This window comes from Mauremys mutica, chromosome 24, assembly GCF_020497125.1.
Source record: "Mauremys mutica isolate MM-2020 ecotype Southern chromosome 24, ASM2049712v1, whole genome shotgun sequence".
Taxonomy (NCBI): domain Eukaryota; kingdom Metazoa; phylum Chordata; order Testudines; family Geoemydidae; genus Mauremys; species Mauremys mutica.
The window spans coordinates 5,173,391-5,455,187 of NC_059095.1; the positions used below are offsets into that span (position 1 = coordinate 5,173,391).

General features: G+C 53.2%; 6 protein-coding genes, 1 long non-coding RNA gene and 1 other non-coding gene across 15 annotated transcripts; 3 read left to right on the forward strand and 5 right to left on the reverse strand.

Moving 5' to 3' along the window:
* Window positions 1-949: 949 nt before the first annotated feature.
* Window positions 950-20,276, reverse strand: GRIN3B (glutamate ionotropic receptor NMDA type subunit 3B). Its single transcript, XM_044998582.1, has 9 exons — window positions 19,848-20,276; window positions 12,959-13,557; window positions 9,324-10,374; window positions 7,938-8,083; window positions 4,901-5,016; window positions 2,855-3,006; window positions 2,548-2,712; window positions 1,953-2,020; window positions 950-1,536 (listed from the first exon to the last, which is right to left on the reverse strand). Exons 1-9 carry the CDS (start codon window positions 20,274-20,276, stop codon window positions 1,167-1,169), a joined length of 3,096 nt encoding a protein of 1,031 aa, XP_044854517.1. The 3' UTR covers window positions 950-1,166.
* Window positions 20,277-34,765: 14,489 nt separating this feature from the next.
* On the reverse strand, window positions 34,766-58,042 carry WDR18 (WD repeat domain 18). The gene is made up of 10 exons (XM_044998969.1): window positions 57,794-58,042; window positions 56,553-56,663; window positions 52,324-52,457; window positions 50,139-50,280; window positions 49,007-49,150; window positions 48,483-48,547; window positions 45,302-45,426; window positions 40,009-40,175; window positions 36,701-36,769; window positions 34,766-36,013 (listed from the first exon to the last, which is right to left on the reverse strand). The coding sequence occupies exons 1-10, from the start codon at window positions 58,001-58,003 to the stop codon at window positions 35,882-35,884; spliced, it is 1,299 nt and encodes a 432-aa protein (XP_044854904.1). The 5' UTR covers window positions 58,004-58,042; the 3' UTR covers window positions 34,766-35,881.
* Window positions 58,043-62,914: 4,872 nt separating this feature from the next.
* On the reverse strand, window positions 62,915-169,753 carry ARID3A (AT-rich interaction domain 3A). 4 transcript variants are annotated; one of them, XM_044998476.1, is made up of 10 exons: window positions 169,628-169,733; window positions 168,884-169,057; window positions 142,965-144,031; window positions 136,474-136,798; window positions 84,803-84,875; window positions 74,538-74,721; window positions 73,651-73,895; window positions 72,579-72,890; window positions 71,706-71,795; window positions 62,915-70,853 (listed from the first exon to the last, which is right to left on the reverse strand). In XM_044998476.1, exons 3-10 carry the CDS (start codon window positions 143,393-143,395, stop codon window positions 70,663-70,665), a joined length of 1,851 nt encoding a protein of 616 aa, XP_044854411.1. In that variant the 5' UTR covers window positions 143,396-144,031; window positions 168,884-169,057; window positions 169,628-169,733; the 3' UTR covers window positions 62,915-70,662. The 4 variants fall into 4 exon arrangements, with proteins under 4 accessions (XP_044854411.1, XP_044854412.1, XP_044854410.1 ...); XM_044998477.1 differs by lacking the exon at window positions 168,884-169,057 and having other exon boundaries at window positions 169,628-169,753; XM_044998475.1 differs by lacking the exons at window positions 168,884-169,057; window positions 169,628-169,733 and adding an exon at window positions 156,710-157,023.
* Window positions 169,754-172,581: 2,828 nt separating this feature from the next.
* KISS1R (KISS1 receptor) lies at window positions 172,582-186,146 on the reverse strand. The gene is made up of 5 exons (XM_044998250.1): window positions 185,741-186,146; window positions 176,022-176,146; window positions 175,438-175,573; window positions 174,199-174,437; window positions 172,582-173,531 (listed from the first exon to the last, which is right to left on the reverse strand). The coding sequence occupies exons 1-5, from the start codon at window positions 185,985-185,987 to the stop codon at window positions 173,175-173,177; spliced, it is 1,104 nt and encodes a 367-aa protein (XP_044854185.1). The 5' UTR covers window positions 185,988-186,146; the 3' UTR covers window positions 172,582-173,174.
* A 25,600-nt stretch (window positions 186,147-211,746) lies between these two features.
* On the forward strand, window positions 211,747-216,114 carry LOC123356100. Its single transcript, XR_006575283.1, has 3 exons — window positions 211,747-211,933; window positions 212,958-213,120; window positions 215,104-216,114. It is a non-coding gene; the product is annotated as an uncharacterized LOC123356100 (long non-coding RNA).
* Window positions 216,115-227,268: 11,154 nt separating this feature from the next.
* On the forward strand, window positions 227,269-258,726 carry R3HDM4 (R3H domain containing 4). Its single transcript, XM_044998585.1, has 8 exons — window positions 227,269-227,393; window positions 238,512-238,666; window positions 239,772-239,890; window positions 248,409-248,532; window positions 249,126-249,211; window positions 252,102-252,187; window positions 253,239-253,294; window positions 255,365-258,726. The coding sequence occupies exons 1-8, from the start codon at window positions 227,335-227,337 to the stop codon at window positions 255,466-255,468; spliced, it is 789 nt and encodes a 262-aa protein (XP_044854520.1). The 5' UTR covers window positions 227,269-227,334; the 3' UTR covers window positions 255,469-258,726.
* A 5,437-nt stretch (window positions 258,727-264,163) lies between these two features.
* LOC123356132 lies at window positions 264,164-264,270 on the reverse strand. The gene has a single exon (XR_006575288.1). It is a non-coding gene; the product is annotated as a U6 spliceosomal RNA (small nuclear RNA).
* Window positions 264,271-264,702: 432 nt separating this feature from the next.
* On the forward strand, window positions 264,703-280,903 carry MED16 (mediator complex subunit 16). Of its 5 annotated transcripts, none has more exons than XM_044998942.1 (15): window positions 264,703-264,784; window positions 266,303-266,502; window positions 266,805-266,912; window positions 267,782-267,951; window positions 269,201-269,632; window positions 270,958-271,063; window positions 271,419-271,574; window positions 272,874-273,085; window positions 273,701-273,907; window positions 274,539-274,749; window positions 275,450-275,583; window positions 276,283-276,475; window positions 276,780-276,996; window positions 277,947-278,030; window positions 279,968-280,903. In XM_044998942.1, the coding sequence occupies exons 2-15, from the start codon at window positions 266,367-266,369 to the stop codon at window positions 280,092-280,094; spliced, it is 2,493 nt and encodes an 830-aa protein (XP_044854877.1). In that variant the 5' UTR covers window positions 264,703-264,784; window positions 266,303-266,366; the 3' UTR covers window positions 280,095-280,903. The 5 variants fall into 5 exon arrangements, with proteins under 5 accessions (XP_044854877.1, XP_044854878.1, XP_044854880.1 ...); XM_044998943.1 differs by having other exon boundaries at window positions 264,755-264,788; XM_044998945.1 differs by lacking the exon at window positions 264,703-264,784 and adding an exon at window positions 265,020-265,040.
* Window positions 280,904-281,797: the final 894 nt, after the last annotated feature.

Consider the following 281,797-nt stretch of genomic DNA (forward strand, 5'->3'; position numbering starts at 1 on the left):
CCGTGACGGAAGAGAAGTTACCCTCTCCATAAAACCCTTTTGCTGCTGGGATGAAGGTGGAAGGAGATTTCCCCCACCCCCAGCTTTACTCAAAAATACAGTTTTGTGATTCAATTCCCTGTAGCTCTGTCAACTTAAATTCTGCAATTTTGTGCCTTGCTAACTCAAATCTTAATTCACTAAATAAAATCCTCGTCCCAGGCTGACCGTTGCATTTGAAAAACAGCTCAGAGTGAAGGAAATATGGGGAGAGAAACTCATGCTCGTGAGGGAGCTGGACAGAGCTTCTTTCCACAAGCTTGGGGGCTGGAGTAGCTAGTGAGCAGATTCCTGAGTCAATCTACATTTTCACCTCCTCCTCCCCTCCCCCACATTTAACCACCTGCAGAATCTGAAGGGGGTGGCTGGGAGGAGACATCTGCATTGCTTTTTATTCTAGTTAAAATCTTCAACTTTGTACATTTTATTTACAATCAATGTTACAGCCGCTGCTAGCGAAAGGAAACACTTAGAATTTGCATCACCCAAACCCCTGCACAGCGTTTTCTGGACAACTGTCACCCTCAGATGTTGTAGGGAAATTCGAGTAGGTGTCTCTTCCGTGTCTCACACCCACCCTGGGGAGAGAAGGGATCCTAAACCGGGCACAAACTTGCCTAGCCTGAGGCACCGGTTCTTAGCTCCTCATTGGATTCCATCTAGTTTCCCCAAACACCTGTTTTAAATAGGGAAGGATTCTTCGGTCCGAGGCAGCGGGGAAAGAACTAACCCTGAACTCTTGCGAAAAGCCGGTCCTGTCCTCTCACCTGCAGTAATCGATATGTAACTGAAATGGTTCTGAAGTGAGGTTCTCCTTGGTAGGAATCTGTTTGCCATTACTAAAGGACAGCAGCAGGATGGGAATTGGGTCCCAGCTGCGATACGAAGGAATTAATTTAAAACAAAGCAGTGAGTGAGTTGGGCCCTGAACCACCTGGGGAGCGGTTCCCGGTTGCTGTGATCTGTGCTAAAGTAACAGCCCACTTCCTAGGCACCTCCACCACTTCCCCCAACCAGGAGCCTCTGCATGTGCTCTCCAGGCACTGGTTTGATTTAAGACATGAAAGGAAACAGCAGCTGGTTTTCTAGGGTTGAGTTCAAAAGGAACCTGAACGGCCCGTGTCCCATTACCTGTCCTCGTTCTTCTCGACAATAGGCTTAACAGGCAGCATGCGGATGTTCTTGGTAGGCCCCAATGCCACCACCAGCTCGCTCTTCCGCACCAGGGCCGCTCTCAGCTGATCCCTGATTGCCTGAATCCGTTCCTCCAGCTCCCTGAGCTCCTTCTCGCTGGCATCCCACTCCTCCGGCTGGGGCACCCTGCCGTTCGTGCAGTGCCACAGGGGCACCTCCCTCGCCTGCGCCGGCTCAGAGGGCATCTGCTCCATGTTGAAATGCACCCGCTTGTCCTCTTTCCTAGTGGCCTTCCTGAGGTTGTTCCAGCTTGGCTGGCTGGCATTTGGAGCTGGTGTCTCTTCGCTCTTCTGAATGTTGCACCTTCAGAGCGAAACAGGCAGAGGATGAGTCGAGCCTTCAGGGCCGAGCTACCATCCCAGCTGGCTAGACGTCTCCCCCACCCCTCATTGTCTGTGCCCTTCAAGAGAGAGAGGATGGCAACAGCTGGTCAAAGCAGGGTCCTCCCCCTAGAAGGGTTGGGTGACTGAGACTGTCTTGGATCCTCATCTCTCCAAGCTGGACGCTCACACCCAAGACTATTTGCTGGTGGCCATCAAGGTTCCAGGGCGGGGCACCCTTCTCCCATCCAGCTACCCTAACACCCATGGGAAGGCAGGGGGTGTTGTACCATTAGACAGCTGTTTGCACAGCTGCTGGGGGTCGAGAGCCCTCTGCTCTAAGCTACTGCTGCAGCTGGACAGCAGCGGAGGTGGAACGGGGTTTTGCCCCGTCAGTACCTTTTCTCAAGTCTCAGCTTTTGGGTTTTCTGCTCCTCGAAGCCCACGTTCAGCGCCCGGTGGATTTTCTGTGAAGTGCAAAGGAGGAGAGGAATCAGACCCGCAGGGAAAGGGCTGGGGCGATGTTAGGACAGGGCTCTGCCTTTTCAGGGTTACTTTATCTTTGATTCAGTCCCTCGGAGCGTGGCTTTGCGGGGCTCCTGCAGAAGGGAGGATTACAGTCTGGGGTTGGGGGGGAGTTGCAACAGCTGCTGGGTGTAGGCAGCGGGGAAGAGGACAGCGTGAGACAAGGGGCAGGGGCAGAGGAGGGGAATCTTTAGGGCACTATCAACGCCCGAAAACTCGCTGTAGGGGCTTTGCGTTACGGGTGGCAGGGCTGTCCCCCACCCGGGCAAGGCTGGAGAAAAGAAAACTGCGCAGGGGCGTCATGGGCCATGACTGGGGCTTGTGGGTCCTAGCACCAGGGACTGTTCTCACCGCTGCTAGGGAAGGGGCACCCGAAAGCAAGGGGCTAGTGGAGGCAGCGGGAGGTGCGGCCCAGCCCGGGGTGGGGGGCCGTTTAAGGGAAGCAGGGCTGGGGTCCAGCTGCTCTCACCTGGCTGGTGTGCAGCCAGTAGTTGAATTTCTTCTTCCTCTTGATGCGGGGCAGGATGAGGCGGTAGAAGACGTGCTCGCCCAGGGAGGTGAGCAAGGAGCCGCAGAGCCCCACACACAGCAGGACGAAGAGCCCGGAGAAGTGATAAATGCCCATCTGCAGCGTCTGGAAGGGAAAGGGGACGGGGGGAGGATTAGCCTAGGCTGAGAAGTGGGTCAGTGCCCCCTCCGCCTGCCACACAAGGCTCCTGTGGCAACCTGGCCCCCACCACGTCTCCTCCCTGCAGAGCCCCCCGGGCCGCCCTCACCTCGGTGACGGCCAAGACCCGCTTGCCACAGGGCACCATCTTGTACCACTTGTCGTGCAGCAGGTCCATGAAGCCGGCCGACTTGTAGCGGCTGATGAACTCGGAGAGGTTGGAGGTCAGGGGCGAGTTCTGGGGGAGCCCGATTCCATAGCCTAGCGGGGGGAGACAGCGACAGAGAGAGAGGCACCAGCCCGGGGGTGGACTGGGAGCCAGCAGCCCTGGGCTCAGTTCCTGGGCACACTGACTGTGGGCACATCCCCTCCCTTCTCGTGGCCTTTGTGGCTCTTCCCACCCTGGCTAGAGGATGCTCTTCAGGGCAGTGAGCGTACGGCACCGAGCCCAGCAGGGCTCTGATCTCATCCGGGCCGCAAGGTGCTACCACTATACAAATAACGAATAAAAGCCCTGGGCTCCTGCCCCCTCTAGCCCGTCACTGCAGCAGCCGAGCCTGGGGAGGGCTTGTCACCCCCCATTGAAAGCTGGAGGAACTTGGGCAAGGTAACAGAGCTGGCCTATGAACCTGGATTGCCCGGGCCCAGCCCAGCACCATAGGCTGACTGAGACCCTTTGGTCTGCCAAATATGCAGCTACACTGCCCAGTGTGGTTTAGTGCGGGGGGGGCTGCTCCCCCTATGCCCTGCACACCTGAGGTAAGTTATTCTCATCATAAGACAGGTTGGCCCCATTGCCATAAATCCGTCTGGTCTCCCCAGGAGAAAAACCCATGAGCTTCGCCTCCTAGTGGGATGGCAATTGAGAGCTGCCGTGGGCCCTGTGACACGCAGCAGCCTGCCTTGCCTTGCAGGGCCCGCCGGCTCATTCCCCACAGACGGGGCTGCCTTTGCTTCCCTGTTTCCCTCTCTAGTCACGGCTTGGCAGGCGAGAGCGCGGGGGCTTCATTTAACGTCCCTCTCGGCTCCGGGGCACCAGGCTGGTTAATGAGGAGAGATCAGCCAGCAGCCCTGCTGCACAGGAATGAGAGGAGGCGGCGGTGCTCACCCTTAGCCAAACCAGGATCATGGTAGGCTGAACTCTCATTCTCCAGGGCACGGGCTAACTGCCCATGGCGGGGTCAGGAAGGACGATGAACATCCTAGGAGACCAGGCCAGATGGGCTACTGGGGGTCTCCAGCTGTTGTGTAGCTAGCACACAGCTGGACCCAGGTGAGGGGCTGCAACACACCAGGGTTCCCCTGCTTCGCTAGCTCAAAAGACCCTTGCTCTGGATGAGCACCCCTCGGCGAGCCTGGTGAAGGGCGACACGGAAGCACCGCTGCTGCGAGCAGAGCCTGTCTGCGCGGCGGGTCCCTGGGGCACGTAGGCTGTGGACTCACCAGGGAGCGAAGCGCAGGTGTGCAAGAGGGCGGGGTGTCTCTCTGAGTGAGGCAATGGCTTTGTGCTGCTGATGCAGGGGAGCACTCACTGCTGGCCGGAAGGCACTGCAAGCTACAGCCCCTCTGCCCGGGGTCAGTGTCATTTTCCATCTGCTCTGGATGGGGAGGTGGAGCCGGCCACTGGACTAAGGAGCCTTTTCAGCTCCAGCTGTGACCAAAGCTCAGGAGCTGTATGTGGTGGTGGGGGGCCATAAGCAAAGTGACTCTAGCAGCTCACGCCCCGGGCAGCACCCACTGCACTAGGTGGCAGCCTGAGCAGAGACCCGCCCAGCTGAGTGGCTCATACGGCTGGATTTCTCTCACCCCCTAGGGAAGGGGGGTGCATGAAGGGAGCCTGCACTACCCCTGCCCAGGCTGTGCCCAGGGTCGGGCTAAACAGAGACCGGCCCTGCTCCAGGGCTGTCGGGCCGGCTCGGGACTCGCACACACAGCACAGCAACCTGCTGCTGCCATTAACAGCCTCTCGCTAAGATTATTGCCACCGAGCCATTTTAACACAGATCAACACTGCGCTAAAGCCGCCCGTCGCCTACCGCTGCGGCCCAGACCCACGCAGGCAATGCCCCTTCTCCCAGGGCAGGGCACCGGTGCATTCAGCGGCTCGGGCCATAGGCAGGGGGCCAAGGGGAATCGGCCCCAGGCAGCAGCTCACCTTCAATAGCAAATGGCTTCCCCACGGTGAGGAGCTTGCAGTCCGAGTCGATGGTGACCTCGTAATCCAGAAGGGACTTGTCCATGATGAATGCGTTGAGCGTGGGGGGCTCGGTCCTGGCAAAGGGAGCACAGGGGAGAGGCTGAGTGGCTGGATTTGCCCGCCCCGGCCCCAACAAGTGGCTGGCGGGTTAAGGGGTAAATAGCCACCGATTACAGAAGAGGATAGTGCAGGTGTGCTGGCTGCGGGGGCAGCGCCTGCATTCTCCCAGCAGGGGGTGCTATGGGGGCACCTCCCACCTACTCCAGCCCAGCCTCTGCCAGCAGGGGGTGCTGTGGGGAGCAGGGCAGAATTTATGGCTGTGGGGGCACCTCCCGCCTACTCCAGCCTCTCCCAGCAGGGGGCGCTGTAGAAGCAAGGTGAAGATACTGGCTGTGGGGGCACCTCCAACCTACTCCAGCCTCTGGCAGCAAGGGGCGCTGTGGGGAGCGGGGCAGGATTTCTGGTTGTGGGGGGCACCTCCCGCCTACTCCAGCCTCTCCCAGCAGGGGGCGCTGTGGGGGTGCGGGGCAGAATTTCTGGCTGTGGGGGGCACCTCCCACCTACTCCAGCCTCTCCCAGCAGGGGGCGCTGTGGGGTGCGGGGCAGGATTTCTGGCTGTGGGGGCACCTCCTGCCTACTCCAGCCCAGCCTCTGCCAGCAGGGGGCGCTGTGGGGAGCGGGGCAGAATTTCTGGCTGTGGGGGCACCTCCCGCCTACTCCAGCCTCTCCCAGCAGGGGGCGCTGTAGGAAGCGAGGTGAAGATACTGGCTGTGGGGGCACCTCCCACCTACTCCAGCCTTTCCCAGCAGGGGGCGCTGTGGGGAGCGGGGCAGAATTTCTGGCTGCGGGGGCACCTCCTGCCTACTCCAGCCTCTGCCAGCAGGGGACGCTGTGGGGAGCGGAGCAGAATTTCTGGCTGTGGGGGCACCTCCCACCTACTCCAGCCTCTGCCAGCAGGGGGCGCTGTGGGGCGCGGGGCAGGATTTCTGGCTGTAGGGGCACCTCCCGCCTACTCCAGCCCAGCCTCTGCCAGCAGGGGGCGCTGTGGGGCGCAGGGTAGAATTTCTGGCTGTAGGGGCACCTCCCGCCTACTCCAGCCCAGCCTCTGCCAGCAGGGGGCGCTGTGGGGTGCAGGGCAGGATTTCTGGCTGTGGGGGCACTTCCTGCCTACTCCAGCCTCTGCCAGCAGGGGGCGCTGTGGGGAGCGGGGCAGGATTTCTGGCTGTGGGGGCACCTCCCGCCTACTCCAGCCTTTCCCAGCAGGGGGCGCTGTGGGGAGCGGGGCAGAATTTCTGGCTGCGGGGGCACCTCCCGCCTACTCCAGCCTTTCCCAGCAGGGGGCGCTGTGGGGAGCGGGGCAGAATTTCTGGCTGCGGGGGCACCTCCTGCCTACTCCAGCCTCTGCCAGCAGGGGATGCTGTGGGGAGCGGAGCAGAATTTCTGGCTGTGGGGGCACCTCCCGCCTACTCCAGCCTCTCCCAGCAGGGGGCGCTGTAGGAAGCGAGGTGAAGATACTGGCTGTGGGGGCACCTCCCACCTACTCCAGCCTCTGCCAGCAGGGGGCGCTGTGGGGCGCGGGGCAGGATTTCTGGCTGTGGGGGCATCTCCTGCCTACTCCAGCCTCTGCCAGCAGGGGGCGCTGTGGGGAGAGGGGCAGGATCGCTGGCTGTGCGGGCACCTCCCGCCTAGTCCAGCCCAGCCTCTGCCAGCAGGGGGCACTGTGTGGTGCGGGGCAGGATTTCTGGCTGTGGGGACACCTCCCGCCTACTCCAGCCTCTGCCAGCAGGGGGCGCTGTGGGGAGAGGGGCAGGATTTCTGGCTGTTGGGGCACCTCCTGCCTACTCCAGCCCAGCCTCTGCCAGCAGGGGGCGCTGTGGGGAGCGGGGCAGAATTTCTGGCTGTGGGGGCACCTCCCGCCTACTCCAGCCTCTCCCAGCAGGGGGCACTGTAGAAGCGAGGTGAAGATACTGGCTGTGGGGGCACCTCCCACCTACTCCAGCCTTTCCCAGCAGGGGGCGCTGTGGGGAGTGGGGCAGAATTTCTGGCTGTGGGGGCACCTCCCGCCTACTCCAGCCTCTCCCAGCAGGGGGCGCTGTAGGAAGCGAGGTGAAGATACTGGCTGTGGGAGCACCTCCCACCTACTCCAGCCTCTGCCAGCAGGGGGCGCTGTGGGGCGCGGGGCAGGATTTCTGGCTGTAGGGGCACCTCCTGCCTACTCCAGCCTCTGCCAGCAGGGGGCGCTGTGGGGCGTGGGGCAGGATTTCTGGCTGTAGGGGCACCTCCCGCCTACTCCAGCCCAGCCTCTGCCAGCAGGGGGCGCTGTGGGGCGCAGGGCAGAATTTCTGGCTGTGGGGGCATCTCCTGCCTACTCCAGCCTCTGCCAGCAGGGGGCGCTGTGGGGAGTGGGGCAGAATTTCTGGCTGTAGGGGCACCTCCCGCCTACTCCAGCCCAGCCTCTGCCAGCAGGGGGCGCTGTGGGGAGCGGGGCAGGATTTCTGGCTGTGGGGGCACCTCCCGCCTACTCCAGCCTCTGCCAGCAGGGGGCGCTGTGGGGAGCGGGGCAGAATTTCTGGCTGTGGGGGAACCTCCCGCCTACTCCAGCCCAGCCTCTGCCAGCAGGGGGCACTGTGGGGCGCGGGGCAGGATTTCTGGCTGTGGGGGCACCTCCCGCCTACTCCAGCCTCTGCCAGCAGGGGGCACTGTGGGGAGCGGGGCAGAATTTCTGGCTGCGGGGGCACCTCCTGCCTACTCCAGCCCAGCCTCTCCCAGCAGGGGGCGCTATAGGAAGTGGGGCGGAGATACTGGCTGTGGGGGCACTTCCCACCTACTCCAGCCTCCCCCAGCAGGGGGCGCTGTGGGGACTGGTGCAACGCACTGACGGGGAGGCGGTAGCCCAGACCCCCCTCCCCCCCCAGTTTCTTTACAGCGCCGGCCAGTTCATCGCGAATGAGCCATGTCCCACGTGTTGAGCCTGCCCCTGCTGCTGCCCCCTTACTTGAGCATGGTGACCCCGGCGGGGGTGGTGGGGACGCTGTGGCGCCTCATGTACTCGTGCATTTCGGGGAAGCTCTTCTTGATGTACTCCTCGGCGCTGCTCTCCCACACGGTGCCGAAGCGGAAGCCCTGCGAGGGGTGGTGCAGCTGCAAAGAGGACCAGGCGTGTGGCTTGCAAATACCAACAGCAAGGCAGGGGAGGGAACTGGAGGGGTTGGGGTCAAAGCAGTGAACCCCGAGCCCATCAGCCCGTCCCTTCTAACCCGGAGTCGCTGGCTGTACATGCCAGGCTCCGTTCCCCACCACCCAGCGGCACCAAGCAAGATATTTCTTGGGAGGGGGCACATGCCAGTCCCTTCCCCACGGCCAGGGAGTATCGCCGCTCTTAGCTACACAGTGCAGGGGCCAGCGCCAGCACATTGATTTTTGGGGGGCCGCCCCTGCACTCTGCCATACAGGAACAGACACTCCGTGAGCCGGGGGAAGCACCATTTGGTCCAGCCGCTCCTCTGGCTGGGCCGCCGGGCTAAATTTGAGCTGGGGTGTAACCATGCAGCCAGAGTGACGTGCCGGATGGCTCTGGCATCAGCCATACTGGTTTAGTATGGAACTATGAGCAAATGCAAAAACCGGGGGAAACTGGTAGGGTTTGCTCCTCCCCTAATTGGCACCACTGCTACCACCAGAATGCGGCCACCTCTGGGGTGGAGGTATTTCTCTGCACCAGCAGCGGTTTAGGCTAGGAGGTGAGGAAGCATGCTGCGTCTAGCTTGAACTGCAGGGGAGAGGGATTTTAAAGGAGGCAGAATTATCCCAACTGGAATCTGGCCAGGATTCGAGGTGAACCCCCTGCCCCCAAACGCATAGAAAAAGGACCCTGGGGTCTTTGAGGTTGCAAGCAGCCAGGACCTTAGATTTAAGTCTCATTCAAAAGCCGGCGCTGCAGGGCCAATGGCTCTGAGGGAAGAGCGCCCCCTACTGAACCATCCACTGGATTTTACACCCCCGTCACTCTCAGAACCAGCAGCAGCCGGGAGCCAGCTGGGAAAACGGGCTGTGGCGGGTGGCTCGACGGGCAAAGCTCCAGGCGGCAGCCCGACATAACGACGGGTTGGGAACGACGTGGAGGAGATTCAAAAGGCCTGGCGCTAAACACTCTTCGGCTGGAGTTGGCGAAGTGACTGGTAGGGGGCGCTCTCCCCTTGGAGTCGGGCCTGACCCCAAGGCCCCAGCATGGTGCTAAGGGGTGCTGGGCTGCTGAAGTGGCCACCACCCAAAGGAAACCGGGATGCAGAGGAGACCAGCGTGTGGCGGGGAGGGAAAACAGCAACTTCTCCCGACGCCTCGGATCCCTCCCGCCTCCGAGGCAGCCCAACGGCCCTCCCACCTTGGGGTCGTGGATCCCCGAGAGCTCCTCGAAGGTCTTCTCCCCCACCATGACGGCGGCCAGGTTGGCCGTGTAGCTGGAGAGCACCAGGAGGCAGAAGATGGCCCAGAGGTTCATGAGGAAGCGGCCGGTGTAGCACTTGGGCGTCTTGCTGGAGACGGTGCGCCCGAAGAGGATGGCGTAGCAGAGGTTGAGCGCCGAGGAGTAGGAGAAGATCTTCATGCGGTTGCGCCCGTGCGGGGTCATGCCGTAGGGGCTCTTCCACTCGTAGAGGGTCAGGAAGAGCGCCGTCAGGTGCAGCGCCACGAAGATCCCCACCCACATGGTCCAGTGCAGGGGCCACATGAAGGCCCCGATGGGCGAGGCCGTGTCCTTGGTCCTCACCAGGATGCCCAGGCTGGTGGAGAAGAAGGGGCTGGTGAAGTCGATGACCTTGCTCCTGGCCGAGTTGATGCTGAAGGAGGTGACGGCCATGTGGGCCGTGCCGCTGAGCAGGTCCCCGACCAGCCCCGTCCACTGCCCGTTCTTCCAGGCTCCGTACTTGCCGTCCCCGACAATGTAGAGGTCGAAGTCGAAGGGCAGGTCCTCGGCCAGCTTCTCCAGCAGGTCGATGCAGTAGCCATAGCAGCACTTCTTGTACTCCAGCGGCACCGAGCCGTTGGCGGTGTTGAGCGCCTCGAAGAGGGCCTCCAGCACGGCCGAGTCGTTGGTGTGGGGGTCCAGGCACAGCTGCCCGGCCGGGCAGCTCCCGTCCTCGTCCACCTCCCGCGTGAAGACAAACGGGTGCTCCACCAGCGTCACCACCCGCAGCTTCACCCGCGAGAAGCCGCCCCCGCCGCCCGGGCTCTTGCGCTGCAGCTGGGTCTGCCAGAACCCCTCCTCCACCTCCAGCTTGCCGTCCTGCCAGCTGCCCACCGTCACCCAGGTGGGCTCCCCCAGGGAGTCGCGCAGCAGGCTCCAGATCCTGTAGCGGTGCTCGGTGTGCACCAGCGACGTGTTCCGCACGGACACTCGCCCCGTCCGCCCCTGGAACGACGTGTTGGCCAGGAACCTGGCGGAGGGGAGAGAGGAAGCATTGGGCACCTGACATCCCCCGGGGTGGGGAGCTGAGCACAGAGCGACAGCGAGGGAGCCGGGAGGGAGCTGGAGACAGGGTCTGGCCACCGGGAGCCCAGCGCACAAGGGGCCCCAGGCTTGGACGGTGGCAGAGGGGAGCTGATCTACTGCACAGGCCATCAGGCGGGTCGGGGCGGGAGGGGATTTCTGGATGGAGGTGGAATTGACAAGCGGTCGGAGACCCGGGGGAACACAGCAGTGGAAATACCGGGATTCTCACCCTTTTCTGCACTCATCTCCCCCATCTAGCTGGGCTCCGGCCAGGATCTGCCCCCCGTGAACAACAAGGGAAGGGCAGGATGGTCACAACCCCCAGGCTGAGAACCCCCTGCTCTTCAGGACCCCGAAGAGGCTGCTCCAAGCCCCAAGGACCTGAGCTGAGGGGGCCTCCCCCAGCCTGGTTCCACTCACTAAATCAAGGAGTTTGCTTCAGTCGTTGGTTTTTGAGATCAGAGGTTGCTCCGTGCTGGGCAGTCGCCCGGGGACTGGCTGAACTGAGGGTTTTAGAAGGGCAGGGGCGCTGGCAGAGCTGGGGTGGGGGCACCCTTGGGCCAGGGGCTGGGAATCTTCAGCAGCAATGTCTTGTGCCCTGGATAAAGGGGCCGATTATTACCAGACTGGACGGCCGGGTGGGGAAACTCAGGGCCTCCCAGGTGCATGTCAGCACGTGTGCAAGGAGGAGCAGTGTTGATGTGTGTGCTAGTCCGTGTGTGCACATGCATAGCATTGCGTGTCAGACTAGACATGCAACCATGCAGGGCAGTGTGTGTGTGCATAGCATCGTGGGTCAGACTGGACATGCAACATGCAGGGCTCTGTGTGTGTGTGTGTGTGTGTGTGTGCGCACACACATATCTTTGCATGTCAGACTGGACATGTGACCACGTGTGTGTCGCCATGCATGTCTGAGCGCCTGGGCCTCTGGGTGTGGCAGGGTGGGCATGGGCCCTTGTGTGTCAGTGCTAACATGGGGTCATGTCAGAATGCACATGGCACAGGGGATTGGAGGGGCGTGTGCAGGCAGGGGGTGTGAATTCCATCTTCCATCCAAGGCTGCCAAAGCATCCCATAAAACAGCCCTCTGCCCAACTGAGCCTCCCTCTCCCTCTGGCATCAGCTCCACACTCCTCGGCTCTCCTTTTCCTTCCAGCTCTCGTTCGCCCTCCCTCTGCTCCCCTCCCGCTCCCTCTCCTGGGCCTTGGAACAGGCTCATTCAGCCACTAGTAGCGGCTCCAGAATGAGCCCAAGTTGCCAGAGAGGCCCAGAGGAGGGGGCAGCACTTTGCTGCGTTTCTAAAGCAGCTGGACCATTAGTGAAGCTGGTAGCTGTAATTAACAGGAATCAAATGCCATACTCCAGGGCCTGGGCTGATTGCTGGGAGGGTCAGGAAGGGATCCAGCCCACGCTGCCCACACCCTGCCTTCTGCAGGGCTGTCGGGGCCTTAGCACAATTCATATTTCCATAACAGCAGCTTTCTGGTGCCATTTCTCAGAGATTTAAAGAGACACAATCCCTTTCCCAAACAGCTTCTGCACAGAGACAGCCTCTTGCAGAAATGGTTAGTGCCTGAGCAGACCGCTGATCTCCCAAGAGGCAGCATGACCTAGTGGTCAGAGCACGGGCTGGCGTCAGGAGACTAGTCCCAGCTCAGCCACCACTTTGCTGTATTGACCTTGGGCAAGTGACTTTTGGTGCCTCAGTTTCCCCATCTGTATAACAATAAATAATTCCCTTCACCCCTCCCCCTGACAGAGGGATTACAAGGGTCACTTAGTTAATTAGTGCAGTGCCAGAGGAGTGCAAGGTATTAACACTCCTCTGTTTGTGATCTTTGGGAACTGCTTCTTTCCCAAAGATCACAAAGCACATTACAAAGGAGGGCAGTATTGTGAGCCCCATCATACAGGTGGGGAAATTGAGGCATGTAGCGGGGAAGTGACTTGCCCAAGGTCACCCGGCTGGTCAGCGGCAGAGTCGGGAAGTCTCCTGAATCCCAGTCCAGTGCTCTTTCCACTGCCCCCCTATTATGACCCAACCTGACAAACCTTAGATTTTTAAGGCCAGAAGGGACCATTATGACCATCTAGGGCTGAGCTCCTGCCTAGCATAGGCCAGAAAATTTCACTCAAATGAGAAACTGAGGCACAGGGAAGGGGAGTGGCATGCCACGGGGTCACCCAGCAGGTCAGCATGAAGACCTGAGACAGAACCCAGTTCTTGCAGTTCAGCGCCCTGGACCTGGGGGACATTCAACAGAGAGACTCCGGTTCTTGCACTAAAAATCAAATGCAGAGGAAGGCCAATCAGTAGGGGGCATGGGAGGCCATGGGAGGACCAGCCGGGCATTGCTGCCGGCTTGCAACCTCCCTCTGCGCCCAGCCTGCAATGGCAGGAAAGCGGCTCTGGCTGGTCTGAATGCGCAAAGAGAAGCAGATTCCCCAGCAGGGGGCAGCGGCTGGGCAAGACAGACCCTGGCCCACGTGCTGGGAGTCGCTGACGGGGCTGGCTCCAAGCTTACCTGGCAAGGAAGTGCCCAGAGGACTCCGAGCCTTCCAGGTGCTTGTCATTGCAGTTCACCATGCTCTGGATGAGGGTGAGGTCGGGCCGGACGTACAGGGCGCTGGAGATAGCCCGGGCTACCAGCTCCACCGCGTCCTGTGTGAATTGCTCCAACGTGGGGCTGTCGACCTCCCCGTAAGCCAGGAGGCCCAGGGGCAGCCCCTCCGTCTGCAGCTCGTCTACGTTCAACGGGTGCCCCAGCATCCAGTGAAAGTCCTGCAGCATCAGGCCGGACTCCGAGGCCGCCCTGAACACCAGCCGTGAGAGGCGGGCGTCACAGCCAAAGAGCAGCACCGGGCCGGCCAGCTCCTTGAGCTCCTCCAAGTGCTGGCGGAGGTAGTGGGCGGCGCCTGGCTCGTCCAGGTAGCTCAGGTCCAGGATGGTCCTCAGGAAGAGGTCGGTGTTGCTGGTCCAGAAATCGAGGAAGCCAGAGACGTCCCAGGCGTGGCACAGCACCAGGGTGATCTCGTGCCAGTCGTTGGTCTGCAGGATGCTGCTGAGCACGTCCACCAGGGTCTCTATGGGGCTCTTCCGGTCCATGTGCAGGTGGAAGGGATTCTGCAAGCCCAGAGATGACGAGTGAGATTTACTTACTGGTCTTTATATTAGTGGCAGCTGAAATCGGGAGCCCCACTGCGCTAGGCGCTGTACGTACTTATAAATATGGCTGTACTGTAATCAGTGGGGGCGACACCGGCCCATGTGGCCACAGCAGAAACTCAGTGTCATCTAGAGGCATTTCTTCTTCTCTGCCCTTCTACTGAACGTTCCTCCCAAAGATCTCAGAGCTTCCCTCCTGGCCATTAGGTAAGGGAGACACACGGGGATCATTTCCTCCCCCCACTAAAGTGCAGCCCCCTCAGGAGTGGAATGCAGCAGCTGTTAGCTGCCCAGAAAGGCTGCTCCGCCGGTTAGGACAGGAAGTGAGATGAAGTTACAAGAGGAACTTTGGGGAGGCAGCGTTTAATGACCGAGGGAACTGGGGTCACCGTGCTAAGAAGGACCAGGGCGTGCCCAGCGCCCCCTCATCCACGCTGCTTCCTGCAGCACAGCGCCCCCTAGTGCCTGTGGCCTTGGGGGCAACACAGCACTTAATAGGACCAGGTACTTCTGGGAACTCGTGCAGCCTCTGGAGCTCCTGTCCCATCCGCTCGTGGCGGTGAAGTGACCTCACCACAGGACACGGCGGGGGCCTCTGTCTCCGGCGGGGTGGACAAGTTACACCTCTCCCCCGATATAACGCGGGTTCACATACAACGTGGTAAAGCTCTGACGTGCTGCTCTGAGCAGTGTGTTACGGGTGCCGGGCCTGGGCCGAGGGGTTCGATAAGGGTCAGAGGGTCTCGGGGGCGGTCAGGGGATCCACCACCCCAGGGTCTAGGAGGCAGGAGCTATGGGGGGGCAATTTTGGGGGCCCTGCAGTCCCAGAGTGGCCTGGGGGATTAGCGGGGGGCCGGGAGCAGCCCGCTCCGCTTCCCTGGCCCCGGCCCCAGCCGTCCCAGCTTGGGGGGAGCGGGCTTGGGGGAAGGGACCCCCCCTCCGCACTCACCAGCAGCGGTGGAAGCGGAGCAGCCCGACTCCAACCTGCTCCACTCCACCAGCTCCCAGCCGGGGCGCTCCGCTTCCCGCCGCAGGGGAGGGTGGGACCTTTCCCCAACCCCCCTCCCCCCGCAGCGACACGGCTGGGGCCCTGTCGCTCTGCTTCCCAATGCAGGTGAGTGCCTGTCGGGGGCGGGGAGTGTGGACAGGGGTCGGAGCAGTCAGGGGACAGGGAGCAGGGGGGGTTGGGTAGGGGGTGGGGTCCTGGGGGTGATTAGGGACAGGGGTCTCTGGAGGGGGCAGTCAGGGAACAAGGTACGGGGTGTGTGTGTGCAAAGCAAGTTCGCTATAACAGTGAGATTTTTTTGTCTCCCGAGGACCGGGCTATATCGGGGTAGGGGTGTATTTGCAATTGATGGGGGAGGGAAGGGCTCCTGTGAATTCACAATGGGGGAGGGGGCTGGGGTGTTGACTGGCTATTGTGGGGCATTGGGCTCTGTCCCATTATCCTATGGCCTGTGATCCTGATGGCCTCTGGACTGGCGGCTTTGCAGGCATTTAAATCTAAAACGACACCCGGGAATAAAACCCTCCACAGCGCAGGGTCTGCTTCCTCTCGGAGACCCCGTCCCAAGCTCCTGCCTGCACCTGAACGACGCTGCTGCAGCCTGCCCCGACTCACGCCAAAAATAAAACTCCAGACAATTCACCGAGGAAATGGACAAGGAGGCGAGTGGCCAGGAGAGGGCACCAAATCCAAGAGCTCCGAGGGAAGGCTTCAAAGAGAGAAACAATTCCTCGGGGGTTCTGGCCTGCTCCCCGTCACACTAAAGGGGTGAGCGTGGAGGGGGTGTCGCACGCTTTGCTGGATATTTGGGCACCGTCGTCAAAGTGGGAGCTGTGCAAGGAGGACCGCTGAGATGCAGCTGCCTCTGGGGTGGAACTCGGCTGTGGTTTACCAGCAGACAGCAACACTGCATAAGCGTTTAGGGCAGGAAGGGAAGGATCCAGCATCCAATTAAAACTGACTAAGGGAAGTTGGGAGGGTAGAATGGAAATGCCTAATGCAGCACAGACGCAGAGCAGTGATCTCTCTCTCTCTCTCTCTCTCTCACACACACACACACACACACACACACATATCCCGTTATCCAGGTCCCTTCATAAAAAGTTTTAAAGAAAATTCCAATTTCATCACTTCCTGAGTGGGGTAAATTCAGCCGGGAGCACTGTGCAGGATGTTAACTTCATGCCCTTACGCAGATCAGGGAGCTTCACCCTGGGAAGCGACTCCTCTTCCGTACACCATGTGGAAGCTGAGCTGTAAATGCACCCTCGCACTGTATGTTCATTAAATAGTTAATGATCAGGGCTCCGCTGTGCCAGGCATTAAGAACATAGGAGTGTCCAGACTGGGTCAGCCCAATGGTCCATCTAGCCCAGTATCCTGTCTGCCAACAGTGGCCAATGCCAGGTGCCCCAGAGGGAATAAACAGAACAGGCAATCATTGAATGATCCATCCTCTGTCGCCCATTCCGAGCTCCTGGCAGTCAGGGGCTAGGGACACCCAGTGCATGGGGTTGCCTTGGCTAATAGTCATTGATGGACCTATCCTCCATGATTGTTCAGACAGGCCCAGAAGAGCTTAGAATCTAAATCACCAAGATAAAGGAAAGATCATCCTTACTTTACAGATGGAGAAACTGAGGCACAGAGCAGTCAAGTGACTTGTCCAAGGCCAGACAGGGAGTCGATGGCAGAGGAAGGACTCAATCCTGCAGCCATGAAGGCCCAGCCCAGCAATCAATCCACATGATCTGCTTTCCTCTTGCTCCTTACGCACCCATGTTCACACTCCTTAGAGGGGCATGACTGGAATGCAGCAGAACATGGTCATTTAAAGACTCAAATCTGCAAAGCACTAAGTGCCCCTACTTCCAGTGAAGCTCCAAGTGATTCTGAGATGCTGTTTGGTCAAACCCAGCCATAGCTCATACCCACAATATAAGGGAAGGGGAGAGGGAAAAACCTCTCTCTTGTGGCATATTGGAAATTATATTAAAATTACAAGCTATCCCTTTAGGGGTTGGGGATTTCCTGGTTCTGCTTGCAGGCTAGGCGGCTCTGTAGGAAAGCATGCCAGCTTGGTTTCAGCAATTAGTTTGCAGAGAGCCAACCTAGAGCAAGGTGGGGTGAGTTGTGCCGCTCTGTTTTTAGGGAGCAGCCTGCTTTGTCTCGCTCTGTTTTTAGGTTCTTTTGTGTTATTGTTCTGAATTTTAAGAACTAAAGTCTTGCGATGTTGCAGCTTTCCAGCAAGAGGATTGTATGGTTTTATGGAACATCTCTGTGTCTGTGCTGGGAACATAACAGCACTGAGCTACACCTCGATTTACACCTTTAGACACAAGGCAGAAGGGATCCAGCTGCCGAGACCACTCTCCTTCAGAAGCTAGTAGTCTGGTCTCAGTCTCTGAACATGAACTAGCACCAATGTCAAGCCTGCTGCACGGGAGGAAGAGATTAGTAAAGAAACAGTAATAGAAAGAAAGCAGCCAGGGCCAATAATTAAGGATTATTCCCACTGGCAGTGAAGTAACCAGGGCTTGGTGTGGTTGGTACATTTCACTCCAGCTCAGACCCATTCTCTCTATAGATACCCACATCAGGCAGTGGAGAGATTATGCGGCTAGAGCAGGAGATTGGCACCAGGACTCCGGGCTTCCATTCCCAACTCTAGGAGGAGAGGAATCTAGTGGTTAGAGAAAGAGGAGTAGGCACCCGAACTTCTTGATTCTGTTCTCAGTTCCAGGAGGAGAGGAGAGCCTAGTGGTTAGAGTGGGGTGGGCGGACCAGGCATCAGGACTCCTGGGTTCTGTTCCCAGCTCTACCTGCTGTGTGATCCGAGAGAAGTTTCTTAGTCTTTCATGCCTCAGTTTCCCCTCACCCTTTGTCCGTCGCATCTATTTAGACTGTAAGCTCTTCTGGAGCACAGACTCTCTCACTGCACATCCGTATCTCCAACAGCCCCTGATGGGACGCTGGGTGGGGAGGACTTTGAGTTACTACAGAGAATTCTTTCCCAGGTGTCAGGCTGTTGGGTCTCACTGACATGCTCAGGGTCGAACTGATCCCCATATTTGGGGTTGGGAGGGAATTTTCCCCCGGATCAGATTGGCAGAGACCAGGGGGGAGGTTTCACCTTCCACTGCAGCATGGGACACGGGTCGCTTGCAGGTTTAAACTAGTGCAAGTGGTGGATTCTCTGTAACCTGAAGGCTTTAAACCGTGATTTGAATGTCAGGGACTCAGCCAGAGGTTAGGGGTCTATTTCAGGAGTGGGTGGGGGAGGTTCTGTGATGTGCAGGAGGTCAGACTAGAGGATCGTGAAGGTCCCTTCTGGCCTGTAAGTCTATACAGCATGTAGCAGCACCTCTGGGCTGGAGTGTAATACAAATAAACAAATATCCCGACAGTTCCCAGAGCTCAGCTGCCCTATATGCATAAATAGTAACATCATCTCCATGCAAAGAAAAATTAGACCCTGTCCAAATCGACATGCATCAATTGGCTTCATCTTGGGTCCTAGGTCACTTTTTACCCTCCTGCTGCATTGCATTCCTGTCAGGCTGCAGGAAAAGGCTTCCGAATCAAGGGAATGCCAGGGCATTAATAAAGCAGCGATGCTTAAAGCAGCTAGCAGAGTCATTCCTGTAGCATCAATAAAAGTCACACACACACACACACACGCACACACACGCACGCATACACACACACACACACACACCCTCCTCTGCTTTACAAAGCCTTGTGTGTGCTGGAAATAATTCACCATAATCAAAGCGAGAGAACTCTGGGCATGGGAGGCAGGCAAAGATGAGGGCTGAGATAGGGGAGAGCTGAGAGGCGGGTCTGTTTCTTGTTGCGATGTGTTATCGCAGGGTAAGGTCTGGCTATGGCTCCCCTCTAAAACAGATTCCTCCTGAAAGCACAAACTCTGCTGTTTGCAGGGTAACTGACCGACTACATACAGTGCCTGTGGAGATGCAGCCACCTCTGGGGTGGGAAGCAGCAGCCAGCACACAACACTGGGGGACATTTAGACCAAGGCGTTAATCTTACAAAGAGCGCCTGGGGATCGGTGGTTAAGGTCTCATCTGAAAGGCCCTTGGATTGTCAGTATAGATACCTACAGCCCTGCTGGGATCTGCCTGCTGGTTGAGGCCTTAGATTTTATACTACAAACACCAGCATGGTCTCTAACCACCTTCCTCACCGGACCCGGCAGGGAACCTGCCTCCTTGCAAGAAGCTTGGAACACGGTGCTTCTTCGTGTTACATAAACTCACACCCAGCACTAAAGCCACGAGAATCAGGAACGCACGTGCCCTGGAGTGAACGTCTCCTTCGCCCGGGGGGCCTTTTCCTCCAGAACCCCGCTCCCTGCCCCCTCCAGCTACTGCAATTAATTCTGCTCTCCCGCCGGTGCCTGGGGGTGGTGGGGAAGGGACTGGGAAGGAGGCTGGCCTGGCTTGCAGATAAAGTGACCCCAGACTATAAATATTCCCCCTGATCGATGGGTCTGAACTTGGCTGTGATTAAAACTCAAAACCGCTGGGACCTTCTAGGTGGCTAAAGGATCGACCAGCCCTTCTGAGTGATGGAGCCGGGGCAAGGCTCCAGGCGGGAAGGAAGTGCAAGGTAGCCAGGAGAGCAGAAAGCAGAGCCTCCTTAGAAACAGGGACCCCCCCACTCTCCCTGCCCCACCCAGACACGCTCCCTCCAGGGTGGCAGGCCCAGGGGAAGAGGCTGCCAGTTGCAAGTGCAGATTTGCAGCCAGGAGTCTCTTCTGCTCCTTTGCATACAGAGCAGATTCCCCCCCCTTTAAAATAGTCCCTACAACGAACCCTCCCCCAGCTGCAGTGCTGCAGCTGGACACCCCCAACTACCCCCCCCTCCCAAGGCTTACAGGCAACCAGGGCTCATGCAGGGGAGGAGAAAAGGGTCCAGCTGCGGATTCTCCAGCTTGCACTGGGAGTTGGAGGGGCTGGATTCATTGGGCAAGGAGCCCCCCCACCCCCCAAATCCTCTTCCTGCCAGCAAGGGAATTGCTACAGGGGAGGTGGGGGGTCCCCCTCCAGCTGGCCTAGCCCTGGGGTGGCCAAGGAGCTCCACCAGCTGCAGCGTGCCCAGGGATCGGAGCAGCCCTGAGCCAAGGGACCAGGCTGGGCTGGACAAGCCGGACCTCCCCACCCCACCCCACCCCACCCCCACTTGTTGCCCAGCCGCAGCTGCTCCGACTCCCCCTCACCTGGGTGCTGAAGGGCAGCCGCTGCTCCAGCTCCGCGACGCTGAGGAAGGGGATCTCCAGGAAGGCGGAGAGGAACTCCAGCTGGAGCAGCTCCCCCCGGGACTGGGGGAAGGCCACCACCGCCGCCACCTTCTGCACCACCAGCGCCTGGCACAGCCAGCGAGCCAGCGACGCCGGGTCCCGCTCCCGGGGAGCCCCCGGCACGATCTCCAAGCTCAGGTTATAGGGGAACCAGCTGGCCCGGCTCGCCCTGGCCAGGGCGCTGCGCACCCGGCTCTGCGCTCCGCCCCGGGGCAGCAGCGCGCCCAGGCGCACCGTGTGCCCGACGCTGGCCAGGATGTGGCAGGGCTGGGGGTGCCCCTGGCAGGGCGCCGGCAGGAGGCTGCTCGCCACCGCCACGCACAGCCAGAGCGCCCGCAGAAACTCCATCGGGAAGTTTGGGCGCCCCCCGGTCCCCCCCTGGCCCTGGGGGGGCGGCCGGCGGGGGGGCGAGGGTGGGGGAGAGGAGGCGGCGGGCGCCGGGGAGGCAGGAGTCCTGGGCGCCGGAGGAGGAGGAGGAGGAGGAGAGGGGGCATGAGGAAGGCTGGGAGAGCGGAGGAGCTGCTGGGATCTCCAGGCAGGGCTGCCATGGAGCGTCTCCGGCAGCAGAGGCAGCAGAGGCACCAGGAGACAGGCGGGGGGTGGGGGGGGGCAGAGATTAGGGCAGGGGGTGGGGATGGAGGGAGGGGGCAATCACAGCAAGGCAGGGGAAGGGGGCTGAAGATGCCCGGGGAGCTGGCTGCCAGAGGCAGGAGGGGCCGAAGGGAATCCGGTGGCGAGGGGAGGTTGGCAGAAAAATGCCCCCTGCCCTCGTCCGGCCCAAGTGGCCTCCTGGAGAATGCAGTGGAGATGCCCCCCCCCCCCGCTTACACACCCAGGGTGGAGCCTGGCTTTGCCAAGGGGCGGTGGGCAAAGGCCAACGATCCTTAGCACCCTTTGCCGGGCACCGCTGGGCACTAGCCAATGTCTCCGGGAAGTTCAGAGGCCAGGCTGGCAAAGAGTGAGGGGATTGGGGGTGGGGGGAGTTATTTAGTCTCTGGCCCCCGGTGGGATTTGTCTGGAGAGACCTTCAATAATAACAACAATTAATAACCCATCCAATTCTTCCTCTAGGCTTGTCATTGGTTAACAGGAGAATGCGGCTCCAATGAAAGCGAAGGGCCGGACGCCGGCCCAGGCTCCGGCAGGAGAGGCAGTCTTGCTGAGTGCTTAGAGCCATGGCTGGGCACTTTCTCCATTTGGAAAAGGAAGATGGTGGCGCAGCCTCACCTTCCAGATGGGCTTTGAGAAGGATGGGTCTCAGGGTTATGGAGCTGGGCCCCACTGCTGCCCTCTGGGTTCCCATGTGTTACACAGAAGGGCTGAGACCCCCCTCCCCCATGCAATGGTGAGGCAAAGTCCACTAGCCTTTAAGTAAAATCTCCCACAGCTGGTGTAGCTTCCCCGGTGGTAGCAATGGCAGGGGAATGAGCAGAGACAGGCCACAGGCGTTTTCACCCGCGTGTCCTCTTGCCCTGCTCAGAGCAGCCTGCCCGTAAGATTGTGTCCGATTAACTCTTACGTCTTACAAATGCTAACAAATCCGTAGGCACCTAGGACGTCACAGCTCTCCCTGTGCTGCTGACCAGGGCCTCTTGGAGCCACCCAGCAGCAGCTGGGAAGGAACCCACAGCCTTCTGGGCACAGGGCCTAGCACTTGAGCCAAAGGAGAATCTCTGTTAGCAGGGAGGTGTCTATGACACACAGGTGGACAGTTCAGATTCCATCCACTAGTGGGCACTATTGCACACAGCAACACTCGCTAGCCCCTTGCAGCATTTAGCACTGAGAGAGGCCTTCTGGCCACAAAGATGGGACACCGGGTGCTTACCAGCTTTCTGCCTTCATGAACCCGAGTAGTTATCGATCAGGAAAAACCAAGCCACCCTGCCCTTCTTTGAGTCCTACTGGCCCCAGAGCCTGTGGTCTGATTCCCTTGGGACCTGTGGAGGCCTGGCTCCTTCCTCTTCGTTTTGTTTGGAAATCGTTCAGTGAGTGGTGCAGTGACCTCCAAGTACGCGCTGCCCCTTCATTGTACTCACATCACCTTGCGTAACACACGGGGCTCACTGTGCAGCCCCTCAGCCCCAGCCCAGTGTGAAGACATGCTCCCCCAGCCCACGCCGAGCTACGCAACTCACAATCCACACGTGTGCACCCAACACAACTCAAACCACACGTGTGCACCTATACAGCCCAACCTGCAAACATGCACCCACTCCGAGCTACACAACTCGCAAACCACACGTGTGCACCTACACAACCCCTGGACAACCCAACCTGCAAACACATGTCCACACCGAGCTACACAACTCAAACCACACATGTGTGCACCCTCACAACCCCTATACAACCCAACCTGCAAACACATACCCACGCTGAGCTACACAACTCACAAACCACGTACGCATGCACTGCATGACTCACATCACCCAAACCCTGCAGAACCCAAAGCGCACGCGCACACTTTAACACAACCCAGCGCACCTGCTCCTTCCCCGGGCGTCCGCCCACTCATCTCTCACAACCCGATCCGCCTCCTGCCACGCAACACAAACCTTCCACGACTGCACATGCCTCACACGCTGGCCAACCCTCGACACACTCCACTGTCCACAACTCTCACGCCCCCCCCCCAGGCAATCCATCCGGCAACACACACCAAACCCTGCACAAGTCACAGTCCATGAGTGACCTTAACCCAGCCCCATAGCAAACCTGCCCAGCTCGCACGCACACGTACCAGCACAGCTCCCTTTGTCGCTACGGGCCCAGAGGTGCTGCAGTAGTGATCACTCTTTCACACTTCATTATGCATTCCCTTGGCCTTCACTGCGATAATACCCAGCCTGGGGAAGGCCTTTGGGAGGGGGCTGAAGGAGATTCAGACCATAAATCCAGAGGAATTCCAGGAGAATTGTCACTGTCTTTTAACAAGCAGAGCCCCCCCGTCCCCTCGGCCTGCCCGTCATCTCCTCCACTGCCTTTCCCAGCGGTGCCGGGCAGTGCGTGTGACCTGCATGGCAACACGGGGCCTTTTCGATAGTCACATACTTGGCGAACATCTTGGGAAGGAGTTTGCTGGAGCGAGGTATGAGGCCGGAGCCATGTCCCTTTCAGCGAACAACTATTCAAGAAAAAGCAACACGACCCCGTGTTCACAGGCCAGGCCTGAGGGTGGACCGAAAGCGTTGCTAGCTTGGCATTTTGATACCTTTTACAAATGGAAGCTTAGCGGCCTCCCCCACTGCGAGGGATTTAAAGCAGCGTTGTGGGCCCAGATTCCTGATGATCTGTAGGTACCTAACCCCCATTTCAGGGAGGTCCTGCCCCAAAGAGCTCAAGGCCACAAAGACCAAACAGACAAAGGTGGGAGGGGAAACTGAGGCACAGAGTGGGGGAATGATTTGTCCAAGGTCACACAGCAGAGCCAGGCCTGGAACTCAAGTCTCCCAGATGCCAGTTCAGTGCCCTAGCCACTGGACAGCTCTGCTGCTCCAGTGAGGGGTGAGCCCATGACTATGCAGCTCTGGATTTAATGGAGGAGAAAAGGGAGGAATAAACTTGTGCAGGTGACCATCCTCCCCGCCAGGATACAGCCCAGTGTTTTACCGCTGCCAGCAACTCACATTTCTGGTGCATCATCCCATGCTCGTCTGTGACTATATACAGTCATCATTTCAGCCATGGCTGCAGTGCAGCCACCTCTGGGGTGAAACCCTGCAGCTGCTTAACAGCACATAGTGCCACTACATAGCTGTTTAAGCCAGAAAGGGAATATCTTCTCCTGCTGCGATTGCCAGGCGAGGGGGTGGGGGGGATCTTTAGGACACGCAAGCTAATCCCCCTGCTCTTGAGAGACGTGCTATGGGATCACGTCTATAGCCCAGCTGAATGACGACACCCTCAGCCCTACACGGGGGTTAGCACTCAGAGGGGAGGGCAGAGCCCGCACTCCTCTCCGCAGCACCTTGTGGTCTCCCCTCCCACGGGGCAAGAGGAGGCCAGACGCTGCTTATCTCAGGAGGAAATCGAAGAGGATTCTCAGTAGCTGCGGCATGATCATACTGAGCTAATAAATGGCTAATACAATTAAAACAACCCAGGCATTAGCCAGCCAGACTGCTGTGGCACCGGATCCTTCAGCTGGAGAACAAGGCACAGGCAGGAGGCCAGGGCCACCCACCCAGTTCAGTTTGGCTCATGGCATTCTCTGGGCACGGACCCTGCTGAGCCTGCACCCATTGTGGTGCAAGCCACTAATTCTCGCCGCGTGCCAGGACCTCCCTGTTATTAACCTCAAAGCACCAAGGACAATTGTGCCTGCCACTCAGACTTCTTTCACTGGGATCTGCTCCTCTGCTATAGCCCTGGCTCTTTCCTACGAAGGCTGCTCACGCTGCCTTTAGCAGGCCACCCTTAAAAGCTAGCACCATATCCTGAGAGGATGGACAGGAGACAATGGAATCAGCTGATCACCTACCCAGCTGGCTGCACCCTGTTCATAGGGAGAAACCAGGCAGTGGCCATGTGTGTCCTAGGGAGAAGAGCGACATATGGCCAAGGGGGGATGGATTTCGTGGTTCACCAACCTGCATTTCTGATGAGGCCCCCCCGAAAGACAAACACCTGCCAGCAGAAAGGGAAGAAAATCTATTAAATTAATAACCAACCCTCCCCTCCCCCAAGACCAGCCAAGTAGCAGCTGGTGAAAAATATTGATCATCAGACAAATGTAATGAGTGAACGCGACTGAATTCCTCCCGGGCGTGATAGTGGGGGAGATCAGAAGGTTTCCTTCTCCTGCTCTCCCCTTTGAAGGCCTAACGAGACCATCCCATGCAGTGTCACACTGGACCAGTCAACCAGATGGGAGCTGGTCCCTCCCCCGCAAATGGCTATAAAGCAGCTGATAATGAGATTAACAATCCAAGGAGCAGCGTGGCCAGTTCTCCCTTCTCGGCGCATGATTTTGTGAGTGAAGGATGGAGCGGCTTGGCAGGGGGCCCTGGCAGGAGCACGGGGGCTGAATTTAAGGCGTGGGCAGCCACTCAGAATGCAGCTCTGGCTCCTCTCAACCTGCTGCTCGAGGCTAGGAGGGGATGGCTGGGCAGACTAAGCTAAATCCGCAATGGCTACACGCCCACAGGTCCAGCTCCCAGCCACGGCTAACGCAGCAATCGATGGGTGCACGATACCATCACTTCCATTCACACGAGACCCTTAATAGCTATGAGCCGGCTCCAGGGCCCCATGGCTCTGCTGGACTGTAGCGGGAGCTGTGAGTGCTCAAATCCTTGGACAAATCAAGCCCACGGCTGCCGCCTCTTCTGCAGAGTCTCAGGGGCAGAGCAAAGCTCGATGCCAGAGCTTTCCTCCGCCAAAAGCACAGGCCCCCCCCCACTTTACCTAAACGAGAATCCCCATTTGTTGTTAGCAGTATAGGGCTTATGACACACAGTCGAGCCGTTCTGATTCCATCCAGCAGAGGGTAGCTGTGTGCATGCATGTGCACGTGCACATGCACGCACTCTCTCTCTCTCTCTCTCTCCATCTTCCAGCCTAGACTCTACATTTTTGAGCCTTACTGTGTCCAAGGAGAGGCCCAACACAAAACATTCCATCCCTTTAAACTTTGTAATTTTGGGGGGTTGACATTTTTTCCCTGATTTCCCCTCCCACTTTATTAAAAAACAATGGACTTATCTGTAAGCCCACGGGCTTCTTTGTTTGTTCTTTGGCAAAGCCAGGCAGCTGGAAATGACCCTGGCTCTGTGCTCTGCCCTTGTCCATTTCACCTGCCAGAGCGTCTTTTAGTGTCAGGTTGCTTCATGCTATTCCGCTGTAATTCCTGGAGACAGATGGGGGGGCCGGGCGGGGGGAGAAGAAGGAGGGGGCGACCACTGAGCCGGCACGGTACCGCTATTAATGTATTGCCACCGGGAAGCCCGGCTCTGCTGAAGCGGCTCGTACGGTAGGTGCCAGATGAGGCCACAATTAAAGCTGCTGGGATTCGACACCTGCCGTCACAGTGGAGGACACTGCGGATTCCGGCCAAATTCTCCTGAAACAGGAGTTTTGGCTTCAGCAGACCAGGAGCGTTAGCCCCCTCCCGGCCCTTTAAAGCATCCAGCTCCAGCGCTGGTCTGACCCAGGCCTGCTTGTACCAGGGGGAGATTCAATTCCTGTTCTCGAGCCGACCTGTTTTGGGCGGGTGGGAAGGGAGCTAGTTATCGTGCAGGAAGTGGAAATGCCGGAGAGCAAGGACATAGCGCTAGCGATGGCCGCGTTTGTCTGTGTCCCTTTGCTGCCCATTAACCAGGGGGCAGTAACTTTTCCTCTCCCCATGCCAGCCCCACAGCGAGGCCCTTACAGCCCTGTTAATGGACTGACTCTCTCTCTGCCCAGCTGGCCCTTACGTCCCCACCCCAGCCCGATAGAGCAGAGTGCCGTGCTCGTCTTTAGGGCCTTCCAGCTGAAGGGCTTGTTTTTACCAGCATTAGTCAGTCATAAAACACCAGCTCGCCCTGGTCGGTAAGGCTTAGCCCTGCTTCCCAGGTGGGGGAAACTGAGGCTCAGAGAAAGGAAGCTACTTGTCCAAGGTCACTCCATGGGTCAGCAGCAGAGCCAGGAATTCAGACTTCTGCTCCAGCCACTGTGCCACACTCCCCTCCCAGACCTGGGAATGGAACCCAGGCGTCCTGGTGCACCAGCCCCGTCTCTAACCACCAGGCCACACTCCCCTCCCAGACCTGGGAATGGAACCCAGGCATCCTGGTGCACCTGCCCCGTCTCTAACCACCAGGCCACACTCCCCTCCCAGACCTGGGAATGGAACCCAGGCGTCCTGGTGCACCAGCCCCGTCTCTAACCACCAGGCCACACTCCCTCCCCTATGGAGTCTCTCTGGCCTGGCTGTACACAGACACTGCACACACTATATGAAGGCAGGAGGCGAGTGTAATTCAGCAGGGGGATGGGGGGAGGCATAGAAGGGGTCGGCTTCTTTACACGAGTAGCGATGGCCCCTGAGCAGAGATTGGGAACTTACCCCTAAAAACCAGGCTCCTTATCAGAGTGGGTCTTGCTCAGGCTCCGCTGAGATCCTGACCATTTCTTCCAGCTCCGACCGTGCAAGGTTTCCAGTCACCGGGATTAGGAGCAACCCCACACAGTCTCCAGTGCAGCCACATCCCCTCCGAGGGGAAGGTGCAGCCCAGGACACCACCGCCCGGGTCATTCGAAACAGGGTTGAACCAGTTCTCTGGCCTGTGTTATGCAGGAGCTCAGACTGGATGATCCCAGTGGTCCCTTCTGGCCTTAGAGCCCCTGAGCAGCAGGGACGAACGGGCTGTGCTGGGTGACTGAGGCTACTGAGAATGGCAGCTGTGCCCTGCGCCTGGGTGCAGGCGAGTAGGAAGAGACGGGAGATCCCTCCAGGAACACAGGGAGGCCCTGCAGGAGAAGACAGCTCCGTGGCTCTCTGCTGCCTCAGCAACGTTACTGGCACCAGGGCCGGCTCCAGACCCCAGCGCGCCAAGTGTGCGCTTGGGGCGGCGTCCCGCGGGAGGGCGGCAGGCAGCCCCGGTGGACCTCCCGCAGGCATGCCTGTGGAGGGGCCGCTGGTCCCGTGGCTTCGGTGGAGCATCCGCAGGCATGCCTGCGGGAAGTCCACCGGAGCCACGGGACCAGCAGACCCCCCGCAGGCACGTCTGCAGGAGGTCAACCGGAGCCGCGGGACCGGCGATCGCCAAAGCGCCCCCCCTGCGGCGCGCCACCCTGCTTGGGGCGGCGCAAATCCTAGAGCCGCCCCTGACTGGCACAACTGGCACAGTCTTTTCAGGCCCGTGCTCGGCCTTCTGAGCTGAAGGTGCAGCGCGGTGGGACAACTGGAGCCCGGCCATAGGCAGGTGCTGCTCAAGAAGCAGCAGGACCCAGTGGACTGGCACTCAGGAGACCCGGGCTCTGCTACTGAAATGCTAGGTGACCTTGGGCACCTCCCTTTCCCTTCCCATTTGATCTATTTAAATGGCAAACCCTTAGGACCAGGGGCTCTCTCTTACTGTGTATGTGCAGCGCCTAACACAATGGGGCCCGATCTCAGCAGCTGCAGCTGTACTACAGGTAACACTGCTATCTTCAGGCATTGCACCAGTATTCCAGGCTGCATAAGCCCCTGGTCTTAAATCCTTCTAGCAAGACATCATCCTCCCCAACTGATTGCTTTCCTGTGGCCACAAAATTGATCCGGAGAGAAACGGGTTTCCCCATAGTCCCCCCCATGGCTGAATGGTGCCGCTCTGGCTTCTTACAGGCGAGCTGCAAAATGAAATAGATTGTGCTGCTCTCAGCTACATAAAATTTAATTTCCTCTTGGGTCAGCAGCTGATCAACGAGCTGAATTATACCAGACCGGACAGAATAATGCAGCTGGGTTTCCTCTTCATCGGCTCTGACCCAGCGACGGACAGCATTAGTGCCAGTTGCTGTCTGTCAGTTGAAGCCTCTGATGCATACAGCCAAGACTCAGAGCTCTTCCCTGATCACTGGAACTGTTCCTCCGCCCTCCTCCAGCCCCACCTCCCCCCTGCATGGGGCTGGCATCTCCGCTCCCCCCTGCACCGCACCCCACTTCTTCGCAAGAGCAAACGGGACAAATGCCCAATTTATCCAGCAAGTCAGGACAGCTGGGACAAGGCTTAAAAAAGGGACGGTCCTGGCCAAAATGGGATGTACGGTCACCCTGCCCCCCTGGGCAGGTAGCCAGGTGGGAACCTGTGACAAACAGCTGCTGGCTCTGTTCTGTTCTCAAACTGCACCACTGCATGAAGAGAGATTCCAGGGGGCATTAGCCGTTCAGCCACCTGAAATCGGAGGAGGTGGCTACGGGGGCGGGGTGGGGGGGCTTGTTTTCCCATTGCACGGAGAGAAGCAGGGCAGAGAACAGACCCTGGGAGCCTGGACGCCGCAGTTCTATTCTCAGCGCAGTGCCCAATAGCGTGCGAGGTTTGACAAGTCACTGTGTTGCTCCTTTGCGCCTCAGTTTCCCCCTCTGCACAATGGGGACAGCGCTGCCCTCATGCATGGGGCCTTGGAGGGTTTAAATGATGCTTGTAGAGCCCTGAGAGCCCAGGGTGAAGGGGAATAGATAGAAGGGGGCCTACGAGAAAGAGGATGCTCTAGAAAGGATGGCTGGTCTAGTGGTTAAGGGAACAGAGGGGGACTCACGAGAGTCAGCGAAGGGACCATCATGATCATCTAGTCTAGGGGTAGGCAACCTACGGCACGGGTGCCGAAGGCGGCACACAAGCTGATTTTCAGCAGCACTCACACTTCCCGGGGCCTGGCCACCGGTCCGGGGGGCTCTGCATTTAAAAATTTAATTTTAAATGAAGCTTCTTAAACATTTTAAAAGCCTTATTTACTTTCCATACAACAATAGTTTAGTTCTATATTATAGACTTATAGAAAGAGACCTTCTAAAAACGTTAAAATGTATGAGTGGCACGTGAAACCTTAAATTAGAGTGAATAAATGAAGACTCGGCACAGCACTTCTGAAAGGTTGCCAACCCCTGATCTCGTCTGAGCTCCTGCACGTTTCAGGCTACAGAACTTCACCCACCCACTCTGGCGGAGTTACTGAAGTTCTCAAATCATAATTTCAAGTTACAAGGAATCCATCATTTACTCTAGTTTAAACCTGTAGAGACTCCCACTTTGATTCCTGGCTCTGCCACAAACCGCCTGTGTGACCTTGGGCAAGCTGCTTTATCTTGTAGTGCCTCAGTTTCCCTTCTGTAACACGGGAAGAATGAGTTTTCCTTTACCTGAGTAGGCTGTCGGCCTCTCCCTGTGTATGTGCAGCACCCAGCACAGCGAGGCTCTGATCGCAACTGGCGCTGCTGCAGTACAAGTCAAAACACAACAATGTAGGATTGTCCCTGTATGAGTGACCCAGACGTTGCCAGGTAGAAATGAACCAGCATATCCCAGATGTGGGTGACACAGAGCTGCTTTCAGCTAAGGCAGGGGGGGAAAACCCAGGGGCTGGGATGGAACAGGAGCTCCAGCAGGATGCAGAGCAGATGCTGCTACATTTCAGAGCCCCACATGCCCGGGGAATTTGCTTTAACAAAAAATGAGCAGCTGGGCCAAAGAAGTGATTAGGCAAATCCCCAGTGCTGGCAGCACAGACACAGGTGAGCTGACATTTCAGGGTGGCGATGAATTGCATCCAGGTAACAGAGACCACCCAGCCCTGCCCTCCCCGCCTGCACAGCATTGCTGGGAAGCAGGCCCCGGGCAGACTTTGGGGAGGGAGGTTCTGTCTCAGGGCACCCCCCAGCCAAAGGGCTGCAGCCTTGCGGCAGAGGCCACCGGCAGCGAGGGGAGGGCCACATCCAGCCAAACTCCCACGCCAACCTGATCAACGTGAACTTTGGGCAGCCGGCGGTGGCACTAGGGTGCATTGGAGCCCTGCAGGAGATTGATGGGGTGCTGGGTCGGGACAGCCAGGGGAGGTGGGGACACCCCCCAGGCACACAGCTGCACTCTTGCCTTCTGAGGCATGGACGGCACAGGTACTGGAACGAGGGAGCTGCCGCTCCGCGTCATACAGTTTACAGTTTGGTTCAATGGCTCTCGGCCCCCCCCCCCACACACTATACAAATTGTCCCAGCGCCCCTGCGGACTGGCACTGTTCTGGGGAGGCAGCAGTGCAGAAGGTGGAAAAGACGCCCACTGACGGTGATCAGGAGTGCCCCCACCAGGGCTAATCCAGGTGGGGTGAGGCAAGCAAAAGCCTAGATGGACTCCCACTCCCACATCCTCAGGTGGTGTGTGCTCTGCAGGGGCCTCCCAGAATCGTCTGAGCAGAGATGTACAGGCCGGGGCGCGCCCGCAGCTTCCTGCTCCGTGGGCACAGGTCCGGCTATTCCACCAATTCACCCGAATCGGGCCCCGCGCCCAGTGAGAATCCCTTCCCTCGCTAGAACCGCCTTTTGAATTTTTACTCACCTGGCAGCGCTTTGGGTCTTCAGCAGCGGGTCCTTCACTCTCTCTGGGTCTTCGATGGCACTTCAGCGGCGGGTCCTTCGCTTACACTGGGTCGTCGGCGACACTTGGGCAGTGGGTCCTTCAGTGCTGCTGAACACTTGGAGCGGGTGAAGGACCCACCGCCGAAGTGCCGCCAAAGACTCAGAGCACCACCCGGTGAATACAAGCCCCAAGTGTTCTTTTCCTTTTTTATATTTAAGTGATCCCTGCCAGGGCCCCGTCGAAACTGTTTGAATTGGACCCAGCACTTTCTAAAGCCGGCTCTACTCTTAGGAACCCTAACCCTAAGGGGGGAAGCCCTACCCTGAGGAACCCTAACCCTAGCTCCAAGTGCCCTACCCATAGGAACCCTAATGCTAGGTCGGGGCACCCAATCCATTAGGAACCCTAGCTCCAAGTGCCCTACCCACAGGAACCCTAACCCCAGCTCCAAGTGCCCTACCCACAGGAACGCTAACCCTAGCTCCAAGTGCCCTACCCACAGGAACCCTAACCCTAGCTCCAAGTGCCCTACCCATAGGAACCCTAACCCTAGCTCCAAGTACCCTACCCATAGGAACCCTAACCCTAGCTCCAAGTGCCCTACCCATAGGAACCCTAACCCTAGCTCCAAGTGCCCTACCCACAGGAACCCTAACCCTAGCTCCAAGTGCCCTACCCACAGGAACCCTAACCCTAGCTCCAAGTGCCCTACCCATAGGAACCCTAACCCCAGCTCCAAGTGCCCTACCCACAGGAACCCTAACCCTAGCTCCAAGTGCCCTACCCATAGGAACCCTAACCCCAGCTCCAAGTGCCCTACTCGCGGCGGGCAGGTTCTGAGCATGGCTCTTGCACTGGAGACTGAATTCCATGTCCTGGAGCCCAGCACTTTGATCTGCCTCTGGATGCCTCCCGGCCCCCTGCTTGACATAGTGTCTGATCATCTCAGTATTCAGCCTCACAACCCCGCCCCCCAGCTCCCCTGCGAGGCAGGGCACTGCCACTAAACACATTTTACAGACAGACCTGAGGCCCAGAGAGACCTGTGGGAGAAGCAGGAACTGAACCCACCCCCCAGGCTGGCCCCCCAACCCCTGGGACGTACTTCTGTTAACACGGCTGGTAAATCCCACCATGTTTTGTTAGTGGGAGACAATCTCCCCTCGCTGCTTGAGAGCCACCTTGGGCAGCCCATCTGGGATCGCCTGCCCCGTGGCAGCATGGACGCTAGCCTCCCTCGGGACTCTCCCGCAGGGCAGTTTGCAGCCAGGCAACTGCTCTGCCCACGAGCGCGACGAGCACGTTCTCTGGGCTGGGACAGCAGGGCTCAGGGCAAGGGAAGGACAAGACTAGAGCAATGAACTGAAATGCACCCGGGCTCCAGAGCTGTATCCCCCGCCCCAGGAACGGATACCAGGGAGTCAATAACAGAGACATACCTGGCACCTACCGGGCTGCTGGCTGAGTGACATCTACCCAGTTAAAACAAGGGGCCCCGGCAAGGCCCCATGGACTATACCCTGGCCTCCCAAACCCCACAGCCAGGGCACAGCAGCTAAGAAAAGCCTGTGCCTTAACCCTACCCAGTCATCTAGGCCTCGGCCCGCCAAGGCTGCGTGCTTGCAAAGGATCATGGTGTGGGCTCCAATAGACAGCAGGAGAAAATGAATTCCAGCCCGCCCTTACTGAGGCTGCTGTCATGGGCACCTACAAACTCTCCACTTAGGGGGAGACACCACCTGGCAGTGGTACTGTCACACCTGAAATACCACCCACTCTGTTGGCAGGGTGTCCCACCAGCTTGGAAAGGATTAAGTGGGGGCTGCTGTCTCACTGAGGACGGTGGGTCATGATCCCACCCAGGTGTAGGGCAAGTAGGAGGGTCTGGCTGGAGAGGGAGGATCTAGGGTGCGGGCTGAGCAGGGTGGGTGGAGGAGCCAGTCCGAGCTGGACGTTATCTTGTTGCTTTCTGTGTTGAAAGCAGGGCAGGGATGCTGGGTTTGAGGGGCAAGGGGAGGGGACAGAAGAGAATATTCCCAAGGCCCACAGCTGAGCTCTTGCCTTTGGAGCCTGGACTATGTTGGCAGAGCCGGCTGGGAAAGATTCAAAGTGTGCGTGGAGACCAGGAGGAGACCCTGGTTCACCCAGGTCCTTACAGGTGCCCATTACTGTGATATCAGAGAGCCTGGGGTACTGTCCTTTTGCCTTGGGAGATGCCTGCGGCTCTCAAAGCAGCTGGCTGGCTGCGGCCGCTGCTGCTCTGACGCAGCCTATTAACATCGATCCAAAACTTCTGAAGGAAAAAAAGAAAAACAGATGGGGTGAAAAAAAAAAAAAACCAAGAGAAATATCCCTTATTAAACTAAAAGCATCATCTAAGTGGGCTGGCAGGAGAGGGGAGCTTGGCCCGGACGCTCGGGTTATTAAACCGCACTCCAAATCCAATGCTCGTGCTTCTGGTTTATGAAACAGGTCCACCACTGCAGGGTGTGCGGATGGGTCGAGGCTCACCTGTGCCCCCAGGAGATTTGGGCACTTCCCCCCCCCCCCCGCTCAGTGAAAGGGGGCAGGGCAGCCACCTCCCTCCCATCCACTGCGCACACACATTCAGTGAAAGGGGAGGGCAAGGGGAGCATCTTCCCCACCCCCCACATCCTCCCTTTCCTTCCCTGCTGTAGGTCAGTTCGGTGCCCATCACCGTGGCGGAGAGCGTCGCCTGACATTGGGGGTGGGGGCAGGAAGCAGGTTACGGGGCAACACCCTGAGTTAGGACCCTGGACTCACTGAAAAAAATAGTCTAGTACTTCATTGCAGCAACTGTCTCCTAGTCACTTACCTCGGAGGTGCTGTGCTGCGCGTGGAGTCGGCAGGGAAAAGCTGCGGGAAGGTGGGGGCGGACAGAGGCCCGCTGGAGACAAGCTGCCATTGAATTAGTAAAAGGGGAGAGTGGTGGGGGCCCTCACTCCAGCGTGCCCAGGTGCCACATCAGTGAACGTCCCTGCCTCAGTTTCCCCTAGTGGGCTCCCATAAGGCTTATGTATCTTGAGCAGTGCCCCTTCCGGGCTCTACATCATTCTACCCCCAGTTGGAACGTCACACAGAGGCCTCCATCCCAGCCCCTCTAGCTGGAGGGGGGCAGGGGCTGTGTCTCTCTGCGTCTTGCCCTTCAGTGCCTTCCGTCTGGAAACTGTCCCGCCCGAGTGCTCTTCCTAGGTGTCCTTTCGAGCCCCCCTCATCAGCTTCCTCCTGAGAAGCCGGCTCTGGGGGAGCTCTCTCTTTCACTGCTCTGGGGTCTGTTTCTCCCCCCAGGGGCCTCTGTTTTCCTCCTCACACTGGGAGTCGCTGCCTTGTACCATGCCCAGGTGCTTCCCTGCCTAACTAGCTGCCTCTCCGTTGCTTAGTGAGTTAATCAGGCCCAAGTGAAGCTGGGTTGCCTCAGAGGGGAGCTGAGCCCCTGAGCTGGTCAGAGGACTGGCTGCAAATACCACAAGCCATCGTTCTGTCATTAAGGAAGCGTGGTCTAGTGGCTAGTGCAGGGGACTGGAGTCAGGGCTTTTGGGTTCTAGACCAAGCTCTGGGAGGGAGCGGACAAGGAATCCAAGACACAAACGTCTCAAGTGACCATGGGCAAGTTACTTCCCTGCTTCTGTGCCTCAGTTTCCCCCATCTGTGAAACAGGGATACTACCACACACCAATTCCACTGGGGAGTGGGTTGTTATGACGCTTAACCAATTCCCAGGGTGCTTTGAGATCCCTGGCTAGACAGCGCTACAGAAAGACGTGAAGAACCCAAGCACGTATCACTATAAAAACAATTTTTATGTAAAAAAACCCCCCAAATCAAACCAAACGCCGCAACACGAGACGAAAGGAGACAGAGTCCAAAGGCAAATTCCCAAGAAAAGGGTCTGAGAACAAAGGAACTGGATCCAGAACGATGATAAAAAAAGAACAACCTCCCAGGCTGGGGCCTAGTTTGGCTCAGCGGCTCCGACACAGGCGACCGTATGTGTAATCCATGTAGCACCCACTGCCTCTCCCACCAAGGGTTAATCTCACGCCCTGAAATACCTCACCAACCCGGGAGCAGAGCTGTAACCCCCCCCCCCCCACTTGGACAGAAAGCTACTTCCCTCCCTCCTGCGCACTAAACGAGCCAGCTGAGCAGGCGGGGGCGGGGAGGAGGACTGGGGCTTCCAGCAGGCGTCGGTGTCCCGCTGGCTCAGGCTCTGTGACTGTCAGGCCCAGATTTGGCACCGATGGGAAATTACAACCCTGCCCCCCAGCCAGCCCGGTTAGTGCAGAGGATTCAGGGCCAAGCAGCAGCATCTCCGCTCGGGGAGGGGGAGAGAGAGACCAAATCGCCTGCCCCCCTCCAGGGTGTTAGGAGACAAAAGCAGCACCTGTTGCTCTGTCCGTGCACCGTGGCAGAGTAAGAAAAAGGGGAGTCAGGGGAAGAGAAGGGGGGTGTCCCCCTGTATCTGCCACCCTCTGCCCCCAGCCTGGGAACAGTTCCCTTTAGTATCTCCATTCGCACCAGTCTGGTCTCCCAGGCGCCCGGTGCCCTCAGTCCAGAACGCTGCGGAGATCCCACCGCGCTTCCCCTGCCTACACCGACGCGTGCAGACGGCTGCGTGTGAGAACGGCCACGGGGGACTGCGTGTCCAAAGCGTGTCTGATGGCACATGCAGCGTCCTGCCTACATGTGCCCAGCTGTTGGGTGGCTGAGTCTGCGTGTGGATGCTTGGTTGCTTGGCGTGTGCTGTGGATTTCCACGGGAGGTCGCGTGGCCATGTGGACCGCAGGGCTCACGCGTCCGTGGGCACCGGCGCCTGGGGGGGTAGCCGCCCCCCCCCCCCCCGCCGAGAGCTCTGCAGGGCTGGGCGGGGGCGCGCGAGGGCTCGGGACGAGCGCTCATTTGGCTGACTTAGTGATGATGCGGGCAGAGAAGTCAAAGAGGTTCTTATTGATCTTCCTGAGCGTGCTGACTTCATCCTCCAGCTCTGTCACTTGGATCTTCAGCTGCTCCTGGTCTCCCATCAGGTTCTGCAGGGAGAGGGTGGCAGAGGGGGATTGGAGGAGGGGGCTCGACTCCCCAGGCCCGAGGGGAACAAAGTAACCAGGGTCTCCCCAAGATGACAGTAACTCCCAAACCCTCTTCTTTTCTACCCCCTCATCCCAGGTTCCCTGCCCTGAAGCCTCTCGGCTTGAGTCACCCCCTAACCCTGTGCTGGGAGGGTTCCCGAGTTTCGGGGAGAGCGTTTAACAGACCTTCCTGGAAGCCTTAGGAAGCACCCTGCTTCCAGGGGGACCCTGTGTGCCTGGAAGGAGGTGCCCCCCCTTTCAGACCACCCTCCACTGCCAACCCTCGCCAACAGGGCCGGCTCCAGACCCCAGCGCGGCAAGCACGCACGTGGGGCGGCATTTGCCGGCAGGGGCGGCAGGCTGGGCCGGTGGACCTGCCGCAGGCATGACTGCGGACAGTTCGCTGGTCCCGCGGCTCGGCTGGACCTCCCGCAGGCATGCCTGCGGAAGCTCCATTGGAGCCGCCGGACAGCTGCGGGCGGGCCAGCCGAGCCGCGCGACCAGCGGACCCTCCTCAGTCATGCCCGCGGGAGGTCCGCTGCTCCCGGGGCGTCTCCCGCGCATGATTGCTTGGGGCGGCTGAATATGTAGAGCCGCCCCTGCTCGCCAAGCCCTGCTGGGGCCCCCAGGGGTGTGTGTGGGACTCACCTTTTCCCTGGTCGAGCACATCTGCGAGTACAACCGGCCAGCCTTTTCCAAGTAGCTCTCCCCAACCCCCTGCACGGAAACACATCGGAGGGGTCAGTGAGGCCATGAGCCCATTGTCTTACCATCCCCAAAGCCCACTGCGGGACCCTGCAGTGCCCAGAGACTGTCCCAGCGCTGCTGGCACCTGGCCGAGCCGGATGGGCTCATCTGGGACCTCGGGCACACGGGCTGCAGCCACGATTCTCATTTCCAAAAGGAGACGCTGGCGCTACAGACGAGATCTCTCCTCCTCGCTCGGCTGAACAATGCCCACACCCCCTTCTCCCCACCCACCGCCCTGCCCTGGCGCATTCCCCTCGGTACATCCCCGAGATGAGAAGCAGGATGGTGCTCCAGTTCCCGGTCCCCCCGTCTATTCCCTGAGGGCCTGTGGCTCCCAACTCCTTCCAGATTGTGCTCCGGAGCCCGGCTACACTGCTGCTCACAGGTCAGGGAGAGGCCAGAGGTCGGGCTTTACACACCACTTTCTTGTCCAGCACGAGACCTGCCCTTCCCCCCGCAGAACGGCTGGGGAGGTGGTTAAAGGTCAGAGAGCTGAGCTGGAGTTTGCGACAGCAAACCCCAGTGACGCAGTGGAGCTGGGAGACATTGGCGGGAGTGGGAGGGGGGGGAGAAGGGGTTTGCAATTGCCTACTGGTTAGAGCAAGGGATTTCCCAGCTCTGCCACTGACTTGCTGCGTGACCTTGGGCTGGTCACGAGCAGCCTGGTTTGCAAAGGTGCTCAGCTGACTTCCCAGGCTCTGAAAGGCAGGCTGCATGCCTCAGGTCACCGGCCTCCACACGGGCACAGGGCCGTGGTGCAACTGCAGGCTGGGGGAGGAGCGAGGGAAGGACTGAGGAGGGCAATTACAACCGGGCACAAGTTGCCTTTGCTGAGCAGAGCTGCAGGGGACGCCGCACTGCCAGCACCTAGCCCTGAGCTCTGCTCCGCTGCGGGTGTGCAGGGCTGCAGGAGGGACAGAGAAGAGCTGCTGGCGAGACAGAGGTCTCCAGCCCAGCAGGGCTCGCGTTGCTCCCCGCTGCCCAAACCAACACACACAGGGGCTGAGGTAGGCTGCTGGGGAGAGAGGAAAGAGCAGAGGCAGGACAGGGGAGCGAAGGGGGCACATAACGAGCCCGACTGTTACTAATACACATCCCTGCAGCGCTGCGTGCGGCCCCCAGCCGGGCACCAATCCCCGGGGCTGAAGCACGACCCTCCCTGCGCGACAGCGGAAGGCAGGAAGGAACGATTACGGCCCCAGCGGGCCCCGCGAGGGGAGTCGCAGGGAGGCGGCATTAATTTAGCTGCACGTAGGCGTGGCCAGGGCGGAGAGGAGGGCGCTCAGACTCTTGTGGAAAGCACCCATGGGAACGCAGGGCCTGCTGGGTCCTCTGGATGTTTCACCAAATCAGTTCCTTGCCGGACGGGGGCCGCGGGCCACCTCGGTCTCGCCTACTCCCTGCCCCTGGACGTTACTGTTTAGGGCTCCTGGGCACGCACGTGATTTAGTTTAACTGAAGCCCCCGGACTCGGCATAGGGGTGTTTGGGTGAAACTGACCGGTTTGTGCTATGCAGGAGCTCAGACTAGAGGAGCAGATGGTCCCTTGCGGCCTTAAACTCTGTGCAGAACTGCACTGGCCCCCAGGGCCTCGGGTTACATCACTGGCTGCAGCACAGCCCCGTGCTGGGGCATAGGGCTGGCAGCGCCCCCTACTGAGCCCCCTGCAGCACAGCACCTCCTAGTACTCTGCTAGGGCAGAGGGGCAGCGCTAATTTCAAAGGGAGAGCACCGCACGGCGCCCCCCAGTGCTAGGCTGAGGCACTGAGGTCAGCACAGCCTCCAAGGGACGCCACCCCCCCCCTGCTCCCAGCAGCCCCGTGCCCCCTAATGTGCTGGGGCACCGGGGCCAGTGCTGACAGAGGGAAGCCAACCCGTCGCCACCCCGTCCTGCAGCACTTGGCATCACTCATACAGTTACCGACCTGGCCCGACTCTGCTTTGGGGTGATCAGATGTCCCAATTTTACAGAACAGCCCCAAGGTTTGGGGCTTTATCTTATACAGGCGCCTATTACCCCCCCCCCCCCCCGTCCCGATTTTTCACCCTTGCTAGCTGCTCACCCTCCCCTGCATGACGAGCTTTGGGGATCAGACGAGATCACCGTGGCGGCAGATTCCACGCAGTGCTGCGGCTCCAGCCGGCGACTGTAACAAACCGGGGAGCAAGGACCTCGACCGCGCTTGGTGACGCGACTGGGCAGAGGTGTGGCCGGGGGGAAGGGGACCGAGGCTGGCACTGCACCTTTTCTTCTCTTCCCTCCTGAAAACCTGCTGTCGCCCGGTGCAATCACAGCGTGTGCGGCTCAGCCCCGGCGCCGCGCGGTTTCCCAGAACCTGAACCGTTACGGCAGAAGGCTAAAGCATCGCAGGGAGCAGGAGACACAAACGGTCCAGCCTGAGTGGAGGATTGAGGCTCCCTAGCCCCCGGCTCCTGGATCCCTTTTCCACTCGCACCGTCGAACGCCCTTCAACACCCCCCTCTCCTTCGCCAGCAATTAGTTCAGAGGCAGAGGGCACAGTGCTAATTAAGCCCTTTCGCCGGGTGGAAGAGCAAGAGAAACTGTTCTTTAATTCCCCTCGAGGAAGGAGCTCCAGCTTCTCAGCCACTATCAGTTAATTAGAAACCCCTTCAAAGCCAGCAATTCCTTAGGACACCTGGGGACAGTAAAGAACCTTCAGCCAAGGTCTGCAGAGGAGCAGCTGCTGGGCTGCTTCATTCTACATGAGGAAGGGGGAACCTCGCAGGGCAGGTGGATGGGAGCTCGGGGGCTCGGTTCTGGGACAGGCTGCCAGAGCAGGGTCCTCAGCAGAGACGTCCCTACACCTCTGGGGATAGACCCCAAGAGTCCTGTCCCCCTGCCACTGCTCTAACCACTAGAAACTCACTCCCCTCCCAGAGCCAGGAATACAAGCCTGGAGTCCTGACTCCCAGTCCCCCCTGCTCTAACCTCTAGATCAGCCTGATTTACCGACTGGCCAGTCCCAGGGGTGCTGGCCGTGACGCTGGGCTTTCAAGCCGTTCCCATCCACTACACAGGAGTATGGTATTCTGTAAACTGGGTGTCCATCAGGTCTCTCTGCCCACCTCCTCAGCATCAGATCAGCAGGGACCAGCCCCCTGCTTCTGCTCTGGCTGGAAGGATCAATATCCATCCCTCCCCGCCCCCCAGGCCCAGCTCAGACGCCGGCGACGTTTGCTCCTACCTGCTGGTGGAGGCCGAGGCGCAGCGTCACCCCCTCGGCTCCTTGATCCTCGCTGCTCTCGGTCCCGTGCAGGTGTTTGCTGAATTTGGGCAGAGGCACGCCGGGCTTGCTGTCCGGGTTAAACATGTTGGCGGGGGCCAGCGTGATGAAGGCGTTTGTCACCGGGCCTGGGGACGAAGGAAAAGGACAAGCCGGTCAGGGTCACCCAGTGCAGACGCTCAGGGGACGCCGGGGCAGCCCAGGATACGAAAGGAAGGGCCGGGCGGCAGCCAGGACTCCTGGGTTCCCTTCCTGGCTCCGGCAGGGAGCGTAGCTTTGTGCTTAGGGCAGCCAGGGGGGACTGAGAGTCGGGACTCCTGGGTTCCAAGCCCTAAAAACAACCCCCAACAAGAAGCTGATCAAGCCTGGGGAGCGACCTTAGTGACTCAAAGGCGTCAGACGCAGGACTCAGGGGCCTGCTCGAGGCAACGCGCTGGGCAGAGTCCGAGGTCGGGCTGCTTTGGGGGGGTGCTGGACGGCCCCGCAGGGGGACAGAGCGGCCCCAGCCTGTTCACAAAGCCCAGGGAAGCACTCCAGGCACCGAGGGCTTTGGCTCACTGAAAGGAGGCTAGAAGTGCCTGGGGACTCTCCTGCTTTGGGGAGAGAGCTGATGGTGTGACAGGGATGGGGGGGCTTGTGCCCCCCAAAACTGGAGAAGAAAGCAGGGGGTGGCCTCTGTCTGGAACTTGTGCCAGGGAGAGGCGCCCAGGCCTCAGCAGCTGGAGGTTATGGGGTTACAGAAGCTGCGATGCTGACACTTGAGGGGAGGGGAAGGTTGGAGCCGGGGAGGGGTGCATGCAGCAGGGCAGGCTAGTGACCCTGCCCCCCTCCCCCACGCAGGACCCCTGAACATCCACGGCAGTTTCACAAATGAACTAGATGAGCTTCCAAACCCCCCCAGGACGTGGAGGGAAGTCCCATCCCTCCCCACAAGCAGACCCCTGATTTGCTTCCCTCGGCAGCTGCAGACAGCTCAGCCCTGCCAGCCTCTTCCCTGGGAAATTGGGGTCCCCCTCCCCGACATGACCAGCGCCCCCCCCCCCGCCCCAATCCACGTGGTGCTGCAGGAGCCAAGGCTCAGGGCGCACTTTCCTTCCACCCACCCCAAGCCTTCCTGCCAGCGGTGCCGGATCTAGGGTCCCCTTCCTGGGGGGGGAAGGGGGGCCGAGTGTGTCTTTTGGGGCCCCTGGCGGTCGCTATTTAAAAACCAAGCAACCTGCCAGGAGTCAGGGCCTCGCTAGGCCCCTGGAAAAGCTTGGATCTGAGAAGTTAAAGAAGTAAAGCCCAGGCCAGCGTCAGTACTTTGCTGTGATGTACAAAGGACAAAGCCTGGATGCACTTTAGCCTTTCTGCCAGTAACTTGGGGACCCCAAAGATCAGGGGGGTGGAATATCCTTCTCCCTCATCCCCCCTTGGAGTGCCAGGCCTTGCAGGTGCAAGATCCCTTTGCAGACGGGGAGTGGCTCCCCCTGGAAAGAGCACCCCATCGCCTCTCCCCGCCGGGCGCCGGAGCAGGGTGTGCAGCTGGGAGGAGGCTGCCTGGGCGCAGCAGGCTGGCTGTCCTCTGCAGAGCGGGCTATCCATCACCGGCCTGCGCCTCGCAGGCACGATCTGTCACCCACTCATCTGGCAGAGTTAATGAGCACTTTAATTACTGCTTTTACCCACACGGGGGACTGGTTTCCATCAGTCCTCCTGCCCAACACACAAATTCTGCCTCCCCAGCTCAGAGGGCTCCCATGTGCTCTGGAGTAGCGGGTGCGAGCAGCTGCAGCATCTAAACGCCGCTCATCTAGAGGGGTGGGGAGAGGGGGGGTCGGGTGCGTGGCCAGAACAGCACAGTGGTGGCTAATTAAAAACAAGCTTGGTGTGTCCCCCCATGTCACTACTCCACACAGCTCAATAAGATGGGGGGGTGGGAATTCAGGGGGTAGACGGCTAAGAGGAGGAGAGAGACATTCCCAGCTGAGTGTGGCAGGACAAAGGAATGAACGAAGGCAGCTGTGGATGGAGAGAAATGCAGAGGAGAAGGCTCTTGCGCCGCCCAAGTGGCGGATGAGGAAGAGACAGAGGGAACAAGGAGGGGAGCAGATCGAGAAATGGCCCAGGAAGGTTCCTGCCAGTTTTTAAGCTGGCCCTGAACTGAACGCTACTGTGGGTCTCTCCCCGAGGGAGAAGGGATGAACATTTGGGGGGAGGGGGAAGAGCGGGAGGTTGCTCCCCAGCACCATCCCCAAACCCCGGCTGATCAGAACTCGCTATGGACTCGGGTCCCGCTCACAGGGGGACACGGCCAGGACTGGCCCTAGCTACCCGACGCGGGGGAGACAGCGCACCCAGCAGCGCTGTAGTACAGACACAGCAGGGCAGTTAAAGGCCTTGCCTCTCCAGCTCAGAAGCAGGCCTCCCCCGGCCAAGGGCTGCTCTCCGAAGCCACCCGCTGCCACGATGATCCTTTTTTAAAAAATGTTGCTCCCCCTGCCCCAAGCTGACAAACTTTGAGAGCATCCATTAGATTAGCCCCAGAGTCCCCAACAGGTCAGGCATCTTCCCAGGAAGGCAATTAGCAGGGAGTGCAGAGAGACCACAAGTCCCCAGAGCCGTCATAAATTATCCCGAAGCTCCGGTGCTGCGCCCAGTCCATTCCCTGCCAGCGTGCCAGACTGCTGCAGAGCCTGGTAGCCGCATGGAAGGAGCAGGAGACTCCTTCCCAGAAGCGTTTCGTAACGGACGGATCAGCTATTGGCCAGCGAGCGGCTGCCTGCCAACGCGGCCACAGGGACTCAGTCGAGTAACCATAAACAAGATGACTTACCCGGAGGCCCTAACCCAGGTCAGAGTTTCCAGAGCCCCCCCTCGGTGCTTTAGCCCCACGGCTGCCCCCCTCCTCAGATCTCAAAGTGCTTCACAAAGATGGAGCAGCACCATTCGCTCCATTTTACAGATGGGGAAACAGAGGCACTGGGCGGGGACGTGACTTGTCCAAGGCTGCAAAGGGAGTCAGTGGCCGCACTGGGAACAGAACCCAGGAGACCCGGCTCCTAGTCTGCCACCCTCCCCGCTCCAGCTCGCTGCCTGCTTTCTCCATTGGAAACTCCTCTGTTCTCGTCTTGGGCGGAGCCCAAATTCCAGCTCCCGGGCCTGTCAGGACGAAGGTCACTCAGGGATGTTTCTCCAGATTCAACGCTGCTCCCCCTGCTCCCCCACCAGCGTGTGGTTGGCGAATGCTAAGGGAGAGGGCTCAGTGACCGGGGAGCCCTGCTGGGTAGCCCCGCCTGGAGTCACAGCTCATCACTCAACAGCAGCTAGCACCAGCTCCTGAATCCATCCGCCCCCCCGCGCTGACAGGCTCCCCTCCCAGCCTGCCACGGACGAGCAAACCTTGCAGGAAAGGCCCCTTTGCCCCCTGCAAGCTATCGGCGTAACATCCTTGGTCATCTCTAGCTGGGAGCCGCAGGATCACGCTACCCTCTGACTCCTCGGATCTATTTCCGGCCTCCTCTGGGGTTTGTCTCTTGTACTTCACTCTCCATGTGGGCCTGGGGGCAGCTCTCTCCTGCCCTCTGCATGGAGAGCATCATTCTCCCGGCTGCCCTAGCCTGTAGGTCACCAGAACGGCAGCCAGGCCCGTGCTTGTCTCTACGCCTCGCGGGCGGGCTGCAGGAGCACAGGGGCAGAGCACCGGTTTATGGGATGGAGCTGGCTCCTGGCGCTCTCTGGGCTGAGGGATGGCAGTGATCAGGGAAGGGGAGGGAGAGACCCACAGCTCCGGGACACGTAGCGGTGAATCCCGGCCTTTCCGCGGCGCGGCACGCTCGCTCGGGCCGTCTCCTGGGCAGATATAGGAGGAGAGCGCCAGGTGGGGGGGGCAGCGCTCCCTGCATTAAATGCTCATCAGCTGGGTCTCCGCTTTATCCAGGCTGAAGCCTCTTCGACCGGGTGGGTGTGTGGGAACACTGGAAAGGGGAGCCACTGGGGGTCGGGCTAGGAATAGCAAGGGCCAGCCCGGTTCCTGCCCGCCTCAGCCCATCATTCCCGGTGCCCTCAGGGGCGAGCAGGCTACACCTGGTATCTCCGAGCCCCTCTCGCTAGGCCCAGCTGCCACGGGAATGGGAGACCCCCTTCAAGCCGTGGGACCGTAGCAGGCCGCACTTCCACAGCGTCCGAGGCACGTGACAATTAACCCTCTCGCACACAGTCCACCCACCCCGCTCTAGCTGGGACCGGGGGAACAATCCGACTTCGCGCCCTGCATGGGATCCGGAGGGAGCAGGAAATCAAAGCCCTGCTGTCATTCACCATTGATGGTACTTCAACGGCCCGCGTGGTTTCAACGACTGGCCTGGGCCGGCGTCGGCTGCAGCTCCCTGCCGAAAGGGGGCTGTATTATCAAGCAGGGCTACAGATAATGGGGGCCGGCTAGCTAGGAGGGGACTCCTGGGGGGGGGGGGGGAAATCACCATTCACACCTACCAGCCTGCTAGCAACAAGCCCATCTAAACAGTCTGGGCTGGCAGAGGCTCCGGTGCATCATGCTGTGCTGAGGCTGCTAAGTGAAGTGAATTTGTTGCGCCCGGGTCACCCTCCTGCCCATCCCCTCACGCCGCTGCCTCCCCCCGAGAGCATGGAAACAAGCAGTAACGGACGATGGCAATGTGGAGCAAGGCCTCGGGACACGGACCCCCCCACCCCCAAAAGAAGGCGGAGGGAGGGGAGATGCCGCCTTCTCTAGCCACGTCCCAGTACAAAACCCCTGGGCATTAGCATCCTCCCAGGCACCTGGCTGACTCTGGAGCAGACGGACGGTCAGAACCCAGCCAAAGCTCTGCCAAAGCCTTGCCATGCAGCAACCCACCTGCTGCTCCAGTAGGGCATGAAAGCCTCACCACGGAGCCCCCAGGTGCATCCGCAGCCTGGACCAAGGAGCCCACGGATCTGCATGTTCTCAACATCTGCAAAAGCAACTGCGAGTGGCATCCCTTGTGAGCGGAGCTTATTTTGCGGGAGGAGCTTGGAAAATATTACCCCTTCCCTCCCGCATCCGATTCCTGCAGCGCAGCCGTGGGTGCCTCTCTCCAGCTGTAAACTCGCCAGGGGAGTGAGGGGGGTTAAGCCACCCCTAGCCCCATAGCAGTAGGCGGAGGTCTCAGCTCAGACTGTCTCACACAGGGAAAACCGGCGCAAGCCGTTTGCTACTGGCTTGCTCTGCAGGGTCGCATGGCAGAGAGGGAGGGGTGCGCAGGGTCCCGGTCACCTTTGTGATTCACTGTCCGCAGGCACTGCTTGCTCTGGATGTCCCACAGCCGGACTGTTTCGTCGTGCGAGCCGGAGAGCAGCAGGCTGCCGTCCGTGGAGACGGACAGACAGGTCACCTGGTTCCTGTGGACAGAGGGACAGCGGTGAGAGGCCACGAGGGCTTGAGTGGCTGCGCTGCCCTGTGCGCGTGGCTGTGGCCAGTGGGGACGCGGGGACTGGCCTGGAGATTAGGAGGGAGATGCAGGGTTGAAGTGGACACAGGACACCCCACTGGCTGGCCACCTCCACTCCCCGTAGGTGGGCGGGCCTTGCAGTCCAACAGCTGCACAGTAGGATCCAAGCTCCTCCGTCCTGGGGTTGGAAGCATGTCAAGGTGCCTCCTAGTTCCGCGCTCTGGCTAATGCAAGGAGTGGCCCGGACAGACCAGCATCCTGCTTTCCTCCCCGGGGTCACCGCAGGGCACGCATGGGTGGGTGGGTGGGTGGGGGGTGTTCCCCGGGGTCACCGCAGGGCACGCATGAGCGGGGGGGGGGGGTTCCCCGGGGTCATGCGGGGGAAGGGAGTTCCCTGAGACTCCAAGGCCTTGCTGGGACACAGGCATGGAAAGAAAGGGGAGGTCACTAGTCAGCTACTGACTCAGGAGGGGAGCAGCACTGACGGGCGCCCCTCCGCCGTACACCCCAATGCAGCCCATCGTTCACTGCAGCCCCTGGGGTTGCTGACATGCCCTGCCCAGCCCCTCCGTGCCCCACCTCCTCTTCTCCCCCAACTGCTCCCGGCCTCTTCTCCCCCCTCGGAGGGGTTCAGTGGTGGTGCCAGTCCCAACAGGCCAGGTACCCTGGACCTGCCTGGCTCTTTAGATAAACCAAGTCCCTGCCCAGTTGTTAACAACAAAAATCATGGAGCTGGCACCATAGGCAGCGACTCCGTGGGCGCTTCGGGGCTGGAGCACCCATGGGGAAAAGTTAGTGGGTGCTCTGTACCCACTGGCAGCCAAGCTCCCCGCTCCCCCCACCCCCTCCTCCCCTGAGTGCACCGTGTCCCCACTCCTCCACCTACCTCCCAGCGCTTCCCGCCCGGCCGCCACCAAACAGCTGTTTGGCAGCATTAGCACGCTCCGGGAGGGTGGGGGAGGAGCGGGGACGTGGTGTGCTCAGGGGAGGGGGCGGGGAAGAGGCAGGGCTGGAGTGGGGATTTGGGGAAGCCGTTGGAATATTGGCAGGGAGGGGACGGAGTTGGGGTGCGGGAGGGGTCGGGGCAGAGAGGGGGTCAAACACCCATGGGAAAGAGGGGAAGTCGGTGCCCATGGCTGGCACAACACGACACGACGAGCCGTACCTCTCTGCTTGTGGGAACAGAACCCACATGGCCCAACTCGTCCCCGAGCCCCGCTCTAACCACTGAGCAACACTCCCCTCCCAGCCCAGGAGTCCGGAATGCCTGTTCCCCTCTGCTGTCTAAACACTAGGCCACACGCCTCCCAGAACTGGGAATAAAATCCAGGAGAACCTTGTTCCAGGTCCTCTGTGCTAGCCACTGAATCACACTCCCTTGCAGAACTGGGCACAGAACCCAGTGCCCTGACTCTCAGTCCTCTCTCTCTGCACCACTAGACCAGGGGTCTCAAACATGCGGCCCGCGGGCCGCATGCGGCCCGCGGAGCTCTTCCCTGCGGCCCGCGGAGCTCCCCAGGGGAGCTCCGCAGGGGCCCCCAAGAGAAAAGCGGAGGCTCCCGCCTCCGCCCCTCTCCTGGAGCCTCGGCGCATAGAGCGCCGAGTCTCCGTCCGAGCGCCTGAGCCCCGCCCCGATCCGAGCCGCGTGGGGAGGGGGCGGGGCTGGGAGCTCTGGGCTGAGTGCTGCGCTCGGCGTAGAGCTCCCAGCCCCGCCCCCTCACCACGCGGCTCTGAGCGGGACCGCCGGAGACGCGCTCGGGTAACGGGGGGAAGCGGGACCCGCCGGGGCCGGGCTGGGGGGGGGGGGGGAAGGGAAGCGCTCAGGGCTGGGGCAGAGGATTAGGGTGCGGGGGGATGAGGGGTTCATGATGTGGGGGCGCTCCGGGCTGGGGCAGAGGATTAGGGTGTGGGGGGATGAGGGCTCTGGCTGGGGCTGAGGATTAGGGTGCAGGGTCCTAGTGCCTGCCCTCCGCCAGTACTGGCAAGGCAGGCTTCCCTTACCCTGAGCCTCTCCAACCCCAAACCCTCAGCCCCAGCCAGAGCCCTCATTCCCCCCGCACCCTAATCCTCAGCCCCAGCCCTGAGCACCCCCACATCATGAACCCCTCATCCCTCCGCACCCTAATCCTCTGCCCCAGCCCTGAGTGCCCCCACATCATGAACCCCTCATCCCCCCGCACCCTAATCCTCTGCCCCAGCCCTGAGCGCCCCCACATCATGAACCCCTCATCCCCCCGCACCCTAATCCTCTGCCCCAGCCCTGAGCGCCCCCACATCATGAACCCCTCATCCACAGCCCTCACCCCACAGCCCAACCCTCTTCCCTAGCCCTGAGCCCCCTCCTGCATCATGTACCCCTCGCCCTCAGCCCCACAGCCCTCACCCCTGCACTCCCTCCTATCCCCAAACTCCGTCCCAAAGCCTGCACCCCCACCCCCTGCCGCAGCCTGGAGCCTGCATCGAGCACAGAGCCTGCATCCAGACCCCCTCCCCCACCCAAACTCCCTCCCAGAGCCTTAGGCAGTAAATCTAAGTGCGTGTTTTGTCCTTTGAGTGAGGTGCATTACTGAGTGTATATATTTATTAAAACTGCACGCGCTTAGGGGAGGAGGTGGAGAAGAGACAGGGCAGGGGCGGGGCCTCATGGAAGGGGTGGATTGGGGGTGGGGCCAGGGGCAGCAAGGGGGCGTGTCAGTGATGCGGCCCTCGGGCCAATGCACTAGTCCTCATGCGGCCCTCGGGGTCATTTGAGTTTGAGACCCCTGCACTAGACCCTCCTGCTCCCATGAGCAGTGGGGGCGAATGGCTGCAGTATAACCGCCCTTCCCTGGGTTATTTCTCATCTGGAATTCAGCTCGGAGCGTGGCGCTTGCAGAGCTGCTGCTTCCGGCTCCTACGAGCCATTGAGGCAAGAGGAGGCGGCAGCGTAACATCACTGGAGTGACCTGGTGCTGGGGAGGAGCTGGTGCTATTAGAGACAGAGCAGCTGTAAGAGCCACGCCTCACCTGTGTCCCTTGAAGATCTTCCCGTTCTCCCGCTCCGAGTGGAAGGCTCGGTCTCTCTGAACAGGCTGCGAGAGCCAAGGAAGGAGAGAGAATTAAGAGAAGAATAAACCCGGCTTCTTTTCCTTTGCGGAAATGCAAGCGGCTCCCTGGAGCTCTGCTCAAGGGGAGAGCAGGACAGAGACGGAGCTGGCTGTGAGCCCCTCCCAGGCCTGACCCCAAAGTGGCCCCGCGTTGTTGCAATCCCGTGTCGGGACGGCAACCACCCCAACACGGCGCAGCATTGCCCGGGGTTACCGCCCGGGACAGGCAGCCGAGCAGGGGAGACGGAGCAGCCTTCGCTCCATTGTCCCCTGAATCAGAGTTCGCCCCCTCGCAGGGCTGGCAGAGTCAGAGTCCGGGAAGCAGAGGCGAAGGGACGTGCTCTCTTCTGCAGCAGGGTGGGGGTCCAGCAGACGGACACCCGCACTGGGACACATACCCGGCAGGACACCCGCCACCCAGTGGGCCCCTCCCAGATCACTCACCCAGGCACAGAGGTCGACCTGAAAGATGGAGCCATCCATGCCGCCACAGAACATGTGATACTCGGAGAGGTCAAGGGTCACCGCCATGATGCCCACATCGAAGAGGACAGAGAGCAGGAGCTCTCCAGAGGAGATTTCCCAGAGCTTGGGGGGGGGGGGGGGAAAGGGGGACAAAAGGATAATTAATTGTTTAGGAATAGCATTATTAGAACATGTCGTCCTTCCTTAGCACCTTCCAGCAGGGGAGCTCGCTTGCAGCACTTCGCCAGCATTCACTAACCTGCCTGGGAAGGAGGAGCACCAGCATCACCCCAGGCTACAGATGCGGAAACTGAGGCACAAACTCACCAGCCCAAGGTCAAAGCACGGAGTCCTGACCAGCCCTGTTCTCCTCACTAGACGACACTGCCTCCAGGATACAGATGGGAACCAACGCTGCTCAACACAGGAGGGTTACCCAGCCTCCTGCATCCCCTCCGTCCCCCTCCCTTCATCCACTTCCAATTCAGCCGCCTGATCAGTCCAGGCCCCCTCCTTTTATCTATGCTCTAGAGCCGTCTCCCCATTCCCGGATGCTTTTCATTCTCCTCGGAGCTCACAGTCCAAGAGGGGGAGCATTGCTTAGTGGTCAGACCACAAGGCTGGGTGTCCCAGCTGCACCATGGCCTCACTGCATGGCTGGACAAGCCCCTTAATCTCTCTCTGCCTCCCCGCCTGTAAAACGGGGATCAAATCCCCTGGCAGCTTCCCCTCCTAGGGACCCACCGGAATATTTGAATGTCCCCATACTGCAGCCTGCACGGCTCGGTGCTCCTGCCGGACGGAGGCATTGCCAGCTGGGCACAACTCACAGGCCTCTAACCAGGCACCTCCCCGGAGAGCCGGGAAGCTGCCAAGCACATGGGGACCTCGGTCTGAGGTGACAGAACAGCTGCTGACGTTTGGAGGAGAAACCCCATTAGGACTGGCAGGTTCTGAGTCACCGGAGAGCGCGCCAAGGACCTGAACTGACTGCAAACAGCACCCAGCCGGAGAGAGGCTAGAGCTTAACCCTTTGGGAGCCGCACAGGCCCTCCATGGCAGCGCGGAAGCCACAGGCCGGGACTCCGGAGCTGCCAGATGCAGCCCTTACCTTCACCGTCTGGTCGAGGGAGGCGGTGGCCGCTCGTGCCAGGGGGCCTCCGAAGCCGCAGCACAGGTCTGTAATGGGCAGGCTGTGTCGAGACCACACGTGGCGGGGCTCCGGGATCTGGGAGTGCTCCACCTGCAGGGTGCTGCCATGGGGAAGAACAGAGGGGGGTTAACGCAGCAGGGACAGCGCAGCTGCCATGCGAGGGAGCAAGGGCTGCGGTGGGGATGCAAGCTCCAGGGAGCAGCAATGCAGCCGGGGGGAAAGCGAAGGCCCGGCTGCCAACACCTGGGAAGCCAGGCTGCAGAGGGGCCTGGGACGAGGGCTCACTTTGCGCTGGGGCGAAGGAGTAGCGCCCCCTCCAGCTGATTAAGCCAATGACAGTTTCCAAGGGGAGCCAGGCCAGTTCCCCCTTTGGCCGAGAGGCCCTTCGGGGATGCTCGCGGGAGCCGGGGAAGGGAACGACTCTCCGCAACAGCGAGCTCAGCATCGTGGAGATGCTATTCGACCCCAGCAAGGAGACCAGGATCAGAGCTTACGACTGTCCCTGGCTCTGAAATGTCTCAGCCGGGGTCTCGTCCCGCTTGCGCCACTTCGTGGAGCCATCAACGGGCAGGAACCCCCACCCCCGAGACGACGGCAGGGCTGGCACAGCTCCTTCCCGTCCCCCCGGACAGACTCAGGTGCCCAGGGTGTTCTAGGCTCGTCTGCCTCCCAAAAGCAGCCGCAGCAGGAGCCAGGCTCATTTTGCCACCTGCCCCAGGATGGGGTCGGGTTAGGATGCTCAGGGATGGCAGCCTGGTCTTGGAGAAGCCGTCCTGCGACCAGCGACTGCTACTCCCCCCATCCAATCCCACCCCTCCCCTCCTCGGTGTCTGCACCAAGGTAAAGGCGATTCGGGCACAGGTGCTGCATGTCCAGCGGCCGCACAGGGTCAGACTGGTGCACACGGTTACAACTTAGTTACTGACATCCCCGCTGCCAAGCGCTAGCTCAGCCCGCATGCCACACCCCTTCACCTCAGTGACGGGGCAGGTGGGACCCAGCTCACAGTAGGAGGGGACGTGCCTGTCAGCAGCAAAGCAGGCGTCCCTGACACAGAGCAGGGAGAGGTCTCCTATACGCTCCGGTGGACTTCACCCCCTTTCCAGCCAGGGTAGGATCACTCCCTGCTGCACATGAAGCATTTTGTCCATTAGCCATAGGAATCCTTTGCCCTTCTCTAGTGCCTTCATCAGAGGATCTCAAAGCACTTTACAAACATGGACTTAACATCAGCCCTCCCTTGGGTGGCCCTGGCACGTGGCTCCACTCAGCAGACGGGGACAAACATGACACCAGAGGGGTGAAGGGACTTACCCAAGGTTCCTGGCAGGTCAGTGGCACAGCTGAGAACAGACGACTACAACCCTGTCACCCCAGCCCCCCTGCTGTTACCGCTAGACCACACTCCTCTCCGGGAGCTCAGAACAGAACCCAGGAGCCCCCACTCCCCTCCCGGAGCTGGAAAGCGAGCCAAGGAAGCCTGGCCCCCACTCTCCTGCTGTAGCTAACTAGAGCATGCTTCCCTCAGAGAACTGGGGCTATAACCAGGACTCCTGTGTCCATAGACCCCTGATCTAGCCACTAGGCAATGCTCCCCTCAGAACTAGGAATAGAACCCAGGCATCCTGTCTCCCAGTCCTCCCTGCTCCTCGTTACTAGACAGCACTCCCCACTCAGAGCTAGGGAGAGATCTCCGGAGGTCTGACTCCTAGCCCACGTGACACCAACTCAAACACACGCATGGGGTTCCCGCATGTGTCTGGTTACACGGGGTGTGCTCCTTGGGAAGGGGCCTTTGACACAAGCAGTTTCCTCGTGTGCAGGAAATACACCTTGCCAGGGAGGTGGATCCAACCCGTTTATCTGCGTGGGCGTTTTCCTGCCTGCTTCTCTGGGTTTCTATATGTTGGCTTTAAACGACAGAAGATCCCTGGTGGAACAATCGAGTGCAACCCCTCACCGGGGAGAGGGAACAGCACCAGGCTCCGCTCCTGCTTCGCAGCCAGACAACAGTAGGAGGCTCCCCGCAGCCACCGCTCCTGCACTGGGCTAGACAGCGCCCCCGGGTGGGAGAAGCCCAAATGTCCACTGCTCCCCAGCCCCGGTGGATGGCGCCCCAGCCCCCACTGCAATGTGACGCTACCTGTAAAGGTTCCACACCAGGACCAGGCAGTCCTTGCCCCCCGAGAGAAAGTGACTGCTGTCGTCGGTAAAGCAGAGGCACGTGAGGTCTTGGTAGTGTCGATTCAGGATGGCGAGGAGGTTCCCACTGGAGACCTGGAAAACAAAAGAAAATGAACACGGGAAAGCCCCGGGTCTTCCCAGCCCCGGGAGCCCGGCTTCCAGCTCTCATTCCTTACTGGCCTTGGAGCAGCATCTAAAAACCCCCATCAAGACCCCGCTGAAAGCAGCAAAGAGGCCAGTCCCTGCCCCAGGGAGCACACAGGCAGGATGCAACAGGTAAACAAAAGAACTAAACAGCGTGTGTGTGTGCGCGGCTGACTTTGCTTAGTTCATCTGCGGGCTTGAACAGGACCCCGGCAGCAAAATGAGCTGGTACTTCCCGTCGGGAGGCTGCCCGCCCGCACTCCCCAAACTAACCTGTCACTTCAAAACAGCTGGTCCCCCCCAGGGCTGCGAAGAGACCCTTCGAAACGCGCCTGAGCGTAACTGACGCAGCAACATCTGCTTGTGTCTGCAGACGGCTTGAAACAAGTTTAGAGAACTGTCCCCTGTTAAACTCAGCTGGACTAGACTCTGGAACCTAATGTCAGTTAGTATATCAACATGGATGCCTCTTTTGCTGCAGATCAAAAGACAAAGACAGAGAAACTAACATATAATTCTCCCAAGCTCCACCACCACTAGCTTTTCTCCCTGCTTTCTTGCCAATGAAGTTGGAGATTTGAGGCCAAGGATGTTCCCACCAAGAACAGCCACGCCTCTAAAAAGACACACGTTCATTTTCCTGAGATCTAAATACCAGTGCAACTGAAAGAGGTGTTTAATAATCTTGATCAGAAGACTATTGCACATAAGACAGTAGGTGATGGGGGCAAGGGTGCATCTCAGAGTTACCATTACTGTCCCTCTGGGTTAGGTTCCCCAAAGAATAAGTTGCACCCCGACTCTGGTTCCCTGTCCCGTGGGGTGGCAAGGGATATTGGGAAGGAATTCCCCCTGCTCAGATTCTCTCTGAACTCATCTGGGCACAGCTAATTACCTGCAAGGCTGGAGGAGCCGCGAGCCCACCTAGGGATGCCGGACAAACACCTTTCCGGGGACATAAAGAGGACAGCTGCTGGGCTGAAATATTCGCTTCACTCCCTTGCTCTCATTAAGTCCAGGTGAAAGGCCCCGGCTGGGGCTCGGCGGAAACAGGACTTCAAAGAAACTGGGCCTCAGTAGTTTTGTTCAGCTTCAGGGATGAATTGTTCAGCTTTCGCTGGTTGGCACGAGGTGAGGAACTGGCCCTGCTCTGGATGACAGAGGGCTCAAGTCGAGAGGGCTGGGAAGGATCCATCTATCTAGGTACTTACCTGCCTCACAATCTTTCATGTGCTGAGAGTGCAGCAGGGCAGTGCTGCTGTTACCCCATTTTACAGATGGGAAACCAAGGCACAGAAAAGAGAAGGGACTTGCCCATGGTCATGCAGGAAGCCTGTGGTGGAACTGAAGTTGGATCTCCCAAGACTCAGACTAGAGCCCTAACCCCGGGGCTAGCCTCTCTCTCTGGGATGGCGTAGACAGCCCAGCATCAGGTGTGAGATGCTATACTGCCTGGGACAGGAAGGTGAACTGAGCACCACACAGCCCGTTGTGTTCTGGTCTCTCTGACGCATCCTTACAAACCAAGAGCCGTTTGTTTCGCCCGCACATTAGAGAGCCCACTTGTCGTGGCAGCTTGCCCCCCTGGCATCCTTGGCAGACGTTTCGCTCCCCTACACTGCTGTCTGCTGTGCTGGACTTGGTTCCACCCGAGAGGTGGCTGCATTTCAGCCAAGCTGGGTACACCTCAGCGTCAAGTTCTTTGGGATGCTCTGGGAGAAAAGGTTGCTAACGGTGTTCCCTGAGGGCCTGGCAGGGAGGGAGCCACACAGAAGAGACAGATCCAGTTTCCAACTTGCTTTCAGATTTGTGCATAAAAAGAAGCCAAGCCATGATGAACTGGAGACTAGATGGACTCGCTGTTACAGCACGAGACTCCTGGGTTCCAGTCCCAGCTCTGGTTCTGTGCGGCCTCAGTAAAATCCCTTCCCTGTGCCTCGGTTTCTCCATCTACGCGACGGGACAAAACACTTTCCTATCTACTGGGGGCAGGGAGTGGTTTGTGAGGTGCAGTTAGTTGGTGCAAAGTGTTTTGAGAGCACTGGCTGGAAAGGGCAGTATTTATACATACAGCCAGAGAGAGAGAGCAGCTCACAGCATCTTTCACGGAGTTCCTGTGCGCCCAGCAGTCCCGACTCAGCACTTGGATTGAATTATTATTTTTACTGTACCACGAGCACATTTTAAAAGCAAAATCTGATAGATAAATATACAGCTGCTCAAATAACAAGGCTCCCTGGGACTGAGAGCTTTACAAGTTAGACACTTTGCAATTTAGCTCTGGGGCTGGGACCAAGTCAGATCTTTTATATTTGCCCTAGGAAGCGTTTAGCACATTTTGGGGCCCTGCATAAATCCTACTAAAAATGCTGCAATCATCAACACTTAAGGACCAAAAGAACTTTTAATTCAAAGCTCCTAACACAGGCAGGCAAGCAGCATGATCTTCATTTTGCCAATGGGGAAACTGAGGCACGGAGAGGCGATGCCAAGGTCATCCAGCAAGTCATTGGCAGAGCAGGGAATAACACCCAGGAGTTCTGACTCTTGGCCCAGCTTATCCTGTCAACAGATTGTCAGGATGATCAAAACGATTGTAGATTTCCTTTTAAGCTGTGTCCCTACACACCACCTCCTACCAGCCACTTTGGGTAGCCTCAGCTCTAAGCCCAAGGGTGGAATGGGCCACAGGAAATTAAGCTCCCTTCTGATCTGGGGATGATCAGAGCCAGCCAGCACCTGTCACCAGCCCTAACCTCCCATACAAATATTAAGTGAGAAAAAGAGTGCTCACCAGAGATGAGACCCAGCACCCTCTCATTGGGCTGCCTGGTGGGCCTCTTTCTCCCCTTACGTAGAAGAACAGGCTGCTGGAGCAGCCCGGTACGGGGGAGAAGCATCTGCTCACACAGCTGGCTACGACACCCCCAAAATGTACCTGACAGCTCCACACAGCCATGTGCAATAACGCAAATGCCCTGCTAGGAAGGCAGCCCCTGCCCCCGTGTGGCACTTTCTTGTAACTGCACAAAAGTGGGTTTCCACACAAGCAAAGAATGAGGAATTCCTAAATTATTTGGAACTGGCCTAGAAAGTCCTCAGCCAGTCAGAGAGCACAGATAATGTGTCATTACTGATGCCAAAAGGGATGGGACGTTTCAGTAACTGGACCATACGCAAATCTCTGCACTCGGATCAGCTGCTGTCCCTGGAACTCAGGTGATATGACAAACACGTGCCTCAGTTTCCTTGGAGCTTAAATGCATTTTTTTTTAAACCCAGTTAAGTCTCAAAAATATTCAGTGAAACTTTCAAGCTAGCTCCCAGCTTAGCAGACAGTTCTGTGCCCGTAACACATGGCACGTCTGGTTTTTTCACGGCCGTGAATTGCCAGGGGAAAGGCATGAATGGATCAGAAGGCCTAGAACAAAGAATCGGACCCGTGGCACCATATATTTCAATTCACCGTTTCCTGAGCTAATGCATACCTTGGCCTTTGGAGGCAGAGCATGGCCTAATGGTTAGTGCAGGAGCTAGGACTCCTGGCATGTACTGAAGGCCCTATCACTGATTCATGGAATCACCTTGAGCAAGCCCCCAACTCAGTGTCTTAGGTCTTAGATCACAAATGGGCGTAATCCTCTCCCCCCGATCCCAGGAGCACTGTGGAGTTTCTATGAATGAAGCATTTTGGATGAAAAGCATTCAAGAGCTCAGGCTGTGTTCACTTTGCCTATAACACAAGTCTAGTTCATGAACAGGAAGCACCCTGAAGCTATCATCTACATAACCAAAGTACCAACCAGAAGTCCTCTCTTTGTTAATTGCCAACGTGATCAGTGTTGTATTCGACCGACAGTCCTTGCCTCTATGGGAAACGAAAGACGGAAACTGCGCAGTCATGCTCATTATAGCAAATATATTTAATTTTTCCAATAGCCTATTGAATGAGCTTGTTTCACTGTAATGGTGGCAGCTTTTTAAGGGGGGTTGTTTACTGATATGTGGTTTCATTTCTAACTCAACAGCCCTCAGACTTCTTACCTCCCACAGATAGATGCTCTCAGCAATGCCTGCCAGGATGTAGAGACCATTAGGGGAAGCTGTCAGGCAAGTCACCAGCCCAGGGCAGATGATCTTCTGCTGGAGTTGGTCCTAGGAGTACAAAGAATGCAAAGGGGCATTAGCCTTCAGTGAGTGGGCAGAGATTCACTGTGTGTGAGGGGATAGGATTGGGGAAGATGATTTTCACTGAGCCTCTCAATGTTTAATGTGCGTCCTTAATACACGGTTGGTTTCTCTGCCTGTACCCCTGGAGTTCGCAGATGAAACAGAGGCAGGACAGGGGTTAGAAAGGAGCAGAGGAGGAAGATGATGGAGCAAAGGAGGAAGACGAAGGACAGACAAAGGCTCTCTCCACACTGTGGTTAAAATTGTGCCAGCAACAAGACTGCTGGGGATTTTGCTGGTTTGGTTTCAACTACCAAAGGGGTGAGAGATTCAGCTAAAAGGAAAGGGGGCGGGGGCTCCGGGGGGCAGGTCTCGGGGGTTGATGGGGGGGGGGAGAGGGAATCCTGGGAGCGGGGGCTCCGGGGGGCGGGTCTCGGGGGTTGATGGGGGGGGAGAGGGAATCCTGGGAGCAGGGGCTCTGGGGGGCGGGTCTCGGGGGTTGATGGGGGGAGCTGAGGCGGGGGCCCGGGTGGGGGCTGAGAGTTGATCGGGGGGCGGGTCCGAGGGAGCTGATCGGGGGGCTGAGGCGGGAGCCTGGTGGGGGGGCTGAGTTGATCGGGGGCGGGTCTCGGGGGTTGATGGGGGGCAGCTGAGGCGGGGGCCCGGGAGGGGCCTCGGGCAGGGGCCCGGGGGGGATCCCGGGGGCGGGTCTCGGGGGGTTGATGAGGGGAGCTGAGGCAGGGGGCTCGGGGGTTGATGGGGGGGAGCTGAGGCGGGGGCCCGGGGGGGCGGGTCTCGGGGGTTGATGGGGGGCCCGGGGGGCGGGTCTCGGGGGTTGATGGGGGGGAGCTGAGGCGGAGGCCCGGGGGGGATCCCGGGGGCGGGTCCGAGGGGGCTGATCCGGGAGCTCAGGCGGGGGCCCGGGGGGGCGGGGCTCGGGGGTTGATGGGGGACCCGGGGGGGCGGGGCTCGGGGGTTGATGGGGGGCCCGGGGGGCGGGGGTTGATGGGGGGGAGCTGAGACGGGGGCCCGGGGGGGCGGGGCTCGGGGTTAATGGGGGGCCCGGGGGGGCGGGGCTCGGGGCTCGATGGGGGGCCCGGGGCGGGGCTCGGTACCTTTCTCTGCAGCTCCCACACGTTGATGTAGCCCTTGCCCAGCTGCGCCCCCAGCAGGTGCTCCCCGCCCAGCAGCGCCAGGCCCCGCGCCCCGCTGTTGCCGCCCCGGTAGCCGGGGAGCGCGGAGCCCGAGTGCAGCTCCCACACCGAGCAATTGCTCAGCGGCCCGGCGGCGTCCGTCACCAGCGCCACCTCCATGGGCGCCGCCATCTTCTCCGGTCCGCCCAGACCAACGAGAGCGCCGCCGGACTAAGAGCGGCCGCCGCTTGACAACGAGGCGCCGGGCAACCAAAAGGAAGCGCGGCTCAGGCGCCTCCCTTCGCAAGGGGCTGCGTCCGCCCACGTGCTCTCGAAGCTAAGCAGGAGGCAGCTAGTCCCAGCCGCGGATGGGAGACCCAGTAGCTGTGATGGGTCCCCCGCCAGGGGGCGTTCTTTTGATGTTAGCCTGATTTCAATGCTCCAGCTGGGTGCTGCAGCTGCAGACTCAGAAGGGTTTGCTCCTGTTTCCACGTCAGTACTAAGCCTAATGCTCCAGGGGGGTGCTGAGCAGCATGGGGTGAGGGCTGAGCACTGCACCCCAGTGCTGCTGGGAGCACAGCCCAGCACTAGGGGTGTCCTTCTTCAGGGAGGGGTCGATGCTGCACCTGCCCAATTCGACTTGCTTGGTGGGTGTCCCTGGGCCGAGCTTTCCCATGGCTGGCGTAGTAAAGACTGTAGCAAGTCAGGGTTGATAAACTTAACTTCCAGGGCTGGATAAAAGGGGTGGGGGCATTTCAGGAGAAGGCTGGGCCGGGACTGCACAGAGGTGGATTCCTGCAGGTCCCTGGTGTAACTAACTCACTGCTGTTACAAGGGAGAGCCCAGGACCCCTGAGTTGATCTGGTGAATTCCTGCCTGCATCGGGGCTAATGTTCCAACCGCCTCCTCCCCACCCCCACCCGCCAATCAATCTTCCTCCCCCCCCTTTTTTCCCCTGCAGGCATCAGGATTTATTGGCTACTGCTCATTGCCTTGTTTCACAGGTCAAAGGTCGCCCGCTCAGCCAGACCCTGTAGCTAAATCATATGAAGATGCAAGTGACCTTTACCTGGAATGAAGAGTGGCCGGTTGTGGAAGTGATGGGACAGGAAAGAGTGTGAATTTTCCCTAATGGTTTCAACACTCGCGTGTATCAGGTTTCTCTTGCGGATTAAGACAAAGGCCTCCCCAGTGTAATAATATTCCTCTTTGAAATACTTTACAAACCATCAGCTTACAAGTCCTCTGAAGGCAGCGTGGGTCTCAGAGTGGAGGGTTTGTTGCCATATATCTATCCAACACCTACAGAAACGCAGCCACGGGTGGGCTGCAGGGTCAGAGCCCACGGGGCTCACAGCACAATGCACAGTGGTAATGGCGGGAGGTGGAAATTTTGGCCGGGGCCTTAAGGCAAATGGAACCTGCCGAGGTCTGATAGTGTCGTGCACGACGCTGGGACGTTTAGCGCGTGCAAGGCTTTCAGCTGAGACTCTAAACGTGAGGCCATTGCAGAACCGACGGGGCTCGGTGGAAGGTTTGTCCTGGTGCCTTTGGTTCAAGTTTCCCCACTCTTTGCTGTCAGGGAGCGTGTTTCATTCGGGGGATGGGGGGCTGCATTTCATGGTGCTGTGTGGCTATATTGCATGCTAAGGGATCCTTCAGGAAGAGGAGGGCTCCCTATGAATGGGAGCTAGTGAGCTGCAGAGCTCTGAGAGCCTTGTACAAAGGCGGGTCAGTATCGCTATCTCTGTTAGATGGGAAAAACGGAGTGTGCGGGAGGTGAAGTGACTTGCCCAAGGAGACACAGCAAAGCCAGTGGCAGAGCTGTGAATAGAACCCAGAAGTCCTGGCTCCCGATCTTGTGCCTTAGTGCATGGTGCCCCCTCTGAGAAGAATGCAGGGCCTCCAAAACAGCCCAGGAAATAGCTGACACTGCTACAAAGGGGGAATCACAACCAGTTCAGAATTAAAACTCTGTCCCAGGGAATCCCTGTGGCCTAAGCCCCCGGCCCTGGCCGAGCTCCCATTTGAGGTATGGCTGGCTCCCCCCAGCAGGACGTGCCGGTGCCAGGGAGGGGAGAATATGAAATGCTTTTCTCTCCCGTGCTGTCATTCATTCAGCCCCCTCACCTCCTTTACTCGCTGACCCAGGCTGGGTGAAACTGGCTACAAAGTATCTATTGGGTTTCCAGGAAATGGGGCGGGCGAGCCCGCCCCATGCTAACGGAACCCCCCCCAGCCTAAGGGGAGGTGCCACAGAGCCTCAGAAACCCACTAATTGCGGGGGACAACTAATAAAAGAACAGGGACAGGAGTGCGGTCAAAGGGTCATAAGAAGGGAGCCTGACGGTGACACCGAGCAGAGAACCCCGGACAGCGCCCACTGCTCCTCGAAGGCGTCAAGGGAGCCAGCGGACGCCGCCCAGAGGAACTCCGCCCGGAGACGTGAGCGGACTAAGGATCGGAAACAAGCCCCACAGTCGCAGGAGTCTCCATTGGCCAACCGCCTCTCCCTGGTCGCGTAGATGGCCATTTTTGCCAGTATACCAGGGGACTGAACTTCCAGGGGTGGCTCAGGTGCCTCCTGGCTCGACACCAGGTGGGGCAGGACTCCTGGGTTCTATCCCCAGCTCTGTCCCTGACTCACTGCCTAATGCACCGCAGGGGGTGGGTTAAACTCTTGCCCCAGGAATAAACCAAGCTGCCTCTGGAGCTTGGCGGATGCTGCCCCTGATTAGCCCAGCAGGTGGATGCTGGAAGGTGAGCTCCAGCCCTCAGCCCCACCCTGTCCCTATAGCTCTGGGGATGGCAGCAAGGGGCCGAGTGCAGCATTTGTGCTCCTTGGGGGGCGGAGGCTGGAATCCTCCCCTGCTGCTGGACAGCTGCCGTGCCTGCCGATAGGATTCTACACTGAGCACAGATGGGCCGGAGTGGCCTCAGGTCGCCCGGCTCAAGACTCTCTGCCAGCTGGATCATCTTGCCCTACAGCCCCCTGTGGGAGCCGACCCCCAACCCCCTCGGGCCTTTTGAACGAGAATCAGCTCCCTGCTAGCCCGCGGTTCCAACCCCTGCTGCCAGGATTTCACTCCCTGCTCAATTCTCTACGGGTTCAGGGCAATTTCTATAGAGGATTCCTCCCTATTCGATTCTACTGGGCCCCTCCTTAAGGGAATCCCCCCCCCCACCAGCTGAGGCCTTGCAGAAAAAAGGGGCAGGCACCAAATTGGAGCGATTCGTAGGGACCCCCAGCTGGATTGAGACCAGGGCAGGGGCTGGGAAAGGAAGGGTGAAGATAAGGCATGGAGGGAGCTTTTAGGGAAACCTTCTGTGTAGCTGTTCCTCTGTGAGGGAGGCAGCATGATCAGCGATTAGAGCAATTAACGGTGAGCCAGGACTCCTGGGTTCTAGTCCCTGCTCCGGCACTGCAGTTCAGAGGACTGGGAGTCAGGACTCCTGGGTTAAATTCCACTGCTGACCTGCTGTGGGGCTCAGGTCATCTCACCTCTCTGGGCCTCTGTCCCTTCCCTGCCGGTGTAAAATGAAGCACTAATCCCTGGAGCCCCCATGAAGCCCTTTGAGATCCTCAGCTAACAAGTGCAGGGTCTTATCCCACCCTCCCTGAGCGCTCCACACCCCTCTCCCGGCCTGCTATAAAAGCCAGGGGCTGGACCCCAGGGAAGGGACGTTACCCTGCCCAAATAAAGGGGGAAAGGAGAGAGGCTTGAGTGACAGAGCCCAGCAGATCGGTCCAGTTTGGTTCAGCCCAACCCAGCCTCCCGCTGTGCAAAGCAGGGGGGTTGGAAATTGCTGGGTATTAATGGATGGTCCCAGCAGAGCAACCTAAAGCTTTATGGATCTGCGGCCAAGGAGGGGCAGGACTAGCTCTTGCTTCCATGGCAGTGGACTGGCCTGCAGAGTCCAAAGGAGAATCCCGCCCATGCCAGCCCCCCTAGCTGCACGGATCCACTCCTCCAGCACAGCTTCTTAGGAGTCAGCCAGGGAGGAGGCTGGAGGGATTTGAGCATGAAGGCAGCGGGTTGGTGGGTGCAAAGAGTGCAGGAGGAGTCGGGGGCCCGTTTCCAAGCAGAGGGAGGCAGGGAGGGAGGAGAAGCCGATGTAACTTACAGCACAGGTTCCAAGTCCCATCGGGTCTTAAGCACATACGTGTATTCGTGCTTCCCCGGATCAGGGCCCCCGTGACCACCCAAGGGGCAGGCCTTGGGGGTTGTCCCAGGACAGTCGCCTGCAGATCTCCAGCGCAGTCTGCTGACCACCCATCTCCTTTTCCGTGTTGTCAACCCAAAATCACGCCAGCCCCGCCTGCAAAACCATGCGACGAGCGGAACAAGTAACAGGGTGGGCAGGCTTTCTGAGCCTCCCTTCCACGCTCTTCTCCACAGCCAGCAGGGCGAGGCCTTTCGGGGGAGTTGTAACTGGAAGTGGAAATTCTCACAGAGAAGCTGGGGGTTTAAGAGACCCTCCCCGTCCCCAAACATCGCCAGAGTTCATAGATATTACGACCAGAAAGGCCCATCCTACGGTCAGCGAGGCAGCCCTCCTGCAGAGCCTTACCCAGCTATTTCTGAATCAAGCCCACGATTTCGCTTTTTGCTCTAGTACACCTGTTGGAAAGGGATCCCCCTGCTAGGCAGCGCTGCCCAGCACTGTTTCTTTGTACTCAACTGTCTGTAGCCACCTCTTGTCTCTGGCCTTATGCTGAGATTGGAAGTTCTTGGAGGCAGGGACTGGCACTTTGTTCTGTCTTTGTATCCTATCTAGCGCATTGTACACGGCATCCGTAATATACCTAATAATGTACAGGGCCCAGCAAGAAGGGGTTGGGCTCCTAGGTGCTACCGTAATACACCTAGTAACCCAGTGGCAACCCTGCTTGTTTTTACAAGAGGTTTCTCCGAATACTGAGGGACCCTGTGGATAAAGACCAGGCAACGCAATAAAGAAATCAGATGCTGATTTTAAAAGTCAGATTTTTGTTTTTGTTTTTAATATTTCATCAACTTTACAGGGTTACAATTGTCTTAAATATTCTGAAGTTTAAATACAATCTGTATAATAATGTTATTATAAAATGTAAACTTTCAGTGTTTTTATTTTATTTTATTTAATAATCACAAAGTTTTAATACCTGAATGTCTGCAAAACTGAAATATTTCACCGCGGGATTCCCAGGACAGGCAGCCTGAGGCCCGCCGTTATCAGAGGTAGAATGTGGTTTTTATTCATTTTTTTTGTGGTTTTTTTTTTTTTACCTGAGTTAAGATATGCATGCTGTATAATTGCATCTGCAGCTGTGTTCATTCCTTTTGCCTTTCAAACCCCAGAGAAACTGAATTTTTTTAAAATCGATATGCAAAAAGGAAAAAAAAGCTGAATGTAATATGCTCTCCCTGCCCCCGCCCCAAAAATCAAAAAACCCAACCAAAAAATTAGTGGGGGGTGGGGGGTGAGGAGAGGAATAAAACAGGGACTGTACAAATGCAAAACCTACTAAAAATCTAAACACCCCCCCACCCCCAGCACAAAACCAGTGACGAAGAGTCCTCTGGGGGCCATCCCGCCGGATCGCTCTGTGAAGGTAGCCAGGCAGGCGCTAAAACAGCACGTTCGAGTCCTAGCGGCAAGCGCTCCACGGCATCGTCCTAGCCAGACCTTCCGAAGTGAGCGGGTGGGCTCAGCAGAACTCCGGGCTAGTGGGGATTTGGGGGCCACGAACCAGAGTTAAGGGGATGGGGGTGGGGAATGACTCTTGGGCTGTCCAGTGTTTGGCATGCAGAGGTGCCCTGTGGCTTGTCTGGGCTGCAGGCAACTCCAGCCCCTGCACCCGTCCTCCCCGGGTGTGGCCTGCTCAGGGGCTGCTGCGTTAGCTGCCGGCAGAAGCCGGGGCAGCCCAGAGGCAGAGCAGTGCCCACCGGCGAGGTGAAGTGGGAGACAAGCCCTTTCCACACACTAGCTGTCCCCGGGGTGGCATCTGAGGGTCCCCCTCGGGCACACACCCACGCAGCCCCGCGGCAGCAGGCCCACAAAGACGCACGCAGCCCTTTCTAAAGTCAAGTATCTCAGTAGTGCTCGGGTCCAGGTTTCCTTGCGGCCGCACGGCCTCCTGCAGCGAGAGCAGGGCAGAGACAAGCTGGAAGCTACCCTAGCAAAGCTGCCTCTCCTACGGAGCCAGCGCTGGGGAGAAACCCAGGTCACCCACCCGCCGTGCTGGGCAACTTTAAGGCAAGTTTCTCCTGGATAAAAAATCAGGGCTAAGAAATCACACCTCCTCCCCCCCTCCAAAACGCCCCCCACATAACTGGAACTTAAAATAAATGACACAGCAAGCAAATCCTGCCCTGCCCCTTCTCCCTCCCCCCAGTACCCAGTACAATCAGATCCAGACAGCGGGTCTTTTTCCCCTGAGTTACAATCCTGCTCTTGCTCCGAGAGCCCAGATTGCATAAGAAACACGTTTTACCCCGAAGGTTGGTTGGTTTTGCTTTATACACACACTCAAAACACACACGAGATATAGAATTTGATATAGAATTTCTCCCCCCCCCCAACCCACCCCGCTTTCTAAGGCTCCTTATACAAGGCGAGCAACGCATTCGTTCTGAGAGAGGTTACGTTTCCAGGCCAGGCACAGAGCCAAGCCTCAAGGGCCTGACTGGCTGGGACGTCTGGAGAACAGAGCTGCCCCCTCACTGGTCCTGCACCCAACACGGGCGGAGAACAGCCACAGATCCCCTCAGCGACGAAGTCGGACGTACAGTCCCTGCCCATGAGACTTCTGTAGCTACAGGTTTTGGCAGTGAGGAGGTGGGAGAGGGGAAAACCCTTTGTTTTATCTAACTACCGAGAGAGGGTTTCGGGATCTTTGATCTCGCCTGAGTTGCATACTGAACGCAGGCTGCGGGTTAGCAGGGTTGCTGGTCCCGGCGTGCAGGGTCAATTCCACGGCAGAAGCGTAAAGAGCGAACTGCCCAGCGGAAAGGGGAACTGAACGGAGGCTAGAAATCGGTCCCGTTTGTCAGGCTGCAGGGGTGGTTCTTGGTTTGCTCCAGGCTGCATCGCTCTGTGACATCGGACGCCAGCAAACACACACAGCCCCTGATTCAGCCAAGCACATCAAAGGGCTCTGGTGACTCGGGGCAGACCAAGGCAAGACCCAGGAAGTGCTGGAAGGTGTCTGCAGGAGGGATGACGCCCCGTGTTACTGTGCCGGCTAGTGGGGGGCAGCCAGCTCCTCTCTCTGGGCTGAGCTCCACTTTTCACTTTCGCTTTGCCGTTCCCCTTTCAAAGCTGCCCAGGCTCCATGAAAACGGAGCTCTGAGGGCAGCAGCCCAGGGAGGCTTCCAAAGCCAGGACGCAGCAAAAGGAAACAGAAGGCGTTGGGGGCTAGCAGGCAGGGAAGGAAAATGGCAATGGGGCAAAGGGCCGTAACTTTCTGTGCTCTGCACAGGACAAGAGGGGAGCACTCGGAAACAGTCTGTTAAAGTACAGCTCTAGCGATCTATAATCACAAGGGGCACCAGGCTCCATCCAAAGCCCCCTGAAGTCAGTGGGAGCTGTGCCGTCGACTTCAGCGGATTCTGGCGGCTGGCTGAGGAAGGCGAGTGAGCCCTCCCTCTATAAACACCCTGCTTTCTCCATGATGGGGGCTTGTATCGCCAGCAGCCTGCTGCGACCGCTGGTCCTCGCTCGCCAGATCCCCTTGCTTCCATATTCTCCCCCCCTTGAGCGGCGGCAGAGAGAGATGGACGCTAGCCTGGATTCTCTGCAGGAGCTGTCCCATAGGGCATTAAAAAGGTCGCCCCCTGGAGATCATGCCCACCTGGCTCTTGGTATAGAAGCCACCGGAGGTCTGACTCGTCGCTGTGCTGCCTAAGGAGGAACTGTCATGCCAGGAATCTGGCAGCAGGCTGGGCGAAGGCACATCAATCTGGCTCGCTCGGCGTCAACGGGAGAGTTGGCGCCAGTGGGTTTGATCCCGGGTGCTCCAGAAGGAGCCACCGCAGCATCCTTAGCCTAGAGATCGGTGAGAGGTTTTGTAAATACAAAACAGCTGCCGGGTTAAAAAGAAAAGATGCAGCAGCCGGGCTGGACGGAACAGAGGGGAGCGGCTTGGTGAGGATACACGGCCCCTGGCCTCTAAGGTCAAAGGGGCACTTGAGTGACAAGTCTGAACAGGGAGCGCATTTCTAGCCAGATTCTCCGGGAGGCCAAGATGCCTTCAGCCACCTGAGAAGCCTGGGCACCTCCCGGAAAGGCACAACCTCCTCCCAGGACCTCAGCAATCAGGGAAATCAAGGAGTAGCCAGGCCAGGCCCTGCTGTTTACTGGGGGGTTACTGGCATGTGTGCGACCAACAGGCAGGGAGGATGCCCAGGATTGCAAAACGGGTCCACAGCTGAGCAATGAGGCCCCGTGGCTGGGCATGCAGGGGTGTAATGGAGCAGATCCAGGCCTGTTTAGTTGGGAACAGGGAACCGCCAGCATTCCCGTCTGGCTGGCTCAGCATCCCACTTAGCGGAACACAGCTCACAACACTCACAAAGGTGCTTTCCCACTGTCCGGGAGCAGCCGCTTTTCTTCCACGGCAGGCACTGGAGACCAGCATCAGCCGTGGCCTAAGCAAATGCCAAGTCCACTGAAATCAACAGAGGCTGCACCCACTTATACCAGGGCTCAACAGGACCCTGTGCATCCCAGGTATGTACCCTGCAAAGCTGATACATGCACCGTAGTGGTCACATTTCCCCAGGGAAAAGAGAGGAGCCCACTCTCAAGTCTAAGGCCGGAAAGAGGACAAATCTCCACTCCGCTCCAGAGGGTGCCCTCTCCCTCTGCGTGACAAAGCTGATTAACACTTGAACCAGAGAGCTAGGGAGGCGGCTTTTAACATTTAACAGGATTAAATCCAGCCTCTTTCTGCATCACGGTTAAGCAGCTTCGTGGCTCCTCCCTCCCCAGGTAGACAGGTATAGTTAAAGCAGCATAACCCCACTAGTGGGGACGCAGTTACACAGGTAGAAAGGTGCTCTTGCTGTAGGAGAAGGGAAACAGCTCTACTGGTATAAGTCATCTTTATACTGGCTTTCCTGTAGCTGCACTAGGAGCTGTACTGGTATAGCTATAATGGTAAAAAGTCACACTCCTAACTGCCATAATGATATTGGCACAAACCGTCCTGGCCGAGAAAATGTGTTATGGCTTCAATATTCCCCGCCCCACCCCCAGAGGAAGAATCACCATATATGACAAAACCTAGGGGTCACGACCATCCTGCTGTTTCCACGAGAGGGTGTTCCTGGCTAGATCCCAGCTAGACGGGAGATGCATTTGCTGGCACGAATACCTGGGTTCAGTGACCACTGGTTTCGGGCAGCCACTCAGGGGAGCTTTAAGGGACCGTTTACGGAGGGACCCAATCAGCTTGAGATCTTGTCCATTTCAATGACCTGGAGGCAGCAGAGGGTTTTGCACTTGCTCTGCAGTCTCTCCGCCAATTTCCCTGCTTTGACAATCCCCTTAAGATCCACTCTGAGGAAGGGAAACTGAGGCGCTAGGGGCTTGACCAAAGTCAGTGGAAACTGAAGTGGGCTTTGGCTCAGGCCCTGTAGAGGGGGAAAAACAGTGAAACTGACCACACACAAAGCGCTGTCAGATGCACAGAGGGAAACAAAATAAAAATAACCCAGAGGGATTTTGTCCTGTCTCTAATCTCCTTCAGGGAGCATCAGGTTAGCTGCAGCAATGCCAGGGGAACTTGTTCAGACAGAAATGCGGCGAGCCCATGGTGTCTCTTTAACATTCACTATGGAGATTAAAAAAAACCAATCCCAGTGCACATTCTAAAAATATCACTGCAACAATATACTTCAAGGCAGCGCTCCCACCCTCGTCCGCCTAGCAGCACAGGCATCACCAAAGGCCTGAGGTGTAAAAATCTTGCGGAGTGGGGCCATATTTTCAAATGCTCAATGCCCGCCACCGGGGCTAGAACAGCACGAGTGCTCAGCTTCTGTTGTGACACCTCAGCTCAGTTTTCACAAACCGCTCACGGCCCAGCCTGCTGGATTCCTTTGAAAATCTGCCCACTTGTTGCAGTGCCGCTAAAGAGCACCGAGCCCTTCTGAAAATATCTAGTCCTTACATCTGCTTTTTGCCCACGACACCGCAGGAACCTCATTGACTTTTATCTAGTACACCTGATTTTTCTGGTTATTTTCTTCACCTGTCCAAAGAAAAGAAAAAGAAACCTACGAAGAACCAGTTTGCTGTTTCAGCCCTGAGCAGACTATGAGGTGTGACAAGTATCTAGAATCTGGCGAAAGAAGCAGGGAGGGCGGAGGTAGGGGGCAGAGAGGGCACGTGTACAGTCTGGATTCTACATTATAGTATTGCCTTTAGATCAGATTCTCTGTGCTGGTTTCCAGCAGAGCAGTGAACTATCAGGCTGGTAGCTGCTGGTAGAATGCAGGGTCAGGGAGCTGGAGGCAGTCAGAGCGGCTTGTGACTAGAAAAACAGGCTGGGGAGGTTGGGAGCCGGTTTATCAAATGGAAAAGCACAAAAATCAGCAGGAAAAGATGTAGTTAAAAAAAATCCAGAGCGCCCCACCCCCGTTGTTTGCAAGAGAAGCCAAGCTGGGAGGCTTTGCGTCTCCATTCCATTGCTTTGCCCTTTGTGCAGATGTTCGCACCAGTGCAAAAGCACTTTCGCTTCACCGCCCACCCTCTGGCTGCTGCAAAAGACAGCAGCCGAGAATCAGAATCAGGCCCTTTATGGGCCGGGGCTATTATGCAGGTAAGGATGCTCTGGTGCCACAGGACAGGGCAGAGGAAACACATGGCTACAGCAGGACACACGCTTAAGGCCCGATCCTGAGACGTGCTGGGCATGTTCCACACGCAGCTGCTTCGGCGGGAGTTAACGGCACTCAGCACCCAGCTGGACAGATGAATTCTGCAGCAAGCCCTCGATTGTCTCTAAAATGGAGTTTCTCCTCCAGAATAACCCCGCCCCCGCGCTCACGTCAGGAACACGGCGCACAGCACAGAGCCCATTAAATTATGCTCCCTGGACCTAATTACAGGGAGAGAATTGTACTGTGAGCCCCTGGGAACAGGGTTCCCTGGGAGGGGATGGGGTGGGGAAGCAGAGGAGTCATCGACGTTAATTTCCTCCACCGAGAAATTAAACAAACACACGAGAAAAATACAAAACAGACCAAGTGTAACAGGCCGGCCGGTCCCTTGTGATGACGCCAAGTTGCAGGTAACTGCAGGCAGCTGCAAGCAGGACCCTCAATGGTGCAGCATCAGTTGTAGCACAGATTCAGGTTAAGCCTCGGATTGTCAAAAGAAGCCAGATGGAATTAGGGGCAAGTCAATGGGAGCGGGGAACCGAATTCCCTCACCTGTAGGTCCAGATCAGAGGGAATAAAAAAGGCAAAGGGAGAGGGAGGGTGCTCTGGACTGGGGATGGGAAGCAGAGTCTGGGGAGTTTTACCGTTCAGTCTCGCGATGCAAAACCTGTTTTTTGCCTCCAAAGCCTACAAGCCGGAATCGCACCCTTTGCAGCCCCTTGAGTTACGCCCGGAGAATTTCTGCCAGCCGGGGCAAACGTATCATTACTGCAGACCACAGGTGTCAAGCAACGACACCTCCCCACGCACTGCCTTCCCCCCGCTGCCCCATCCACACAGCTCTCAACCCTAAACTATAAAGCGTTTGCAAGTCCCCTTACCGCCAGCGGGCCGCGACCACGCGCTGTGCCGAAGCAGGACCCCGACGAAGCAGGCTGGCCGTGCAGACAGCTCCACTTTATGCCGCCTGCCTTTACCTCTATCCCTGAAGGAAACGGATCCTAGAAACGCAGAGTTTTCCCAAAGAGGCAGCTATACAAAACCGTCTCCTAATAACTGCCGATCAAAGACGCAACTTCAACCCTAAGATCTCCAAATGGAGCTTGCTTAAACCCCCCCCCCCGCCCCCTTCCACCCTGCATACAAACACCTGAGCTCGTTCGGTGGGGTCACCCTGGCTCTCTCCCGAACCTCGGGCGTCACCAGCGTTCGAAAGAAAGTAGCGCAGCTCGAACTCGACCAAAGATCAACATCAGACGACGACAAGAAAAAAAGAAAAAGAGGTTACAAGGTTTCCAAGTCCTGTTTCCCTGAACGAACACTAATATAGATCATTTTCGAGAGTTAAGGTTTGATTTTTTTTTTTTAGAGAATAAAATAGAAGCTATTTACAAAAAAAAAAAAAGAGAGAGATCCAAATAACCACCTCGTAAAATGCTGAGTGTAGCTCTTAAAATTAAAAAGCTTTAAAGGATTAAAATTTCCTCCCGCTTTTGCAAATTTTGTTTTCGGTTTAAAAAAAAAAAGAAGAAAAGAAACGAAAGGTGGGGAGGTTTCATTAAAAACACAAGCCCGCGGGCGTCGGTGCGACTGTGTGTCTGTCTGGAGGTATCCAAAAGAACACAACTTCAAACAACAACATTAAAAAACAACCAAACGCACAGTGCAAAGTGGGGTGTCTGTGAGGTAAAGCGTTCCGGGAGGACGAGGCATCACCTCCAAAGCTACCGGGTAATGACTGGCTCAGAGCCCAGGCTGCTTTTAATGAAACCCCCTGGATTAAAGCTTTTCTCCTTGCAAAACTTTCTCCAGTCCTCTCAGGAGGAGGGGGAGACAGGGCTTCCTCCCCCCACCCCCTGGGAAAGCCAGATGCAAGCTTGGTTTTTGGCATCAGCTGTGATAGAAGCTCCACGTGTGGGTTTATTTTTATTTTTTTTTGTCTTTTGGTGAGATGAGGCGCTGCCGTTGGGGGAGGGGGGGCTAAGGCGAAGAAGAGTTATTAGAGGTAGAGGTTGGAGGGGCGGACGAAGCAGCCGGGGCAGCCTGGGAGACGCCGCTGCTGCCCCCCACGCCGCTGCTGCTGCTGCTCCGGCTGCCGCTGTTTCCTTTGCTGTAGGCGGAGGAAGGGAGCGAGGAGGACGAGGGGCCGGGGGTCTGTGCGAACAACACACCTGGGGGAGAGACAAGAGGGAGAGGCTTGGGGCGGGGCGGCTCCTAACTCCAGCGGGAACCAAGCCGCGAAGTGGGGAGAATGCTCCTTCCTCCCCTGTCCTCCCTGCTAGGACAGTGGGGACCTGATACATAGGAACCGTCAGCCCGGATCAAAGCCGCCATCCATCCGGCCCAGCCTCCGTCTCGGTCAGTGGCCAGCGGCTTCAGAGGAACGGGCAAGAAACTCTGCAATAAGCAGCTAAGGAAGAAGCTTCATTGGAGAGGGGCGATTTAGTGCTTAGGGCCCTGGCCTATGAGCCCACAGTTCTATTCCTAGCTAGTTACTGTGCCTCTGTTTCCCCTCGCAACCGTGTCTATCTAGACCGTAAGCTCTTCGGGGCAGGGACCAGCTGTCGCCAGGTGTCTGTGCCATGCCCAGCAGAATGGGGTGTGGCTCTTGGCCTCTAGGCACTACCATAGCAGCGCTGATTCGTGAAAATAACTTGCAAGCACCTTTGTCCCCAGAGGAATGAGTTTGGAAGCACATTGTCTAAGGGCAGCGAGACGCGGAGAGGCAAGTTACTACCTCCCGAACGCCTGCAAAGGGAGAGGAGCGTCCGGCACGGAGCAATCCAATCCACCCCTGGAAAGGCTGGGAAGGGACTGCAGAATAGGAACCTTGAGACCTGAACCTGGGCTCTGATCAGACAGCCGGCTCTGGCCTTGTACAGCCCCCGGCGCGATGGGGCCCTTCGCCCCCGTCAAGGTGATCACCAGGGAGATCTGTGTTTTGCTGTTGGCTTGGGCCAGCAGGGAGCTGGGGAGGGGCGGGGCGAGAGGCAGAGACGGAGACCCGGCCACGTTCCCGTTACCTGTATAGACGATGCCGTTGATCTCCACTGACATGCTGATGCTGTTCGTGCCGTTGCTGGTCAGGCTCATGCCGGAGTCCTGACGGTTTTCTGCAGCAGGATAAATCAGATTATAACCAAAGTGCTCAGTCAGAACAAGACCACCCTGACCCGCCAGGCTCACAGAACCCTGCAGACGCCACCCCCAAATCCTTTCCTCTCGGCTAGTAACAGGGATGGTAAAAAAATCCCTCTCCATTTACAGATGGGGGACTTGGCATCCGGGTCTGCCTTTAAACGTCACTGTGGTCCTATTGGACAGGCAGCAGGGACCCATGGAAACCAGCGGGTGGGGAAGAGGACATGGAGAAGAGTGAGCCCTACAAGGCTGGTTTGGGGGTCTGGCATCATCAGCAGGAGCAGAGGCCCCCATGCCCCTGGGAATCAAACCCGGCTTCGCAAGACACCAGCAGCTTTGGGATTTGAGTCTTCAGATTTGCTAAAAATGGGTCCAGCACAGTGCCAGGAAATGCTTTTGGTACAGGGAGCGGGGAGGGGCTGAGAGGGACCGGATCAGACATGACACGGAAGAGGCGCTTGTTTTGAAGCTCTGGCTAGTGAAACAGCCCTTCCCATGCTGGGAGAGGGGAAACGGCCTGGCTGAGCAGCCCATGCATGGGACAGGGAGCTGGAGATGGCTCTTTTAGCTCATACAGTGGAGACTCAGCATTTAAGAATCAGAGGTCCCAGGTTCAATCCCCACTGCCGACGACCCGTGCATGGGGTGGTCTTAGTCCAGCGGGCTGGGATGGGGTTGGGGACCCCTAGACTAACCTCTGGGGACGATCTGCATTGTGACGCCCTCCCCCGCGAGCCAGCCCCAGCGCTTCCCACCTGGCGAGCGAGTCCCTTGGCTGTTAATGCGGATGCTCATGGGTAGCTGTGCCGTCATGGCCAGGAGGTTCTGCTGGATGGCCCGTTGCATCAGCCTCTGCTGCTCATCCGTCACCAGAGCCATCTTCTTCTCCGGAGGCTCCCCGGACTCCAGCTTCTCTCTCAGCTGCTCCAGGGCCGCGGCCTGAGCGGCCACTGCTGCCTGAGCGGCGGCCGCCTGCACGACCGCTGCCTGGGCTGCTACCACTGGGTGGCCAGCCAGGGCCACAGGGAGTCGGCTGGGCATGGTGATTGGCATGGGCGAGTCCTCTTCTGCAACAAGGAGAGGGCACGGGAGTCCCGTGAGCTCGCGAGGGCTGGTCCAGGCCAGACTCTTCACGTGCATGAGAAACAAGCTTTACGTACACCCAGCCAGCTCCCTGCTGCAGGACGGGATGGCTCCGTTGTATGGAACTCTCCTTTCAACGTGTTCTGTGTTGATTCACATGGGCATGGCACTGAGGACTAGTGGTTAGACCAGGGGGGCTGGGATTCAAGACACCTAGGTCCCAACTGCCTTCCTGTACGACCTGGGTCAAGTTACTTCCCTGCACGCTGCCTCAGTTTCCCCTGTGGCAGACTAGGGATAATCCTAGCCTATTTTATGGTGGGTGAGCAGAGCAATCCCGCTGGCTCCGTTAATGGTTATAAATTGCTCTGAGATTCTGACATTAAAGTGGCGCCATGTAAAGGAGCTGGTGTAGCAGCGTGGACTGAGCGCAGGTCTGGGAGCCAGGACTCCTGGGTTCTCTTCCCAGTGTTAAGAAAGAGAGTGGGGGAGGGGACTGGGAATTAGGACTCCTGGGTTCTCTTCCCAGCTCTTGGCGGAGAGCAGAGGGGGGACCAGGACTCCTGGGTTCTGTCCTTTGCCCATGAGTGCCATAGGAACGTTATTAACTCCCCGCTCCAGAGGGCTCTGAAACCACGGGTGAAAAGCTCTAGCTAAAGGGGCCAAACCCTGAGACCTTTACTCCCTCGCTCCCGCCATGGCCTGGCCCGCTCGTGCCAAGCAGGGCGCCAGCCAAGCCGTTACCTTTCTTTATCTTTTGCCCGGGGCCGATGGGGCCGCCGTTGGTGGCCGCCAGCCCCAGGCCAGGCACTTGCAGCTTGGGGGAGGAGAGCAGGCTGGGGGTGCCGCTGGGGGAGTAGGTGAAGAGGGAGCCCCCGAAGCCCTGCCGGCGGCCCTCTCGCCGGTTGCTGTCGATGGCGGCCTGCAGCTCGTTGGGGTTGCTGAGCCCTCGCTTCTCGCACTCGTAGGGGTACAGGTACTTCATGTATCTGCCAGAGGAAACGCCCCGCTCAGCCCGCGGCACCAGCCGCCCTCGGCCCGCCCGAGAAACCTCCCAGCCCACCCGCCGAGGAGGCGGCTCCCGCAGGCCAGCAGCTAACACGGGCGCCTGTCGGCGTCGATCCAGAGGCGCCTTTTCCCCAGAGCCGCGCCGCCTTCAAGCGAAAGGGATTTCTGTAGCCCCGACCCCTCCCCATCTGGGCGGTGGAAGCAGGAGGTTTGGAGACAGCGACACTCTTGTCCTGCACCAGCCAAACCTTAACAGGGGCCAGTCCAAATCAGCCTCTGGCTACAGAGGCCCCTTTCTCCATCCGGGGCGGGGAAGAGAGAGCGGGTGCGGATCCAGCAGGAAGCAGAGCAATCCGGGAACCGGGGAGGGGACCCAGCATCCCACACACTCAGCCCCGCGATGGGCTGTGGCCGAGTGGCACCCCTTAAACGAACAGTAGCTGATCCCCCCCCACCAGCCGCCTCCGGCCCTTGCTGGACTAAGGAACCGCGGCTGGGATCTCCCACCGCCGTGGGAAGCCGGGATCGAGCACTAGGCTCGCTGGATGGAAGGGAAGGGCAGGGCGGCCTCCCACCTGCCCAGGGAAAGCCCCCTCCCGCCCCCCGGATCCCCCGGCACTTACTGCGTGCGGAGCGTGAAGGCAGCGCTGGTGATGGAGGTGGGCAGGTTGAGCCCTTTGGTGATCTCCCGCCACAGCTTCTTGTTGATCACTTCCACCAGGCCCCCCTTCTCGGTCACCAGCACGTAGAGCATGTAAAGATCCAGCACCTGCTTGGCCATGATGGGGATTCGGTTGACGGGGGTCCCTGTGGGGTGGGGGTGAAACGGAAGAGCAAGTTGCAACTGGGACGCAGAAACCCTGGAGTCCATCCCTGGCTCTCGGACAAGTAGGTCCCTGCTCCATGCTGCAGTTTTCCAGGGACAGCTCAGTGGTTTGAGCATTGGCCTGCTTAACCCACGGTTGTGAGTTCAATCCCTGAAGGGGCCATTTGGGGATCAGAACGAAAATCTGTCTGGGGATTGGTCCTGCTTTGAGCAGGGGGTTGGACTAGATACCTCCTGAGGTCCCTTCCAGCCCCGAGGTTCTATGAATACCTCCTTCCTTTTTCTTTCTAGCTTTTCAGGGCAGGGACTGTCCCTAAGAACATGTATATTACAGAACCTAGCACAATGGGGCCCCGATCTCAGCTGGGGCCTCTGGGATCTACAATAATGTGTGATTAACACGAGGAAGGAAAAACTTGCCCTTCAGACGAGAGCATCTTTATCCCCAGTGTGCCTGGGACACGTTTTTGAAGAAAATCCTTTTCGTAGCCGCATGGAAAGGTCCCCTACATTCCACTGGCCGTTTCATCTGCGCTTAGCACAGCAACCACCCCAGCTCCCTTCCCAGCACGCCCGGCTGGTATCCGATTGTGGGTGGGGGAGGGTTTGCATATTTGCACGGTATTATTTAAACATTTTTTTATTCACATCCCTGCCCCTGCTCTGCTGGGCTGGGGCCATTCATGCACACATTTGAAGGAGCCTGGTGTATTGGACTGGGCTGATACAGAGACCTCACTGCCTATCTGAAGGGGTAATTCTCTTGGACTTATCTGCCGCCCTGCCCTGGTCAGCGACAGCTCCTGGGAAGTGGTAGGGGGCAGGGAGGTACCACAGAAGTGACACGGCGGCGGATAGGAACAGGATGTGATGGAGCAAGAAACCCAACCCTCCCCGCACAGGATACTCTGGCCATTTTCCACCGCTCTGTCTTTGCATTAGCGTCAGACGCACGTCACTCTCCCCAGACCCTCGCCCTGAGACGGCAGCAGCAACTCCACACATCCAGTGCGGGGAGAGGAGCTTACGGACACCAGCTGGGTCGGGTCCAGCAGGTGGCGCTAGCAACCAAAGCCCGGCAATGGGGCTTTTAAGAGGACGAGGGAATTAGTCAGAGAGCGGAAGAGACGGAAGCCACCGTCCCAGAGCATGAGACACCAAACTGTTGTGCAACGGACCGGAAGGTCCCGTCTACTCCGGTGAGCTGGATTTAAAAACCCACGAGGGATCACAGCTGGGACACTGCTCTTGGCTGGGCCAGAGGGGGCGAATGGGCCAATGCCTTCAAATCTGCGTTCACGCCCCCAGACGGAGACTAGGGGATAACCGGGCTTGAGCCTGAAACTTTCCCTGAGAGTCTCTCACCCCCAAACAGGACTACAGAGGGTCCCCCACCTTCCCAGCCCCCAATGACCCAAGAGGCCAAAACCTGTAGGCAAGTCAGTGTCATTCCTGATAAAAATCCCAGGCTAGGGGCCAGGCCGAGGATACTTTAAGGATGTGTCTCTTATAAAAACTGGATGCAGACCATTAGCGAGAGGAGATATCATCATCTCACTGTTTTCTTGTGCTCCCCTCCCCCAGCTTCATCCATTTCTTTCTTCTCTTATACGTAGATTGTAAATTCTTTAGAGAGGGGCTGACGTTTTGTTGGGTGTTTGTGCAGCACCTAGCGCAATGCAGCCCTGGTCTAGGACTGCAGCTTCTAGGTACTTCAGTAATACAAATAATTAACAACAACGTGCCTGGTGACCCTCAGAACACAGGAGGGAGGGCCCTGCCCGGAGACCTGACTGGCTAAGAAGGATCTTACATTGGGTCGTTTTTCTTTCAAAAACAAATTTTCAACGGAAAACAGCCCAAAAAAAAAAAAAAAAAAGGCTCTGGGGACCCCCCTCCCTCCCTCCAGAAAACGTGAACAAGATTTTTCATCAACATTTTCATTCTGTTTGGAATGTTCCAGTTTTTCAATTATTTTTTTTTTAAAGCTTTTAAAGCCAAACCTGTGTTGTTTTGTTAATGCATCCCCTACCCAGGCTGTCTCCCCTCCCATTTGTCACAGGAAAGCGGGAGGAGGGTGAGAAAAGGGGGGAGGAAGGATTTGAAATTTGCATTTTTTATTGGAAAACAAACTTTTCCATGGAGGGGAAAAAAAAACAACCAACCTTCTCCCCCACTCTCCCCCCCAAAAAAGAAAAGGTTTCTGCAAACCCCCTTGACTCCCCAGTTTCCTACAACGCAGAGCAAAGAGCGTCTGATCCAAAGCTAACGGGAACCTTTCCAGTGGCCTTTAGATCAGGCCCGTGGGGTTTGCCCTCCGAGGGCTGAGAAAAGTCAGGTTGGCTCTAGGTTTTCCCCACACCTGCCCTGGGAGATCCAGGCCAGCGGGACCCGTACCCTGAGCTGTGAGAGAGAGTCTGTGTGTGTCTGTGGGGGAGAGAGACGGATGAGATGGGCAAGGCGCCCTCAGTTATATGACATGAGAAATCAGATAAGCAGTACAGGGGCTTCCCCTGTTCACCCCAGCCCAGCACAGTGCCTCCCTCTGACGGCATGGAGGTGCGGTGAGCTCAGTCCGGATCAGACTCACATGGTCGCAAGCCAGTTCTTACAGTGGGATCTCTGCAGACCCCACATCATTAGTGTATCAATGGCAGCTGGGGCCCTAGGGTTTGATGGCCCCCTGAGACTGACTCCCCCCCTTGCCCCATAGGGCTAGACAAGGGGGGGGGTGAGTGCCAACACTGCATGCAAGACAGTCTCTGCCCATCAAGCTTACAGGCCGCGATGGATGGACCACGTGGTTCCAACCTAATGGGTTGAAGCTGCCCCAGCCCCTGTGCAGGCAGAGGTCCCTGCCCTCAGCAAAAGGCATGTGGGGGGGGAGGGAGGGGGGATGACGCTAGGACCCCATGCAAGGGGTCTGCATGCCCCTGAACCCAGCTGCCTGGCGCCTGGCTGTATCCCAGCTCATGGCAGGGGAGGGAAGGAGAATTGGGACCCGCTGAAGTCAGGGGGAAAAAGCTGCCTGTGACATTAATGGGGTTTGGATCACGTCCTTGGGATGTGGCTAACCTGGGTCAGCCAGCGACGCCCGATCCCGAGGAGGCGGCACTGCAACCCCGGGCTGCAGCAGTAGCTGGATGGGAGCGCGGCCGCTGCTTTGTGATGCACGGGCACTGGGGGAAGGATCCTGCCCCACCCCAGCCCTCTACTGAGTCCAGCTAGATCCAGCCCATCGCAAACAGGGCAGGGACTTCGTGTGCCAACAGGCGTCCTGGCACCAGATGCGCTGGTCTTACGTCGTCCAATCAGGGGCCAGAAGCTGAGCCCGCTGTGCCAGAGCTGGAACGTCTGCGGTGGCTGGTTCCAGACCGTGGCACAAGCTGCCTCAGGAACAATGGCCCATCTCAAACCTCCCCACCTTCCACTCCAAGTGCCAGGCGTGTTAGCTCTGACCAGCCTTCGCGACATCGACACAGAGCAACGCACGTACTAAAAAAAACCCGACCAACTCCGCTGCCCCTGCGTCACAGCCACTACGGGAGGGATGTCAGGTGCATGGCTCAATACACAACTGGGAGGCGCTCGGATACCCGGCTGAGGAGCCCGCTCTAAGACTAGAACCGCAGGCGGTCCCTGGATTGAACTGGCCAATTCTGAAGGGGCACGCTACGAACACCGGCGCAGGCCCCAGTCGGAAGCTGGAAAAGAAACGATCCACTGAGCAATCGCGAACAGACATTTGTCAAAGAAAAAAAAACACCATCACAATGACAACCAAACCACACAACACACTCTCTCTCTCTCTCTTTCTCACGCACACACACACACACAATTGGTTTGTGGACAAATTTCCCCATCCGTAGAACAGTCGTCTGCAATGAGTCACGTGACCAGCTTTAATGCTACACTTAGCAAACAGCTAGTTCCAGCCAGTCTCATTCTGAACCTACCACCCTAGTACAGGGCTGGGGCCGAGAGTGGGCGGGGGGGGGAGCACGGACACAGGATGTTTATACAACGCGGCAGAGAGACCACATATAGTCAGGGAGGGGGCTGGGCTGTAATGCATCCATTCATCAATAGCTGCCTGAAGAATCATGCTGATGATTCAATCAGAAAAGCCAGGGGAGGGCTAGGGGGTGTCTTGATCTCTGGTTTATTCTAGAGGGGAAGGGTGCAAAGGGTGGGGGAGGGAGGTGGCAAAGTCTGAAGTCGGGGGGGGGGGAGCCAACGAGGATTTCTCCTCTCCCGCCTCTTCCGTTATTGATTTATTGCCTTTTTAAAAGCAAGAAACAAAATCCCCACCCCGTGGTGATGCTGCTAATTGATGGCTGCTCCCCGGAAGAAGGGAAACAGGCCAGCGGCAGAGGGGGGATTGTTAAACCGCAGCTACTTAAATGGTGCTGATCACGGTTTGTCCCTGGGAAAGCGTGTTCAGCTGCTGCTGTTGTCAGCAACAGAGGTTATTGACACGGTGGTAGCACCTTGAGGCCGTAAGAGATCAGGGCCCCATCACTGTGCATGCGCAGAGCACGGGGCAGTCCCTGCCCCGAAGAGCTTACAGTCTAGACAGACAAGAGAGAGGAAACAGACGTCTCCTCCTCATTTTACAGATGGGGAAGGGAGATTAAGTGACTTGCTCAAGGTCACACAGGGAGACAGTGGCGGAGCTGGAAATGAAGTCTGGATCTCCTGAGACCCAGCTCAGTGTTTTAACCTTACGGGTCAGATTTTCAAAAGAATGTGCTTTGTTCGTTTAAAAATCTGGTCACTTATTCTGGTCCCTAATCAGGAGCCGAGGGCTTCCGGGGTATGTCTACTTGGCCAAAACAGACCCGTGGCAGCGAGTCTCAGAGCCTGGGAGAACTGACTTGGGCACGCAGGGCTAAAAATAGCAGTGTAGATGTCCAGCGTGTGGCTGGAGCTCAGGCTCTGAAACCTGGTGATGGAGGAGGGTCTCAGAGGAACCCAGGCTGTGCTGAACCCTTGTGAACAGCAGCCAGCCCACAACCCAAGTCCCTAGCTCCCGTGTTCCCACCCTTACGCCCGCCATAGCCCTGCCCCGACTTGGGTGAAGCAGCAGGTCTCAGCGCGAGGCTGAATGGGACAGTTCACACCTCTTAGTTCAGGCTGTCTGCAGACTCAGGCAGACATTCCCGCGTCAGATACACTCAGGTCCCCTTTTCAACTCTTAAGATTGCTGGCAACGTTAAGGCTGGCTGGTTGGTGCTCACATGGCTCAGAGTCTAACCGATCCCCATATGTGGGCCGGGGAAGGAATTTTCCGCAGGTCAAACTGGCAACGACCTTGAGGATTTTTTGCCTTCCTCTGCATCATGCAGGTGCGGGTCACTTGCTGGGACCATCGGGGCACATCTCACTTAATCGCTTCCCTGCCATTACAGGGGCCTTGAGCACCGTGAGCATCCTATGCTCCGCCTGTGGCACCTCACAGTCGAGTCTCCTGGGGGCTGTAAGATTTTGCCCTAATTCCCATTGCTGGGTCTGTGGGCGGGTGCTGGCAGCCAGGGCTACGCAAGAGCTCAGACTAGATGATCTGCTGGGCCCCTGCTGCCTTGAAGGCTGAGATTTTGGACCTCACCACGTGCCTCCGGGAGCCCGGGCCCTAGGCAAGGGCCTGTAGTCCTTACACTTGAACCCGGCCCTGTCCATTCGCTGCTCAGGCCCGCCCCAGGGACTGCACCAGAGCAGAAAGCGTTCACCCAAGCAGTCACAGACCGACAAGGAAAAGGTGCTAGGCCTGAAACGTCGGCCTCATCTTCTCACCACAGAGCTCCCCAGCCCTCACTCTGATCCCTGGGCAGATAACCCGGAACAGGCCCCCCGCCACTTGAGCTGAAAGTCTCAGCCTGTCTGCTGGGAGCAGCTTACGGTGGCTGTCTGCCACTGATCAGCCCCAGCCATGCTTAGCCTGTGCATTGCACAAAGGGGGAGGGAGAGCTCAGTGGTTTGAGCATGGGCCTGCTAAAGCCTGGGTTGTGAGTTCAATCCTTGAGGGGGCCATTTAGGGAACTGGGGTAAAAAAAAGTCTGGGGATTTGTCCTTCTTTGAGCAGGGGGTTGGACTAGATCAGTGGTGCCCATGGGTGCCATGGCACCCACCAGGGCATCTATGTGCACCCATGTACTGTCCAGTGGACAAGCAGCTGCTGAAATGCCACCAAGAAGCATCATCATCCAGCAGCATCACCATCAAAATGCCACTGATTTTCAGTGGCATTTCAGCAGCGATGCCTATCGACGTTGCTGCTTCTCAGCAGCATTTTGGCGGATGCTCGTCCGCCAGCCACGGTCCTCGGCGGCTCGTCATCCGGCACCCACCAGACAAAAAAGGTTGGGGACCACTGGACTAGATGACCTCCTGAGGTCCCTTCCAACCCTGATATTCTATGATAATTATTATTTGCTGACCGTGCACAAACAATGCTGTGTTGAGTCTGCCAGCACCTGCATGAGGTTTCACCTGGGCGTTTATAATCGATGTGCCGGCCCAATAGAAAATCCGGTGGCTTTTTTCCTCCAATAAGGCTAAACGTATTTCCCCAGGAGCTGGGTGCGATTTCTGAGGGCGGCAAGGCCGAGTGTGAGCAGATCCAAGCGTGTCAAACACACAGCTCTCGTGTTTAGCCTGTACCTTGTCATCCTCGCTAGGTAATTCCAAGAGGCGTGAATTTGTTCTGCAGGCTCCATGCTCGTGCTCAGACCGGCCACCTACCCTCCAGGATTACCACTGCCACGTAACCTCAGCCTGCCCCCCGGCTGTTCACCACCTTGCATTGTTCTCCACTATATTCTGCCGACACACCTGTGCAATCTGCTTTCGGCATCCTCCTCACGGTGGTTTTGGCAGGCAGCGCGGTTGAGTGGTGAGGGCATGGGGCTGGGAGTCAGAACTGATGAGTTCTGTTCCTGGCTCAGCTGAGGCCTGTGGGTGACCCTCTGGAAAGTCACAGCCACTCTGTGCCTCAGTTTCCGCCCCCCAGCCCTTCTGGAAAACGGCAACAGCAATGCTCTTTCAGGAGCTTTGACACTGAAGAGCGTTATATAAAGTATTAATCACTACAGGATGAAATCAGACCCTGTCCTATGCTCCCCCAAACTTTCCCTCCGACCATGGGAAATTAGCTTCTGAGACCAGCTTTCCAAGGTTCCTGCACACAGTAACAATATCCTCCACCAATTCCAGCCGCTCGGCTCCGGAGGGTGACCTTTCCTGCCTTGATTTCAGCCCCGCGTTCGCTGGGGCTCCTCCCTTCCCTCCCCCAGTCGAGGAGAGTCCACACCTTGCCGGCTGCATTGTTTGTGGAAGCGCCGGGGGCTGGGAGGGGACTCAGAGGATGGAATAAGTAAACTTGGCCGATTCTTTCCCCCTCTCCCCGTTTCCTAGATGCTGCCTGCTTGACAAAAGGCCCCACGCAAGCGGCAGCACCATCTGCTTTCCTTGGGAACCCGAGCCCGCCACTGAGGCAAACAGCCCCCGCCTCTGCAATTGTAAATACAGCTGCAGAGTCGTTTTTGCATCTCTGAAGTGGCTGGCTGGAAATCTCCTCCCTGACCCATGGCTGCTTGGGAGATGGGGACCGGCTTCTCCCCCTCCACATGCCTCCGTCCTGCCACCGTCCCTCTCAAAGGGGAAGGTTTGAAACCAGCTGGGCTCAACCTTCCCCCCACCTCCCCTATGAGCCCCAGGCTGCGGGACAAAGACAGAACAAGAGGACAGCCCCTGACCCAAAAACCTCACAAGCGCTAGTTCTACTTTGAGCCCCCGTGAGCTGGTCTATTGTTTTCCACTCCCACTTGCCCTGTCTTATCCCTGGAAGATATTATCCCAAACCCAGAGCACTTGTGAGTTCCTGGCTATCCTTACACTGCATGCTCCAGCCAGGGGAGAATTCAGATTCTCCTGCTCCAGCGGCACAGGCTGAGCTAAAGGAGACTCTCTGTAACCTGTGAGCGGCTCAGGGGCCTAAGACACACACACTGACAGTTCAGATTCCATCCAGTAGAGGCCAGCGGCGCACACGGACACGAGCGACTTCAGTGCAAGTCACCAGCCCCTCGGTACGGAGTCACACGCACCGGCGGCGACGTTCTCACGATGTGTCTCGGAGCTGGTTTGCACAGGCATCTCCGTATGTGCCTCAAGATGTCCTGCTCCGCTTTTCCAGCCCATATAGGATGGGCCGGTGCACTGGCTTTCACGGTGAATTGATCCCCTTCCCCATATGCTCCCTGCTGAGCCTCTCTCCTACACCAATAGCAGTTTCATATTTACACAAACATCTTGGAAGTCCCTCACGCCCCCAAAACCAGAAATATTGGCTTGACCTCCTGAGGAAAACGAGATTTTCTTCCCACCAGGCTGTACCCGAAAGCTCCGCTCGCTGTTCTGGCTTGGATGTGTGGGGAAGTTATGCTAGGGCCAATTTCACCCCCCAAGGGTTGTTCTGCGGCGTAGACGGTGCTCAAGGGGTTTATGCTCATGTATGGTCACTGCTTGTTTCGGTGCAGTATAGAAGCAATCCTATTGATTTCTATAGGCCTGATCCTCAGCTGGTATATATTAGTAAGGTCAGCAGAACTAAGCTGATTTATACTGGCTGAGGATCTGGTCCAGCCAGAGTGTAGCCTCGCTACATGGGCACGTATTTCACCCCTGTGCAGAGATCTACTCTGCTGAAGCGGGGCCAAATTTAGGTTTTGGCAAACACTAAAACTGCTGGGATTCTGCTGCTGTGAAGCTTTAAAGTCTATAGAAATGTTCCCACTTTTTAAAAAAAACAAAACAAAAAACAAAATTAAAGGCCAGTGGAAGCAGTTTTACACAACCCAAAGGCTGCAGGGCCGGGCTCCCGCAAAAGGAGCCAGAACAAGAAAGCCACCCAAAACTGATAAGCAAAGTGAAAGTGGTTCATCTATTTCCACTGTCCCCACTAAGAAATGCAGGAAGTGAACAAAGCAACCAGCGAAACTGGCTCAAACTCTGTCAGATTTAATCATCCAAGGTGTTTTTGTATCAAAGAAGGGAATTCAATATATATATATTCCTGACTTGACAGCGTCCCTTTAATGTCATAAGCCTAGATATGGCAAAAGTGACAAGCAATTTGGGGTGCCTGACTTGAGACACCTTCAATGGAGGCATGAAAAAAAATCTCTAGTGGCTTTTGAAAATATCAGCCTGGATTTTTCGTCCGCGCCACGGCGTTTGCCACGAATCGCTTTGCTGTGTTGACTCTGTTCATTGTTATTGCTCGGTGTGAATGCATCAGCTCCCTGCTCCCGAGCCAAAGGCATGTTTGAAAAGCACATCAGGGCTCTGAAGGAGTGGCTGGAAATCGTGGAGTCTACCTACGGAGTGAAGCTGCATGGGAGGAAGAGGGATTCTAGCAGCCGCTTATCAATCCTGGTAGCAAAGTTTCTGATGCAGCATCGCATCCACTCAAAAATATTAAGAGATGCACATCGGGATAGATGGGCAGAAGAGACAATGGAAGCAAATTACTGCTCAGTGACCAAATCAAGGATGCTGCATCCGTGCCCAGCAGCCAAGGGTCTCCGTTACAACGGGGCGGGAAATAAGGAAACAAACCCCAATTAAGAAGAGAGAGGCGCTTGCCCAGAAGCAGGGATGGGGGAATATCAAACGGATAATGCAGGGTCATATGTAGGGCTTTGGCAAAACAAGACCCAAGGGATGAAAAGTCAAGAAAGCAAAGCCACTGGAACGAGGGGCTCAATCCTGCTCCACTGAAGTCAGCGGGGACAGAGGTGCCACCCATTTCAATGCAGCAGGATTGAGCCCCATGTGCAGCGAGGCTCATGTTCATGATTTAGTTGGGGATTGGTCCTGCTTTGAGCAGGGGGTTGGACTAGATACCTCCTGAGGTCCCTTCCAACCCTGAGGCAATAATATTAAGCAAGAAAATAAAACGTGGGGCTCCTCGAGCTCTGAATCTCACCTCAGGTGGCGAGGGGACAGGGAACACACATGCGCATTAGGGCAAGCTCGCCAGGACAATACTGCAAGGCTCACCTCGCTTCTGCATAAAGCTGAAGAGGTCGTCCAGGAATTCTTTCCTCTTGGGATCCCCATCCAGCTCGTACAGCTGTGCACAGAGAAGGAAGAGAAGAGATCACTCGCAAGGCACCCAGGGTAGGAGAACATGACAAACACCCGCACATCAGCGCAGCGGCCCGGAAAGCCTGGCTCTGCAGTGCCCAGCCTGCCCCGTGTCAGAGGAAGTTAAACGTGCTGGACAGCACTTGGCCTAGTAGGTAGGAAACACGGCAGATCGTTTATTATGAGAGACACTTTAGCTCCACTGCTGGGTCAGCTGGCGAGCAGAGGCAGCGGTGAAACGGGGGAGGCTGGACGAAGCGGAGTCCTGAAACGCAGCCAGGTCGCTGTCTCACCCACCCCGCTGTCTCACCCACCCGGTTTCCTTTAGCTTCTAGGTTTTCCCGCTATGCGACGAGGGTTATAAACGCTGCTCCCTCTCGAGGCACAGCCGCACCGCAGCGTGCGATACTTGCTGGTTTTAAACCATTCGCATGGCTGTGGTTTGGAGTGGTGATTAGAAGGGGGAAGAGGAGATGACAGCAGGTGAGCACACGCTTCTTTACATGAGTCTCCACCACGTGGCCCAGTGGTTAAGCTGTTTGTTATGGCTTGGAAGATTCACAGACTGTAAGGTTAGAAGGGACCACTGTGTTCATCTGGTCTGACCCCCTGCACGTTGCAGGTCACAGAACCTCCCCCACCCACTCCTGAAATAGACCCCTAACCTCCGCTGAGTTACTGACGTCCTCAAATCACGGTTTAAAGACTTGAAGTTACAGAGAATCCACCATTTACAGTCGTTTAAACCTGCAAGTGACCCGTGCCCCACGCTGCAGAGGAAGGGGAAAACCCCCACAGGGTCTCAGCCAATCTGACATGGGGGAAAATTCTTTGCCAACCTCAAATACAGTGATCAGTTAGACCCTGAGCACGTGGGCAAGACCCACGAAACTCGCTTATGTGACCTTGGTCAAGTCACTTAGCCGCTCTGTGCCTCAGATCACAATCTGTAAAATGGGGATAACGGTTCCCATAATGCCCCACTTCACAGGAGGGCTGGGAGATTGGGAGGGGCTCCAATGCTATCGTCATGGGGACCATAGACAGCTCCCGGGATAACGCCATCAGATTGGTCCATTCTGGCAACATCAGGTTACTGCTCCAAGAGACTCCCAGAAACCTCATAAAGGGTGGAAGCGGGGGGGGGGCGGGGGCTTATCCCCAGCTGTGTGTTAGGGGCTGATGATGTACGAGTGGCAGCACAATCTCTGGCCTAAAGAGCTTGACGCCTAAGCCAGGCTGAACGTGGGGTCCGCTTGGGATGGTAGCACTCACTTGGGCTGGCTCTTCGGCTGGAGCAGCGCGGAGTTAGGTGCGCAAATGACAAGGGGAGCCAGTTCAGGAGTCGGGCGCCTGACTACCGTAGGGATCTGAAATCCCCAACCGTAAGCACGGGCTTAGCGTCGAGAATGGGAGCAGGATCGGGGCCACAGCCCTCGGTCCCCCCGCGATCAAGGCCTTCTTTGGAAGGAGGCGAAAGCCATTCTGCTGCCCGGCTCTGTGGGCCATCGCCGGTCGCAGGAGCCCTGGCAGCCATTGACTTTTTGCTGCTTGCTGGCAGAGCTGAAGCACCGGTGGCATGACCCCTGCTCTCTGTAATTAACGCGCTCTCCGGGCACACACTTTGCATGGCTTGGGTGAAGAGCAGTAACGTTTCCTCCCCAAGAATAGGCAGCAAGCACGTCACGACCCGCAGCTGCGTTGCAGCTTTAAAGAGACTGAAAGACTGTAGGTTAACTGGAAAGGGTTCCAGATTGTTTGCAGTTAGCAAAGCAAGCCCTGGGCAGACAAACGCCTTGAAGCGTATGCAGCACTGTTGGTCAGGGTGTATTAGAGAGGGGGAGGCACTCTCTTTTATTGGACCGACTTCTGTGGATGAGAGAGACACGTTTGTGAGCCGACACCTGCAGAAGAGCTCTGTGGAGCTCGAAAGCCTGTCTCTCTCCGCAACAGGCGCTGGTCCTATAAAAGAGAATCCTTCTCCCACCTTGTCCCTTTAATGGCAAACACTCCAGATCATTATGTGATGATCCCAATTACCAAGACAGGGGACAGAATTCAACATACCCAGACTGTAAGCTCTTTGGGGCAGGGAGCATCTTATGTTAGATGTACGTACAGCTCCCTGCACAATGGAGCCCTGATCCCGACTGGGGCAGCCGGGCGCTGCCATAGTCCATCTAACAGCAGCAGCAAGCCTCCAGCCGTTTGCATGGCAAAGCTCCACTGATGAGGTCCCATGGATAAGGGTGCATTCAGGGACCCAGCCAGACTAGTTATTATGGATGACCCTTTGTTAAGCTGGGCACTAGAATCTCCTTTTCTTTAACAATACACTGCGGCAGACCGTGTGTAAAGCCGTCAAGGGAGGGGGTGAACTGACACAGCACAGAGATTCATCCCCTTTCACAGCTGTTTCCTTCACGGCTCATGCAAGCGTTTCTCAGCAGCTGTTTGCAGCCAGGAAAGCCTGCGAGCCGGTAGAGGGAACGCAGTGAATCTTCGGTGCACGTAGCGCTCATTAGCTGCAGAGTGCGTGGGTGTCAGAGTACTGCCTCAACTATTAATATCGCCTCCTCCTCTCCCCGCGCAGCAGGAGTGTCAGTCACTTACACCAGCTGGGGGGACCTTTGCCCCTCTGTCCGTTTCTAACACGACCCCCAAAAGCCTGCTACATTAAATGAAACTGAGCCGCCGCCTCCGTCCGACCCACTCTGAACGCTTCAGAGACTGGAAACGTCACCGTAAAACCACGGCCCCAGAGCTCCCGAGCAAGACGACGGATCCTTTCCCGTTATCTGTAAAGCGGCGCTGGCCTTCTGAGCACAGCGTGCAAGACACAATAACCTGGGCGCAGAGAGTCTCGGAGAGCAGGAGCGGCGCCAGGGTTTCTGGTGCCCTAGGCAGAATTCGGGGGGCGGCATTTTGTGCGCTCCCCACGGGGCGCGCGGGAGCTTCCGGTTCCACTCCCGTCGCGCCGCCGAAGAAGGACCCTCCGCCGAAATGCCGCAGGCGACAGCGGCAGCCATTGAGCTGCTCAATTGCCTGCCGCTGTTTTCCACGACACGTCGGCAGAAGGTCCTTCTTCGGCGGCGTGACGGGAGTGGAACCGGAAGCTCCCGTGTGCCCCGTGGGGAGCGCACAAAATGCCACCCCCCGATTCCTGGTGCCCTAGGCGACCGCCTACGGTCGCCTAATTGAAGCGCCGGCCCTGTCGAAGAGATTTAGGGACCTAACTCTGATTGAGGATCTGGGCCCACCCCAAAGAGCTTCAACTACCAAGACAGGGCAATAAAGAGGCCCCTAGGACGCTTGTTCCCATTAGTGCATAATGCAGAGTAGCTGTAACCCTGTTGGTCCCAGGATATTTGAGAGACAAGCTGGGTGAGGGAATCTCTTTTATTGGACAAAAGCTGGTCCAATAAATGCCATTCTCTCACTCACTCGGTGTTTCTGTTAGTGTATAAAGGGTTCTGTGTGCAGATAGCGTCTAGCAGCGGGGGGTCCTGGTTCACGACTGGGCCCCCAAATACCAGCAGTGATTGTAACTCATGCTAACCAAATGCGTCGTGCATCCTCCACTAGCGGCTACTGGGCTCCTGCCGCTACCAGCTATTGGAGTTGCTCCTTTAGCTCAAGCAGGAGACCTGCCCTCTTTTACTGCTGCAGGGTCCAGGTTTGAATCCCGCTGGTAACCTGTAGGTTGACCCCAGGACTCCGGCTAGCCCCACAGCCACGGACCATCCTCCTTCATGTGTCACACGAACGGCGGTTTGCCTGGCATTAAAGACTTCGCCTCGCCCCGAAGGCGGGAGTTCAGCATTAACTTGGACTGTCGTGGCTGGCGTAGGTGTTCATCAGCCCCTTCATGATACAGGAATGCTGCTTTGCCTGCAGCACTCCACTGCTGTGCCCCGTATTTGCTCAAAGTGCGTCCCAATGGGATCACCGGGGCTTTTAGCGTCCGCAAGCCCCCCCTCCCCCCTTTTATAAATTGGATCCGGCCTGGAGAACCTACCGACCTTATTTACAAAGCATCTTAAAGCCAACACCTCCCGCGAGAGTGAATTTCACGCTCAATGAGACCCTAGGGACAGAAGCCCCTTCCCCTCCTTTCTGCAAAGGGATCCTTTGATGCACGACGCCTTCTTCCCACCCCACAGCCAAGCCTTACACAATACAAGGCGCTAATGCTATTGTAAACCAGACAAGATTAATGAAGCAAGGCACAGGGGCATTACATGCTGCAAGGGGTCTTAGCAATACACAACTGGGGGATGTTTTTATAAGCCGTGACAGGAAGATCTATGCAAGGCTTCTAATGCAACCTCAATTTATACTTGCACCAGCTTTTCAACTGGGCCCACACCCATCGTTTGACAGCAGAGCACATTCCAGATGTGATTGATGAGAGCAGGCCTTGCCGGCCTGGGGAGGCAAAGAATCGAAAGCTACGTTAAATTCTTAACCGCATTTTGGAAGCTGGGTCCCAATGCTGGTTAGAGTTTTTGCACGGCAGACGCGTAGCTGATTAATAGTCGTTATTGCCACATATCCGTCAGAGGAACTGATTAAAGGGCTCGCACGTGTGAAATACAGCGAAGGCTGCTTCACAAGCTAGAGAGAGAAACAACCACTGCACCAGCCTACTGCCAGTGTGTCGCCCGCCAGCGTCTCGGGTCCTCCTTTAACGACTGGTCCGCACGTGCACCAACGGCAGAATGGAAACGCTCTACAACACAGGCAGTTTGTCTGTGCGGGAGACAATGGAGGGAACTCCCCAAGGAGCTAAGGACCAACCCATCCCCTGTTCCAGGTGCAAGGTGAATTTCTTTGACCTGCCTTCCTTACCAAACGTAAGCCACAGGGTGGCCTAGCAGGACCTTGCCTGGTGATTGTGGTGGCACTTTGCGGAGTGACAAGCGTAGATCCAGGAACCAGGCACTGGCCCAAGGGTGAAGCTGGAGTCAGAGTCAAGATTAAGTTCTGAACTGGAGTCAGAAGCCAAACCCAAGCTGAAGGATGAGCTGGAATCATAGTTCAGGATGGAGCCAAGAGTCAGAAACCAAGACGGAGCAGAGAGGTTGGGGATGCAGCAGGAACTGGGTCGGGAGCAAGGAAGCGGAAGTGAGAGCAGCTGCGGGCGCGTTACGCCTTGAGCAGGCTGTGTGCTGCCACGGCGAGGCTCCCGCAGCAAAGCGCTGGCTCCCCAGCCCCGGCAGGAAATGCAACCGTTTGGAGGGAGCTCACTGGGTCCAGGTGAGCTTGCTGAGTTGCCTAGCAACCAGGCTGAACACACAGCAAAATAAAGCCAACCCTACCAAAACAAGAGACTCCACTGCACGCGCTTCCCTCCCGAGGGAGTGGAGGAGAGAACGAGCCACTTGTAACCGATGTGAGTCACGCCATGTAACGCATGACTGGAAGGTGCTCCGATACGGCAGCCATGAGCGCGGGTTAAGAACCAACGCAGAACAGAAACGAAACCCCCAGAGAATAACAGCAGGACTCCTCCGAAAGTACGGCTTGGCTGCTGTGGAAAATTTCAACCAAACCTAATTCTCCCCCGCGTTTTCACTGAAGGTTGTGACTTTTCATTGAAATAGGAAAAAATGGAAATATTTTGGCTTTGGGGCGTTCATTTTTAATTTGGGTGGGGGGGAAAAGCAGACACACGTTTCAGAAAAAAGTTTATTTATAGTTGAAATCCCAGAAGAGTTCCAATGGAAAAAACTGTGGCCAGCTAAGGTAACAGCTTACTACTGCCGCTAGCTACGAACCAGCCTGCTGCACTGTTAATAGCCTTAGTCCGTTAATCCCGCTCTCAGTCGATCCCTCTTTTCACCTCCAGCATTCTGTCGCTTTAGGGTGGGGACTGTCTCTGCGCTCCCTGGGTCAGGTGCCACACGGCCCTCGACGCTACAGACACACGTTAAATAATAGGGAGAATCTAGAGATGCAATGGACGAGAAACGATTAGTCACATTTAATGGCTCTATGCCAGTTGGTTGCATGGCAGAAGGTCTGGGGCGTGGGCTGCACATCTGGCAGGGCACCAGGGCAGCAGATTCGGTGAGGGTAGCCCAGTAGGGTATGTTAATGGGCTTGGGGGATGCGGCTTTGAACACAACCGCAGAAACACAGGACCTGATCTGCCAAGGTCTGGAGCGTCCCCAGGGAGGCGCTCTGCTCCCTCAGCGCCAGCCAGGAGACGTTAAACTCCTTGTAGGATCAGACCAGGGGCTGGCAGGATCAGGACCAGGTCTGGCATGGAAGGGAGGAGCTGGGAAGAGCAGCAGCCCCACCAGAAACCAACTCAGGACATCAGGGTCCAACAAAGTTTTTGGGGGGGAGGGAACCCAGAATTCCTGTGTTATTTCCCCTCCCCCAAGATACATCTCCCCCCTCCCTGTCCAGGGTACAGATTCAGGTGCTGCAGCTCCCCCCCACCTTGCAGTGCTGACCCATACGCCCCGGTCACCCCACAAGCTGGGAGCACAGTGCTGGGCGATGCAGTCCTTAAGCAGCCCGGGCTTCGCCGAATCCCACGCCGTGCCAAGCGCCTCTCGCTTTTCTCAATGACCATTCTGAACAACTGCCAGCGGAGCCGGGGCCTCGGGGGCTGCTGCAGGCCTATAAATATTAGCAGGTATCTCAGCAGGGCACGTACCGCGGGGCCGCGGACTGCGCCTTGGCGGATTAGCACATTAACCGTGTAACCGATATGCCGGGCCCCAAGCTCCAGCTTGGCTGCCTGGGATGATTCCTCTTTGGAGAGGCGTCTGGAGCTGCTTAAGAAGCCATGTGGGTTGTCAGGGCAAAGGGTCTTAACCCAGGGTCTGCGAAAGCAGGTCTGCAAAGGAGCTGCCTCTTCCCCTCCCCTGCCTGACAAGGGAGGGGGGGGAAGGGTACAGGGTTTTCTGGCTGTCTTTGGTACCACTATGGGCCCCGTTATCTGAATAATCAAGAGACAGCCAGAGCTGTGGGAGGCTGTGCGGCCTAGTGCACAGGGCACGAGCCTGGGAAACACAAGACCTAGCTTCTATTCTTAAGAACATAAGAACATAAGAAAGGCCGTACCGGGTCAGACCAAAGGTCCATCTAGCCCAGTATCTGTCTACCGACAGTGGCCAATGCCAGGTGCCCCTGAGGGAGTGAACCTAAAAGGCAACGATCAAGTGATCTCTCTCCTGCCATCCATCTCCATCCTCTGACGAACAGAGGCTAGGGACACCATTCTTACCCATCCTGGCTAATAGCCATATTCTTGATTCTGCCCCCTGCCTTGTTGTGTGTGCTTGGCCATGTCCCTTCCCCGCTCTGTTCCTCGGTTTCCCCTCCCATCCTTTGTCTGTTTAGACTGGACGCGCTCTGGGGCAAGGACTCTCTCTTACTCTGTGTGTGTCCATCACACTAGGGCCTCTAGGATGGGGATTGTGAAATGCTCAGGGTGGTTAGAGAGGCTACACAAACAGAATACCCACTAATAATGGGGGATTTCAACTACCCCCATATCGACTGGCTACATGTCACCTCAAGGTGGGATGCAGAGGTCAAATTTCTAGACTCCACTGATGATTGCTTCTTGGAGCGGCTTGTCCTGGAACCCCACTACAGGGGAGGCAAGTCTTATGTGGAAAACAGGATCTGGTCCACGAGGTGAACAGAGCTGAACTGCTCAGAAACAGCAACCACAATGGAATTAAATGCAACATCCTTGTAGGGGAGGAAATACCAAAAAAAACCCCACCACAGCAGCATTTAACTTCCAAAGGGGAACTACACAAAAATGAGGAAGCTAGCTACATGGAAATTGGAAGGAACGGTCACAGGGGTGAAATGCCTGCAAGCTGCATGGAAGGGTGAAATGCCTGCAAGCTGCATGGAAACCATTTAGAAACACCATAATAAAGGCTCAGACTAAATGTATACCCCAAATAAGCAAAATCAATAAGAGGACCCCAAAAAACGCCACCGTGGCGAAACGGCACAATAAAGGCGGCGGCGTCTGGAGGCAAAAAGGCATCCTTTAAAAACTGCAAGGCTGATCCTAGGGCGGAAAACAGAAAGGAGCATAAACTCTGGCAAGTCAGGTACAATTAGCCAGGCCAAAAAAAGAATCTGAAGAGCAACTCGCAAAAGACACAAAAGCAAAATTGTTTTTAAGTAGCATTTCTTGAGGGTGTCAACAAGCACGGGACTCTAGCGTACTTGGACTTTCAGAAAGCTCTGACCAGGACTCACACCAAAGGCTCCTAAGCAAAGCAGGCCATCCACAGATAAGAAGGGCCTCTCATGGAGCAGTAACTAAACAATAGGAAACAAAGGATAAGAATAAACGACCCGTTTTCCCAATGGAAAGAGGTAAATAGTGGAGTCTCCCAAGGAGCTGGATTAGGAGTATGAAACAGGGACTGTTCTGCTTAGAAAAGGGATGACGGAGGGGGGATAGGATAGAGCTTCTGTAAAATCATGAAGGGTTTGGAGAAAGGCTAAATACCACTTCCCTATTCTCTTTCACATAACACAAGAACCAGGGGTCACCTAATGAAATGACTAGGCAGCAGGTTTAAAACAAACAGAAGGAAGTACCTCTTTACACAACGCACAGTCAACCTGTGGAACTCATTGCCAGGGGATGTTGTGCAGGCCAAAAGTAGAACTGGCTTCAAAAAAGAATTTGGTAAGTTCATGAAGGATCGGTCCGGCAGTGGCTATTAGCCAAGATAGCCAGGGACGCTGCCCCATGCTCTGGGTGTCCCTAAACCTCTGACTGCCGGAAGCTGGGACTGAACGACAGCGGGTGGATTGCTCAATAATTGCCCTGTTCTGTTCGTTCCCTCTGAAGCATCTGGCACTGGCCACTGTCGGAAGACAAGATACTGGGCTAGATGGACCATTGGTCTCACTCTGTGTGGCCATTCTTATGGCTATACTATAAATAATAAGAGTTCATCCGGCCCCTATGCCTGTGGTAACTGAGCACTTCTCCGACTTTAACCACCCACCTAGGAGGTGGGTCTATTATTTCCATTGCAGAGATGGGCAAACCAGGCACAGGAAGGCTAAGTGACTTGCCCAAGGTCCCACGGGCAGTCTGTGGCAGAGCAGGGACTTGAAGCCAGGGCGCTGATCCTTTGAACAACAAACTCCTGCATCCCCCAGAGTCATCTGCCCCTGGCTGGCAGAGAAGGCTGCCCACTAAGTGGGCTTTATAAGTAAGGGAACAGTGCAGAGGGCAACATCACGGTTTCTGAAGCCTGACATTTCTCTCTGCAAAGTCAGGCCTCCAGAGCAGGGTGACCTATGGAAGAGATCAGTGGGACCGCACCGATAACCAGGGGTGTTGAAAGAAAGCCATAAAACCCGCAGCTCCCTGGGAAGTCCGTTAAAGGCTCAGCCAGCCTCTGTGCAATGGATGCAGGCAAAGGTCAGAACCTGCCTTTATCACCAACACCAGTTGCGAGCCCAGACTGCTTTCAAGTCGCCGCCCTCCCCCGTTCCAAGCCGCGCTGGCCCAGGGCTGGGGAGGGAAGGGCAGCAAGGAGCAGGGAGGCAGGGGAGGACAGCAACCCCAGAGAAGCTGCAAAGGAGACTGGTGTCCAGAGATTATATGTTAGGGGGGGAGCCCAGGATTCCTGTATCGGGGGGACAGATTCCGGGAACAGAGCTTGGGTTTCTCCGGCTGGGGAAGGGAGGCTCCGAATCTGGCACGTGAGGGGGGGCAGTGGATGGGGCACGGTTAGCGGTGGCAGCAGGAATGCAACAGACATGGCTCTGGGGGGCCCGGCACTGCAGGTAACTCCTGACCCAGCTGAGGAATCTTGGGCCCCGGCCAATGAAGAGTCCAGGAAACGTCAGGGTCTTTCCCAGCAGCCCCTGCCGATTCCCAGAGACACCGGTCCTGGGCAGTGCTGAGCGCCCTCCACTCCCCGGGGGATCAGGCCCTGAGCCAGAGAGGGGCAGGGGACGGTGACATCCTGTCCCTCAGCTGAATTCAGTTCTTGAGCAAGATGCTGCCAAACTGCTGTAGCAGCTCCAGGGGGGCACCAGAAGCCCCTCCTGGGAACAGCAGAGCTGTCAATGAGCTGAATTAAGGGGAGGGGGGTGTATTTCTTTAACACCCCTCCTTACCCCTGGCCTTCCCCAGCTGTCACACACTAGAGGACCGGCTACAGCTATAGAAGTGGGAAAAGGGGCCGGGGGGATCTCAGGGCTCACAGGTGGGGGAATAAATTAGGAAAGGGCTTCTATCAATTAGGCAGATTAACGGAGAGGCTCAGACTCACAGGCTTGGTGCTGTGCCCACGCGGTCTGTGAATTTCCAGCAGGCACCAGCTCCCTGAACTCAGCACCACCCTGCAGCGCAGTCCTCCCCAGAAACACTCTGGTTCGTTCCCTTGCCCATGTACTGCACAGACGCGAAGGCCTAAAAGCCAGTAACCAAGAGCAAGGATGATCCAGGGTTGATGGCACCAGCCTGGAATTTGGGTTCAAATCCCAGTTCTGCCACAGACTTCCTCCATGACCTTGGGCAAGTCACTTAGCCGCTCTCTGCCTCAGTTCCCGGTCTGTACAATGGGAAGAACAGCACTGCCCTGCCTCAGAGAGGTGCATTCTGAGGATAAATACACCATAGTTAAAGCAGTAGAACTTTGTGGCACGGAAGCAGTTATAAAAGGTGCTTTTCCCAGTATAGCTCTTCCTACACAGGAACGGGAATAAGCTATGCTAGTATATAAGGCACTTTGATGCCAGCTGAAGTGCGTCCACACTGGGAGCTTGTTCCGGGATAACTATATTGATTAAAAGGCAAAATGAGAAATCTATCCCCTATCTGACATAGTTATACTGGTCCAATCCCATGGTACAGACCAGGCCTCAGAGTTACACCCACATCACATTGCAGAGCCGTGTCAAGCAGCCTGAATGTACATGAGCACCAGGCCTGGAGTTTTTAGGAGGCACGGGATGGCGTGGAGGGGCTTCCCCGGCGCTGCTGGAGACTGATAACCCAGCACAATAACTCTCCCTTCACACCCACTCAGTCATTCCTGCTTCGACTCATGCCATTATCACAGAAGCCCAGTGGTTTTCAGTGCTTCAGTTCCTAAAGGCTCGTCTTCCCCGCTCTACGCTGGCTTTCGAGTTCCCCTCCATTGCCCTGCTACTGGAATTGTTACTGACACCATATTGCTTTCTTGTAAAGAGAGCTCCTCGGGGAATTCACCCTCACCCCTCCTGCCCCTGTTGTGAACATGTGTCCGCTTCCGCATCACGGCAAGTTAATTCAGTTCCTTCTCTCCCGTAAAACACGTCACCGGGGAGTGGAAAAGAGACCGGCCAGATGCTAACTGCACGAGGCCAGCAGGCGCTGAGTGCCAAGAGTGGATCCATTTGGAGCGGCTTGGTGGACTTAGAATCCCGTTTCCAAAGGAGATAGGGGCCTAATTCTGGTTCCTATGTAAGATTACATGCAGGTGAAGTGTGATCCTATAAGACCCTCCTTATAACAGGATTCACCTGTCATCAGGATTAATCACCAGAACCCTTGTCTCCTGACACCCAGTGCCTTGTCCGCTAGACTTCACCGCCTTCCATAGTAGCAGCTTTGCTCCTCTCGGTCTCCGAGGCCAGTCTGTCTCGTGAGTAAAGCTACGCTGAATGCTGCAGCCCAACGGCAGGCGTCCCCAATGCCACCCCAAAGGGGCCGTGTGCCTGCATCAGACCAGAACCTACCCCCCACCCCCAGCTCCCCATGGCGCACGTGGAAAATCTCAGACCTCCATCTAAGAAGAGATTGACTCACCACAGACTCACTCTACCTCCGATTGCAAAATCAAGCATGAAATTGTCATGGGGTTGTGGACAACGGCTGGAAAACCACTAACCAGCTTCCCACCCAAGCCTGTATCGTCTGCGTGAGCACGTGCTCTCCCTCGTTTCACACAAAGGAGAGGTTTTGAGAATGGGAATTAAGAGGCAGGATCCTTTTAGGCTGAGCCTGCTCTTTAACTACAAATGAGCGAGGGAAGGAAATGTAGCATAATGGGGGGGGGGGGGTTTAAAATGTCACAGTCCCTTGCCTGATGGAATTGCAAAGAGAAAGCTGCATTAAGCAAAAAGTTCCTTGTGGTTTCTTTGGGGGAAAACAGGAAATGCACACAGTTGGGCGGTAAAGTCAGCAGGGCCGCCGAGAGGATTCGGGGGGCCTGCGGGGCCCAGGGCCCCACTTGCCCCCCCCCCGCCACCTCGGGCGGCCCTGAAGGTCAGTATAAAACAACCCACAGGGGGCTGCTCACAGAGATCTGAAGCTAAAATCTGACCAGTTCTGATTGTCTTCATCAGAAACAGACACTTGCGCCGTCAAAGGCCTGGCAAACAATCCGAAAGGTCGGCCAGAAAAAAGAATCACTGGCTACTTACCACCTGGAAGGTGAATAATAAAATAGCTAACTGTAGCCAATCAGGAGGTGCTCATTTGCATGTGCAGGCTGATTGGCTGAAAACAAACATCCAGGTATCTTATCTAAAGCCACTAGTACAATTTTAACCAATCAAGCTGTGCAATTTCTCTCTTCTACATAAGCAAACAGAATGGAAGGTTTTTTTTCAAATTTATGGGGAAAATTTACATCGCGTGGGATGAAAAAGTAAACTCAGATGTGCAACAAGGTCCCCTCCCTGTAATCTGGATATTGTAACCCAGTGCTGGTCTCTCATAAGAGTTAGATAGTAAATAATGATAATGGTCTTCCAGTCCACAGAACAATAGTTCTCAGCTACAGACCTCAATTTCAGTCCATATATATGTAAATAGTTACAGTGCCTATCTTCAGCTATCCAAATAGCATGGGTATCTGGTAAAGCCAATGAAAATAAACAGTTTGAATTCCTATTCCCTATTGCATCTTTTTGGACATTACTGAATTAAGCTTCACAACCATTCGAGATAATATCAATCTGCACTTTATGGATGGAAAATTGAGACTCGGAGGGTAAGGCTCATATATTCAACAGCAGCCTCTAAATTTGTGTCTCAGGTTCAGATGCCCATGTTCAGACACCCAGGGCCTGATTTTCACAAGGGCCAAGCACCCACCTCTCCATCTGAAGGCGATGGGAGCTGCAGGTGCTCAGCTCCTCTGAAACATCAAACCCCAAGGATCTAAGGCCGGGCTCCCAAGAACTGAGAGTCAGTGATGGTCATAGAAAGAACCCAGGCATCCTGACTCCTTGTCCTGGGCATTAGCCACAACGACACCCTTCCCCTCTTCATGCTGTGCTGGCGTCTAGTGCCCAACAGTTCCACATGCCCAACGGCCGAGGGGTCACTCACCGGCCAGTGCACTCCCCCATGGCCAGGCATGGTGCAGAAGCCTCTTATGATCTGGTGCCCCGTTCGATGGTCCCTCCGAGCCTGCGGTGCTTTGCCCTTTCTCACTGCTCAGCCCTCCAGCCAGGCCGCTTGCAATCCCCACCCCTTCCAGGGTAATGGAAAGTCCAATGGAGCAGCAGTCTAGTGACCTTACCCCAGGCCTTCAGCCCCACGCTGGACTCCACAAGTCCTTGTCCCTCCTTGCAGGGGGAGGGGTTTACATCCCCTTCCTCGGGGGTCAGCTGGGGACCCCAGCCCTTCCTCTACTCCGGACTCTGGTCCAGGGACCCCGTATTGAGAAGCTAAGGGCTGCTTCCTCAGACTCAGTGCTGGTCCCCTGGGCCACTGGCTCCTTCCTCTGCCTCCAGGCCTCTTTCGCAGAGCGACTCCCTCCAGTGCGCTCTCTCCAGAGGGTCTGGCTCCTTGTGAGTCTTCCTGCCAGTTTGTGGCTGATACAGTGGCTGGGGTCAGATAGCTGGCCTGTCAGATAACACATGATCAAACCGTGTGTCTCAGAGCGTGTGTGTGTCGGGAGGGGGAGGTGGGCAGATCAATGAATGGCTGCATTGTTTTTCCCTTCGCTCAGGGATGCCATGAGGCCGGTAACCCGTAGCAGGAACACAGGCAGACAATGCACGGTGTCCAGCCCGGAGGGAAGGGGTGGGATAGCATGGTACCAGCGTGGCACTTGGGAGACCTGCTACTAACTCCCTATGTGACCTTGGGCAACTCCCTTAGTCTCGCCGGGTCACGGGTTTCCATCGGTGCAGCATGGCAAATATTTGTGTGAAAAAAGGAACTGACTAGATGGGTTGTCCAGGCCACACTAAGTACGGTTTAGAAAGGGTTAATACGAGGACTACTGACACTGCATTGATGAGCGTGGTAGGAGAGCCTACAGAGAGAGAACAGATGCTGTAAGCAGGAGGAGTAGGTGGTATAGATGGTTATAAGCTATCTATTGACCGGGGGGGACCCTAACAACTGATTAACCATTTGTTAAAACATCTGTTCATGGCTGATTTCCCCGTTATAAAACATACCCATTCTATAAAATGTGACCCTCCCTCACTCCCCCTTATTCAAGAACATTCAGATACGCGCTGTGAATTCATGAAAACAGCTGCAAATCCAGGAAGTTGCGTTATTTCTATTTATTTATTTCTGATTTTAGCAGAGAGGATTATTCAGCCACAGAGACAGTCTCCTGTTTGAAACTCTTTCGGACACATCCAGTCCAGGAGCAGAGCTAACACCATATGGTCTAGCCACCCAATGGCACAGCCGGAGTGAATACCAAATAGCCAAAGCAAAAGGTTCATGAGCAGGGTTACCAGGTGTCCGTTTTTTGACTGGAACACCTGGTCGGATAGGGACCCTGGTGTCCATTAAAAATCCGGTTGGTGCAGTCTGGCAGGCTCCCTACCTGGCTCCACGCAGCTCCCCGGAAGCAGCAACAAGGGTCTTGGCTCCTAGGTGCAGGCAAGGCCATGGGGGCTCCGCACGCTGCCCCTACCCTGAGCACTGGCTCCGCAGCTCCCATTGGCCAGAAACGGTGGCCAATGGGAGCTGCGGGGGTGGTGCCTGCGGGCAGAGGCAGCGCGCAGAGCCACCAGGCAGTGCCTCCACCTAGGAGCCAAGACCCTTGTTGCTGCTTCCATGGAGCCCCCCCAAAGTAAGCGCTGCCTGGAGCCTGCATCCTTTACCCCCACCCCGCACCCAATCCCCTGCCCCAGCCCTGAGACTCCCCCGCTCCGCACCCAAACTCCCTCACAGAGCCTGCACCCCACACCCACCCTGCCCAGAGCCCCCTCCCATACTCTGAACCCCTCCTTTCTGGCCCCACCTCAGAGCCCACACCCCCAGACCAGAGTCCATATGCCCTCTCACACCCCAACCCCCTGCCTCAGCCCAGAGCCTCCTCCTACACTCCAAACCCCTCGGCTCCACCTCCCCGCCCGGAACTCCCTCTGCACCCCAAACCCCTCATTTCTGGCCCCATCCCACTGTAACTCTGAAACTAGAGACAGAGCTCCGGAAGCATCACATTCAACACAAACCTGCTGCACCCGATCTACACGAACCTTTCAGGGCAGTCTTGCTGCTTTCTGAGCTGCTCAACTCAGGCCCCATACGAGGAATAAATGCACCTCTACCCTGATATAACATGAATTCGGATAGAACGCGGTAAAGCAGCGCTCCGGGGGGGAGGGGGGTGCACGCTCTGGTGGATCAAAGCAAGTTTGATATAACGCGGTTTCACCTATAACGCGGTAAGATTTTTTGGCTCCCGAGGACAGTGTTATATCAGAGTAGAGGTGTGGCTGCCCTTAAAAGCTGCGGGAGGATGGCGTGGAACTCCCTCCAACTTGAGTCTCTCTTTCAACAGGGTGTTTCAGTCGTACACCTGCTGAAGAGTGACAGAAGCCTCTAGGGCGAGCCAGTGCAGCATGGGACGTGCGGGAGCCAGTTTACGTCCAGCTTGGCAGGCTAGATTTTGACAACTCTGCAGAGTTTGACCGATGCTGATTGGATACTTAGCCCTGAGATCAACCCACTGCTCCTCCAGAACAGATGGCGCTCCTGGACGTCAAGCAGAAGAATGAGCCAAGACCTTGACAAATACTCTGATGAGCGCGTGCGTCCTCGGTGTGTGGATACAGCTCTACCTTAAACTGCTGGAAAAGCCGCAGCGTGTCTCCTGACCTCTTTTGCTCCAGGGAGACACTGTTTCTTCCTTGGAATCTGCACTGGCGGCCTCTGGATGGAGCAGCTCCTAGGAAGTGCCTGCTTTTAGCAGTGCTTTGTTGGGATGGCCGACTAGTGACAGCAGCAAAGAGGCCGGCTTCATGGGACGAGAAGCACTGGGCTCTCTTTTCCCCCAAGAGGAAAGGGGGTGGGAACCCAAAGGATCCACTTGACTGAGGGACAGGACAAAACGGCTCTGTAAATGTCAGAGAGCCGCCAGGAGTTCCCTTTGGCGCTACGCTGGGTGTCACAGGATGAGCGGGCCCTTCAAGCAAGTCTTGGGTTCAGCCTCGCTTGCAACAAAGTTTACTGCTCAGTCCAGCGGTCAGGGACCTTGTCTTCTCTAGGACCGAAGGTGCATCCTTAACTCACCTTAGCAAACATAAGGTAAAGCTCTAATGGAGACAAGGCAGTTGGTAGCTTTCACACAAGTGAGCAGGTTGAGGTCAAGACTATGCAGGAGCCTAGAAGATGCTCCCTGGGGGGAGGGGAGGAGAAAGACACACAAGCATTTGGGGGGCCCACTTGGTGACGGGTTTTTGCATTTTTTCCCACCATAATGCCTTAAAAAACTTTTTTGCATCACATCACCAGCGTATCCGTCATTATTGAGAAGGAGCTGCCTATTGAAGACAGAGAGATGGAAATGCCAAGACATTAACACAAGCGAATTCAAAAAACCCTCCACGGGATTTCTTTGCATGGAGGACGTCCTTGTTGTGCACCGAATGCCTTATTTCCTACCTATTTCTCTACACCCGGGGTGGCCAACCTGGGGCTCCGGCGCCACACGCGGCTCTTCAGAGGTTAATATGCGGCTCCTTGCACAGGCACCGGATCCGCGGCTGGAGCTACAGGCGCCAACTTTCCAGTGTGCTGGTGGGGGGGGAGGGGCTCACAGCTCAACCCCTGGGCTCTGCCACACGCTCTGCTCCCACTTCACCCCTTCTCCCCCCTGCCCCCAGAGCCTCCTGCATGCCACAGAACAGCTGATCGGGAGGCGCGGGGAGGGAGCAGGAGGCGCTGATCGGTGCCCGGTGGGTGGGGGGCGCTGGGAGCGGGGGAGTAATGAGCTGATGTGGGGCTGCTGATGTATTATTGTGACCCTTTGGCAATGTACACTGGTAAATTCTGGCTCCTTCTCAGGCCCAGGTTGGCCACCCCTGCTCGATACCATTTTTTCCGCTAAATTAAGTGAGAGATAACACAGCATAGATAAAAATAAGCGTGAAACCCCAGTGCATCTCTTTTTAAGCACTGATCGTAAAAAGCTGAGAGATCAGATCTTTTTTTTTTAAAAAATTTGAGGAACTGAAATTCATTTCTGTTTAAGCAATATGTGAAAGTGAGAAATCAGGCAGCAAGGTTTTAGCCTGACTGCAGCTACTGCTTACGCCACAGGACTGAAATTAACAGGTGCACGGGCGCAGGACTTTGGCTGGTGCCAATTTTCATACGTTGCTCTCTAGGGCAAACAGCTTTTAATACGTGTTTCTACTATTCAAAAACCAAACTCCCCATTAGGGAAATTCAATTAAAGATGGCAAGGAACTGTGCAAGTATAATGAATCTTCTATTAGACACTGAGCTACACAGCACTACAGCACTGCCCAGGGTTATACTGACGGGTTGTTGTATTTAGGGTTTATAATTAACAAGGCCATCAGGATTTAGAAATATGGTTAATATTTGAATGACCTAGTGGTCCCAGCTGAGAATGGGGCCCCAAGGTGCTAGGTGCTGTACAGTCCCAACCTCAAGGAGCTTACAGTCTCAACAGACAAAAGGGTGGGAGGAGGAAAAGAAAGGAAGTGACTTGCCTAAGGTCACACAGTGAGTCAGTGGCAGAGTTGGGACTAGAACCCGGGTCTCCGGGCTTGTCTACACTAGACAGGCTGCTGTAGGGCCATAGTATCCGCACCTGCTACACCACCGGAAGGGGCGTGTCTGTCACAACGGTTAACCCGCCCCCTCGAGAGGTGGGAGCCTCACTGATAGAATTCTTCCGCCAACCTACCAGGCTCAGTTTAACTGCACCTCTCAGGGCTGTGAATTGGTCAAACACCTGAGCGTAGTAACTAGGACGACCTGAGTTTTAGGTATAGACAAGGCTCGAGTCTGGTGCCGGTTTAAGCTCTCCATAAGGGCAGGGGGGTGAATGCCATCCCCCACCATCAACTCCTTTCCAACTGTAGAAGCACTGCTTGCATCCGAAGAAGTGGGTATTCACCCACGAAAGCTCATGGTGCAAAACGTCTGTTAGTCTATAAGGTGCCACAGAAAATTGCTTCTACAGAACCAGACTAACACGGCTACCCCTCTGATCCTTTCCAACTGTGAATCTCTCTCGTGTCAACGGCAGCCACGGGGATGTTACAGTCTCATGAGCAGGAAGGGGGGGGGGTGTCTTGGCAAGACGCTCGCCCTTAGGATACGGTGCCCATGTTTCGTGGCGTGTGGTGCGTCTGGAGCACCTTCGAGGACTTGCCCCACACCCTGCAGAGATCCGAGGACATCTGGTCTGCTAGCTCACAGGGAACGCACCTCAGCCTAAAGCTAAGGCAAACACTCCTCCCCAGGCAACGCACAATTCCCCGAACAGGGCAGGCAGCGGGGCCTAGAACCCTGATCTCCTAACTCCACGCCTGGCGCTGAGCAAATCACTTCCTGTCCCACCCTTTGCAGCAGGGACTGTCCCTGCGCTGTACTGTTTTTGTACAGTGCCATGCACAACGGAGGCCTCTAGGCACCAGCGGCCTTTTGAAAGCTTTTGCTTACAGCTGCCACCCTGCCTGGTATTGGAGCACGGGGCTTCTCTGCAAGCGACACTGTTCCCCAGCACTTTCCAGATCTGCTCCGTGGCCCCAGCATTTCTCTTTCGCTGCCTCACCTTGCAAGAGGCGTTTGCCCATATGCATGGGGCCAGGAACTATTCTCGGCACGCACTGTCTCTGTTACCAAAAAAACCCACATCTGGGACAACACCCGCTTCTCAGCTTCTCCTTCCGTCTGACTGGCGAGGAGAGGAAAACTGCACCGCGAGGCAGTCGGTGTCCCGACACGCAGGCTTGCCTGTGCAGAAGTCTGTCCTCTGCAGAAGTCTGGGCGATGCAAATAGCAAACAAATATCATCTGGGGATGTTTTAATGTTAGGCCAGCTCATTGCTACATAATCAGATGTGGTTTCCTGGAGAAAAACAGCCCAGGGTTGCACATGGCATGTCACAGGAACTGGTTATTCTGAGACAGACACAGAGGATAACCCCTACCCCAAAGCCACCGGGTTTGAACCTGCCCAGCACAGGTGCTGAGGGCCGCATGGCTAAGCTCCGAAGGATAAAGCAGTACAGAGGGAGCACGGGAGGGCAGGGGCGTCTGATCCTGCATTAATGAGACGATGCTCTTGCTACAAAGCAGGAATGAGGCCTAACAGAGCAGAGGGAAGCCTGCAGCTAAACCACTCTGTGGCATAGGGAGGATGGTGCTTGCTCCCCAAACACACCTGTTTTCTGTCCGCGCTCCGCCCCCTTCAAGCTAGACTCTAGGGCAGCCAGTGCACGGGGGCTTGAGAGTCCTGCTCAGCGCAGAGCACGCGCCTAGTGCGTCTGTAACACTGGCAAAACGAGTCACAGCCACTAGAGGATAACAGCCTACTACTGCTACCTGAATCACTCCTGGAGGTTGGAGTAACGGTACTGAAGGTCCCAGGTTCCGACCCTGCTGACAACCCGGTGAGGGAGGAGAGGAATCTTTACATGAATTTTACTCACTCACACAATTTCTGCTCCCACCTGCCCTGCAGAGCAACGATCTTGCGCTCTCTGCAAGCGTCCGTGGGATCACGCTCCCATCCTCCCCCCCCAAAAAGCCTCCAAATACCTCCACCCTGGGCTGATGCTCATTAAAAGCTGCATGTGGCTCTGCAGCTGAAGCTGCATGCACAGAAGAGCATGCTAACAGCGGGGAAAATGTTAAAAAAGGAGGAACTAATCGCAGGAGGTCAGCAGAACGATACTAGCCCTCTAGGAAAACAGCCCGTCCCCCCTGGTAGATTTCCAGCCCAGGCATTTAGTGCGCATTCTTATGCCATTAGCTGACAAGTGGATTAATGTTTCAAGTCAGATTATGCCAAAATCCCAGCCGGTTGACTTTAAATGGGCTTGCCAGAATTCTGCAACTGGTCTGAACAATGTCAGGAATGCCGGAGAAAGTGCCCCTCCGTGTGGACACACACCAGAGCTCCCACTGCATTCCCGGCTCCCCCACCCCCTTCCCCAGCCTCCTGGCCAAGACGCTCTGTGGAATTTGTTAGCAGGGTCTGCAAAGCAAAGAATAAAATAAAAGGCACATTTTAAAAAAAATAAATAAATAACGCAGAGGGTTTGCGGGAGAGAGAAAGGATCACAGGGAGCTGCCTCCACCTCCGATTTGATTTGCAGATGAAGCCTAGTTTCAAATGAAACGGCTCCAACAATAAGCAGCAAAAACTGGAATTAAAATGGAGGGCAACGCGACCACGCGAGGCTCCTGGGGCAGACACCCTGCAACTTCAGGACTTTACGCCGGAGCCAGACAAATCTTTTCATCAAACCCTTGGCTGCTGATTCACATGCAGGAGCCAAGTCTTTATATAAGGCCTCCCTTTGCAAAGCTACTCTGCAGGGCTTGGTCCTGCAAAGACTTATGGGCAGGCTTGACTTTATAATCGGTGTTACCAGTTTTGCCAACCACAAGTATTCCAAAATCGTCCATCGGACCCCCCCAGTTACGAGATTTTAAAACCACAATTTAGGGGGCATGTTTTCAGCTCTCTCTCTCCACAACCACATGGGCTAGAAATTTGTTTTTAGGAAAGCAAGCAGAGATTCCCAGGTAATCACATGACTCCAGGAGCTGTGACTTTAAAACACACACACAAAACTCCTGCAATAAAAATCATGAGCAATGGCAACTTGGAGTCCCACTGAAATCACCACAGTTCAGCTCATGCTTTGATCTCTGGAGGACGGGAACCTAAAAAGGTCAAAACTTCTACAGTAGAAAAATCAGGGTCTTTTCAAAAACGGGCTTCACATCATGTGCTTTAAAAATAGCCAGAGGGGATCAGCTGTGAAGATAGATGTTAATAAAAATTACGAGAGGCTTTTCCACAGGGGACACGACTCCCTCTTTGGCCAGGGCTGCCCTAAGTGTGGGGAGGGGAGCTGCTGGTCAATGCACAAGCTAAGAAGTTAGTTAACAAGGAGCGCACACATGGACTGGGTCTCCAATGCATGTGGCAGGGGCGGCTCCAGGCACCAGCACGCCAAGCGCGTGCTTGGGGTGGCAAGCCGCGGGGGGGGCGCTCTGCCAGTCGCCACGAGGGCGGCAGGCAGGCTGCCTTCGGCGGCTTGCCTGCGGAGGGTCCGCTGCTCCCGCGGCTTCGGCGGACCTCCCGCAGGCGTGCCTGCAAGCCGTGCTTGGGGCGGCAAAATGCCTAGAGCCGCCCCTGTGTGTGCACACGCCTCAGGTATGTATTAGAGCTATCTGACATTTTTCAAAACTAAAAGCAGCCCTTGGTCAAAAAACTTCTCACTCACCCAAAAGTTAAAACAAACCCAAAGCTTGCCACAAAAAAGTGTCCTGAATAAATTACTGATTTGCATTTACCAAAAGGCTGATTTTTCAGGAAATGATTTTTTTTTTATTAAGTCCCATCAATTTAAAAACCAACCAACCAACCAACAACAAAAAAGGCAAATTAAACCCATAGAAAGGAAGACAACTTGCAAACTTTTTGGGTGAAAACAGCATTTCATTTATCAACCAGCCTTAACTTCATTCTCTGGTAGGTTACAGATGGGCTTTACAGGAGCCTAGGTAGGCCAGCCAGACGGCCCTATGGATGCCATAGGCTGGACAAGATGAGCAACCTAAGGGAGATGGGGTCACGGTTGCAAAGCTCCATGTCTAGCCCTTATGCTATCCTGAAACGGGACGAGGCAACCTCCATGTTGAATCCGATGGGCCTCACTGCAAAAATTAGCCCAACCACCTGACTTTTCTGCACAGCTGTTAAGTTACTTTTGTGCTTCACCCAACTACAGAGACTGGGACAGAGACTGCACCGGTCAGTAGTTTATCCTCTTACTATCTGCCTTTGTCACTCAGCTAGCCCTATGGATGGGGTGAGCCAAGGAGATTTGCCAAGACTTTTCCCTCCCTGGTCACCAAAAGAGGAAAATTCCTCCCAAAATCTGCCGCAAGAGACCCACTAACCGGGCGTTGGTCCATGGAATCGCCTCCCCGTTTCCCCCACCTCTGTAGGCCACGTGTATAAACTCTCCTCAGAGAGCAAGGAGCGTAAACCCCCCCCAGCAGGGTCACAGACTAAATCTAGCCAAGCACCAGTGCCGTGACCTGCTGGAGGCTCCTTATGGAGCTTGCTAGCAAGCAGCGAGATTTGCTGGGCGAGTTCCGAGACCATTAAAGGGAGTCTCACCCGTGTGTAACGAGGACGTGTCTTCTTTTGTTGCTCCGTTGTTAGATGGGCGCGCAAGACAGAACCCCGCTGGGCGGGTCAGCGGGCTCATATCGCCTGAGCCGGGCTGCTGGGGCCAAGGAGGCTGGCAACCATTGGGATGAAATAGCCAGGAACACATTTTTTTTTTTTAAAAAGAGGAGCAGGCAGGGCCAGGCGAGAGGAAACAAGCTAGAAACGAGACCCCAGGAAGCTGTGTGATGCAATGAGAGAGAAGAGGAAGGCAGCATTCATTGTTGAGAGGAAAACAAAAAAAAAAAAAAAGAGAAGAGGCGGCCTGGGAAGTAGTATTTGGTGGAAGGCCTCTGGGCTCCCATGAGCGAGGTGCAGAAGTATCCGGGAGGGAATTGGTTTCCAAAGCTTACACGGAGACACCGAACCGCTCGCTAGTCAGAGCGTCTCCGGAGGACCAAGACGTAGCGCTTCCCACTCGGGCTGCTGTGCTAACCTTTCCCGTCACCAGCCCTGTCCGCTGGGGAGCGCTCGCTGCAGGTTGGCGTGCTCAGCCTGCCAGAGTTCAGTGTGGACTGACTGCACGATGGGTCACGCTCCCGTGACTCCCCTGGGAGGAGCACTGACCCTGCCAGACTGGATCACACCCCATGCCCAGCTAGTCGGTAACCTCTGACAATGGCCAAAACCAGATACTTTGGCAGAAGGTGCAAGGAACCCTGCAGGAGGCAGAACTAGGATAATCTGCCCTCCACATTAGGTCTCTAGTAGCTAGAGATCGGTTTAAGCCCAAGATTTAAATAGCCTTTCTAATGTTGCTATAATTGATTATGATCACGCTGATATTCTTGCCATCTGTAGAGATATCCAATCTCTCTTTGAATCTCATTAAATCCTCGGCCTCAATGACTTCATGTGGCAGTGAGTTCCGCGGTCTAATTATGCAGTGAGAAAAAGTATTTCCTTTTATCAGTTCTGAAATTACCACCTTTCAGTTTCATTGAATGCCCTCTTTGTTCTTGTGTCATGAGACGGTGAGAACAAAAAGTTCCTGATCTACTTTTTCCACCCCCCTTCATTATTTGATATTATTTTATGTCACCTCTTGCTAAACAGGATAGGAAAGATTTGAGGTTACAGCACCGGGGACTCAGAGCCCTGGGTTCATTTCCCAGCTGTGCTACAGAGTCTCTGTGTGATGCTGAGCAAGTCACTTGATCCCGCTCTACCTCAGTTTGTCCTCTCCCTCATCTGTAAAATGGGGATAATAATTCATCCATCTTGGCTATTTAGCACGTAAGCTCTTCAGGGTACGGAGGTGTCTCACTGCGCGTATATACCGCACCCAGCCTATTGTGGCCTGCATGGAACGAGACTAGAATTTGAGCCTCTGCTGCCTGCCTGCTCTTCATTTGAAGTAGCAAAATGGTGCAAAGTCGTCAGAGCGAGTGACAGCAGGTGAGGCCCCTCCTACAAATGGAAATCCGACTAAAACACAACAAGAGGAACGTCTGGAAACATTCAGCCGAGAGCAGTTTGTTTTTTACCCAGTTTTGTGGCAGAAACGGATGAGTAGGGTTTGGGTAGTTCTCCCTTTTTCTTTTCATTGAAGGAACGACTCTCACCCAACCACCCCCACGTTTCCCACTAGGATAAGATCCTAGATACAGTCTAGCTAGGTACATCCATGCCATGTCTGGCCACCGCTAAGCAGCAATTACCCCCAGTTGTGTTGTCTGAGCCTTTGTTCGTGCCGGATCTTACAAAGCCCAGGAGGGCTGGGCCCGACACCTCGACTCTACAGAAAGCGGCGCTGGTGATGCAGTCACTGTGCTACAAGAGATGCCCTTAGCCGGGTACAGCTGAACTGGTGATGAATGTGGTTTTGTGGCGAGCGCAGGAGCAAGCCACGGTTAGTTGTTCCAGAAACTCTGCAGTATCAACCTAGGTCTGGGTGACCCAGGAGTCAGATGCGAAATCTACAGCTGTCACGGGAGCGGCTTAGACGGTGCTAGTGTGAACAGTGGGAGAAAAACTGCTAATGTAGCCAAGAACTTCAAGCTCAGTCACTAAAGAACTCAACGCGCCGACGACCGATACGTGTTGCGGTAGCGCCCAGCTGCCCCAGGAACCCGCTGCGCTAGGCGGTGTGCAGACACAGGACACAGTTCCCTGCCAAGAAAGGGTTGGATTGGGGGTTGATTCCACTGCAGCAAAACAGGACTTTAAATGGGATGGTTCATACTACGCCCATGGAGCGCCGTTCCCAGCTGCAGCGGACACAGCCTTATAAGGAAGGGAGAAGGCTCTTCACCAAGAGGCTCTCCATGGCTTCACCTTCTTCTCCGAGCCCAGGGAGAACAGGAAGCGGAGGAGAAGCCAAAGGCTGCTCGCCCTCACGAGCGGCAGAGTTGTCCATCAAGAACCTGGACCGCCCAACCAGATCCGTCCAAGCCTGTGCCCCGGTCTCTGGAATGTGGCTTAATTCCCCTCGACGCAGCATTCCAGAGACAAGTCGCATCCCGACCAACGCCTGAGCCGCAGCAGGGCAAGGGTCAGAGTGAAGCAAGAAGCCCGTTAAACCACAGGCAATGTTTAATCCCAGAGTCAGCCGCTCGGAACTCCTTCCCCGGGTGCAGACACAAACAAGACTTTGCTCTTCTGCCCAAGGATCCCCGAGTGCTTTGGAAACACTGGGCTGGAGCATCTCTAGTGCAAAAGGAGGCCTTCTTGTCAGTGACCATGCGCACGTACAGCACCTTACTCCACGGGGCCCTGATTTTTGTTGGTGCTGCCATAATACCAATAATAATCTTCACTTGGGGAAACTGAGTCACAGAGGTACAATTACTTGGATGCGGTTACACAGCAAGTGCTGGGGAAAGAACCCAGGAGTCCTGGCTCCCAGCCTTGGGCTGTAACTGCTAGCCCTTGCTCCTCGGAGAGGCACAGTCTCTCTCCCGTCACGTCCACGTTCTTGCAGAACCGACCGATCCCATCGCGAGACACAAAGATGGGAACGCGGGTCGGGTTTGGATCCTTGCGGGCGGCTAGAACAAAGCCCTTTCAGTGCTTTAGAAAGCCAGCTGCCGTCCAAACCAATCAGCAATCTACAAAGTGGCAGGAGTATTCCTGGAACTGGCTACTGGGAACGTGGAATCCCCCCTAGGGGTTAAAGGTGAACAGACAGCAGGAAATAAATGTTTAGGGCCCAGCCTCTGTGCTCAGGAGCAGCTTTCTGATGGGTGCAACACTTGCAGGGAGGGCGGAGCAGCTCCCCTTCCAAACCAAGATACATGGAACATTGCGGGCAGCGTTCCCAGCTGTGCCGGTGCCACCCCGGGCAGCACGTTCACCTGGGTGCACATCTCTCTCCGGAGGCCGCTGCAGCCATCCGGCCTCCTCTGGGCCACAGGGATGATGCAGAACAGTGTCAGTGGCTAACAATGAGGGTGTCACTGAGGCACAGAAGGCCATTCAACGGGTGAATTAGTTACCGTTTAACCTCCCTGACCCCCAATTGTCCTCTGTTTGTTAGCTGTCCTCCCCTGCACTATGGGAGAGGGGAAGAATTAAAAAAAATAAAAATGTATGGCATGGTGGGGGAGGAACGGGACAGCAGAACAGACGTAAGGGGCTGATCCTGTGAGCTCCTGAGCACCCTCCAGTCCCGCTGGCATTAGCAGGGCACGTTCCATCAGGGCCCAATCCTGCCAAGGCTCCTGGGGTGAACGGCGTTTGAAGGCGTTCAGCCCCATGCCGCATCAGGCCCCCTGGAGGAATTCGTCCTGGTTTTGTCCGTCAGATTGGACCACTGGGAAGCAGGGAGAAAAAGAAAGCTACGAAGGTATTTTCCTTCCCTTTTTGATTCCTCCAGCTTCTCCCTTCCCCGCTTCCAGCCCGAGAGGAAACCCAGAGGCATCCGAGAAGGTAACCCCTCTCCCTTCCCCACTTATCAGACTGCCCCAGTCACAAGAAGTTACTGTCTGTGGCCACGATTCTCCAAAGCAGCTGGGGGGAAGCACCAAAGGAAATGATCACCAGGCACAATATATATTAAAAAAATGAATTGAAGGAAAGGATGGTTCAGTGGTTAGAGCACCAGCCTAGAACCCAGGAGACCTGGGTTTGAGTCCCTGCCCCACTCCCCCTTCCAGAGCCAGATTTTCAGGAGGAATTGGTGCCAGCTGCAAACCGGGTCCCTTCGAGGCGTCCCCCCTGCCCCATCACTGTTGAAACGCCTGCTGTCTAGGGGTGTTTATAAACTAGCCCCACCCCCCTCCATCATCAGTGAACAAAAGGCCCCCCAAGCCGCCCGCCCGGCTGAACAGAGGGGGCCTTGGGCTCTGCTCAGCAGAGGGAGGGGCAGCAAGTTACGTGGGCGAGTCAGCTGATCCCGCTGGTGTCAAATGGGGCAGCTCCATTGCAAGCGCTGCTCTGGGCCTGACAACCACCATCCCTTAGACAGAAAGGAAACACTCACCCTGTCTTAGCCAGCTCCTGGGTACCCCCCATGAGCCTGTCATAACCCCCCTGCAGGGAGGAGGGAAGTGCCGTCACCCCTATCTTATGGGTGGGAAACTGAGGCACCAGAGGCTAAGTACCTTGCCCAAGGTCACCCCAGGAATCTGTGCAGAGCAGGGAATCAAACCAAGTTCGCAGCTAGGGCGCGAGCCACTGAGCCAGCCCTGCGGCTCCTTTCCCTTGCATCCTGCTTCAAGGGGCCTGGCCAGGAAGACAGAAACCAACAGGAAAGTCCACAGGTTTTTTTTTAGCTGCCTGAGGATCTGGCCCAGGGGATCTGAAACCATGAGAGGGCTTTTCGCTCACCCCTCAAACCCACCTGGAATTGCACAGGCAGGAGCAATCAGAGGGCTTGTGACAGCATCATCATCTCTCTAACTTCATTTGAAAATCAGGCTTCCTTTAGCAGCTATTTCTAATCTTCAAAAGTCAGGGCCGGAGCCAAAGCCCATCAAAGCCAATAGAGATTCTCCCCTCACTTGAATGGGCTCTGAATACGGCCCTCCGCGTAACTAACTCACTGCACTTCCAAGGAAGAGGCTGGGATTCTGAAAAGCGTCTGACGCAGTCGGGTGCCTGGAGCAAAGCATGCCCAGGTGTTGCTGGCGGAGGGCCCGGGATCCTCTCTGCTGCATTGTCATTGAAATGCTACAGGATTTGGGCACCTTTCCATTGAAAATCCCAGCTGTGAGCTTTCAATTGCTTCTCTTCAGCCAACCCGTGTCCTGCCGCATCCTTTCAAACAGGAAGGTGGCGGGGCCGAAGAGGGGGAAAGAGGATTCAACATCTGAACACACTCCATGTGCCTTAACATCTGTCAGATAATGCCAACACAGTAGTTAGCAGGGAGCGTGCATTTAAGCTCAGGGCTACCATTTTGGGCTAGGAGGAACTGAATGTTGCTGCGATTGCATTTTGAATGTATATTTCAGACAAACCTGTAGGATGGGAGATTTTCTGGGGGTCAGCCCTACAAGTAATGATTGATTTTTAATTATAGGCTGTGACCCAGAGAAATAGGTTTGGCAGTCTGAGTGTCTGAGTCACGGCCTCTCACAGATCAGCAGGAGAAACGCAGCTCTGAAAGGCAGTGCAATCTGGAGACATAAAGCAAGAGGGCCTGGGTTCTAATCCCAGCTCCGCCACTGGATTTACCATTTGGCCTTGGGCAAGTCACTCCACCTTTCTGCCTCGTTTTCTCCATGTGTCAAATAAGGGTTAATACTTCCCTCAAAAGGAGTGAGGTGAAGATGAGCGTCCCCACAGCGCTCTGAACAGACGCTGTGACAACGTTCAATAATTTGTTTAAAATAAACCCAAACCCACTGCTAGCTGCAAAGTGATTCGGTTTCCAAGTGTATCAGCAGAAGAGCTCTCTCCAGACACTCTCAGTGTGTGCGGACGTGGCCTCGACATGAGCTCCCTCCCCTCCCTTATATAAATATTAATACAGTGGAGTCAGTACCTATTGAGAAAGACTGGCTACCAGAGCACCACCCCGGTGTCGGATTATGCTGCTTATGCTGTTTGCTCTGACGTCCTGTCTCGGCAGGTCCCTGGCGTGGGTGTGGCTCATTTTTGCCCATGTTAGCAGCGGCTGAGGCTAGTTATTGACCCAAGCTCCCCACACCCTCAACGACAGCCCTGGGAGGTAAGTATCCCTCACTTACAGGTGGGGAAACCGAGGCACAGAGCGGTTACACCATTTGTCCAAAAGTCACTCAGGGAGTCAGCAACAGACTCCAAGAGTCCTGGCTCCCGGTGCAACTACCCCAGACCACTAGACTGGGTTCGGAGTCCCCTAATTTCCTGGGTTGCTCTGCCCCAGGCATGACTGCTGCCTAGAACAACAACATCCAGATCCTCTGTCCAGCACAAGCTCTAGCTTCGTTGTGATTAAACACCACGGAAAGCTCACTAGCCATGGGTGAGCATCCATTTCCTGGGGAAAAGAGGCTACTGTGGGTTCCTGGAAGCACCTGTTCTGAGTAGCGCACAGAGGTGCAGAAGCAAGAGGCAGCCCGAGCCTTCGCTGGGGATCACGGTTCCAAATTCCACCATATGTAAATGATCATCTTTGAAAAGCGATCACGCTAAGCCAAAGCGGATGAGTCACCCCGGGGTTTCCACCGGGGCTCACTCTCAGACTGACACCGCCGGGGAATTGTGCACTTGCAAACCTGGCAGGCAAACCCTGTTCCTGAAATGCAAGGCACTGCACATACATCAGACCATAGACCCGTCCTTTCGGATGGGCCGCCCCGCACCTTTGATGCAGCCCCATTTACATTTTTATTAAAAAGCGCCACTGTCAAGAAATCCTGTTTCGTTACACTCGGCCCCCCCGAGAGCTCCCAGTGCCTTCCCAGCCGCGGAGAGTTCAATATCTGGATGGGGTCCAGCAGCCACAGATGGTTTTGACAAGCGTCCAGCTGTGGGCCGTCGCTGCTGCGAACAATCACCGCAAATCTTTTCCGACGCCCGGTGAAACCAAGCCGCTTTCTAGTAGTGGAGAGCAAAGAGGCAGGAGGTTGGGGGTGGGCGGCAGGGGGAAAGAAGGGCTGCCAGCTGGCGGGTGGCATTTCTCTGGCTCATTCACCAATTCCGGCAGCAGGCGGATCTTCATCAATATGCAGGCAGCAGGCTCCCGGAATGAGGCGCCACGCGCTTGTTTCAGATCTCCAGATGACACACCCCTGCAGTCATTCTTCCCTGAGCCCCCCCCCCCGCCCCCCACTTCCATCCTGAAACCAAGGCAGCCTTAACAAGGCGCAGCACTTCTATCGCGCTTTACAAACGCTACATCGATCCTCGGAACGAAAGGAATCATCGTCCCTGTTTGACAGATGGGGAAACTGAGGCAGCAGGTAACGTCCCTTGCCCGTGGTCAGGAAAGGAAACTGAGCCACAAAATGACTCAGGGAGTTCTTGTTGCTCATCTGTACACGTCTCTGCACCAGAGAACTGCAGGAGCTACTCCCAGTTCTGAGGCAGCCTGCTCCACTGAGCTGGGGAGAAGGATCCTCTCCTAAAGCAGCAGCCGCAGGTCAGAAAAGGCCTTGAAAGGACACGCTCTGGATGTCACAACCTACACCACAGCAGCAACCACCCAAGATCAGAACCCCTGTCATGCTCGGCGAGTTCCTGCCTCAGACAAGGGCACAGACGGAGCCAGGAATTGAACCCTGATCTTCTCAGCCCTAGTCCCGCACCTTACCCACATGGCCATCTCGCTCCCTGACGTGTGCTTTATAAAGAATAATCCCTAGCTCTTACACAGCCCTTTTCACCAGTCGCTTTTAAAGCGCTTTACAAAGGAGTTCAGGATCATCAGCCCATTTTACAGATAAGGAAAGGGAGGCACCGAGAGGGAAAGCGACTGATTCTTTGGGGGCCCTAGCACACACCACTGCCCCTTCATTTCTCTTTAGATCACTGCGTTCACAGGACTCCTGGACAGCTGATGGCATGGGGCAGGCAGCAGGTGCGTTCTCAGGAGCATGTGCATGAGGGGTTACCGCCGTAACAACAAAACCACCCCCTTCCCCTATATGCTTCCCACTCTCCACGCGACCCGGCAACAAGGAAATTGCACCATCTCCGGCGCTACCCGACGGCCGTCTGCACGGCAAGCGCAGTTCTGGGCAGAAAAGTGATGAGGTAGCAACAGCGACTCCTTACTCAATCGCTCTGCTTCCCCTGGGGATCCGCTCTCCCCTGCTTACTGACAAAGACGTGGGTGGGTTGTTGTTGTTGATTTTAAAGCCTCCTCTATTCCCATGAGCGCAGCTGTGTGGGATTTGCAACCAGCCCGATTCCGTTACAGCCCACGCATCATGCAAAAGATTCGATGCTTCAGGTTTCACAGGCCACGATTCAGCACGTGACTCAGGCACTGCAGGCAAGGGGATGACGTGTGCATTTCAAGTTGGACACGTGCTTCCTTCACTGGTGCTCGGGGGGACAGAATGTTTATGATTGGGTGGGAAATGGGGCGTGAACCAGAACTAACCCAGCTTGGCTCTCAGATCCCAGGCGGAGTTGCGGGGCAGTTAGGAAACATGGTTTACTTGCTAAGGGCTCATCTTTGATATGGCATCACCAAGAGGAAGGGGGGAAATCGCGTGACTCAGGGGATCAGTTCCCAGCTCTGCCACAAGCTCCCAAGGTGGCCTTGCAAAACGGGCGGTAATAATCCTTTGTCTTGTCTCTTTGTAAGATCTTCGGGGCAGGGACTGTCTCTCACTGCGTGTCTGTACAGCACCTAGCACAACCCTGCTCTGATCTCCGTTGGGACCTCTAAAGGGAGGAAACTGAGGCACAGAGACTTGGCCACGGCCACACAAGGAATCTGGGGCGGAGCCGGGACTTGAACCTGGGTCTCTGTTCTGTGGCGTAACCACCGGGACCCTCCTCTCTCCGTTGACTGTAGCACGTTTCAGCCTGGAAGTTCTCTTTGGAATAAACATACCCAGCCATTATTAACCAAGGAGCACTGAGCAGGCTCCCTGCACCGAAGAATCTGCAAGGCTAAAACCCTCTAGTTAAAAAGGGGAGCCGCTGGCCCTCGCCTTGCGGATCTCTGCAGGACGACGGCCCCAGAACCACTCGCTTCTTAGGGCTAATAGCCGATTGCAAGACTGGAATCCCTGCAAGAAACGTACTTTAAGGAACCAGGCATTAGACGGCAGGAGGCAGAGAGGCCGGAGGGCTCAATAAAAGTTTCTCTGAGGGGGTCTGTGCTGGGAGGGGCAGCACATGCTGATCAGAGGTGGTAATAAAAGAACGGGGGGGGCGGGGAACAGCAGCCCTAAAGATAAACTCAGGCCCCACAAACTGCAGCATAGGATGGGGAGACTGAGCAGCTCAAACCGCTCTGCTACGAGCAGCCCCACGGGCTTTAGAATAACCGCGGCCCGCGGTCCTGGGGGCGGCTCTCAACACAGCCCGCTGACCCGAGGAGGGCAGGGAGCTTGGTTAGCATTAGGTTTGGGGGACCCGGGACGCCTACAGGAGCGTTGCTGGCTTTGAGGGGTATCAAAGTAACATTAGAAAGAGTTGCCAACGCTCGTGAATTTATTGCAAGTCTCGTCCTAATTGGCCGTTTGCTTCCACCCCAGCTCCCGGGAGTCCTGTGACTCAGATCATTTACACAAAAACGCACGTTTCTAGCTCCCCTGGTCCCGGAGATAAGCTTGACTAGGTGCCGCCTGGAGGCTCAAACCCCAGAAAGCAAGTTACAAAGAAACCCTCCCCCCCCCCCCATTTTAAAATGTTGGGGTTTAACCCCAATCTCCTGATTCTGGGGTCCCAACTCCTGGTTTTGGAATGCCTGGGGCTGGCCGTACATAACCTGTCTAGTTATCGAGGCTACTTCTCCCCCCAGCCCTCAACCACCTCACAGGCTGCACTGAATTTACCCTCCCAACCCCCGCGTGTCATCCCCATTTTACAGGTGGGAAACTGAGGCCCAGCAATGCTGAACATCACACAGGAAGTCTGGGACGGAGCAGAGACTTAGACCCGTATCTCCCTTGCCTGAGACTCAGACCAATCACTGGACTCCTTGGTCTCATTAAAGCGTATTCGAACATGCCTGACACACGGCTGACTGCTATGGAAGGGCAAGCTCCCCCCATTGCCCCTCCCTGACTTTTTCTGCAACCTTTCCAATTGCCAATCTAGTTCCCCCCTCCCCCCCGCCCTCTTATCTGCCCGCGGGGTCTGGCGAGAGGCTGCAATCGCTCCCCGGCCTGCAGCAGAAAGATCTGGCTCAAAAAAAGGGCCCCCAAAGATGACGCAGTTCACAGGGGTTTTATCAGCTTGATCCCCGCGCGACAGCTGCGAGAGCAAAAACGCACATGGCGGGGGTGGGAGGGGGAAGGACACCTCCCCGCCCCAGCCCTGAGCTGCCTCTGTCATATTTCAGCCAAGCCAGCAAAAAGTTCTTGTACTTTGGGAAAAGGAAAGAGAAAAGGAGGCGAAAACAACCCACTCTCTGCTCTAGATTTCTCTTACATCCCCCAGTCACTTCAGTTCCCAGACCTTAGCTGAGACTTCCCTTTCCTCTCATTCTGCTCAACAGCCAACCTCATTTCTCTGCTCAGCCAGCTAATGGAGTAAAGCGCTAATCAATATTTTAAAGAAAGGAAACTGACCCATCTGCAGTCATTACGAGAGACACGCTATCCATTGCCCCGCAGGACCGGGACTCCCTGAAGTACCAACACGCCTGCACCCACTCCCTGCCTACATAACCTCTCGGACCCCGCTGTAATAAATTGCTACATTGGAGGCTTGTCTACCGTAGTGGGTTTGCATCGAAAAAGCTACTGAAGTGAAGACATGCACAGGTGTAAGGAGAGCCCTGCTTCCTCCAACCCCACGGTAGCGCTAAACCCACCTCAGAAATCCCCAGTGAGAGCGGAGGGGGAAATTTCCGACAGACTGGTGTCGGGAAAATCAGTTGAGTTTTTAACGAAAATGAATTTTTTGTTGCCAACAGTGTCTGCACCCGGAGGAGAACTTAGATATTTTCCCAATCGGAGACAGAATGGCTGAAAATTTTTGCCCCAAAACCGTTTTTAAGTTTGGTTTTCAGACCACACGTTTCTATTTTCTGGCAGAAAACAGAAATCTTCCACAGGGGGAAAAATAAATAAAAATCTCCATTTCGGGGACCAGCTCTCTCTGCAAGATGGCTATGCCCTGACTTCATTGCATTAAAGTGCCAAAAAACATTACCAGCACTCTCCATCCAGGGGAGGCAGGTTGGCCCCGAGAGTCTGCGCTTCCAGCCCTGATTAGACAAAGAAATGCTCCTTTCCCCTCCACCCAGGGGCGGGAGAGCTCGGCAGAACATTAGGAAGTGGTTATTGAAGTCTGGGCATGATAGATAAGCCATCAAATAAGAGCAACGCAAACAAGAGACGGTAAGACACGGGGCTGGACAAAGAAAGGCTGCATTCTAGAATAACAGGGTATTACAATCATGGCTGGAACTGATGACCCGAGCAGAGAAATGAAGTGAGAAATGCAATAAGACCTGAAGGAGAGTTCTGTGAAACTCAAAAGCTTGTATCTTCCACCAAGAGAAGATGATCCAACAGACACTCTTACCTCCCCTACCTTGTCTCCGTCATGAGAAATGAAATCGTTCTGCAGAACGTCCCCCGGAATTAGGGGAGTCTTGTTGCTTATAAGGGAGAGACGCAGATAGGAAAACAGGAAGGATACTGGTGGATCACAGAACTAGGGTATCAGATATAGGATCTGTAAGGTTATGTCTACACTACATTGTGAACCCAGGCTCAGATTCAGATTTCAGTCCGCACCCTCCTACTGTCCACACACAAATCTGTCCGACTCGGGACAGCAAACACTCAGGACCCAGGTCCTAGCATCCGCCCGAGGGGATGGGTCTGAACCCGGGTCCTGCTGTGACTCGGGTCCAAGCTCTGTCATTTTGCAGTGTGGACACAGCTCAAGCCACAGACGCGAGCCAGAAGGTCTGCGTAGTGCAGTATGGATGTATTAGCACAGTTGTGAGGCCTGGATCCAGCAACTGTCAACCAGATTTTACCAGGGATGGGCTTGGAAACACCGAATTCACAAACACGGATCCCACAGACCCAGGTTTGCAATTCAGTGTGGACATATTTTAAGTGACAGGGAACACGTCTGCTTAGGTTTTTGTGTGTGTTTGTTTTAATATAGGGACTTCTCCGGTCCCTACTGGGAAATTAAGCGCCTGGTTCAAGTCAAAGTTTGGCGTAAGACAAGGGGGACATGGAATCCCCATCACTTTACATCAGTGGTTCTCAAACTTGGGCTGCCGCTTGTTCAAGGAAAGCCCCTGGTGGGCCGGGCCAGTTTGTTTACCTGCCGCGTCCGCAGGTTCGGCCGATCGCGGCTCCCACTGGCTGCGGTTCACCGCTCCAGGCCAATGGAGGCTGCAGGAAGGGCGAGCCGTCTACTCTACAGTCGATGGAAGCAGCTGATGGCTGTTCCGTTTCATGCAGGAGGCAGTAGAGATGGGAGTGGAATGGTTTTACGACAAATGAAGAAGCGAGAAGGGGAGTAGGATGTGAAATCAGGATATGGGATTAGCTGTAATCGAAGAGATTACAACGGTGGGAACACTGTAGAAGACAAACAGATGAGAGGATACCAAAGAACGTTATGCAAACGCAACCAAGGTCAGTCCAACCTACAGGCCGACCACGACTAGATGGTGGGGCAGCGCACGCAGGGACATAACTGAGCTGGGTTTAAATGGAGGAATAAGCCAAGGACAGGAGCAAATGCCAACGCTTCCGGCTCCCCATATCTGCAAAGATGCTTTGGGATGAGAAGAACAGTCCACAGCATTTAAGTGCCTCAAAATCTTTAATGTATTTATCCTCCCAGCCCCCAGAGGGGTTGAGAAGTGCTCTTAGCCCCAGTTCAGAGCCTCAAAATGGGAGTGGCCCAGAGGCGTGGAGTAACTGGCCCATGGTCATACAGGAAGTCTGGGGAGACGTGTCACAACCCTGGAGACAGACAGGCCGGCAGGCTCTTGACTTCAAAGACCTTGATTTAAGCCATTCATGACTTTTTTTGCTTCAATCATTTTTTTTTTAAATCTCTTCTAAATTTGGATTCTCTTGATTTGCCTTCTGCATTTTGAGCTTTAAAGCGTCACTTAAAAAAAGCTTTTGCTCGAGGGACAGAAATTTTCCTTTCATTAAAAGAAAATAATAAAAATCGAAGCTGCGATTCTCACGCACTCACGAGACTCCAGGAGCTGGAGCTTTAGAAACAAAAACCACACCAAATACCTCAAGACCGGCGATAAAAATCTGCCACACTCTGCAGATCCGCACTATGATACTAACAGCCAAAAGACAGTTTTTACTTACATTAAAAAAAAAAAAGCTCCCCATATCTCCTCCACCATCGTCCCCCTCCCCCCAGTGATTTTTCCACAGCATAAACCATTAGTGAAGTCTCTCTCCCTGACAAAAGTAACATCCAACCCAAAGCCATATCCTGAGGAGCAATCAAAAGAGAAAACTGGCTCTATTCAAAGGGTGCCTTTGAATGAGGAATCCGCCACTTCCTCCACCTCCCCAGACCCTCATGCATTTCCCCCTTTTCAGCTTTAATTGCCGGCTGAGTCATGTGAACAGCATGAAACTATTTACAGCACCTGCCCCTAAGGGCAACAGACTCCTGGATCTGGGCACAAGGTCTGAAGAACCAGAAAGCTAGTGAGCTGGGGGGCGGGTGAAGGGGGAAAGTGTCATTCTGATTGCAGGCAGGGTTGGGGTGTGTGTGTGTGTGTGTGCGCTTGTTTGTTTGAAACAATCCTAAAAACCACTAGCTACCGGCTGCCAAAAGGCCGCCCCACTGACACGAGATGAAGGTAGAACAAAGTCATTTTCCAGATCTACAAGGTCCCTATGTTTGCAAAGCCCGCACTTTTCCGGACTGTCGATTGCCCCATCATTTAGTGGATTGCCCCATCATTTAGAAGAAAATCAAAAGCGATGTCTCCTCCAGAGGGCATGGCTTGTTTTTCCTAACAGTTAATAGCAGCCTATGCTAACTGCAGAGTCTAGACTGTCTATAAGCTGGAGATAGGGGGAAGGGTGGTAGAGAAATTGGTTTCCACCCCTACTCTCACCCCCCAGCATACAGGTTATATGAGAGGTTGCAAAGTTCCCCTCCCTTCTATAACCTTAGGCTGCTTTAAAAAAAAAATTTAGGAGGGGAAAAGTTCTGGAGAGGAAAAGGTGAAGTCGAGATTTCACAACAGACTAGTGATTCCTGAATGCCCAACTCAGGACATTGTAAAGTGGCCTGATTTTCAAAAAGTGCCAGCATCCCACTCCTCTGGCAATCAGGCTGCTTTAAGATGTCCCTAGCTGGGCACTAAACCCTTTGCTGCTCTTTTCAAATCAGGGACGGCCAGGCGGGTATTTAGAATGAACCTGGGTATGCAAAACGTAGCATGAATTTTGCAGGGCACGCCCTAAAGGTCAGAGCGAGAGGCCACATTTCCAGCATGAGATTTGTAAACCCCTGGCTCCTCGGCACAGGGCCAGAAAGCCTGGCAACCTACGGTCTCCTTTTTCCCCTTCCAAATTCCTGGAGTCCCACAAATCTAATATCAAATGTTCAGCACCGTTCAAGAGGGGGGATCTCAAAGCAGTCCATGAATATTAAGCTTCACACCTCCCACCCTCACACACACTGGTCACGACGCTTTAGCCTGGCTGATGTACGGATGGGGAAACTAATGCACAGGGAAGGGTAGCGATGGGACTACAGAACCGAGACCCCAATGTTCCAAAGGGCAGAACTGTGCTCCAACCACTAGGCTACCTGGTATCTGCATGCACACTCAACAGATCCCTGGACAGGAGAACGCGCCCCACGGAATGCACCCAATTTAGACCGTTCCCCACGGAATGCACCCAATAGCCCAAGGCACTTCTATTCTATTTCTTGGAGGGCAAGTGAGGGGGTGGGGAATTCCATACCATCGGGGGCTGTGGCATGCACCCTCCCATTTTAATGATTAATCAAAGCCGTGCTCCCGCCTGCTGAATTCCGGGACAGCCGTGAGCAAACCAGAAAGCAGCTGGCTTTCGCATTAGTACACAGGAAACTCCAAAAGGGGCAGCAACAGGAAACTCTGAGGCTGCGTGTTGCAAACTCACTTAAGTTCAATACTCCTGATATTAGTAAATTGCGGTAAGAAAATTCATCCGGAACAGAGAGGTCAGAGGTGGGATTCTCCACAATGCAGCAGTAGCACAAAGGCACCAGATGGATTTTTTTTTTTTTTAAATATGTAAAGCACTCTGCAAGTTGTGGGGGCAGGGTGCGTGGGTGCTCAAAAGCAGGTGTTGCCTTAGACAGTTACGATGCTGACTAAATCCAGAGCGGGCTTATTTAATAAGAACCTTTCTGCGCCAGCGGCGGAGGTGGCGTTACACAGCACTTTGCTGTGCTGCGGAGCCCCGTGTTTTGCAAGGAAGGGGCAGCTGCGTCAGGGTGCAGAACCCGGATCCCATCGCTCACGCTTAGGGCTGGGAGCAGGTTCCACCCGATCCGGAGGAGGAAGAATCCCTCGCGGCTTAGCGCCCGCCTCAGCTTGCAAGGAAGGGGTAGAAGAAAACGAGGGTTCCTGGCCTGACCCCCATCCCACTAATTCAGTCCCACACGCTGTCCTCCCACCCCACGAGTATCTTCTTTAGAGATCGGCGTACAATGTTTTTTGCTCCCCGTGTGCGCCCAGATTTCAGTTCATAGCTGATTTGTGAATCAAGCCTAACCACCCGCCTCCAGCCAGCGGCCCCGGTCGAGTGGTTGCAGCGGAGTCCAGAGACCCGAGTTCTCTTCCCGACTCCCTGGGTGAGCTTGGGCAGGTCACTTCCCCTCTCCATGCCTCAGCCTCACCCTCTGCAATGCAGGGCTGAGAGTTATTTGCCTCTCTCTTTACTGCTCAAGTTTGCGAAGCTTAAATAATTAGCGTTTGCAGAGCCCATCCAGCGCCTCAGATGTAAAGTGCTCGAGAGGGACTAACCCTTAAAAAAAAAAAATATTGCAGCCAGGTGTCAGCTTTTATTTTGCTGCAAGTGTATTGCAGAGATGGGGGCTGCCAGTGTCACGGATGTCATAGGTTTTATGGCCCTAAGAGACCCTTTATAATGGTCTACTCTGACTCCCCCGCACCGCCAAACCCATAGAACCTCATCCCGTAACTTCTGCAGCCAGTCCATAAACCCCTGGCTGGGCCACGGCCTCTCTTTAAAAGAGAGAGAGATCCAGGCGCAATTTCAACACTTCAGCTGCTGGAGAATCCACCCGAGCCCTGGCTCAGTTGCTCTGATGGTTAATTCCCCCTGCCTGTTGAAACCGTACACCTTGTTGCTTAGGGTGAATTTGTCTAGCACTGCATCTCCTTGTTACATTCTCCCCCCCGCTAGCTTAGGGAGCTGCCTCTGATCAGAGATCTCTCCCCAGCGTCATGTGGCGCAGACGCTGGAGGGGGATCAAATCCACCCAAAGAGGACAGGACGTTTCGCTGCTGGGGCAGGAGGTGAATAAACAGAAAACCAAAAGGGCTGCGTTCAACCTTCGGACTCCCCCTCCCCGCCGAGTCAGCATTTACAGAGGAAAGGCTCCGCTGATATGATATCAGAGTGCCCAAGAGGTTTGTTCTTGAGAGGGGGGAGGGGAGGACCAGTGCAGGTAGGAAAAACTACTATTCACAGGTAACCATTTCCGTGGGCAGGTTTTCAGCCATCTTAAGGGGGTTGGTGGCAATAGAAAATTACTCTCTCTCTACTCTCCCCCTAAATATACTTTGGCACCAAACTCCCCTTGATTTCAACAGGAAATGGGCACCTCCATACTTTAGTCAGTGCCAAAAACAGGAGTTAAAAGTAGCTTCGGGTGGGTAGATCCAAGGGGCTCAAAAGGAAGTAGATGTCCAAACACCCATTGTCTTTTAAATACCCTCCCCGCACACACACCTCTGACTTCCCAGGCTAATGGTTGTGGTTCAATAACCACATTTTGCTAAATAAACGAGGAGTCCTTGTGGCACCGTAGAAACTAACACATTTATTTGGGGATAAGCTTTTGTGGGCTAAGACCCACTTCATCAGTTCATCTCTCTTAGCCCATGAAAGCTTATGCCCAAATAAATGCATTAGTCTCTAAGGTGCCCTAAATACTCCTTGTTGTTTTTGCTGATACAGACTAACGTGGCTACAACTCTGAAACCATTTTCCTAAATGTTTCTCTCCCACCCAGGAGGAAACTGACTGGGACGAGATTCTACAAAGGGTTTCAGCTGTGAGGAAGTGCATTGACTTCCAGTGGGATGGAAGCCCACGGGAGCGCGTGGCTGAACTGAAGGGGAGATGGAAGGAAAAGCGTGAAACTGACAACATGCACTAGATCTGGCTGGAAGGGTTTGAAATTAAAAAGAAAATAAAGACTAGATTAGATCGACAGAGGTTGAAGTTTTCCTATTTCTGCCTCCCGGCTCATTTTTGCCCAGCTCTATGCAGAGCGCTATGAAATGTACAAAGTAAAAATGAAAACCCTCCTTCCTCTAACCCATCTCTCCGGTTAGCGTCACCTTCGGTGTGACATGTAATGGCTAAGCAGGGTTTCAGGCAGCAACATGATTTTTAAAGGGATAGTTTCGCTATCACTAGGCGAGCCAGTGTTGTCCAGGGGGACAGAGCACTGGACTGGGAGTCAGGAGACTTAGGTTCTACTCCCAGCTTCGCCAGTGACCTTGGGCAAGTCACTGCCTTGCTTTGCGACTCAGTTTCCCCTTTCGCCATGGGGCTATCTTGTCCAGAGGGACTACAAACTCTTGGAGGCAGGGACTCTTACTGTGTGTCCAGTCCCCTGCACAGCAGGGCCCCTAAAACCAGCAAATACTTTTGTTCACGTCTTTAGGCACCAAATTAGGCCCACTGACTTCAATAAGGCCGGCCAGGGAAGTAAGGTTTCCAACAGGACTGTTTGCAGGATCAGGTCCTTTTCTTTGGCCGTTGTCCCCTCTCCTGGATGATCGTGCCTGCTTCACGTGTAGACTTAACCAGCTTTTGATCCTTACATTATTTCAGGAGCTGTTTACTTGTGCAGCAAGAGAGTCAAGGTCATTTCAGGTTTCAGAGTAGCAGCCGTGTTAGTCTGTATCCGCAAAAAGAACAGGAGTACTTGTGGCACCTTAAAGACTAGCAAATTTGTTTTGGCATGAGCTTTCGTGGGCTACAGCTCACTTCTTCGGATGCATGGAGTGGAGCGTGCAGACAGGGGATGTTTGTACATGCAGAGAACGTGGGGGGGTGGAAGTATGCATAACAGGAAAAGTCTAATCAATCCTCCTGCTGATGATAGCTCATCTCAATTGATTAGACTTTTCTTGTTGTTATGCATACTTCCACCTTTTCATGTTCTCTGTATGTATAAATATCTCCTGTCTGTATGTTCCATTCTATGCATCCGAAGAAGTGAGCTGTAGCTCACGAAAGCTCATGCTAAAATAAATTTGTTAGTCTTTAAGGTGCCACAAGTACTCCTGGTTTTTTTAAGGTCGTTTCAGGGTTTTCACTACAAACCCTGCCTAATTCTTAGGATTTCGTCACTCGGCTATAAAAATTCACTCAGGCCCAGAACATCGCCTGCACGAACAGAGCCAGGCAGCTATTCGCTGCCCTTTGAACAGCGCCCGTTAGCTAGGAAGATTTTAACGAGTGGAGCGGAGTTTAATACACTCCCAAAATTAACCTTAAAAGCGGTTGCAAGCAGCTGATCGTGAACACGAGATAGCGACAAGGGTAAAGCAGAAAATGTTCTACTAGATCGGAGAAGTAGATACCTCCCCGTGGTGCAGATCAAAAGCAACTCCATTTGAAGTCTTTTGCGTACGCCACTTACACACAGCTGGTGTCCCCGGCCTTACAATGAAAGAGGAAAATTAGCCCCAGTGCGTGTTGTCTTACCCTGGTCTACCCTTGAACATCATACCAGCGTGACTATCTCGAGGGGGAGAAGGGGTGCAGTTATACCAGTACAAGCCTTCGCGTGCAAACAGTTACACTGATATGAAGGGGGTTTTTATTAATGGAAGGCGAATACGCTATAATCTAGGAACAGTATCTTTACCCCTGTGTAACTGCCTCCACAGCAGGGGCGTTGTACGGCATTGAATTAGTCGAGTACAGTTAAAGTGGTACAACTTTATAGTGTCGACAAGACCTTGGCTTGTCCTGTTTAACTGTTGCCTCTGGGGCACATGCTAACACAGAGCTTTCCTCAAAGGGTTAAAAAAAAAATTTAAGCTAAGCAAAAAGGTGCTAGGCTGTTGTGATTGTGCAACTAACTGTGAGGCCAGCAGGAGTCGAATGAAGGGAGTGTTGGCTTTAATATTTTGACATAGTTTTGGGGGAGGCGAGTGGGTGTTGGCATTTCCAATATACTTAGTAATTAACCAGGGCAACAAGTCAGTTATCCGGGTGCCCTTCAGCCTGCTCGCGGCGCAACGCCAACGTCCCGCAGCTCAGCGCGAGAACTAGTTTGACAACTTTGTTGAAAGTCCCGCTGTGCGCTCCCCTCACCCCCCATTTGAAATCTCTGAACCTGCAAGAAGCTTTTGTGCGGACTTATCTTTCCAAGGCGAAAAGAAAAATGAAGCTTTGTTTCTTCTGGCATGAGAACGCCCACTGCCACATCAATCATTAAGCTGAGGGTGAGGGGGTGCGGGGGGACGAAGGCTGTGAGAAGAGAGGCAACGTGGTTCAGTGGACAAGGTGTTGGACTGGGGGCGCTGTAGTGCAGACTTGTCCTGGGAGTCAGGGGGCACTTGGGGTCTGTTCCCAGGTCTATCATTTGGGCAAGCCACTTCACTGCTATGGGCCCGTCTACACTAGGGTGGTGCTTTTACACCCAGATAGCCAACACCTGGCAAAAAATCTTAGTGCAAGCTGTACTGTTACCTTTGTTCACCTGCTCAAGGGGAGCTAGAAGAAGTTAGGATTCAACTCAGTCAGCTGCATGGAGCTAGAACTGCACCTTGTCTTCGCCACACTAGGATGCCACAAGGCGTCGGCTGCTAGCGTTTGAGCATCTCTTCAGCATTAGTGAATTCATCTTCAAAACACACCCGGTGGGGCAGGACGATTCGATTATCCCCATTTTACAGATAGGGAAACTGAGGCACCGAGCCAGCAAGTGATTAGCCCAAGGTCACTCAGAGGGAGTCTGCAGCCGAGCAGGGAATTGAACCACACCTCCTGCCTCTGTGCCTGGGGGTGGAGAGACAGGCAGGGTAACGTTTTCCAAAAGCACCGAAGTCCCATTTTCAAAAGCAACGTCAACACCCAAGTCCCCATTGACTTTCAGTGAGACGCAGGGTGTGGCTGACACTAAAGATGCAACAGCGAGGACAAATGCTACAGTGAGGGAAGGGGTTCCCCCAGCACTCGATGTAGTTACTCTGGGGTAACTCTGAGAGGGAGAAGCCAGGTCAATGGAAAAATCCCTCTATCAACCGAGTGCTGGCTACACTGGGTCTTCGGCTGTCTTAACTACATCCCTCAGGGCTGTAAAAAAAATTTTTAAAATACACACTTCTGAGCAACATACTTAGATGGACCCAAGTTCTAGGTGCAGACCAGGCCTTGGGCTCCTATGTCACTCCCAAAAACAGGACTTGGGCTTAGAGAGCACGGATAAAATTCTCCAGAAGTGCCCTAGTCCCCTGGGAGCCTGAAACAGGCCCATGACCTCAGAGGGGGTCCACCCTCTACAGGGACACCAGTGGGCAGCACCGATGCAACGCGGTTCCACCCACCGGTTCTACCCGAGGAGAAGGCTGGTCACAGGGCTACAATTCCTCTGTTTCTAGTGGTAACTTTCCTCTGCCAGGGATTTCATTGGCGGTCCCCGCCAGAGCCCCGGCCCCGCGCTGCGCAGAAGCAGCCTTTTGGAGCGTTCCAGGAACCCAGCAGGTCTGCTGCCGCTTGTTCTCCATCCACTCCTCCTCAACCTCCTTTTCTGTGCCTTGCCCCTACACCTTTTCCCGACAAGCCAGGACAATGGCCTGGCGCCTGGCCCTTTGTGCATGCCCCTTTGTTCTGCTCCCTGGGGAAGCTGTCCAGCATGCCCGTGGCCAGGAGGTCGACCTCTGATCTGACCTCAGCTGGTTCAGTAGCGCTGGCTCTCCCGCAGACTGGCTTCCTCACTCAATGATCCTTGCTCACACCCTGAGATCTGGGACCAGGTTCCTGGGGTGGGGAGCCTTTTCTTCTTCCTTCCCAACCCATTTAAGGAACCCCGGATCCCCTTTCCCACGGGGCCTTGCGGTACTCCTGAGGTCAATAAAAACCTCGTGTCGGCCTCGGGCAAGGGGTGTTTTCGATACCACCAGAGAATGATCCGAGCCCAGCGGATTATGCGCCTCACCCTGAGCCTTCTGTTCACCAGCCCAGCCACCACGGCTCTAGCGAGGAAAGTCACAGGGTCAGGGAACGCTTCCCTAGCCAACGCGCAAGCCTTAGATCCCTTCGCAGGGCAGAGGGCGTCAGTAGTGAGACCTGACGGGGACGGAAGGGTTAAACGCGGGGGCTATTGAAGTGAGAGGGCTTAGGGAGATCATTCAGACTCATGTTTCACTAGAACTCGGCCCCTCCACATATTTAAGGCACATGCAGCACGGTGGTCTCAGAGCAGCTATTTGAAACTCAGATCGATTATGGTCTCCCTAAGCACTGCCCCCACAGCCCTAGGCCTGGGAGATTGCCAGAGGGGGCACGCATCCGCAGCACGCTAGGAACAGACTGCTTTACAGGCAGCTTTGTCCGCCTCGCCCTGCACCTGCACCAACCCCGAGGTTCCAGGCAGAGACTAACCAGCTACAGCATCTTCCCAGACAGGAGGGAAGTTTCACCAAGGAAGCCAGGGGCTTGGGTCATGCTTGTACAGCACACAGAGGCCCAACCTGGCTGAGGCCCCTGAGCACTCCTGCAGTATCAGCTGTTAAGTTGTAGGAGTTCCCTTCACTAACAGAAAAGCATTCCCTGTCCTATGGGGCAGGGCTCGGCCCAGAGATGCAAAGGAGAGGTAAGTTATCCCCCTTCTGCAGAGACCCACAGAGATGAAGTGACTTGCTCAAGGTTACACAGGGAGTCAGTGGCAGAACCCAGGTCTCCCAAATCACAGGCCAAATGCCTTAGGCCCCAGGCCAGCCCTCCACCTGTAGGCCAGCCTTGATGGAGCAGATTTTCAGAAACGTTCAGCGCCCACTAACAGGGCCACAGGTTCAAAAGAGTCCTCATCAGCCACCCGGCAGAGAGCGCCTCTGAAAGTCCAGCCCTTGGAGCGGAGCAGTTCATACAAATCACGTTGTGGGTAGAGAGAGGAAACAACGAAGTAACGATGCATGAAACAAGGCTAGACGGGGGTGGGGGGGGAGGAAGGGGGGAGATTTTTCAAAGGCATAAGGGGGAAGTTGAGTGCCCAACTCCCGTGGACAGTCAATGGGAGTTGGGCACTAACTGTTCTTTTGTGCCTTTGAAAAATCTCCCCCAGAAAATACTTGTCAGACTCTGACCTTCCATATGGATCTCCATTGTTGCTCACATTTGGTGCAGTGACTTTTTTTTTTTTTTTTGGAAGCAGTGTCTCAGGTTTCTCTCCTGGGGGGGTACAGCACCCTGTCCTTCCCCCTCCCCCCCCCACTTTAAGGAAAGGGGTTGGGAGAGGCAATTGCTTAGTCAAGGTTAACGTGATGCTAAATGCGATTGTGTGCCCGAGGCCGGCTGGTGTAACAGCAAGCACAGTTACTCCCACTAGTAACCTGAGAGTAGCTCATTTGCAAATGCAAAGGATCCCCAAACCAGCACCTGTCTCCTGCTGGATTTTCCAACCGATGAGACACTGCATGGAAGCCAGAACATAAAGACAACAGGCAGATAACCCACCCCAAGGCTTGTCTGTCACCTCTCCCGACAGCATTTACGGCCTCAGGCTGAGAAGCCGTCTATTGGAGTCTTACAAGAGTAACTAGAAGCCCGGCATTTTTGGCAAATGTGCAAGAACACTGAATAAAATGAAAAGACAAGAACATATTAAATAAAATAACCTCACCCCGCAACTGCGGCGCCTGTCCGGGCTCGGCTGCCCGCTCCAGGCATTGTGACCTGGCAGCGCCATTCGCGTTCAGACCGGCCACGCCTCCATCGCGACGGGGACAGCCAGGCCCGATCTGAGCCAGTGGCATTGTAACCTGGCACATGAGGTGGCAGCAGTGCCCGCTCACATTTGGTCTGACCGTCCCTTGGATACCATGACGGGGTGGGAGCTGGGCCAAACCTGAAACTCTACTCCCCCCCCTCCGCCACACACACAGAACAAGAACAAAATTCCCAGAAACTTATGAAAAATAAGAGTGATTTCATGGGGCTCTACATAGAACTAGAACTAGACAAACCATCAGAGAAAACAGGGAGGAGGAAAGTTACATGCCACACCCAAGAGTTGCTTAAACGGAGAAGCATCTGCAGAATTAGGGCAGAAATGTCTGCTGCTTTGAGTCTGATTCTGTAATGTCCTACACCTTGCACAGAGCTTTACCCCAGAGTACAGTGGGAGTAACATTGATTATTTGCACTGAGACAGCACCTGGCAGCCCCTGCCCAAAGAACTCCCACTCGAAAGGGGCAAGGTTTGGGAACAGAGACCCAGAGAAGAGACTTGCTCCAGGCCCCGCTGGCAGAGCTAGGGATTGAACCCGGGTTTCTCAAGCGCCAGCCTAGTGTCTTTACCGCACTGGAGTTGCGAGCTTCACGGGTGCCGTCGCATAGCGATCAGAATCCTCGTGCTCAGAGCTGGAAAGGGGGGGGGAAGCTTGCAATGGTCAGACACGTCAAAGTGGACTTTGTAGGAGGAAGTTAGCTACTCTATGGAAACCGGCTCGCGTTTTTAATAATCCCCAACCCCATTCGGACTTGTTTCAAAGGCAGCCTCGCTGCGCTCTGCCCAAGGGATGGAGAAAACGCAGCAGGTCCCGCCGGAGTTCAGGCGAACCCGGTAACCCTGAGCGGGTAGCATTTGAGTTACACAGGCTATTCTTCCTGCTTTGTAGGGATCCGGCTTGGATGCTGTGGACTCTCGAGGGATGCTTATGGGTGGGGTGGGCCGTGAGATGCTGCCAAATGCCCCCTTGAGCCAATGCTTAAGTGCGATCCAGGACACCAGCCAAGGTGTACTGTCCTCTGCCTCCCCCCAGTCGCACCTAGGAAAACAAGGCCGGGTGGGTGTGCGGAGGGGAAATCAGACAGGCACTAAGAGAATCAAGTAACTGCACAAGGGGAAGATAAGAATTTGCTTTTGTCCTTGGCTAGAGTTACTGGCACCCGGCTGAAGCAAGTCTTGAGTGATAAGCAGCCCAGATTATTCCTGGTATTTGGACTGTGCACAGAAGCATGCAGGGCTCGAGGAGCGCCACGGGGAGGGAAGCGCTCGCAGCGACTCTGCAAGCTCTGGCAAGGACTTGGTGCAAGTCACGGCTGACCCCAGTTTTAGGAAATGCTGCAGCGAGCGGCGCCTATGAAAAGCGAGTATCAGACCGTGAACCTCCGATCCTCTTAGGGGAGGGACAGCAACCTCCCAGGAGTTTGAGGCTTCGTTCTCTATGGGGCAGGGACCAGCTTTTTGTTTCGCCTGTACAGCACCTAGCGCAGCGGGGGCCTGGTCCACGCCCAGGGCTCCTAGATGCGGCAGCGATTCATTAGCCTCGGTGATGCTGGTAAGTCTCCCGGCCATGAAGGAATCGTCGTCAAAAGAGGATTTAAGTTACATTTAAAAACAAAAACAAAAAAAACCCCTGCATCTTAAATCTCAAGGGGAGAAAATAAACGAACTCAAGCTGGCGTGGCGAACGGGAGAGCAGGGGCGAAGGAAGTCATAAAGTACTCGCTGTCAGTAACTCCTCCGGGGACAGCACCTCCAGTAGCGTGGCAGAAACCGTACCACACATCCTGCTAACAGGCGTTGTTTACATTCCTTCTGCTCCTTCCCAGCGAGCAGGGCTGCTCCCCATCAGCTGCGGCTGGAGCCCAGTCAAAAGCCTGCGCTGGAGGGAGGCCAAGCGGAGCTCCCGGCCAAAGGCTTCGCTCAGAAAGCTCTGGCGGAGGTCCAGAGGCCGACACGTTTGCTTTCTGACATGCTCAGCTGCGGGGGGGGGGGGAAAAAAGGGCTTTCCCCAAACCAGGCGGGTCTGCAGCGCTCTCCTCCGCCCGCAGCGCGGGCACGCCGGGGCCGAAAGCGTCAGAAGAGAGATGTACAGTGCTTTGAAGGACCGAGCTCGCCGTGCCCAGCCCGGACAGGAAAGCAGGGCTGCAGCAGAGAGCTTCTGGCTGGGATGGTCAAATGAGCCCAAGGGAATTATGCACTTAAGTCCCTTGGGGGCTCTTGAAATATCCAAACTCTGCTCCCTGGATCTGGTTTTGCCACTGCGGGCCAGATCAGTGCCCTGGCATGGCCAGCAGCCCTGTTCTCATGCAGAGTTAGGTGGCAGCTGCACCAGCTCACGCCTCTTACGGCCCAGCACTGGCGCTGCCCCCAGGGGAGCAGGTGTCATCGGGAATGCTCTCTGGCATTTTAAAGTCATGGTGCTATCTTGACTTGCTCTAAGCAGGGTTACGCAACTGTGCTTAAGCGGCCGGCAGCCTGTCTACACTAGCGTTCCCACATCTGCTCCCACTGGTAGAGCTGGACGTTGCTACAACAGCGATGGCATTGCCCTCAACCGAGTCGCTCCCTGCGCCCCAAAAAGAAAACACACAAACACAGCCTGACATAAGGGGCGGGGGAAAACCACACACACAACCCGGAGTGTTTATTTGTGAGTCTCTCAGAGTCGCATCTTCCAGCTTTTGTCTAGAACCACAAAGGCTAGAAACATACTTTACTGCAAAACAAAAACGGAGTCTCACTCTAATCACATGACTCCAGGAGCTGCATCTCGAAGAGAAGTGCCAAATATCAAAAGACTTGGGTTACAAAAAGCCACAAGCGTTGGCAAGCTCCGTCGACCTAAACCGAGTCACACAGATTTTCTGGCCCAGCACAGTGTTAAATTAAGAACCACAAACTTTCAACCTGTTAACAAAAACACCATCAAACAAACACCCCAGGTAACAAGCTGCCATGTTCGTCACTTCCAGTTTAACATTAGCTTCCAAAACTGAATCCTTTTCTTAAAAGCTACGAGAGGCACACCAGACTGTGATCTTGCTCTCCCAAGAACCCACAGAGCACAGGGTTTTGGCAGTAACCGGGTGACAAAACAGGAAGATCACAGCTGCTGTATTTAAAAGCTTTTTCCACAGATAAAAAGATCCTGTCCCCCCCACTCTCTATTTACAGGAAGTACAAAAGAAGCCACATTAAGAAGATACAGATCAGCCGGAGGAAGGTGTAAATAAGAGCTCAAGACGACAACACAAGAAGAATTAATATATTAAGAAACAAAAACAAAAAACCACATGTACCTTAGCGATATGAAAGGATCAGCAGTGTTTTGGAAAGGGAGTGTGTAGAGCGACTGTAACCATGCTCATGGTAACACTGCAAGGAGGCAGTGTGGGCTAGCAGACAGAATGCTAGACAGACTCCGAGAATAGATGGGTTTTAAACCCCAGCACTGTCCCTGACCTGTTGTGTGACCCTTAAGACAAGTCACTTCCCTCTCTCTGTGCCTCAGGAGTTTCCCCTCCCCACTCTGACCATCTTCTCTTTTTAATCTGCAGACTCATTGGGGCCAAAAAATGTCTTATGTGCACGTACAGCGCCTTGCACAGGGGGACCCAGACCTCAGCTGGGGTCTCTAGATGTTACTGGGACACAAACAGTAAGAGTCCATCTAGGTCAGAGGAGGTGGAAAGAAAGGAAGACTCCATTTAAGCCAGTCTCAAGGAGTTTTTTCCCCCCCTCTAGGTTCCAACTATTTAAAATTGATCAGATCCTGGAAAAAACGGGTTAGTTGCACCAAAAATGTTAAGCTACGGGAGGATGAAAATGCTGTACAATAGCTAAAGAGGAACAGACACACAGGACCAATCAACAGCCCTGTGATTTTTCTAAGTCGGAAAGCGGCATTGTACCGTTACGGAAATAGACGCACCAGGGCTCCTGATCCTTCTAGCAAACACTTTCTCTGCAAGTATTGCGCCGACGGATCCAAGCGCGCCCACTCGCAGCGCCCTGGAGCGATCGCAAACACCGGGCGCCCTTGCCAGCTGATCCCCTGGAGCCGTTTCTCTTCCCTTGGCCAGGGACCCCAAAATAAAAGGTCACAGCCAATTTAAAAAAAAAAAAAATCACCCCCAAAGCCGCACCAACCTCCTTTTGCTCCCTCCCACCCCGCTCCATCTGGATTCCATCTGCTGCTACTGTCTGCGTAGCATCCCCTCCCCCCAGCCCTAAACTCAGATGGTCCTTAAACACATACATCAAAGGAGCCTCGGAGTGTCTGGGGAGCCCTGCTTTAAGCACATTTCCTTCTATTAGCCAAAGGCTTAGGGATTCAATACCCAGCTCTGGCCAATCACCGAGGGGGACGGGAAATGAATGAGAGGAGAGAGGAGCTTTGCTTCCCCAGAGCGAGGCTTGGCAAACAAGGAGGCAGGGGACCCACAAGGGAAGGAAAGGCAGGGGCAGGGGCAGGGGCTGTTAAAGAGTGAAACCCAGGAGAAAGCTCGTTTCTGATCTCCAATCCGGTACAGAGGACTTGCACGGGCCTGCTTTTAGAGAGAGTTAGGTCCATGCTTAAATCACATACTTAATCAGGGCTGAAATGACCACCATTCGACTAGCCAGTGCCCCTGCCTTCACGGATCCCTGCAGAAGGACGCCAAGAGGTCAGATCTGCTTCGGAAACCAACGGTTCCGGAGATGCGGCGCACCACACGGGCTGGCTTTTCCAAAAGCCTAAAGCCAACACAGGGGAATCCCAACGGCGAGTTTGGAGTGCCGTGTGGACGTCTACACGGATTCCCTACAGCATTTGCAAGCCAAACATTGCAGAGCTGTGCTAAGCCATGAGAACCCGACCAGAATATTCCCCTCGAGACACTTCTCCCAGCCAAGCAGACGGACGCACGAAGAGCAGAGTTTTAAATAAATAAAAATCAGATTATTAAAGCCAGAAAAAAGCGGAAGCATTATTGACACAAGTAAAAACATTTGGTTTGAAGACGCATGCGCCCAGATACTCCATTTAGACTGCACACGGTGGAGTCATTCACACCAACGCAAAACACCTGCATTAGCACTGGGGTGAACCACTGACCAAGGTATCAAGAGTTCCCTGGTTCTTTGACTTGGCCACCTTCCTTTGAAGTGGCACCAAACTGTTCCCGGTGGCTCAGGGCCACGATCTTAACTAGAGGTTGGCAGCGTGTGAACTACAAGGAACCAGTCAAAAGAGCGCCGCCTCCCTGCAAGAAGAGGCAAAAATTTCCAAACGATAAAATCCATCTAAGCCCCTGAAGCACAAACTAACAGAGGTTTGGGCTCTCCTGGAGAGTTCATTCACACACAGCGTCAGACCCGCCTGCCACCCTTCAAAATCCCTTCCAAGCTACTCCAGCCATTCCTAAGACGTCCAAGGATGTTTCAGCCTCTTGGCACGAGCAGCTCTCGATACACCAGCATTCCCAGCTTAGCCAGGAACGCAACACACCTCTTGACATCTTAAAGGACATCTTAATTCTGGCAATGAAGAGGAGGCAATTTCCCCACGCATCAATGGGGAAGGACTCCTTGACCCGGCTCAAGGTCCCCAAGGGATTAAGTACTGGAGATGCAGTATTAAAAGTAACCGGCTTATAAACTCAATGCCAGCAAGTCATTTAAAGGGACATTGCCTTCATGGGTACCTACTTGCTTGAACTGCTCCTCGTAAGTCCAGTCTCCGTGGTCTGGAGCCTGCTGCTGTAGCTGCAAGTGTCCCTGATGGCTCAATCCAGACGACAGCCGCTCCTGACCCCCCGGCAGCCTCTGTGGCTCGCCTCGGTACTGCTGGGGGGCCTGCGGCTTGCGAAGAAGCAGAGATCCCGGCCCAGATCTCACCGCTTCTGTGGAGCCCAGCCCTCCATCCTCCCCCATTTCTTCATCCTCTTCATAATCGTCCTCCTCCTCCTCCTCTTCTTCTTCCTCTTCCTCCTCCATGTCCTCTTCGAAGTCATCTTCATCCCATTTGCGCTTCCTAGAGTTTAAAAAAAAAAAAAAGGGGGGGGGGGGGAATTACAGAATGTTCAAGAGAGCTCGCTAAAAATCAACACGCAAACAGAGATGCCACCTGATTTTATGTACCCCACCTCCATGCCAAGAACTGGCCCTCCCTCCCCCCCGCGGTGGAGAAGGCACCAGATTCAATGCAATCAAGATTATTAGAGGGACACTCGATGAAACCAAAAAGGGGGCAAATTGAGAACTGGTAGAGGAAATGCTTTTCGCACACCCTCCACCCCACGGCCTGTGGAACTCCTTCCCACAAGACACGAGAAAAAGTATAATCCTCCTACTCCAAGGCTTCAGCAGGAAACTTCTCCTGGGGAAGGTTGTCCCATAACTGCCCACTGCAGGGCTCCTCTGGCTGCTGGTGAAGACTGGACCCTTGGTCTGATCCAGACTGGCTCCGTTCTATGTAGGTTCTTATACCATGCCCATCACCGCAGCAGCTGAGGCTCAGATCCCCAGAAGGGATTTAGACTCCTAACTTCCACTGATTTCAATGGAAGTTGGGTGCCTAAATCTGAGCATTAAGCAACACAACTACCACAAGTCACATGCTGTTCGGGCGCACAGGAACACAGGCATTACCCATTCCCGGACACCACCTTTCCCTTGCGCCATCAGGCCAGCAACACGCTGCAGGGTTAAGAGGTCACTGGATGAGGCAGCTCCCCACCCCCTTCCAGTGCTGCATAGTCAATGGCGCCTTTGCAGAGGCTAGTGAGAGAAGCCAAGGGTTGATCCCTTGCTCTCGTATAGACACTTTTCATCAGCAGAGCTCAGAGCACTCCACACAGCTGCTCAATATCGTGTTCCATTTTACAGACGGGTAGAGACTTGCCCTAGGAACACACAGCAGGCCAGTGGCAAGATAGAACCCAGTCCTCCGAGCCCCAGTCTGGTGCTCTAACCAGTAAGAACTGTTGCCTCCCAATTTAACGGCTACCTGGTGCCCACATTTGGCTGCAGAAGACTTGGGCATTCTTGGGCATAAACAAGAATGCCCGTCTGCAGGAGAGTCTTATTTTATCTCCTACTAGCTTACTACCCTAGAGCAGGAAAGCCTGAGACAGGCTATACATTGAGAGGAACATCAGGGCAGGATAAAACCAAGGAGTCTCATTACACAGCCCTTAGCGGCCTAATCAAAACCTCACTGATCCAGGAAGCCAGCCAACTGTTCCAAACTCCACAGTGCAATCAGGCAGGATTGCGAGTCCTCCAGAACTTGCCCCAAAAAGCTTACAAGAGAGAATGAAGGGTTCGGAAGGCAAAGGCCGTCTCTCACTAGCCGGTTGTGCCCAGATCTGTCGGGGCCTCTCTGTGCGGTTTGCATTGCAAACAATTAGTAAGAGTTTGCATGCGAGAAGAAATAAATAATCTATTCCACACACTAGGCAATAGACGCACGGAACATTTTCCAGTGTCCGTGAATAACTGGGGCAGTTCTGTCCACTCTCCACCCCAGCCCCTTCCTCCAGGCATACATACTGGCCAAAAGGAGATGGTCAGCCTTAGCACAAAGCAGTCTGATGGTGCAGCTGCAAACCTTTTTCCTTCTCGTAATAAAATAAAAAAAAAAAAAAAAAAGAAGAGTCACAATATTTTACACACACACCCTTGGAAGGCCATCTACTTAAGCCAGCTTCTGCTCTGATTGACAGTGGTGTGAATTCACAGTAACTGCATAGATTCCTCTGCTACGTCAGATCATCGCTGGTCCCCCGAACGTACCCATCCAGACTGAGTCAAAGTCCAGTCTCTCTTCCATCATGGCAACCCATCCTCGCGGGAAGTAGCAGCACCCCCTTCAACTGGGAGCTGCGCCCGAGACCTTGGGATTTAGATTTGCTGCCACACCGCCGAGGGACCCGTTTCTACTGGAGACATTTTCTAACTGGTTTCAGATAAACCAGGCAGAGCTGCGGCACTGACCCAGTCTGAGGTGATCTCAGACAGCCTGGTTCCCCACCCCGGCCCCAAACAGAAACAAAAACAGGCCTCCGCTAGGACTCCAGCCAACTTAGCTGAACCAGTTTGAGAACCGATGAGAAGTTTTTCCCTTAGTGACGACAGCCCTGGATCTGAGCCCGCATGACTGCTGGTCAGGCTCTCCTCTCCTGGAACAGGAAAAACAAACCTACCAGTTGGGCTGGTTATCGACGAACCCTAACATCGGGGTGGGGACACCTCGGGAATGCATGAAATAGACAGGGATGGGGAGGCCCAGCTGGAGCCCGTCAGCGCAGACACTCGTGATAGCGCCGGGAGGGGTTCTCCCCACTTCCCCGAGCGGCGGCAGCTAAGGCGACAGAAGAATTCTTCCCTCCGCCTAGCGCTGCCTACACAGGAACTTAGGTCAGCTCGACTCTGTGCTCAGGAGTGTGGATTTTTCACACCTCTGAGGGAGGTAGCTGAGGTGACCTAGTTTTTTTTTTAAGTGCAGACCCAGCGTTAGTGGCAGGCAGGATTAGCACCTCCCGGAGAAAGCCCTAAGCTGAGCTTAGTCTTGGTTAGGGAAGCTTCCTTCCTGTTCCTTCAAGGGGTAAAGGGGAGAAAAATAGGGATCTCAGCTCTCCAGGTGCCAGGCGAGAGTCGGGGCTCAGAACAAGAGATGGTGCTGGCCCCTGAGAAGTGGGGGAGCAAGAGCCATGACTGGGCCTGCACGGCTGCCTGAAGAGATGAGTGTGTCATTCTGTGGGAAGGAGAAGCCTTAAGCTCATACCCCTGTCCCATATACATTTTTGGTTGGGTGGGGGAGGACAGAGGGTTTATTACAGGGGTCCCCAAAGCGCCCGCGTCCTGGCCGGCAGTCGAGCATCTGTCCAGTTTCTGCGGCATTTCGTCGTCGCCGCCTCTCGATAACGTCGCTTGCCGCCGACAAGTGACGTCACTGAGAGGCGTCGCCGCTGAAATGCCACAGAAATTCGGCGGCATTTCAGCGGATACTCGACCGCCGCCATGGTCCTTTGTCTGGCGCCTGCCAGACGAAAAGGTTGGTGACCACTGGTTTATTAGCTCTAGGTCCCACTGAATTTCCATTCTCCCAAGGTTTGCCTGGCACTAGAGTAGCCCTGCACGGTCCTGTTTCTCTGCGCAGGGACGTGTTTATTTTGGTGGGCAGCGTTGAAATCTCACTTGGGATGCTCCAGGGGAGTGGCCGGCAAGTTGACCCCACGGGAGCACACTTTACATTAACAGATTCTGTGTAGAGATGGTTTATAAAAGAACAACAGATTAGATGATACCGGCCTGTAAGCAGACGGGTTGAATGTGCCATAGGGGGCTGTTAGCGTGAATGCCGCCATCCCACAGACTGGCCAGGACCTCAAGAGCTAAAAGCATGAGCTGCCATAGCATGTGCTGAAGAGTCAAGATTCCCTAACCGGCCAGGTAACGGGCTCACCTGCTGCAGATCAGGCACAGAGGATCTCCAACGCACTCACCAGTGGTTTACATGAGCACATCAGTACCAGGTGTGTACAAGTGGCTGTCGGCTATTGTTATAAGCCACATATTAGATCGATTAACCGTTTATTAAAACGGTCATTTATACACTGACCCTTGGTAAGGAGTGTCACTGTTCTGGGTCTACGCCGGTGAGTTTCCTGAGAGGTTTGCAAGTCTGCTCTGAGCAAAAAACGGTCCAATCGTTCATTTCTGTACCACATGCCCCCCCCCGGAAGGCTGGTGCCACACCCTGGTTGCATCCAAAAAATGTCACCCCACATGCAAGAGAGGTTTGCAACAGAGCTGGGCACAGATTGCCAATGAGGACTGAAGCAGACACATTCAGCTCTAAAGGCAGGAGCCTCCACCAACTGATCTAGAAAAGTAACAAATTAGCTGGCAGCAGTAGTAGGCACTTGTCTCCTTACATGGCCCCACCACTAGAAGAGGACACACCCTGAGCTGGTAGGTTACAGGTGCCCTATGGCTGATTTCTCATCATGCACAATGGGTATCTGCAATTAGAGACTGTTGCTCTTCACTCCAGCAGAGTCTGAGTTTTTGGGAACATACAGCCCTGTCACCTTCCCCAAGGAGGTGTGGATGGGCCCCACCTCTCCGCCTGGTGAGGTCGAGGTCCGCTCTGCCAAATGTTTGCTCCAGGTGAACGCTCTGCCAGGGTGCAACGGTGTATTTTTCTTTCAGGTTAGACAGATATTAAAGGGAAAGGTGGGCCCATGCACTGAGCCGGGCCCCTGGAGAGCCCCCAGCACTGCCGCTTGGCTCCTGCCACTTGCAAATAGAGCGGAAAAAGAAAAGGGGGAATCAAATCCAGTGCATCCGTTTAACTTGAAAGGTGGCTAGTCCTGCTATGGGTGTGAACTTGCCTTAAGCAAACAGGCTCACACAGAGGAAGGTGCGTCACCAGTTCGACTTTTAAAAAAAGGCAGATTTTACACTTCAGGTTTCCAGTCCCATTCCCCCTCGTCAGCCAACAGTATAATTGTACCAGATGCGTCATCGTTCCCATACTTTATGCCACTTGTGACTTCACAGTGACAGCAGAGACCAAACTTCGATCCCTCACCCCCAAAAATTCTCAGCCCCCCCCATACTTGAGCTAAAACGAGAATCTCCATAAAACTGTTTGCACTATAGGACATGTGACACACATCTGAAAAGTTCCGATTCCATCCTGTGGAGGGCAATGGTGGACACACACTTCACCAGTTTATTACAGTACAGTGATTCCCTCTCTACTCCCAACTCCACAAGTTAGGTAGGGAGATAGAATCCAAGCCCAACAGTCTGTCTATTTTCATGGCTCAAGCTAAGCGGAAAAAAAACAAAAACCACCACAACCAGCAGAAGTGACTCAAAATAATGACTTTTAAAAAAATTATTTAATTTTCCATTTTAAATGATCTCGCATCAGAAATCTGGATTTAAATTGGACAGCGACCCTTTAACTCAACTGAAAAAGGGCCCTATTGCTATCCCAGTGAAATATACTGAGACGGCACTTCCAAAAGCAGACAGCTGTTGACAGACAGTTCCCGCGGCTGTCCAAAGTGCCCTGTCCTATATGGGGTGGCAGGGGACAGGTGGCCTGGCACCGGCCAGAGGCAACAGAACAACCTGTTGCCTGGGTAATTTAAGACTAGACAGGGCTGCTTTAAGGACTCTGCACTGGCTGCCAGAGAAGACGAGGACCAAGTTACCCTGCAATTCCTACAATTGTAATGGAAAGCTACACCTGAGTACAGCGTGTGTGTCCCAGCATGCTCCGGAACGACCACAATAGGCATGGTCCAGAGATGCAGACAGAAAAGTATCCCACCCCCTCTCGCCTCCCCCAGGCTGAGTCCATGGGATTCTCTCCCAAAAAGCAGGTCCCAGGGCTGCCCCCAAACTGGTTCTTCCCACCAGCCACCAAAGGTCGATCCTGCCCCTTGCACAGAGTGAAAGCGCTATCGGAGGCTCAGCAAAAAGCTATGGCATTACAACATTCTGACTGTACGTGGGCAGAGACCTCTCTCAGCCCCCACTAGGACTTCAAACAGAACACAGCCCCAGAGGGGGTTTTGGCAATGCTCTGGCCCGTCGCCATATGGCATCATGCCGTCAAAAATCAGACCGGTGATGGAGGCTAAACCATCCGGCACCTGCTTGAGAAGCGTGGCACCCGTATTTATACGGCAGAAGGGAGACATCGGTGCGAATCCCTCAGCGCACCACACGATTTTAGTGAACATGAGACCTGTATGCTAAAATTCTGTTAAATAAGCGCGATGGTTTTCAAACATGCAAAATCTGTTTCAGTTTATGGCGCTTTTCTTAAATCAAGAGGCGTCTCTGTGCAATCTAAGAACGCTCCTGTGTTAATTTGCATAAAACCAAGCTACTTTACCTAATTAGGAAGTAACAGACCGGCTAAGTGTTATAGTATCCCCATTCAGTGGCTGGGCCAGAAGATAAAAGCCTACTACTGTTAAACATTAAGGGATGTACTCTTGTAGCCCAAGGAGAAAAGGCTTGTATTTTCAGCAGTGAAGGTCCCCTGCTCACAACCCATGTTGGAGATAGAACTGCATTAATTTATACGCCGCTGCATTAATTCAAGTCAGTATGCAAGGCCTATGCCACAGAAGGTGTTAATTTATGCAAATTTATACATCCATACTCACAGCTCCTCCTCTTCCTCCGAGCCCATCTCCTGCTGGTACCTGCCATCCTCCTCCTCCTCCTCCTCCCCCTGCTCTTCCTCTTCGTCCTCCTCTGAGGCCTGGCTCTCATCGGACATTCCCGGGCTGGGTGAGTGGCTGAGTCCAGCGGCCGCTGCCCGCATAGCGGCCAGGGCAGCCATCTGGGCCCGCTGGATGCGGGCGCTCTCGAGCTCCACCCCCTCCTCGGGTGGGGCGGGGTCCTGGCTGCGGCCACGGGCCAACTGCGAGGCCCCGGCAGGGAGGGCAACGTTCTGTCCGGAGGGTGGCGGAGGGGGCAGTGCTGGCGGGGGAGGTGTGGAGCGCTGCTGCTCCTGCTGCCGCGCCTCCAGCTCCTGCTGCAGCCGCGCCCGCTGCTGCCGCTGCAGGTTCTCCATCACCGCCTGCAGCTTCATGGCTCTGCCAGCCGGGGGCAGCTCCCTGGCGGAGTTGGCGGGCAATGCACCTGGGGTGCAATGCCCTGGAGTTGAGGATGCAATGTCCTGGAGGGGAGGGGTATCTGGAGGACAACGCCCTGTGGGGTGCAGTGCCCCAGGGGAGCTGGCCGGGAAGTTCCTAAGAGGGCAGAAAGCCCTGGACTGGGAGGTATCTGGTACCCTGGGAGGAGGGGGGTTACAACACCCCTGAGGGAGTACGGTGCAATGCCTTGGGGGAAATGCACAGAGACGCTGCACTGGGGGATGCGGGCACCAAGGCGTTACACTAGGGGCTGCTTTGCATCGAGGGGCCGACACCCTGATGACACCAGAATGTTTCCCTGGGGACCAGGGATGGGACCCTCTGAGCAATCAGCTGGTTGCAAGCCTCTGCTCCAGGGCTGTTAGCCTCTGCAAACAAAATACTTCAGGGCCGATGCCCCTCCGGCTCAGCAGGCAGCCAGCGCAGTCCTGGACATTGCACGCCCCGTAGCTCGACAGGCACTCCCCAGGCTGGACTGCAGCCTCCTTCCTTCCTCTGGCCCTGCTGCAGTGGTAGGGCTGGATCCCGCTAGTCCTTGGCCAATTCTGCTTCATCCAGGTGTCTGCGCAAACCTGGGGGGGGCGGAGAGAGAGAGAGAAAGCAGGGTTAGTGCAGACTGGGTTGGGGTTACCTTCTTGTGGGTGACTGCAGGGAGGAAAGAGTTAACCAGGAGCCTCATTAATCCAGAATTAACCTGGGCTCTGCCTAGACAGGAGGGAGGAAGGTAGGGGAAGAAGACCACAGCAGAGAGGAAGAAGTGGGGAAATGAAGTTGGGGGTGGGGAGGGACAGTCCTTCAGCTTGATCTACAAGCCTGTTGCTTTGCAATCCGAGAGCTGCCGAGCAGGGCGGTCTGGTCATTAGACACCCGCCTCCCACCACCTCCTGGCAGCCCTGGTGTCACTGACCCACAGATAATGGGCTCCCTCCCCCCCACACCCAACACCTACTCCGTGATCCTTCACCCCAGGCCCCCGCTGCTCCTCCAAGGCCCAGCCATTACTGGGAGAGCCAGACGCAGACCCACCTCCTCCTCCCCAGCAAGGAGGCAGAGCTGAGACCGCCCTGACCTTGGAGACAGAGTCAGGGAAACTGGCTAGTGCATGGAGGAAGGCTCCCTGCTGTGCCTACCTCTCCCCGTCCTCAGGACCTAACCGTGCACCCCGACCTGCTCAGTCCAAGGGCGGGTGACCAGATAGCAAGTGTGAAAAGTCAGGACGGGGTGGGGGTGAAATAGTCGCCTATATAAGACAAAACCCATATAAAAATCAGGCCATCTGGTCACCCTCGTCCGAGGCGGCAGAGGGGAAAAACAAACAGACCGACCAAAGGACACAGTTAGGTTCAGTCTGTACCGCACAGCGGCTCGGAGCTGAGGGACAACTGTGCATCTCAGCCTCCCGGTACAGCGGTTATAGCACGGATGAGCCCACAGAATCCACACTAGGAGCCGGACCGATTCCTTACTGGGGTGCACAAGTCAGGCTCTGGACTGGGACCCAGGTAACCTACCTAGGTGCTGGCCCCACCTCAGCCACTACTTTGCACATGGTACTTCTGTGCCTGCGTTTCCCTGTAACGTCCAGCGTATCGGACAGCAACACTGATCCACCTCCGCAAAGCGTCTCAGACCCTCACACACGGAATATCAGCCAGCCCGCACCGCGGTCCGCGTCTGGGGTTGAATATGGCTTGTCCAGTGGCATTTAAAAAAAAAAATGGCCGGCAAGGGGGGGGGGGAGCAGGGAGCCATTTACTTCTCATCAGCAGCTAGGCCACCTGTTTAGAGACTGGACTAGCAAAAAGCCAGTTTCTAACAACGTGAGGCGGCCAGCATGGATGGGGCTCAGACAGGGGGCAAGATCTAGGCTAGAACCCGTCCTGCAAATCTGCGGCTATCCGCCTTACATCCACAAACCATGTCTGCAGATACGGATTTTGTATCCGCCCAGGGCTCTACGCGTCCTGACCCCCGTCCTGCTGGCGGATGGAATTAGTTTACCTGCAATGGAATTTACACACAGTTCCTTAGACTTGTCAACAGGTCCTGAAGCAGGGTCCCTGCCCCAGAGCCCGGTACTCCCCCTCACGGGGGGTCAGTATGCTGCGACGCAGGGGTTCCCAGCCTCGGGTGGCCCAGGACGCCACTTTGACAGATTGCCAGGCGCACAAGGGCTACATGTCGTTTGCCCACACAGTTACGCACTTAAGGAAAATAAACGCTTGAAAAGCCTGTCTGCCCTTTTCGTGAAAGGGAGAAGTTCCTCGCTGAATTCATCAGCTGTGAAAACAAGAGCCCACTTCCCCTCCACCCCTCAGGTTTTCCCAGTACTATTAAAAAAAACCTGCCTACGCTAGACTAAGATTTCCCAACATTGGGCTTTTATTACAGTAATATCCAGCCATGATCAGGGCCCCCTTGACCTGGGGGCTGCACAGACACATAGCGAAAGAGCCCCTGCCCCAAAGAGCCCAGGCGAAAGAGACAAAGGGTGGGAAGGGAAAGACGCACAGAATAGGGAAGTGACATGCCCACAAGTCACGTAGCGCAGAGCTGGGAACAGAAGGCACGTCTCCTGACTCCCAGTCCAGTGCCCTAGCCACTAGGCCCCGCTCCCAGCGGTTCAGCTCCCCTGGCAGCCAGGAAGCAAAGACTGGAGTGGTAGAGTAGCCACCTGTGTCTAACCCGGTCCAGGACGGGTCCAGAGGACACCAGAGACTTGTTAACACGGCACTCCCACTGTCGCTGGCACAGAGAGCAGCATAACCAAAGCTCCTGAGGGGACCAACAGGGCTGGATTCTGGTCTGGTAAAGTCATCAGCCCCCCGTGGGCTGCACTGCCAGATCTAAGATCGAGTACAACAGAAGGCAGCTGCCGAGCTAATTTGTCCCTTGGGCTTCACCGCTTAGAGGACCAATCCTCACCCTAGGTGCCACCATTTTGAAGTCGACCCGGCTGCACCACGGTAGTTCCAACGCAGTTAAAAATACACTGGGGGGCTTCAGGCCCAGACAGGATCAAGCTGCATTTTAAACAGTGTTCCTGGAGTGGGGACGAGATGGGGGGGAAAATGTGGCACAACAAAAAAAAAAAAAACCACCACACCCCACCCTACACACCTTAATTTTTTATTTTAAGTCTCCACCAATATCGTTCTAGTTCTTAGACAAGGAATCTCATGTCCATCCCTTCTGCATTGGTTTCTCTGCAATTGTTCAGGGGATTGAGTTTTCCTGCTGGGAATGAGGACTGGGAGCAATTTAACTCCGCTTTAAACTGTAACTGTGCCGGGGGAACCATCCGGCTGTAACAGAGTTCCTCAAGGTGGTAGAAATCACAGTGTAATTGGACCTTTGGCCTGGTCCAGTTTAACTGAAAGAGTTTGATTAAGCTGGTTTGAAACCAGCGCCGGGTGTATGTGTGCGCCCCAACACTGCTTTAAGACCCGTTTAGCTCAGTCACAAGAGAGCGCTGAACTGATAGAACCGGTTTTAAAAACCAGTCTCATCCACACACTGGTTTGCATCAGTTTAACAAAAAAAAATATCAATTTAAAAAACGGATTTAAAAAGCTAAACTGGTGCCCCTTTCACATTTCTAGCCCTGCCCATCCACACTGGAGACAGAGAAGCAGCACTGCCAACGTGAGTGCATCAGACGACAGAGCTCTGCTGGGAGAAATCTGCAGACAAATCCAGGCCTAAGCAGGACAGTGACCCATTTCATGGACGGCTCTGAGCGCTTCAAAGACACTGGGGTCGGTTTATTCTGAACCAGTTGGAGCAGGTGCAGAAATCTAGTCCCTTCTGAAGAGAACGCACTACAGGGAAATCAGTAGGTGGAGCAGGATGCATGATTTCCAGAGGCAGGGACAGCTATAGCAGCTGGGTCGGACTTGCATGATTTACAAAGAGAAGGAGGGAAACATTTCTAGATCATCTCACGTGTGTGTGTTTAAGCCAGAGTGACTGTTTATGTTTGCAAAATGCAGGCTGTGGGCTATACACTAGGGGCTTGTTGATGCAATTTTTGCACCACTTGAATTATAATCTGTTCAGAAGCTGGTATACAGAAAGCAGTAGAATCCCCTGGCAGAGATCTAGTTATGGCCGTACACAGGCGATTATATACATCTGGGTAGCAAAACTGCAGGAATAAACTGCACCTTAAAGCACCTTCATCCAGACATAACTGCATCCGTGCTGTTGGCGTTGGGCATGTACCAATTTACCTATCCGCTGAGGCAGTACAACTTGCGTGTTTATCTCTGAACTGGTCTCGGTGTTAATGGCTGGAGGTCTAAGACCCTCTTGAGTCTCGACATGTCAGATAAAATGGAATTAGGTGGAGAGAGGCGAGAAGAGGGTTATGAATGGGATTGAGAATATTTGTGCACAGACTTTACCAGCGTAAGGATTGAATGTCGTATCTGAAGGATTATCCTAGCCCATGTAGATTAATAATGCCAAAAAAAAGTGAATAAAGCCCGAGCTCTGTTCTTAGCTATCACGGCCAGGAGTAAGGAGTTCATTCGTTGCTGAAGACAAGGCAATCAGATTTTTTGGGACCCTGGCAGCTCACAGGTTATAAACAATTCAGAGACATGTTGGACTGAAAGGGTCCTGGAGAAGCTGAGACAGGACCAAGTAAACCCTAGACTACACCTGACGGGTGTTTGTCCAACCTGTTCTTAAAAAAAATAATAATTTCACAACCTCCCTTGGAAGCCTGTTCCAGAGCTGAACTATCAGAGTCAAAAAGATTTCCTAACATCAAACCTAAATCTCCCTTGCTACAAATTAAGCTCATTACTTCTTGTCCCACCTTCCGTGGAGAACAACTGATCTCAAACCAGTTCTCCAAGAGGTTTCAGCTGGGGAAAAAACCAGAGCCAAGAAAAAGCTGAACAAGCACTTTAGCAGGGAAGGCATCCTGAGCCCTCGCCCCATGTCGGAGACATTAGTTGTTTAATGATGTCGTAGGCAGCAGAGGGGAGAGGAGACAAAAGCAGGTTTATAAAAGGCCGGTAGTTAGCTATGAGAGGACACAATGGCTGGCTTTTCCTCCTCCACCAAGATGTAAACCCTCAAGGGGGGAGGGGGGGGGAGGAATCTGTGTGGCATCCAGCACTGCCCTGCTCTACACAAGGAAGTTGCATGGCCTTAACTAAACCCCTATCATTACAGCGCTGATGCAGCTAGGCTGGTACAGAGAGGTTTATACCAGTGTTGCTGCACTGGTGGGGAAGCAAAGGGGCCTTCTACCACTGCAACTGTGTCCACGTTAAGGGTTGCGCTCATTTTTTTTTTAAAACCAGAAATCGCACCCTGAGCCAAAAGTTACACCGGTACAAAACCGGTGTTTAGACCAGGCCCGTCTCGTGTTGGTGTTTAATACAGAGTGTACCCACCTGTTGTCTCTTCTTATACTTGCTCTTCGGGGCAGACACAGTCTTTGTTCTGCGTCTGTACAGCGCCTAGCGCACTGCGGTCCTCAGTCACGGACCAGGCGCCTAGGTGTTACCGCAAATAAATACAACACGTTCTGGGGTCTTGCCTGCATGGCGCATTTCAGCGTCGCTGCCCCAGTGAGGCCTACCAGAGTTGGAAGTTAGGCCTCCAGCGTCCACACCTCTTACGTTGGTATAGCCCCCAGCACAGTGACTGGGGCTCTCACATGCTACCGTAATACACAAGAGACTAGGACATGGTGGATTCCAGTTTTGTAAAGAGAGGGGGACGGACGGACACACCCACCCCTCTTTAGGCTGTTCTAAACAGTCCCTTACTGAGCAGTAACAAGTAGCAGCTGGTGCGGACGCAGGGTGAAGGAGAAAGGGTCTTTCCTGAAAGCATCTACTGCCTTCTCCAGCGTTCAGCAAGGACCTTGGCATCTGGAGAAGGCTCACACCAAAGGGCGCCCCATGCGGTCGGCCTGGCTAGGGCAGATGCTGGAGCACCCCGCAGCACAGGCAGGCTGCGGGGTTCTCTATCCAAGTCTCAGGAGTTACCAGCCGTGTTGTGGCACAAGGCTGGAGTGGACACTCTTACTGTCTTGTCTGTACATCCAAAGGAGGCCAGTGACATCCCTCCAGCAAGCCCTGATGCAAAGGCCTGGTCTGTAGCTTCTCCTCTAAGCAGAGGCTGGAGGGAGGCACAAATCTATGCTAATCTGGGGAAAGATCAGCCCCCACCCCCAGAATCCCCACAACCCCTCCCTGCTGCAAAGCAAACAGCAGGATCAACTGGCTTTTAAGACGCTTCCTAGAAAGTCTGATCCAGAGCCAGGGCACCCAAGAGCGAACAAGATGCTGGGTCTAGGGAGCAGCATTGAGAACACCGCAGTTCGTTATCCCAAATTGTCCTTGTTCACAGGGTGGACAGGAATCCGGTTCAAACACTATTGGAATCCTAGTAGCACCTGGAGGCTTAGACTCGGCTCAGGACCCCGCTGTGCTCGAGGTGGTATAGACACATAGTAAGAGACAGCGCCTGCCGTAAGGAACTTACAGTGTAAACAGACAAACAAGGTGGGAGGGAAAACAGAGACACCGACAGGTGAAGTGACTTGTCCAAGGTGACACCACAGGGCTGGGAATGGAACCCAGGTCTCCCGAGTCTCAGGACAGTGCTCTATCCACTAGCCTATGCTGCCACTAAACACAGAGATTCTCTTATCTATATAAGCCAGGCTTAAAACAAGGTCCCAGCTGGACTGTGGCTAGGACCTTAATTGTGTCTATGTACCCAGATTTCTTGCACCTTCCTATGAAGCACCAGTGCTGTCAGAATATTGGAATAGCTGGACCATTGGTCCAGCCCCATATGTTAGCTCCTGTGTTCTTAATTATACAGCGGAGGTGGGGAAGGGGTTTGGTCTGACAAGCACAGTTCTCAGAATAGGAAGATTCCCACGCACACCAAATCAGGAAGCCAGGCGAGACCCCTGGTTTCAAAACCCAGCTCTGGGCAGTGCTCAAAAGTACAAGTCCAGCAAGGAGTGACCGGCTCACCCAGCACTTATCCGCTGACGGCCGCAAATGTGGTTCTGTCTCGGACTGCACGTAGGCCTGAACAGTCCTAACCTTGTCCCCACATTGCCCTGCTAAAGCCAGACGCTGCCGCACCAATGGAACAGAACCTGGATGTTGCTTTCTCCCTTCTATGCTGCAAGAGGAGAAAGCATTTCAAAGGCATGAGGTGGGGACTGCTTTATATCACCGGGTCCCATAACCTCACAGCTGTTGTGGCAGAGAAACCAGCAGAAGTGGTGCTAGCCCACTGGGGGCCCCAAGCAGGAATATTTTCGGCCCCCTTTCCCACTCCTTAAAAACACTAATCGCATTATTTCCACAAACCAGATATATATTTATATTTTCACACACCACACCACACACACTTGTTAAAAAGTCCACATTAAATAAGATGCATGGTATTTTGGGAGGAACACTAAATCAGGACCCCCAAAAATTGCTTGGTCTGCTTATGCCTCATGCCACCACTGGAAACACATTAGATTTCGTAGCCATCCTGTGCAGTAAAGGACATTCTCAAACCCTGACTGCAGCAGGTGTACGAGATAGAACGGCTGGAACACCAGCAGCACTGGCTCATACTAGGGCTCCCACCATGGTCTGGAGGACAGAGCAATGGAAACAGGAATGAGGAGAGCAGAATTCTTATGCCCATCTCCGCCACTGACCCGCTGGGTCACCTTGGGCAAGTCACTTCGTCTGTAACTGCTCCTGCGTGTTATCATAAGCGCTTAGAGTGGGGATTGTCTTATCTGTTTCTGCAGCGCCTGGCCCAATGGGGCCCCGATCTCAGCCTAGGCCTCTAGGCACCACTGCAACATAAGCAACAACAGCAGTTACCAATGGGGGAGGGAGGGGGGCGTGATTGCAACTGCGGGAAAGGCACAAACAAGGCTGAGAAGTCTCTGCTCATTCCTCCGCCCTCCCCGTTTACAAGAAAAGGGTGGTGAGCTCCATTCATAGAGAGACAGATCACAACTGGAACACGAGTCATTACAGTAACCATGAGCTTGTAAGTCACACTTCTCTGGTGGTTGGCTCTCTTGTTTTGCTATGACTTGCCAACTTTGATCAATGCACTGATCAAAAACCAGAGCAACTAGAAGTCACTTTTGTACGATTAGCTTAAATTAACTCAACACCTTCTGGCAATACAAAGGATCTTATAGTAAGAAGTTGCTCAGTGAGGGACTGAGGGTGGAGGGGGAAATCCATTGCCTTCTAATAAAGCTAAAGGAGAGCTGTACTGTATTCTCTGGGGGTGGGGAGGTATTTTGGGGTGCCTACATCAAGTGATCTCTTGTACAGGTTTCTGCTATATTCCCGTGCAATTGTACCCTGTGCAAAATGAATTTCTAACCACGCTTATGAAAGCAGGCAAGGGGGCTTGGGAAGCCAGTGTGAAAATTTGATCTTGTGGATTGAACAAATGTACCCAGTGAAAAACTGCTTTCCAAAGAGGCCCTCACCTATGCAATGGGTAGAGGTGCAGGTCTCTAGACAAGTCTCACACACACACACTTTTCATCCCTGGCTGAGGGGCAGCAAGTGAAGGGGGAGGGCGTGTTGCCACGGGCTGTCTGCCGTTTGACCTCCATGGATCATTTTCTTAATGGAGAATGACGTAGTGTCAAAATAATTATTTTCTAAGTAAGGGGTTCCCTCCTGAACCCCCAGCCAGAACAGATCCATTTAATGGATCTTGAAAGCCACATCAGAAGGTAAGGGAGAAGTGGCCTTGAATTAAATGAGAGTCAGAGGCAAGGGCCTGGTGATATCTGTGGAAGCCAATTAAAACCACACCCTATGCAAGGTAGTGTTGTCTAGTGGATAGGGATTCAAGAGATTACCCACTGACCTACTGTGTGACTTTGGGTAAGCCACTTCCCCTCCCACCCGTTAGCTGTCAGTCTCTGAAGCGCTTACAGTCTAAAGGGACATATCTTATGATGTGTCTGTACAGCACCTGACACACTGGGGCCTGGATCGTGGGCACTGCTGGACTCATTTTAAAAATAGTCGCAGAAGTCTGATGTGCTAGAAGCAAGCATGTTGGCACTTCAGCTGCTAACCCCACTGACTTCCCACGAGAGCAGGTGCTCAAAAGAAAAAGAAAAAAAAAATGGTGTCAGTTGAATTCAGCTAAAAATAAGCCATAGCAGACAGTTAGGGTTTTGCAAGTCGATGGACAGCTCTGTTGTGTCACGCTGCCTAGCCACACAGCACATGCACAGACACGGCGGCGTAGTGACCTGGAGTGGACAACTGGTTTCAGTTTACCTTGAATCCATTTAAGGAACAATCCAAAGATCAACAACGCTGGGGGTGGGGGTGTTCTTGCAAGTATACTGCCGTGGTTTAAAAATTAAGTCAGGTGAGGAAAAAAATAAATCAGAAAAGCCAGAACAGGGGGGGAAATCTGCCCTGATCTCCCTCTCGTGGAGCAAGACACCCTGCATCAGGCCATGGGGAAAATGGGCCGGCTGTCTGGTTTTAAAGAGACGCTGCAGATCCTCCTTTAGCACAGACAGGTTGCTTTGCATTTTTGTTTTTAAACGTATGTTTTTGCCCACTCTGTCCGCTCCCCTCCCCTTTCGGTCTTCCCACACATTAAAGCAAGAGAAGCCATTTCCTCCCTCCCAGAATTTGTTTGTTGCTATGGCACGGTTGAGCGAGCTGCAGGAGAGAACAGAGAACTCCATCGATAACCCACATTGATGAGTGTTAGAAAGTGGCTTTTGGTCTTGCCTGTACCGATGTCGCCCGCCTGACGGGTCTAAAAACTGAGAGTCAGGCCCTGCAACAAGTCATGGGATTTACACCTACATAAGGGTTGGGGCCTTCTGTTTTTTTAAGCCTTTAGAGTTTATATTTTTAATCTTGTCGGTGAAACGTAATTAAAAAAAGGAATAAATCTGAGATTCGCACAGAGTCTTGGAGCTGAAACACTAAGAGAAAGAGCAAATACTGCAAGCCTCACAAACACCCTGACAACAAACAAGGGAGCGTGGTGTTTGCCCTGTGTCTATTGTCATCATTGGCACCCATGCAGAATACTACCATCGCGATGGTGTCAGAAATCGGCCCACCTCCACATCAGCTACAGGAGGCAGTGGGGAAGTAGCCCAGGGATCTCCAAAAAATACAATTTAGAACAATTAAAGCCATTTGTATTGCCGTGGTGCCTCAAGGCACAGTCATGGACCAGAAACCATGGAACGAATGGAAATGCAGAATGAAAGAGGGCCCCAGGCCCTACTTAAATTGTAACCCCACCTTCTTGAATGGATATTATCCCCATTTCACAGATACAAAAACTGAGGTCCAGAGAGAAGTGACTTCCCTAGAATCGCACAGCAAATGACTAGCAGTGACTCTTAGAACCCTGTCCTAGCCACTAAACTGCATTCCCTTTCATTCCAAGTTCTGAAGGGTGCATGTTATTTATTTATTAGATACACACACAATTACAAAACGTTGGAAAGTATCCTTTCCAACGCTAAAGTTTTGTTTTTGTTGAAGATACAAGGAGAAATAAATACCTGCCAGAACAGATTTTAAACAAGCTGCTTACAACGTTAGCTTGTAGTTAAAATCATTTGAGTTCAGGGGAAAATGCACCTGCTCAGCTTTTGGTGAAAGAAAAATTGCTCCAGGCTGTAAGAACAGCCAAACTACAGAAATTAGGAATATGAAACAAAGATGCTGGTACAACCTTAAATATAAACTATTTCCACTAGATCACAGCAACTTTTTAAGGAGCACCTTTTGTTCCCCAGGGCCCCAAGCCACTTTACAAACTAAAATACAGAACGGTATCATTACGTCCATCAGTGTAGGGCTGCCACCTCTGGAGCAGCTCGAAGCAGCTGTTCTAACTGAACACAGCAACTCTAAGCTACAGTCGAGGACAGGAAAAGAAAAACACCGTGGTCATTTGAATTGCTAGAGCCTCCAGGTCAGTAAGTTATTTATATTACAGTAACAACCAAGGGCCTTAATTGGGAATCAGGACCCCGTTGTGCTAGGCACTGCCAAAACAAGCAAACAAATCTTAAAGAGAATGTGCCTGTCGATAAATTCCAGTTAATATTCCCACCAGCTGCCCTGATTAGAAGTCTGTGGTCTCATTAACAGGACGGACTAATATTAGCCACGAAGCAGCACAGTAACAACTCTGCCATCCTGACACACAATCGCTTCCCTGCGTCAGGCCTCTGCCTCTCAAGGAGCAACGTCCAGCAAAGGTTTTTGAGTTTGCAGAGGACAAGTCGGGACCCAGCACAGGACTGAGATGCAGTGGGGGGCGACCACAAAGCTGGGGAGCAAAGGATTTTGCAGTTGCGGGGCGGGACGGGTGTTGAAAGCGAGCCTTGCTTATCCCATGCTCGGCTCCACACAGCGCGACTTGTTCTTCAGTTTCGTGAACACTAAATGCTCCCGTTTCTTTTTGAATTGCGATATTGACCCCAATGTTTTAATAAGATGGATCTTAGTGAGGCAAAGTGACAGGCAAGGCAGGTTAACACTGGAGACTGTAGAAACCTGTATTCTATTCCCAGATCTGCCACAGACCTGCTGCCTGACCCTGAGTCTCATCTTCCCCTCCAATACTGTCTTGTCCATTTAAATTAAGCTCTTCAGGGCAGGGATGGGTCCTCATTACACACACACACACACACACACACACTCTCCTAGCACAATAGGTCTCTAGGTGCTACTCTAATAACTAACAGTAATAAGTCATTTAGATTCTAGCAAGCACAGGATTATTATTTTTTTTTGACAGACACCCGGCCTAAATGGAGATCGAGGGGACGGGGAAAACAGTTGTTACATGACAGGGTTAAATACGCTCCCTTACCACCCCCAAGTTGTCCCAAGCTTTTATATTGTGGAGGGTAGGTGGAAATCAGACTTCAGTCACTCCGCCTGAAAAACCCATGCACCAATTTACACAACTGGAAATGGCGTGGAGGCAGAATAGAGACACACACACACACACTCCAGCAATCAGAGAAGGGGGGTCACATTTTAAAAAGCCAGGAGTAACAAAGGTTAAGTTCAGACATAGCAAGAAACAAGGCAAAACAAAAAGACTGATCTAAAAAGCCAGAGAGTTTTGTAAACCAAAAAGAAAAAAAAACAAGAAAAAATCCAAGGCAGTTCTATGGGCTTCCTTGGAGAATTTCTAGCAGCAGCATTCATATCTACCACCCGGCCCCCCCACCTCCGGCCCTTTTCTCCCACCCAAATATAGATCTGTATTTGCAAGTCAGCCCTGTAGAATCAATAGACCCTGATCCCCAACCATGTAAGCAACCTGGGGGGTGGTGGGGGAAATAATCACACAATCGACGTGGTCAGTTTTACCGGGTTCTTTCTTTAAGCTGCTAAATGAGGAGGGTTCCTCTCATACACAGGGCCAGGGAGGATAGAAAAAAAAAAAAAAAGCAATAATCAGCCCAAGCCAAGCTCCGGATTTGAATGGGGAATAATAGCCTGTGTGTGCCTGGAACTATCCAGGGCCTTTCTAGCTGCTGGGGGAGCGGGGGAGGTTGAAGTGCTTTGCCATGCACGGAAAAGGTCAGTGTCCAACTCTTGCTGCGGCTGCGAGGAAAAAAAAATGGAGCCTTTTGCAAAGACACTAGAGACAAGCAATTTACAGCTAAACCGGGCGGAGAGTTTGCACGGAACCCTGCCCGGGGGCAGAGCCCCGCTCCCCCGGGGAAAGGCTCCACGGCTTCTAACGGCGTTAATCGAGCTCCTAGGGTGGGGGGAGAAGCCCCTTCCCCCCCCCCTGCAAAAAGGGGGTCCGAGCTGCTATTGGCCAAGAGGATTTCCCCCCCCCCGGACACTAAAACAATTGATCTTTGAATTCCAACCCCCCCAAACCGGCTAGATTTCTTTGGAAGTTACCCACAATTTAAAGGGGGCAAAAAAGGGGTGGGGGGGGTTGTCGGGTGCTCGTGCTAATAAAGACTCGACAGGGGAGAAGTCGATAAAAGTTGCAGCCAGTCCCAGCTGCAGGAAAGCCGCCCCCCCCTCCCCGGGCGCCCCCATTCATCCTGCAACTTGGTTTAGCGGGGACCCCCCTCCCCCTTGTTCTAATGCAAAAATTAAAGCCCCCGCAAACCTTCGCCTCTTCCCAGCGCTGGAGATTTCAGCCGGCGGGACCCCCCCCTGGAAAGGGAGGGAGAAGGGAGCGGTGCTTACCCGGGGCAGCCGCTCCGCTGGGGCGCTCCATCGCCGCCCGCCAGTCCCCCGGCAGCCGCTCCGCCTCGCTGCGGAGTAACCGGGCCGCTCCCGGTTTCTTTTTCTTTTTTCGGTATCTCTCTTTTAATTGTGTTTGTTTTAATGCACCCCTATCTGGCCTGATTGGTAAATTTCTCATTGCAGGCAATGCAAGCCCTGGCCACCTTCCCCTCCCCCTGCTGCCTAAGGCGTGCTCATGGCTGGCTGCAGACAAATCATTGGGTGACAAATAGCAATCAGATGCAAATTCCTAACCTCTGAATCAGAGACCTGCCATAGGAGGGGGCTGCCCAGCTAGGGACCATCTCCCATTTCCCCAGCGGCGCCCGAAAAGGCGCCGAGTTTCGGGGCGGCCCGGAGGATTGGAGATTAAACATCCAGCTTCGTGGCCATCCCATGACCTGGGTTGGTTTATTTATTTATTTATCATCTTTGCAGGCACGAGCCTTGGTGTAAGTGGCTGGTGTAATTTTGGTGTAAACGATCGATTATTATTTTATTATTATTTTTAACGACGTACTTGCAAAATTTAAAATTAAGGGCTTGACCCTGCAACCACACACTCAAGCCCCTTTAAAGCTGATGCGGAGGGGAGCTGTGTCCACAAATACCAGGTATTTGCCTAAACGTTGGCAGAATTTAGGCTTTTAAAGCGTTCGAACCCCTGCAGCGCTCCACTGACTTCGGTGCAGGTCTGTGCCTCAGTTCCCCCATCTGGATTTGCTGTCCACACAGGCACAAACCTATATAGACGTGGCTCCTTTAAATTAAAAAAAAAAATAAAAGGCTGAGGCGTAACTGCCTTTAGGTTGGTGGTGTTGCACTTTAGGAAGCGTCTCAAAAGAGCCCGGAAGGTAGAATTTAAAGGGGCACGGTCCATTTGATTTTTTGTTTTTGCAAATACACAAAGCACGTGTGTCATAACGTTACTCGCAGGAGTAGTTCTATGTACCGCCATGGGGACTACTCAAATTACCCACCTGTGCTTAAATCAGCCCCTAACTCTTTTTTTTTTTTTTTAAATCTAGCTCTGGACTGACCAATCTCTAAATAGTATGTCCTGGGTTTTATTTTATTTTTTTGCTTTTTGTGATGTTTTCAGCGCCCTTGAAGCTATTCAGAAGGATGTTTCAGGAAAGGAAAAACGGAGTAAATCTTAACAGACCAGATGATCATCCTGTTTCTCTCGCTCTCCTGTACAATTCCTGCATCAAGCCTGTAATTTCTGTTTGAGCTCCAGCCTCTCTTTGATTTGGTCTTTGCGCCCGCATATGCTCCCGCACAGCTGAATTGTTTCTGCTGGGCTCACAAGAGTAAAGACTACTCTGGCAAGTCAAATCAGCAGTTGTGACTAGAAAACACTCAGGGAGCAGAGGGGAGGGCATAAAAAGGTGTCATTTTTATAAGAAAACAACAATACACGGCACTTTTCCTTTGCGGATCTCAAAGCACTTTACAGAGATCAGTCTCGCTGTCTTCATTTCACAGGGAGGGAAACCGAGGCACGGGAAGCTTACAGCCAAAAGCTCACAGGCGAGCCCACTGATTTGGGGTGTCTAACTTCAGACATAACAGACTATCATGAATCTGTGACTCTGGTACCCCCAGTTTTCAGAAGTGCTGAGAACTCACTACCCTAGTTGAATTCCGTGCGAATGGTAGGGGGCTCAGCACGAGTGAGAATCAGGCACAAAGAGTCTTCTGTGGGGCCCCCCAAGAACTGGGTCAGTCAACATTTCTGCCTTGTGTTCACTAGGAAGAGAAGTATGTTTTTAACACATCGGCTGACACATGGTAAAATCCTATTGTGGACAAGGCAGCTGTAGCTTTAACACGTTAGCTGGTCAGATACCTTGACCCCAACACGTATTAACCAGCCAGCTCTCGGGGTTCCTGAGAATTGACAACACTGGTTTAAGCATATTCATTCAAGAGAAAGCACTGTTGCATTTCGTACAGCTCCATGCACATTGCTGGCACTAAATAAATAGTAAATCCTACTTATTTCCCAGCTGCAACCTCAATCGCTAGAAGATCACAGTGTCCTCAGGCTCTGTATTATTGTTTAGATTCCCCTGAGGCTGTTATCCTTGCAACTATTTAATTTCTTGCAGGAAATTAGTTTATTTCAAACAGTCAAGTCAATACGAAGTATCAGAGGGGGCGCCGTGTTAGTCTGGATCTGTAAAAAGCGACAAAGAGTCCTGTGGCACCTTATAGACTAACAGACGTATTGGAGCATGAGCTTTCGTGGGTGAATACCCACTTCGTCAGATGCATGTGGTGGAAATTTCCAGAGGCAGGTATAAATATGCAGGCAAGAATCAGTCTAGAGATAACGAGGTTAGTTCAATCAGGAGGATGAGGCCTTCTTCTAGCAGTTGAGGTGTGAACACTAAGGGAGGAGAAAATACCAGGGGACTTGAATTTTATTTTGATAAACACGAGTTATTTCCTGCTATAAAATTGCAACACAGCGGTTTAATATTAGGTCAAGGAGGCTATGACGGTCAAGCCAGAAAGGTTCAAATAGATGCTTTTGTTAGGGACACAAGTCTCTGTTAACACAACCTGGTGGTTGCAATTTTAATTACACAAAAAGTCAAGAAATTCAAAGTTATAGTGTACAGCTACCTTGATTGGCAAACTGACACATCTGAAGAAGTGAGGTTTTTTACCCACGAAAGCTTAGGCCCAAATAAATCTGTTAGTCTTTAAGGTGCCACCAGACTCCTTGTTGTTTTTGTGGGTACAGACTAACACGGCTACCCCTGATACTATGCTTCACTTGACATTTACTATGTGTGTAAAGTTAAGCGCACTCCATTGTCACAGGGCATATACAAATGAGTCAGCATGGTCTTATGGGTAGTGCTAGAGAATGGGAGTCAGGACTCCTGCCTTCTTCAGAGCATCGGACTGGGACTCAGGAGACCTGCATGCAGTCTGGGTTGTGCCACTTACCTGCTGGGCAGGTCACTTTCCAGCTCTGTGCCTCAGTTTCCCCATCTAGGAAAATCTAACCTGTCAAGCGCTTTGAGATCTACAGGTGAAGAGTGCTATAGAAGAGTTAGGGGCTATTGTTTTATGCTATGGCTTGTGATGTTAATGTTAGTACAGTGCATGTCTCAGTTACAGCTGCAATGAGAATGCTAGGGCTTTCTCAATCAGAATGGAGCATTAAGAACAATTATTTAACCTTACATTTTGTTTCATTGTTGACAATAAAAACAAATTTACCAGTGCACAGGTAAGGAAAAGTACATTACCTAATCTAGACAAGAATCCAGCATGTCTTAATAATTAGCACTTAATATCCCCAAAGCTCACTAAAACCCCAATCAGTCCTCACAGATACATTGCAGCACAGTCAAGTATTATCACACACACCCATTTTACAGGTGAGCACATTGAGGCACACAGCAGGTAAGGCCAAAAGTTCCAAAATTGGATACGAATTTTAGGCACCCAACCTAAGACATGCTGGGCCTGATTTTAAGAGGTGCGGGGCACCCAAAACGCCCCTCAAAATCAGTCCCAGGGTGTGTCAAGTTGGGGACCCCAATCTAGGGACCACTTTTGTAAAGTTGGGCCTAAGTGACTTGCAAAGCTGCAGACGGAAAGAGAAGCAGAGCTAGGAATCGAATGCAGCGGTTCCTGGCTCCCAGTCTCATATTCTGACTATACTGCCTCCCCTGAAAGCTTTCGTGCCAGGCCCTGCTGCATCGCTGATGATGCAGGACACACGATGCACAAAACCAGAGGCAGTGGGGGCCCAACAGAGAGACTGAAAGACCTTCTGGTCCCCATTGTAGGGGATTCAAGTTGCAGCAGGAGGCTAAAGCGGAGAAATGATGGGCTGGGTGCTGGGAGATCCTGCGGATGAAGATCCAGATGCAGCTAATCATCTGCACAGCTGCTGTTTAGGATGACCTGCCCTCCGTATGCACTGAAACTGGGAGAGGAAAAAGCACCCTCGGCATTTGCACTGAAATTTCCTAGTTCAGAACTTTATTACGAGCTTTCAGAGCTCACCCTGTAGTCCCTTTAGGATCTTCAAGAGGGCGTGGTGAGAAGACGGAACATTTCCTGTGATGCAGTGGGTTGCTCACACCCGATGATCCTATGTGTGAATCCTCAGTGTGAGCTGAGATGCAGCTGAATCCTCAGTGTGAGCTGAGATGCAGCTAACTGCTCTAAGCTGCTCTCAGTTACCAGCTGCATCAGAAGATGGGGGAAGGATCTTGTTATGCCTTTGTCTAGATCCAAGGGCTGAAAGCTGAAGTTGGCCAGAAAACATTGGTCCCCCCCAAGTCTGGAATTCTCTCTGCCAGTGGCCAGTATCTAATGTTGTAGAGAGGGATATACGTGCAGTGACCTGGACAATTGTGCAATGCTGGACGTGGATGGGGCAAATTCCTTCCTGACCCCTGCTGGCAAACTGCTTATGCCCTGAAGCATGACATTTGATGATTACCCTTATCATAGCATGCATAATTACTGGTGTGATTTTGAATCACTACATCACACACTCTTTCCTTCGGGTTACAGCTGTGGTGAGCAACGCAAGGATGGATGACACAAAACAAAACAAAATCCTGATTTTCAAGTAAGGTTAACTTTGTAAGGCAGAAAAAATCACAATTTTGTCTCATTTCCTTGTGCTCTCCTGCCTGTCTGTATCCCTCTGTTGTCTCTTGTCTTATAGTTAGATGTAAGCTCCTTGGGGCAGTGCCTAGTGCAACGGGGTCTTGGTCCATGACTAGGACTCCTGGGCACTATGGTAATACAAAGAAATAACAATGATGCAGGGAACATTGTGTAGTGGCTAAAGAAGATGAGGAGGAGTCAGGACTTCTCGGTTCAATTCTCAAATATGGGAGGGAGTATGGTCTAGTAGTTAAAGCTGGGGGTGGGGGGCGCAGGACAGGGGTTGGGAATCAGGACTTCTAGAGCCAAATTAATTCCTGGTATACCCACCACAATCTGATTTTCTTGTCTTTGTCACATGACATTGGGCAAGTCACCTGATCTCTCTAGTCCAGATATTTAGGCTCCTAACTTCCACATCCAGGGCTCAGCATTTCTGGGGATAACACCCTATACAAGGGCCTGCGTGAGAAGGTAAACAAAGCACTATTCTGCAGATCACGCTGAGCTCCTCAGATGAAAAGTGCCACAGAAATGCTAGTGGCTATTGGAAAATGTTTCATCTTCCACCCCCAGCAACTGGATTGGCAGGGCGGTTGAGAAACGACACCATGGGCCCAGCAGGGGCAGATCCTTGGTGCAGTTACTGGCTTTTTCTTCACCAGGAAAAAAAGGTGTTTCGCCATGTGTCTGCTACCACAAATCCTATTCCATCTCTACACTCCAAAATCAGGTGCGTCTCTTCAGCGAAATAGCACCGATCCCATTAGAAACAAGGCTCCATAGTTTTCACCTCGATATAGTTGGTCCAAGTCAACCCCAGGTGCGAGACAGATCAACCTTGACTAGCTACATCGAGGTAAAAACTACCTGTGCCTCGTCTCCACTAGGATTTTACAGAGAGAGAACTAGCTAGACGTAAAATCCCACCTGTTTTGCAGTGAAGACACAGTGTGGACAAGCCAACAGCAGTTTTAACACGTTAGCAGCTCAATATAAACACCAGGCTAGTGTTTAACTGCTAATGCATATCAATGCCACAATGGCCTTGTCCGCACTGGGATTTTACCATGGTACTGTAGTTTCCATGTATTAGCTCCCATGTGGTTTAACCCCCACCCCACCCCCATGCCTTTGTTCCTAACGTGAGTGCATCCCCATGTCGGGCAGAGCAAACCTTTGCAATGTGGAATGTGACTCCCTGGAAACATCTTATCTCCGAGCGGTGGGGTGAGCCTCTCCCCAAAGGCAGCGTTTCTCATGATGCTAGATCAGAACTCGCATGGAGGAAAAAAAAAAAAAGAACATAAAACCAAACAAAGGCATGCTGAGCTGGGGGACAGAACACAGCAATGCGTTTAAAAATCAGGATCTCTCTGGCTGGGTCATCACTCGGCTTGTCTAGCCGAGGAAGCCGGCGGGACCTGGATTTGGTAGGTTGTTATTGAGAAAGGGCCGGATCAGCATTTTAAAATAACCTGTTTCAATATTACATTATTGTCCTTTATTATTTGTATTGCTGGAGCGCCCTGCAGCCCCGGTCGTGCACCCTGTCCCTGTTGTGTCAGGCGCTGTACAGATACAGAACAAACTGTTCTATTGTAGAGGCCCCAGCTGAGATCAGGTCCCCCACTGTGATAGAGAGATAGTAGGAAGCGGTCCCTGCCTGGAGAATGATTTGAATGGGAACGTGTCTGAAAATTACTTATTGGTATCAGGAGGGTTTCTTAATACAATATTAATACCCCAGTGTAGTCTGATGAATAGGATACTGGTATGGCAGTCAGGAGACCTGGCTTGTGCTCTCAGCTCGGCCGTCAGCATAGGCTTCCCTTCTCTGTGCCTCAGTTTCCCCAATTGGGGCTCATGATACTTACCTTGGTAAAGTGCTGTGGGATCTAGGGATGAAATTTACTTGACATTGGGGTTTTTCCATGGTAACTGTTGTATTTGGAAGTGTCTCCTCTAATGTATCACCTCAACTACACAACCCTTAGCCCTGCTGGCTGGACAGAACCGCTCGATTCCGAAGGGGGGCGGGAGCCCTGCTTGCTTTCCTCATGGGAGCAGGCGCGCTGAAGTCAATCGACCTGTTTGTCTTGCTCCCTAGCCCCGCCTTAACCTGGTGCCTTCAGGTCTGGAACTTGGGGTCTTTCCCTCTGCGAAGCACACGGGCAGTGAGACGTCCTGGGGCTGATTCTCCATCAGACTGCAGCAAAGCGAGTGCAAACAGCCACGGGTCCAGAATGGTGCAGAAGCTAAGTGGGGGTCCATTGCTGGGTGCTGCTGTCAAGGCAATCTCCATGTCTGGATCCCGTTGAGTTAGGCACCTAGAGGCCAAATGGCCACTGCTCTCTAAATGAGCCTCTCTTGGCCGGTGGCCTGAATCGCACCAGCCCCAGATGGGCAGGCAGGTTAAAGGCCCACAGGGAGCCAGCGTGAGGAAAGTCACCTGCATTCGAAGGACGTGGAAAGAAAATGTCTCACTTTGGGGATGCTCCCTAACGCACATTGTAGTAAACAAACCAGAGTGGCTGTAACTATATCCTGCCTGCTGGGCGGAATAGTAGCCCGTAGGGCCTCTCGGGGAGGGTAGAATTACAAGCAAGGCTAGTGAGGGGAGTGGCTACTGGAAAGGGCTTCTGGGCAAATAAAGGAGCAGGAGGAACCAGGGTTGCTTTGGCTGTCAGCTCCCATATTCATGGTAATATGGGTTGTGCCCAAAGCATGTGCCTTGCAGAAGGGGCTTGACAGGGCAAAAGTGATTTCACGTCAAAACCAACTTCTCCTCCCCAGCATGAGATCGGAGCTTGGGCAAATCATAGGAAAAGCTGCTCTCGGGTTCGTCAAATCCCACTGGCTAAGGCCGGAAGCGTGTTATGAATCTCACAGTGGGGGCACGGCCCCCAAAGGATCCTGGATACAAGAACAGGATTCACTTGGGAGCAGGGGTGGCTGCTGCTTTCCAATAGCCTGCACAGGCCAGCAACGTAGTAGGTACGTTTGTTTGGATCAGATGCTCCAGAGCGCCCAGCGGCTCCCGATTCTGGTTGCAGAGAGCTTGGGAAAACCCACCTTTCCAAGGCTTTCGTGCATCTACGAAGGAGCCTTTCAAAGGTAAAAGCAAACTGCATTCACGTGGGGACGGACCTGACAGGGCTGGTCTGGGTATACTTAATCCTGCTTCAGCCCCATAGTTCCCTACGCCTAGGGGCCTCTAACTAACCCAGATCTGACCTTCCATTGCTGCCTGCTCCGGTCCGCAGCCTGAGATTGCCCAAATCCCCCCGGTGCACCCCTGCGGAATAGGAGCAGCCGTGGGAACCTTCCATCCTCTGGGAAAGGGGCCTTCAGGAGTCCTGGGTTCAGATTGACTCACCATGCGACCTGGAGCAACTCACTTCCGCCTCTCCGTGCCTCAGTTTCCCTCTCTTTAAAACAGAGAATAATAATGCTTCTGCCGGTTTTATCCCATGACGGCTGAAAAGTACTAGATGGGATAGACCCTAAACTCATTGGGATCACTGGCAAAGCTCCCATTGACTTTAATGGGGCCTGGGATTGCAAATTAATGTATTATTATTTCAGCAATAGCTTGTCCTCGATGTGCCTGGCTTTCATTCTGGTGGGGCCATTTCGCCATCTAGTGGCGTGAGAAGCAATGACCACAGAGGCCTGTTGGAGGCAGGTGAGTTGTGCATGTATCTCACAGAACCGGGATGCTGAACGGCAGGGTCAGTCCTGAAACACCAGGCCGCAGGGAGCTCAGATGTCTATGCAAAGTGCAGGCACAGCATGAGGCTCGGCAAGGAGGCCAAGCATCTTCCAAGAAATACGTTTCTAATTATCTTGTTATTTTTCTTGCAAAAATTACACACTGGAAGAGCAGGTTGAAGTAAAAGGAGCTGATGGTTTGTGGTCTTGCCAAAGCCAGGGGCAGCTCTAGACATTTCGCCGCCCCAAGCACGCCGGTCCCACGGCTCCGGTGGACCTCCCGTAGGCGTGCCTGCGGAGGGTCCGCTGGTCCCGTGGCTTCAGTGGAGCTGCGGGACCAGCGGACCCTCCACAGACGCACCTGCGGGAGGTCCACCGGAGCCGCGGGACCAGAAGACCCGCCGCAGGCATGCCGCCGCAGGCACCCTGCCTGCCGCCCTCCCGGCGACCAGCAGAGCGCCCCCCGCGGCATGCCGCTCCAAGCACGCGCTTGGCATGCTGGGACCTGGAGCCGCCCCTGGCCAAAGCAAAGGTTTCCCTCCCACCTCTAAGCAGTAATGTTACAGATTTTTAAGCTGCAGGGGAGGAGCTTTTTAATGGCTGGAGCAGGGGATGGGGAGTCAGGACTCCTGGGTTCTGTTCCCAGCTCTGGGAGTGGAGGGAAGTTAGAGCAAAGGACTGAGTGTTAGAACACCTGGGTTCTGTTCGGGGGGGGAGTAGCGTCTAGTGGTTGGAGCAGAGGACTAGGAATCAGGACTACGACTGGATTCTATGCCCAGCTCTAGTAGGGACTATTGGGAGCCACTGGCTGGATATGAACCCTTCAATGCCACGCTGTGCCAAAGCTGTAGGATGAATCAGAAACTCCTTTGTCCCCAGTCATTCTTTGCTCTGAGTGGCTCTCCCATCCCGGCCCTCGCTGGTCCTAGCTGGAAAGCCAACGTAACGTTTGCCCCATTTGTCTTCACACAAAAGCCGGAGCAGGCACGGACATTTCAGTTCATTCATCCATTCATTGCCCTCCACCGCCTCTTATTCCCTTTCTGCCTGGAACACTCAGAGACCCTCCCTCCAGCCTGAGAGCACCACACACCAAAACCGATTGATGCATTGAGGGGGGCGGGGGGAACGAAGACAGAGCAGGTGAAGTTTCAAGTGGCTTTGCCTTGCAAGTTAGATATTCGGAAAGGGAGACCCCCGCCCCCTCCGTCCCCAGATGCTGTCACAGCTGGGCTCGCTTGTTCCATTGTCAAGGCGTCCCGGTGCAGGGTAGAATTTACCGGATTCACTATTGCTAGCAAGACTTTGTCTGTTCGGTACCATAAAAGCCAACACTAGTCACTGGCTATCGAGGAGACCCCACAGTCCCCCCTCTAGGATGATCAGCTACTTCACCCAGCAGGATGTACTTGCACTGGGTCTGAACATTTCAGCATCAGGGGATCAAAGATGAGGTTTCTTTTCCCCTGTACCCCCTCCCAAGTTACAACCCCCCACCCCTCCGACAATGAGATCTTCCCCCTCCAGGGCTGGTGGTCTCCCTGTCCCAGCTCCCCTTACTCGGAGGTTATCAGACCTCTCCCACCCTGGGGCTGACTGAGCAGTTCAGGATTCGTGGCCTACTTAGCTCTTGGTCTCTCTACATGAGGCTTCCAGCGAGGGGCCTAGTTTAGCGCTGCCATTTCTGGGCACTGGGTGTTTCATGAGAGCAGGAGATCTGAGGGGCTCTGGCAGAGCCAGGGGGAACGGGAGGACCAGCTCTTTCCCCAGACTCCTCCCTACCCTGTGACCGTCCCCGCTCACTTCCTGCATTTTTTTGGACAGTCCGACTTGTTTTGGCTGGGTTTTATGGCAAATCATCACCACTAGAGGGCTACCAACACCTGCCGTAGCCTGCTACGGTCCAGTGCAGCTGGAGCATACAGGACACTGGCTGCAAGAACCGGACCCCATGGCTCCAAATCCACTGGGGAGCAGGACCAAACCTGGGGTCTGCTCGCAAACCGATGGGAACTCCAGCCTTCCAGACACATCATCCCCAGCCAGCCTGATTCTACCCTGGGCACGAGGGGAGTTCAAGCTCCACTGCCTGGGGGAGCCCTTTGCCTCTCTCAAATTGTTGCCCTGGAGCAGGACAGTTGCAATGGGGGTTTGGCAGGCAGGTCCGCCGATGGGCGTGGTAGCGGCGGTGGCCGGGAGCCCCGGACCCTTTTAAATTGCCCAGGCAGGCCTCAGGGCCCGCTCTGCAGAAGTGGCGGGCTGGGGAAGTCAGTGGCTGCCCTGCGCTGCCCCTGCAAGGAAACGCCTCCTCTCCACCGCGGGCACCAGCGCCAGGCAGGTAGGGCTGGGTGGGGCCCTGGCGGATGGGACCGCGCTGTGCTCCCAAGCTTCAGGTGTTCTGCCCCTAGGACTGTGCTGGGAGAGGGGATCCCTGCTCTGCGCTGGCTCGGCAGGCGGGTGAGTGTGGCCGGGGGGCAGGGCATGGGGGAGTGGGTCTCTGGGGGGGCGCTGGGCAGTGGGGGCGGTTTGTGTGTGTTGGGGTACTGGGCCGTTGTGGGGCTCTCAGTGGGGGGAGTGCTGGGCAGATGTGGTGTGCAGAGTGCTGGGCAGATGTGGTGGGGCTGTAGGCGGGGGGGGGCGCTCGGCATAGCGGGTCCGGGGGATGCTGGGCATAGGGTGTTGGGTGGGGGGGGGTGGCACAGCATGGGCCCGCCCCAGAGAGGAAGGGCAGGCTGGCAGCACAGGGCCGGGCAGGCCAGTGTGCGTCTGGCGGCTGCCGGTTTCTAAGCAGTGCCCTCACACTGGGCTGGGCAGAGTGGGGCTGCCCCCTCCGTGCCATGCCCCATTGCCCCTGGCTGGCCCCTTGCTCCAGGTACTGACCTCCCCGCACCATGTTCCATTGTCCCCATGGGAGCCCACAAATATGTTTGGCGCCAGTCCGACAAAAGGTTAATCGGGCCCTTGCAGCGGCAAAAGCAGCCGGGCAGGCACATCCCTTTCTAGGGGGCCCATGGACCGTTCTGCCCTGGGGCCCGGAATTGCTGTCCGCAGGCCTGTTGGCCGGGTCTCACGTACACCAGCTCACACAGGCCACCAAACAGCTGTAGCTACGGGGCTGTCAGTGCCCTGCTGGCTTCTGGTTCCCAGCCCCAGGAGCAAAACCAACCTGCCTGGACTCCAAAGGCTTCTGACTATCTCAGCCTGCATCTCTCCAAAGCGCCCTGCTCACTGGGACCATGCCCGGGGGCTGCTTGAACTGCCAGGGGGGTTAATAAATGCAAAGGCCAGCAGGGCTCTTGGGATCTTCGATGCCAATCTCCTGCCTAACCCGGGCCAGAGAACCTCGACCAGCACTTCCTGCATCCAGCCCAATCACCTGGGGTCTAACTAGGGTGTAGATTTTTATCTCCAGCCTTGGCTGAAAGATTCCCAGTGACAGAGAATTCACCCCATCCCTTGGCCATCTGCTCCAGTGGCTAATCACCCTCCCTGGGACAAACCTGGGCCTTGCCAGTCTAAACTCAGCTGACTTCATCTTCCAGCTCCCACGTCCTACACCAGGGGCTCTCTGCCTTTCCAGACAACTGTCCCCCTTTCAGGAGTCTCATTTGCCTTGCCTGCCCCCAAGTGTCACCTCACTTAAGAGACGCTTGCTTATAAAATCAGACCCCAAAGCGTCACAGCCACACTAGCACTGAACCATGGCTGACTCTCTCATTTCTACCATATCATTATAAAATAAAACCTTTGGAATATAAATATAGTACTTACGTTTCAGTGTCCAGGATACAGAGCAGCGTAACCAAGTCATCGGGTGTATGAAATTTTAGTTTTTCCCGACTTTGCCAGTGCTTTTTCTGTAGCTTGCTGTAAAACTAGGCTCCGATCTAGATGAGTGGATATACCCCGCAGGGGCACGCATACCCCTGGGTGAGACTCACTGTCCTACAACAGAGTGGGTGTGGGCGTGGGATAGGGTTGCCAAGCCTCCAGGATTATCCTGGAGTTAAAGATTACTCTTTAGTTAAAGACAATGTCGTGTGATGAAACCTCCAGGAATTCAGCCAACCAAAGATGGCAACCTTAGTGTCAGGAGCTGTGCGAGGTTTGGGGACAATGGGGGGCAGAGCAGGGCTCTGAGGAGTACCAAAGGGGGGAGCATAAAGCTGCTGAGCTGTGTCCCCAAAGTCCCTTAGGGCACAGTTGATTTACAAGGCAGCTATTCCCCGACCTGGCTGTAGGGCCCTTTGCATCTCTCTTCCCCCCACTACAGGCACTAATTTCCTTCCCATCTCCCTCCCCCCCCACCAACAAAGCCCTTTATAGCAATCACTGGCCCCTTCCCAGCTGGGTCTGATAATGTAACAGGGCTGGCCCCAGGCCCCGGGCCCTTAAAGGGGCAGAGGTCCCAGTTACAGGGAGCCATGAACAAACCCCAGCGCCCGGGGAGCCCTGTGGGGTTTAGTCCTTTCCCGCCGGGGCCGAAACCCGACCACGCAGAGGGGCTGCACGCACCTGCCCCCAGAGGGAGGAGAGACGATGCCACCTGCCACCCTGAGCTGCTGCCGCTGCCACCTCCACAGCCACGGGGTGGATGAAGAGACGATGGGACACCACCGAGTAGTGCCCGCCTGTTGCTGGGCAACCCAGCACCCACAATTCTTTCTCCTAGGCAACCCAGCACCCATGATACTTTGCTGCCCACCTGCCCCCGGCAGCAGGGGAGGAGTAACTCTAGGGTACCAGCCAGAGGCCCAGCTAGCGGCCAGTGGTGCCCAGCAAGGATGCTGAGCCAATGGACCGGTCTCAGATGGGTGGAGTGTAGGAGAGTCTCGGGCCCTCCCCTCCCGCCCCAGTTGAAGCCCTGCCTTGGAGCAGAGAAGGTCTGGGTTTCCGCAGGACCCCGACTGTGGCTCTGCCAGAGATGGGGCCCCGCCTGAGATGTGCCATCAAACCAAGCAGGGGGATTTCAGCTCCCCTCCAACAGAGTCTGGTCACAAGTGATGAGTTTTTTGCTCTCAGTCTGGCACTAATGAACTCCATGAAAGTACCGAGGGGCTAATCTGTTATAAGCACAGGAGGGTTGGGCTCTGGAACAGATGGAGACAGACTCTGTGTGCGAGGCTAACAAAAGACTTGACTTTATTCTATTTATAAATAAACAGCAATTTTTTTTCTCCCCCATGCTCACAAGAGCAGGAACCGGAGCGAAGCCACCACGAGCCCAAAGCAGTGGGTGGCGTTTGTACACAGCTGCCTCCGCAAAGAGCCCCGTTTGTATAGAAACTCAGGGAGCTGCACCATCCTTAAACCTCCCGGCCTTGGGAATCTGATTCACCTCTTTTTGTACTGTGAGCGATGCCTTGAGCAGATCCTACTTCCCCCGCAGGGAGCTGGGGTTAACCGCCTGCTTTCCCCGGCCTTCCATGGTCACAGGTGTCATGAGCTGGGATAGGCTCAGATTCCCGCCCCCCCCCCATGGTATACAATCTTCTCCCCTGCAGATGGAGAGAGCACAGATGTTCTCCAGAGGCCGGTGGCAAACATGAGCTGCTAGCCCCTGTTCAGACATTCCCCCTCCGCAGGCTCAGCTAGTCCTAGCCAGGATTGATGGGTCAGTTACGCTCCAGGCAGACTCCCAGAGCCTTTATAAGGACAGGAACAGCCAGGCTGGATCAATCCCGGGGCTCCGCTGAGTAGCCCATCTCTGAGAGTGGCCAGTACCCGCTGCTTCAGAGGAAGGTGGAAGAGGTCCCGCAGGAAGAACCTGGCCCAGTGATTAGGGCACTAGACGTGCATCCTGGCAAGCCATGTTTGTATCTTTGCTCTGCTACTGGCTCCCTGCGTGCCACTTAACTTCTCTGTGCCTGAGTTCCCACTCTGTAAAAACTTCCCATAATTTCCTGCCTCACCAGGGGATGGGAGGCTAAGAGTGTGAGGTGGCCAGATGTCGTGGTGATAGGAGCCACATCATTACTTAAGTTAGACCTGACCACAGGGAAAGTTTATTCCCAACCCCTCCATTAAGTGAGTCCTTAATGATGGTCCCCAGTTTTCACTGGCCATGGCTGGGAGGATTTGAACGGAGATGGTTGGGTTTTCATTGACCCTAGATGAGTGCCTCTGAAAACCAGCCCAGTCTAGTGTTTATATGACAGAAGCAATTCCCTGGATTTGAGATATGAACCTTTCCCCCCAGCCGGGTCTAATACGGTGAGTGAATTACACAACAAGTCCATCAGCAGGACGTACAACGGGCTGAGCTACTGGATGGTCTTGCTGGACCCCACTTAGATGGGAGACTTATGAAGAAACATCCAAGGTGCTGCTAGTGATCCAGAAGGTGGCACTTTCCTCCACTGAGTGAGCTGTTGGAGGGAGGGTGACATCTTTATTCCTGGGGGAATTCTCCACCACTGCACATGCGCAGAATTCATGTCCCCCGCAGATTTCTTTGCTTCCCTGCAGAAAAATGACTTTCTGACAGGGAAGCAAAGGGAAGCTGCAAGAGCAGTCACGTAGCACGCCCTAGCTGCACAGGTACATCCTTTCAGGCACCTGGAGCAGCCGGCGGAGAGGTAAATCACTGCATGACTGGGGACACCCCCACCAGGGCTCCTACCCTGAGCCAGGATCAGCTGCTAGTCCCAGCTGGACTGGAGGCAGGAGAGGATGGGACTTTCTCTTCCACCGGCAAGGAGTGGCTGGGACCCACCCCCAGAAACCTCCCCCAGCTGCAGGAAACTCAGCATCCTCCCCTGCTTCCTGCCCCCATTGCTCCTCAGCTGCAGGGAGAGGGGTCACTGTATGGGGAGCTGCTCCCTCATCTGCCCACCCCCACGCATCCGGACCTCCCATACCCAGACACCCCTGCCAAGCCGAACCCCATACACCCAGAACCCCCCTAGCCCTCCAGAACCAAACCCCACCCCACTGAACCTCAACACCTGCATCTGGAACCCCCTGCACCCAGACCCCCTGCCTCTGGACCCCCACCCCTGCACTCAGACCACCCCCACTGAGCTCCCTGCACTCAAATCCCCACCCTGACGAGCCCCACCGCCTGCACCCCCCTGAGCCCTCACATCCAGATCCCCATGCAACTGACCCCCAACTAGCTGCATGCAGACCCCCAGCCCACCAAAGCCCCCACCCCCAGCACCCAGGCCCCCCTGCTGAGACCCCCACACCCAGACCCCTCCGCTGAGCCCCACCCACCTTCACCTGGAAGAGTCCCATTCTCCCTGCACCTGGAACCCCCCCAACGAGCCTCTGTGCATCCAGATCCCCCCACACCTAGATTGTCCCACCACTGAGCTGCTTGCTCCCAGATTGTCCCACACAGAATCCTCTCACCCCAGCCCTGGATCCCCCCACACTGAGCCACTCCACCCTTGGATCCTGCCTGGTTGAGCCTGCCTGTCCCACACCTGGTGCGCCTGGCGCAGAGGGGCAGGCCCCAGCCCTTGTGCTGTGTCAGGGTCAGGTGCAGCCTCACCGCTGAGTCTGTGTCTCAGGGGTGTGGGGTGGGGAGGCCGCAGGGTGATCTCCCACCTTCGTGCAGCCTGAGGCCTGTGCGCCCCACTGCCATGCTGGTGCGTCTGTATTTATTTATTGACAAATACAACTTACAGAGTTTTGCAGAATTTTAAGATATTGTGCGGAGAATTGTTAATTTTTTGGCGCAGAATGCACCCAGGCGTACATCTTTCAAAGGAAAAGCAGAGGTTCGGTTTCTGTGGGGGTTAAAAGTCCCAGGCCATTTTTAGTGGGAGTGGTTTAGCCATTTAGCCCCGGTCTCCTTGGGGTAATTACATACTGCCTGCCTACCTCCCCTTTCGGAGTGTCCTCCTTCACTTCCTGTCCTAAACTGCCAGGCAGTGTTGCTCTGGGCTATATGAACAGCTGCTGCCTTCCACCCCAGAGGTGGTTGCATTACAATGGTGGGTGAGATGGTTTGTAAAGCACTTTGGGATGAAAGGCTCTACGAGCTTCATGTTCTTATCAGCAAAGAGGGTCATCTGGTCTCACGTTCTGGACAGGGAGGGGCATGTCCACCCCCCTATGTGCCCGAGGACACAAAGTGCATCTCGGTGTTGATGTTGGCGTTGCCTGCATTGGTGCAGCCCACCTTTTGCTTGAAGATGAAGGGAAAGACCTTCTTGAAGGCTTTCCTGAAGTTGACGCCCATGAAGGCGTAGACGATGGGGTTGATGGAGGAGTTGGTGTAGGACATGCAGTGGGCCCAGATCTTCACCTTGTAGATGTAGTAGTTGCGCTGGAAGCTGGGGCTGAAGGCCTGGACGAGGATGAGGAATTGCACGGGCCCCCAGCAGATGGTGAAGAGTACCACGATGATGGCCACCATGCGGGAGATCTTGGCCCGCATCGCCTCGGAGCGCTCGGCCAGCTGCTGCACCTGGCAAGCCACAGAGACAGGGTGTGTGTGTTAACGTTCACAGCCAGCCAGCTCTGGTGGGAGTTGAGCCATCATGCCAGTGGGTGGACATGTGCAAAGAGGTAGACACACAAGTGGTTGCATGTGTGTATATGACACCACACCTCTAGGGGGTGGTTGGCAGTGGAGATTGAACCTGGGACGTCTGGATTGGAGCGCATGAACCTCTGCTGCCGGAGCTAAAAGACCAGTGCAGTGGCAGGCTTATGAACCTCTAGTTACGGCCCAGCCGCCACTGGGACAACAGAGCATCACATGGAGTGGGTCACACGTGCAAGTAGTGGTGGGTGCCTCTGCGTGCATTCATGTGCAAACCAAACGGTGGGTGCATGGGTGCAAATGGCAGCATGTGTTGTGCACAGACATGTGGACACAGGTGCATGTATCTGCAAGTATCTGCAGACACAGGCCATGCACCCGAGCATCATCATGCATGTGTCATTGGATACCGAGGCCAGGGATGAATCTGGCCCTGTGGCCAAGGAGTCCTGAGCACCATCAACTCCTGCTGGAGCCAGTGGGAGCCGTGGGTGCTCAAAGCCTCTGGAGATCAGGTCTCATGTAGATCTACGCATACACACGCCCTTTACAGGCGTGTGCAGGGAGTGCAGGGGGGAGGGCCAGGTACCTGGTAGTTGTTATCGATGGGCTCCACGGTGGGATGTCCCATCTGGTAGAGCATGGCCACGTAGCAGACGCAGATGGTCAGTAGAGGCAGCAGGTAGACGGCCAGGAAGTTGTAAAGGATGAAGGCCTTCTCGTGGGAGGCGGAGGGGAAGGACTCACTGCAATAGGTCTGCGGCCCGAACCAGTAGCCCTCTGTCAACCTGTTGTACATCAGCACCGGGGCGGAGACGATAAAAGAACCTGCCGTGGGCAGCAAGGCCAGAGTCAGCGACCCAGCGCAGGCTGGGCGCTTGCTTTAGTGGTCGGCAGGGGATGAAGGGACCAAACCGAACCAGAACCAGGATCCCAGCCAGCAGAGGCGCAAGATGGAGGTTCAGAGCCGAACCAGAACCAGGATCCCAGCCAGTGGGGAAGCTGGTCGGAGGGCCAGACCTGACCCAGAGTCACAGCCAGCGGGGGAGCTGGTCGGAGGGACAGACCTGACCCAGAGTCACAGCCAGCGGGGGAGCTGGTCGGAGGGACAGACCTGACCCAGAGTCACAGCCAGCGGGGGAGCTGGTCGGAGGGACAAACCTGACCCAGAGTCACAGCCAGCGGGGGAGCTGGTCGGAGGGACAGACCTGACCCAGAGTCACAGCCAGCGGGGGAGCTGGTCGGAGGGACAGACCTGACCCAGAGTCACAGCCAGCGGGGGAGCTGGTCGGAGGGACAGACTCCAACCAGAACCAGGAAGGATCATGGATCGCAGGGGGAATGACTTGGAGGGACAAAGGGAAGGGGCAGAACCAGGCCATGAGGATGATAGGTGCCAACGGCCCATTCCCCGAGGGTGGGGGGGACCCCACTTGATACAGCTTCAGCTCGTGCATGTGTTACAGGTGTCCCCTCCCTTCTTACATCCCCCCAAATTCCTATTTCAGCCCCCATCCTTGAACCGCCCCCACATCCTCCCCAGCTAGGGCTTGGCTTTGCAAAACGGGTGCAGGTCCCATTTTATCTGAACCCTGACATGTATTGGGTCGGGGGTTGGGCCAGGGAGTTGCAGAAATGGTTCTGGCTGGTTTCTTTAAAAAATAAAGGGGCCCTTACCCAGCAGGCTCTGTCCCCTCATGCCCACATGAATCTCTCCATCCCCCTTCCTCCTCCGAGAGCGCCAGTGACAGCCCCTGCTGGCCAGCTCGCCCCAGCTACCCGGCCCCACGTTTCCCCAGTCCCCCCTATCCACGCCGGCTCTACTCACAGACCCAGATGCCCAGGCTGATGGCGACGGCGACGCGGGGGGTGCGCTGGCGCAGGGAGCGCAGCGGGAACACGGTCACGTACCAGCGGTCCACGCTCATGGCCGTCAGGGTGACGCAGGTGGCCTGCGCAGAGACCTGCCAGGGGAGGTAGAAGCGGAGAGGGGAGCCCATTGGGGGAACACCCATCCATGCACCCACCCTGTGCACTGTCTGATCCCCAGCTGTCGACTGTAACGGAGATACAGCAATACCCAGCAGCTGAGTGTCTGGCCCCTTGGGTCTGAGTATTCTACCCTAGGAAGCCGATGACCTCAGTTTGCATGGTGTGGTGTGTTGGAAATGCAAGCTAGCTCCACAAGAGCAGGGGGGTTCCTGGTCTTGCTTGCAGGCTGTGTATGGACATGTGCCATGGGTATGTGCCCTGTTGTGCAACTGCATGAGAAATGTACTTGTGAGGTGCCTGCGTGCACAGAGAGGGCAAATCTCACCTTGTTGCTGCCCCCACAGTCTCTCTTTTGAAGACCCCACCAGTCACCCCAGCTCTGCCCACAATAGTGAGCGAAGCCTTAAGCCAAGGCCTCACCTGTTGGATGTAATTGACAAACTTGCACATGAACTCCCCGAAGATCCAGCCAGGAAGGGGATACAGCATGGCAGTGAACGGCACGCAGCACACCAGGAAGATGATATCAGTGGTGGCAAGGTTGGCTGTCAAAAGAAAGGAAGGGTCATGCTGTGATTAGGGCACAAGCTTTGGACTTAGGAGGCCTGGGTTCAAATCCTGCCTCTGCCACAGGCTCCCTATGCCACCTTGGGCAAGTCACTTAGTAGCTCTGTGCCTCAGTTTCCCACCCGTGTGATGGGGAGAACAGCCTCTTAGGGGTGTGGTGAGGCTAAATCCATTGAAGATGGCGAGGTGCTTAGATACGGCAGCGATGGGGTCGATTTGAAAGGCGAAACATCTGGCAGCTGCTTCAGTTCTCGTCACCCCCCTCCCTGCGCCGTTCTGGCAACGGGTCTGAAATAAAGACTTTGCTGCTGAAAAATGGATGTGTCCAGAACAACTGACCCTCTTTCTATTGATGCCATGGGCCTTGGTTTATTTCCCCTCTTCTTCACCCCAGGTAAAGGACCAGTCTCCACTGCAGCCAATACTGTGTGGTTCCACCTGGAGCGGCACAATCCGGGGCAGAGAGCACCAGACTCGGAGCCTCTTCTCTTTCCACCCCTCTGTTAGTTGCTTTCCTGGCTGCACCCACAGATTCCCAGGGGCTGTGCCTCAGCGGACAGGAATTGCCACTGCTCCAGTGAAGTCAATGGAGCTGGGGCAATTTGCACCCGCCGAGGATCTGCAAGGGACCAGAGAACTTCACCTGCATCAAGCTTATAACCCCATCTTCCAGCTCCTGGGCCTGTGGGGTAAACCAGCTTCGATTCCCTCCCAGATTCCACGACACCCTGTGGGCCAAATTCAGAGGGGAGATTGGGGTGTCTAAGGGCCAGCTGACCGTAAAAGAGAGGAAGGGTCTCCTTTACGCTGGCATGAATCTGGATTAACTCCATTGGCTTTAGGGGTGTTACGCCAGGTTTACACCAGTGCAAGAGAAGAATTAGGCCCTTAGGGAATCTACATACACATTGAAGGGCTGGAAGAAGGCGTAAGTCACACCCCGTCTCAATAGCCTCTCAGCTGTCTCAGACTTGCCCCTGTGATCAGACCCCGGTGTGGGAGGCTGGGGGCCTGGGGTTTGGAGCTGAGCCCCATCCCTGACGGCACAGAGCCTTGACACCGGCTAAGGGGCAGTGGAAGTTTGGAGGATGCTGAGTGCTTCCCGGATGCTGCTTGGCTCCTTGCTGGATCGGGGCCATACGCAGAACGCGCCAGGAGTGAGATTTGCGCGGTGTGCAGAGGGGGGGTTTCTAGGAACGTCAGCATCAAGAGGCAACAAGGTCTAGTGGTTAGAGCATGGGGCTGGGAGCCAGGAACCCCCACGATCTAATCTCAGCTCTGGCACTTGGCTCGCTGTGCAGTCATCAAATCCCTCTTGCGCCTCAGTTTCCCCATCTGTAGAAAGGGGATCACATTTACCTCCCTCCTGGGGCTGGGAAGAGGAGGGTCCAGCTCGTGTCCCTATTCATGTCTGTGCAGACCCTTGGAGATGCAGAGTGCTAGCTACATCCGCTATTGCTGGAGCGAGCAGAGAAGGGTGCTGAAGGAGATACAGAATTTCAGCCCGGTAGCTATCCGCTCCCTGGCTCTCCTTGTCAGTCCCTTCCCCAGCCAGGGAATATGTTTCCCTCTCTCTTGTTTCTCTGAAGGTTGCATTATCCTTTGGCGACCCCATCACTCCATGCTATGTACCTCTGAGAGCTTAGTGAAGCTTCTTGGCTCTTGCCTCTAGCAATTTCATGGGTAAATTGCTGCGAATGAAAGAGGTTTGGCACCTGGAAAATCCAAGAGAGAATAGCCTCGTAATGCACAGTTGTTTATCTATTATATACTGTGAACACACTCAGTAGAATCCACTCACTCAGCCTCCTGATGGATGACATGTCTCTTTGATCCATGCCAGCAAAAGGGACTTGGCATCTCAGTGACTCCAGACAACAGCACTTGGGAGCCTAATGGGTTACATTGCACACAGACACAGCACCTTGCAGACCAAAGCCTCTCACCTGTGCAGCAGCTGCCCTCTGGGATGGAGCACGGCAGCTTGGCCAAAGACACTAGGGATAAACCCTCTGTACTCTTATGGACCCTGGGGTCTTTAATGTTCACAGAGAGCAGATAAGACATAGTTTTGTAAATTGCCTTCTCAGGGTTTAGGGATTATCAGATCAGAACAAGGGCCCATATCAGCTAGTTCACAGGAAGATGCAAGAAAGCCCCATAGGAATAACCTGTCTGTGAGGGGTGTTTCTTCCTGACCCCCTGTCAGTCAGTGCTTGCCTGTGCCCTGCAGCATGAAGATAGTATTCAATTTAGCTGCCACAGTGAGGTGAAAGGCTGGGTTGACACAGCCAGGATTTGAACCTGCATTTCCAGGCAGCATAGGGATTTCAAACCTGCATCTTAGCCCTGGCCTCCACCTCACTCTGATTAAATAGCTCAGCTTGATTACAAATACAAACCTACTCATGGCAATTAACTGCTGTGGATTGGTGTTTGCTAGTAAAGCGTCCCCCTCTTTTGGCCTTATTGCTGACTCCAGGTGGCTTCCCGGACTGAGTACGATGGCAAAACGAGTCAGACGGATAGTAACCCTTTCGCTGTGTGCTGACCTCATCGTGATTTCAGCCTGGTTTTCTGCAGCAGGGCCCCTTGGCTGTGCAAAGGGGATGACGCAAGCAGTCGCTACGTTCTGCATCATGTGAGGCAGCAAGGGGGAACGGTCAATACTGATCTGTATAACCTTGCTCCTCAGCTTGGGTAAATAGGCGTAGCACCATCGCTTTCAATGGGATTATGATGATTTACACCAGGCACCAGCAATCACGGTAGTGAAAGTCAATATCCCCCAGGGCCAGGGTTTCCTCTGAGTCAGGGGGATTCACTTTATTGGTTCATTTCAGGTTCAGCCAGGATGTCCTGGTTAAGCCCTGTGCTCCTGGACTGCAGCAGGGTTCTGGTAAGCGCCGATGGATTGACAGTGCTTCCATACGGGATGTACGAGCTATGCGGGGCCGTCCTGAAGGTCTGCTTTGCCCAGTCAGGTGAAGACGTTCGTGCAGTGTCAGCCCTTACAAATGTCACCATCCCATCCCAGGTGCCTGTTCCGACTTGCACTGAAACGGATGGTGACATTTGTAAGGGCCTGATCCAGCCCTGCCTGGCACTTTGTCTAGTCACTGACACGATAAACGAGTCCCGCCGACGTGAGTGGGACATTGTGAGCTGATGGCATCTTGCGCCCACTTTGCACAGGTACAAACGAGGACAGAAAGCACAAGGCAGCTGTGGATCAGGCCCCTCAATATTTTAGCCGAACAAAAAGCTCTCAGTAACCTGGGTTACTGCACAAAGAACAGGAAATTCTCACAATGAGCCAGGAGATTCATTATTAAAGCAGCTGAGGCGAGGATGGCAGGGGAGGGACTGGGGTAGGCAGAGCTTAGACTCTAATTTTCTGTCACGGAGGATCACAAAAGGGTGAAAATCTCTCCAGAGAAACTAGTTGCAAAGCGGCAAATAACCAGCGTGCGGCTACATGTTGTAGCTGATGCCTGCGGCTAGGAGGAGCGGAGATTGCTGGGGTGAAGGGAGAGGTGGGACTCCGGGGCAGAATGGCCGGGTCACAAGTCTGGATGCTATATTACTCAGGTGGCCTATCAGCGATATGGATCTTCCCTAGGGCAGATTCCCAACCTCCAGGCAGCCTCCTTCTTACTGCTCCCACTGTACCTCAGTGGGCCGAGGGTGACCAGCTGTCCCGATTTTATAGGGACAGTCCTGATATTTGGGACTTTATCTTATATAGGCGCCTATTACCCCGCACACCCCGTCCCGATTTTTCACACTTGCTGTCTGGTCATCTAAACAGGCCCTTCATGGGCCTAGAAAATGGCCTGTAATTTCCCCTGGCTCGGCAGAATTTTGTATTGTTACCAGCGGTCACTTCCAGGTCCTGGGCACAGGGAAACCCCAATGTGGTGACACTAGGCAGCGCAGCTGGAAAGCCAGAGAGAACCACAGGGTCTGTCTGTGCCGAGCAGCTTCAGTGAGGAAGCCCCGTTACCTTCATTACAACCGTTTCCTGCTCTTCTGCGTCGCCCGAGATACCACGACACCCGTGTCCAAGAGTCTACGACAGTGATAGTAACAGTTCGCACGTGAGGGCCCAGTGCAGCTGGCCAAAACCCTATGGACGCATCGCCCGAGTACGACTAGCAGGATTAAGTCCAATGTCTTCAAAGCACCATGGAAGGAAGGAAGGAAGGAAGGAATTAATATCCCTCTGTACTGGGGATATTCGGTCTGGTTTGGTTTTTAACAACTAGCCATCACCACGTACAAGATCTTCAAGCACAAAAAGGGGAAAGCTCTTGTCTAAAATGTCTCCCCCGGAGTCACCGATAAATCTCCACCATGCGCGGACTCCGAAGATTTGGGTCGTCAGGAGTTTTGTTAAAATCTCTGCAGAATCCCTGCGCTGGAGGGGCTCAAAGGCCCTTGTTCTCCTTTGACTTTTCTTCACATTTTCGCAGTGCCGCCGTCGTCTTGAGGACACTGATCGTGATGGCTCTCACTCCGTGCTTAATTTGCAGTGAAAGAGGCGCTGTGCCAGGACAGTGGGGCTCAAGCAATTAGGAGCCAGGGCTCAAGCACGTTTTTTACTTTCATAACTGATGTGGCCAAGCCCAGGGGCGCCGGGGCTACGAACGGCCAGGCCCAGAGGCGCTGGGGCTACGAATGGCCAGGCCCAGAGGCGCCGGGGCTACGAACGGCCAGGCCCAGAGGCGCCGGGGTTATGACCTGCCAAGTCTGGAGGTGCTGAGGTTCAGCCCTGGCAAGCCCTGGCACAAATTAAGTCCCGCTCTCACTCCTACCTGTGCTTGAGCAGCTCACTCATACCCTAGGGATCGCTCCAAGCGCTCCAGTAACGATCTTGGTTCTAGTTCTTCATGCTTCACTCTTTTGTTTCTTTTTTAAGTCCCTGTCTGCCAGGATGGCGATACTCATCACTCAACCGCTATGGCTATGTTTTGTCTGACCTGTTTACCTGCACTGTTCAGTCTGTGACAACTGCCAGATCCCGTGAAATCTTCACTCTCTAGTGTGCTTTCAATTCGGTGATCGTAATACAGCCTGGTGCATTTAAATCCTCACTTGTCACAGAGGGTCCGATGCAGGCACTTGACAGCCTCATCGTGTCTGTTCGTATATTCCCTCCCAGCTAGGCTCCTGCAGGCTCTCAGTACATGCTCTGCCCTCACCTCCTTTTCAGAACATACTCCGCAGTTTGGGGAGCAGTTTGTAGATTCACAGATCCTAAGGCCAGAAGGGACCATTGTAATCATCCAGGCCAGTGGCTCTCAACCTTCCCAGGCTACTGTCCCCCTTCCAGGAGTCTGATTTGTCTTGCGTACCCCAAATTTCACCTCACTTAAAAGCGATTTGCTGACAAAATCAGACAAAGAAATACAAAAGTGTCCCAGCGTGCTACTACTGAACAATGGCCGACTTTCTCACTTCCACCATACAATTATAAAATAAATCAATTGGAATATAAATTAGGGCTGTCGATTAGTCGCAGTTAACTCACGCCATTAACTCAAAACAATGAATCACAATTAAAAAAATGAATCACGATTAATCGCACTGTTAAAAAACCGAATACTAATTGAAATGTATTAAATATTTTTGGATGTTTTTCTGCATTTTCAAATATATTGATTTCTATTACAACACAGAATACAAGGTGCACAGTGCTCACTTTTCATGATTATTTTTTATTACAAATATTTGCACTGTAAAAATGATAAACAAAAGAAATAGTATTTTTCAATTTGCCTCATGCAAGTACTGTAGTGCAATCTCTTTATTGTGAAAGTGCAACTTACAAATGAGCAATTGGCTGAAGTAGAGACTGAGTGGACTTGTAGGCGCTAAAGCTTTACATGGTTTTATTTTTGAATGCAGGTATTTTTTTGTACACAATTCTACATTTGTAAGTTCAACTTTCAGGATAAAGCGATTGCACTACAGTACTTGTATTGGATGACTTGAAAAATATTATTTCTTTTGTTTTTTACAGTGCAAATATTTGCAATCTAAAATAAATATCCAGTGAGCACGGCACACTTTGTATTCTGTGTTGTAATTGAAATCGATACATTTGAAAATGAAGAAAACACCAAAAACGTATTTAAATAAACAGCATTCTATTATTGTTTAAGAGCGCCATTAACCGCACGATTAGTTTTTTTAATCTCTTGACAGCCCTAATATAAATATTGTACTTACACTTCAGTGTGGTACTCGAGCCTGGTTTTCACTTGTGAGCCTTGTTTGAAGCCGGAGCCCCAACTTGTAACTTAGCTTTGTGGGGTCCCCTGTGGTGTGGGGACCCAGGCAGTTGCCCTGCTTGCCCCCACAAATGCCGGCCATGCACTTGCAACCCCCCTAAACCCATCTTGCCACCCCCTGATCTAGATGAGTTGAGTATCCCCTGCAAGACCTCGGCGTTGAGAACCACTGATGTACGCTGACCTCCTGAATAGCCTGGGCCAGAGAACTGCCCCAGAATAAAGCCTGGATCAGATCTTTTAGGAAAACATTAACAATTGTCAGTGGTGGAGAATCCACCATGACCCTTGGCAAATTCTTCCACTGGTTAATTACTCTCACCCTTAAAATTTTACGCCTTATTTCCAGCCTGAATTTGTCCAGCTTCAGCTTCCAGCCACTGGATCGTGTTTGACCTGTCGCTGCTAGTTTGAAGAGCCCGTTATTAAATATTCGTTCCCCAGGTAGGTACTTATAGAATGTGATCATGTCACCCCTTAACCTTCTCTTTGTTAAGCTAAATAAATTGAGCTCCTGGAGTCTATCACTAAAAGGCAGGTTTTCTAATCTTTTAATCATCCTTGAGGTTTTTCTCTGAAGCCCCTCTAAATTTATCACCTTCCTTCTTGAAATGTGGTAACGAGAACTGGACACGGGATTCCAGCAGCTGTCGCACCAGTGCCAAATATAGAGGTAAAATCACCTCTCTGCTCCTACTCCAGATTCCCCTGTTTATGCCTCCCAGGATCACATTCACTCTTTTGACCCTAGCGACGCACTGGAAGCTCCTAATCAGCTGATTATCCACCACAGCCCCCAAATCTTTTACAGAGTCCCTGCCTCCCAGGAGGAAGACCCCCATCCTGGCCTACGTTCTTTGTTCTCAGCTGCAAACGGGTACACTGAGCAGTATTAAAACACATATTGTTTGCGTGTGCCCAAGTGACCCAGATTGCGCTGAATAAGTGACCTGGCTTCTGCGTTACTTACCACTCTTGCAATTTTGGGGGTCAGCCGCGAGCTTTAGCAGCGAGATTTTATGTTTTCCTCCAGGCTCTTGAAAAAGAGGTTAAATAGCGTAAATAATTCGGTAGGTCAATTTTGTTTCAAAGGAAATTAACCCTGAAGGACTGCTGTGGAGTGCGCGTGCTCTCTTTTGAGGCATCCGTCTGTAAGCATGAATCTTCAGCTGCTAATGGGTTTGCTCTCTCTCGCCACCGCCTGCGCATTGATTTCTGTGTAAATCTTTTGAGTCTTTCTTTGACAATTTGCTCTCTCTTTTCTTTCAAGCTTTCTTGGGCTGGGACACAGGCTTTTTATCACTACCAGATGATCTTTAATTCTGGCTGACTCCTAATACATATTGATGTTATATTCTTCATTGTCAATTGCTTCCTCCACGGATAGCAGACCTGCTCCATCACACTGGGAGAGGTACATCCTGTCCATGTCTTGATTGATAGCCATTACTTTATGAATCACCAGGAGATTTCTTGTTTGGATGTTAATTTTTTTTCTTCTCTTGATTCTTACTTGATCACTCTGGCAGTGTGTCATTCTACTCATAGCACGGATCAAATTTTTCTAGCTGAGTTTTAGCCTCAGAGCAGTTCTTATTGGTCTTCAACGTTCTTTGCTCACTTTTTATTTGACTTTCTCATGTTGAAGTTCTGACAGTTCCCTGATTTTAAGGCGTTTGCTGGGGCCCTGCTGCAAGGTTTCTCGGACAGCACCTTTGGTAACTCACATGCCATTTGATTGTACATCTCCCCCCCCTCTTTACAGATGTTGCTGCACATTTAGCCAAGCCAGCCTGTAGCTTCCTGTCTTCACCAAACTTTCTCCAGGAAATCTGCCAAGCAGTCGGTGCCACTGAGTGCCCAGGTCAGCCCTGACTGCCCCATTCTACAGCCACAGGGTGCCAGTGTCCAGCCCCAGGTGCCCTATGCCCAGCCCCAGCACTGCCCCTACCCAGCTCCAGGTGCCCTGTGCCCAGCTCCAGGGTGGCCCATGCCCAGCCCCAGCATGACCATGCCCAGTCCAACCCCAAGATGCCAAGTTCCAGGCACCCCATGCCCAGCCCAAGGTGCCCCATGCCCAGCCCAAGGTGCCCCATGCCCAGTCCAACACCAAGATGCCCAGCCCCAGGTGCCCTGTCCCCATCCCCAAGGTGCCCTGTGCCCAGCCCCAGGGTGCCCAGTCCCCAGCCCCAGGGTGCCCTGTGCCCAGCCGCAGGCGCCCCGTGCCCAGCCGCAGGTGCCCCGTTTCCAGCCCCAGGGTGCCCAGCCCCAGGTGCCCCGTGCCCAGCCCCAGGGTGCCCTGTCCCCAGCCACAGGTGCCCTGTGCATAGTCCCAGGGTGCCCAGCCACAGGTGCCCTGTCCCCAGCCGCAGGCGCCCCATGCCCAGCCCCAGGTGCCCTGTGCCCAGCCCCAGGGTGCCCCCATGCCCAGCCCCAGGGTGCCCAGCCCCAGGTGCCCTGTCCCCATCCCCAAGGTGCCCTGTGCATAGTCCCAGGATGCCCAGCCACAGGTGCCCTGTGTCTAGGCCAAAGTGCCCTGTGCCCAGCCCCAGGGTGCCCAGCCCCAGGGTGCCCTGTCCCCAGCCACAGGCGCCCCGTGCCCAGCCCCAGGTGCCCTGTGCCCAGCCTCAGGGTGCCCAGCCCCAGGGTGCCCTGTCCCCAGCCGCAGGCGCCCCGTGCCCAGCCCCAGGTGCCCTGTGCCCAGCCCCAGGGTGCCCTGTGCCCAGCCCCAGGTGCCCCATGCCCAGCCCCAGGGTGCCCAGCCCCAGGGTGCCCTGTGCCCAGCCGCAGGCGCCCCGTGCCCAGCCCCAGGTGCCCTGTGCCCAGCCCCAGGGTGCCCAGCCCCAGGTGCCCCGTGCCCAGCCCCATGGTGTCCAGCCCCAGGCGCCCCGTGCCCAGCCCCAGGTGCCCCGTTTCCAGCCCCAGGGTGCCCAGCCCCAGGTGCCCCGTGCCCAGCCCCAGGTGCCCTGTGCCCAGCCCCAGGGTGTCCAGCCGCAGGTGCCCCGTGCCCAGCCCCAGGGTGCCCAGCCCCAGGGTGCCCCGTTTCCAGCCCCAGGCGCCCTGTGCCCAGCCCCAGGTGCCCCGTGCCCAGCCCCAGGGTGCCCAGCCCCAGGGTGCCCAGCCCCAGGCGCCCTGTGCCCAGCCCCAGGTGCCCCGTGCCCAGCCCCAGGGTGCCCAGCCCCAGGGTGCCCAGCCCCAGGCGCCCTGTGCCCAGCCCCAGGTGCCCCGTGCCCAGCCCCATGGTGCCCAGCCCCAGGCGCCCCGTGCCCGACTCACCGATGTAGAAGTTGGTGACCGTCCTCATCTGCTTGTGCTTGGTGATCACGTAGATGACCAGGGAGTTGCCCGCCAGCCCCGCCACCATCAGCGCGGCGAAGAAGAGGGGCACCAGCCAGGCGTCCACCAGGCGCGGGGGGCTCCGCGGCTCCGAGCCGTTGGCGCACAGCAGCCCCCCGGGGCAGGACGAGCGGTTCGGGGGCAGGAGCGAGGCGTTGAGCGGGGCGCCGGCGGATGCTCCCCGCATGGTCCCCGGGGCGCAGCGCGCAGCGCCCCTGCCTTTCCCTGGGGCGGGAGGGGTCCGCTCCCTAGCCGGACTCCTGGGTTCCCCCCGCAGCCCTGGCCCCCAAGGAGGCTCCCCGCTCACTCCCGGGGACAGGCTCTGCCCCTCTCCGGCCCCAGGGGTGGGGTCCTCCCAGCGCGGGGCTCCCGAGCCCGGCGAGCTCCCTTCCCGAGGGGCGGCTCCAAGTAGCCCGGGAAGTTTGGGACCAGCTGGGGGTGGGGGAGGGGGGCCTGAGCTAATCTGCAGGCTGCCACTCCGCTTCCTCCGTCCGGCGCGGGGAACCCAGGAGTCCGAGCGCTGCCCTTGCAGGGATCGAGCCCCAAAGGCAGATCCAGCGGGGCGCCGCGTCCCCTCTGCTCCGCCTTGCTCCGAATCCGCTCTGGTTTCCCGCTCGCCCTCCTCTTGTAGTGGAGCCGCGAGAAGCCCCTCCTGGCCGGCCCTCGGGGGAGCGGCGCGGGCGCAGGGAGACGGGCAGGGGCGAGGCAGTGGGGAAAGTCCCACCCAGGTCCAGGAGCTGTTCTCTCTGCGGGGGGGCCGCGCGGAGATGCCCCCCCACCCCGTTAAAGAAAGAAACAGCAGCTGGGAACAAATCCAAAGTTTTTTTTTAACGCAGAGTCAGAGGGAGAGAGAGGGGGGAGGAGCAGGCAGGACTCCTGGGTTCTTTCCCTACCGACTCTCTCCATCACCTGGCCACAGCCCTCAGCTTCTCTGCGCCTTGGTCCGCCAAGAATAAACGAGGGGAGAATCAGATTCACCGGCCCTAGGGGAGTGGGGCGAACAGTCATGAATCAGGAGCTTTACAAGGAAAGGCGCTGGGGAAATGTAAGGTGGTGTGGACTGGTTAGAATTAGATTCTCTCAGCTCAGGGCATCTCTTGGGGAAACATCATATTACCAACCCCTTGTACTCTGGATAAAGAGAAGATCTAGCCAAGCTTCTCCTGCTACCATAGGATGAGAACCTCACCACACCCCGTAGGTAAGGCGGTGCTGTGATCCCCACTGCACAGGTGGGAAACTGAGGCCCAGAGAGACTAAGGCAGGGTCTAGGTCGACCTAGCTAAGTGAAGCGTCTCCACTACAGACCTTACAATGGCCCAGCTCTTCCTTTCCCCAGTAGAGCCCTCAGAGGAAGGTGTCCCCTAAGGCACAATACCTCACTATGAAGGGAGACTGCACAAATGAACCCAGATGTGGATCAGTTTATACCCTGAAGCACGAGGATTGAGAGCCCAGGCCATTTTCATCTTGACTCATAGACTCATAGACTTTAAGGTCAGAAGGGACCATTATGATCATCTAGTCCAGGGGTAGGCAACCTATGGCACGTGAGCCGAAGGCGGCACACAAGCTGATTTCCAGTGGCACTCACACTGCCCGGGGCCTGGCCACCGGTCCGGGGGGCTCTGCATTTTAATTTAATTTTAAATGAAGCTTCTTAAACATTTTAAAAACCTTACTTACTTTACATTCAACAATAGTTTAGTTCTATATTATAGACTTATAGAAAGAGACCTTCTAAAAACGTTAACATGTATGACTGGCACGCGAAACCTTACATTACAGTGGATAAATGAAGACTCAGCACACCACTTCTGAAAGGTTGCTGACCCCTGATCTAGTCTGACCTCCTGCACAACGCAGGCCGCAGAATCTCACCCACCCACTCCTGTAACAAACCCCTAACCTATGGCTGAGTTATTGAAGTCCTCAAATCGTGGTTTGAAGACCTCAAGCTGCAGAGAATCCTCCAGCAAGTGACCCATGCCCCATGCTGCAGAGGAAGGCGAAAAACCTCCAGGGCCTCTGCCTCATGTAATCACAGTTGTTGGTCTCATCCGCATAGATAGCAGATCCTTTTTTTATTACTGTTGCCTCAGAAATGTCATGTGGCAGGTAGTTCAAAGGTTTATTATATCTTGCATTTAAAAAAAAAAGAATACTCCATCTTGTAGGATCCAGGAGTGGCTGCCAACCTGCTAGCACTTTAAAAGCAAGCCAGTTGGGCAGTAATCAGCATGGTTGAAGGGGGAAATGATTCTTGTCATGTAGCAGGGAGATCTAAGTGCTAGCTGTCTGTAGGATTAAAAAATAAAACGATTGCATCTTGCAGGACCCTGGAGCAGCTGTCAGCCCACTATTGCTAGCTTGTTGGCTGGTGATTGCAGAATGGCCAAATTAGCACGGGTGACGGGGGAAACGAAAATTTTGCACGGAAGCTGATGCAGTGTCAGAAAGCCAGCATCAAACTCATTCACCATCCGGTGGGAGATGAGCCCCCTCCCACCCCCCGACTGGTCTGGAGCCATGTCAAGGCGTCCGTTGTCAGATTCAAAACAGCGCTCAATTTAGGCCATGTCTACATTTACCAGCCTACGAGCGGCATAGCTGTACCGACAAAAAGTTTGGCTGACCTACGTGCTGGTGTAGACGTGGCCTTAGGTGATTTTAGTGCTGCGGATGAAGCCGTTCAGACGCAAGGCATACGCAGACACCATGGACATAGACGGCACCTGCTCTAGCACTGTTTAAATCTGGAGCCGGCAGGGCTAGGCGAGAAGGTGGGAGGTGGGATGGGGGAAGAGAGGACCTAACTCCCATTGACTTCAATACGATGGAAACCGTCTTCTCTTTCACCTGTGCATGCCAGCTGGAACTGGGCAGCGAACAGGGCTGCTTCTAGGCACCCAGGGCCTGGTACAGGAGGATGCTGGGCACCCACTGAACAACGGTGCCCATTCGGGGCTGGGGGTGATAACCCCCTCCGCATGGTTTTTGCACTTGCTCACAATTCAACTGGCCCAAGAGTGAGGGGGACATGGCTGCAGCACATACAGCCACTGCTTGAGCTGTCAGGAGGGCTCTGAAGCAGGGATTGAAGTGGGTGTTGTGTTTTTGTGCAGGGTGTCCTTGCTTCAGCGCTGGCCCGTAAGACCTTGGCACAGCTGTGACGTTAGTCTTTGAGCCTGTAGGGGACACAGTGTCTCATTGCCTTGCAGGTGGGCATTGCGGCCTCTCACCCCTAGCCCTGGCCTCACTGGAACAGGCTCCTCTTGAAGCCAGAAGGACACGTGTGTTTGCCTGAGGTCTGCTAATGTCATCGTGCGGCACAGTCCCCTCTCCCCTCTCTGAATTGTCATCTGGTGTCTCTGCGGTGCCAGCCGACCTGACTGATTCTGTCCTCTCACCTCGGAGCAGTTGTAATTGTGTGGTACTCAGACTCCCTGGTCAATCTCTTGCCACTTATCCGATCTTTTTCTCCTCCTCCTCTTCCTTCTCCTTCTGCTCCTTCTCCTTCTGCTCTTCCCTCTTCTTCTAATTTCCCAGCCTCACACAGGGCCCTGAGGTTATAATTGTTCTGCAGCCAGGATTTTACAAATATTGCCAAGGTTACAGAGAAACATAGGCACCAAATTGCTCCTGGATTGAGACAGCTCTGTGCAACTCTCCAAGCATGATTCTAAAGGCCCAGAGAACCCACTGATTGCCACACTGGCCTGGGCCAGATTCTCTCCCACTGCCAAGCTCGACACAGCTCAAAAAGTGGGGAGAACCAGAGATCTGGTTACAGCTATCTGATTCTGAGGCCCAGTCTCCGACTGCCCAGTTTGAGTTAGAGCAGCCTAGGGGCTGCTCTGACTTATGCCACTGGTGGATGATCCCTAGGGATACATCTACACCGCAATAAAAGCCCCACAGCCGCTGACTCAGGCTCACAGGGCTCATGCTGTGAGGCTAAAACTTGCAGTGTAGACGTTTGGGCCCAGGCTCTGAGACCTCATAAGGGGGGGAGGGTCTCAGACCCCGGGCCTGATCATCTACATTATAATTTTGAGCCCAGCAGCCTAAGTGCCGTGAGCCTCAATGAGTTGACCCAGGCTCTGAGACTCGGTGCCGTGGGTTTTCTATTGCAGTGGAGACGTACCCTTGCCTGGGCCGGGTTTATAAAGGGGACCATCCCGGGAGGTGGGCTGGGGGCCGCTGGCTCAGGGAATGGTCCTGAGGATGCTGGGAGATGTACATTGCCATTCTCTCTCTCTCAAAAAAAAAAAGACACAGAAGAATCTGATTACGGGGGAAGCGTTTGATTCGTAGTTTTAGGGACAGATCACTAACCGTTGGTCATTGGAGACTCCACAGTCCTTTCCCTGAGTCCTGGCTATATTCCATGCTGAGAAAAGACATTCTGCCCCTTTAAAAATTCCCTTCTGTAGGTTATGTGAGTCAAGCTATTGGCTTCATTGACACTGCTCAGGAGTAAATCAATCAGGGTTTGGATAGTTAATTAATCCTCAAAACACCCTATAATGTAGGCAAGTATTATTATTATTCCATTTCAAAGACGAGGAACTTGACACTGACGTTCACTGACTTGGCCAAAGCCTATGATGTCCATCACTGTGATATCTGAATGTGAGTAAAACAAGGGTGTTTTTAGTTCCTGCCTCCCAGAATAAGATACTTGAATGTGAAGAAAAAAATGTGCTGAAAGTGCACAAAACTAAGAAGCATTTAAAAAGAAAGTCTCCCTAGCTTTTAATTACATTTTTGCCTGTTAACAACCCTGTAGGTTTTAAAAGTGATTTCCAGTTTAACAATCTCCTACACTGTGTATCTGCAACGTTTCAGTCAGTTAGGACAACACATCTAGCCTGAATAGTTCCAGGTTTATCTCTAGCCAGCTTCACTTTCTCCTTCCCATGCACAAGTGTCAGAAAGTGTTTTGGATTTTATGCTGCAAGGGATTGCTTTACATTAAAAAAAATAATTTTAAAAGTAATTGAATTTGATTTATTTTAAACCTTTCTAATAGTTGGCTCTGTAAAACTTTTTTTCTTAAACACAAAGCTTAATGGCAGAAGCATGTAGTTGTGGCTAAATGGCAGGAAGTAAGATCGGAGGTCTCCCAGCTCTGCCACTGAATTGCTGGGTGACCTTGGGCAAGTCACTTAACCTCTGTGCCATGTTTTCTCCATCTGTACAATGGAGTGTTCTGGGGCTTAATTCATGAATATTTTAAAGCATGTATTCCTTGTGTGAGGATCCTGCAGCCGCCTTCTCCTCCTCCTGAGGTGCAGCTCAGAGTGAACCTGCACAGAGAGTGCTCTGCCAGTTTTGTTTCTGTAGAAGAGGAAACAGGTTTTTAGTGTTTCAAAACTGATCGAGGAAGCTCAATTTCCTGTTTCTGTGAATTTCTCTGCAACCTGTGCCCCCTTACAGGGCTGGAGCTTGGAAGCCTTAGGGGAAAGAAAAAAGGGTTCTCTGCTGAAGCTACAGGATGAAGATTAATGGCACAATGTGTATGTGGAAACATTGTCAGTGAAGTTAGTTTGAAGGGGAAAAAACATCAGACCAGTTAAGTAATTTCCCTTTCACATGTATCTGTGCACAGAACATGAGTTACTTGTCAAATGTGCCACTTGGTTGTTCGTATCTGCTGTGAACTTGCTATTGAGTTCCCTAGCAAAGCACTTGGATGGACTTCAGTATATTGGTACATGATGTAATGTTTGCCATGTTTCTCATTGGGGTTTGAATACTCAAGCAAACAACTGCTGCAGGAATAGAACTGGTCGGGAAGAGAGTGCCTTTGTACTAGACTGAAAAAGGATAAATGAATCCAATAAAACCTTCAATATAATAACTTGATCTACATGTCATGAGCCAATACCTGGCCCCTTCCTTGTAACACTACCCTGTGGGACCAGAGCACTTTGAAGTTTATGACAGGAGTGCTATAGTTATTATGGACGCATTAGCAGTAACTTCAGAGATGAGGTTGCATTCAAATTTTGCATTTAAAACCTTTTTTATATTTAACAATTGAATTTAGTCTCCAAATTTAATATATGCTCTTTGTGGGTCAACTGAATTTTCTATAATATTTTTGTTCAAAGATTTACTAACTCCAGCAGAGGAAACAGTTCTGAATGAACGCTTTTTTATTTTTTCCCCTACACTTACAAAATGTCCCCCCATCCTCTAGCTTAAGAGCCACAGCAGTTTCAACACACACACACCCCATTTCTGAAAATGTTAACTTTGAACACAAATAGACTTATTCCGTTTCCTCATTATAACCTGCTTTATCTCTGGGATGAAAAGCCAAGAGACATTTTGAGTTCTACTAGATACTTCTGTCCTCTGATGCTGCTAGCCTGACTCCCTCTGTCTCCACTCAGTACAGAGACCCTGAGGAGCCAAAACAGAAAAACAGGCAGCAACAGGTATTTGGGAGGCATAGGGGACAGACTGAAGATCTGTCAGGCCATGAAAGGTAGAGTGGGGCAGTTAGTGAATAGTGGAGCTACATAAAAGGTTCCTTCCTATGTATCAGGGCTATGGAGGGAATCACGTCTTTATGTGGTTCATACAGACTCAGCGCCTCTGTGACGGTGCTGCCCGTGGGAGCCAGCTGAGGTCACTCAATTAGGGTGAACTGCAAACCAAACGGGGCAGACAAACCCCAAATGCTGGTGGTTATTCCAATACTTAGATTTACCAACCAGCACAAAACAGCTTCTACAGTACCTCACTGGTCACTTAGAAGTCCAAACCACGCAGTTCCCTTAAAGTGCCCAGCCTCAGGCCTCCGGCCAGACACACCTGTCAGATATGATGATGATTCCTGAGAATCTTACTTCATCATATAAAAGAAAAGGTTCTTCCAATCCCAAAGGATCAGCCACATACCCAGGTCCAATTATAACTTAGATCTTACCCAAAATACACGCTATAGCCAATTCTTATTAACTAAGCTAAAATTTATTTAAAAAAGAAAAGAGAGAGAGTGTTGGTTAAAAGATTAATCTACAGACAGACTTGAATTCAATTCTTGAGGTTCAGATACACAGCAGAGATGAGCTTGTAGTTGCCAAAAGTCCTTTTATAAGAACATAAGAAAGGCCGTACCGGGTCAGACCAAAGGTCCATCTAGCCCAGTATCTGTCTACCGACAGTGGCCAACGCCAGGTGCCCCAGAGGGAGTGAATCTAACAGGCAATGATCAAGTGATCTCTCTCCTGCCATCCATCTCCATCCTCTGACAAACAGAGGCTAGGGACACCATTCTTACCCATTCTGGCTAATAGCCATTTATGGACTTAGCCACCATGAATTTATCCAGTCCCCTTTTAAACATTGTTATAGTCCTAGCCTTCACAACCTCCTCAGGTAAGGAGTTCCACAAGTTGACTGTGCGCTGCGTGAAGAAGAACTTCCTTTTATTTGTTTTAAACCTGCTGCCTATTAATTTCATTTGGTGACCCCTAGTTCTTGTATTATGGGAATAAGTAAATAACTTTTCCTTATCCACTTTCTCAACATCACTCATAATTTTATATACCTCTATCATGTCCCCCCTTAGTCTTCTCTTTTCCAAGCTGAAGAGTCCTAGCCTCTTTAATCTTTCCTCATATGGGACCCTCTCCAAACCCCTAATCATTTTAGTTGCCCTTTTCTGAACCTTTTCTAGTGCTAGAATATCTTTTTTGAAGTGAGGAGACCACATCTGTACACAGTATTCGAGATGTGGGCGTACCATGGATTTATATAAGGGCAATAATATATTCTCAGTCTTATTCTCTATCCCCTTTTTAATGATTCCTAACATCCTGTTTGCTTTTTTGACCGCCTCTGCACACTGCGTGGACATCTTCAGAGAACTATCCACAATGACGCCAAGATCTTTTTCCTGATTCGTTGTAGCTAAATTAGCCCCCATCATGTTGTATGTATAGTTGGGGTTATTTTTTCCAATGTGCATTACTTTACATTTATCCACATTAAATTTCATTTGCCATTTTGTTGCCCAATCACTTAGTTTTGTGAGATCTTTTTGAAGTTCTTCACAATCTGCTTTGGTCTTAACTATCTTGAGAAGTTTAGTATCATCTGCAAACTTGGCCACCTCACTGTTTACCCCTTTCTCCAGATCATTTATGAATAAATTGAATAGGATTGGTCCGAGGACTGACCCTTGGGGAACACCACTAGTTACCCCTCTCCATTCTGATAATTTACCATTAATTCCTACCCTTTGTTCCCTGTCCTTTAACCAGTTCTCGATCCATGAAAGGACCTTCCCTTTTATCCCATGACAGCTTAATTTACGTAAGAGCCTTTGGTGAGGGACCTTGTCAAAGGCTTTCTGGAAATCCAAGTACACTATGTCCACCGGATCCCCGTTGTCCACATGTTTGTTGACCCCTTCAAAGAATTCTAATAGATTAGTAAGACACGATTTCCCTTTACAGAAACCATGTTGACTATTGCTCAAGAGTTTATGTTTTTCTATGTGTCTGACAATTTTATTCTTTACTATTGTTTCAACTAATTTGCCCGGTACCGACGTTAGACTTACCGGTCTGTAATTGCCGGGATCACCCCTAGAGCCCTTTTTAAATATTGGCGTTACATTAGCTAACTTCCAGTCACTGGGTACCGAAGCCGATTTAAAGGACAGGTTACAAACCTTAGTTAATAGTTCCGCAACTTCACATTTGAGTTCTTTCAGAACTCTTGGGTGAATGCCATCTGGTCCCGGTGACTTGTTAATGTTGAGTTTATCAATTAATTCAAAAACCTCCTCTAGTGACACTTCAATTGTGACAGTTCCTCAGATTTGTCACCTACAAAAGCCAACTCAGGTTTGGGAATCTCCCTAACATCCTCAGCCGTGAAGACTGAAGCAAAGAATCCATTTAGTTTCTCCGCAATGACTTTATCGTCTTTAAGCGCTCCTTTTGTATTTTGATCATCAAGGGGCCCCACTGGTTGTTTAGCAGGCTTCCTGCTTCTGATGTACTTAAAAAACATTTTGTTATTACCTTTCGAGTTTCTGGCTAGCCGTTCTTCAAACTCCTCTTTGGCTTTTCTTATTACACTCTTGCACTTAAGTTGGCAGTGTTTGTGCTCCTTTCTATTTGCCTCACTAGGATTTGACTTCCACTTTTTAAAGGAAGTCTTTTTATCTCTCACTGCTTCTTTTACATGGTTGTTAAGCCACGGTGGCTCTCTTTTAGTTCTTTTACTGTTTTTCTTAATTTGGGGTATACATTGAAGTTGGGCCTCTATTATGGTGTCTTTAAAAAGGGCCCATGCAACTTGCAGGGATTTCACTTTAGTCACTGTACCTTTTAACTTTTGTCTAACTAACCCCCTCATTTTTGTATAGTTCCCCCTTTTGAAATTAAATGCCACAGTGTTGGGCAGTTGTGTTCTTCCCACCACAGGGATGTTGAATGCTATTGTATTATGGTCACTATTTCCAAGCGGTCCTGCTATAGTTACCTCTTGGACCAGCTCCTGCGCACCACTCAGGATTAAATCTAGAGTTGCCTCTCCCCTTGTGGGTTCCCGTACCAGCTGCTCCATGAAGCAGTATTTAAAGTATCGAGAAATTTTATCTCTGCATTTCGTCCTGAAGTGAAATGTTCCCAGTCAATATGGGGATAATTGAAATCCCCCACTATTATTGTGTTCTTAATTTTGATAGCCTCTCTAATTTCCTTTAGCATTTCATCATCACTATTACTGTCCTGGTCAGGTGGTCGATAATAGATCCCTAATGTTATATTTTTACTAGAGCATGAAATTTCTATCCATAGAGACTCTATGGAACATGTGGATTCGCTTAAGATTTTTACTTCATTTGAATCTACACTTTCTTTCACATACAGTGCCACTCCTCCCCCTGCACGACCTGTTCTGTCCTTCCGATATATTTTGTACCCCGGAATGATGGTGTCCCATTGATTGCTCTCAGTCCACCAGGTTTCTGTGATGCCTATTATATCTATATCCTCCTTTATCACAAGGCACTCTAGTTCACCCATCTTATTATTTAGACTTCTGGCATTTGTGTACAAGCACTTTAAAAACTTGTCCCTGTTTATTAGCCTGCCTTTTTCTGATGTGCCAGATTCTTTTTTATGTGACTGTTTAACATCTGATCCGGCCCTTACATTATACTTTTCAGTCCTCTGCTCCTGACTATAACCTGGAGATGCTCTATCATCAGACTCTCCCCTAAGAGAAGTCTGTGTCCGATCCACACGCTTCTCTGCAGCAGTCGGCTTTCCCCCATCTCCTAGTTTAAAAACTGCTCTACAACCTTTTTAATGTTTAGTGCCAGCAGTCTGGTTCCACTTTGGTTTAGGTGGAGCCCATCTCTCCTGTATAGGCTCCTCCCATCCCAGAAGTTTCCCCAGTTCCTAATGAACGTGAACCCCTCCTCTCTACACCATCATCTCATCCATGCATTGAGACTTTGAAGCTCTGCCTGCCTACCCGGCCCTGCGCGTGGAACTGGGAGCATTTCTGAAAATGCCACCAAGGAGGTCCTGGATTTCAGTCTCTTCCCTAGCAGCCTAAATTTGGCTTCCAGGACATCTCTCCTACCCTTCCCTATGTCATTGGTACCTACATGTACCACGACCACCGGCTCCTCCCCAGCACTACACATAAGTCTATTTAGATGCCTCGAGAGATCCGCAACCTTCGCACCAGGCAGGCAAGTCACCATACGGTTCTCCCGGTCATCACAGACCCAGCGATCTATATTTCTAATAATCGAATCTCCCATTACTAACACCTGCCTTTTCCTAGAAACTGGAGTTCCCTCCCACGGAGAGGCAACCTCAGTGCGAGAGGCAACCCCAGCACCATCTGGAAGGAGGGTCCCAACTATGGGAAGGTTTCCCTCTGCTCCCATTGACTGTTCTACTTCCCTGGGCCGTTCTTCCTCCTCAACAGTACAGGAGCTGTCTGAGCAGAGGTGGGACAATTCTACAGTGTCCCGGAAAGCCTCATCAACATACCTCTCTGCCTCTCTTAGCTCCTCCAGTTCCACCACCCTGGCCTCCAAAGTCCGTACATGGTCTCTGAGGGCCAGGAGCTCCTTGCACCGACTGCACACATACGCCACCCGCCCACAGGGCAGGTAATCATACATGCTACAGTCAGCGCAATAAACTGGATAGTCCCCACCCTGCTGCTGGGCTTCTGCCTGCATTGTCTCCTAGTTAATGTAAGGGTGGTTTAAAGAAAGGGGTTTTGAATGAGGTTTGGTTTATAGGTTTTAGGATTTTAGGGGGGGGCCACAGGGACGGGGTTACGGCCGGCGAGGGACTCCCGCTCCCTTCCCAACTCCCTTGCGAAACTCCCTGTTAGCAGCCCCTGGTCGCAAAGCTCCCTGGTCGCTTGTGCGCGGCTTTATAAAGCCCTGGCCTGAGTGAATGCCCCGCCCACTGATTAAGGCTCAGCCAATTACCAGAGGCTTCGAGCTTTCAAACCTGCCTCCAACTGCCAGCCAGAGCACACGGTCCCTCAAACAACCAACCAAACAAACAGACTGACAAACACAAGCTCAGCACACAGCAAGTAACCCCCAAACACAAACAAGCACACACTACAGACAGTCACTTACCCCACAGATGCTGTATTAGCTCCTCCTTCACCTGGAGAACTCCCTTGCGAAACTCCCTGTTAGCAGCCCCTGTTCGCAAACTATTTAGAAATAGTCCATAGGTTATAGTCCAATTTCCATATTCAGGGTGGCTCCAGTCAATGACTGGGGATCTCAATCCTTATGGCTTAAGGTTTCCCCCTCTTGAAACCCAAAGCAGATCTGAGATGAAGAAGGATCGTGTCCCAGGCTTTTTATACATTTCCAGCAGCCTTTCGGCCTGAGAAAACAATAGGCTCAACTCCTTCTCCCAAACATCCTGGCAATTAGCACAGAGTAATTTATCCATTAAACAGTTCAGATACAGGTTAGCACAACCTTCAAAGAGACACATAGACAATAATACTATTTCACTTAAGCATCATCATAAATGTTAATATTCCTTTTTTTGATCTTTGAATTAAAACTATAGCAATAGACAAGACTTGTTTGCTGACATCACAAGACCTGAGCAAACATCTCCCCTTCTACCTCTAACAATGCAGACTTGCATTTCAAAGCTCTGTTCATTTACATATTTTCCTAACCAGTCCTTAAGGTTCACCCATGGGTCAGGTCAGTCTATGAGTTAATTACTCTTTCTGGCCCTGTCACCTTTCAATGAGATATTATATTACACTCATAACGTCACAGCCTCATAACGCTGATGATGTCTTGACTTCACAGCACAGCAGGCAACAGTGAACAGTGAACTAAGTAACTGGCTGACTGGGCGTCCATAAAAGGGAACTACCGTCCTCACCCCACATCGCCGGCCCGCCGATGGCCTGGCAGCCATCGCCGGCCACCGGCGTGGGGAGGGTAACAGGATGCTCTATTCACCACTAGACTGGCACTTCCTCCTGTTCATGGTGGGGAATAGCTCACCAGGTCAACACCCTTTCCCACAGTTGCACACGACTCTCTCGCTCCACAAGCTGCTACTGCCTCTTTGTGACTCAGCCCTCCAGCCAGATCACTGTCTGCATTTTCCCCTCCTGGGGTGGGAAAGTCTGTCTTTACCAGCAGCCCTAGGCAGTCTTCCCATTCACTGCTTCATCGTGCCACTCTCAGTGGCTGGCAGGGAAACCTGGGTCCGCCCTCCTCCAGGTTCCAGCTTAGGGACCCACTAGTCAACAGTCAAGGTCTGGTCTCTTCTAGAACCTTCCTGCCTTTTCCTGAGCCCTAGCTTCTCCTGACTCCAGGTTTGCTAGCCCAACCAGACCTCCCTTCTCCAAGGCTGGAACTACAGCGTTTCCTACCAGTCCCTTTTGCTTCCAATCTCGTGTCTTTATAGTCCCAGTCCAGCTTGTTCCTCCTCAGGTGGGCTCCCTCATTCAGCCAGGGGATTACTTGGCCACCTGATTCTCCTCAGCTGTGGCTTGTTGGGTTAATTAGCCCCCTTCTCAGTCTGCATCAACCCTTTCCAGGCAACAGTGGGGTAAACACCCCATCACAGGAAGGAATGAAAGAGAGAGAGAGAGTGAGTGTGTAGGGGTGGCCCGTTCATATAGGTGAACTAGGCGGTCACCTAGGACGCCAAGATAAATGGGGTTCCAAATTCGAGGAAAAAAATAAAATGAAAAAAATACAATATGACACACAGGATCACAACACAGACTGACATACAAGCAGAAGGACATAAATAGACAAGACAGGTGCTATAGTTGTTATCTCACACTGAGTAATACCTCTCTCTTCTAACCCTGAGTTCAATGGGACTTGCTTGTGGCCGCTCCGCGGCCATCGGCGGGACGCCCCCCCGCCGCTGGCCGCTCCGCCAGTCCTCCCTGTGCCCACCAGAGGGTCTCCTTGTGTAAGAGCCCTCCTTCTACAACAAACCTGCCGTCCAAGCTCCCTCCAGGCTCTCATCCGCTTCCTGCTCTACCTGGAACTGCTCCATAAGACGTTAGTTCCTCGTTCGGCTGTGAACTTCCGCTGGGTCACACCAAGCGATGCCGATCATGTGGGTGTCTCCATTCACTGTGAACTGCTCTCTGCTGGTGCGCTAGGTGGCATTTCAGGCTCCGCTTGACCTTGCACCTCTTTAGCTGCTGCTGCAGGCGCAGGCTCCATGGAGCTCCTTGCTGCCGGCTCCTGACTCTGGTGGGCTTGTAAGCACAGACTGTGATGCTGACTGCTCTGCCTGATCCCATCCTTGCATGGCTTCTGGCTGGGTCACAGGAACTGGATCCACAACCACTCTCATGGATTCTGCTCTGGGGTATGGTTCCGCCACTTCCGGCTGGGTCAGCGAGCCAATGGTGTCTACCCTGTCTGTCTCTCCAGTCGGGAGGACAGACAGAAAGACAGACAAAGGGAGACCTTTCCTCACTTTTACAAAGTTCGAGCCCCATGCGCACTCACTTCCTTTTACCTATGAAATGCAGTGAGATTATTTAACCCTTTAGAAGTAAAGCAAACAGAGAAGAGCTAAGAAGGATTTGATAACTAACTGGCTGACTGGGTGTCCATAAAAGGGAACTACCTTCCCCACCCCACATCATTTATCACATCTTTATGAAACAAGGCCCCCTCCCCCCGCTTGCCTGGCGGCCATTGGGCGCCCCCCCCCCTCCCGCTGGCCTGGCGCGTTGCGGCTCGTTTTCTATACAGCAATGAACAATTTTTTTTAATAATGGTTTTAGCCGCCTATAGAAAGTACTATGATGATGGTTGTTTTACTCTTGGCTAGGGTAGATGCAAACTCTGCAGCAGTTGGACAGAATATCAGCTTCACACTTACCTAGTGCTTCTATTTCGTGAATTACACTGTGGGAGATGTGATCCTTTTTTGGGGGGAATCGCTGCTTGCTATTTCACTGAACAAATGAGTCAGGTGATCTCAGGTTCCAGTGTGCAGATGGAATAAGCACATGCATGTAGACAAATGAACTACCTTCTGCACGAATATGTTCTGCTTCTACCTACTTCTTTTTGCTGTCCAGCATCTTGAGAGTGACACACACACACAAGCAATCCTGAACCATGCAGTTCATGCCCTCACACAGGTAGTGAGCTGATGAAAAAGGAGTATTTAAGCAAACATAATTACAGGAAAATTTAAGTTACACAGTTTTTGGAGGGAGAAGCTAAATCTCCCTCCCTCTAATGAAACTGAGTCATTTAGACATCCATGCATACCTGCTTGGATGGGCTCTACACTATGCTGTTTAAGATGCTCTATCAAGACTTTCCAGGGCTTGCAATTCATACCTGGGAAGAGGAAGAGTTCTCATCTTAGGTTGAAATAATCCTGGGAAATGTAGTTCAGCCAGGGACCGCAATCATTTGAATTGTCTGAATTGCAGAATTAAGTCCGTTCTATTATCCTGAGCTACAATGTCTCAGAACTACTCTACCATAAAAGAGCCCACATTCCTTCTGACTTTAAAGAGGGTACTGACAAACATTTAGCAGCAGATTTTCAGGAGGCTAGAATGGGGGGAGCTGGCAGCTGTGGAGCACTTTTGAAAGTCTGTCCACTTCACTAAAGCACCCAAATGGGAACTGCTCTTGAAAATATGGTGTCTTAGAAAATTCTAGTGTCTTAGTAGTAAAAGTTTCCCACTGAAGTCAGGGGGGTGACTTGTGCAATGAAAGTACTGCTCACTGAAAGTAAAGGAGAGAGCAAGCCTGCCCTTAATGCACAGACTGGGCCTTTTCTATTTTGGAGTTTATTTATTGTTCCAAGGCAGCACAATCTAAAATAAGAACAAACAAACAAAATACATAAAAAACACACAATCAAATTTGGGCTAGGCCAGGAGCTAAGTACATTCAAATCTTAGCAGCACAACTATTTATATGACTTACCAGCAGTACTTATCCCAGCCAAAAAAAGAAGTTCCAGTTAGGCAATCTTGGATTTCATTTTGTATGACATTTCTTCCAAAGGACCTATGGAATAAGGAAATAAAAATTTCAAAAGCAAGTGCAACCTGGAGTGAGGCTCCCCACCTCCTTAACTTTGTATCCAATGTGGACAAAGTAAATCACTTCATGTTAATTTGCTGCTGAAAGAATCCCTTCTGCAGATAGGGGTCCAGCAGCACATGTAGTCACACAATCTAAAAGTGGCCAAGAACAGCAAGTCATTTACTGTTCGCCAAAGGTGCTATCATCAGCTGGTTGTACACCTGGGCTGGGATACAGTGCTTGCCAGGAGGTGTAGGAAAAGAGAGAGTGGACAAGGAAAACTACAAAAGTGTAGTTGTTGTAGACATGCTGCAGTTAAAGGAATGTAAGAAAAAGCATTGTAACAGGGTTTACTCACCACTCTGCACTGCCAGGCAGAGCATCACAGTGTCCTTGTCAACAGTCACTCTGGGGCTGGGGTGGTTTCTTGCCGATAACTCACCCCTCCAGCCAGGGCACAGTCTTTAGCCTGTTCCTTCCAGGGTCAGCGAGCCACACTCAAATTCAAAACTATTTTAACAGAAATAAAAAGCTTCCAGCCTCTCCACAGCTCCTTCTTCAGCGAGGTCACATTCAGACTGCAGCCCCCTCTCTGGGCTCAGCTACCTTTGTACACCGCTTCCTTGGGGCTGGGAGGGGAATCCAGTCCCAACCTCACTTTCAGGTTCCAGCCCAGGGCTCTCTACTGCACAGCTCAATCAAATCCTCTACCCATGTTACCATTTTCCCTGTGCCATTTCCTTCCTCACCTCTTCCCTTCCCTTCTTGGTCCCCAGGGTGCTCACTCAACACCCTGCAGGCACCTTTTGACTCCCTGCATTCTGTTTCCTCCAGCCCTTCCTCAGCTGGGCCCACTCAGTAGTTAACCTGAAATCACCTAATTTCTCTCAGGTGGGGCCCATTCTGTAATCAGGGCTGGCTTCCTCAGGGGCTCTCTATTATTATCACAGAGCTCTGGATGAGCTCTGAGAGTTGATCTCCCTCTTTCTCTCCATTTCTATCCTCCTCTCCTCTCGTAGGTCCTGTGCTTATTGGCAGATTTCCTCCCCTCAGTGGTCTTCCCCTTGGATGAAACCCACAGTCTGGATCAACTCCTCCTATGTCTGATTAGGAGTAGCGGGGCTAGGGGGGAACCCGGGCCCGCCCTCTACTCCGGGTTCCAGCCCAGGGCCCTGTGAATTGCAGCTGTCTCTATAGTGCTACTTGTAACTGCTGCTTGACCGCTACAGCTCCCTGGGCTACTTCCCCATAGCCTCCTTCAAACACCTTCTTTATCCTCACCACAGGATCCTGCTGGTAGCTGATGCTGCTTGATTGTATGGTGTTTCCTCAATCCTCCAGTAGTACCCCCTCTCAGTTCTTAGTTCCTTGTGTCTCTGGCTCCCAGCTCCTTATACACACTTCCTTCCTCTGGCTCCTCTTCCTTGACTGGAGTGAGCTCCCCTTTTTATACCAGGTGCCCTGATTAGCCGGCCTTGATTGGCTGCAGGTGCTCCAATCAATGTAGCTCTCTCCAGTGCCTTCTAGAAAGTTCTTAATTGGCCCCAGGTGCCTTGATTAGCCGGCCCTGATTGGCTGCAGGTGCTCCAATCAATGTAGCTCTCTCCAGTGCCTTCTAGAAAGTTCTTAATTGGTCCCAGGTGCCTTGATTAGCCTGCCCTGATTGGCTGCAGGTGCTCCAATCAAGGTAGCTCTCTCCGGTGCCTTCTAGAAAGTTCTTAATTGGCCCCAGGTGCCTTAATTACCCTGGAGCAACTGCCATTTTGGTTCCCATGGTACTAGGGATTTGCTTAGCCTGGGGCTAACATACCTGTTCCTGAGTACTTTCCTGTAGCCATCCGGCCTTGCTCCATCACAATATATATATATAGAGAGAGAAAGAGATATGAATTTTATTATCAGGCTTTGTCTCTGACCCTCTTACACCAATCACTGTAACTGGCTTCTACTCTGGGTTATCTGTTTTCTTTTAATGCTATTGGGCCAGCCAATGGGGCCAGGCTGCATTCCATGAGCTGAGGATCTGGCCTATTGTTCTCATGTTGGGCCAGATTATGCCACCCTTATGTTGACTATACAATACCCCACAAGCAAGTCCCATTGAACTCAGGATTAGAAGAGAGAGGTATTACTCAGTGTGAGATAACAACTATAGCACCTCTGTCTTGTCTATTTATGTCCTTCTGCTTGTATGTCAGTCTGTGTTGTGATCCTGTGTGTCATATCAGTGCACTTACACGTTCTCATACATTATACAAAGAAGTATCTGACAGATGTTCAAGGAGCAGATTTATACCACACAGATTTATACATGCGGAGAATTGATGCGTTCTGACTTGCATATTTAGGGTTTTTTTTGAAAGTCATAAAATGTCAACATAGAAGACAGTTTCGCATTGTATTATTTTGCAAACGTCAGTTGCATACATGCTGCATTGATCTGTGCATTTGATCATCACCAGCGTGAATACACAGTTAAGTAATTGAAAACAATCACCCCACTAGATATGAAATTGCTCTTTTGTGAAAGGAGTTATGCTGAAGGGTTGCCATGTTGTCGGAAGGTCAGACGAATATAGGGCAAGAAGAGCTTAAGAACATAAGAACATAAGAAAGGCCGTACCGGGTCAGACCAAAGGTCCATCTAGCCCAGTATCTGTCTACCGACAGTGGCCAATGCCAGGTGCCCCTGAGGGAGTGAACCTAAAAGGCAACGATCAAGTGATCTCTCTCCTGCCATCCATCTCCATCCTCTGACGAACAGAGGCTAGGGACACCATTCTTACCCATCCTGGCTAATAGCCATTTATGGACTTAGCCACCATGAATTTATCCAGTCCCCTTTTAAACATTAAAATAATGGATATACCAATCTCCTAGAACTGGAAGGGACCCTGAAGGGTCATTGAGTCCAGCCCCCCCCCTGCCTTCACTAGCAGGACCAAGTACTGATTTGTGCCCCAGGTCCCTAAGTGGCCCCCTCAAGGATTGAACTCACAACCCTGGGTTTAGCAGGCCAATGCGCAAACCACTGAGCTATCCCTCCCAAAAGCTTGTCTTTTACCCCAAAAGGTCCCCAAGGTGGGAAAGCCCCTCAAGGGAAATTAGGATTAAGAGGGTTTAGTTGATGGCCCTTACTGGTTATCTAGCACAGTTTTGGTCTAACATGGAGATGAAGCTGCCCATAAAAGGAAAAGTACAGGCAAGCTTGACACAGACCAAAAGAGAGGATAAGAAAGAGAAATGATGTGGGAAATATGCCATGAATTTTCTTGTGGTGCCATAATTGTTAGATGAACAGTAGGAGTAGGGGAAATATAGAAGATAATTATTTAGACCTAGTTGGAAGATCTGTTATTTTCTAAAAGGTATTTATGGACTGGACAGCCCAACAGTTTTTGACATTTTATAAAGCCTCTAGCTTTGTGAAACAGTTTTCATGATGGTGGCAGGACAATAAACATAACAGTGTCTAGTTACAGAATGGAGAAAACATCCTCCCCAAAACAAAAATGAGTGCCTTGAATAAATACACAGGGATGAACATGAAGAAAAAAGACACTAAAAATTATGAAAAGAAACCACCACAGAAAAATATGTATCTCGCTTTCTGTGTTTTTTGACAGCGGGATATGAATTTGCTCCACGTTTAAGAATAGAAAACAGATCCAAAAATCAGTAGGTGTGCTTCTTCCAGGTCTAGTTATTAGGTAGCCAAAATCTCAGTCTCTGTGCTGCGTGGTGGTGGCGGCAGCGGCGGCAGCATGGCCCAGTTCCAGCTGGGTGGTGTGGCTGCAGTGCCACCAGCCACTAAGGGGCCATATATCGGCTGAGGACGGGCATGGCAAAGTGGAATGCCTGAGGGCCACATCTGAGTGAGGAAATTGCATGCAGGGCCATGAATGTAGGGCTGGGGCAGGGGGTTGGGCACCACGTCCCTGCAGCCCCTGGGGGAGAGGGGGACAGAGGGTTCTGTGCGCTGCCCTTGCCTGCGGGTACCTCCCCCGAAGCTCCCATTGGCTGGATCCAAAGTTCTGACGGGCCAGATCTGGCCCGCGGGCCGTAGTTTGCTCACCCCTGACCTAACTTCATTAACACCGTCACCGCTGGTGATTGTTGCACAAAGGAGCTGGCATTTCCGCTCTCCTTGCAGTCGGCTCACTATGCATCGGAGAGCACACTCTGCACCCTCAGCTTTCATTGGTTAGTCAATTGCTCCCTGCCTTAATAGTCCCTTGCCAACATTAGCAAGGCCGCTCTTGAAAGATTTGATGTCTTGACGTCCCATATAAGCAGGACGTATATTTCTGAAGAGGTGCTCAGTGGCTCTTGAGTGCCCGGACACATTAAAATCATTACATTCCTAATGTTTGCTGTTGGAATAATTAGAGCTCTCTATGTTCTAAAAGTACAGCAACTCCATTAAGGACTACATATTAATTAAGGAGAAAGAAGAGGGAAGCAGATGGAGGGGGGAACACTTAACCCTGAAACTAGTTGGGAACAACAGGCCCTTGGAGGGTCAGTACGTTGGTTACACAAAGGTTTAATTAGCACTCCATTCCAATATCTGCTCTTTGGCACTGACAGTGCCACCTGAATGAGCCTATGCCAGGCCAGGGTTCTTTAAACCCAGCTAACGGCCTCTCTGCCCCTTGCTGCGGTGATAATGACTTTCCAAAGAGTTGGTTGGTTTTTCTGCTGCCCGGGCACTCACTGGGGAAAGGAAGAGAGAAGAGTGAAATGCTGACTAGGGCCCTCGCGTGAGCGATGGACAGAGCGCACAGCACAGACTGGCTGGCATTCTTCACAATGGTATGGGCTGCAGCCAGTCCCCCGTCTGGAGTGCAGCTGCATCTGTGGAGTAGCAATCGCCCGAAGCGTCTCCAGTGGCAGAGCTGGGAACCAAACACGGGTTCAAGTCGCTCCGTGGCACCTCTCCTCGTTAGCAACACCCCCTCAGTCGACCGTCCATCCCGGGAAGGAGCTGGCGTTTTTCCTTTCTGCTTGCATTGGTTCACTCTGTGCATTGCAGAGCGCTGCAATGATGTGTAGCATCATTCCCCACTGCGGAGTGGTCAGTTTCAGGAAACAGAAGGCTGCCCCCTGGGAAGTGGGGTAGTCCAGAGGTTGGGACATTGGTGTGGTGATCAGAGGAGCCTGGCTCTATTCCTAGCTCTGCCTTGCTGTGGGCGACTCCCTTCCAATCTGTGCACCTCTGTTTCCTCATCTATAGGATACAAACAATGCTATTCTTTGTTTAAAAAAAATAATCTACCAGTGAAAGGTGTTTGGTGGGTCTGATTTTCACTACTGAAGTCAATGGAGTTTTGCCATTGACTTCCCAAGGTGCAGGATTGGCCTCATAGGCATAAATATTATTTCGCATATAAGTTGCTGGGTTTGGAGGGAGAGAGAAATCTGGACAGGGGACACTGGGAGATTTTGGCACCCAGAAAATCATGAGAGGCCCTTTGGTTCTGGGGAGATGCACAGACCAGGTGGATGTTCCTGCTAAAATGATCAGGAGAGAAATAATGAACAGTGTTCTTTTTTAAAACATCATCAAGTTTCAGAGTTAACAGGGCTAACACTCATAGCGCTATGAACGGGGCAGTTCACAGCTCTCACAGCTATTGTTCCAAGCTGCCTGCTCACTCAAGACGACAACCCTGCATTTGGTTCATGTTTAAAACATTCGCTTCACAACCACAATGGCTAGAAATGTAATTTTGAAAAAAAATAGCTGTCCATTTCTGTAGCAAGGGATGGAGTCTCTTGCTGATTTCGGGGCTGCAGAATACCCAGGGCTCTGGCTAATACATATAAACTGGTTGAAAACTTTGTAAAAGCGGAGCAAACCCCAGTGCAAATAGGGAGGTGACATGGCTGTAGCTCAGAGGGCTTGTCTGCATTGTTATTTCTGTTAAGGTCTCCTGACAGAGAAGCAGCAGCAGTGAAGCTGCATTGGTGGTGGTGCGCCTGGAGACACGGTGCCTAGCATCCTCCAGCATTTTTTAACCGCTGTCTAGTACAGACCTGCCCTGAGCCCGTCAACATTAGCACCCACCATTATTGCCACTGTTGGTGGAGCTGCACTGCTGAGGTGTGAACCGGTGTTCAGGGGGCCGTGACCATCTTACCCGTCCTATAATGTTCAATGGGAGAGGGCTCCTGGCAAGATCAGAGGAGTGTCTGGGAATAGACAACATGGTCAACCACTCAGCAAATGGGATTCTTTCCCCAGAAAGCCTTCCTAGCATGGATGGAACTGACTCTGTCCCACTCTGCGGTGGCCGAACCATAGAGTGTAGGAAGAGCCTGCTGCAGCCTGGCCTAAGGGAGTTAGGGCTATTTTCAGAGCAGGCGGCAGAGGATCGTATATTTAGCTCTAGAGCTTCCAAGCTGAATCCCTGCCAACAACCCACTGAGAGGCCCAGTCCTGAGTGCACTCAAAGCACTTAACAGACAGCACTGAAGTGTCCACAGATTTGTGACTCACATGGCAACTGTAGAGAGGAAATGACACTAAGAGTGAGTGACAGAAAAACTGAGGGAGAAACAACATTTGCTGAATAGCTACAGAGATCTTTAGATGCTCTTAAACTCATAAATGTGCCTCTCCCAGCACCCCGTGCACTTGCTGAGAAGAGTTTTTACATCTTCAGAGACTTCATGAGATTGCTTTTGTCTAAGTTATATTTTCCTGGGGAAGGAAATAGGGCAGGAGGGACAACAGGGGACATGGTATTGGCATGATGTCAGTAGAAGAGGTTGTAGAACAAATTGATAAACTAAACAGGAATAAATCACCTGGACCAGATGGGATTCACCCAAGAGTTCTGAAGGAACTTGCATATGACATTGTAGAACTGTAAAAGCAACAAAGAATCCTGTGGCACCTTATAGATGTTATAGACTAACAGACGTTTTGCAGCATGAGCTTTCGTGGGTGAATACCCACTTCTTCAGATGCAAGTGGTGGAAATTTCCAAGTCAACATACCCTTAGAGCCCCGACCAGGGCTATTCTATCTACTGCCCAAAATCCACAAACCTGGAAATCCTGGACGCCCCATCATCTCGGGCATTGGAACGCTCACTGAAGGACTGTCTGGATATGTGGACTCTCTACTCGGACCCTATGCCACCAGCACGCCCAGCTATCTCCGTGACACCACTGATTTCCTGAGGAAACTACAATGCATTGGTGAACTTCCAGAAAACACCATCCTGGCCACCATGGATGTAGAGGCTCTCTACACCAACATCCCACACGCTGATGGAATACAAGCTGTCAGGAACAGTATCCCTGATGATGCCACAGCACAACTGGTTGCTGAGCTCTGTGCCTTTATCCTCAGACACAACTATTTCAAATTTGATGACAATATATATCTCCAGATCAGTGGCACCGCTATGGGCACCCGCATGGCCCCACAATATGCCAATATTTTTATGGCTGACCTGGAACAACGCTTCCTCAGCTCCCGTCCACTCACGCCCCTTCTCTACCTACGCTACATTGATGACATCTTCATCATCTGGACCCATGGGAAGGAGACTCTGGAAAAATTCCACCACGATTTCAACAGCTTCCACCCCACCATCAACCTCAGCCTGGACCAATCTACACGGGAGGTCCACTTCCTAGACACTACGGTGCAAATAATTGATGGTCACATTAACACCACCCTATACCGAAAACCTACCGACCGCTATGCCTACCTTCATGCCTCCAGCTTCCATCCCGGGCACACCACAAGATCCATTGTCTACAGCCAAGCACTGAGGTACAACCGCATCTGCTCTAACCCCACAGACAGAGACCAACACCTACAAAATCTCCACCAAGCATTCTCAAAACTACAGTACCCGCACGAGGAAATAAGGAGACAGATCAACAGAGCCAGACGTGTACCCAGAAGCCTCCTACTGCAAGACAAACCCAAGAAAGAAACCAACAGGACTCCACTGGCCATCACATACAGTCCCCAGCTCAAACCCCTCCAGCGCATCATCAGGGATCTACAACCCATCCTGGAGAATGATCCCACACTTTCACAGGCCTTGGGTGGCAGGCCAGTCCTCGCCCACAGACAACCTGCCAACCTGAAGCATATTCTCACCAGTAACTGCACACCGCACCATAGTAACTCTAGCTCAAGAACCAACCCATGCAACAAACCCCGATGCCAACTCTGCCCACATGTCTACACCAGCAACACCATCACAGGACCTAACCAGATCAGCCACACCATCACTGGTTCATTCACCTGCACGTCCACCAATGTAATATATGCCATCATATGCCAGCAGTGCCCCTCTGCTATGTACATCGGCCAAACTGGACAGTCTCTAAGGAAAAGGATAAATGGACACAAATCAGATATTAGGAATGGCAATATACAAAAACCTGTAGGAGAACACTTCAACCTCCCTGGCCACACAATAGCAGATCTTAAGGTGGCCATCCTGCAGCAAAAAAACTTCAGGACCAGACTTCAAAGAGAAACTGCTGAGCTCCAGTTCATCTGCAAATTTGACACCATCAGCTCAGGATTAAACAAAGACTGTGAATGGCTTGCCAATTACAGAACCAGTTTCTCCTCCCTTGGTTTTCACACCTCAACTGCTAGAACAGGGCCCCATCCTCCCTGATTGATCTAACCTCGTTATCTCTAGCTTGCTTCTTGCTTGCATATATAAACCTGCCCCTGGAAATTTCCACCACTTGCATCTGAAGAAGTGGGTATTCACCCACGAAAGCTCATGCTGCAAAACGTCTGTTAGTCTATAAGGTGCCACAGGATTCTTTGTTGCTTTTGCAGATCCAGACTAACACGGCTACCCCTCTGATAATTGTAGAACTGCTAACTCTGGTAGGTAACCAGGTAAAAGGTAATAATTGGAGATATACCAATCTCCTAGAACTGGAAGGGACCTTGAAAGGTCATCGAGTCCAGCCCCCTGCCTTCACTAGCAGGACCAATTTTTGCCCCAGATCCCTAAGTGGCCTCCTCAAGGATTGAACTCACAACCCTGGGTTTAGTAGGCCAATGCTCAAACCAATTTGCTTAAATCAGCCGTGGTACCAGGTGACTGGAAGGTAGCTAAGGTAACACCAATTTTTTAAAAAGGGCTCCAAAGGCGATCCTGGCAGTTACAGGCCAGGCACTGCACAAATTGGTAGACACTATAATAAAGAACAGAACTATCAGACACGTAGATAAACATGATTTCTTGGGGAAGGGTCAACACGGCTTTTGTAAAGGGAAATCATGCCTCACCAATCTACTAGAATTCTTTGAGGGAGTCAACAAGGAAGTGGATAAGGGTGATCAGTTGATATAACATAATTAGATTTTCAGTAAGCTTTTGACAAACCACAATCTGAGGACTTCAAAACTCAGATATAGGTTAGGGGTTTGTTACAGGATTGGGTGGGTGAGATTCTGTGGCCTGCATTGTGCAGGAGGTCAGACTAGATGATCATAATGGTCCCTTCTGACCTTAAAGTCTATGAGTCTATGAGTCTATGATAAGGTCCCTCACCAAAAGTTCTTATGGAAATGAAGTAGCCCTGGGATAAGAGGGAAGGTCCTCTCATGGATCAGTAATTGGTTGAGAGATAGGACACAACAGGTAGGAATAAATGCTCAGTTTTCACAATGGAGAAAGGTGAACAGAGGGGCTCTCAAGGATCTGTACTGGGACCTGCGCTGTTCAGCATGTTCATTAATGATCTGGGAAAGGGAGTGGACAGTAATGTGGCCAAATTTGCAGATGATACAAAATAATTCACGATCGTTAAGTCCAAAGCAGACTGCGAGGAGTTACAGGGGGATCTCACAAAACTGCACCAAAGTAATGCACATTGGAAAAAATCATCCCAACTCTACATATACAGGGAGAGGGTCTAAGTTAGCTGCTATCATCCAGGGAAGAGATCTTGGAGACACCGTGGATAGTTCTTTGAAAACTCCCAGTCAATCACAGCAGAGGTCACAAAGGCTAACATATTCCAGGGCTAAGAAGTGAAATTTTTGGGGGGGTGGTGGACCTCTTGCTCTTCTTCATTAAGAATTCACAATTTTAATTAACTAATTAATCAGAATTATATGTGGATTGCTCCTTGTGAAGCAAACCCACCCCCCGCCCAGCCCTCAGGTCTGAAGGCTTGGTGTGTGTTTGCCACTTACCTTTCCAGGGGACACTCGGTGGAAACACTGTTTGGATAAACATATCATCAGCTGATGTAGGTCAGCAAAGCTCAGCTGAAGGCAATGAAGCAAAGTCGATTTACATCAGCTGAGGTTCCCACACAACCAAGCTCTTCTCCGCTTGTGCTCATCAGTGGTGTAACTGCCCCCTGTGCAGAGTGCTAGAAACCACGTAGCTCCTGTTTGGAGGAGTTCGGTTGTGCCTACGCCTTGCGATGTCTTGCTGCACGGCGGGGAACGTCGCCCTGCGAGTGTTAGAGGAAAGGTGTTTGTGGAATCGTGGAGAATGAACAGGCTCGGCAGCGTTCGATTTTAATCCACAACTGTGAGTACAGGAGGATTTCAGCTGACACGTGGAAATCGACAAAAGAGAATATGAAGCGGTAACAGGCCGGTGCCTGCAAGATCTGGTGTCACTAGCCCCTCAGCTCAGCCTTGCAGGGAGCCCTCTGTAGCCCTAGTGCCCTGCTAGGGTGACCAGATGTCCCAATTTGATAGGGACAGTCCTGATTTGGGTTTTTTTCCCCTTATATAGACACCTATTACCCCTCCACCCCCATCTTGATTTTTGACACTTGCTGTCTGGTCACCCTACCTGGGAATGAGGGAGCGGGGCTCTGACAGCGGAGCTGCAAAGAGCTGCCTGGGCTGCTGTGGGGTGGGGGTGGCACCCGATCTCTGCAGGCACAAGATGCAGGGGAGGCTGCCGTCATCCTGGCCCAATGGGGCAGAGCCCCCTGGGAGGAGGCCACCCTGCTGCTGAATGGCTCTGTCCCTGGGCAGAAGCCATTCAGCAATGGGGTAGCCTCCCCTGAGGCTGGGGACTCATCCTCCTTGTGCTCCTGCCTGGGGGGGTCTCTGCTCTGCCAGATCAGGATGACTGCCCCCTCCCTCACACCTTCTGCCCAGGGGGACACCCTTGGGCCCCTCGACAGTGCGAGCATCCCCATACAGCCCCGCAGTCAGGTCAGTCCTAACCCTAACCCTAGTCCCAGCCCTGCCCCGCCTTAGTGTCCTGCAAGGGTAAAAATCAAAATAGCTAAACACAGAAAAAATCCTTTAACATTGTTTTTTTTTAAATGGATCAAAATCAGAAAAATAAATAAAAATCAAATTCTGCCAGCCTCAGCGTGAAAGGCAACACGTCAGTGGAAACCATCCTGGTGAGGGGTTTGTTGTTAGTGAAAGAGTCCCCGGCCTGAATGAACAGGGTGGATTTGCTTCAACCTGGATTGTTTTGCTATGGAGGTTTCTGCCCTAACCCTCTGTTAAACCACGGGTGCAGCTGCCTGGTTTTTCCTCACTGTTCCCTCTAATCCCTTGTCATCTAATCCTTATCATCCCCCCAGGACCAGCTTGTCCTTGTATTTTAATTAAAAGCCATGTCAGGCTATGGGATCACAGACTGAAAGTGTTAAAAGCGGTCGTGGAGTCGAGGGTAAATGTTACCGCTTCTCACCTGGGGAATACAGAGTTTACCTCCATGCCTGCCTGGCCTGGAACAGCAGAAAGGTTAGTATGTCCACTACTTCTTCTTTTTTTTTTTTACCATGACACCACTGGTTTAAAGTAAAATCCAATTGAGAGAGATTTGCAGAAAGCGTGATTCAGGTTAGATATTAGAGAAAACTTTCTAACGATAAGGATCATTAAGCACTGGACCAGGTTACCTAGGGTCTGGGAGGTTTTTAAGATTAGACCAACATCTGCCGGGGATGATCTAGGTACAGGTAACCCTGCCTCAGCACAGGGGAATGGGTTAGATGGCCCCTTGAGGTCCCTTCCAGCTCTATGTTTCTATGATTCGATGGTGGGATTGAAGAGTCAAGCAAGGTTTGACTCAGGGAAGGAAATGAGATGCCAATGTGCCCACCATGAGATTTAGAGGGACCCTCTTGTGGGTCGTGGGTGATTTGCCTGCTGCAGGGTGTTTTTGTGGCTCTCAATATTTGCTGAGGCTAGCAGCAGGGTGGGGCGTAATTTCCCCCCGTCTGTCTAAGGCATGGTTCTTATACCTTCCTCTGAAGCAGCTGGTGCTGGCTACTGGCAGAGACAGGATACTGGACTAGATGGATTAGGGATCTGATCCAGTCTGGCAATGCCCATGTTTCCTGTAAAGGGCATATCTGGAGTCAGTCTTGTACCTACATATGAGTCAGTCTTGCAAGGGCAAAATCCAGGCCATGCCAGGTTCTAACCCTAAAGTCCCTGCTCTGATCTGTAGATCCCTGCAGCCTCCCTTTGTAGTTCTGCATTGTACAAGATCGGTCGCCGTTGTCCTGGGCAGGGAGCAGGAACCCTGAAATCATCCATGCATCCCTAACAAAGATCTCCAAGGATTATACATTGAAAGCAGAGATGGGTTTGAACCACCCCCCGTCTCCCAAGTTCCTCCCACCTTTGGTGCGATATGTGATGTCAACACCTGGGATCCGGGTCTGTATTTTGGGTGGAATTCACCCCTGTGTAGAGGGCCCGAATGAGGCCTCTGTCCTGGACAAGCCCCAGTTTCAAAGCTGGTCTGCTAGCCCTCTGTACCACCTGATATTCCTCCCTTTGCTTCTAGAGCCTGTGTCATGTTTAAAGCAGTAATAATGAAACAATGTTAAACAACCATCTCAAAGCACTTTACAAAGATGGTGAAGTAGCCTCAGACCTGCCCTTAGGTGGAGAAATTCAGGCACAGAGAAGGAAAGTGACTTGTCTGTGGTCACCCAGCAAGTTGATGGCTGAGCCAGGAACAGAGGAGAGGAACATCTCCTGTCGTTCATTCCCAGCTTCTGGCAAATGAAATTAATAGGCAACAGGTTTAAAACAAACAAAAGGAAGTACTTCTTCACACAATGCACAGTCAACCTGTGGAACTCCTTGCCAGAGGATGTTGTGAAGGCCAAGGCCAAAACAGGGTTAAAAAAGAACTAGATACATTCATGGAGGATAGGTCCACCAATGGCTATTAGCCAGGATGGGCAGGAATCATGTTCCTAGCCTCTGTTTGCCAGAAGCTGGGAATGGGCGACAGGGGATGGATCACTTGATGATTCCCTGTTCTGTTCATTCCCTCTGGGGCACCTGGCATTGGCCCCTGTCGGAAGACAGGATACTGGGCTAGATGGACCTTTGGTCTGACCCAGTATGGATCTGTTCTTATGTTCTTATGACATGACCTTCGCTATGAAAGACGGATCTTTACTGCTCCCTGTGCGGCCCAAACAATCAATACAGACCCATTTCCACATGAAAGCTGGTGAATTTATATTTTGCCTTCTCACAAAAAGCCTTTTAAAGTATCAGACTCCTGTGGAGACTTTCATCTTTACATAAGGTGGCACTAAGGACAGGTCTGATCTTTGCCCTTGCAGCACACAGAGTGGGTTAAAATGCTCCGTAAATAGGAGATTTTGCCTAAGTTTGTCTTCATGTTCTGAGTGGATGCACCATTGGGGTTTGTAATCTGATGCCTTTTCATTCCCCTTGTCCCATTTTTTTTCTCAGATGACAGTAGCTCAGCATGGACGGAGAACACGAAGGGCCTGATCCATCTATGCCCTGCACTGTGGGCCCGATTTTTCATTGCCTGCACCTTTAGCAGTCATTTACACTAGTGCGAAGTGGGAGCATTCTGCTCTGGATTCTGCACAAGCTATAGGACAATGATCAACCGGTCCCCAGGCATGCATCTAAAATACCCCCTCCTTAACAGCTACGTTGGGCACGGGGAGGAAAATGTGTGGGCAGAACTCCCCACGATCACAATAGTGGGGTACACACATTCAATACCCCTCTGACCTGACCCACAATTCTGGCTGAAGCCATATCCCAGAGCAATGAGATGGGGCTAGGAACATGTGAACCAGTTTTTGCAGTGATGGCCTGTTATGTCAGTCTCACATGCCTCACCCCCACTGCGGAGCTGGAGTGCCCTTTGAAAAGTGGCAGGCTGTGCCAGCTCCTTACCGGGGTCTGCAAGGCACATCCACAAAGGATCAATGAGTCATTTAAATGCCAGGTCAAGAGCTCTCCACTGAGAACATTATTCTCTCTGCTGGGATTTTTTGCAGCAGTTAAAGCAGGGAGGCCTCATCAAGCCAAACCCCCATGAGTCCACGGAGCCCTGAACCACTTATCCCAAAACTCCCTCGTCCAAAGCTCCAGTGGTTGGAATGAGCGAGATCCAGACTGGAAGCAGTGCAAGAAACGAGAGTTTTTCAGCATCCAAACTGGCCTGGCTGCAGTGAGACCGAGGGTGCAGTTAGCAAGTGCCACAAACTCCTTTAGAGCCCAGAGTGGTTCCCACTGAGTCAGTGGCAAAGATTGAACTGTTAGAGCCGGACCCAAAGCTCGCTGGAGTCAATGCAAAGAGTCTGCTTGGCTTCAGTCAGCTTTGGATCCGTATGGAATGGAGACAAACCCCACACGGACCTGGAAGGGTTAATGAGCTGCTGTCAGCCCAATCAGCCCCCCTCCCTGCACCCACCCGTAGAGGGTGTCAGGCCAGAAGGGAGAGAGCCCACTCCTCTGGGGATAAGAGGAGATCAACAGTGAGAGATCAGTGGTGAGGGAAGCTCGTTTGGAGCTTGGAAGTGGGCTCAGATTGTGCATCTCTGGAGGGAAGGCAGGTCCTGATGGGGAACTATTTGGAGAGACCTGGGGACCTGCCAAAGGTTCTTAAACCAGGCCCTGACAATGGCATCTCCCACCGGCAGCAGCAGGAGAGCGACGGAGAGCTGAGCCCAGAGGGTGCAGGGATGCATGACCCTAAAGGGGCTACACCTAGAACTAAGCCCAGTTGGGGCAAAGACTCTTATTTTGCGCTTGCTTGGGCTGTGACCTTGGACTCTTGCCACCCTGGCCGGAAGGGGATTGAACTTGGCCAGGCTGGAAGGCTGAGCCACATAAACTGCCAGGGGAGGCTGGAAATGCTGGTTGGGGAAACTGAGGCAGAGAGCTTGCATCACCGTGCCTTGCCATCAGGAGGATTCGCGGGGTAGCTCAAAGTAACAAAGGGAATAAGCCTTTGCTTGCATAGGTGCCTGCAGTGTGTGAGGCTGGAAGTGATTATTCCTCTCTCTTCGGCACTGGTGAGGCCACATCTGGAGTATTGCGTCCAGTTTTGGGCCCCCCGCAACGGAAAGGATGTGGACAAATTGGAGAGAGTCCAGCGGAGGGCAACGAAAATGATTAGAGGGCTGGGGCACTTGACTTATGAGGAGAGGCTGAGGGAACTGGGGTTATTTAGTCTGCAGAAGAGACGAGTGAGGGGGGATTTGATAGCAGCCTTCAGCTACCTGAAGGGAGGTTCCCAAGAGGATGGAGCTCGGCTGTTCTCAGTGGTGGCAGATGACAGAACAAGGAGCAATGGTCTCGAGTTGCAGCGGGGGAGGTCTAGGTTGGATATTGTGAAATAGTGTTTCTTTAGGAGGGTGGTGCAGCACTGGAAGGGGTTCCCTAGGGAGGTGGTGGAATCTCCATCCTTAATGGTTTTTAAGGCCCGGCTTGACAAAGCCCTGGCTGGGATGATTTAGTTGGGGTTGGTCCTGCTTTGAGCAGGGGGTTGGACTAGATACCTCCTGAGGTCCCTTCCAACCCTGAGATTCTATGATTCTATAGTTGCTGCATGGCCAGATTCAGAGGTGAGCGCGAAACGGGGGTAAATGACGCTTGTTCCTGTCCCAACAGTGTATAGGTCCCAGCTCAGCCTACGCCCACTCAAGACTTACTTAAATCCCCATCCACTTTCCAGTGTGTAACTCTCACTCTCTCCCTCCTGGATTTGTCCTCTGGCATGAGTCTAGTGTGACAGATACAGTGGAGAGCAGGGAAGCAGGGTGCAGCTTCACAGCAATGAGCAGATGGATGCAAGACAAAGTAGATTCAAGTAGCCCTCTCCTTGCTTTAACGTCCCCCTCCTCGGCGTGCAAGTGACACCAAAGGCTTTACAGGTGGGCACGTGGGTGTGAGTAGATCTAAGGGGGTCTGAGGCCCAGAGTCAGGAAAACAGACCTCTGCAGGACAGCACTTTAAGCACGTGCTTCAGTGGTTTCCTGAATCGGGGCCCGAAAGCCTCAGGGAGGGTGAGCGCAGACCGAGAGTGCTTCCTTGCACTGCCCTGTCTGCCTATCTCCATTGGTTCTCTCTCCTCTGACACTGGGATTGTACAGACGGACTGGCAGCTTGTCCTGTGTCTATGCAAGCTCCTCGGTGTTACCCGAATACAAAGAATCCTAATAATGTAGCACAAGGGAGTCTAACTTCTACCACCTCACTTCTCACCTCTGCATTTGGCCCAAACCAGAGAGGAGGCCGCCCTTCAGGCCCGTCCCTCAGGGGGTTGCTGGGAGACCGCGTGAGGCCCTTTTCACCTTCTGAAGCCCTGCTCTGCCCCAGGGGCTTGGCTTCCGTTTGCGCCATCACTACACAGCCGCTGGCATTTTCCCTGCCGCCGACCAGAAGGATTAACTGCGTCTGGCTCGCGACCATAATAAACAACACGAGGCAACAAATGAAACCCAGGATGTCTTGGGGGAATTGGCAGGCACGAGGCTGAGTAATTGAGGAGGGATGGAGAAAACGCCGCTTGCAAGGTCTTTGCCCCAACGTGCTTTCTCCACAGATGGAAACACAAGGAGTCGCTACAGAAAATGCACAACAAAAGGCTCTGTCTAGCCGAGGTGCTTATATGGCTCACTTGCTGTATTATCCAAATACCTCACCGTCTTCAAAGTGTTTTTCCCTGCAATCCCCTGGGAGGACGGGATGTGCTTTGTCCCCTTTTTTCCCCCAAAAAAGGAGGAACGGAGGCACAGAGAGACTTGGGGCTTGTCTGTATGAACAGCTAGTACGCAGCAAGCTGAGATGTAACACTACCTCACGCTAACTGCTGGGCATTCGTTGTGCATGTGCACCACGCCGCTGTGTGCAAAGCCTTCCCCGCTGCTCTCGGGTCTACTCCTGTTTCAAAGCACACCACAGCTGGGGCCCGACTGGCTAAGCAGCAGTTCTGCAGGAAAGGACCTGGGGATCACAGTGGACGAGAAGCTGGATATGAGTCAGCAGTGTGGCCTTGTTGCCAAGAAGGCCAACAGCATTTTGGGCTGTATAAGTAGGAGCATTGCCAGCAGATCGAGGGAAGTGGTTATTTTGGCACTGGTGAGGCCATAACTGGAGTATTGCGTCCAGTCCCCCGCACCCACCCAAAGGGATGTGGACAAATTGGAGACAGTCCAGCGGAGGGCAACGGAAATGATTAGGGGCTGGGGCACATGACTTATGAGGAGAGGCTGAGGAAACTGGGGTTATTTAGTCTGCAGAAGAGAAGCCTGAGGGGGGATTTGATAGCAGCCTTCAACTACCTGAAGGGGGGTTCCAAAGAGGATGGAGCTCGGCTGTTCTCAGTGGTGGCAGATGACAGAACAAGGAGCAATGGTCTCAATTTGCAGTGGGGGAGGTCTAGGTTGAATATTAGGAAATACTATTTCACTAGGAGGCTGGTGAAGCACTGGAATGGGTTCCCTAGGGAGGTGGTGGAATCTCCTTCCTTAGAGGTTTTTAAGGCCCGGCTTGACAAAGCCCCAGCTGGGCTGATTTAGTTGGGGATTGGTCCTGCTTTGAGCAGGGGGTTGGACTAGATACCTCCTGAGGTCCCTTCCAACCCTGAGATTCTATGATTCTAGTGCCCAGGAGTGGGGTGCACACAGACAGCTAGCCTAGTTTTACACCCTGCTTGTCATGCATTAACTGTTTGAACAGACAAACCTTTAGTGACTTGACCAAGATCACTGATGGAGTCAGTAGCAGAGCTTGGAACGACGCCTACCTAGTTGAGTTCTAGTCCAGTGCCTTTGCCACCAGACCATCCTTCCAAGGGTGGGGTCCAAATTTTAATCTAGGAGGTTTCTGTAGAAAAACATCCCAGCCTAAACTCAAGGGAGTGATGCAATAGCAAGGGCTGAAAGTTTAGCCGTGATGGGAGTCACCTCCACTCAAGGTCTCAGTTTCTGCCCCTAACTCACTTCCTTGCCAGGGCGAGTCTCTCTCATGGAATAAAACCCTGCGTCTCTGACTGGAACATGTGGAAATTGGGATATTCCCCAAATCTGAGAGCAATGTCAGGACTTGATTAAATGAGCAGTGAGGGCTTAATCCAGCCTGGGGTCTTTGTTCCTGTGACTTGGCAGCAAAGGGCAAGAGATGAAAACTTACTGTGGCACTCAAAAAACCCCATCAGCAGACACTGATCGTGCTTGAGAGACGGCAGGAGAAAAACTTCTCGTGACTTTATCTTGGCCGTATAGAAGGGAGCTAGAGTCAAGATCCACAGACGGCCCGTTCCTTTCCCTCCAGCATCAAGGATTTTCCTCAGGCACCTGGGGTCCTCCCATTTTACAACCCTTACACCTGATGGACCTCATTCTCTGTTACATTAAGGCCTCTCCATGCCATGGAAAGGGGCCTACATGTGGGGGAACGTGGCTGCCTGAGAATCCCCCATGTGGAAGGGCCAGTGTCGATCTGGCATAAGGGTTCTATGTCTCTCTCTCAGGATAGGAGGTGGATTGTGGGGATGGCCAGAATGCACGGCCTTACCGGGCCATAGCAAGTCAGCTGTGAGTTAGAGCAGCCCTGCTGCTGCTCTAATTTACACCACGGGTTGAGCAGGCTCTGGCATGGTCCCAGAATACGAGGGGGGCAAAGGTAGTTTAAAGCCCCTTTTCTCCTTTCATGCACAGAAAGTCCCATCCATGGGCTGTGGGTGAATGTGCCGTTGGGGGAGGCTAGCCCCCAGCCCGTCCACAGCTCCTCCCCTTCTGCCCCCCCTCACCTGCCAGAACCCGGAGCACCCCGCCTTCCATGGCCACCGGCCCCCCTGCACGCCCCCAGCCCAGGAGTGCCCCCAGCCCTGGAACGCTGAGTGAATGGATGGGCAGCACGGCGTAGCCCGAGCCCCAGTGCCCTGGGTCTTGTGCGCACCAGCCCCAGCCCGCCTGCCCCAGCCTCTTGGCCACAGAAGAGTGGGAAGGGAACTGGAAGCAGGCAGGAGGGGGCTTCGGGGTGGAGTGTGGGCAGGGCCACGCAGGGCTGTTTGGGGAGGCACAGCCTTCCCCCGCCTCTGCTACCTGTCGCCCATGGTCCCATCCCTTAGCAGTGCAGTGAAACCACAACTCTTATTTTCCTAATTTCCTTTGGAACAGGCTGTTCCTGCCTTTGCCAGGTATAAAAGGGAACGGAGCCAACTGTTTAAATTGCTAGTAAAAAGGCCTGTTCTTTCCTCTGAAGACAATTTTCTCTGCAGGCTGTTATGCTTCTCTCTCCTGGGTCTTAAAGGAAGAACAGAGCTACGTAGCTTTACTTCAAGGGGAAGATAATTAGTCGTTATGCAGTTGTCTTAAAGCATCTGCATGGGTCTGAAAGACTTTGTGGACCACTGGGCACTACACACACAAGCCAGCTACAGCCGAAGTCTTTATGAAGTCCGGAGTAATGCTGTAGCAGGAAAGGCAGTTTCCTTTATAAATCCCTATTTTCAGGGGGTCAGCTTTTCCTGACCTCCTCTAAAACAGAGTCCACACACTTCACAGGGCCACAAACTCACCTTCCTGCTGAAGTTAATCATTAAAAATTTCCTTGTTAATAACGCCACATAACATTCACCTTAAACCATCACCATAGGCTTGGCCACTCCTAGAGTTCCTCCCTCTGCACTGTTCAGCCCACACCCTAGATCTTCTCTCCCCAGACTCTCACTCCAACACCTCTCATATCCAGGTGGGGTAATAAGCCACCTGCCTCAGTGAGGCAGCTAACCCCACTTAACCCTTTCCCGAAAGTTTGAACACCTACCACCAGGCAGATGCTGCTGGCATATTTCTTAGGGGCTTGGAAACATACCCTGGCCAACTTCCTATCCCTTCCTCATGACTCTGAAACCTACTGCAAGCAGGAATGGATGATTTGAGCTGGAATCAGGAAACAGCATCCTACTGTTTGGTTCCTGTTGGCTACACACTAGCTTCGCCTCCAGCATTTTGCAGGGAGCGGAGGATGAGAGGGGGGGTTCCTTGGAGCCGACAGGTGGACAGCCCCCCAGTGATTGGAGAGTTGTGACATTCTGTCCTTCCAATCAGCTGGTGAAGGAGGGACACCCAGACTTGGCTGAGGTTGTTGATGATCTTTATTTTGCTTTGCGTAATGACAGGTTTCAGAGTCGCAGCCGTGTTTGTCTGTATCCACTAAAAGAACAGGAGTCCTTGTGGCACCTTAGAGACTAACAAATTTATTTGAGCATAAGCTTTCGTGGGCTGCAGCCCACTTCATCAGATGCATGGAATGGAACATATAGTAGGAAGATATATATACATATAGAGAACATGAGAAGGTGGAAGTTGCCATACCAACTCTAAGAGGCTAATTAATTAAGATGAGCAATTATCAGCAGGAGAAAAAAAAAGTATGTAGTGATAATCAAGATGGCCCATTTCAGACAGTTGACAAAAAGGTGTGAGGATACTTAACATTAATCTATTTCCTCATGTTAATTAAGTATCCTCACACTTTTTGTCAACTGTCTGAAATGGGCCATCTTGATTATCACTACAAAAGTTTTTCTATGCATCTGATGAAGTGGGCTGTAGCCCATGAAAGCTTATGCTCAAATAAATTTGTTAGTCTCTAAGATGCCACAAGTACTCCTCGTTCTTTTTATTTTGCCTGATGCCTTTCAGAACGTGCTTGTTTATAAGCTATTAAACCTTCAGCAGCGATTTGAAGGAGAGGAGATATTCACCGAGATAACAAGACAACAGGATGCAGCGTGTGAACCTCTGAAATTAAAAGAGTGTTCTTTTTTTTAATATACCACTTCAGCGCAGAGACTCCTTTCCTCTGGCTGAACCCTGTAATTACAGCAGCAAAATCCATGGAAAACAAGCCACGCTGCTAACGCTGAAACAAATGAAAAACAAGAAAACCGGGGGCCAGATCCATAGCTGGGGTCACTCCTGTTGCAGTTCAGGGCAACTGCACCTTTATTTCTCCTCAGTGGTTCAGTCAGGTCACCAACTCTCAGGCTTCCTGTTCCACTGGCTGTCACCTCTCTTGGGTAGCGTAACCAGGTGTCCGGTCTTTGACCAGAACACCCTGTCGAAAAGAGATCCTGGGAGTGGCTTCCAAGACACTGATAGTGGAGGACCTACATTAGCATCCATCTCCTCCTACAGTAGTTACGGACAATTCCATAATAGCACATACACAATTTTAATTTTTAACACAGTGGCCCCAGGGGTCTGCCAGCTAATTCAGTAAGGTTAAACTTAATTCAGTAGAGTTTATCTTAACTCCATAAGGTTTGTCCAGGATATTACAGCATATTGTCAGTGTGTGACAGCACCACTGACGTCAGTGGGGTTGTGCTTTGGATCTGGTCCGGCATTCCTCTTATGTTTCCTTTGTGTCCTAGAAGCATGTAAACTGTGCTGCTGGCGATTCAGCAGCAGGTGCTCTGATAAGGGATTCAGACTGATGTTAGTCCACAACAGGGGGATGAGATGCAACAGTGGGGTCCTGACTGGAGTTGGTTTTTTATTTTATTTTTTTTACATGTGAAGGAGTCTCTTTTAGTGCCTAGAGTTGCACATCACAACAAAATAAAACAGAGCTAGATGGAGGGATGGATGACAACTGAAATCATTCTATGATACAAATGCCAGAACACTGAAATCTCACAAAAAACTCCATCATAATTATGCAAAATGTAAGGGGTCAGTGGCACCCTGGCATGGTAATGCCACTAGCAAAGCAACTCAGGTAATATGTCATTCAGACAGAGAATGGACAATTAGGTGAATCTGCAGACACCTAAGGACTGTTCATAGGGGTGCAATCACATCTGGTGACAAAAATATGATTTGTGATGCTAAACCAGCAAGTGAAGAAAGCACTAACCGTGATACAAAAAAGCCCTTAGAACTACCCACCGGGCAGACTGAAGAGTACCATTGACACAAATACAATCACCAGACGACACCACAGCTGTGTTGCTCCAGATAAAGAAGATTTAAACCCCGAATGGAAGCCCTACGGCATGTCCTAATGCTGTTATGAAGCAGGAACATTGGTAATGGCATCTCCAAACTTCTTTTGTTTATAGGGGGGGACGAATTGTACACATGATACCTATATCTGGCACACTGTTAATTTGTTAAAGGTCACAAGGGATGTTGGCCCAGACCCTCAAAGGTATTTAGGCTCCTAACTTCCGTGGATCGGGGCCTTTATGCAAGACTAGGGTTTCCAATATAGTAACTGGTGAAATTTCCTCCTCTGGCAGTTTCAATTGGCTGCAGGCTGCTACTTCCTGTCCTAAAAGACTGAATAGTGCTGGCTTGAACTGCTCAGCAGCTGCCACATCCCATGTCCAGACATGCCAGGAGGCTAACCCCTGCAGCAGCACAGATACATGGAGGTATGTACCCAGCCACAGACTAGGCTGACCGGACAGCAAATGTGAAAAATCAGGGTGGGGGTAATAGGAGCCTCTATAAGAATGTAACCCCTTTGGGGATGATAAGGGGTGGTGCGTGATTTCTTGATCCCCATGATCTTACAAAGTTCTTTTATTAACCGACTTTCAAAATCCCGTCCCTGATGTGTGTGTAGTCTGGCTGGCAACCCATAGTGGACGAAGAACTTTTCCCACAGGATCTTGGCAACCGTGGAAGCTTTTTGATCTGTGGTGGGATAAGCCTGGGCATAATGAGTAAAATGGTCAGTGACCACCAAGATATTTGCAATACCCCGGCGGTCAGGCTCTAATGACAGAAAGCTCCATGGGTGCAGAACTCGTGATGCTGACAAGAGGTGCTGCCTGCTTAGGCAGAGTCTTTCGTTGGATACATCTGGTGCAGGTGCGAATATGGTGGGCGATGTCCGGCCCCATCCGGGGCCAATAGAATCTTGCCTTAACTAGGGACTCCAATCGCTCAAAACCCAGATGCCCTCAAATTCGTGCCTCAAGGACCCATCATCTTGCCTCCGCGTCCAGTGGTGTCACCTCAGCCAATACCTGACAACCAGCCTAGACGTTCCTCTAGGGAAGGGAAGCCCAGGTGTGTGCTGACGTGTGATCGTTTAGGGGAACCTACAGATCCCTGGGGTGCCATGGGGGGCAAGCTGCCTCATGAGAAACCTGTTCCACCCCTCGGGGTCCTGTGGGATGGATGATGGGAATGCTTCTGACGAATGGGGGCCGTGGGTCTCCTGCTGGGGATCCATGGTTTAGAACTGCCTACCTTGATGGGGATCTCACTGAAAAACGAATGAAACCAAGGTGAAGCTGAGGAAAGCGGCATCACACACACAACAGCCCTGCTTGGCACAGCTGTGCTGCACACGGCTGTCATTGCAAACTCTGCCCCAGATGGCCCGGGCAGTGGGTGAGCTTAGAACCCTCCTCTGGATTTAATAAGAGCACATGTCCCATCCTAGCACTTTCCCTTCAAGGAGGTCAAAGCACAACCCATCCAAACCAGCCTCTCAGGCACAAAAGAGGATAAAGAGATGTGCCCTTAAAGTCCACACACTCAGATTCTGTCAGACCCTCAGGGGAACAAATTCCAGGGCAGAGGCTGCCCCCACCCCCCCATAGGCCATGTCCACACTATATTTTGTCCAACATAGCTGGCAGACTGCCTGAGCTGGGCTGGCTCAGGCCTCTACTGTAAATGGTTATACTGGTAACGCAGTGCTTTTAATGGAATAGCATGTATTGCTCAGGGGTACAGGGGTTCTCAAACTGGGGGTCAGGACCCCTCAGGGGGTCGCGACGTTATTACATGGGGGTCACGAGCTGTCAGCCTCCACCCCAAACCCCGCTTTGCCTCCAGCATTTATAATGGTGTTAAATATATAAAACAGTGTTTTTAATTTATTAGGGGGGGTCGCACTCAGAGGCTCACTATGGGAAAGGGGTCTCCAGTACAAACGTTTGAGAACCCCTGATTGTAGATTAAGGCAAGCTGGCAAAAGGAGAGCTTTGCCAGTATAGCCGTGTCACACCAGGAGCGCTTTGCTGGTGTAATACACAGGGAAAGCACTCCCAGTGTAGACACGTGGCCCAGAACGCCCCGCGCCCCTTCCAGAATTCAGACCTGGGGACTGTTAGCAAGAGTTTGCCAGCTGCTCTCAACTGTTGAGATGGAGCATAAAGAGAGAGAGGTAGACTCTGAGGTCCCAAACTGTCTAAGCCAGGACTCGAGCCACAGAGGGCTTTATACGTTGAAACCCACAAGCAAACTGAAGGCGAGAGGCCTCTCCAGCATAACATGGTCCAGCTGGTGTTTCCAAATGATCTTCCAGGGGAGCGGGGAAGGGCACTGTCTCCACAGTGTGTTGGCTCCTGACTTGGGGTTCCAAGAGCAGCCCTGGAGCCGCAGGGCACAAAGGACACTAATGATTTGCCTCCCTGCACAGAGGACCCTCCATTTCTGGAGCAGCTGTCACTTGGGGGAGGGATAGCTCAGTGGTGTGAGTATTTCCCCTCCTAAATCCAGGGTGGTGAGTTCAATCCTTGAGGGGCCATTTAGAGATCTGGGGCAAAAATCTGTCTGGGGATTAGTCCCCCTTTAAGCAGGGGGTTGGACTAGGTGACCTCCTGAGATCCCTTCCAGCCCTGATATTCTATGATTCTTTCATACATTCCACCAACCCATTGTCTAAGTCCCTATCTTGGCTAGGGTGACCATATGTCCCATTTTGGCCAGGACAGTCCCTTCTTTAAGCCCTGACCCAGCTGCCCTGGGCAAGAGCAAACGGGACAAATGCCGACTTTGGTCCAAAAAGCAGGGTGTGGAGGTACGCACCGGGGAGGGTGGTGAGTGGCAATGCCAGTCCTGCACAGGGTGGGAGGCGGGGCCTCACCTGTATGAATGTGTCTGCGTGCGCGTAAGAACTAGGCTATGCCACAAGCCTTTGCTGCGCTCCGTGCCACCCTGCAGCCTTTCCTGTACTGCCCATTGCTGCACCGAAACTATGCTGCACACCCCCGTGCTCTGCGGAGCTCCCTGCTTCAGCCCCATTCCCTGCGGCACCCACCCATCCTGAACTCCCCAGGCCATGCTGCACCCCTATTCCATCCTCTGCGGCGTTCTGCACCTGCACCCCCATCTAGTACCGCGCCCCCATTCCCTGCTCCAGCCCATCCCATGTCTTCCTGCCCCAGGTCTGCTGCACTTCCACCCCATTCTGCCCACAAGCTGCACCCCTCTTCCATGCTACCCTCCCCCCCTGCCCTCCTGCCCCCCATCCCCTGCTGCCCCCCCAGGCCCTGCTGCCCCCCCAGGCCCTGCTGCTACCTGTCTCTATTGCTCCATCCCCTGCTGCCCCCCATCCCATCCTGCCCCCCATCCCCTGCTGCACCCCCCTGCCCTCCTGCCCCCCATCCCCTGCTGCACCCCCAGGCCCTGCTGCACCCCCAGGCCCTGCTGCTACCTGTCTCTATTGCCCCATCCCATCCTGCACCCCAGGCCCTGCTGCCCCTCTGTCTCCAGTGCCCATCCCTTGCTCCCCCCCCGCCCCCCGAGCGGCGCCTCTCTCCCGGCCCGGCCCGGCCCCGCAGGGGTTAACCCCCGGGCCCGCCCCGTGCCTGACGCTGCTTCCGGCGGGGCGTGGGGGGAGTCGGGGCTGGCACCGCGGCCCCTTTATCCGGAGCGGAGCCGCCCGGCCGCCTCCGCCATGGTGGTGCTGACGGGCCGGGAGGCCGGAGGCGGGCAGGCCCCGGAGGAGCCCTACCTGTGAGTGGGGCGGGGATCCCCGGGGTTCCCCGCCCGCCCCTGGGGGGCCCCTGCCGGGGGGGCAGCCCGGGGGTTCCCCTGTTTGCCCCTGGGGGGCCCCTGCCGGGGGGGGCAGCCTGGGGTTCCCCGCCCGCCCCTGGGGTAGCTCCCTGCCGGGGGGGGGCAGCCCGGGGGTTCCCCGCCCGCCCCTGGGGGGCCCCTGCCGGGGGGGCAGCCTGGGGTTCCCCGCCCGCCCCTGGGGGGCCCCTGCCGGGGGGGGCAGCCCGGGGGTTCCCCTGGGGGCCCCTGCCGGGGGGGGCAGCCTGGGGTTCCCCTGGGGGCCCTCTGCAGGGGGGGCAGCCTGGGGTTCCCCTGTCCATCCCTGGGGGCCCCCTGCCGGGGGGCCAGCCTGGGGGTTCGCCCGCCCCTGGGGGGCCCTCTGCTGGGGGGGTCAGCCTGGGGGATCCCCCATCCATACAGAGGGGATCCCCCTTCACCAGGGGTCCCTACACAGAAGGACTCTTCCATTTCTCGGGAGCAGCCAGAGTGGGGGTTCTCTGCCCCTTGGGGAGATCCTGAGCCCCCTTCCCTGGGAGAGTGGGGGCAGCCCGGGGGGTTCCCTTTCCACACAGGGGAGATTTCCTTTTCCCAGGGTGTCCCTGTCTACACAGGGGAGATCCACCCTCCCTTTCAGGCTGGAGATTCTGGGGATTGTTTCCCTCCCACATAAGAGACCCCCTCTGCCCCCAATACCAGGGAGGGGCTCAGTCCCCACACATGGTCAGATCCCCCGTCTGAGGTTGGGGGCCTCACTTGCCCTAGTGGTGATAAATTAGTGTTCTTCCCCCTTTCTCTGGTACCGTATTACCCCACCCCTTACCCCAAGGGGGGCAGACAAAAAAAGAGGAACTGCCTCCACCCCCAGTCGGGTAAATACTAGAGGGTTATTCTCCCTTGTTTCTCCCTTCAGGTAGTGAGGGGTTAAACCGGAATGGCTCCAATCTTCTGGTCTCAAGGCTGCACCCCCCCAAACACTGTGGCCCAAGTGGGGGCTGAGCCCAGGCCGCATATTTCCGAGCCTCTGGCGGATGTCAGTCATCTTGCTTAATGCACAGTGGAAAGGTGCTCGGATCTTGAGACTGGAACAGCCTAAGGTTTCCTCTGCTTCATTTCCCCCTAGAATGAGACCTTGGTCCCATACGAGTCTAGGGCATCTGCTTCACCTGGCACAGGTGCTAAGGCCACTCCTTGCCCCCCCCGCACACACACCCTTCTGCCTTGGTGACACACAAAAGGTCATCACTCTGCTTCCTCCTCCCTTCTGATCAGCAGCCCAGGGAATGCAAATACCTTTCACCTTACTCTGGGTTGGGCTCTTTGAACCTCCAAAGCCCTGAAAGTACAGTATAAGGCCTTGTTTAAATGCAGAAGTTGCTCCAGTTGACGTTAATTTGAAGCAAATTCCTGTGGAGAAGCTTTTGTTGTTGTTCAGTTCAGTTGATTTTAAGCTAAACTGAAACAAGCTGCCTGGCTTAAACTGGGATAAGTGTTCACACAGCCTTTTGCACGGGTTTAACTACATTGGTTTCAAGTAACACCTGGAATAAAACCAGTGCACCCATCTCATATAGGCAACCCTGAGGCCTTCTGCCTGTGGGATTCCCCAGCCCAGTTCTTCCCTGCTTTGCATCTAATGTAGCTGTCCTAGGTGGGTATTATGTCCCCAACCAGAATGGTTGCATAACATGCTCATTTGGAAAGGGTGTAAGTGACACCACAGTCTGGCCAATTTAGGGCTGGTATGCACTATGGGGATTATAGGACCACAGCTATGATCTGGTGAGGTCAGCATAGTTGTGGCACTCGGGTGTGGATACTTATTTCTGTGGCCCCCATTCCCATAGTATCAAAGACTTAATGTATTTACCCTGGCAACACCCCTGTGCAATAAAGAAGGAGCCTTATCTCCATGTTAGAGGGGAAAATGAGGCTCATACCAACCAAGTGACTTGCCTGAGGTGTGTCAGAGCCGGGAATTGAACGCAGGTCTCCTGAGTTCCAGAGTTTAGTGCTCTAATCACTAAACGATTCTTCCTCTCCGGCGTCTAAGGCGAAGGAGAATCAGACCTCTGGCTGTCCACCAGAGCTGGTGTTAGATCCTGGGGTTTCAACCTGAGAGTCGGAAACGGACTTTGGGTGTTGTAACTACCCCATGATTTGTCGGGGCTGGATTGCGGGGAAGGTTCCAGAAAGCTCCTGTTGTAAAGGGAGATCACAAGTATGGAAAAGGCTGAAACCAGCTGAGTTAGGTGAACTTCAGAAAATGGTAACACAATTTGTACCATGAAACCTTTTGTTTTCTATTCTTCGTGAACCGCAGGCTGGAAGCATTGGGTGGATAAGGGGCACTGGGTTATTACTCAGATAATTAACTAATTATTGTTTACACTCTGCAATTATAGCACCTTTCATCCAAGGTCACCAAATTCTTTATGGAGTTAAGTTAGCAGCGTCGTCTTACATGTGAGTGAAGTTGGGCGTAGAGAGAGGGCATGAGTTGGCCCTGGAGGGGGTCACACAGAGTCCCTGTGCTCTGCCCTAACAGCTGGGTAGCCACAGCACTTAACAACAAGGCAGAAGGGCTGATAGAAGTCTGTATAGAAATCATGGAAGAGGAGGACCTTGACAAGCACCTGGTTTTGGTTGATTACCTAAACTTTTTTGCTTTGTAAAGGTGGGTGCGAACAGAAACCCTTGAGGGGCATATTCTCCTTGTTCTGCCTGTTGGGTGTCTGGGGCTCAGACCTGCCTACAGGGGCATGTTGGGGAAACAGAGTCTGCCACTGTCATCTGCTGAAATGACCCATTTCATGTTGGATGCTTTTGTCAGAAATGGTCCCAAGACTGGACCGTCCCTATGGCCCTTGCCATGGTGGCTATGGGGTTCGGCCACAGTTAGCAGGTGCTAGCTAAAATGGGTAAAACCCTGGTTGCCAGCAGGGCCCTAGAGATCCTAACCAGGGTATCTGTCTGGAAGCCATGCTGTACTCGGGGGTTATAGTCTGTGCAGGACAGCTTTCTAGAAGGAGGATGCTGTCCATACCGGCTAGGGAAACCCTGCTCCCATGCCTGTTGTCCTAGCATGATCAGTGATCTTCCTTGGGACTAATGCACGAGGCTCAATTCTGCAAAGCCAGTTTCTAACGTGCGGGACCATTCCCAGTGTATCTTGTTCATAAAGTAGTAAAGGCCAGAAACTGTTTGTTTACAGCTCTCCTGTAATGAAATCTGCTGATTCCTTTGATTGCCTCTAAACCTGGGGTGGACCATTAAGGGACTGGCTTTGAGCAGCAATGCGGAAATCTGCCAGGTGTGTGTCATTGTGAGGTTTGCGGCTTGCTTTAGCACTGGCTCAAAAACTATTTTAAATGGCTGGAAGTTTGCGCTGTTTGTTGCTAGAGAACTAGCAGTGACTTCAGGATTGCGCAAGTGTTCTGAGTGCTCTGCTCCCCACCCCCATTTTTAATCCAAAGCCGGGCGGGGGGTTGGCGAAAGGGTGAGAAATGAGAACGCGTTCACTCGTAGAGTATCAAGCAGTGACGGGTGAAGATTTTACACTCTCTAGCAGCAGCGCTGTCCGTGCTGTGATGCTGAAGGAACAGCGGCATATAGCGTCTCTGGGGGAAGCTGATGTGTGGAGAAGGGCTCTTCAGGGTGGAGGAGAGTGGTAACAAGAGCCTGTCCCCTTTCTAAGCCACTGGTTGTGTAAGTGGAGAAAAGGATTGGAAGGAGCCGGCCAAGCAAGTGGTGGTGGTGGTGGAACACTAGGAAAAAGCACTTTGGCTTCACGCTGCTGCCAGAAAAATGTTGCCTTCTTCCTAAGAGATTGTGAACAGGCCTTGGCATGATGTTGAGCCTGGTCTGCCTGTAGGAGTATCTGGGCAACCTGCTATGACTGTCACGGGTTGAAAATTAAGCCAGTCTTGGACTGGCTATTCGCTCCTGGACCGGGGCCCGTTACCGAGGGGCCTGCGTGGGTTGTAAGGTCACCGTGCCTTGTGAGTCTCCAAGGCTGAAGATGAATGTGTTCCCATTTAAATCTGGCAGGGAGGATGAAGATCGGAGATTCCCGGGTAGTATTAAACCAGTTGTCTGTCGCTCAGACAGGACCTGCGAAAGGCGTGCCAGTCACCTTCTGGTGTGGATTTTTTCCTGCTTGAACTGTTCGGTAGCTGCTGCTAACGCCTAGTTCATGTATCTTGCTTTCCAGCCATCCCTTTCAAAAGTAGGTCATTGTCGCCATTTGACCGGGGGGGTGGGGGAGAACTAAGGCACAGGTGAAATGACTTGCCTAAGGTCAGCTGGCAAACCAGTGACAGACCTGTGCCTTGAACCTCTGTCTCCTGAGTCCTAGTCCAGTTCCCTGTCTAGGTGACGCTGTCTTCATAGTGGCTGTGAGCTTAAGAAAAGCTGGTGCTAGCAAGTTGTGCATTGTCAGGCAGGAATAGCATCCTTCCAGTGGGATAAAGCATTCACCCCAGCTCTCAGGTACATTAAACCCTTCCAAGTGCCAGTCCGGAAGCAGAGGTCAGAAGAAAGTGTTGATTCCTGACAGACAAGGTGAACTGCAAAACCATAACTTCCAGCAGAACAACCTCGGGGTAGATTTTCCACACGAATATTCTTCTAAGGAACAGGGTTAATCAGTGACAGTGCAAAAGTGCTCTCCTTGCATGGAAGTAGTCTCAGAGGAGGATGAAAGGCCTTTTTGCCAGGATACCAGGTAGGACGGCAAGAGCTAACCTGCTAGCACAAGGCAAATTAAACTTGGCACCAAAGTCTTGGAACACATCCTCTGTGGTGAAACTTGCTTGTTTATTTCTAAAAACTTTTTTCCAGCTGAGGCCAGAGGGAAACGTCCTCTTTATTTTTTTTCTTTGCCCTGCTGTGGTGAGCTGGGACTGCCTTACGGTGTCATTAAAATTGGGTATTTCAGAACGTGCATTGCCTTGGATTTTTCCTCTTCTGCAAAATCCTTTTAAAGTCAAACAAATCTTCTGTAGCTCCAGCACTGCGCAAGGTTCTCCATCTCCTTCTGTTCGTTGTCACCCCAGTTTCATGCCTCTGTTTTGCAAGATCATCTCTGACCCTCTGTCCCTGCTCCAGTTGGAAGGGGTGAGAGATTTTACAATAGAGATTCTCTCCCTGGTTTGGCCCCGCTTAAGAAAAAATCAGGACATGGAGGCAAATTAAAAACCTTGCCTTCCTCCCATCCCTGTGTGCCGTTTGCAATTGGTAACCTGCCAGCACACCCTCCCATCTTCCAGGTGGTGAGAGGAGCTGTGCCAATGCCCCTGTTCATGTAATGCACATTTCATGAGGGGGGACGTGTAATGGGGCTCCAGATTGGCAGAATTAGGGTATTCAGGCAATATTCTTGTAGCTATAGCTGAGGGGCATTTTCCTCTTTATGAATAAGTCCATGTGGAGCATTAAACCATCCACCTGTGTTATTGACCTCAAGCTGCCACTAAGCATGACTGATAGCTAAAGTACCAGACCTCCACAATAGAAGCGATTTCTGCAGAAGGTTCCCAGTGTTCCCCTTGCCTGGTCTTTCCCAGTGAATGATACGCCGGTCACTGGGAAGTGTGACTGATCAAACCCACCCGTTTTTGGCAGTCTTAGCCAGTCTTAGTTACAGTAGCTTGGTGCATCCAGACACATAGTGAGAGACAGCCCATGTCCCAAGGAGTTTACAATCTAAACAGGAAACATGAAGGATTCTAATCCCTCTTTTACAGATGGGGAAAGTGAGGCACAGAGAGACTAAGTGTCTTGCCCAGGACTACATAGGAAATCGGTGGCAGAGCCAGGCCTTTAGCCTAGATCTCCTGAATCCCAATCCGATGCCTTAAATGTGAGGCCACTCTTCCTTATGCACTATGGAATTAGCATGATGCACACAGCAGTTGCTTTGATTGAAAGACCCAGTGGTGTCTCTTCCTTCTGTGTAGTCAGACTTCAGGAGTCAGATAGGACGTTCTCAGTATGAAACCTGCATTACAATTTCTTGTGTTCTTTTTAAAGAATACCTGGGATTATTAGAAACTTAATTTGTTTGGGGGTTTTTTTTTGTTGTCATTTATGCTGTTTACTCTTTACACCAAACTTAGCCTGCAGTGACAGTCGCAGGGAGTCTCTGGCGTGGTCTCATACACTAGCACAATGCTGCTTGTGTTTGGATTCTCAGTCTGGCTGGAGCAGGTTTAAATCTTAAATAAAATTGAGTCATGAATTGTAAATTGCTCTTTACACCCGGTGCACAGTTGGGCTGTGATTTACTTATCAAATCCCCATCTCCAAGTGCAATAAGACCTCGGAGTTACGGACACCTCAAGAATGGAGGTTGTTCGTAACTCAACAAAACGTTCTGGTGCTTTCAGAAGGTTACAGCTCAACACTGACTTACTATGGCTTTGAAACTGTACTATGCAGAAGAAAAATGCCGCGTTTAACCAGCGGTTCTGCACTGCAAGTCTGTGGCCCCTGGGGTGCCAGGGGTTGCGGCTGCTCCTCAGCTCCCAGCCCCCTTTGACTGCTCACACAGCCAGTCAGAGCTACCCAGGCAGGGACCTGGCTCCGGGGCTGGCAGAGCCCTCGGGGAGCAACCACCAGCACACAGCCCCTGACAGGTGGATGCCACCTGCTGAGGTGAGTCACGGGGTGGGGGTGGCGCTCCCTCCCTGGACCCTGCGGTTCGGAGCTGGCCTGAGCCCTGCCAGCCTTCTCCCCCCGCCCCCCCCCCCGGCAAAAAAAAATAAAAGTCAAACTACACCTATGCCCAAGGGTCCCTGGCCTGGAGCCCCAAATTTCTCCCCCCTCCAGCCCTGCTGGGCACTGGAGTTTTTAATCGCATGTTAAGAGAGGCCTCAGAATGAAAAGGGTTGAGAACCCCTGCTTTTAACCTTCTTAATTTAAATGAAAAACAGAAACAGTTTCCTTAACTTGTCAAGTCTTTTTTTTTTAACTCCTCCCCCCCCCCCGTTTTTTTTAGTAGTTTACATTTAACACTGTGTTGTATTTGCTTTTTTTGGTCTCTGCTGCTGCCTGATTGCGTACGTCCGGTTCCAAATGAGGTGTGTGGTTGACCGGTCAGTTCCTAACACTGGGTGTTTGTAACTCTGAGGTTCTGCTGTACCTGGGAGGTTATAAATAATCTGAAGTGAAACCATTTGCCAGAGGCCCCAGCGTACAGAAAAAATAGTCCCAGAAAGGGATCATCAGGGAGAGATCTCAGTGGGTCAAAGCTGGGTTAGTTGGAGTACAGTAACACCCAAACAAGGTCAGGGCCCTATCGGCCGTGCTCGGCGCTGTACGTAGTGAGAGACCGTCACTGCCCAAAGTGTTTAGGATGGAATCCTGGATCCACTGATGTCCATAGCAAAACTCCTGTTGACTTCAATGGGCGCGGCATTTTCACAGTCTAAATAGACAAGACGGGCGAAGGGTGGGAGGGGACGGGGACCAGGATGGTGGCTTGCCCAAGGTCATATAGTGAGTCAGTGGCAGAGCCAGGAATAGAATAATAATCCCTGTTTTTATGCATTGCTTTACATCAGTAGATCTCAAAGCGCCATACACAGGAAGGTCACCATCATTATCACCATTTTACAGGTGGAGGAACTGAGGCACATATCTGACATGACTCCTGCAGCAGGCCAGTGGCAGAGCCCAGGTGTAAAACCCAGGTCTCCTGACTCCCAGTCCAGTGCTCTATCCACTGGTTCAGAGATGGGGTGAATAGGCCTCAAAGGCAGCTTCAGTGGGACTCCCCTGGCTCGACTGCAGGAAGGGAGCCCTAGAGCCAAGGGGGTTCCTGCCCGTGGCCTGACCCGGATGAGGATGGGTAAAAAGATGACCGCTGGCTGCCTGGAGGGACGTGGGGGAGAGACGGTCTCTGATCTGCAGTACTCCAGGCCTAGGAGATAGATGTAAAGTGAGCATAAACTTTGGCCCCCAGCACCATAACATTGTGACTCACCTGGCTGATGCTGCGTGGCTCCCCTTGTGATCATCACCAGGTGTGCTTGCAAGGAAGGCCCTCATTTCTCTGAAGAGCAGAACCTCCGAGGACACAAAGCTGGGCGTTGTCACTGGAGGAAGCAGCTTTGCGGGGCTGGGGGGGTACGGGCAGTCCTCTGTTCCCCTAAGCTTGCAACCTAGCCTCTGTTTAAAGAGACAACTGAAATGTCGTTAGTTTCAAACAGTTTAAAAAAAAAAAAAGTTTCAGATGCTAGATCTGCCCCTCCCCCCCATCTTTCTGCCAATTTTTTTTACAGCTGCAGGTTTTTTTTTTTAATGTTTGTCTCCTGTTGCTATGTGGAAACCCACACAAACAAAAGGGGAAACAAACAGTGAAACTGATTGCACGCAGCGTGCTGCCGAATGCACACAGCGTGCTGCCGAATGCACAAAGATATCGGGGGAGGAGGGGAATAGGGAAACGTTAAATTATGTTGATCTTGGGTGTTAATTGTAACAGTTGCAGGTTTAAAAAAAATCAGATGGAAAGTTTTGTGCTCTTAAAGAAAAAACAGTCAACTTAGATCTTCAGTGAACTCCTCTGAAATTCATGCTTGGGTTTAATATTTACCAGGAGGTTCTGCTAGACCAGGGGTGGTCAATAGATGGACTGTGGGCCAAGTCTGGACTGCCAGATGCTTTAGAATGGACCCAGAAATCTTTTTATTTGCTTATTACGATCATTATTTTGTTGTTCTCTCTGGGGTCTGGACCTTGACAAAAAATAACGACCTCGGAGCTAGGCCGACTCTGTGTATAATATAAAAACCCTGGCCTTGAAAATGGATTTATAAGATCAATAAAAACAAAGCAGCGTGGGGTCTTTTTCTTTAGCTGATTGTTGGCAAACAGCCAGGTAGATTTGGTGGAATAGAATCATAGATTATTAGGGTTGGAAGGGACCTCAAGAGATCATCTTCTAGTCCAACCCCCTGCTCAAAGCAGGACTAATCCCCAAATCCCTAAATGGCCCCCTCCAGGATCGAACTCACAACCCTGGGTTTAGCAGGCCAATGCTCAAACCACTGAGCTGTCCCTCCCCCTGCTCTGCATCACAGAGGGCAGTAGCAAGTGAGTATCTCATTTGTTTATCAGTTGTATTCACTTCGAAGGTCAAGTAGTTCTGTCTGCCTGCTCCACCTTTTATATGCTAATTTCAGGTTGCTCTACAGGCAAGGTATTCAGCTTGTAGCTTTATTGCTAAATGGGTTTCCTGTACTTTCCAGCTGTGCATGCTTTCTCCCGTGACTTTTCTATAGGGATCAGGGTAATGTTACCACCAACAGAACCTCAGAGTTACGAACACCAGAGTTACAAATTGACCAGTCAACCACACACCTCATTTGGAACCAGAAGTATGCAATCAGGCAGCAGCAGAGACACACACAAAAAGCAAATACAGTACAGTACAGTGTTAAATGTAAACTACTAAAAAAAAGGGAAAGTTTAAAAAAATAGACAAGGTAAGGAAACTGTTTCTGTGCTTGTTTCATTTAAATTAAGATGGTTAAAAGCAGCATTTTTCTTCTACAGAGTAAAGTTTCGAAGCTGTATTAAGTCAGTGTTCAGTTGTAAGCTTTTGAAAGAACAACCATGATGTTTTGTTCAGTGTTATGAACATTTCAGAGTTACTAACCACCTCCATTCCCGAGGTGCTCATAACGCTGAGGTTCTACTGTATCATTTTAGATCGGGGGAGAGAATCTGGGATCTTGGGTTCTGTTCCTAGCTCTGCCTCGTGATCTTGGACAAATCATTTACAACTTGCGTGTTTAGACAAGGGCTACCGCTTTAATTACAGCGATACAGTTCAAACAGCACAGCCTTGGTGTGGACGCAATTCTACCAGTATAAAGGTGCCTTATCCCAGCATAGTTTATTCCCCTTCCCTGACAGGAATAACATATACTGGTACAAGGTGTCTTGATATACCTGGACAACAGCCCTAGTTGGTGTAACTATTTTGGTGAAAAATGACACCCCAACCAAAATAGTTATGCCAGTGCAAAACTTGGTAGAGCAGGCCTAAAGTGCCCTGTGTGGCTGTTTTTTTAATCTATCAAATGGAGACCATAGTACTCACCTTCTCTAAAGTGCTGTGAGATCCTTGCCTACGTGCAAAGGGTCAGCGGCTATGGGTGGTGCCCCCTGGAATGTTACAAGAAGCAGCTGTGTCAGTCAGGGTTTGACGTAGTGACCCCTTACTGGAGGGAGCCGTCTCAGTGCATCAGCGCTTGTGCACCGCGCCAAGGAATATTGGGAAATCACCAAGCCCAAGTCTCCCTTTGCGCTTGCATAAGAAATCCCAGTTGAATTTCTCTAGATTTGCACTAGTGTAACAGCACAAAACACGTCCCTCTGGGGATCGCTCCACTGGCTGGTTGTGGAGCTTTGCCTGGCCAGGACTAGCCCCCATATGGGCATGTTCTCTAACCCGGCATCTGGGTGCGCTCATTGCATCGCTAGGTCCGGTTCTAATAAGAGAGTCTGTGGGTGTCTGAGAATCTGGCTGCCAGATGGAATTTGTCTTCGGTCTGCTGAGAAGCAGGCTGTCTATTTACTTGCATGTTGGCAGAGTTAATTAAGCATCAAATCTTGCTGTTACTAGGTGGCCACTGAAGCAATCTAATCAAGTTGGGCTTCGAAGCCTGAAGAATGGAGGTGGTGGTTATGGGAGTTTTTTGACTGTAACATTGAGTGAATTTGTCATTGGCTGGCACAAAGCCTGAGAGAATAGGTGTTATCCGGCCTTCCCTCTGCTGTGCCCGCTCCCTCTCCCCTGCTTAGCTCTGCTGATGCATCTCAGTCCTGACCTCTACCCCAGCCCTGGGTTCCCCATTCACAGCTCTCGGGCTGGCCCTGTCCTGACCTGCAGGCCCCCTACTATTCCGGCCCTGGGTTCCCCATACACAGCTGATCCGATCCTCAAGGCTGCCCTGCAGTCCTCTCTTCTTACTATTCCTGGCCTCGGTCCCCAGAACCTCAGCAGCCAGTCCTGGATGGCTTCAGGATCTGAACAGAGCCTCTCACGGTGCGTTCTCTCTGTCTCTGTAGGAGGATTGAAGACTGCCTGCCTCCTCTGGGGAGCTCCCCATCCAAGAGGGTCTCCCCCTCCAAACGGAAGCAGTACTACATCAACCAGGCCATCCGCAACTCCGACCTCATCCCCAAGGCCAAGGGGCGCAAGAGCCTTCAGAGGCTGGAGAACAGTAAGGATCAAGCCTTTTTGTGCTTCATGCAGCCTCTCCCCCCTAAGCACTCAGCAGTCTCTTACCCCTGGGGTGGTCCAGTCTATTCCCTTGGGAGCTGCTTGCAGCATGAGGGACAGTTCATGGTGCGTGAGGCTGGTGGAATCCAGCTCTGCCTGCACTTGCTCATCACCAGGTACATAAGTGAGATAGCTTGAAGCTAGCCACTGCAGAGGTGACTGCGTGGAGCCCTCTGGACAAACAGGCCAAGGCTTGCAAAGGTGACTAGTGCCTTTTGGGGTGGAGGGGTAGGGTATGTAACTTGAGAACTTTTAAAGGGATCAGACTGAGCATCCACCCTCTGAAACCCAGGTCCCTTTAAGGTGTGTCAGATTGCATGGTCACCTGTGCAAACCTTGGCCAATGCTTATTTAAAATGCTCCTCATATATTTCCCTCTGATCTCCGCCCCCCTGTCTTCAGACTCCCCCACCCGATGTATTTTCCTGTGGATTTTGCCCCCCTGTTTAATGACTTCCAAGGCTCTAGCTTGACTAGTCAGCTAGCGATGGGTTTGCACGATGCGGTGGCGTAAAGCTGATGCAGTTCTGCCCAGCTGTGGAGTGAGTGATCTTACCTGATGTGGGGTCTGGCGAGGAGTAATGGGATGAAATTGAGGAAGACTCGGGCTGAATCTCCGGAGAGGAGAAGTTCAGAGTGGCCTGAGCTGTTAGAGGGAGGAACAGTCTCACAGAGACGTGGTGGAGGCTCCAAACTGGTTGGGACAGAGCTCCGGAAAACGTACTGTAGGGAACAATCCCATATGGGGATTTGATGACTGAGTCTCTGCCATGTTGAATGCTTGATCCCTGATTTGGGAGGCTGGGAAGGGGCTGAGAACAATTCCTGCTTATGTTTCCAGTGCAGGGCATGGCTCCTGGGTAGCTCTCCTTCCCCATTCCCCTTTGTCCTGCCCAGCTGTCGGTGAGTCTCTTGCTTTGCGTTGGCCTTAGATCCCCAGGCTGGGACTCAAGGTGGAGTCACTCCCAATAATCAGAAACCCTCTTGCTGAGAGCCGCTCTGCCTGGAGCTCCCGCTCCTTGTTTCTAAAGGGCTCTGTTTCCTAGCTCGGTACCTGATGACCCTGCTGGAGCGGGACGAATGTGGGAATGACGATGGGGAACTCACGCACTCTGCTGCCCCAAGCATCTTCACGGAGGCCTGCAACAACGAGACGTACATGGAGGTAGGTGCCAGGGGTGAATGTACCTGCTTCAGGCTCAGGCTGGGAAGCCTGGGCATAAAGTGTCCAGTACCGGTATTGCTTGGTCCTTAGATCCTTGCTGTTCCTGCCAAGGTGCTGCAGGAACACTCAGCCTCCCGGTGCTGTAAGGAGGTGACCTGGCTTGGACCGTGCAGTCGGTCTGTGTCGGAGCCAGGAATAACACTTAGGAGCTCCTGGTTTCCAGCCTTGAGCTCAGCCCACTAGTCCATGCTGCCAGGGGGTCTGGCTGGTCTGAAAGTGATGGAGACTGGAGGCTCAAGGTTCTTTTAACCTCCCTCAAGCGCCTCCATCCTGCCCTTCCCAGGGCACCACATGTGCTCCTGAGTGGGGTGGGGCCTTCGCTTCATATACATCGTTAACAACTGCATCTGAGAGCCAAGTGCTGGCATCCAAATTAAGCGCAATTCCTCATGCCCTGTCTTTCGCCTTGGGCTGTGTGACTTCTCCAGGCAAGGCCGGCACGTGCGGAAAGATCTGCGCTCCCTTGGCTTCCAGGGGTCTTCTGTTTACTTGGGCTTCCTGTGGCTGGGAGCTCTGTATCCTCCCTCAAAAGCAGCGGAAATACATACCAGGAGACCTTTGGACCAGACAATTGCAAACTCCCTCGTCTGGGGAAGAGCTGTGATGTGCCTTCTCAGGCTTCCCTTGGGCAGGGGCCTTGGAGATGATCTCTAAAGTGCAAATTCCTGGCTTTCCTACGGTCTATCCTGGGGTGATCACTGGAGTATTTATAGATTGGGATGGGAGGCCATATCTTAATTCACACTGGAGTCCGTTTTCTGTCCAGCGGGAGTGGGTGGGTTGAGACCGCGACACCTTTTTTCTTTACGGCTAAGAAGCTAATTCCCTGGTCTATTTTGGGGGTCAGAGGTTGGGAGGAAAGTTCCCTGGGGTGATGTAGACAGTGTGGCACGTTGCCACGCTTCCGTGGGCCCGTCACAGGTGCAGGCACGGCCTGTGCCACGAAACCCTCAAGAGCCTGCACGATGAGCTGAACGGAGAGGGGGCTCGCCTCAGCGGAACCGTTAGCTAGCGGGTGGAATGGCTTCCTCCGTTAAGAGAGCTGTGAAGAAACTCAACGTTTTAATGCTCGCCATTGACTCGCCCAGTCAATGATGATTTCCATCTGCTTTCCTGTCCCCTGGGGCTGTGAGACAAGCAGATGCCGCAGAGGCATCATACTGAGACGCTCACTTAGAGGGCAGCTTTTGTTTGGGGAAGCTGGAATCGTTTCTCTGTGAGGAGATTAAATGGGTAATTAACTGGGAGAGGACTTCAATGGCCAGGGCTTGGAGTAGGAGGTCGTAATGAGCTGTTATGCCCACCACATGCTTCACTGACTGAACCGCCCGGGATGTCTGTTCAGACCAGGTTGCCTTGGGAGGGAGCGTGTCCTCCGAGCAAAATTCTTCAGCGTCTCAAGGCCTGGCATTTGAGACCTTCCCCAGGTGTGTGTGTCAGCCAATTGTGGGTGACGGCTGGACACAAAACCAGCTAGTAGAATGTTAATATCCACGCTCTGCCTGATGAGCGGTCGCACCAGGTCAGGCCTTCGTGTGCCCAGCAAGTTGCTAGAGATGGTACAGTGGAACTTGCTGTGTTTTAGTGGCACCATATCCCAACATGCAACGCTCCATCTAGGTCTGCACAGACCATCTCTCCTGCATGGTGAAAACGGTGTGAAGGCTGCTCCCTTGTTGGTCTTTTTCTGGTCTGTAGTCGGACCAGGCTTTAAAGATCATGTGGCAGGCTAATGTCCCGACTTGGAGGTTCCCTGCGGGTGGAGCAGAGATATTGAGGCGTTGTCTGTGCATAGGAGCAAAAACTCCAGCGCTGAAGTAGTTCCTGCTCAGGTTCTGGCTCCAAGGAGCTGTCAGTTTCAGGAAGTTCTCTATCAAAGCAAGCAGCACTTCCTGCTAAACAGGTGCTTGCTAAATCAAGGCTTGCCTTGTCTGGAGGGACACTTGCAGCATCAGACAACTTGGTTTGTGCCTGATGTTTAACCCCGGGTGACCTGCAGCGCTCTGACTCTCCCGTCAAAACAGGCGTCTTGCCAAACCTCGAGACGTAGCAATCTGCTTTGTAACAAGAAGTTTGGAAATGTTGTTTTCTCTCTCCTATCTTAGATGTTTAGGCTTTTAACGTTGCAGGGGAACAGAAGCAGCTACCAGGGGACTGTCGGAAGGTGTAGCTGCAGACTCTGTGGTTGGAGGTAGCAGGACTTGGTGAGTGGTGTTTGGTCTGTCTGAAGTCTGAGTGGTTAATTGCTGCCTGGTGCTGAGGGGCAGAGCTGAGCTAAGCAGGGAGACTTGACGTTAAAGGTCACTTGAGAGCCATGAACGGAGGCACCTAACAGGACAGTCTCAGAGGGAGTTGAGAGAGGGAATGTAGGAGGTGCTCTCTCCAGGTGCAGCTCTACATGCAATTTTTAGCCAGCGGTAAACACATGGTGGTGACCTGCTATGGATGTGTCATGTTTTCTTTCCTGGCTGAAGCCAGAAGGGACTTCCTGGGCAAGTTGGTGGCTGTGCCGGAGGAGAAAATTCTTGGATTGGAGGGGCAAGTAGAGATGCTACTGGGGGGAGGGGATAGCTCAGTGGTTTGAGCATTGGCCTGCTAAACCCAGGGTTGTGAGTTCAATCCTTGAGGGGGCCACTTAAGGATCTGGGGCAAAAATCAGTACTTGGTCCTGCTAGTGAAGGCAGGGGGCTGGACACGATGATTTTTCGAGGTCCCTTCCAGTTCTACGAGATAATAATAATTGGAGATATACCTATCAGAAGCTGATTTGCTCCTAGACAGCCAGGTTCAGGAAATATCAGTACTCTAGGTTCAAGGAAGAAAGGAGTTGGCTACCGAGCAGTCACAGGAGACCTAGCAATATGTGACCACCAGAGACAAGCGGTCACGGCAGCATTCTACACAGCTGGGGATAGATGAGGATGGGCAAGCTCAGGAGCAGAAGACCAGGAGGAATTCCACACAGTTAGAAGTTGCCAATCAATGTCAGTCCTTAACATGGAAACTGAAGAAAATCTCTCAAGATCCAGCCGGTCCCAAGGAATGGAGCGATGTACAGGACAAACGTGTGGATGGCAGCTTGGACCAACCTGTCAGAAAAATCAAGCTTGTCCACAAAGTTCTCCAACCGGCGGAGGAAGACAGACTATCTTTGCTGGGGATTCGATGCTCAGAAGAATCGGAAGAACATTCTGCAAGGGACGAGCAGAAAACAGGATGGTGTGCTGCCTTCCTGGAGCCAAGCCCTGAGATGTCACTCTAAGGCTGGATCGGATTTGGAACTCAGTGGGAAAGGAACCATTCGTGGTGGTTCATAGAGGCACTCATCATACTGTGTTGTGAGAGATCTCGCCGATAGACGATGTCTTCAGGGAACTTGGAAGCGTGCTGAAGAAGAAGAATGTCCAAGTGATCATCTCAGAAATCCCAGAAACAAAGGAAAAGGCAAGGCAGAAGATGCTGGAAGTGAACTGCTGGCTAGGTAAGTGGTGTTATGGTTTTGGTTTTGTGGAACATTGGACCACCTTCTATTGGGAGAGGGGGCTGTGTAGTTTGCATGGCCTCCATCTCAGTAGAAGAGGAACTGATTTTTGAGTGGTCAGGAGGGCATTAAACGACTAACAAACAGGGAGGGTGAAAAGGAGGGAAGATACAAGCATCATTTAGTACAGAATCAGGATGCTGAGGACAAAATTAATCAAGGGACCAAAGGACATGAAGAGAAGAAATTCTGTAATTGCCTGTACGCCAGTGCTAGGAGCCTGGGTAACAAACGAGGAATTGAAGTTGCTTATTCAGGAGCATAAATTTGATTTAGTTGGCATGACTGAAACCTTCTGGGATGAGTCCCAGAATGTTAAAATCAGTGGTCCGAACCTATTTAGGAAGGCTCAAGTGGACAAAAAAGGGAGGGTGCACTCTGTCAAAAATGGCCCTACCTGTTTTTGAGTCACTGATAACGTGGAAGAAAATGATGTTGAACGCTTATGGATCAGTGTCGAACAGATAAAGCACCAGATGCGGTATTAGTTGGTGTTTGGTACGTGTCACCAAATCACACTAGGGAGCAGGATGACCATCTCCTTACATGTCTCCCTCTAATGTGTGTGTGGGGGGAAGCTGCGTGATCGTGGGGGGATTCAGTTTGAGTGACTCACACTGGATATCTCACGCTCTCAGTACTAAATCATCTGTGAAATTTCTAAATATTATTGATGACCATTTCCTAACTCATAAAGTGTTGCATCCAGCTGGGGGAATTCTACATTAGACTCCATCTTGACAGATAAAGAGGAACTGATCACAGAACTAAAAATTAGTGGTAGCTTAGATACAAGTGATCATTACCTGATCACATTTAAAAGATGCAGTTTCACAATGCAGAAGACAATTATGAGTCCAGTCATCTCCGAGGAAGAATTTAATTTAAAAAAAAAAGTGACTGATAATTGGAAATTGCCTAGGAAAACTTTACTAGATGCCCCAAAAGCCGCAATCAAAGAAGAAGGCTGTATTGGTTTAAAAAAAAAAAAAAAAGCTTGGTTTAAAGGGGAGGTGAAGGCAGCTATAAAAAATAAAATATCAAATGGAAGGGTTGATAGTATAGAAGCTCCCCGACTTACGCAAGCGTTCTGTTCTGGAATGCCTTGCATAAATCGAATTTTGCGTAAATTGGGAATGTATCTCCAACAATTACCCCCCCCCCCCCCAAAAAAAAAAAAGCTTACAGAACTTTTTCCATAAGTCCGGATTTCCATAAGTCCGATTTGCGTAACCCGGGGAGCGTCTGTAATGAATATAAATCAGAAGCTAGGAATGGTAGAAAATTGATAAGGGAAGCAAAGGGACAAAAGGAGACATATCTGACCAGCAGAGTTATGAACAATAAGAAGGAATTGTTTAAGTATATTTGGAACAAAAAGAATCCTAACAATGGTATTGGTTCATTACTAGATGAAGCTGGTAGAGTTGTCAATAATAATTTAGAGAAGGCAGAAGTGTTCAATAAATATTTCTGTTTTGTATTTGTGGGGAGGGGGGAGATGTCATGTCATATATGATAACGCTCTTTCCATTCCACTAGTATCTCAAGAAGATGTTAAATAGCAGCTACTAAAGAGACATTTTAAAATCAGCAGATCCAGATAACTTGCATGCAAGAGTTTTAAAAGAGCTGTTTGAGGAACTCTCTGGACTGTTAATATTGATTTTTTTTCAGTAAGTCTTGGAACACTGGGGAAGTTCCAGAAGTCTGGATGAAAGCTAATGTTGTGTTAATATTTAAAAAGGGTAAATAGGATGACCTAGGTAATGATAGGCCTGTCAGTCGGATATTGATCCAGGGCAAGATAATGCAGCAGCTAATACAGGACTTGATTTATTAAAGAATTAAAGGAGGGTAGTATAACTAATGCCATTCAACATGGGTTTATGGAAGATAGAGCCTGTCAAATTAACTTGATTTTTTTTTTTTTGGCGATTACAAGTTTGGATAATAAAGTGTTGATGTAATACACTTAGACTTCTGTAAGGCATTTGACTTGGTACCACACTACATTTTGATTAAAAAAGAAAAGAAAACCAGAAAGATATCAAATTTAACACAGCACATGAAGTGGATTAAAAGCTGGTTAACTGATAGATCTTAAAATGTAACTGTAAACTTTGAATCATGATTGAACAGCTGTTTCTAGTAAGATTCTGCAGGGATCTGTTCTTGGTCCTGCGTGGTTTAACATTTGGATTAATGACCTGGAAGAAACGGTAAAATCATCTCTGAAAGTTTGCAGGTGACACACAAATTGAGGGAGTGGTAAGTAACGAAGAGGACAGATCACTGATACAGAGCAGTCTGAATAGCTTAGCAAGCTGGGCACAGGCAAACAATATACATTTTTAATATGGCTAAATGCAAAAGTATACATCTAGGAACAAAGAACGCAGGCCATACTCCCTGGACGGGGGCTTCTATCCTGGGAAGCAGAGACTCTGACAAAGATTGGTGGGGGATGTGGATAATCAGCTGAATGTGAGCTGCTGGAGCAAATCTGTATCCAAAAGGGCTAATACCATCCTGGGATGCATAAACAGGGGAGTCTTGAATAGGAGCAGAGAGGTGATTTTTACCTCTGTATTTGGCACTGGTGCGACCTCTTCTGGAATTCTGTGTCCAGCTGTGGTGTCTGTAATTTTAGAAGAACATTGACAAGTTGGAGGGGGTTCAGAGAAGAGCCATGAGATGGATTAAAGGATTAGAAAACATGCTGAATAGTGACAGACTCAAGGAGCGCGATCCATTTAGCTTAACAAAGAGAAGGTTAAAGGGTGACTTGATCCTCAGTCTATAAGTACCTACATGGGGAACAAATATTTAATAATAGGCTCTTCAAACTAGCAGAGAAAAGTGTAACACGATCCGCTGGCTGGAAGTTGAAGCTAGACACATTCAGCCTGGAAAGGAGATGTACATTTCTAATGGTGAGAGTAATTGATCGTTGGAACAGTTTACCCAGGGTTTTGGCAGATTTTCTACAAATTTTAAATCAAGATGGGATGTTTTTCTAACAGCTCGGCCCTAGGAGTTATTTTGGGGAAGTTCTCTGGCCTGTGTTACACAGTAGGTCAAACCTTAGCAAGTTTGCAGATGACACTAAACTGGGAGGAGTGGTTGATACGCTGGAGGGTAGGGATAGGATACAGAGGGACCTAGACAAATTAGAGGATTGGGCCAAAAGAAATATGATGAGGTTCAACAAGGACAAGTGCAGAGTCCTGCACTTAGGACGGAAGAATCCCATGCACTGCTACAGACTAGGGACCGAATGGCTGGGCAGCAGTTCTGCAGAAAAGGACCTAGGGGTTACAGTGGACGAAAAGCTGAATATGAGTCAACAGTGTGCCCTTGTTGCCAAGAAGGCTAATGGCATTTTGGGTTGTATAAGTAGGGGCATTTCCAGCAGATCAAGGGATGTGATCATCCCCCTCTACTCAGCACTGGTGAGGCCTCATTTGGAGTACTGTGTCCAGTTTTGGGCCCCACACTACAAGAAGGATGTGGATAAATTGGAGAGAGTCCAGCGGAGGGCAACAAAAATGATTAGGGGGCTGGAGCACATGACTTATGAGGAGAGGCTGAGGGAACTGGGATTGTTTAGTCTGCAGAAGAGAAGAATGAGGGGGGATTTGATAGCTGCTTTCAACTACCTGAAAGGGGGTTCCAAAGAGGATGGATCTAGACTGTTCTCAGTGGTAGAAGATGACAGAACAAGGAGTAATGGTCTCAAGTTGCAGAGGGGGAGGTTTAGGTTGGATATTAGGAAAAACTTTTTCACTAGTAGGGTGGTGAAGAACTGGAATGGGTTACCTAGGGAGGTAGTGGAATCTCCTTCCTTAGAGGTTTTTAAGGTCAGGCTTGACAAAGCCCTGGCTGGGATGATTTAGTTGGGTTTGGTCCTGCTTTGAGCAGGGGGTTGGACTAGATGACCTCCTGAGGTCCCTTCCAACCCTGAGATTCTATGATTCTATGACAGTGGTCCCTTCTGGCCTCGGAATCTGGCCAAGAGGATACAGCATCACCTTGCTCGTGTGCTTTTTAATGCCGAGAAAGCTGATCCCTCCCCAGCTTATCCAAGATCCAGGGGCAGGGCTGGTGCTGTAAATGCAGGACTGAAACCAGTAATAAACCCAGCATGCCTGTAGCCTTTTATGATCAAAGTGTGGCATGAGTTAGAAAGCCTAAATTAGCGTTTAGCGCTGAGATCAGTTGGATTTCATAAATGGCACCATCACTTCATTAAAAAAACCCATTAATAGGTTGGGTCTAAAAAGACGACAAAATCTGCATTTCCTGCCCCCGAAACAATCTGAATCGCGTGACCCAGACAGCTGCATCTTGCGGAGAGTCTTGGAATACTCCAGGGGCCAGAGGAGTAAAGTCCAAAGCCCGTTCTGAGAATATCCTGCCACAGGTTCCAGAGCTTTCAGTCCCAAGAGCTGACAGCAAAACTTCCTGGAGGGGGGATCACTGCCACACCAGGGCCATGCAGAACTTCTTGGCTCAGAGCTAACACCTTGAGCTGCCCCCAGAATGAATAAGTAGCAAGTTCAGAGGCCTGGTGTTACGAGCTCCAAACTCTGATCCAGTATCTCTGGGTGCGAACTCGGGCATTGTTACAAGGGCCGGGCTAGGCAGGCAAAGCTCTTCCTGTAAACTAGTCTGTTCCTTTCTGTTCTGGATCTTCTAGGCTGCTCGAGGACTTCACAGAACAGATTTGCCCCATCTGACAAGCTTCAAGGACTGGGGGGTGGGTGGGCTGAAGGGGCAGTAATTTATCCAAGTTTCAAATGGTGCCTGGAGACTACGGCGTTGCATGTACCTGAGGTGGCCGAGTTCTGGTGACTGAATCTGAGTCCACTGCACACGTCTACACTGAAATTGTGGTGTGACTTCCCTTCGCAGATCTGGAACGACTTCATGAACCGGTCTGGTGAGGAACAGGAGAGGGTCCTGCTCTACCTAGAGGAAGAGGCCAAGAAGAAGCACAAGAGGAAGCTCCCTGTTAAAGCGGAGGACAAGTGGAAAGGTACCGAGAGGGGAAGGGAAGGCTGGACGGGGTGACTTTGAATCTTGAAGTGGACGTTACATTCCCGGGTGTCACCTTGCTGCACCCTGCTCACATTTCCTCCTACATCACTCCATGCCGGAGAAGCACGACAACCTGGCCTCTCTGCTAAAAGAATCAGCAGGGAGCTAGTTAATATTGAGCCTCAGTTTTATCAGGTGTTTCTGCCCGCACCCATAGAGGTGAGAGGGGGCAGGTCATGCCATCCGGAGCTATGGAGGTAAATTCAGCTCTGTGCTGGTGCTGAGGCTGGTCCAGGACAGAGAGGAGGCAGCTCGTGTCTCCCTGATTCCAGGCATCCAGGGCTTGTAGCAGCAGGGAATCACTGGGGTGACTGTCACAGCCGCGCCTCTTCCTGTTCCAGATCCCTCTTGGCCGAACTGTCCCCACTGGGGCAGAGTTAAGGTGACTTGTGCACCTTGTTTGAGGAGTGCGACCTTCACTCTGCATTTGCCTAGTTTCCCACTTTTGAGGGCAACATTCATTCAAGTCCCTGGCTTGCGGCCGCTGCTGGGAATGCCAATTCTTTAAATCTGTTCCTTTGTTTCCTCCAGAGCATCCTGCTTACACACCGAAAGAATGTTTCCAGCGCATCAGCCGCCGGCTTCGCACCACGCTGAGACGAGGCAGGATCCCTATGGTGAGACCCTGCCATGCCATTGGTCAGGTGACCATCTAGGTGCCCGAAGCTCCCACCTAGAGCTAGAAGTTTCCTGTAGACCCATGTGCTCCTTCCATCCAGTGGGCGGAGCCAGTGCTTGTCCTGACACTGCTGCAGCTTGCTGCATGAGGGTATCTCTACGCAGCAGCTGGCCGTGTGATTTGCAGCTCGTGTTCATGTACTTGCACTAGCTTCCATCTGGCCAGCTCGCTACGAATAGCAGTGAGGATGTGGTGATGCCAGCCACGCAAGCGAGCACGTACCCAGGGGGGTGAGGTGGGCTTGCGCAACCCAAGCCACCCCGGCCGCGCGGCTATTTTTAGCAAGCTCGTTAGCTTAAGGCCGGCACGGGGACGTCTGCAGATCACGCCCCCGGCTGCAGCTGAAGATGCTGCGGTTGACACAGGAAGCCTGGGCTGAAGTTTTCACCCAGTACCATTTGATGGGAAGCGGGTGTCGAAATCGCAATGCGCAGTGGGTGACCAGAGAAGTCTGGTCAGTTCAAGAACAAAGTGGCTCAGAGATTTTGGGAGTGGGGCAGGGCGGAAATGGAGCCTGTCATCTCTAGGTTGTGGGGTTTCAGTGTGTTCCGGGTCAGTAAGGACCGAATTCTTGTCATCTGCTGGCTGCTCAGTCTCTGGGGTCGAGTGTCTCCGCTAGCTCCTGGTGTGTCCACATAGAATCTCAGGGCTGGAAGGGACCTCATGGGGTATCTAATCCAACCCCCTGCTCAAAGCAGGACCAATCCCCAGGCAGATTTTTTTTTTTTTCCCCCGAGATCTCTAAATGGCCCCCTCAAGGATTGAACTCACAACCCTGGGTTTAGCAGGCCAATGCTCAAACCACTGAGCTATCCTTCACCCCACATCACACAAATCACAGCTGCCCTCCCTTTATTAATAAACTTCATCGGGGGAAGCCAAGGAACCAATGGGTGCTGAGATAGCACCAGCCTCCTCCATGGAGGCAGCATCTCCACATTGGGCTGCGGGGGCGCTGGCAGACCAGTGCGGGGAGGCTTGCGCTGCCCCAGCTTGTGCTGTTCCTATTCCGGAGACGGAGGATCTGACGCCTTAGCCCTGGCTCGCTCCAGAGGATGAAGTTGTCTCTGCTAGAGTTCAATTAGCAAACATCCTTGCTGCTGGCCTCTGTGCTCGGATGAAGAGAGAGGGGCGCACGCTCTGTAGGAAGGAGGTGGGGAAGAGAATGACAGGAAGGCTCCACAAGGGTGTCTAGATTTCACAGGCCGGGTACACGCTCCCATCATGCACCTCCGCTGCCGGGAGGAAGCCATTACGCTTGCCCTGGTATGACCAGGCGTGTCAGTAGGCGTACGCTGCCAATTATCCCTTGTTACCGAAGGGCCCTTGCTCTCCGCTCCCTTTGATTTCGCTTTTCAGCGCTATAATTGTCTTGGTCTGTTTTTCTGCTGCCTCCGTTCAGCATCTGCTTTTAAAAGCAGCCCCAGCTCGTGCCTGGCGTGGCTGCTGCAATTTGCGCTCCAATTGCACCGATCTTTGCTGCTAATTTCTTAGGTCACAGCGCTCCAAAGAGCCACTTGCTTATTATCCTGGGGGGCGGGCAGGCAGGAGGCAGCAGCAGGAAGCTGGAGTAACCTCCTGGAAGCTTTTTAGCTGCTGCCGGCGTGTTAACGCGAATGTAAATATTTGCTGGGAGAGACTGTGTAGGGGAAACGCACCAGCACTGCGGTTTCTCTTCACAAGCTTTGCAGCTGGGGGCTGCTGCTCTTGGATTCTTGCTTGTCTCGGGCTGCGGAGAACAAGGTTCCCCCGTCCCATCCCCTTCCAACGCCCGTCTGAATTATTTGCATTGCAGCAGAGACTAGACGCCCCACCGGAGATGGGAAGCCCATTACGCTAGGCGCTGTGCAAATACAGAGATGGTCCCAGCCCCCTTGCAGATTAAAGAGACGGGGGCTGGGGGGAGAAGTGACCTAGCCAAGATCCTGCATGGATCAGTGGCAGAACTGAGAGCAGAACCCGGGGGTCCTGATCCAATGCCCTTGTTGGAATGATTGTCCCTCTCCATTGGTGACGGCTAAAGGCTGGTGCTTCACATCCTGCATCTCGATCAGTCGCTCTCAGTGGGGCTGGCAAGGCTTGCAGGAGGGCACCCTGACATGGCATGGCTTCTCCCCAGTTTTCAAGCCTATGCTGCCATGCCCAGCCTCCTTGCGATTGGGTTTACTGTCCAAACGTAAGCAAGCGAAACGATCCCTCAGCTCAGCCTTTGTCCCAGGGTTTCACAGCCTCCCTTCCCAGGGGTCTCTGGTGATCCTGCTTCGTGCAGCTTCCCACTCCCGGCCAGCTCTGTTACTCTTCTGGAACAGCAGCTCCAGGGCAATCACGCTCCCTCTGACAGGCCTTTATCACCCCTGTCTCCCCCCTTGAATTCACTCAGTTGGGCCCACCTGCCCTGATACAGGGGAGCTGGGCCTGGTCTACTGGGACTCTCTGATCTGCCACCAGCTGAGGAGTCAGATCTGAAATGCTACATTCCCTCCTTCGCCCCCACCCTCCAAAAACCTGGCTCTGATGACAAAAGCAGAGACATTCCTAGTTGCCCGGTCCCTGTGACCAGCTGCAGGCGGCAGAACGTGACTTCACGTAGGGAACGCAAACCACGTAGGAGCAGAAGCTTGCTACCCGGGGGTATGGAAGACACTATCTTGGCAACCGTCCACTTCAGAGGGAGATGTCTGAGGATCTCGCGGCATTCTGTTCGCGGGTCGGCCTGTCGGCTGGCCCGGCTTTCTGGATGCGTGCAGCTGGTGACCTGATGCTGGTTTCAAGCTTCCAAATAGCTTCTCAGCCATACTGTCACCTCCACTTGATTCTCGTTTTTGCAGGGGACCCTGGAGTGTCTGGAGGAGGAGTTACTGGCCTTTTTCTCCGTCACCCCTCACTCTGTCTACACAGCAATGATGGACAATAGGTAATCCTTCTTCCTTGCTGCTGGGACGGCAGGGCACCTTGGCTCCTGTCCCAGAGGACGCAGGGGGAGGGAGGGTTTTGCCTGGTGACTCCTGCTGGAGCGGGTTCTCACTTAGCAATGAGGCCACGCAGGGTGCGTGACAGTCAATCTGTAGAGCTGCCTGTTGCAATGGACTTGTGGGGATCGGAGGCCTCTGCCTGCATCCCCTGGCACCCAATCTGCCCTCCGGCCACCAAATGAGGGTATGTCCTCACTGCAATGAAACGCCCATGGCTGGCGCACGGCAGCTGACTCGTGTTCGGGGCAGGGGCTCAGGCTGCGGGGCTGTAGATGTCCAGGCTTGGGCGGGAGCCTCCCCGCTCAGGGGTCCCAGAGCCCAGGTTCTGGCCCAAGCCTGGCTGTCTCCACTGATTTTTATAGCCCCGTGAGCCTGAGTCGGCTGATCCAGGCCAGCCCTAGGGTGACCAGATGTCCCAATTTGTATAGGGACAGTCCCGATTTTGGGGTCTTTTTCTTATATAGGCTCCTATTATCTCCCACCCCCGGCCCGATTTTTCACACTTGCTGCCTGGTCACCCTAGCCAGCCCTGGGTGTTTGACTGCAGTGTAGACATACCCCAAGAGTCGGATCTGATCTAAGATGGCTGGCTGGAGAGGGACTCAACCGACCCGTCCTCTTCCGAGAGAGCTGGCCGGCTTCGCTCCAGCCTCCGGTTAGCTGCAGGGCCGGCTCCAGGTTTTCGGCCGCCCCAAGTGGCGGGGGGGGGGGGAGCCGATCGGCGGCACTTTGGAAGAGGAAGCGAGGGACTGAGGGACCCGCTGCCGAATTGCTGCCGAAGACCCAGACGTGCCGCCCCAATAGCGGCCGGAGAGCCGGCCCTTTGTACTGGCCGCCCCAAGCACCTGCCTGGAGCCAGCCCTGTTATCTGGACCAACGGCTCGTTTGCCGCAGAGGGCCTCACGTGCTGTGGAGCCTCTGATCCGTGAGCTCTTACGATGGAGTGTCAGAGCCGTGTGTGACCAAAGCCCGGTGGGTTTGTTTTTGTTCCAGCTTTGAGCGGCTGCTGCTCCACGCTCTCTGCCAGTACCTGGACCTCGTCTCTGCCAGTAAGAGCCTTGTTTTGGTTCTCTTCCCTCCATTGCTATCGGGCCTCTCCAGCTAAGCCCTCTTCCTCCACACCCTCCCCTCACCCCCGCCCGCCTTCCACTGCAGCTCCCAGATAACTCTCCCCACACGCTGCCAGCGCTTCCCCCTGGCCCTGGGAGCTGGGCAGTCTGGTGGGTTACCCCAGGAGCCGCATGGGGCTGGGAGGCAGCATTGTAATCCCAGCTGGGCCAGTGAGTCACTGTGGATCTTTCAGTGCTTCATTCCTGCCCCGCTAGGGTGCTGTGGGGTTTGACTGGCTAATGTTTGTGCTGCCGTTGGAAACACAAGCTGCTGTCTCAAGTGCTAAGCGCCGTTCTGTATGGCCAGTCCCCTTAGGGCCAGATCCTGGGAATACAAACGCCTGGATGCAACCCTTAATTACACAGCTCAATGAGCTTCTTGCAACCCACTCGACTTTGTCCTGGGCTCTGCGTCATTATTCCGTGCCCCCTCCGGCACAGCCCGGGGGGTGGGGAAAGGAAGGAATCCATTCCCAAGCTGCAGCCCTGCTTACAGCTAGCGGGGTGTGCATGAGGGGAGATGGAGTTGGAGTGTGTTGGGTGGCACGTCTGGGCCGGGAACCCCATTCGCTCTGGCGTGTTGGCAAGGCAGTGGGAGTTGCTGCTGCCATAGGTGCCAACTTTTCCCGGCACCGGTGGGTGCTGACGCCGCCCCTGGCTCTGCCCCCATTCTAACCCCTTCCCCAAAGTCCCCGCCCCCAACTCCACCCCCCCTCGCCCCTATTGGACTCCTTCCCCAAATCCCCACCCCAGTCCTGCCTCTTCCCCGAAACAGCTGTTTCGCGGCGGCAAGCGCTGGAGCTAGGGGGAGAAGAGGCGTGCCCAGGGGAGGAGGCGGAGCGGAGGTGGAGGTGAGCTGGGGCGGGGCAGGGAGCTGCCGATGGGTTCAGAGCACCCATCAATTTTTCCCTGTGGGTGCTCCAGCCCCGGAGCACCCATGGAGTTGGCGCCTGTGGCTGCTGCTTGTACCGGGGCCGAGTTTGGCCCAGAGATTTGCCATCCCACGGCAAGGCTGAGCCCTGGGGAGACGTCCTGCGAGTCCTGGAATTGATCTCGCTATCGGCTGCAGCTCTGGGGGAGCCGTTCACTAGGGAGTGAGTATCCTGCCGTCCTTCCACATGCTCACCAGGAGGTTTGGCTCAGCCGGTTCACTTGGCCCAATCAGTCTCTTGCCGCATCGGCCTTTGTCTGCGGCTCCCTTCCGAGCAGCGGGCTGGCCTGGCCACCAGGAACCAGCAGGAGAGTGTCTGGCTGGAGGGTGTGATGGCTGGAAGGGCACACTGCGCGCTGTCTGTGTGCGAAGGGGGCTCGTGGGGCGAGGCATGTACAGATCCTAGTGGGAATACAGCACCTCGCAGCTGGGAGGCACAGGGGTTTAGCAGCTCAGATGTGCGCCGGGCCTGGTCTCGAATCCTGCCGGGGAGACTGACCTTGGGCAAGTCGTATTGTCATGTGGTGCCTCAGTTTCCCCATCTGTAAAACATGACTGACCCTACTTGCCTCTCTCTGGGCAGTGCTATAAGAGGTCATTGAGGGGGTCTGCAAGCAGCTGTGCTCCTGCCCTGTTCTTCACCCAGTGCACGCAAACGTTCCGGATCTGGCCCAAACCTACCCCCTCTTTGGGGCTTACATTTATCAACTTGGCTGCCCAGCCCCCTCCGGCAACTTTGAAAACTTCAACCTTAAGTAACAAAATACAAACCTCAACCTAAGAGTTCTCCCGAGTATGGCTGCTGCTACAGTTTTCTCCAGGCAGGACACCACTGTCCATGCCTCTGGTGCCTTCTGCATTAGGTGCTCATATAGCCTATCCCCCTGGCTTGGAACTAATGAGACCCACCTGGTCTGATCGCTGGGGTGAGTGAGTAGAAGAGCACTGTATCTTTCTGTTTGGTCCTAGAATATACCCCAATTGCAAGCCCCAATCCTGTGGTCTTTGACTGTGTGAGAGAGAGAGGCATGATCTGATTCCAAAAAAAAGAACTCACACTCCTTCCTCTCTCTGTCCAGGTTCTGACTTTGAAGGGAAACGCCAAATGAAAGTGAGCAACAAACACAGAGACTTCCTGCCCCCGGAATTACTGCTGTCTGCCTACTTGGAGCAGATGAGCTGATAGGTCTGGAAGACGTCTCACTCAGTGCTCTGAGGACTTCTACGATCCCCATATCTGCTCTCCATCCACTCAGTCCTCGGCGCACAAACGGGTTGTGTCCCCACCCTCTGACGAGTCTCGGCACTTGTGCAATGGCCTAACTGGCGGGTGGGTTTGTGTGGAGCCGGTTAGATCGTTGTTCCCTGCTTCGAGAGAGGAAGTCTTCCCTTGCCCGTCGCTGAAGCCCTGCAGGCATCTCCCGCAGCTGCCACTCCCTTCCCGTGTGGCAAAGCTGGTGTGACTTCCAGCTTCCTCCCCACCCCCGGGGTGCTCCTGGTTCCACCCAAGGCTTCTCCATACTGCTCCCGGGACCCAGTGGAGGGCACCATCTCTGCTCCTCGCACTGGGGCCTGGCAGAGGCCTGCAAGCACCCCCCAAGCAGACCACTCTGTCGGGGGTGGAACCACCTGTTGGACAGCCCAAAACGTCAACCTTCATCATGCTCAGGTGTCCAACCCCCACTCAAGGACTGAGGACTCTGCCTCTCTTGAAGCTGGGAGGCTGAGGCCTTTGCTCTGGATGGGCAGCGTCCTACTGGTTGGAGCAGGGGAGGGGGGTAGGAGCTGACTCCAGGGGTCTCCCCTGCTGCCTGTAGGCTGCTGGGAGGTTAGGAAGTGTCCATCGACACTGTCAAATGCATATCAGCTGTTGTTGCGACACTGGTCCCTCTTGTCGCGTAGATGGGATCTTGATTGTGTCTCTTCTGCCCCCCAAGCCATGTTCCGGATTCAGAATCCGGCCAGGTTCGGGGCGGTGGTGAAAGTCCTGTTCGCATAACATGGAATCGTGCTTTTAACCATGCTGGGGGAACAAGATCGCTCCTGAATAGTGAAGATGGGGGCCCTTCATCTCAGCTCCTTCAGGCCACATCCTCCCCTCATTTCTCTGACTCACTGGCCTCTTAGCTTGGCAGGGGGGGTTCCAGGACCAGCTGCTGCTGCCAGATATCACCATGCTTACGGTGTGTGACCAGCCTGCCTAGCCCTGCCCTGGGCGTGGCGCTATCTCCCGGCAGTAGCTGTGCTCCCTGGAAGCGTGGTTGTCTACACGCCAGCTCATTTAAACACAACCAACCAACCTGTCCCTGGGGGACTCTGGCTTCCCCCGGGGGTGAGTTTGTAGCAGTATTTTTGTGACAAAACAGTTCCCTTTCGGCCTTTGCATTTCAGCTGCTCTGACCTGGCCATTGAGCATCTGAATTGGGCTCATTCCCCAGCTCAGCAAACACTTCAGCAGGTGCCTAAAGCTTAAGCATGGGCCGAAGTGCTTTGCTGAATGTCCAGCAGCTGCCTGGAGCAGATCACTTGTAAGTTGCATTTCACAAACCAGGGAGGCAGGGGACTTACCACAGACTGCAACAGCCTTGCAGGGTCGGGGGTGGGCACTGCTTTGGCTGGTGTCTAACCCTGTTTCCACTCGCTACCCACCACAGAGTTAGCGCTTTAAACCATCGCAGGCTCAGCCCCGCATACAATCCAGTGGCGTACAGGGGGCGGAGATCCCCCCCGCAATGCACACGTTAGCACTTACCTAGCTTCCTCTCTGGAAGGCAAAGGAGTGAAATATCCGTGTGAAAAGCTCGAAGAAGTGTCCAGGCAGGACTCAGTGCCCCCCTCCCCTGCCCTGCTGGCTGCTTGGTTTTGGACTAGGGAGAGCGACCTCTTTGCTCCGACAAGCTCAGAGGAGAAGCTGTCCAGGGAGCCAGCCCCGAGTGGGAGTAACCAGCCCGTTGTTTAGTGGCTCTGTGTAGATTGGCATTGAGCAAACGGCCCCCTGAAGCCGGGCCGCTATTGTTTAAGCTCTGGGACAGTTACCAGTGAGACCTTTAACACAAAGCTCTGGCTGTCTCTGCAGGGCGGGGGCCTTTTCTAAGTATAGTGTGTCATGTATCCAGGTTTGGGTTTGTGATTGTGGAATCTAAGCCAGGCCCCCGGCAGTCCTGCTGCTCGCAAGCGGGGCTGGGTGGTCAGAGCTGAACGTCAGAGCTTGGGCCACCTGGGTCTGCCAGGGGTTTCTGGCGGGGGGGGAGGTTTATATCATGGCGCAATTTAAATAGCTCCGTTTCCAGCTCTCTAGTGCTGTGAAGAGCCCGTTGGGATGTGTGTGGTTTTTAATAAGTATCCTACGTGTTGCGGTGTTTCATTTGGTGCATATCAAGAGCTGCTCTCACCTGGACATAGCAGCTGGTTTAAAGGGCCGGGCCGGGTTTGCGCTGCCTGTGTCGCTGCTCAGCTCCTGGACTGGAATTCTCTGCAGGTGAGTAGTAAAGAATCCTGGGTGAGGAACGCTCTCTGCACAGGTTCAGGGCTTGACTCTCCTCTCTGCTATAGTGCAGCTCCGTTGGTTTCACTGGAGTTACTCCTGACTTACACGAGTTCGTGATCAGAATTAGGCCCCCGGAGGGCAGGATCAGGCCCAGTTCCCCTCTTCTTGCTGAGCACCAGTGTAGCTCGTGAGTGAGGCTTTACACCGGGCGGGTGGACAATCGGGCTCCATTGACATCTCTTCCCATGTAAACCAGCTGGATGTAAAAAAACTTTTTCAGCAAAAAAAAACCTCTCACGCAGCCGCAGAGATTTGCTTTGGACAGCCTGGGCGAGGGTCTGGTCTAGCTGGACAATGCGGCACAGCAGACCGCAGCGCTTGACTTCCCGTGGACGCGCTTTTGTGCGCGTCAGACCCACGCACCATTCTGGGAGCTGCTCTGGGCAGAGAAGGCCGACTCCTGCCAGAGCCCCTGCTTTGCTCTGCCCTGGGGCCTGACTTCCCCTCCTGCCATCTCTGCACACTGCCTCTCCAGCCCGAGCTCCTGAGAGCCCAAACCAAAGCGATCTTGGCACGGACGGTGCCTCCGTGCGGCCCAGCACCCGATCAGGACCGCACTGCGGTTTGTAACATGGCTATGGATGTTGTGTGTCGTGCTTCCGGGAACGTTCATAGATTTTTCTTTTTTAATTGTGTCGATTGTATCTGTCAGCCCCAGCTCTTGCCTCGGTTGAAAGGGCCGTCGCCTGTTCTTACGGCAGCCTTCACCTGCTGTGCCTGAGCAAATCCATGCGTGGGATGGCGACTGTGTGGAGTTTGTAATGCTTCAATCTGCTGTCAACCAGAGGCCAAAACGGGGGCTTCTGCTGAAAGGAGGGGGGGGGGGAGTTCCTTCTGAGCTGACTCAGCTGTTGAAGGTGTGTGCCCAAGAACAATAAATCATGGTGCTCTGGAGTCGTCTGTCTGCTTGTGTGTCATGTAATAGCGACCACCCTCTGTCCAAGCCAGGGTTTGAAGGTGGTCTTGTTAGCAAGAACTGTAGGACACTGAGGCTTTGTCTACACAAGCACTTTTGTCGGTGAAGGGTGTGAAAAAACCACCTGGTGTGGACAGCGCTATGTCAGTGGGAGACACTCGTTGGGGGGTGATAAATTCATGGAGGTTAAGTCCATTAATGGCTATTAGCCAGGATGGGTAAGGAATGGTGTCCCTAGACTGTGTCTCAGAGGATGGAGCTGGATGGCAGGAGAGAGATCACTTGATCATTACCTGTTAGATTCACTCCCTCTGGGGCACCTGGCACTGGCCACTGTTGGTAGACAGGACACTGGGCTGGATGGACCTTTTGGTCTGACCCAGTTCGGCCGTTCTTATGATTCTTTCTCCCATCAGCATATATCGGCTACACAGCAGGTCTTGCAGCGGTACGGCTGTGCCACTGTGTGGTCCATCGTGAAGACATGGCCTGATGGAATATCCTGTCGCAATTAACTTGTGAGTCATCGTAACGGGGAGAAACTCCAGGGCTTCTGCTGTAGCCCTGTCCAGTCTTCCATTTGAAGAGAAACGGGGGCCAGCTGCCACCGCACACTGCGTTTTAATCCACTTAGCGCCCTGGGTGTTGTGAAACTGACATAGATGTAAATTATATTTTCAATCAATCTACTATACAAAAGCTTTGTGCTTCATAACAGCAGATTTCTCAAACTCAAATACAGTCAACCTGTTTTTCTTAAAAGTACTTGTGTACCGTTTTTAAAGTGCAACCTTTTTCTCTTTTCTGTTAGCCATAAGAGGCCTTGTCTGTTCACAAGTTCAACCGGTATTCACCCACGAAAGCTCATGCTGCAAAACTTCTGTTAGTCTATAAGGTGCCACAGGATTCTTTGCTGCTTCTACAGAACCAGACTAACACGGCTACCCCTCTGATACTATATAGATAAGCCAGTGGAAGCCTTCTGGGGACCCACGTCTAAACCAGTGGCTCAACGGCTTCCTCTCCGTAACTTGTGCCCTTTGAGGTCTGAGCGAATGACGCCGGTTGTAAATAGATTTCTTGCTCATATTAAACCCTGGTCGTGCTAGGCGCTGTATGGAGGACGAATGACTTCCCCCGTCCCAAAGACCTTGCAGCTTAGAAGATGAGCTTACAGGTGCATGAGACACACCAAGCAGGCTGAGGTGAAGGAGCCGGGGTAGCAAAGATAACAGGACGTGTGGGATTCTGCGCCAGTAGAGGACACCCTTGCCCCTTCCCTGGCTTGACTCGTAATGCAGTCAGTGGGTGCACTCTGGGAGAGATGTAATTGCACCACATAAGTTGGCTCTGATTTTAGTTAAACTGGGGTAACCTCTGTGTGGCCAAGGCCTAATGGGCAGGTTTGCATATGTGATTTGTACAGCGCTGGCACCCACCAGTCCCAGACCAGCGCCCCCTGGTGCTAGGCCCTGCCCTAAGTTGCTCACAAACGAAATATAAGACACCATGTGGATACAGATGGGAATACGAGGAAACATTGGGATCGCACTGGGCCGTGCTCACAGCACATGGGCTGCTCCTATTGAAGCCGATTTACAGCCACGTAAGTGGGATCAGCCTTAGGGCTGAGTCCTGGCCACAGGTGATCGTTAGCGCTTCCGTGGGGCTGCTTGATCTTCCGTAGAACCCAGGAGTCTGAGTGAAATCGATCCAGCAGTTTGCATTGCTGCCTGTTTCTCCCAGTAAGCATCATCCTACCATGAACGTGCACACACATGTCTGTCTGTCCCACTGGGGTCATGTCCAGGTGGCTGCAGTATCTCTCTTCCTCCAGACCGTTACTTCCAGCTTCCACGCTTGGCGATATTTCCAGACCAACGGGGGTTGCGTTTTTCCCTTGTCGGGGGGGAGGAAGGGAAAGGCCGTGCTGATGGCTAATCCCAAGACCTATACACTGGACCCTTTGAAGCTTTATCTGTTGTGGTGGGAACGGGTTCTCCAGTGGCCCCGGGGGAGCTGCAGTTGTGGGCTAATAGTAAGATGCTGCCTTGGGAATGGGTTCGCTCCCCTGGGGTCAGGGGCAGCGTAGCAGCTCTCAGGGGGTCCCAGAACCCAGGCTCCTGCCTGAGCGTCTCCACTGCAGTTAAACAGCCCCCCAGCCTGAGCCCGCTGCCAGCCGCGGGTGGTTAATTGCAGTGTAGACAGGTGCGGAGCGGCCTGCCCTGGGGCCGGTGGGAGAACCCAGCCCCACGGCTCGGCGAGCTAGGTCTGCTCGTCTACCTGGGCTGTAGTTTTCCCTGTGTCACTTCCTATCCATCCTCCAAGTTCCTCTCGGGGTCCCTTGTCCTCCCCCTGCTTAATCAGGGCCCCTCCCCAGCCTTGCTGCTTGGAGACCTTTTCCTCACTCTGGCTGGGTTTTACCGCTGCTTAAGCCTGGCTCTCATTCCCATTGCTGCAGCATGGGGTGTTGCCTGACCCCCCAGCTGGGGTTTGTGCTGCGATCAGGTTGGCTTGTTCCCAGGGGCTCCACCCCACAGGCCTGTTGTTCTGGGGCTGACGAACTGGAGTTTTTTCTTATCGGGCCAGGATTGATTCCCTCCCACCCAACTTTACAGGGCCACATTGTGCAGTATCTCGGCTCCCCACCCAACTCTCCAATCGGCACCAGGCACGGGTCTGTGGAAGGTGCCTGCGTGGGCCAGTGGGACTGTATCGTGGGACCAGATCTCACTGTGGAGGGGAGTGTAACGCCTCCCCCGCCATGTGGGCCAGCAGCTCCACTAGCTGGAAGCAGCAGAAGGCTGTTCTCCTGTGGCTCCACAGCTGGAGTGTGGCCCAGGGATTACAGGGCCTTGGTTCGGTGCGGTAAGTAGGCATGAGCCTCGTGTCATGGCTGCAGGTCTCACCGGGTCACTTAGCCACCACTAAAAGTCCCCTTCTCGTGCCGCTGGGGATTCCGTCTGAGCCGGCTGCACCTTGCTCTTCGCTCCTAGAGGCAGAGCGGGCTTGGGGCTCCGTCTCCCCCATGTGGGCTGGGCTCAGAGGTTCGGGTCCTTGATGCTGGGCCCGGAGCGCGGGGGGAAATGCAGGCTGGGATAGGGCAGGGGGCAGTGAATGCGGGTGGGGTTTCTTCTTTACCTCACACTTATTCCTCTGCTTTTGGGCAGCCCAGGGCTAGAACAGGAGGCTGCAGGTCAGGCCTGAGATGCATCAGAAGAACGGGGTGGGGAGCCGGGGCTGGGACAGCAAATGGACACAGGTTGAGATTGAGGGGCCTTGGAAGAGGAAAAAGTGGGTGGAATCAGAAGCCTGAGGACGCTGGGAGTACGGATCCAAAATCTGAACAACTTGGTCCAGATCCTCCGCTGTCCTGTCAATCTCCCTTTCTCGTGGGGGGATGTTCTCGTGATCTGCAGCCGGCTGCCAGGGAGCTGGGGGAGATGCCCTTTCGCGCCCCCCCCCCCCCAGCCTAAGCAGAAAGTGGGACGGGGTCACTCACGGGGCCTGAGCTCTGTGCCTTGTCCCTCCTGCTTGTGGCCAGCCGGTGCTGCCTCAGCCCCCTGCAAACTGCAGTGGAACATGGAAACGCAGGGCAGCCAGGCCCTAATGAGCAGCTTTATTCACAGGCACATTAAAGGCACCCGCCTGATGGAGCCCTGTGGAGCGCTCGCTCTGGCGCCTGCCGCTTCCCGGCTCCCCACGCAGCCCTAGGAGGTCTCTAATTGCCACCCGTTGCGGAGAAGCGTTGCCCCCTGCCAGGCTGGATGGGAAGGCAGGAGCCAGGGAGCGAAGCAAGTTTGCAAGGAGCGAGAGCTGTAGGGGGATCATAGGGAGCGAGAGGCCTCCTGGGCCTCTGGCCAACCCAATTGGCTGGTTCGTTCTGGCAGAGCGGAGGCTGTTTGGAGCAGCCATCGCTCCGCAGCCCCCTGGGGTTCTGACTGGAGCCATCAGGCCCAAGGACCGAGCCCACGGGGCTTCCCAGCACCACTTGCTCTCGGCCGGGTTTTCTCATCTTGCACGTTTTCATTTGGGAAGCGGGGGTTGCAAGTGCATTAGATTGGCCTCCATCTGCCTTTGCTGGACGGGGTGGAGGAGCAGGGGTGGTCATGTGGTGGGGACAAGGGACACAATGCTTTATTCCACCTGCCAGCCAGGCTAAGCGGGGAGCATAAAACCAGCCAGCTGCATGCCCCTGGGGGGATCAACCCAGCGCCTCAGGTGTATCCACAGAGCCCTAGGCCAGAGGAGTGAATTTAAGCCCCCGAGGAGAGAGAGAACTGTCCCAGAGGCCCTGCCTGGTCACACTGCATCATGCAAATCACACTGTTCTGTTTGTACAGCCCCTAGCACCCTGCCCATGGTCCATGATGCAGCCTGACAGGTACCACAGCCATGTAGCTAACAATAATTAAAAGAGGGCTGCCCAGCTGTCAGGAAGCTGAATGCGTCCCCAGTTCTCAGGTTGTTTCATGTTCCTGGAACGGGGCAGCATGGAAAGGGAATGGGAACAGACCAAGGAGCTGGGTGAGTCAGGGTGGTCACTAGGGGCTGTAACTCTCTGCACCCCCACCATGCCTCCCCTGCTCATGGGAGCCAGGAGGACCTGAAACAGGCAGTGCCCATGCAAATGGGGTTTGGCACCGTTTTCCTCCCCAGCACCGCAGGCAGTTCTGCTCAGGAGTTTTCGAGTTTGAATGAAGCTGCTGACAGCATGTTCTGCAGTTCCACAAAGTTTCATGTTGAAACCACAACTCCCACCCCGGCACCTGATGGTGGGTGGGTGTTTGCTCAAACCTTAGAGCCCCTGATTCACTCCAAAACTCACTCCCAGCTTGCTTGGACCTCAGCACTGGCTTGTGCTGCCCTCAAGCCCCCATGTGGCTGACTCCAGACTTGGTCTGGCTGTGGCTTCAAACTTGAACTGGGTTCATGGAACTTCAGGCAAACCCGGGCCAAGTTACGGGGTGTAACAAAATCCCAAGCCAGGCAGGAACTCATGCCACTAAGATTATGGCCCGTCACTTTCCCTAAATAGAGAGAACCTGGGGAATTCTGCAAATTTACTTGCGATAGTGAAGTTTTGTTGGATACTGAGATATTGGAGTTTATTTGGGTGGACGCAAATAGCAAGTTGCTGGGCTTTATTTACACTGATGCAAATACCAAGATATAGAGTTATTTGTATGTAACCAAATAGAAAAAATAGTGGGGTGTATCTGGGTCTATGTAAATATCAAGATATTGGCGTTTACTTGAGATCTGGGGAATTAAGAGTGAGATTGGGGTAAATTTGGGTTATGGGGGAACCTCAATATGGGTTGCTTTGGGTACCTCTGCTGTGGAGGGAGTTAACAGAAATACCCCTAGGGGTTGTTTCCTTTCACTCCTTACAATGGGAGAATGGCAGGCAAGAAAAATATGGAACGCTTCACGAATTTGCGTGTCATCCTTGCGCAGGGGCCATGCTAATCTTCTCTGTATCGTTCCAATTTTAGTATATGTGCTGCCGAAGCGAGCACAAACTTTGAAGGGACCAGCTTAGTATTTATATCTCCATAAATTTACATTAATTTTAGTAAGGGTGAATTTAGTATTTTTTAAACTATATTTATCAAATTCATATTCTTATTTTAATTAATACCCATACCTATTTGATTTTGTAATAATATTGTATTTTCATTTATTTCCACTGAAATCTGGCCCTCGTCTCAGCATCTCAGGCATGTGGAATCGTGGGTAAGCGTTTATGCAAATTAACGGAGCAGCGCCCTCGGCTGTCGAAGGCCCTCACACTGGGGCTGACCGCTGCAATGCCTGAGCGAATTGTCCACTAGCGGCTCCGAGGCCGCCTCCCGCTCTGACAGAGACCGGCCAGCGGGGCGAGTCGCCTCCTCCCTTCCTTCGGGCTCCGGTGCCGAGCCCCGGCCCTTGCCCGCTCCCTGAGAGCGGCGGTTTGGTCCGGCCCGTTGGGGGACAGCCCGGGCAGGGGGCCTTTCTCGGCAGACAGGAGGCGGCGCGGAGCGATGGGGGGAGGTAGGTGAGTCTCTCAGGCGGAGGAGGGGGGGCAGTTACCTCCTCTCTCTGGGGTGGGGTAATTACCCTCCCCCTTCCCGTGTGGGGGAGGGGATAGTTATTGTCCCTGCCTCAGGGGGTTCCCCCCCATCCTGGGGGACACTTCCCCATCGCCATGAAGGGCTGGTTGTGCCAGGGTGGGGGGAGTGATCTCCCAACCCCTGTATCTTGGTGGCATTGGGGGTGCCCCGCGTGGAAGACCCTGCCCACCCCGCTGGTAGGAGTGGAGGGATCCCAGCTGCCCCAGGCGGGTGCTGTCGATAGCAGGGGTTCATGGGTGGAGGGGAAACACTGGCAGGCCCATGGCAGCCCTGAGGGTGACACCTCTGGGGGACCCCTGTGGTACCTCGGTGACTGTCACAGCGCCACGGCTGCTGATCGCTTAAAGCAGCAAAGAATCCTGTGGCACCTTATAGACTATAAGGTGCCACAGGATTCTTTGCTGCTTCTACAGAACCAGACTAATACGGCTCCCCCTCTGATACTTGATCGCTTAAAGAAAACATACTGTTTTCTAACAGCATCTAAGCCTCACCAGCCTTGATCCAAGGCTAGTAACAAGGGGGTAATGTTTCCACTGTAGACAGATAGCATATGAGGCTAATGGAGCTGTATTTCCAGGTTAAGAACAGGGACTGTTATACAGACGCTCAGAGGAAGTTAATGATCATCTTGTGTGCTCACTGGACCAACAGGTCAAGAAAGCTTAAGCCATTTAGGAAGAGACCATCCAGCCCACAACATGGGCTCTTGTTTTATCTTCTAATCTCACTGTACTCTTCCTTCAAACCGAAGAACTGTTATGTCAGTGGGCTATGGAGATAGGTGCCCACAAGCAAAATGAGCAATATGGGATTTGGATTGGAGATTTGGTATTCTTTTACCTGGGAAGAAGTGGATAAACTGTATGATCACATTCTCTCCACCTTAGTAGAAAACTTAACCTTTAAAGCAGGTGATTGTGGCTGTAAAGATGATGAACTCCATTGGCTTTTCTTTGCTCTCAGATGCCCAAGTATGGGCTACCCTGTACTAAGGGAAACCCTAATTAACGGTGTTCAGGGTCTGTAATGGTGTTCAGGATCACCATGTCTGGCTTACCTTTAGGGACAAAGGAATGAGCTGTAAAGGTTGGGAGGATCTAAAGTAGGAGATCTCGAGAGGAATGAGGACATGCGAGAAAGGAAAGAGTGGTGGGGAAAGGAATTAATGCAAATGGGAGCAGAGGGGTCCAGCTATGTCACAGGAGGTAAAAGTAATCTTTAGATGATGAAAGGTTAAAAACTAGCCATGATGGGAATTCTCCACTCTGGCTGCTTTGACGGATAATGTAAGTCAGTGCATCCTCACTTTCAGTGGGGATTGCACAAAGCAACACATTTCCTTTGGAAAGTGAAAATGGCGGCTGTTTTTAACAGGGGATCTTTGACAATGTACTTAGCGTCCTTTGCTCGTCCTATTCATTCTTCTCTTTCTTAGGCACAGTGATCTATGAATAGCCTTGCAACAGGCCAGTGGTGCCTTGGTGGTCTTCCAGGGCACAATGGATTTGGCATATGTCTGTGAGTGGGAAAAAAGGCCCAAAAGCAACCACTGTCCGTCCATCCCGCTGGTGTGTGCTTGGTCCTGCAGGAACCTGATTGCCTTCACAACAGACCTCAAAAATGAGGAGGAAAAAGGTACAGTTCGTCCCTATGGTTTGTGATTTTTATCCGCTCCTTCTCTTGACACCTATTCATGACCCCCAGCTGGAAAACCCCCTGCTCCAGACTAGTCTTGCTGCGGAAAAACACTCTAATTAGATCTTCAGTTCTTCAGAGCGGAGACTTTATTTTTTGGTCTTGTAAAGCAACATATGTTTATGGCCCTATAAAAATAATTGAAGCTCAGTGATGTCCTGCAATAAAAAATTGAATGTTTTAAAAATAAATTAAATCCCACTGCAAATTTTTGAAAGGACTTGATGTCTCTCCCTGCCTAGATCTTACCCACATGATCCATATCCTGGACACTGAGCATCCATGGGATGTTTATTCCATTAACTCTGGGCACATTGAAATCATCACCTGTTTGGAATGGGATCAGTCAGGTAAGCTTTGCTCTTATAGTTGGTTGGGGGGAGGGGTTGGCTTCATAAAATTGCTCACACTATGATGGGGCACAGAGAGGGAGTTTATGGAGGTCTTTCTCTTTTAGAAGCAGCAAAGAATCCTGTGGCACCTTATAGACTAACAGACGTTTTGCAGCATGAGCTTTCGTGGGTGAATGCCCACTTCGTCGGATGCATTCACCCACGAAAGCTCATGCTGCAAAACGTCCCTTAGTCTATAAGGTGCCACAGGATTCTTTGCTGCTTTTACAGAACCAGACTAACACGGCTACCTCTCTGATACTTTCTCTTTTAGATTCCTGTTATCTGGAATCTTTGTATAGTGCCAGTCATGTAATATCTGCACTGTTTGGTTCAGTCCGACCTGCATTGTGAGGTCCATAGTGGATTTCATAGATGACTGTGCTTCTCATCCTTCTTGGGTTAGTTATTAGCAATAGATTGGTCTCCTGGGGTAGTACCAAATGTCCTGTTGGGTGCCAGGAGTCACCTCTTGAAAGCCAACCTGTAATAGCTGCAAGGTGCTGAAGGAAGTACTTTTAAAATCCAGCAACAGGTGAGAGCCCTGGATCTGCTGAATCCTTGAGGAATTAACCCAACCCGGATAAGATTTCACAGTATCACCAGTACACAGTGGGAATTGGTGCTCAAGATTAAATTGCTGCTTGAATTATGAATGTTCTGCTTATGTTGGTGTGAGCGTAATGTTCCCTAATCCTTTTGTCTTGCATTGTGTGCTTCCCCCTCCCACTGCATTGCTCTGAAGATGCCTGTGGCTGGGTTCTGGGTAATCTCTATGAGATGTGTGCTCTGACCTGTCTGTCCTTCTTTTGATGGCATTGCATCAGGTTCCAGGCTTCTGTCAGCAGATGCAGATGGACACATCCAGTGCTGGAGCATGACAGATCACCTGGCCAACAGCTGGGAGAACACCGTGGGTAGCATGGTGGAGGGAGATCCAATCGTGGCTCTTTCCTGGTTGCACAATGGCGTGAAGCTAGCCCTGCACGTGGAAAAGGTTTGTTCTAGCTCTTGCACAGGGAAGGATTGTCCAATGGTTAGGGCACTAGTCTAAGACCAGGGAGATGTGGGTTCAAATCCCTGCTCTGCCATAGACTTCCTGTATGACCTTGGGCAAGTCACTTAGCCTCTCTGCCACCTGTACAATGGGGAGACTAGCACTGGCCTATCTCACAGAGTGTTGTGAGGATAAATGCCTTCAGAATGATAAGATGTACTTAATAATGGGGACCATACGTATGCCATATAGCCTGCCTGATCTGGAATATCTCCCTGATTCCAGAGACGATCTGGGGGCTTTGGCAAACTTTCCATTCCACAGGACGTCTCATACTACAGAACCCTCCCAATACGCCAATGAGATAAATATTTGTCCCATTTTACAGCGAAATGCCTTGCCCAAGGTTGCATAGCAAGTTGGTGTAAGAGCAGGAATGAGAGGAATGTGGTTCCCAGTCTCTGCTCAAGCCAACAGCCTGAACTTAACTCATTTTCTACTCTAGTCTGATACATTCTATCCAGCACTGTGCCGTTGCTAAGACAGAAGCAACTTAGCTTCGCTCTTCCGGGGGACAAAAAAGGAGGCAAATAGACTTTTATTGGCTCACAGCACATGTACCTAATATGGACCCTCTGCATTTCCATTACACCTTTCACCAGAGGAGCTCAGCTTTAAAAAGCTGTTGATATTTCCCCCTGCTATGTGTCAATGAGGACAGCTCGGTCACAGAGAGGCGAAAGTACTTATCCAGGGTCACAGAGTGAGAAAATGGCAAGGTCAGGAATAAGAATTCAATGTCCTGATTCCTAATCCCCTGCTTAACTCTTTAGGCCAGTGATACTCAGACCTAGGCTCGTGAGCTACAAGTGCTTCTTTAATGTGTCTCCTGTGGCTCTCTGCAGCACATTATATTAAAACACTGTGATTTAATTATTAACCAATCAGGGTGCTTTTACTGTGTTGTTAAATAATTTTAGTAGATAAAATACTACTACTTGCTCAGGCATTTTGCTGTGAGAATAATTATAGATAGATAGATATAGTAAATGAAACAATGAATTAACACTACTGTGGCTCTTTTGGCTAATGTTGATCACTGATTTGTCTCTTGTACCACTGAAGTCTGAGTATCGCTGCTGTAGAGCATGTCGCAGTGATATTAGGAGACTCAGGTAATGGCAGAGTCCTTCAGCCCTAGGATTAAACCTCTGTGTGTGTGTGTGTGTGTGTTAATCTCCATTCACAGTCTGGAGCATCGAACTTCGGCGAGAAGTTTTCCCGGGTCAAGTTCTCTCCCTCCCTGACTCTGTTTGGTGGGAAGCCCATGGAAGGCTGGATCGCTGTGACCATCAGCGGCCTGGTGACAGTCTCTCTCCTCAAGCCCAATGGGCAAGTGCTGACATCCACGGAGAGCTTGTGCCGTCTGCGCTGCCGTGTCGCCCTGGCAGACATTGCCTTCACGGGTGGGGGAAACATCGTGGTAGCCACCTCGGATGGCAGCAGCACTTCTCCCGTCCAGTTTTACAAGGTCTGCGTCAGCGTAGTGAACGAGAAATGCAAAATTGACACAGAGATTCTGCCCTCCCTTTTCATGCGGTGCACCACAGACCCAGCCCGCAAGGACAAGTATCCAGCCATCACTCACCTGAAATTCCTCGCCAGGGACATGTCCGAGCAGGTGAGCTCCCTCCTCCTATGTTATACTAGCATTCCAAGAGTTAATACTGAGGACGGGGGAGGACCCACTGGATCTATAAACTCCTCCCTACAGTTTTGCTGTTGCACTAACCAGTAGCCCATCTGCTGTGCCAATCTAGGGCTCCCCACCAGCTCTACCAATGCACACGGGTCTTTTCTTGCAATGCTCCACTGCATTCCCAGTTCACTGCCTCGGAGCTAGACTCTGGTGGTTGGACCTAATTGTGAGAGGTTTGTGTGACGTGTTACACTCTGGTGTTTTAGAGCGTAATAGCTGGGCTCTCTGAGTCATGGAAAGGCAATTTGAAAAACCATACTCTTACTGATCCTGGTTATTGTTAAAGCAGCAGAGAGTCCTGTGGCACCTTATAGACTAACAGATGAATTGGAGCATGAGCTTTCGTGAGTGAATACCCGCTTCGTCGGATGCCACAGGACTCTTGGCTGCTTTTACAGATCCAGACTAACATGGCTACCCCTCTGATACTGGTTATTGTTGTCTCTGTTGGGAGACTGGTCAAACAAATAGCTGATCTTGAGGGGCACTAGACTGTTCACGGGATTCTGGGATATGGAGTCTTTCAGTTGGGTGAGTTTCACTGCTTCAGAGCCAGCCCAGGTCAATAGCACTTAAAGCTCTTGGACACTTTTGGTCTGTCTGAAATGATTTGGTGGCATAAAGTCTGCTTGGCAGTGGACGGGTGTCTTTCACAGACGTCGTCATAATTGGTAGCAGTTTGGCAATCTCAGCAGAGGGGCCAAGAACTTACTGGTGATAAAGTCCAAACTCCCCACTTCTAGCTGTTTTCTCCAGGTGAGGGTGGAGCACATTATCTCGGAGCATCTGAGTAAATGTCCTGTGACTAAGGAGATGACTACAGTTTATAGTAATGTTCAGTTCAATTCCTGTTGTCTGGTTTTATGATTTTGTTTTCTCCTTGCATTGAGAAGAGCTGAATTTACAGACTTGTGGGAGAAGAAACAGGGCAGTAGATATGAGAGTGTTCATAATTTGAAGGGGTAAAGGGTGTGACAGTTGCTAGATATGCATATCAAAGTTCTGCCTGTGATGTCTGTCTCATAAGGGTGTGGAGGGTTAAACGTTCAAGGAAGAACTTGGAACTTCATGTGTTGCAAAACCTCTGTTTTTCACTTTTTCACCCTGTACTCTGCATTTTCCTGTTCTGAATTCCATGCAGACAGTTACAGTAGTAAATCTCCCCCTTCCTTTTGGTCTAGAGGATGGACACAAAAGAGACAGCTTTGTAGCTGTGCCTGATTTGAAAATTCCTTTCTGCTTTCAAGGTGCTGCTCTGTGCCTCCAACCAGAACAGCAGCATCGTGGAGTGCTGGTCTCTCCGGAAAGAGGGCTTGCCAGTCAATAACATCTTCCAACAGATCTCTCCTGTGGGTGAGTTTCAGCAGCTGATGCTCCTCAGAGACAGGAGCAGAGCCCAAGGAAAATCAAAACTTAATGTAAACTCTTAACTCAAAATCCCATCCTTTATTCTTCTATGCATTCGGTATTCACCACTAGAAGAGCCCTCCGTCATGATGGATTTAGAAAAAAAAAACACAACTTTTTTGTAAAACTAATGAGTTTATAAAAATGTGTCAGTCTGAGTGAATAAACTTATTGTCAATGTTTAATTCCAAGCATATTTTTTGGGGGGAGGGAAGGAGAATTCAAGACTGGGACATCTCTGATACTTTCTCTGACTTTAAGTGAAATTCTGTCATTTGTTTTGTTCGTTTTTTCTTTCAAGTTGGAGACAAGCAGCCGATGATACTGAAATGGCGGATTCTCTCCGCCACCAATGATTTGGATCGTGTTTCAGCTGTGGCTTTGCCGAAACTGCCAATCTCCCTAACCAATACTGATCTGAAAGTGGCCAATGACACCAAATTCTTCCCTGGACTGGGTGAGGAGGCTTCTTTTCTGAGCATCTGGCTGCAGATAGAAGTTTTTGCTGCCTCTGTTCATCTCACCTATGAACAGAGAGAGCCCCAGCTACTTTGGAGTGTGTGTATTTCTTGATAGAAGATGCCCTGCAGGAATGAAGAAGTCCTTTAAAACTGGACTGAGTCTGTTCCCAGTGGGGCTGAGTTCATCCCCATAGCGATGAGGAAGAGCTTCCTCAGAAGGAACTGTTGTAGCTGTGTTGGGATGCCTGAGGCTTCTGTCACCGTATCCCAGCTTGAAAGGACTTTCTGCACGTCTACTAGTGAGGACTGAGGAAACCTAGAAAGGTCTGGGCTCCTGTTCTCGGCTGTCCAGGCAGTGCTATTAATGAGGCTGACGTTGAGGAGGGATAATATATAGCGGTTAGAGTGGAGGATGAGTGTCAGGATTTCTGGGTTCTTCTCTTGGTTCTGCTACTGTCTTGCTGGGTGAACTTGGGCAAATCACTTCGGGTGTTCAGGTACCACAGTGATAGGTCAGTACAAGATAGGTCAGTGATTAGAATAACGTTTGCTTTTCCAATGTGCTGAGCACCCATAACTCGCCTGTGGAGTCAGTGGGAGCAGCAGGTGCTCTGCAGATCAGGCCTTTATCCCCCTTCCTGCCTCAGTTTATCCAGTGCCGGTCACTGCAGCTGGGTGTGTAATTTCTAGTTCGGGTAGACGTACGTGCACTAACTTTGATTCAGGTAGCTTGCTAAACACAGCAGTGCAAGTGAGAGGGCCCCAAGCACGATCCTATCTGAGACGCTAGGTACGTACTCAGGTGGTTAGCCTGCCCTGCTGCCGCGGCGTCACTGCTATTTTTAGCATGCTAGGTAGATCAAAGCTAGCGTGTGTACGTCCATCCGAGCTGGAAATCACACCTCGGTTCCAGTGCAGATGTACTCTTAGACTGTAGAACTTGGGAGGCAGGGTCCACCTTTGCTTTTCCCCCTGTATGGGGCTGAGCACATCAGTGTTTAACACACACCGGCATGGCTGTACTGTGTACCTACCTCCCAGTGAGATGGAGTCTTAATGTTTGCAAGGTGCTTCGGGATCCTCCAGTAGCAGATCCTATTGAAGAGCCAAGGATTCTTATTACTGTAAAAATGTGGGGCAGAATGGGGAAGAAAGGCTTCTGGTAGGCTGGAGACCATTGGGCTGTCTGTAGAGATGCTGTCTGGCTTTGTGACGACTGTCTGTGTCTTATGGGGGTGGGATGGGTTGCGCTAATAGGAGTCACTTGCTAAACCCCAGATATTTCTTGCCCTCAGGTCTTGCTTTGGCCTTCCACGACGGTAGCGTCCACATAGTTCATCGCCTGTCCTTGCAGACCATGGCAGTGTTCTATGGTTCTTCCTCTCAGCGCCCAGTGGATGAGCAGGCAATCAAAAGGCAGCGGTCAGCCGGTCCTTTGGTTCACTTCAAAGCCATGCAGCTCTCCTGGACTTCGCTGGCCCTGGTCGGGATTGATAACCATGGCAAGGTACTTTGCCTTCTTATATTAGATGTGGGAAAAGACCTATTAGCTCTTCTAGGCCGGGACAAACTCCCTTCCGTTCGCCGGGACTCTGCTCTGCTTGCTCTTACATGGCTCAAGCAATGGGTCCTCCAGGAGTTCCCAGGGGACATTATTACACGTCCATTTGATCTTGCCGGTAGGGAGTCTCTTCCAAGATAGAGCCTGCATTGTCCCTTTGTTTAACAGAACTGTATCTCCAGCTCAGTAGTAACTAAAAATTGCTGTTGTCAGATATAGTCCGTTAACTTGTGTGGAATGAGTTTAATAGGTCTCAGTCCAGTTTTCACACCTCTCTCCAGAACTGGCCTCTTGTTGTGAGTTTTAACAGAGAAGCTAAGTCTGAGACTGCTATGGAGACTGAAGTGCCCGTACCCTGGGAGATTGTCTCCACTGATCGTAGCGGAGGTACATTTGCAGGGTGTAGTGTAGACAAAACTTGCTGGAACGTTGCTGACACTGTTCACTGTTGGAGGCTTTGTAGATCAATGATAACTTTGTCTGATCTCCTGCCACTCGGATTCTGTTAGTCCCTTAGAATGGATGGATCCTCTTGATGTGTGTTCCCTTTCCTTTCTTCAGCTGAGCATGCTCCGGATCTCTCCCTCCATGGGCCATGTGCTGGACATGAACATGTCTCTCCGCCACCTGCTCTTTCTCCTGGAATACTGCATGGTGACAGGGTACGACTGGTGGGATATCCTGCTCCATGTTCAGCCCAACATGGTGCAGAACCTGGTGGAGAAGCTGCATGAGGAATATATGCGCCAGAATGCAGCCCTGCAGCAGGTGAGGGAACAGCAGAGGCACGCTAGGCCCAGTGCAGAGTGTGGACTGGTAGGAGGGGGGTCAAGGATCAGGAGTAGATGGGAGGGATGTTAATTTCCAGGGTTCACTGGTTTCCAGTAACTTCCATGGGTCACTTTAACTACTAGGCTACACTGCCTCTCCGAATCTGGTACTTATGTACTGTTCGGGGCTTGGAGTGATTGGGAAGGACATATGACTGCAGCCAGGGTGATTACTGTGGAGAGAATTATTGTGCATGAACTCAGCATACTGTCTAGTGTCTAATGGGTTTGCCCCAATGATGGAGCATTGCTGGTTTAGTCTTACTTAGCATTTTAAGCATATGGTTGGTACCCCTGTCTTGGCTACTCTGCCTTAAGAGTATTAGATTTCAGCAGCTCCTGCCCCGTAGCAGCTCTCGGGAAGCTCCTGGTAGGCTGATAAAGCCTGTTGCTGATGTGAATGGTACTGTGGCCAGTGGTAGTACAGACGAAGACCAGCATTCATTCCTCAGGGTGATGTCTAGAGAGAGGAAATGGGCATTGGAGAGTAGCAGGGTTTTGTTTTAAGTAGGTTCATTCTAAATCTGATCTTGTTTCTGTGCCCATCCTTGCGTGTCCCTGTCAAACAGGTTCTCTCCACCCGCATCGTTGCCATGAAGGCCTCTCTCTGCAAGCTTTCCTCCAACACGGTGGCACGCGTGTGTGACTATCATGCCAAGCTCTTTCTGATCGCCATCAGCTGCACCTTGAAATCGCTGCTCCGCCCACACTTCCTGAACACTCCAGACAAGAGCCCTGGTGACCGGCTCACCGAGATCTGCTCCAAGATTACGGACATAGGTAGCGGTTCGCATCCCTTGCTGCAGCACGGCTATTTGCATGGCTGATGATCAGCTCCCTCCCTTTCTGAATCAGGCTTTCGTTGGGGGGACTTAGATTAGGGTGGACACTCCATGGGGGGAGTGAGTTCCACACCTTAGTGACGACCAGTCCCAGCAAAGGTTCACTCACTTGTGAACCTGAGGCGTGTTGGTGGAACCCCAAAAGATGATGGTGTCAGAGACCAGCTGCCCACCAATGAAACAGGAGAATGTGGACAACTCCATGTAGGCTGTTACAGGCGCTGGGCATGCAGGATCCCCAGGGGTGTGTATCTATACTGCGATAGCACCTAGAGACTCCAACCAGAGTCAAGCTTGCAGGTTCAGTTAGGCAGAGACTTGCCTCTGAAGAGCTTACAGTCTATTAGACAAGACAAAGGGTGGGAGGAGAAACAGAGGCATAGTCAGGGAAGGGACATACAGCAGGGCCATTGGCAGAGCTGGGACCAGAACCCAGGTCTCCTGCAGCCTAGCCCAGTGCCTTACCCATTGGGCTGCACTGCCTTCTGTGGGCTGCACTGTTGGGGTAGGTGTAAAGTTGCATGCCTTTGTAGTCGGTAGCTGGGTTTAAAAGCGAGCAGAGCAGTCTGTTCACAGTGGTGGAAACTCCCAGGGCCTCTTTTCTCCCGGTGCTAGGAGCTCTCTTGCTTCCATTTCAGACATTGACAAAGTGATGATTAACCTGAAGACAGAGGAGTTTGTCCTGGAGATGACTACCCTGCAGTCCCTGCAGCAGCTCATCCAGTGGGTGGGAGACTTTGTGCTCTATCTACTTGCCAGCCTCCCTAACCAGGTGAGAACTTGTCCTCCACCTTTGGCAGCGTTGTGTGTGGTGGGTAATGAAAGCCACTTTTCATTCAGCAGCCACGTGCTGTTGGGTTAATCGGTGTGCCCAACGTGTGCTGTTGTCCTAGAAATGGATTTCTCTGAAGCCAGTGTTAATGCCAAGTACGTCTCTTTCAGCGTAACTTTTCATCTTGCCGTGTGCAGATCTACGCAGAGGACATAATAACCCTTCTTAGCCCTTCTCCTAGGGCCTTTCATCTAAGTCTCTGAGTGCTTTCCAAGCATTAATTAAGACTGTCAATAGCATTATTTTCTTCTTACAGAGGGAAAGTGATTTACTCATGATCACTCAGCAAATTAGTGGCAGAGCTAGGAATAGAAACCACAAGCCCTGGTTTTGATCGTGCTCATGCCAGCATAAATCCAGAGTAACTCTGAATGGAGACACCTCCTGTGTAAGTGAAATCAGAGTTGGACTCCAGAACTTCTGATCTTCTGCTCTGTGGGCGCCTACAGTGAGCACAAACACACATGGCGCTATATTAACCTTTTGCCATGCTGCAAAATTTAGCAGATGATGACAATAATGGGGGCCATATAAGTACCTTAGCTAGATCACCTGTATGGGAACTGGTTCGAGTGGTGATGTCTGTGAGCCCAGATCATAAAAGTTTCTCTTCCCTGCCCTTCCTCCTTTTCCCTGCAGGGATCCCCTGTGCGGCCAGGGCACAGCTTCCTGCGAGACGGGGCATCACTGGGGATGCTTAGAGAGCTCATGGTGGTGATCCGGATCTGGGGCCTGTTGAAGCCAAGCTGCCTCCCTGTTTACACGGCAACCTCAGATACTCAGGACAGCATGTCCCTACTCTTCAGGCTGTTGACTAAACTCTGGCTGTGCTGTAAGGGTTCAAAACTTCCCAGAATTAGAGAGATCCATCCTATATTGTGCGCAGTGCATGTTGCATATTGTACACAGGAAAAACACTTAGGGATAATGAGGCTCTGGGTAGGTCTGAAGAGCTTACCTCTGTTTCTCCTTCTTAGCAATTAGAAGGAGAAAGAGAGGCTACAGAATTAATTGTTTGTTTCCTGAGCTGCCATACTGGGTCAGGGAGGGGGAAACGTGCAGGCAACAGCATTTATTCTCCTTTAAGCAAGTAGCATGCTAGAGAAAGTTTTCTCTGTGCTTCGTTTCCCATGCAGGTCGCGATGAAACTCACCCGAGCGAGCCAGACGATACCCTGATTGACGAGTGTTGTCTTCTCCCCAGCCAGTTGCTTATTCCCAATGTAGACTGGTTACCCATCAATAACGGCATTATCAGCAAGCTGCAGAACAAGCAGCTCATCAGGCTGCAGTTCGGGAAGGCCCCTGGACTCATTGGCCACACTGTTTCATCGCAGTTTGATGTCTTTGTCAGGTATGGAAATCTGAAACAAGCAGGTAATGTGGTTAGAGCAGAGAGAGGACTGGGAATCAGGACTCTTGGATCCTGTTCTCAGTTCTGGGAAGGTGTGTAATCTAGAGATTACAGTAAAATAGACCAGAAGTTAAAATTGCTATTCCTTTCTTAAGGAGGGGAGTGTGGTACGTTGGTTAGTGTAGGGAACTAAGTTAGTACCCCTGACTCTGACAAAAATTCACTCTGTGACCACAGATGAGTTGCTTGCTCTCTCTGCACCTCGATTTTTCAGTCTCTAAAATGGGTATAGTGTTTTATTGACACATAGACTCTAAGGAATCTGAAATGGGAATTCAAAGAATAAAATGTGATGGGAATTAAAAATGCAACACTACCTTACATTATATCTTTCCTCTTGTTAAATCTCACTGCTTTGCAGACTGCATGGTCAGGGGTCAAGTCAGCCCTCACTGAAATGCAGCCACTTCTGGGGTGGAGCATAGTAGCCATTCTCTGTCAAACTTTGTATGTTAGGTTTTAGCGGGGAACTTGGAGGGAAAGATGCAGTATTTGGTTGAAACTATGGGGGAACTTAGGTAAGCAGAATGTAATTTCTTAGGATGGGGTTTGGCCAGGATATGAGGGTTAAATGCTTCCTATTTATATAATAGAAATTCACTCGCAGGAAGAAGGCAGCGGTTTGTGAGGCTGTGGAATAGTTAATCATTATGGGTAGAAGTAGAACTTGAATCCCTTGAGTGCAGCCCCTTACACTTGGAGAAGAGTTATCACACTGCCCCATTAGGAGATACACGACACACCTGCCAGAGGGAATCAGTTGTCCATAGTTCCATGTGAACCTTGGTTGTCTGGATCTCAGGCCTTCTGTGTAACGAGCCTGTGATCATGGAAACAGCTTTTACAATTTTTCAGCAGTGTGGTTTTCTCACATTTTTCTTCCTATGCAGGGCACCTGGGCAGCCCAAAATTGACCACTTGAGACGGCTTCACTTAGGGGCGTATCCAACAGAGGAGTGCAAGTCATGTACCCGGTAAGCTCTGCCTGTGTCACTCCGTTAATTCACAGCTGTATTTATTCAGGGCTTGACCGCCCTGCATAGTGTTCGCCTATACACTAATAGAGCTGTATGGTTAGCAATTCCTTGGTAGTTTTTTTCCACTTTAACTATTGTGCACATGACAAAATGTTGCCTTTAGTACATGGCTCTTTCTCAGCTTATGTTCATGCCCCCTGATATTGGAAGGAAGCCGAGACCATCATGGTTATGCTCTTCTCTGACCCTTTTCCCCTGGGCTCACTAAGATCCCTAAAGTGCTGATCTAGTCTGAAAACGGTGTAAAATGGCACCATTCTTACTCCACACAACGCTCCCCAGGGGTACTAAATGTTTTACTGCTCTGTGTGTTTACTGCTTGGTATGCCCTGCAAAGCCAGCCCAGCTGTGGAAGAATGAGCTGGAGTCTGTCCCGCTTTGTACATTCTCAGCAGAATTATTAACTACATTCCAATTGCAAGGCCAAGTTTTGCGCTCAGTTACATCTGAAGATCATATCGATTTAGGTGCAGGATATAAGGACAGCAATTGCACTGGCAGAACTGAGGGCAGAACTCGGCCTGCGGATTATAACTGGCGACTGTTCATGAATAGGAAAGATCCCCGGGCTATGTTTACATGCTTGGAAGCTAGAGATACTATTCCGTGTACCGGGTTTGGAGTGGATGAAAGGGAATGAATACAGAACCACACAATGCCATTTTTAGAATCCCTTTTCAGAATGGGTCTGCATTTGAAGTCCTTCCAAGTGGCACCTTGTGACAGGTTCCCCCCAGAGTGCCACTTGGAACTGGGGTACCACTGAGCCCGCCTGACCCATCAGCCTGGGTTCCCTTAACACTGTACTGCTGTACAGCGTGCCAAGCCTTCCCTCAAGCTTCAGACTGCATTCTGCCGGGACACACACAGTGGCAGCTTCACTCAGGTGCTGAGATTAGCTCTTTGTGCGAAGGCTCAGCTAAGGAACTGCCCAGTACTCAAGTGCACACCCCCCTCTAGAGGGTAAACCCAAAATTATACCATCTTGCGCTGCACAGAAATCTGTACAGCAGAAGCTCATGAAATTCCCCCTCTCTCTCAGTGTGGAGGGGAATATCCACAGCTTCCTGCCCCACAGTTATGATTTCCACACACTGGTTTAGACAAAACAAAAAATAAATGTGTTAGTCTCTAAGGTGCCACAAGGACTCCTCGTTGTTTTTGCTGATACAGAATAACACGGCTACCCCTCTGAAACCAAAAGGGAGTTTAACTACAAAATATAATTTTAAGTGATTTATAAGGGATAGTAAACAGATTAAAGCAGATTACCTAGCAAATAAAGCAAACACGTAATCTAAACTTAATATACTAAAGAAATTGGATGTGTGTAGTACAGATAGGATAATCATATGCAGTCAATCATAACCTTTCCAATGATATGTCACATGACTTATCTTGTCTAAAATGCATCATAGTTATGCCATAATCATATCTTAACAATATTGCTATGAAGAATATGTGGCGTAGAGTCACACACCTTTCTCTCACTTCTCTCCTAATAATGAGCCTGGATTATGCAATGATAGTGCAGTGAACGAATGATTAAATTGGTCTTAAATGTTGGCTTTAATAGAAAGTCACCAGACCAGATTGTTTTCACAAGGCCGGTGTGTTTGCTACATTTCGTATAAATAGCAACCGGGAGCCATTATCTTGAAGACAGCCTTGTGGTCCTTTGATCTCCCCTCTTCATTGGGGATCATTTCCAACACCTGTTCCATTTCGCTTTGATTCTCCCAAACATCACCTGGAAAGGACAAAAAGCTAATTCCCGCCTATGATTTCTCCATCCCAACCTGATCCATAAAGTCCCTTGGTAGTGCCAGCTTGCATTTCAGGTGACCTGTTTTCTGTGTTCGTGTCTCTCTCAGATGTGGCTGCGTAACCATGTTGAAATCGCCCAACAAAACCACAGCAGTGAAACAGTGGGAGCAGCGTTGGATCAAAAACTGCCTCTGTGGCGGGCTTTGGAGAAGAATGCCACTCAGCTACTCCTGAAATCTCCTCTTGCAGGGGGAAAAAGGAACAATGTGCACTAGGTGGGGGAGAAAAGCTCAGAGCATCCTTCCCATTTTAGAAACCTCTGGCAATTTGGACCAGAGTCAGCCCTCTGAAACCTTAAGAGAGTACCCAATGCTCTTCCTTATCCGCCTATCACAAAGGAACCACTCAGTGCTGCCCGAGATGCAATGTAGAGCAGTTAGATTCTCATCCTCCTTGGTTTTGCCTGTATTGATTTTGTTTCCTTTGTGCTCTAAGATGAAAGGAAGAGAAGATTATTAAGAGGGGAATTTTTCCAGATTGTTTTCTCTACCATTCTCTAAGGGGCAGCATGGTCTAATGTCAAATCAATTGAATGAGACTTCTCCCACCAACAGCCTGTGAAACATGGAACAAGTTGGTTAACTTCGGTTTCCCCATCTATAAAAGCAGAGGGATAATGCTGATTTTTCCCCCTGCCCCCCCCCACACACGTACCCTTTATAAATCACTTTGATCCTCCAGTGAAAGGCTTTTTATCAGTGTAAAGTATTACTATTTTAATGATTGAGAGCATTTCTCCCTGTTTCAGAGGAACAGAGAAAGTGACAGAAGGACATTACTGCCCTGGGACGATACAAGCAGTAGGGCTGTCCTTGAACTAGCAGCTGTCTTGTAAATAATGATTCTCTTAATTTTGTACAAAAAGTTTTGGTAATAAAAGTAATAATTGGAGCTATACCAATCTCCTAGAGCTGGAAGGGACCTTGAAAGGTCATCAAGTCCAGCCCCCTGCCTTCACTAGCAGGACCAATTTTTGCCCCAGATCCCTAAATGGCCCCCTCAAGGATTGAACTCACAAGCCTGGGTTTAGCAGGCCAATGCTCAAACCACTGAGCTATCCCTGCCCCCGTGGTAAAATCTCTTTAAATCACCAGAAAGTTTTTTCCTCTTTTATTACATGACTAGATTGCCGTGTATGAGAAACTTCAAAGGGAGAAAATACCAGATACTGCAGGGCTCTTTAATCCAGCAGAGAAAGGCCCAAGGAGAAGCCAGTGGCTGGCTGTTAAAAGCCAGATACATTCAATCAAGAAACAAGGCATGCATTTTTAACAGTAAGGGTGACTAAGCACTGAAACAAACTCTCAAGGAAAGTGGTGAAGCCTCCATCTGTTAATGGCTTCAAAGACTGGGTGCTTTGTGGAACATGCTTTAGTCAAACACAAGTTACTGGGCTCAATACAGAAGGTTAGTGGACAAAATTCTCTAGCCTACATATATTATAGAGGAGGTCAGACTAGATCTAATCATAGAAGATTAGGGTTGGAAGAGACCTCAGGAGGTATCTAGTCTAACCCCCTGCTCAAAGCAGGACCAATCCCCAACTAAATCATCCCAGCCAGGGCTTTGTCAAGCCTGGTCTTAAAAACCTCAAAGGATGGAGATTCCACCACCTCCCTAGGGAACCCATTCCAGTGCTTCACCACCCTCCTAGTGAAATAGTGTTCCCTAATATCTAACCTAGACCTCCCCCACTGCAACTTGAGACCATTGCTTCTTGTTCTGTCATCTGCCACCCCCTGAGAACAGCCGAGCTCCATCCTCTTTGGAACCTCCCTTCAGGTAGTTAAAGGCTGCTATCAAATCCCCCCACACTCTTCTCTTCTGCAAACCAAATAAGCCCAGTTTCCTCAGCCTCTCCTCATAAGTCAAGTGTC

Coding starts and splice junctions, on each gene's coding strand:
- MED16 (XM_044998942.1), top strand. CDS start 266,367: ATGGATTTGGCATATGTCTGTGAGTGGGAAAAAAGGCCCAAAAGCAAC. Junction 271,064..271,418: donor CCAACAGATCTCTCCTGTGG/GTGAGTTTCAGC, acceptor TTTTCTTTCAAG/TTGGAGACAAGCAGCCGATG. Junction 273,086..273,700: donor GGATTGATAACCATGGCAAG/GTACTTTGCCTT, acceptor TCCTTTCTTCAG/CTGAGCATGCTCCGGATCTC.
- WDR18 (XM_044998969.1), bottom strand. CDS start 58,003: ATGGCGGCGCCCATGGAGGTGGCGCTGGTGACGGACGCCGCCGGGCCG. Junction 56,664..57,793: donor TGTGGGAGCTGCAGAGAAAG/GTACCGAGCCCC, acceptor TTGTACTCCTAG/GACCAACTCCAGCAGAAGAT. Junction 50,281..52,323: donor CTGGTGTGGAACCTTTACAG/GTAGCGTCACAT, acceptor TCCCCATGGCAG/CACCCTGCAGGTGGAGCACT.
- R3HDM4 (XM_044998585.1), top strand. CDS start 227,335: ATGGTGGTGCTGACGGGCCGGGAGGCCGGAGGCGGGCAGGCCCCGGAG. Junction 227,394..238,511: donor GCCCCGGAGGAGCCCTACCT/GTGAGTGGGGCG, acceptor CTGTCTCTGTAG/GAGGATTGAAGACTGCCTGC. Junction 239,891..248,408: donor ACAACGAGACGTACATGGAG/GTAGGTGCCAGG, acceptor TTCCCTTCGCAG/ATCTGGAACGACTTCATGAA.
- GRIN3B (XM_044998582.1), bottom strand. CDS start 20,276: ATGGAGTTTCTGCGGGCGCTCTGGCTGTGCGTGGCGGTGGCGAGCAGC. Junction 10,375..12,958: donor TCTGGGCACTTCCTTGCCAG/GTAAGCTTGGAG, acceptor CCCCTCCGCCAG/GTTCCTGGCCAACACGTCGT. Junction 1,537..1,952: donor AAGCTGAGACTTGAGAAAAG/GTACTGACGGGG, acceptor TTCGCTCTGAAG/GTGCAACATTCAGAAGAGCG.
- KISS1R (XM_044998250.1), bottom strand. CDS start 185,987: ATGCGGGGAGCATCCGCCGGCGCCCCGCTCAACGCCTCGCTCCTGCCC. Junction 175,574..176,021: donor TTGTCAATTACATCCAACAG/GTGAGGCCTTGG, acceptor CTCCCCTGGCAG/GTCTCTGCGCAGGCCACCTG. Junction 174,438..175,437: donor CAGCCTGGGCATCTGGGTCT/GTGAGTAGAGCC, acceptor TGCCCACGGCAG/GTTCTTTTATCGTCTCCGCC.
- ARID3A (XM_044998477.1), bottom strand. CDS start 143,395: ATGAAGCTGCAGGCGGTGATGGAGAACCTGCAGCGGCAGCAGCGGGCG. Junction 84,876..136,473: donor ACGAGGAGCAGTTCAAGCAA/GTAGGTACCCAT, acceptor CTCTGTGCACAG/CTGTACGAGCTGGATGGGGA. Junction 70,854..71,705: donor CAACGGCATCGTCTATACAG/GTAACGGGAACG, acceptor TCTCTCCCCCAG/GTGTGTTGTTCGCACAGACC.